Source organism: Panthera leo, chromosome F3, assembly GCF_018350215.1.
Source record: "Panthera leo isolate Ple1 chromosome F3, P.leo_Ple1_pat1.1, whole genome shotgun sequence".
NCBI lineage: Eukaryota > Metazoa > Chordata > Mammalia > Carnivora > Felidae > Panthera > Panthera leo.
In genome coordinates this window covers 62,442,210-62,694,484 of record NC_056696.1, presented here as the reverse complement: position 1 = coordinate 62,694,484, position 252,275 = coordinate 62,442,210, and the positions used below count along the sequence as shown (strand labels likewise).

Genomic DNA, 252,275 nt, shown 5'->3' with positions numbered 1-252,275 from the left:
CGACTGAGCCACCCAGGCGCCCCACCATTGACTGTTTTTGACAACTGACAACATGGTTTTGAGGCTGGGTGTTTTAAAGGCTACTGCAGAGCTGGGCAGAAGGGGTTGAGAATAGAGTAAGTTAAAACTCCCCAAACCTCACCTAGTTTCTTACCTAGATTCAGCTATTTTTTCTTCAAATGAATGCTCCTCAGATGGGTATAAGCCTTTGGTTAATTTCCCGAGTTTTGAGAAAGTTCATTTTGACCCTTTGCCCAGTGCTCTTTTGCTTTTCTGGAGGAGCAGATTTTGGGAGGCATGCTTACTCCACCATTCTGAAAGAGCTTCTCCTTTTTCTAACATTCGGATGCAAAGTCAGGTGGAAAGGCATGGAAATGCATGTAAATATATCATCTTGAAATGTCTAAATTGGTTTTTGAAATGTTGGATTGCCACATTAGTATTCCTCCCGGTCATAACACATCACAACACATCCCACACAAGCAAGTGCTTTTATAATCCTGTCTCAAGGCTTATGAACCTAACCTCAAAACCTGGAGTTTTAGCATAAAAAAGCACACGTCTCATGAGTGATCCCAGTGACTTTGATTTTTGGAGAGACTAGAAACCGGTGGATGGTGACACATCCATATATCTTATGTTTAAAGGTTACCATTTAGCAGATACAAATAAATTTCTGCCTTGACAGTTTCCTTAAACATATCCAGGCATTGTTCTTATAGGGTACTATTTTTATTGGTAAAGCTGAAGTATCAAATTTTGTGGTTCAGACCAGAATAATTTATAACCAGTGGTTAGCTAAGTACCATGATTCTTTGAGCCTCTGTTCATCTTCCTTGACTTAGGTGGACGAACCAAAAAGGATTTAATGAGTGGTGAAGTTGGAAGTAGAACTTTGCTTCATCCTATAGAAATGCAAGAGATGAGATCCAGGGCCCTCTATCTCTGCCATCATTTAAAAATTTCCCAAGAGATTCTTTTTCTTCCTATACTCTCCAGAAGATTCTCCATAGGAAAAAGCTGTTTAACTCATGGAGCAAAACTCTACCTAGTATTTACAAATCAACCTTTGACGGAAAGCATAATGAAAATATCATTTTTCAGTTGGGAGGCCAAATAAAAGTTCTTTTTTAGACATTTTTCCTTATTTTTTTCAAATGTTCAACTGGAGTTATGATGATAGTTTCACATTTCTGTATTCCCTTTCTTTTTTTATATTGAGCTGTTTAGGTCCCCAAACCCAGAGCACCAATTTTATTTTGATTTGATTCTTCTTTTCTGTGAAAACTACAAATTAACTCCCTTTATATTATTCTAAAAACAGTCTTCCTTTCTTTTTTCCATCCCTGGTTTCTCAAATAATTGCTTCTTTGTGAAGAACCAAACAATAGCAAACCACGGGTAATCTGCTGCTGGTTTAAGTCCTATATTTAACCAGCAAGCTGTTTAATCAGAAACATAATCTGACCTATTGGGTTACCAAATTTTGTCTAATATATCTGAGAAAGATATATCTCAATCTCTGACTGAAACATACTCATCTAGCTTTCCATAGGTAACAGAAATGTTAGTACAACAAAGGACACACTGAAATTGTATCATATCATTTGGTGAAATTTGAAAGTGGAAAATTAAAAGCTTAACTAATATTTTATTTTTATAACCCCACAGTGAGGTGTGTGTGTGTGTGTGTGTGTGTGGTTGCTTTTTAAAACTTTTCCTTTTCTTTGTGACATGATTTCCAAATGTACATTTTAGGATATGATTATAATTATATAATATTGTGTTGCAGATTGGGATATTTTGTCAGTTGTTTCTAGAGACAATGTCTTTTAAACCAATTTCAAAATAGAAATAAAACTGCTGGAGAATTAAGATTGAGAGATAGTCTAGTTCAGTGTAGTTGGTCCTCAGTAAGCTCCACCTCTTAACTTCTCTGTGTGCCCCACTTATTCTTTTGATAAATCACTTCAGATTTTGATCAAATGGTTGGGTCATCTTTACAGCATTTTTTTTTAATGAGATGGTTTCTTTCCACTGGATTGGGAATCAAGATACCTGGGTCCTAATTCTGTCTTGTTATTGACCAGAACGACCTGAGGCCAGATTACTCATTCTTTCCGAGCCTCAGATTTCCTCTTCTATAGAACAGAACAGAGTATGTGTGGGGAGAAGCTGGGCTCAATGAGGTTCAAGTATGACTCAAAAGAGAAATATTTATGGTTATGCAATATAAGCCTTAATTGTGCAGTGCTTTTGACTTTTCCTGATTTTCTTAATAGCCTACCTTTTTCTATGTACATGTAACCTCCACTATCTGAGAGAGCATTCCTATGAAACCTTTTTTTGTAAATTGGCGTACGCAGGACATTGTATACAACAGCAGCAGAATATAGATTCTTCTCAATCTCACACAGATCATTCTCTGTGAGCTGAAGTTGCTGGGGATATAAAGATGGATAGGACATAACACCAACTTTTGAGAGGTTTTGAGGCTGGTGGATGAGATACTTGCTTGACTATTCAAAGCAGAGGTGGGAGGAGCGGGGCAGGAACTATGTTAGTCAGGGGCACTGGAACAAGGTTCACTGCCAGTGTACCTCTGTGGGAGGGTTTCCTGGAGAAGCTAGTAGATTCCAGTTAGTCATCATCCTCTGTAACTGTGTAGAACAACTTTCTTTTCTTTCTTGGGAAATTTTCTGGAGGAGGCTCTTGAGGCTTATTGGAATTATTTAGGAAGGTAATTGTTTAATAGTTTCCAGGTAGAAGCAGTTAACAGTTGAGGGAGAATTAAGACACTCTGATGAACTTAGATTTGTGTAGGACTGAAATAAATGGAAGATGGGAGCCTGAAGTGAACAGATGGACCATTAAGGGAGCTGGTCAAGCTTGCACTTAGGAATAATAATTATAAAGATAACGTATAATGGTATAATTATAATGATCATAATGGCTAATGCTGAGGAATGCTGGCACCATTATAAACTCTTGACGTGTACTAACTCATAACGTTCCTATTAACGTTTCCACAGGATAGATACTATTAATATTTCCATTTTACAGATGATAAAACTGAGGCATCAAAAGTCTAGGTCATGGGTAGAATGGCTTCTTCTTAAGTTATGTTGCATGGGACCCTAGAATGGAAACTCGCTTTGCTCATTGTGAGAATTTTGGTAAAAGTCTTGCCCAAATGTCATAGTTCATATGTGGCAGAATAGGCAGGAGGCAATAGGTCAAGGGGAACAAAGTTTCAATTGCGTAAGATATGTGAGTTCTGGAAATCTAATGTATGGTAATGTGAATGTAGTTAACGATACTGTATTGTATACTTCAGATTTGCTAAGGGGTGTATCTTAAGTGTCCTCACCCCCCCCCCCCCCCACACACAAGTAACTGTGTGAGGTGATGGATATGTTAATTAGCTTGATTGTGGCATTTTCTGATGCATGTATGTCAAAACATACGACATGTACCTTAAATATATACATTTTTCGAAATTTGTCAATTTTACCTCAATAAAGATTGGGGCAACATGGCAGACATTGGACTTAAACCCTGTAATCCTCAGAGACCAGTCCAGCCATCTGATGGGTGCATGCATAGGCGGGAGCCATGCCCAACTTCGCCCCCCGTAAAAGACCTGCCAGCTGCAGACTTGACTACACACCCCACAACAGCCACAAGACCTGGCTCCAGCTCTGCTTGCCCATAATTCTGGAGGTAATCTCATCAGCCCAGGGACCCAGCAGGAAAAGATCTGCCAAAACTAGTCTGTGAAGACTGGAAGAGGTGTCTGCCTTTCAAATGCACAGGCATCAATGTGAGACTACATGGGTCATTAAGAATTAGGTAAATGTGGGGCACCTGGGTGGGTCAGTCAGTTAAGCATCTGGCTCTTGATTTCAGCTCAGGTCATAATCTCATGGTTCGTGAGTTTGAGCCTCACGTCTGGCTCTGCACTGACAGTGTGGATCCTACTTGGGATTCTCTCTCTCTCCCTCTCTCTCTGCCCCTCCCCTGCCTGCTCTCTCTCTCTCAGAAAAGAAAAAGAAAAAGAAAAGAAAAGAATTAGTCACACATGATACCACCCAAGGAGACTAATAAAGCTCCAGTAAGCAACCTTAAAGAAATAGCCATAAATGGCTACCAAAGAATTCATAATAAAGAAGCTCGGTGAGCAACAAGAGAATACAGACAACTACATGAAATCAGTAGATCAATACATGGGCAAAATGAAAAGTTTAACAAAGAAATGGAAATCATAAAAGAGAACCAAACACATTCTGGAGCTGAAGAATGCAAGGACTTCAATAGAGAGTTTCAACAGCAGACTTAATCATGCAGAAGAAAGAATCAGCAAACTGGAAGGCAAGTTATTTGAAATTATCCAATTAGAGGAACAAAAAGAATAGGAAAGAGAAGAAAGTCTACATGACTTGTGGGACAGCAGCAAAAGAACTAATCTATACATTATGGGAATCCCAGAAGGAGCAGAGAATGAGAAAGGGACAGAAAGCTTATTTAAAGAAATAATGGCAAAGAAATAACAAGTGTTGACAAGGATGTAGAGGTCAAAGGAACTCTGATGCACTGTCGGTGGAAATATAAATTGGTGCAGCCACTGTGGAAAACAGAATGGAGGTTCCTCGAAAAATTAAAAATAGCAATACCACATGATGTAGTAATTCCACTGCTAGCTATTTACCCAGAGAAAACAAAAACACTAATTGGAAAAGATATATGCACCCCTATGTTTATTACATAATTATTTAGAATAGTCAAGATATGGAAGGAATCCAAGTGTCCACTGATAGATGAATGGATAAAGAAAATGTGGTATATATATGACGGAATATTATTCAGCCTTAAAAAAAAAAGAATGAGATCGACAACATGGATGGACCTAGAGGTTATTATGCTCAGTGAAATAAGTTAGAGAAAGACAAATGCTATATGATTTCGCTTATATGTGGAATTAAAAAAACAAAACAAACAAAAAAAGTGGAAGCAGACCCATAAAAACAGAGAGCAAACTATGGTTGCCAGAGGGGAGAGATTGAGGGAATGGTCAAAATGGGTGAAAGGTGTAGGAGGTACAGGCTCCCAGTTATGAAATGAATAAGTCACAGGTATGAAAGGTACAGCACAGGGAACATAGCCAATGTTATTGTCATAGCATTATATGGTGACAGATGGTAGCTACATTTGTGGTGAGCATAACATAATGTAAAGACATGTTGAATCACTATGTTGTACACCTGAAACTAATGCAACATTGTATGTCAACCATTCTTCAATAGAAAGAAAGAAAGAAAGAAAGAAAGAAAGAAAGAAAGAAAGAAAGACTTCCCAGATTTGCAGAGGGAAATGAACATTCAGGTTCCTGATGCCCAAAGAACCCCAGATAGAGTGCACATGAAGAAGTCTTCATTGAGATATTTTAAAACTAAATTGGCAAAAGTCAAAGACAAAGAGAATTTTGAAAGCAGCCAGAGAAAAACAACTTATCACATAGAAATGACATAAAAGGTATTTTATGCAAATAGTAACGAAAAAAGAGCCTGGGTGACTATAGTTGTATTATACAAAATAGACTTTAAGTAAAAAAAAAACTGTCACTTTCAATAATGGATAGATCATCCAGACAGAAAATCAATATGGAAACAGCAGACTTGAACAACACCATAGACCAAGCGGACCTACCAGGCATATATAGGACATTTTGTGTAACAACAGCAGAATATACATTTTTCTTAAACTCATACAGATCAGTTGTCCAGAATAGATCATATGTTAGGCTACAAAAAAAGTCTTAACAAATTTAAGAAGATTAAAGTTGTATTAAGTATCTTCTCTGACTGAAGTATATAAAATGAGAAATCAATAACAGGAGGAAAATTGGAAAATTCACAAACGTGTGGAAATTAAACAACATATTCTTGAACAATGAGTGGTTCAAAAAAGAAATCAAGAAGAAAATAAAAAATACCCCAAGAAGAACAAAAATGGAAATATACCAACATTTATGGGATGCAGCAAAAGCAGTTCTAAGAGGGGGATTTATAGCAATAAATGCCTCCATTAAGAAAAAAGAAAGGTCTCAAACAGCTAAACGTTACACCTCAAAGTCCTAGGGGAAAAAAAAAAAGAACAAACTAAGCCCAAAGTTAGTAGGAGGGGTGAGATCATAAAAATCAGAGCAGAGATAAGTGAAATCATGAATAGGAGAACAATTAAAAATTTGAATGAAACTAAGAGTTGGTTTTTTTGAGAAGATAAACAAAATTGATAAACCTTTAGCTAGACTAAGAAAAGACTCAAATAAAATTTGAAACATTCCAACTGATACTAAAGAAATGCAAAGACAGAAATAAGAGACTACTGTGAACAATTATATTGCCAACAAATTGGACAACCTAGAAGAAATGGATATATTCTCAGAAATATACAACCTACCAAGACTGAATCATGAAGATATAGAAAGTTTGAGGGGCGCCTGGGTGGCTCAGTCGGTTGGGCGACCGACTTCGGCTCAGGTCATGATCTCACAGTTCGTGGGTTCGAGCCCCGCGTCGGGCTCTGTGCTGGCAGCTCAGAGCCTGGAGCCTGCTTCAGATTCTGTGTCTCCCCCCTCTCTCTAACCCTCCCCTGCTCACGCTCTGTGTCTGTCTCTTAATAATAAATAAACATAAAAAATTAAAAAAAAAGTTTGAACAGATCAATGACAAGTATGGAGATGGAATCAGTAATCAAAACCTCCCAACAAAGAAAAAAGCCTGGGGCCAGATAGCTTCACTGGTGAATTCTACTAAATATTTAAAGAATTAATGCCAACCCTTCTCAAACTCTTCCAAAAAATAGAATAGGAGAGAACACTTCCAAATTCATTTTATGAGGTCAGCAATACTCTGATACACCACAAGGAAAGACAATTACAGGACTAGAAACACCTTGTGGAGAGTAATGGTGAACCACTGAACCATTGAACTGGGACCTGGTCCACTGCACCAGGTACGGCGATTGAAAGAAAGTTTCGATGGCACAGCCAAGGCTGGCATTTAAGGAAGAAGGACACACATGGGTGGCAATGTAAAGAGGCTGGTCGTGAGTGGAGAGAGTGTCTCCGACAAGTGCGTAGAAATAGGCATGGCAATTTGCCTGTTGTCTCTTAGCCCTAATCCATTCTTCTACACTCTTCTCTGGGATGTTGCAGTTGGCTCTCTGCAAATTACAGTCACAGGATCCTTTTGTTTTATCCCCTAGCCTTCAGGTGGTAGCTCTTTCTGCAGTTATTTCTTTTGATTAGTCAGCCCTCCATCACCTATGTGATCAATTCCTTTTATTAAATCTTTTTTGTTGAAATCCCTCGTGTGGGGTCTGTTTTCCTGACTTGATCCTAGATGGATATAAGGGTAGACCTCAGAGGAACTTGAGAGAAAGGTAATGCTCAGGAACCCAGGCAAGTTAGTTGGTCAACAGAGAGCCACAGGTACTTGGCATGCCTGTGTGAGTCTCTGAGCTGGTTTCCTTGTCTGTTGTAACTGGAATAAGGACACTACCTTCTAGTTAATTTGCCAGAAGAGGTGCCTCTACAGAAATCTGAAAGGGGTGTGATGTCAAGTTACAGAAGCCCACCTGACATAATTTAAAGAACACACGAGAATGCATCTGATAGCTATGGAGTGTCTTATGGGATCCAAGAATAGGAAGAGCACACTGACCTTGGGAAGACCTCGGGCCTGGAAACTAGAAACCTGTTAGGATTCTGACTTGTTTTTGCATTTTCTGCACGTTGGCTTCATTCTTTTCTTCCTGCACACCAGCTGTCTTTGCTTTGACAGTCCATGCTATGCAGAGAAATGACCGCTTACGGTTGTAAAGTCAATATCTCCTCCTTCCGTGAAACTAGTCCAGATTGGATTTGCAATTATGGCCATGGAAGTGGAGGTTACGTAATATGAGCACGGAGTCTGGTAGCACGCCCCTATAAGGGAGGGCCAGCACTGAGGTCACTGTGGATTGAGCAGACCTATAAGTATTTACTATCCTGGGCCTCAGGGACGTTGATAAAACTTGGAATCGGGGCCATGGCCAGATGTTAAGTCTTTAATCCCAGACAGATGAGCCGGATCTTCTCACTTCAGGCTGGGAGTGGTTCTAACAAGGTGGGGGAAGGGAGGAAGACTGACTCTGCAGGGGAGGATCCAGGGATCTTCCACAGTAGGGGGTGGGAAGGATGCAGACTCAGAACCCATGTCTCCATTCTCTTCTGCCAGATGTCTCTGAAGCATATTCCAGCATTCTTGTGAAAAAAAAAAAAAAAAAATTCTACCTCTAACCTTCATTCTGTTGAAGAAATGGGCTCCCCGCAGGCTAAGCAAAGAACGAGAGCCCTCAGGACTTGATCTGTGTTCTCAGAGACTGCTGACATCCATCCCACGGGGTGATCTCCTGTAGACTCCACTCCTGGCATTGGCCTAGGGATGCTTTACCTATTTTTTTCCTGTTTATTTTGTTGGCTCAGATCTCTTAAATGTTTGAAATAAAAAGTATTTTGTGCAATTGCATGATGTTTTGGGAAGACTAATGGATGGGGACTTAAGAGAGGTGATTTTGTTTTGTTTTGTTTTGTTTTGTTTTGTTTTGTTTTGTTTTGTTTTGCTGTGCTTTTCTTTCCTGTATCGTGTGACCTTGGACAAGTCACTTTACTGTGCTGAGACTCAGCTACGAAACCAGGGGACTAGGCTGGTTGACCTCCAAGGCTCCTTCCAGCATACTGTGCACCCGAGGTCAGGGTAGAAGGACTTGCCCTTGCTCTGTGTTGCACGGGTCCCAGGACTGAAATTTGCCTCTCTGGTTGTGAGAATTTTGGCAAAAGGCCACTGCAGAATTCTGTCGGAGTCTGGCTTGGTGTAAATGGTTCCTCTCGGGGGCATGATGGGCCCTGGAGAATGCATATTCCATCCATAAGACGAACATCTGAGCCTTCCCAGAAGCACGCAAGGATTACATAGAATCAGGATCTGGTCTTTATCTTGAAAGGCAATTCGAGCCCTGCTGGACATTCCAAACTGGAATTGTACATGGAAAAATAACATTGGCGCTATAAATTCCTTTCTGCTTTGAAATATGTTGTGTATTAGAAACAGAGAGGTGGTGTTTATGGTGTAACTCAGGGCGATGGGATGGAGTTATGCTTCGAGAGCTGAATGATAGGACACGAAGCAAACAGAGTCTCTAAAGGGAGATGTTTTAGAGGATAAAATGTATTTAATAATGATAGAGAGGCTCCTTCCCAACAGGAGCTCACAGATATGAACCTCTCAGACTTCCCGATGCCGTCGAGGCACATGAGGAAGGAAGGATGAATGCCTCAAAAGCAAGACTCCAATGAACTAAACGTCCCTTGATGTCCCAAGCTTCTTGGATCCCTAACAGCGCAGTCGGTGGGGATCATGTTGTTTCTCTCCCAGACGCCGGAAAAGGCCCCAGCCCGGAAGCGAGACAGCTGAGGGCCATCAGATTTCATGAAGAGGGTTATCATCATGTAGAAGGTGATTGCCCCAAACCGGGCCCCCAGCGTGGAACAAAACACGGCTTCTCTGAGTCCACTCTGCTCCAAAATGCATGTAGGTGTGCCTGAGGAGCTGGTGGGGGCAGTTTAAGTCGCTGCGAGTGCCTGCCAGGGGGGGATCCCTCACCAGTGGGGGCAGGGGAGGTTCAGGACAGATGGAAAGCAGGACTTTCGACACCGATGTTGATCAACACTCAGGCTGTCGAGAGATCCTGTTCCCTGGGGACACTGGAAAGTAGGCTGCTTTCTTATCTGACCTGGACGGTTTAGGTTTCCAGCCTTGAGCCTGGAGAAGGGTTGTGTTCCCGGGAGGAGGATGTGAAAGTCGTTGTTTTAAAAGCTCTTTTCGTAGCCCGCCCTCTCGTCGGGGGACGGGGAGCCGAGCTGCGCTTCTGAGTTGCTGTGCCTGGTTTTGCACTCCCCCCCCCCACCACACACACACCCTGATCTCAGAATTTCTGCCAAGGTGAGGATGTGTTGTTCTCTCTCCACGGTTTAGAAGGACATGGAAGAACAGGAAAGCAGGCAGGGAAACCAGATAACCTGGTTCACTAGAAGCGGGTGTAGATGGAGTCTTAGAGGCTCTGAGAGGGTTTGGTGCTAGTGTTAAATGGGCAGAAAGAGCAGTGACAACCCACACACGTCCACCAGCAAACACCCTGCAGTCCATTGCTCCTTCCCTGGGCTTCGGTTTCCTTATTTGTAAAACGAGGATATTAATATCCGCACCGAGCGCGTACTGGTGTTGTGTGAAGATCCGATGAAGTCATGTCTGTGAAAGCGCTCCACGAACCGCCAACCAGCACACGCGGCATTGCTAAAAACACAGGCGAGTAAGAGCTTCATTTTGGCCATTAACCTCGACTTCCTCTTCGCCTGACTTTTCGCCCCATCCACGCAAGAGTCACAGGCAGAGGGATTCTAATGTTCTTTAAAGTTTATTTACTTTGAGAGACAGAGAGAGAGGTAGAGTGAGCGGGCGAGGGGGAGAGAGAGAGAGAGAGGGAGAGAGAGAGAGAGAGAGAGAGAGAGAGAGAGAGAGAATGAATCCTAAGCAGGCTCCACGCTGTCAGCACGGAGCCCAGTGCAGGGCTTGATCCCTCGAATCGTGAGGTCATGACCTGAGCGGAAATCAAGAGTCGGACACTTAACCGACCGGGCCACCCAGGTGCCTCCAGAATGATTTTCATTTTTAAAAAATTTCTCATTTCTTGGGCGCCTGGGTGGTTCAGTCGGTTAAGCGTCTGACTTTGGCTCAGGTTATGATCCCACAGTTTGTGGGTTCAAGCCCACATGAGTTCATGAGTTCGAGCCCCACGCCGGGCTCTGTGCGGACAGCTCAGAGCCTGGAGCCTGCTTCGGATTCTCTCTCTTTTTCTCCACCCCTCCCCGTTCATGCTCTGTTTCTCTCTGTCTCTCAAAAATAAATAAATGTTAAAAAAATTTTTTAAAAAATTTCTCTTTCCTCTTCACATGAACACACACGCTTGATTGTCAGCAAAGCACATACCATATGCACATGTATTCTAGCACCATCAGCTACGACCTTGGGCACACTAACTGTTTTGTACATCAGTTTCTTAGTATGGACACTGGGGAAGTCATAGCCCCACCCCATAAAGTTCTCGTGACAAATAAGTATAATGTTCTTAGAAGTGTGCTTGGCATGTAGTAAAAATGCAATGAATTATTCTCTCCTCTTTCCATCTTCTCCCAAGGCTATGAGTTGTGAGTTGGTATCATCCCCCATGTTATAGATAGGAAAGTTAGTGACTTATCCAGGGTGGCTCTCCCACTAGGAGTTTGAACTTGGATCACCTTTTAGGAATGTCTGTCACAGAAGAACAGCATCTAGTAGCCTTTGGGGTTAGGACCCAGCCTATAAAGGGAAACATTTCTTAGGGTCAAGATGATCTTTAAAAGACCTTTAAATCACTCACAAAGATAGTACTCATGCTTCTGTGGACACAGCTTCATACGATAATTCTTTTTTTTCTTTTTAATGTTTTTATTTATTTTTGAGACAGAGACAGAGCATGAGCAGGGGAGGGGCAGAGAGAGAGGAAGACACAGAATCTGAAGCAGGCTCCGGGCTCTGAGCTGTCAGCACAGAGCCTGACGTGGGGCTCGAACTCATGGACTGTGAGATCATGACCTGAGCCAAAGTTGGACGCTTAACTGACTGAGACACTCAAGCGCCCCCCCCCTTTTTTTTTTTTTTTTACCTTTTTTAATGTTCATTTTTGAGAGCAAGAGAGTCAGAGTGTGAGCAGGGGAGGGGCAGAGAGAGAGGGAGACACAGAATCTGAAGCAGGCTCCGGGCTCTGAGCTGTCAGCACAGAGCCTGAGGCGGGGCTCAAACTCACGGACCAGACCGTGAGATCGTGACCTGAGCTGAAGTGGCACGTTTAACTTACTGAGCCACCCAGGTGCCCCTTCATATGATAATTCTTAAGCGCACTAAGATTCCTGAATGATGAGCTAAAATCAAGCAAAAACCAAAGGAAAGTCTCTATACAGCTGTCTGGACATTCAGACCATTCTGCTGTGAAGAAAACCTAAGTATTTCTATTGCCTACAAGATTTCCTCCATATTGATTAAAAAAATTTAGCTTTTGGGGCGCCTGGGTGGCTCAGTCGGTTGGGCGGCCGACTTCGGCTCAGGTCATGATCTCGCTGTCTGTGAGTTCGAGCCCCGCATCGGGCTCTGTGCTGACCGCGCAGAGCCTGGAGCCTGCTTCGGATTCTGTGTCTCCCTTTCTCTCTGCCCCGACCCTGTTCATGCTCTGCCTCTCTCTGTCTCAAAAATAAATAAACGTTAAAAAAAAATTTAGCTTTTATGCCTTAATATATGTCAATGGATTTGTCTGTTGTGGACAGATTAACCAATAACTAGGCACCTTATTTTAAGGATTAGGTTCTAAAATTGGTATTTAAATACGTGCACGATATGACTCCACCGTGTACTGTGTTCTCTGGTTTTGGCCTGTGAGGTATAATTTCTATAAAATCCAGGGATCATCAGAAGTTGTTAATTATTGATGCAGCGGATAATGTGACCTGTCTTCTAGTGTATGGCACACTTTTTCTAAGAAGTGACCCACTTGTGAGTGGGATGGAACTGTATTCATATTACATGGCCCATTGGTCTCCAGTTTAGAGATAGAGGATGAGAACATGAAACACACCCGACCAATCAAATTCCTCCTCTCAGGGTTCTAGAACTGGGGCATCAACAAAACTAGTCATTCTCTCCTGTTCATTTAAAGTGAGAGAGAGCTAAGGCGTCTTTTTAGGCTAACCATCTTCAATAGCATGTGAAACGAAGCAGAAAAGTCTGATCTGCTGAAAAATAGGTTAAAAGATGTGTTAGGGATACACAGGAGGGAGAGAGAGAGAGAGAGAGAGAGAGAGAGGAGAGAGAAAGAAGGAGCAGAAGTGAGGAGAGAAGACAGTTGACTAGGAACTAGGTTACTAGTGGCTTATTTGTATTTTTAATTCCTTGTGAAGCTTAAATGTACCAACTGGGTTTGTTTCTGTGAATACTCATAGAGTCTTTTAAGATGTATATGTGTGTGTGTGTGTGTGTGTGTGTGTGTGTGTGTGTGTGTTCAAGTTACACTCCTTACTTCCATCTTGTATTTTATTTCCTGAAGCATCACAAAGGTGTCTAATCCCTGGCCATTTGGAGACAGAAATACCATAGTTATTTCAATTTTTAACACTTGTATTTACTTGAACCTTGGCTTGCAGACTAGAAAAGATTTTGAAAAGTCATCTTGAACATCTCCTTACTTCTAATGAATACCGCATCTTGTCCATTCCAGATCTTTCCTATTTTTAGTAAAGTCCAGGTAGGGGAATTCTATACTCTTGTCAGTAACTCATTTTTAGTGTAAAACAGTCCTCATAATTGGGATGTATTACCTCCCATGCAACATAAATCATTCTGATTGCAATGACTCATGTTTCCCAAGCCAAACCAGGGGGCAAAATCTATTCACACAAGAGTAACAAAATGGTATTTTTCCACATCTGTTCCCACAATTGTAGGAATTCCAGCCTTACTCAAAACTCTATCAAATAGCTCTGAGAGTCTCCAAGAAGTTTTTTCTGTGTATTCCATGAATGACTCCTCTCAGCTTTGAAGTGGCACTTGCTTTTTCTTTCCTTCCAGCCGTGGCTTCCTGTAGCAATGGCTGTTGTCAAGCCTGAGAAAACATAGCCCACTCCCCCAACCTGGATGGTCTTCTAAAACGGGGGCTCCAATCTGATCATTCCTCTTGATTCTTTAAATGCCCACTCACATATTTTGGTAAAACATCACCTTGGCTTTTTCTTGCCCTTTTTTTTTTTTTTTTTTTTTTGGTAGCATCTTCTTAAGAGTTCAAGGTCAGACTCCAAATCTGGCTGAGACTAACTTGAGTGAGAGACAAGGTATTTTTCTTAGAGCTCTTCCTTACTTTTGACCCAGCCTATGGAGTAGAACCACCTTAAATACTGGTGATTGAAGACACATACCTGTAGGTGTCTCTTCTTTATTAGGTTCTAGATTTACGGAATTATTACACTGCTGTCCACATGTGACCTTGTCTCACCAAATCTGTGAAATTATTATCCTCTGGGTGCATTCTTTATGGTGGTGCCAAATAGGTAAACTACTCTAGACCGCAATATTTGGGGACGATTCTAGGACCCTTCCCAGGACCAGATGTCTGGAGTTGTCTCAGGCAAGCACCCAGCCAAGGGCCTCCAAGGGCTCAATATACATTTACCGCCTTAAGCCAAGTGTCCTGGCCTCAGTCAGCCTCAGACCTGACTTCAGATTTTCTCACTGAAGAGCTTTCTTACGAGGTTTACCTCTTCTCTTTGTAAAATAACCCTGGTTCTAGTTTTTTCTTAGTCTCGTTTTCTACCTTTGGTCCTCTCTGTGGCTGCCCTCTGAGCTGCGTCCAACTTCTCTGTGTCCTCTTCTATGTGAGGCATAGACACCAAAGGCCACTTTCTGACTGAGCTTAAGGGCCTTGTGGGGATATAACACCGACAGCATGGCTCTTCATGGCCATTCCAGCTGGACGTCTCCTTGGCCCCTGGTCCTCTTATGAAGTATCTCCTGCTCCAGGCTTACTACGGGAATGTCCTTCCATGGTCCCCTTCTCCTGTCCTTCTCCTGTGTGCCCTGTGTCTCTTCTTGCTCGTCTTGGGGGCTGTGCGATCCTCTGTTGGCTGCCAAAATGCAAGCAGAGAAGAGACAGTGATAGCACAGGCCCAGAGGAAGGGGGTCTCTTTAGGAGGAGGCCATCTCTCAAGGCTGGGTTAGGTGTTCATAACCTCTCTGTTGCCATCTACTGTCCTCCCCGGATCTCCTGACCTAGAGTCTCAGCTTGCCTTGCCTTCCCTGTACTCATGGAGAATCAGGACCCCTGGGACAGCCCAAGCCTGTGCTTGGTCAGGAATGATCCACGCTCTGAAGGGTTAAGGACAGGGGCCTTGGTGGATGGGAGAAAAGTATCAGGGAAATGAGGAAGGTCTTTTTCCGTGTCCCCTACACTCCCCTTTCACATGGTCTCTGGCCACAGCCATGGATAGGAGGGAAAGAAAAGAGGAAAAAGGAAAAAAAAAACAAACAAACGCTTGTGTTTTCATTTAGCAGCATGAATCCAGGACAGCAATAGACCCACAGAAGCAACAACCAACTGGGAATTGAGTGGAAAAAAATAGGAATCCTAGAACTATGAACTGTCCAGTTTTTTTGGTGGGAGAGGGAATTGGGGGAGGGCTTAAATAAAATCTTTTTGGGGGAGGGCTCAGCTCTGGGCTTTCATGGATAAAACACCAAAGATCAACTCCATGTGTGTGACCCAACTGTCCTGGAAACTTCAACTGGAAGAGAATCCAAAACTTAAGTTGTGCTTATAACTTCAGCCCAAGTAAGAAAAATGAGGTGGGGGGCGGGGGACACAGGGTGGGGACCAAGTCTTAGGTGGTGGGGGAGGGCTTGGGGACGCATGCGGTGGGGACATGGCGGAAGGGAGCTGTGTCTTTAATTCTGTCCTATGGTTATACATATTTTTTCTTCTATGAATGGGTTTTGCTGTAAATTATAGCTTTGCCCGCGGTCCCTTGGGTCAAAAGACATAGTCTCTAAACAGAAAACAGCTCTGATTGGTGACTTTCCTTTTTCCCTCCCCAACCCCCTTCCTAATTGAAACCAAATGTGCAATATATTGGATGCTGGGATCCCTGGCGCTCTCCCAGGAATCCTCAGAATGTGAGGTTTCTCTCAAAGCATCTTGCATCAGCCTGTGGACGTATGCCTGCCACCGGGCTCCTTCGCCGGCAAAGTGGAAAAAGAAGAGTTTCACAACAGATTCGTTTTTGGGGGGGGCTGGGGGAACGTGGTGGATTATAACTCTGTTTTCTTCTTTCCAAATCTGTGTGCTCCTCCTGGACGAACGTAAGTTATGTCTTTTTGTTTTTCTTTCCTTTTTTCCCTTTTCTAAAAACGAAAGCTCAGAGTGTACTTCTGATGTCTCAGGAAAAGTTGTAAAAAGGAGGCAGGAGGGGGTTTCAAGCCAGGCGGGGAAGGGAGAGGAATAGAGCACCGTAGACTGGAGAAATCCACGATCCCACATTTTGGTGGTGGTGGGGTTCCTGGATTTATATTTACGGAGGGAAGGATAAGGAACACTAAACCAAAGACGACAGGAGCAAAACGAAGGAATCCATAGAGCTGCAGGATACAATAAACAGCATTAGCAGAGTTGAAATTGTTGGCAGGCAAGACAGGCCGATCGCAGAGCTGGTTCGGGCAGGGAGAAAGCGGAGCAGGGGAGCCAGGTTTTAGGCATTTCGTGGTGGACTCGAGAGTCCCGAGCCTTGGAGAGGGCAGCTTTTTGTACTTTCGTTTTCTCAGCAGCACTGTTGACTTCATCGTGAGAAGGGCCACTTGGGCAGAGGGGCGTCTTCAGGGCGAAGTTTGGGGTGGCCGGGAGGGGGGCCTGCACGCATAGGACACTTTTCACCCCACCTGGCTGGCCTGGGGTGCCTTTCCCTTTGTTATCAAATGACTCAGGACTGTTTGCAGCTGGGACCTCTGTGTCCTGGCCGAGGTTCCAGAGTCCCATCGGGGGAGAAAGAGAATTTTTCCAAGTGGCTGCAACTCTCCTGCCAGCAGTTTGAGGTGGGAGCTCGCACCGTTCAAGCCAGTGGGGCGGGGGGGGGGGGGGGGGCAGCACCATCTTGCCTACCGTTTTCTGCACCCTTTCCCTTGAGGAGCACGGAGTTGGAGCTCTGGAAAGAGCCTTGGAGATCCACCCGGCCCCTCATCTCACAGATGTCGGAAATGGTAGCAAGGAACTGACATGTTCAGGGACGCACGGCTTGTGGTGGTGGGGCTCCAGCGGTGGGGCTGAAAATTAAGTCGGGGCTTTCTTTGCTGCCGATCTCTGGCTCCTTCCGCCACCTACCTCTGCTTTCTTCTTCATTTCATGGCTGGGATGATGGAGGCACTTTAATGAACAAGTCCCCACAAGGACCCTAGTTACCAGATGGGAGGATGCCAACGATGTTCATCTGCTCGGGGTGTCTGTGCTTGTACGGTTGCCCCTTGAACAACAAGGGCCGGGGCATTGACCCCCCCTGCGCATTGAAAACTCATGTATAACTTTGGGCTCCCCCCAAAACTTAACTACGAATAGCCTACTGTTGGCCAGAAGCCTTACCCGTAACAGTCGATCAGCACATACTGTGTATGTTATACGTACGTATATGTGTATATATTATGTACTGTCTTCATGCAATAAAGCAAGCGAGAGGAAAGAAACTCTTATTGAGAAAACCATAAGGAAGAGAAAATACATGAGCAGTACTGTACTGTATTTATTGAAAAAAGTCTGCGTAAGCAGATCTGTGAGGTTCAAATCCGTGTTTTTCGAGGGTCAACTCTATTTGGTGTATGTGTGCGTGGAAAATAAAGAAGCTAACGCTGAGGGTTGACTGTGCACCACACTCCGTGTTCAGAGCTTTCTATGCAATATTTGATGGATTTTCACAGCTCTGTATGACATGGTTCCTGTTTTATAGGTAAGGCTATGAGGGCTTAGCAAAGTGGAAGGAGTTGCTCAAAGAAATGCAGCAAATAAGTTTGAAAGTCATGTAGGTCTGACTCTAAAATCTGTGCTTTTTTAAAAAAATCATTTGCATTTTGTTTTTTCATGTTTTTAAGTTCATTTTATGAAAAAGAGCGCACAGGTAAGGGCGGGGCAGAGAGAGACAGAGAGAAAGAGAGAGAGAATCCCAAGCAGGTTCCGCACCACCAGGATAGAGCCCGACATGGGGCTCGAGCCCACGAACTGCAAGATCATGACCTGAGCCTGAAATCAAGAGTCGGAGGCTTAACCGACTGAGCCACTCAAGTGCCCCAACATTTTATTTTCTTTTAACTGAGGTTGTAATGACTGGATGTTTGTATGCATTAGGAAGTGAACCACAGTCAGTCCAGCTGCCGTCTGTCTCCTCACTTGGTGACCCCAAACTGTTTTCTTGGGATAGGAACTAAAATCCAAGTCCCTGGGCTGTAGTGCACCCCTTATCCCTCCACACACAGAGTTAGTTACTTTTGGAGGTGAGGTCTCCATTTCCTTCTGTGACTGCGAGTGAAAGTGCCAGGCTGCGGGGACAGTACGGATCCTCTCCTGAGGCCATTTCTGTGCGCGTGGATGAATATTTATCTGGACACGGGAAGGGGGCTGCAAGTGGGCATCTTTGTGGGCTAATTTCCGTGCGCTTGGTAAATACTTACCCTTGTTATGCAAAGAGCCTGGGATTTAGAGTCAGAAGAACCAAGTTCAGGTTCTGGCTCTCCTTTTTCCTTGGCGTCTGTACTTACTCCATGGGAATAACAGCCATACTTTTCGGCATCGTTGTTTGCAGAGCTATTGGACACACGTGTGTTCGGAAGGCTACGAAGGGCTTAACCATACCCGTTCTTCTAATGATAATCGTTGTCAACACTGGAACCCAGTGTGAGGCAGTCCCAGTGCTGCTGTGGCAGCCAGTGCTGGGGCCAGCAGGAGGGTGGCTGTATGTGGCCGTGTAACTCTGCAAGGAAGGCCTCAGTCCTTAGTGTCCATCTCTTCTGGGTGGAAGCAATCCCTCCAGGTTTTCTAGCTGGAACTCCCCTCTGGCGGCCTGGCCTGGCCATGACTCCTCCCCCAAAGAAGGCAGTGGGGGCGGAAGGACACCATGTTGTTCAAGCATCCCCTGCTTCTGTCCGCACTGCCTCTGAACACGAGGGGTGTCGTCAGGATCAGTTCATTGGTTTCTCCTCAGAGGAGATCAGCTTTGGAGGAACTTCGTATCTAGCTGAGGATAGATCCTTGGCCCGAGATTTTTTCTCATTGGCACAGACGCATCTCACCCTGTCTCTTACCTCATGTTCCCCCTTCTGTGCCTGGAGTCAGCAGGACTACAGCTGCTCCCGGGGGTGGGGCTGGAGGGCCAGCGGGGCCGTGGGGAGGCCCCTGCCTCTGCTTCTGGTTAAGGTCTGTTTGCTTTATAAACACCAAAGGTAAAGGAAGTGGGGAAGGCATATTCAGAATCTTTTACCAAGAATCCTCAGATTGAAACTTCCAACGGTATCTGTGTCTGTGGCATAACAGAAAATAAAAGTATTGGTCTCTGCCCCTGGTTCTTGGCACAGAGCCCCTGAAGTCCTCATAGTTTCCTAAGTGATAAGAGCACTGGGGCATTTTTGTTCCAGTCCTTGGTCTCTGACTCTGGTTCCTGATGCAGAGCTCCTAAAATCCTCAGAATTTCCTGGGTGATGGGAATGTCCTTTTGTTCTAATGAGGTGACTCTTAGTGGGCTCCTGGATGGGGACTGGTCACCAGAAAGACTGAGCCATGATTAGAAGCCTGGAATTTTCAGCCCCACCTGCTCTCCTCCAGGAAGGGGAGAGAGGCTGGAGAGTGACTTAATGAGCCATCATGCCTATCTGATGAAGCTTCCATGAGAACCCCCAAAGTATGTGGTTTGGGGAGCTTCCAGGCAGGTGAAAGCTGCCATGAACCGGGAGGGAGGCACACCCCAATCCCACAGGGACAGAGGCTCCTGTCCTCGGGACCCTCCCAGACCACCCCTATGTATCTCTCCTTCTGGCTGTTTTTCTGTATCTCTTGACATATCCTTCTTTATGTAATAAACTGGTGAATGTGTTTCCCTGAGTCCTGTGAGCTGTTCGATGAGCAGCTCAAATCTGAGGAGGGGGTCGTGGGGACCTCCGATTTGTAGCCACATCAGCTGGAAGCTGCAGACCTACTATTTGCAATTGATGTCTGCACTGGAGGAGGATAGTCTTGTGGGACTGAGCCCTCAACCTGTCGGGCCTGCTCTAACTTCAGGCACTTAGTGTCAGAATTTCTGGTTGTGGAAAATCCACAGAGCTGGTGTCAGAGATATTGGCAGTGCGTGAGGAGAGGAAACAGTGTTTTTCCTAGACAGTGTCTGAGCACAGAGTGGAAGCATCACCCAAAGGAGCCTCATCACCCGCCACTCTCTTCTAGCCTGTTAAGTCACTGTCTTCTCTTCTTTTTTTAAAAATTTTTTTAACATTTGTTTATTTTTTGAGAGACAGAGAGAGTGTGAGTGGGGGAGAGGCAGGGAGACACCGAATCTGAAGCAGGCTCCAGGCTCTGAGCTGCCAGCACAGAGCCCGATGCGGGGCTCAAACTCATGAACCATGAGATCATGACCTGAGCCAAAGTCAGATGCTTAAGCGTCATTGAGCCACCCAGGCACCCCTGTCTTCTACTCTTCTGATCGAGTCACTCCCCAGACTTTAAGTTGGATGAATGACCTATCACACATGAGGGATGTAGTTCAGACGTTCCCTCTGATTGCGTTTTTAATAGACATGCTAAAAAATTAGAGTGACCACCCCCTTTTGTTAATATCACGTCATTCTAAATTAGTGTTAATAACTCTCAGACATGCTTCCCAATCTCCCCTTTATATGATCCACCTTCAGGCACTTTACATCGCCCACATCTCAAACATGCAACCCAAACACACGTCTCACTGGCATCCAGATAGCTCACCTCCGTCTAAAGACAGACCTCCACAGACATGCTGAAGTCCTGTGCCACCTCACATAAATGGTGACCATCTGCAGTGCAGACACACTGGGTTCTTTATGCCCCCTCCCCTGTTGGAAGCCGTGCACCATATGAATCGACTCTCTCCCAGCAATGACGACTCAGTCCAGAAATGTGCCCAACATCCCCAGGCATCCGAGCGTCTCTGAATTCAGCAACCATCCACCGTGAGGGCTGTTCCCCAGTAAATTAGAAACCTCGGTGGAACTTAAGGACCTCCAGACCAATTACATCAGAGTATCTGCAGTGGGGGTTGGGAACCAGTACTTTGAAGTGTTCCCCAAGTGATTTTATTGTGAACCTTTGCCGGTAAATGTCCATGTCTGTTGCCTCAGCCTCTCCTTAGCATGGATGAAGGGCGGGCAGGGGAGAGAAACCAGCCCAGGCTACCTCCCCCTCTCCTGTTGTCCTCTAAAGAATTTCACTTTTAGTGCCTCTCTTCTCTGGTTGGCATACCTCCCTCCTCTAGTTGGCTTCTCTGAGCTTCGTGCAGACCTCCTTGTGATGGGCACGACCTCCCTTTTCCCCTTAAGTGGGAGCTTGTGCAGGCCGCAGACTCTTCCAGAGTGAAGTCGGCCAGACATGGGTTCCAATCCCAGCCTGCGCTCAACAGCTCTGGGACCCGGGGCGACCTGCTCAACCCCCCCTAAGTTCTGGTTTCCCACCCTGTGAAATCAGGACTATAATCCCCATCTAACACGCATCACAAATGCCACCCCTGAGCACTCAGCGTGATATTGCTTGTGTAGTTCATAGATGATGTCGATGCGGATGATTTTTATTATTAGTTCAGCGTTGCTGCTTGGTCCCCTTGTTGAAGCACAAAACATCAGCCCAGCTGTTTCCCCGCGGCCCGGTTCTTAGCGCAACAACATTCACCTGCCCAAGGCCACCTCTGCCGAGAATACCACCCAAAGTGCTTTCGCAGCGGAAAGGACATGGGCTTAAATTCTGGCTTAGCCCCCACTTATTAACCATGTGACCTTGGATAAGATACCTAACCTCTTCGAATCTTCTTTTTCTCATCTCATAGGTTTGTTATGAGAAATGGGTGCCATTAGATATGCAGGGGGGCCAGCAAAAACCCTCACACATGGCAGATGTTTTGAATAAATAAATGCCCAGTAAATGGTGCCCCTCTCAGTTTTCTGAGGGAACCATTGATTCCTTATGGTCTAAAAGCCTACCATGTATGCACCCTGGGGATTAATATCTTGGGTTGATTCCTTTCATTTGAACGCTTTGACTAGGTCATGGATGTGATTTGTTGGAAAATGGCCCTTTGGGATTTGAAAAGACAGTTATCATGTCATGTCCTCCCCTCACCTCCTCCTTCCCCCACCGCATGCACCTTTACCCAACCTTTCCCTTATTACCTGAGACACACTTGTGCCTACTACCGTCTTTTCATGGGGAACTGATCACAAGAGTGGATTACTTGGCTTGGGGTCTGCACAACACCAGGAGAAAAAGGATTGGCAATTTGGGGCAGGTAGGGAAGAAGGGATCGTAGAGGTTGTACATTGGGCAGGCTAATCCCCCACAATGGAAAGACTTAGGGTCCATTACAACGAAAAGACAGCCCCATTATGATGAGAAGTATGAGTGACCATTACTACTGCTGTTGTAACTGAACGTAAAATGCATTCAGGAAAGGGAGACCTGAGTTAATAAAAGAGAAATTCAAGTTTTGTGCTTTTGTATAAGTCCTCCAATACCAGATTGGTCCCAGCAAAGCCTCCAAACTGGAGGACGGGGGGCAAACTGGACTTGCCTGGTTCGCATTCACCTGTTTTTCTGTCCTCCTCTTCACTCCCAAGTCCCTACCTCCCTTCCCCATCGTGCTACACTTCTCTGGAGTTTCCATCTGTTTATCTCTGGTTGTTCTGGGTTCCATTTTATTTGGTTTTATCCCATTCAGCAAGCATTTATTCACTGCCTGTTAGTGTAAGACACTCTGTTTAAAATGTTTAAATAACCATAGCTTAATAAAGGAATTAAGATGTCCAGTTGTCTCTCCAGGAACATTCACCAGAACACCCATCACCTAATGGCTAAAGTGATGGTCTCCCTAAACTTTCTCTGTCTCTTTTCATCTCACTTGCATACATTTGAATTTGTTATGATAGAGCCAGTGCTATTCAGACAAGACTTGGTTGAAAATAATTCTCTTCTTATTTTGATTTCCTTTCTCATTTTTGCTTTCCTTTCTGTTTAACGTGGAACTCTTTGATGTTTCCAAGTTGCTGTGACTCTTCAAGCAATGGCAAATCCCAGAATTTGGTAGGGTATATACGTTTTAGCTGGAATCTCACCTTGGCCTCCCGGCACTGAGAAAGGTCAGGTCTGGCCCAGCACAAGTATCACTGAGGCCTGGAGATGCGCTGAAAAGGCAAAGGGCTTAGACTCAATCCGAAGCCCCTGGGTTCAGCTGGGATTCTCCGGGACCCTGGGCATGGTCTGCAGTGGCTCCCTCGGGGGAGGGATTGTGTTTTGTGCCTAGAGAGATACCAAAGAAGTGTTGGAGGAAATGACCTACTGCTCAGAGGTTAATGCCACCTGCTCCATGGTGTGGGGGCCAGAGGGGAGGGTGTGTGAAGCATAGAGCCTCGTGTGCAAAAGGCAGTGAGGGAAAAGAACGCGTGGTAAGGTGTTGGTCCCAGCGCATCATTTTCAAGATTTTTAACCTCAGACAAGTCTCTTATCCTCGTTGGGCCTCAGTGTCCTCATGCCGTGCCTATGAAGTTGGTAGGTAGGTTGTGTGCCCTTTCGGACACGTTTCACAGGGAGCCAATCCAGCACAATTCACCATACACAAGATTGTCTTTAGGGTCTTATGGGCTTAGGCAGCCACAAATGCATTGAGCTGGGAGATGGATTAAAAAGAAGGATGAATAATCTAGTTTTTTTTCCTTTCTTTTAAAATTTTGAACACCGTATGAGTTCAGAAAAATCAAACAATTAAAAGCTTGGTGAACTCTCATGTCCAAGAGAAGTAGTCTTCCCCGATTTCATGTCTTTACACCAATAGTGCTGGTTTAAAAAAAAAATCAAATTTTTTAATCCATTATGAATTTTATAGCATTCTGGAAAGCTCTGTCATAACTTTGTTTTTGCTGAATTCATTTATTTATTTCTTAGCCAATAATTATCGTGTGCTCGCTCTCTGTCAGGTGCTTCTCTAGGTGTTAGTGATCAAGAAGACTAGGGACGCCTGGGTGGCTCCGTCGGTTGAGCGTCCGGCTTCAGCTCAGGTGTGATCTCGTGGTTCGTGGGTTTGAGCCCCAGGTCAGGCTCTGTGCTGACAGTTCGGAGCCTGGAGCCTGCTTCAGATTCTGTGTCTCCCTCTCTCTCTGCTCCTCCCCTACTTGTGCTCTCTCTCTCTCTCAAAAATAAGTAAACATTAAAAAAATTAAAAAAAGAAGACCAACCAGATGATGGATGTTTATGATCACTCATTACTTTGTTATTTTTTAATGTTTATTTATTTTTAAGAGAGAGAGAGAGAGAGAGAAAGAGAGACAGAATGTGAACAGGGGAGGGGCAGAGAGAGAGGGAGACACAGAATCCGAAGCAGGCTCCAGGCTCGGAACTGGCAGCACAGAGCCCGACGTGGGACTTTTACCCACAAACCACAAGATCATGACCTGAGCCAACTTCGGACGCTTAACTGCCTGGACCATTAATTCATTACTTTAGACAATCACTACTTTACATTCTGGGGACAAAGTTCAGTTTGGAAAATTGGTATCCAGGATTGGGTTAATAAGATTTTACTTTTTAATTTTTTAATGTATATTTATTTTTGAGAGAGAGGGAGAGAGAGAGATAGAGAGAGAGCGCATAAGTGGGTGAGGGGTAGAGGGAGGAGGGACAGGATCTGAAGCAGGTTCTGTGTGACAGCAGCGAGCCTGATGTGGGGCTCAAACTCAGGAACCGTGAGATCATGAGTTGAAGTCGGACACTCAGCTGACTGAGCCAGCCAGGTGCCCCAGACTTTGCTTTTTAAATTTGAACCGTAATTCAAAAATAGTGTCCTTGCACAGTGATTGTCAGCAGAGCCGGATGTTATACAAAAAAATAAGATCCAAAGTTTAATATTTTATTCTTCATAATTTATTTTTTTAAAAATTAATAGACCTTATGTTCTAGAGCAGCTTTAGCTTCACAGAAAACTGAGAAGAAAGCCCAGAGTTCCCACACACTCGCTTTCCTTTTGTACACAGTTTCCCTATTAACATCCTGTATTGTTATTATGTTTTTTTTTTTTTTTTTTTTTTTTTTTTTGAGAGAGAGGGTTCAAGTGAGTGAGGGGCAGAGAGAGAGGGGGAGAGAGAGAGAGAGAGGCAGGGCTCACACCTGATGCAGGACTCAAACTCACAAACTGTGAGATCATGACCTGAGCCAAAGTCAGATACTTAACTGACTGAGTCATCCAGGTGCCTTATTACATTTCCTTTTTCTTTTAAAAAATTTTTTAAGTTTATTTATTTTTCACAGAGAGAGAGAGAGAGAGAGACAGAGACAGAGCACAAGCGGGGGAGGGGCAGAGAGAGAGGGAGACACAGAATCTGAAGCAGGCTCCAGGCTCTGAGCCATCAGCACAGAGCCCGATGCAAGGCTTGAACTCATGGACTGCAAGATCATGACCTGAGCTGAAGTCAGACGCTCAACCGACTGAGCCACGCAGGTGCCCCTACATTTCTTTTTTTAATCAGTTACTCACTACGTATTTATAAACATCCGTTGTATGTTCCACACCAGTTATTATGGGGGTAGAAATGAATAAATCATATTGACGCCCCTCAAATTGTTTATAATGTTGCATATCTACAATTTGGAGGCTCTTGTTCATTAAAAATTTTTTCTTGTGCACTTGGTGCCTGCCTGATTCAGGGCTAAGGTTTAGTACAGTGCCTGGACATAGTAGACATTCAGTGAATATCTGTCGAATATATGAAAAACGAGAACGGAAGATCCAGAAGTAGAAGACATCATCACTGTCCTTAAGAACTTGGGAAACAGCTGACACATATGACAGGGACTAGATAACATTTCAAAAGTAGAGAAAATAGTATTGGATCTTAGTAAAGGACACATTGGTATAGGCAAATAAGGCATAAAGCAATCAGTGACCGTCCCAGCTTCTTTACTGGGATTGTATTCCTCACCTTCTGGTCACTATTGTCTTTGGTGCCGTGGTCTTCACATTATTGTCATAATTCTGGCCACCATTATGTGTCTGAATACCAAACATTAAAAAGCAAACTTCCACATCCCCACAGTAAGGCCGGAGAAGTGTGTGTATGTGTGTGATTGTAGCAGGTTTAAAGTGCCCCTACCCCAATACATGCCCATTCCTTTGCTCACCAGGAGCAAAAGGACTTAGGCTGGGTAAAAGGGCACCACCTTAACCCTCACGGGGGCTGTGCAGCCAGGGCATCTCGCAGGACTGTAACTTCCCAGGGGCACGCAAAGCTTAAGAGGAGCGGTGAAGGGTCCAAGGCTGCTGGCACTTGGCCTTGAGGACGTAGCCTCTTGAGACCCGGGGAACAAGCTGATCCGAAGAAGAGAGCAGCGAGGGACAAATTCACTCAAGAGTCGTTAATTGTTCCTGGGACAGAGGTAGTTCTAATTTTTAGAATGTTTACATTATGTAGAGTTTTAAAATGGAGATAATAATGATAAGATGATATCACAGGAAATCAAAACGAAATCCTAATCCTAATAAAAATCCCAGTAAGTTATTTTTCAGATACTGACAAAATGAGTCCAAAGTTTATATGGAGAGGGAGGAGACACTGAACAGCCAATCCAATATTGAAGAAGAAGAACAAAGGCTTACTCCAAAGTCACAGTGTGGTGTTGGTGCAGGTGTAGACAGATAGGCCAATGGGACCGGACAGAGAGCCCAGACTAGTACAGTCAACAGATCTTTGACAAAGCAGCAAAGGTGATACCATGGAGAAAAGACAGTCTTTTCAATAAATGGTGCTGGGACAACTGGACATCCTTGTGCAAAAAGAAAACAAATAAATCAAGACACAGAGCCTTCAGAACAATAATCTAGAAGAAAGTCTAGGTGTCCTCAGGTGACCTCAGCTATAGCAATGACTTGTTAGACACAACACTAGGGATATGATACTTTCTTTTTTTTTTTATTTAATTTTTTAATTTAATTCAAGGTAGTTTACATGCAGTGTTATATTAGTTGCAGGTGTGCAATATAGTGATTCAACAATTGTATACATCACCTGGTGCTCCTTACAACAAATTTACTCCTTAATCCCCATCACCTATTAAAGACCTGATTCTTGAAAGAATCGATAAGCTAGGCTTCATCAAAATGAGAACCCCCTGCTCTTTGAAAGGCAATGTCAAGACAATGATACAAGCCACAGACAGGCAGAAACTATGGGCAAAAACTCATCTGGTAGAGGATGGTTATCCAAAATGTGCCAAGACCTCTTCAAATTCAATGATAAGAAAAGGAACGGTCTGATTAAAAAGGGGGCCAAAGACCTGAACAGACTTCCCCCCAAGGAAGAACACACATAGCAAGTAAGCAGATGAAAAGATGTTCAACATGATACGTCATTAGAAGACCTCACACGAAAATGGCAGTGCTTTACCACTGCATACCGGTTAGAATGGCCAAAATCCAGAACACCTACATCACCAAATGCTGGTGTGGGTGGAGCCACAAGAACTCTCACTCGCTGCCGGTGGGAATGCAAAATGGTGCCGCCAGTTTGGAAGATAGTTTGGTAGGTGTTTTTTGTTTGTTTGTTTGTTTGTTTGTTTTTTAATAAAACTAAACATGCGCTTACCCTATGATTAAACACTCATGCTCCTTAATGCCCAAATGAATTGAAAACATATGTCCATCCAGAAGCTTGCCTCAGGTATTGGCGATGTTTATAGCAGCTTTGTTTGTAATTGCCAAATGCATAACCTGAACAGATAAACTGTGGCACACCCGATGGAATATTATGCTGCGGTAAAAAGACGTTAGCTATCAGGCCCTGAGACGACTGAATGCCTATTACTAAGTGAAAGACGGCTGATCTGAAAACGTTGCAGTCTGCAACTCTGACATTCTGGAAAGGAGCAGAAGTCTGGAGACAGCAGCAAGATTGGTGTTTGCTGGGCGTTAGTGGGAAGGGAGAGATGAATACGCCGAGCACAGGATTTTTAAGGCACTGAAACTATTCTGCACGATACCAAATGGTAAACACGTGTCATTATAACTTCATCCGAATGTACCACCCCAAGAGCGAACCCTAATGTGAACGCTGGACTTTGGGTGAGAGTGATACATCAGTGTAAGCACGCTGATTGTAAGAGATGTACCACTGTGCTCTAGGATGTTGACGTGGCGGAGGTTTGGTGTGTGTTGGGGGCCCAGGGTGGTTGATACAGGAGAACACTCTAGTTTCTTCTGCTCAGTTTTTCCGTGAACTGAAAACTGTTCTAAAGTCCCAAATCCCAAATTCCCAGCACTCTGATTTCCTCCTGGCTACTTTCTTATTTGAAGACAGACCTTTTTTTATAGTTATAATGATGAACATTTCTATTTAAAAGCTATTAATTGTGTTTTTCAGATAACTATTGCTATTGCATCATAACTTCAATAATATCTTATTTAGTAAAGATATTGGAGGCAAAACCCTTGCTATCAATGGTTGAAACTATTGATAAAGACTAATGGGTTAATAGCAGGTATTTGGGAAATCTGTTTGCCACATCATTCAAATTGTAATAGCTATCACCTTAAATAACAGTCATATGGTTTTTGTTTGTTTTTCTGGTCATTTGTTTAAAAATAATTTTTTTTAATGTTTATTTATTTTTGAGACAGAGAGAGACATAGCATGAACGGGGGAGTGAAGTCAGAGAGAGGGAGGCACAGAATCTGAAGCAGGATCCAGGCTCCGAGCTGTCAGCACAGAGCCCGACGCGGGGCTCGAACTCACGGACTGTGAAATCATGACCTGAGCTGAAGTGGGATGCTCAACCGACTGAGCCACCTAGGCGCCCAGTCATTTGTTTTAATTAACGCAACATATAAATTTTCTCACTTAAAATCATACTATGGTAGAAAGAGTGGAATAGGACAGGTTAAAAGAGTAAGCTTCTTATTTTTACGTTTTTATTTAGAGTCCAGTTACTTAACATATAGTGTAATACCTGTTTCGGGTGACAGTATAGTGATTGAACACTTCTATACATCACCCAGTGCTCATCACGACAAGCGCCCTCCTTCATCCCCATCACCTATTTCACCTACCCCCCACCTACCTCCCTTCTGGTAACCATCAGTTTGTTTTCTATAGTTGAGTCTGTTTCTGGGTTTGTTTCTCTCTCTCTTTCTCTATATTTTTTTCCTTTGGCTCATTTGTGTTGTTTCTGAAATTCTACATATGAGTGAAATCATGTGGTATTTGTCTTTCTCTGACTGGCTTATTTCACTTAGCATAATACATTCTAGTTCCATCCATGTTGTTGCAAAGGGCAAGATTTCATTCTTTTTTATAGCTGAGTAATATTCCACTGAATATACATACCACATCTTCTTTATCCATTAATCAATTGATGGAGACTTGGGCTGTTTCCATAGTCTGGCTATTGCTGCTATCAACATTGGGGTGCATGTATCCGTTTGAATCAGCATTTTTGTATTCTTTGGGTAAATACTTAGAAGTGCAATTGCTGGATCATAGGGCAGTTCTATTTTTTAACTTTAAAAAAAAATGTTTATTTTTGAGACAGAGAGAGAGAGAGACAGAGTGTGAGCAGGGGAGGGGCAGAGAGAGAGGGAGACGCAGAATCTGAAGCAGGCTCCAGGCTCTACACTGTCAGTACGGAGCCTGATGCGGGGCTCGAACTCACGAACCATGAAATCATGGCCTGAGCTGAAGTCAGATGCTTAACTGACTGAGCCACCCAAGCACCCCTTTTCAACTTTTTGAGGAACCTCCATATTGTTCTTCAAAGCGGCTGTACCAGATTGCACTCCCACCAATGGTGCCAGAGGGTTCCCCTTTCTCCACATCTTTGTCAAAACCTGTTGTTTCTTGTGTTGGTGATCTTAGCCCTTCTGACAGGTGTGAGGTGGTATCTCATTGTGGTTTTGATTTGTATTTTCCTGATGATGAGTGATGTTGAGCATCTTTTCATGTGTCTGTTGGCCATCTGGATGTCTTCTTTGGAGAAATGTCTATTTATGTCTTCTGTCCATTTTTTAATTGGATTATTCATTTTTGCGGTGTTGAGTTTTTAATTTTAATTTTGCCACCTGTTAGCGGTTCAATTTTGTGCAAGTCTTTTTTAAAACTGTCTGCATTTCAGTTTTCTCATCTATACAGGGCAATATAAATTTTCTATGTCTTCTAGTCCAATTAATGTTAGTCACGGTCCATATCAGCACTCACACCATTTTCACTTTTATGGCTAAGTCTTCAATCGCTACAGTGTCCACTGCAGTTTTCACCCCATCCCATGTACTCTGAATATCTTCGTCTGTCCTCTTATGTTAGCTAAATGCCACCGTCTCTAAAGGCCAGCCTGAGTTTCAGATCCTCTGGCCACCTCAGATCTTACTTCTTGGAATCCCTGGTGTTTTGGGTCATAATCACCTCGTCTAGCAAGGAACATGTCTTAGGTGATCTCTATAACTCACTGTGTAGCCTAACCCATTAGTATTTGCTGACCTGTCAATATATATTCTATTAGGGTCTTATTATATGCCTAGCACAGTGTTGTTTGTTGCTGAGAACATTCTCAGAGGGCTGTCATTGAAGCCTCATATACTATCGTCTTTGAGGACGTAAGGGAGTTCAATAAATTTCTCTTACTTGGTTATTCTGTGAGATCAGGATGTCCAGAGAGGCAGGTGACCGAGAAATGGTGTAAGCAGTGGGCTTGCTCTGAGGAGTACTGGCCTCAGTTCCCGCTTCTCATGAGCTGTGAACATTGAAGAAAGGAACTAATGTCTTCATGAATACAAACGAAGAGGAGTAAACTCACACGTGAACACTTGGTGGGCTTTGGGTATGTAAACACACGCAGGGCTAATTTTTAAAAAGCAGAAAGTAGAGAATAGTTATTCCCAGAGACCGATGACTAGTCAATCTGGATATCAGGATATAACCCCAAATTTGGTTTGACGATGGGCAGAGCTGGTGTCTTTCTCCTGATCACGCTTCTTCTCTCATGGGTTTGCTCAAACCTCTGAGACAAGAAGTCCTTACCTTTCACCCTCCTCTCCGACACTGAGTGTTCACTCTTCTCTGAGACCCCTCTCATGTAAGAAGAATCATAAAAAAAAAAAAACCCTCTCATTTGAACATTAAGTGTCATGTAAAAAGCGAATTAACTGTTGTTTAATATCATGTTTGGAGGTGAAAAAACTTTTAAACCTTTTGTTCAGTCATTCCTTGCCAAAGGGCTGTCAAGTTAGGATGTAAATTCTAGACTTACGTGGGGTCCCCAAAGGACTGTGAAAAGTGACTTTCTAATCCTTTTGCTGTGTTTTTGATGGCAAACTTTGTTTTTGCAGGATAGGAGGTGACTGATGGTCTTACTATTATCTCTTCATGACTTTGCAATATTTACTTGCCTTCCTCATTTTTATGAGCAATGGTGCTAACTTTGGCCCCTCTCCTGGTTCCACAGGTACCCCACATCCTCCAGAAAAAGGTGGGGGGCGCTCTGCTGCGCTGTATGCTTAGTTGGAGTAAATTCCAGTTCTAGGATCCTGGGTCTCCCTACTTTAATTTTCCAATTGATCACATAGTTGCCAGCATTTATGAAACATATTCAATCAAAGACACTCCGAAAGTCTAATGTTATCCTATGAATGAGATGCAAAGACTTTGCACTCGCTGGTGATCCTATCACCTGGAGCTTCAGGCCTTGGGCAGAATAGTCTGGGAGACAGAAGGCACGCTGAAATAGGCTGAAGGTCTCATTTCCAGGCCTAACCTCCCAAGTAGTACGAACCCTGAAAGGGATTTCAGTGTTTAAGATATAAATCCTCATTTGAGTTGGGCAGGGCAAGGAAAAGTCTGGTGAAGTTCTTGGGCAGGTAAATAGAAAAAAAAAAGAGTTCGACACATTACAAATGGTCCCATATTTGTTATCTGCAGACTGTATGGAACACACGAGTCCTGGTCTCAAGTGAGATGGTGCCTGTGAAAAGTCTAGATACACTTATGATGTTGCTTTGCACAAAAGTGATTAAGGCGCGAGCAGGGGCATTTCCAGTTTCTTTTGGAAATAGGCTGATACTTGGTTTTCTAAGGAAGTACTGAAAAAATCACAAGTGAAAAAAAAAAAGAAACTTTACTGAATGTTCTTATACTTACTGCTATATTATAGTGGTGTTTTTTCTTTTTTATAACTAAGTACTTGGTGGGGTGAGAGGGGGAGGGTGCTACAATACTTCCGGTGCTCAGAGCCTCTAAAGGTCTCGCTCCAGTGCTTGGTAGGAGCATAAATCATAATTGTCATTGCCGACTCATTCCCAAATTTATTCAGCCACAGTTCCTCGGGGCTGTTGGAGAAGTACTGTGATGCTATTCAGAAATACATTCAAATCCATCCCTATGATGAGGTTATTATAGTTTCTACTGTGTGATCCAGCGATACGCATTAGGGAAGTGGTACGCATCCACCCCACGGGTCACGAGGTGTTAAAACACATTCTCCTTATTAAATGAGAGGTTAGGTGAGCGTGGTGACAAGGCACAATGCCGTCTAGACCCATGTCATTTCTTCTGATCACATCTCAGCAATTCCCGGCCACACCACTAGCCACAGTTCTTAGGGCCAGCAATATGGCTTCAAGTATAAGGTAAATGGTGTTCCACATTCAAAGAAGATATTCTCTAGAGCCCCCCACCTCAGCTCCTCCTGCCACCCCCCCAGAATAGTACTTTTGCCGATGCTGATGCAGGGTGCTCTGAAAAGTTAACGAAATGGCACAGGAGGCTGTGCGGAACAGACATGCTGCGGGGGTGGCTTTGGTCATGGATTTCGGAAGGAACGGATTCTCCGCGGCTTACCCTTGGTGAAAAAGGGGGAGTGGAAAAGCTTTTCATGGGAGACAGGTACCGATGGATAGACTCAGCTCGCTAAACGTCTTCCCTTGGGATTATCCAATTCAATGCTCCTCAAACCTGAACAATGTATAGACATAGTTTATAGGAAAAAATTTTTTGCAGCCTCTCAGGGTAATTGATTATATGGACATCATTAAAATATGTACAAACGTAAAACTAGGTTTATGCTTCTTACGCTTATAGTTCTTTTGCAACGAAAAAGCCGAACCAGATTTAGAAATGAAATCACACATAACTATAAACTCAACAAAATAAATTAAAAACATTATTTTACTGTGTCAAATGATGTAGTTGGTTGAAACTAACCACTAGTGTGGGTGGGTGGGTAAAGATAGAGTGGAACCAGGTGGCCTCAGGACCTGCTCTATGTTTAATCTCGGTTATTTATTTATTTATTTATTTGATAAAAAAAATTTTTTTTAAATGTTTATATATTTTTGAGAGAGAGAGAGAAGCACAGTGTGAGTAGGGGAGGGGCAGAGAGAGAGAGGGAGGCACAGAATCCGAAGCAGGTCCTAGGCTCTGAGCTGTCAGCACAGAGCCCGACGTGGGGCTCAGATTCACCAACCCTGAGATCATGACCTGAGCCGAAGGTGGACGCTTAACTGACTGAGCCACCCAGGCACTCCTATTTAACTTTTTAAAGTTTATTTATTTTTGAGAGAGACAGAGACCCCACGAGTTGGGGACGGGCAGAGAAAGAGGGAAAGAGAGAATCTCAAGCAGGCCCCACACTGTCAGGACAGAGCCCCCCCCGATTGGAGGCTCGAACTCACAAAACTGTGAGATCATGACCTGAGCCAAAACCAAAAGTCACCAACTGAGCCACCCCGGCGCCCCTAATCTGGGTCTGTTATTTAAATGTAATTAATATGCACGCAGAAAATGCCCATTGGTATGAGTATGTTAAACAAAGTGTTAATAATAGCCTCAAAGGTTTATAAGTCCAGGAAAATCGAATCTCATACTTCACCAAACTTGGCGAGTAGGAAATGGTCAAATGTCAGTTTTAATGAGGTATCATTTGATAATTTGCTAACTTGTCTATTCACTTGAAGATCAAGTTTAGCGTTGCGGTGGCATTGAAATAGCTCCAGATGAGTATCTCGTGCAGTTACTACCAGAGTTAGAGACAGAACCATCCCGCTTTGTGTATTTCTGCCTCAGGTTTCTGCTTGGGAACCGGTAGGTGTCGGGATGTGGGGAGTCAGAGTCCGCTCCACACATCTGCTCGCAGCACGAACGTGGCACTGACGTCTGTGGTGAGCGGACTGAACAGGCCAAGCCATTCCATGACTCGGCTCTCCCACCGTGTCCCATTTGTGATTGGCTCTTGACTTGATCTGGCTCCCATCTGGCATCCGTGCAGTCAGGGACACAAATGAAAAGGCAGCCAATGAAAGTGCATGGCAGTATCGGGTCCCCATGAGTATTGTATGAAGAGTTTCAAATGATAGAATCGTAGATACAAAATTTTAAAAATTCTCCAAATCTGTGGGCTGCAAGAATACACTTACACTTGGGAGACACTGCTTTAAAACTAAGTTCAGACACCAGTTTTCTCAGGAAAGACTTTCTGGTCCGCCCTCTCTCTTTTAAATGTCTATTTATTTTTATTTATTTGTTCTTGGGAGGAAGAGAGAGGGAGAGTGCTCTCTCTCTCTTAAATATTTTAATAATTAAATGACCAGGGGGCGCCTGGGTAGCTCAGTTGGTTGAGCTCCTCTGATTCTTGACTTCAGCTCAGGTCATGATCTCACAGTTGATGAGTTTGAGCCCCACATTGGGCTCTGCGCTGACAGCACGGGGCCTGCTTGGGATTCTCTCTCTCTCTTTCTCTCTCTCTCTCTCTCCTCCCCTCCCCTGCTTTTTCTCTCTCTTCCTCAAATTCAATAAACTTTAGAGAAAAATAGAGAAAATATAATTAAACGGTCGTGATGAATTCAGTGATGTTTATTGTGTCCTAAGATTTATGTGAAGCCCTTTTTATAAATATGATCTCACTGAAACCTAATGATAGCTGTGTGAGGTGGGTATTTTTCCTATTTTATATAGAAGGACACACGGCGTGAATCACACAGCAGGTCGGTGGCAGAGTCAGAATTTGCATGTAGGTCTTTCTCATCAGCACACCTGACTTTGTACCACTACTCTGTTCCTGTCTGTGCGTCTCAGTTACATACCATGAACTCCCCTCGCATCGTAAGCAGGCACCACTGTTTATAATGAGCTCCTTCTAAGCCTGTCTTTTCCACTGGCCAGTGGGTCTCAAACTTGAGTCTGTCAGAATCACCTGGAGAGATTTTTTAAAAATGCAGATTCCAGGCTCCACCACAGACTTAGTGAATAAGACGTGTTCGGGGCGCCTGGGTGGCTCAGTCGGTTAAACGTCTGACTTCGGCTCAGGTCACGATCTCGCGGTCCATGAGTTCGAGCCCCGCGTCGGGCTCTGTGCCGACAGCTCGGAGCCTGGAGCCCGCTTCGGATTCTGTGTCTCCCTCTCCCTCTGCCCCTCCCCCGCTCATGCTCTCTCTCTGTCTCTCAAAAATGAATAAACTTAAAAAAAATTTTTTTAAAGAAATTTTCTGTAGTGTCCAGGGAAACCTGTATTTTTTTTTTTTAAATCACTTCCCTCAGGTGATTTTGTTGCAGGTGTATACCTTTGATGCATTTTGAGCAAAAGTGTTTTCGACTGTGGGTGCCTCATGGCTTCTAACCACCTCTGCATCTCAAGGACTTGCTTGCTAAACGCGTGTTGAATAATTCAAAGAATGAATGAAGAAACAATTGTCGACAGAAAATACGTTCTTGAGAAGAACACTCTTTTGGCCAGACCTTTGGAAAATTTAGAGATACGTGCTTAAATATCATGTAATATACTCAGTCTAGACTCTCCTCTGGGGGCTGCCCGTGGCAAGAAGCCTGCGAGAAGGTAGCAGAAAGCACAACTAAGTCTTGAAAAAAAAGAACAAAAACCCGCCGGGTCCTCCGGGATGGGACACAATCTGTCTTCTTCCGGTTGAAGAAAACAAAGATCAATCGAATTAGAAAAGCTTAAATGCCTTTGAGGGCCAGAATAAGGTTAGTTTCCCTAGCGTGTTATAGGCGTGAAGTTTTCTGCTTAACTTACAGTTCTGAGGTCAAATGTGGATTAATTCCTTTATTCAGCAAGAGGGTTTTTTTTGAATGCTTCCTAAGTGCCTTGAATGTCATAAGGCATAGTCTTTTTTTTTTTTTCTTCCTGAGTTTATTACCCAGCAGAAAATTCAGGAAACAGTAAAGCTGTGCAAATGCACGTGGGGCTAGGTGGCCAGTGTCTACAAGCGCGAGAAGTCGCGGAAGGGTTTGTACAGCCAGGGTCTGGAGCTGGGAGCTGCATGAGCCCGGACAGGATTGGATGGGCAAGAGGCAAACAGCAGCAAAGGTGGAGCCTTGGCAGTCAGACTGCTTATGGCCGGCCGGCTCAGTTGACACAGAGGACGTGAGCCCGGCGTGGTGGAAGTTGCACGGGGAAGCACCGAGAAAGGACATTGCGTAGCTGTGCTTTCTTACGTTAAGGGGAGCTTTGGATGCTGTGGAGTTCAGAATGTTCTTTTGCGTCTTGAAGCAGGTGAAGGATTGTTTTAAGAAAATGAGTGTCCCTGTAGGGGGTAAGGTAAATGGCAGGGGAGAGGGGGTTGGGCCAGGAGACTTATTAGAAGGCTGTGGTCAGTGTTCCAGATGTGGTTGGGTTTGGGCCAAAGTGGTGAAGTGAGCCAGGAGAAGCCTGAGCAGCTGTGGAAGTACCTAGAAGGACACGAGGAGAGAGCATGGCTGGTAATGGTGCCCAAAGCTCAGTGACGCCCGGTGCTAGCGACGTGTGGCCGTGAGCACCCAAAGAGCCCATTTTCCCACAAGAAGTCTTTGTTGGAGATCAGTGTCCGACGCTTGTGGCCAGGACCCCAAATTTCCCAAATAGCTGTTTCAGCCTTTGTGGCTGGCAGAGCAGATGGCTCTCAGACTGGGATGTTTGTCGTTTCTCTCTCCTTCTCTGGCTCTCGTCGCTTCCCCACCTGGTTCCCACACTGAGGACCTGTCAGTCTTGACACGTCTGCTTGGGACCGACAAAGGAAATCTTGCTAATTAGACAAATGTGGTGTCTCCCAAAGTGCGATCCCTGGAAACCTTCGGGGTTTTGAATGGATAACAGCAGGAGCAGGGCAAGAGCCTGCGTTCCATGGTCAAATAAGTTTGAGAAATATTCTTAGAGAGTGACCCAGGTTTCTTTGTTGCAGGAGTCGCCGAGGTCTTTAATATGGTCATAAGCATCTCAGCTGTTCAAGAGAGGGGTAGCTTATAGCACTCCACAAACTTTCGGGACCGTGGAGCTCATTTTTAAAGAAGTGTCTTAGGGGCGCCTGGGTGGCTCAGTCGGTCAAGCGTCCGACTTCGGCTCAGGTCATGATCTCGCGGTCTGTGAGTTCGAGCCCCGCGTCGGGCTCTGTGCTGACGGCTCAGAGCCTCAAGCCTGCTTCCGATTCTGTGTCCCCCCCCCCACCGCCCCTCCCCTGCTCATGCTCTGTGTCTCTGTCTCTCAATAATAAATAAACATTAAAAAATTAAAAAAAAAATAAAGAAGTGTCTTAAGGGCAGAGGGCTTCATTTGGAGAAATTGGAGACTAAGGAGTTTGTCTTTAGAATAAGACTCCTGCACTAAAGGTTGGCAGTGAAATGGAAAGAAACAGGAGACTGGAATTTTGGTCTGATTCTCCTGGCTTATCTGGTCACTGAACTACTCTGGGTCTGTTGCCACAGAGGTCACACTAATAGTAGATGTACTCGTAAGTTCTTTCAACCGTAGGAATCTATAATCGTGTGCACATTCAGAAAAAGAACATCAGCTGTGAATTTTCTACTCTGTAATAAGCCGGGTGGCAGAGACAGTGGTGGGGGACCTCGGGGCCGAGGGGCGGTGACGACGAGATGAGTAAGATATGGTTTGAACCCTGAGCTGATTGTGTGGTCGGGCACAGTTACAGTGCTGGGCTGATGTAGCAGACAGAGATCAATGAAGTTTCTGGTTTGTTCTCAGGCTCCTGTGAATCCAGCCGTATCGTACGGTGCACCTGCAAGGTTAAGTGGCTAAGTCAATGCTCATCCCCAGCGATCACTTAACCATCTCGTTTCAGTTTTGCTACTAAGCAGTTGTGAGGCCTTCGATAAATCAGCCCTCTGGGCTTGGGTTTTCTTCCTCTGCGAGATAAAGGAGTTGGGTTAGATTAAGGGCTGCGGGTGTTGTGTGACGAGTTGCTATTTTTGAGTGAAGTTTTTAAGTCCCGGGACTTACCTGGAGATGTTCTTCCTCCAGCCACTCAAGGCAGACAGGCCCCAAGGCTTTGTCTTCATTGTCTTTCTTTTCCTTATTCCCAGATCATTTTTTAAATTTCCAGATCATTTCATCCGCCTCAGACTTCTCTTACTGCTTTTATGTATTTGATGTTTCAATAGGCATCTGTTGCCCCAAACTCCCTTGAATGGCAGACCCAAGTTTCCGTCTGCTCAGCGTGTTTACCTGTTTCCAGCTTTAAAAATATATATATTTTTATTTATCTTATTTTGAGAGAGAGAGCGAGCGAAAGTGAGGGGCACAGACAGAGAGAGAGAGAGAATCCCCTGGGTAGCTCAGTACAAGTCTTTTTGCCCCAGTGAATAAACCCCAAGTATAATACTTGGTAAGTCCCAGCAATACAGTGAAAATTTGGATCTTTTCTCAAATGTTGAATACTTCAGTTGCCTGCCTTCTTAGGGAACTAGAAGGCAGAAGAGAGCTGGACTAATATAGGCGACGTCTGTTCTTGCCACGTGGCCACTTTATTCCCATTAAGTTCCGTGTCCTTCGCTGGAGACAGTGGCAACTTAGAGTAGCGGTTCAGCAACCCACCCGGACGCTGTGGCACCACACAGAGTTACACATTGTTTTACCATCTAATGGAGGAAAGAGACCGGCAGAAAAGACGGAAATGACGTAATGACACATGCTAGAATGCAAGCACCCCAACATGTGGAGCAGAAAACCCTAGGTGAGGGGTAGAGTGCGCTCATACTTAATTTAAAAAAACATTAGCCAAAACTGTACATCCATATATTTACATTTATGTGTCCATAGTTCTAGAAGACTGCTCAGGTAACTGATAACTAGCGGCGTTGAAGAATGGGGGCGATAGTCTGAGGGGGAAGTGAGACCTACTTTGATCGTAAGCTATCTGGACAGCCCTGGTAGCTCTGGAGACACTCCCAGGGGATCTGTGAGAGCAAAACTATTTCCACAATAATCCTAGGATGTTTGGCTTTGTTTCGCTCTCCTCCCACGATTATACGGTAGAATTTTCGAGAGGATGCATGATATCTGATATTGCAACAAATTGAATTCAGAAGTGGATATGAGAATCTGTGTTCAATTAAGCCAGATATTGAAGAGATTTTATTTATTTTGAGAGTGGGGAGAGGGCAGAGAGAGGGGGAGACAGAGACAGAGACAAAGACAGAGAGGGAGAGAGAGAGAATCCCAAGCAGGTTCCACGCCCAGCATGGAGCCCGACACAGGACTCAATCCCATAACCCTGTGATCATGACCTGAGCCGAAATCAAGAGTTGGACGCTCAACTGACTGAGCCCTCCAGGTGCCCCTCAATGAGTTTTTTTTTAATGTAAACTAATGCCACTGTTCTCACTAAGAATTTTTTTTGAAAATAGCTATTGTTATTTAAAAAAATTATGTTAACACATAATCATAACAATTTAACAATAATTTTTAAGAACTTAAACATTAATAAAATTGAGTAATTATTATCTTAAATAAATAGTAAATGTAACATTCTGTTTAAATTTCTAGATTGATAGATATCAATAGGTGTAGCCCTCCTAAACAGACTCTCTTTGAGATCCCTTCAGTGCCTGGGGTACTTGGGAGGTATCAAGTTGGAAAGAAATGCGAGTGATGCAAAAGTTTGTAATGCTGGGGCGCTGGGTGGTTCAGTCGGTTGAATGTCCACCTTCGGCTCGGGTCATGATCTCACGGTTCGTGAGTTTGAGTCCCGCGTCCGGCTCTGTGCTGACAGCTCAGAGCCTGGAGCCTGCTTCGGATTCTGTGTCTCCCTCTCTCCCTGCTCTTCCCCTGCTCACACGCTGTCTCTCTCTCTCAAAAATAAAGATTAAAAATAAATAAATAAATAAAAAGTTTGTAATGCAACATTGCTCTCCCTCCCCCCCCCCCATAAAGGGATATCTACAAGTGGTCTGGGGTTCAGTGCTCTAGAAAGTTCCAAGTCCTGTGGCTTGAAGCAAAGACGTTGTGACAACTGAAGACACACAGAAGCCAGCTGTCGTCGAGGACTTCGTTCCTCAGAGAATGTTCTGCACCCATGGATGTAAGTAAGGCCAGTCACTGAAGCTGTCACTCCATGAGGCCGGGGGTGAGGGTAGGAGGGGAAACCACCTGCTGCCAGTGTGGCCTCCCTGGAGCCCCTCACTTACCTGGCTGGTGTCACAGGGAATGTGGAGCACGCGGTTTCTGTGCCGAGAGCTGGTGTCAGCGGAGACCATGTGTTGGATTGTATAGGAAAGCTGATGTTGGATGTCAGCTCACTCCTCAGACTTCACTGATCCAGATGTGGCTTGTGCCAGGTTCGCAGCTGATCCTGGGGTGTCTTCCCCAACTCTGAGTGGCCCAGGGTATCTTGGTCTTCCCTGTCCCGACAGGACGCACTGGAATCTTGGGGTTCCTATGTCGATCCGGGTCTCTCCCAACACTCCGATTACATTCATTTATTTATTTTTTTTGTAAGTTGCCTTCTTCCAGCAATGATTTGAGGTGGCTTAGAGAAAAATAATAATTCAGAGAGCTACTAAAATCAGGGTCATTGAATCAGAGTCGCATAATAAGCTTTGGAGGAGCTAAATGTATGAGAAAAGCCGGCCTGGGGTACTTACTGTAGATAAATGCAACCCTTAGCCCTGGGACGCAAGGCAGAAAGAGATGTGTGGGACATCTCAGAGCATCCACGAGCAAACTAGGAAGCATTCACCCACCTCAAGGTGTCTGCTCTGGGTGAATCTTGGTCTCCATGGGACTTCTCAGTTCATCCTTTAGCGGACTCAGATCCCATTAATGAATCTAAAATTCTAGTAATTCCATGAGTCTGAGACCTTTTCAGCCTGGAGCTCACCAAAGGCACAAGCCATGTCTCCTTCACGCCGGCATCTCTGGCCTCCAGCACGGGGTCTGGCTCACAGAAGATGCTCGGGGAGAACCTGCTGACTTCCATCCATATGGCTTCTGTAGAACTCGCTGAATGAATGGATGGCTGAGTAAATAATATGGACCCGTGAGTCCTTGGGAGTGAAGGATGAGGGCAGGAGGGACAAGTGGTATTTTCTCACATTTTCCAGGAGATTTCTTCTCATTGTCAGGATGCTCAATGGATTATACACTCCTTGCCATTTATTATGTAAGGACTAAACCTCCTCCCCATTTCTCCTTTACCTCCTTGTGGTGAGAAAATATCTTGGGTCCGTTTCTTCCCACAGATCGCCTTGAAACTAATGTATTTCCTTCCTTCCTCCCTTCCTTCCTTCCTTCCTTCCTTCCTTCCTTCCTTCCTTCCTCCCTCCCTCCCTCCCTCCCTCCCTCCCTCCCTTCCAATAGACTTCAAGTAGACTCTTGATACTGGAAAAGCTAAAAGGTCTTCACTGGAGCCTTCATGATGTGCAGTTGAGAATGAATAATTCATAGCTACATTTAACCACTAACCAGAAGTTATTGCAGATTTTCTCTATTACACGAGATTCCTCAAACATGATTCATCTGTGGATCATTCCGCTTTACCTTTCAGAAGCTATCACTGTGGACTTTTCTTCCCCTGCCACCCGATCTTAAGTGACTGTTTCCAGAAATTACTATTTCAGTATCCACGGCGTATGCAACCTACAGCCTTGTCTTGTGAAGCCCCATCCGGCTGCCTCCCCCCATCTCCACTATCATGTTACACCGAGAACTATTTCAAGTCCTGCTCCCCCAAGACAGAATCCTTCTGGTCTTTTCCGGTGACCAACGTCGGCTTCCTCCTTTTCTGAGAATGACGACATTAAGTATTTCATTCTGTCCAGAGACTTCAGTCTCAGTTTCCTGTGTCTCCTATTAATAGGAGGACCAAGTAATGTAACATCTAAATGGAACACTTGCGAGGGAAAGGCAGTGTTATTAATAGATGCTCTGGAACATGGGGCTGATCCCAACGTATGGTCAAGATCTGGCATCAGTCACAAATACTGAGAGCAGAGGTTAACAATAGCCTTTGGAGATCAATTCCTCCAGTTCTGTTTGGTTGTTTGTTTTGGGCCCCAGGGGGCTCTGGGGTCCACCCAGCCCAGCCCAGTGTTATACAAGCCCATGGAGACCCTGTCCCCTCATGGATGTTAGAGCTCCCAGGGGACACCATCAAACTCACCACAGAACTGGTGGCCCGTGTTTGTGAGCCAGCATAGCACAGCCTGTCTTCCCTGCCTTTTCCTCCCTCTTCGTCCCCTCCTCTGCCCTCCCCCTCTGCTCCTTCCCCTTTGGGTCTTCATTCCTTCACTCTGCCCACCCCCCCCACCTCCTCCCTCCTCCGCGCCTCCCTCCTCTCACTTTTCTCTTTTTGTCTCCTTCTCTCCATTTGTCACTCACACTGTCTTCCTTTCCCTCTCTCTCCCAAAATGGCTCTTCCAGCTTTGTTGGAGAGCAGCTCAAAAGAGTAGTACTGCCAACGTTAGCTTCTCCTTTAAAGGAAAAGTTTGTATTTCCAACCGGAGCTTGATTCTCCCTCGTGACTTAGAAGCTGTCTTTCTCCCATTGCAAGTGGCCAAGGGCTGGTCTGTTTCTCATGAGTGTCTTGGGTGGGAGGTTCTGGTTTCAGGTGTCCCGGAGGACATGTTTTCCAGGGCATGGCGACCGCACAGCCTGGGGGGTTGCACGTGGGGGTGGGGTGGGGACAGGTGGCATTCGGAGCGGTGACCGGGACAAACCTGGGAGGCATCTGCTTGTTACAGAGCACGTTACGGTTGAGATAAATGAGGCGCTGTGACCACATTGCTACATAAACCTAGGTGTCTGAGATTTTGGAGTTTGGCTGTGCCAGGATCATTACAGGAAGGACAAGGTCAGGATCGGTGTCTAACTAATCAGAGAGCCACAGCTATTGTGGGTGTGCCACGAGGCGAGGAGAGAAGAGACTGGTTAGAAACTGGGGGACATGCCTGCCCAGGGGAAGGGAGGCCAGGTGTGCAGCTGGCTTAGACGTTTCTAGATGAAATGGGCTCAACAATGTTCTGAAAAGCATGAACTGCGAATGGACGGTGGTGATGTACAAGGAACCGTGGGGCTGGAGAGCAGCATGGGACCCAAGGACTTTGGGTAACGGCTTTACTTACAAAAATAGTAACTGTTACGGGACACCTGTGATGTGTGAGGGACTCCACAGGTGATTTGAAAGCATACGGATAGGAGTGGGGGATCATTCCAGCCCAAGTGCTCATGGCCAACAAGAAAGGGAAGGAACAAAAAAGAGAGCCATGCTCAAGGAGGTGCCCAGAGGGTGGTGAGTGGTGATTGTAGGGGATGGCACTTGTGGCTGGGGGGGTCCCCGATGGTGGAAGGGGTGGGGCTGGGGCCAAGCATGGGGGTGCCAGGCAGCGGTGCAGTATGCAGAGGGCGAGGTATGGGTTGGTTACTAGCGGTGGGGTTGACCTCAGCAGTGAGGGTGAGGAGTGAGCAGTGGACGAAGATGACGCTGGATGTGGGAATGGACGGGAGGGGGCAGATAGCAATCTGTGGGGAGCAGAGGGTTAGGACCAAGGGGTGGTGGAAGGGAGAGCTGGAAAGGAGGGTGGCTGCCAGACTGGGGAGAGCTCTGACTGCTGGCTGGTCTGTGACATCTGGACGCCATCTTAGGGATTCAGCATCTGCGTGGGACGTGCCCTAGGAGTGACTTTGCTTTTGAGGATGCCAATTTCAGATGCCCCTCTTGCTGAGTGGGGGTGCAGTTCTGAGCCAGATTTAGGGGGGAAATATTCAGACACCTAAGAATATATATGCGTGAAACACTTGGAGGCAGCACGTTCTAAGGTGTCAGTCTCTTGGTTTTGCTTTGATCTTCACGGCTTATAAGAGATTTGAGGGTCAGCCACAGACTGCATCGCCCTCAGGGTACATCTAGGGCTGCTAGCAAGAATCTTATTTCCGTTGTTTCCATTTTCATTGCCTTATAATTTCTCATATTATATTAATTATTTTAGCCTGAGATTGTGGGCTGCAGGAATGATGTTAAGTGTTCCTGGCTGGCAACATTTCCTGAATTTCTTTCTGAGCTTGAACCTATTCAAAATTCTTGCTTCCTGGGGCATGGAGCTTTGGGTTCCTCCCCTTGTGATGGATGAGAGGGGTTGGGGTATCCCTTCTAGACGTTCATAGCCTTTGTCAGGATTTTTCACTGATGTCTTATTGTCTTAGACATTCATGTGACCTCTTATACTGATTAATTTCTTTATGTGTATGAGCTCCTCCTCCCCCACCCCCACCCCCACCCCCCCAAAAAAAAGATTGCGAGAACCTCTTAGCCAAGGTCTGAGTCTTTTTGTCAGGTGGTTTTGCTTTTGTGTAACATCTAGCGTAGTATTCCACATGCATTATCTGTTGGGGGTTAAGAAACGGGGTTGTTGGTGGTGGGCAGCTGGAACCCATCTGCTCCCATGTTTCACCCTGGAACTGGGATTTATAGAGGATGGTCCAGAGCAGATCTTTGCTAATCGAAGCCTCATTCACTGATAGCATCGGTGTCAGCTAGGAGCTTGTTGAAGACAGAGTTGCATGCCTTAGACCTCAGAGTCTGTAATTTTTTTTGTTTTTAGTTTTTTTGGGGGGGATATACATACAGAGCATGTAAGTGGGGGAGAGGGGCAGAGGGAGGGAGAGAGAGAGAGAGAGAGAGAGAGAGAGAGAGAGAGAGAATCTTAAGCAGGCTCCATGCTCAGTGCAGAGCCCAATGAGGAGCTCAGTCCCATGATCCTGGGATCGTGACCTGAGCCGAAATCAAGAGTTGGACGCTCAGCTGACTGAGCCCCCTGGGCACCCCTGTAATTTGATAGGTGTTTGAGACACACTGGTCCCCAGATGTAATGTGTACAAAGCATCTGAGGATTGTGTTAATATGCAGCTTCTGATATTATTTTAGGTTCCTTAGGTAATAGTAGACAAGTAGACCTCAAAGTTTTCTCATACCAAAGCAGCAACTTCCTTCCTAAGGGTGTCAGTGAACATCATTCGCTCCTCAAACTGATACTTCTGCACAGAACACAGGGTTTTTGTCAGGGTTTGGCACACTACAGCCTGTGGTCGAAATCCAGCCTGCTGCCTGTTTTTGTAAATAAAGTTTTATTAGCACACAGCTCTGCTCATTTATTTGCCTAGTGCCGATGGCTTCTTTTGTGCTACATAGGACAAGGTGAATAGTTATGACAGAGACCTTATGGCCCACAAAGCCTAAAATACTTACTCTCTGGGCCTTTACAGAAAATTTAAAAAAAGTTTGCTGGTAGTGGCTGATGAGATGAACCCAAAATATTTCCTTGAAGTAAAGGAAGTAGTTGTAGTCTTTTGCCCCAGTGGCAAAATTTGCAAGCCCGTCTTAATCTATCATGGAGAAGCTAAATCATAAAACAATTCCCTAGTGGGCAATGAAGTGTCTTGAGCCCCAAATCGATCCAGATATCAGTACCAAGGAGTCTGTGACTTTCCAAGGCCCATTTTATAACAACCTCCTCTAAAGAAATGATTGTAATTTTATTGAGCTGACTCCTTCTTCCACAAATCGATTCCATGAACTGTTCAAAGTGAGTTTTGACTTTCCCGAAGAACTGGGAGGATCCAAGAGGAAATCCTGAGGAGAAATGTCCGGGACCAAGGGATCAAACAGCCTGGAAAGGGTTGGGTAGAATCTCCTGAAACAGTAGCCTCAGCCCAGCCCACCTCTGGGCTGTTCCCTGGGCAGCCAGATTCAGACAGTGTGGGCTTGGAGACCTTCTTTCCATTCCCTGGGAGAATCCCACCACCTGTCTCTTATTTGGGGTTTGTGAATTGTGAAATGATGGCACACTCCAGCTCCAGGCTTGCTGCGTGTATGCCAAGCATACAGAGACGGAAGGCAGAGGCTGGGGCCAAGGAGCAGGAAGTACAGAAAGGGGGGCTGCTGGCCCGAGGCATCTGCTCTGCAAACACAGTGGAGCAGGGGGGTTGTGGGCGGAGAGAAGGCAGCCCCATGTAATCGCTCGAGGATGTGGGCGAGCAGCTCTGATCCCCTGGCTCTCCTTCCAGAACCGAATTTCAGAAGAGATGGGTGTAGGAGAATTAGGATCCCTTTTCCTTGTCCAGGGGTTTTCCGGGGCCAGCGTGATTTAACGTGGGAGTCTATGGGATTCTTTGCTGTAGCCCTTGGAGCTCTAGGCTTCCTTTGTTTCTTTTCCCATTGTCTGCATAGCCCGGGACACTAGCAGGGTTTTTTTTGAGGAGGTGTAGACAAGAGTGAGGAGTCCCCTCTCAATTCCAGACTTTATTTTACCTCCAAACTATTCTGAGAGGTTGTAGGAGTGAATTGGCGCCTCCTGTATTGTTATTTCTTCTTTCATCCAGTGGGTGGATATCCATTGAAAGCCTACCATGTAACAGGATGGTGGGAAAAGCATGAACTGGAGAGTCAGACAAACCTGGGTGCAAATTCTGGTTTCTCCACTGTGAGCCACCCACTCCCCACTCCCGTTCCAGTTGGCAGGTTTCCTCCTTCCTCACCCCAATTTCCCCACATCTCCCTGAATCTTCGGTCGGGCCAGAAGATCCCTTCTCTTTGTGTTTGTTGTAGCCCCATAGTCTGGCCGCGTACAGTATGATTGGGAAATCATCTGTTCAGGTGTCAGCCTCTCTCCCCACATTGTAAAGTCATCCATGGCAGGGATCTCTGTTAATAGTTTTTACCCTTAGCTCCCGATACACCTGGATATTATGGTGATTCTACTATCTGGATCAGTTGGGATTTGGTAGATGACAAGTACTGAAGAATCATGAAAATACCTGGAGACGTCCTAGTCCACTTTTCCTGAAGTGAATGGTTGAGGGGGTTGGGGGGAGGTTGGATCTGGAGACCCAGGCTTGTGAGGCACATCTTGGGTGGATGAGTTGACAATGGACAAGCAGCTCTGTGTCTCCCGCAGAACATTATACACTCACAGCAGTGGGGGCATGTCTTATTTGTTTCTGTGTCCCTTTATGTTCTTAAGTACAACCAAGAAAGTGAGTAATTAGACAGTTGGATTTTGATGGACAGTACAAGACCAAAATCTTCCACCCGTCAAATCTCCCCATGTTCGTGACATGCATCTATCTTGTCTTGAGAGCCTGGAGAGTGGAACCATTATGTAAAAAACATAGATTTGGGGAGAAGAGAGTAAATTCAGTTTGAAACATGTCAAGTGTGAGATCTGCCTGTCACACACGCAGGACTGGATTGCTGGAAGGAGGTGGGGGCTGGAGCCTTGTGACTTTTCACATGTCTGGGTTAGTTCCCCAAACTAGACCCAGAGCTCATGGTGTAGCCTCTGTGGCACTTAATGTGTACCCACTAAAAAGGACCTGGTACATATTTGCTGGTCCACTCTAAGATATGGGGCTTCCCACGTAATAGAGATCTGCTGCAGATGCTTGAGCAGAGCTATAAGACGATATAAATTTTGCCCCAGGAAGACTCGATTTTGCTGCAGTGTACAAGAAAGATTGTAAGGGAAGGAGGCAGAGGTGGGGAAGCTTGTTAGGAGGCCAGCAAAAGGTCAGGTGGGCAGTGAAGGAGACTGAGCAGAGCTGTACCAGGAGGAAAAGAGAAGAGGGGGGTTCTGACTATGCAAGAGACTGGTGACTTGGCTGGCTCCATAGCATCAGCCCTAGCAAGTCTCCTTGCTCTGGGAGGAGCAAGGACCAGCCATGTGTGGCTTTGGAATGAGAGCCAGCGACTGCATCCAGAGGGAGATGATGAGAAACACACAGGCCATGAAGATCAGGAAAGCACCATTAATCTTTTCGTTGCAAACTACTCTCCAGAGCCCTGGGAGAGGGTGCAGAAGCCTGTGTGTGTGGACTCGGGCCCTTTACTAGGAACTACAAGATGGAATCCCCCTTAACAAGCACAGAAGAGACAACATCCTGGAATCGGAGAGGCTGGGAGAGGATGGGGTGGGGTGGGTAGTGAGGAAAGGGAGGGGTGGAGCACTGGTCAGAAGACAAGAGAAAGCAAAAGTGGTCCAGGGTGAGTAGACCTTGAATTTCCTAGAAGCTGTATTTCTCTCCCCACCCCCACCCCCAGTCTAATTTTATGGAGAATTTTTCCTTCAAATATGAAATTAAAAACAGTTTTTTCCAATTTGTTTATTTTGAGAGAGAGAGAGACAGCACAAGCGGGGAAGGGGCAGAGAGAGGGAGAGAGAATTCCAAGCAGCACAGAGCCCAGCATGGGGCTTCAAGTCACAAACTGTGAGATCATGACCTGAGCCGAGATCAAGAGTTGGATGCTTAAAGGGCACCTGGGTGGCTCAGTCAGTTAAGCATCCGAGTCTTGGTTTTACCTCAGGTCATGATCTCATGGTTCATGGGTTCGAGCCCTGCATTGGGCTCTGTGCTGACAGCTCGGAGCCTGCTTGGGATTCCGTTTCCCTCTCTCTCTGCCCTTCCCTCAAAAATAAATAAATAAACATTAAAAAAATAGTACAAAAAAGAGTTGGATGCTTGACTGGCTGAGCCACCCAGGCACCCTAAGATATGAAATATTTTCGAAATTAAAGAAAAGTCATTAAAACAAAGAAACGACTTTCATTCAATAAAAACTCTGGTTTTTAGAGTTACATGTTATTTATACGTATCGTAATGCCCCCAGCATTGTAAATCAATTCGATGAGGTGTGTGAATGACCTTAGAAACTGTCTATACTATTTGATGTAGGAATTTCCTATTTATGAATCTATTCTAAGGAAATACTCTGAAGGGGACAAAAGTTACACACAACAAGGTAGGTAGCATTAGGTAGGAAAAAGAAATGATCTAAAGGCCCAGCACTGAGGGTATGGTTAAATATACAGGTTATAAGCCTTTAAAATGATGGTTTTGAGAATTAAAAAAAATTTTTAATGTTTATTTTTGAGAGAGAGAGAGAGCACATGAGCAGAAGAGGGGCAGAGAGAGAGAGGGAGACACAGACTCTGAAGCAGGCTCCAGGCTTGGAGCTGTTACACAGAGCCTGATGTGGGGCTTGAACTCACGAGCGGTGAGATCATGACCTGAGCCGAAGTCGGACGTTTGACTGAGTCACCCAGATGCCCCTCGTTTTGAGAACTTTAGATAATTTCAGAATTTATGGTTTTATATTAAGTGAAATTAGAAGTTTCAAAGTTACACAAAGGTATTAAATAATGATGTAAAATCCACAGAACAAAAACTCTGAGGAAAATATGTCAAAATATTAACTGAGCTTGATTTTTTATTAGCTGAGGAGGAGCTCATAGGAGCCATTTTGGTTCTTCATAAGATTGAAAGTTCATAAATAAGCATGCATGGCTTCTCTATTAGAAAAGAAAGAAAAGAAGCTATGTAAGTTTTTTTAAAGAGGAATGATATTATGAAGGAGTAATTGTAGTTTTCAGAGAGAAAATATGAAAAATCAAGGTGGGCTCTTTCCTTCCCTGGGACTCTGAAGGTCTTTCCTCGCTCCCAATCGGAAGTCCTCATGTGTGCCTGGGGACAGAAAACAGCAAGTTTGCTACCTGAACTCTGCTCTCACACACGTAGTAGGTCTCTGTCATCTACATGGAAAAAAGACCCAAACCCCTTGGTCTCCTATTCGACATCTTCCAGAAGCAAATCCCAACTCGCCTTTTCCAGTTTGTGTGTATTTTCTATGTGTATTTTCTCCTCAGATCAAATCCCCTCTCAGACTTGCTATTTCTTGTATGTGTCCCCACCTTCCCATTTCTGAACCTCTGCTTGTTCAGGGAACAGCATGTTCACAGAGCGAGTACAAAACGCGGCCAAGCAGGCCAGGGGATTGGTCGTGCTGTGTGGTCCTGGCCAGCCCATCTCACCACTCTGATTCTCACATGGCGCACCTGTGACATGAGGGAGGGAGTGGATGGTTGCCAAGCTTCCTTGCAGCTTCAAAGCCGGGCAAGCCATGTTACCTCAGTGTCCCAGGAGGGGACAGCTGTCTGTTCCTTGCCCCACGTTGTAACTGCTGCCCTTAAGTGTCCCTCCCCCTCTCCACCTGTCAAATCCTGCACTTCCTAGCTCTTGTCCCTTTTCCTTCATGACGTGTCCCTTGGGGTTCCGATGAACAACATGTGTATTGGCCCTTTGGCCCCTCATACGTACTATGTCTTCTCAAAACCATGGCTCGGGTCAAGGATATAACAGATACTCCCATCTGCATAAAAATTCAACTCCACGGGGTAAAAAACAAATTAAGTGAGCTTCTGGGATGAAGTGCATGCTTCTCTAGATCCTTTGTTTATGGTCCAAATAGAGCCCAGCTTGTGATCCCCACATACTTTGGGGGAGAGGGGCATATAGATCATTTACAATATTCCCCAAAATCCTAAGAAAAATCACACATGGGCCTCACAGCAAGTCTGTTTATTTTGAGTCAGAGGAATTTTTTTTCTTTTTTGGCCAGCACATAAATGTGAACTTCACAGCCCGCCCTTCTGCCAACCACTGGTTTGACCTTCAGCTCATGGGTAGCTCCCACCATGACCAGAGCCCTTCTCTCCCTTCAGATTTCTACAAACACCTGCCTCCCCTCCTCTCTCTCTACTACCCGTACGTCCACATGGGACAAAACGAAGAGGTTGGTTGAGCTAAGTGAGGTGTACCAGAACGTTGAGGGCATCGTTGCCATGTTCCAGCCCAAAGGCCACTCAAGAAGAAGGGGATCAGAGTCGTCTTCTGACTCAGCCTCACAGGAACAGCCAGGGCAGCTGGGCAGTCCCCGGCTGCTTACTCTGTCTCTGCCCATGGAGCATTCTGTTTCCTTCTGTTTCATATTAACAACACAGGAGACTGTGAGCTGCTTAAGGGCAGAAAACTTGCCTTGTTCATCTTTGTAGCTCTTTCTAGAACCAAGCATGGTGCTGAACCAAGGGGACGCCTTCGTATTAGTGGACTGGATGAGTGAACACACAAAGGACAGACATACTCCGATGGCCCTGGGGGCAGTGTGAACTGTGGAGAGCTCAGGGTGACAGCCAGGGTGGACCACGGGCCCTTGCTCTGACTTACTTGTTATGTAACCTTGAGCACGCCTCTTCATCCCTGTGGGATGAGTTCCCACAGCTGAGTTTCCCAGCTGTTGAAAAAGTGTGCATGCGTGTGTGTTTGTGTGTGTGTGTGTGTGTGTGTGTGTGTGAAGTGGCTGGTGATTGAAATGTGTACCTTCGGGAACGTGTATGTAAAATCGTCTGGCATAGGGTTGCAGTTGAAGAATAGGCATTTATGTAACACTTTTTTCCCCTTAAACATTTGTAAAATTAAAAGAACCTGAAAGTCATCAAACAAACATAACTCAATAATCTCAGCATTTAAGAATGATATAAAATGAGAAGTAAAGTTTCCCTTTCCAGCCGTTTCTTTTAATTCCCCAGAGATAACTGCTTTCCTTAACATTCAAGGTTTTATGCTTATTCTTTCTGATATTTTTCCAAAGTTGCACAGGCTTACCTATATGCACACATACCCACATTTCCAAATGGAACTAGTCACATCTATTTGTCTATCAATTATCTATCTATCTCCCCACCTACCTATCATCTATCATCTCTAAGTCAGTTACTTAAAACAATTTTTAATATCTATTAAAATTTTTTTAATGTTTATTTTTGAGAGGGAGAGAAACAGAGCACAAGTAATGTTTATTTATTTTTGAGAGAGGGAGAGAGAGAGAGAAACAGAGCACAAGTGGGGGAGGAACAGAGAGAGAAGGAGACACAGAATCCGAAGCAGCCTCCAGGCTCTGAGCTGTCAGCACAGAGCCCAACGCGGGGCTCGAATCCATGAACCGTGAGATCATGACCGGGGCCGAAGTCAGACACTCAACCGACTGAGCCACCCAGACGACCCTCTAGCTACCACCTCTTTTCCAATGTTCTCAAGATGATATCCCAGTGCTGAGGCTGGCTTAGGTGCTACAAATGTGGCCCGAGAATTATAAAGGACACCCCAACAATGACACTGACCCCCCACCCTACCCCAGGGCAGTGTCTAAAAGGGGCCTGTGGGCACCTCGTTAAGATTGGCATTAATGGACATCTTCCTCAATTATCTGCAGGAAATACCAGCTTTTATTAAAATATTTTTAAAAAGATATAAAAACAGCTGCATTGATAGGCAGTTACTGGAGACCAAGAATTATTTCATAGAATTGGATAGAGGCTGGCCGGAAGGAGAACAATTCAGCCTGGAAAAATGCAAACTGATGCAAAGAACTTGAAAAGTCTGTAGGGAACAGGGCAGGGCCTGGGCTGAGACAGTGAGGCCCTTCCCTCTGGTGACAAATGTAAAGGACAACTGTAGAGAAGACCCCGTGACCGGGGCACCTGGGTGGCTTAGTTGGTTGAGCATCCGACTTCGGCTCGGGTCATGATCTCACGGGTTGTGAGTCTGAGCCCCGCATCGGGCTCTGTGCTGACAGCTCCAAGTGGATTCTGTGTCCCCCTCTCTCTCTGTCCCTCTCCTGCTGGCACTCTGTGTGTATCTCTCTCAAAAATAAATAAACATTAAAAAAAGAAGTTTTAAAAATTAAAAAAAAAAAAGAAGATCCGATGACCAAGATGAATCCAATTTTAATACAGTATTAAAATAGTCAATTTGGCAAACTAACCCATGGGCTGGTGGCCTGTTTGTGAACAAAGTTGAGTTGGAAAGCCCCTGGGAGTGGGAGCTGAGCAGCAGGGGGCCTCCACACTAATTCTCTGACACACGGAAACCCTGGCTAAGCATGTGGATGTTAGACACATCAGACCTTAGTCTCCGATTTATGGGACGAATACTGCTGAGGAAAAAGAACGAATGAATTTGACTATTTTTGTTAGTTGCCTAGAGCTGCCTTAACAAACTGCCATAGACTGGGTGGCTTAAGACAATAGAAATCTATTGTCTCACAGTCCTGGAGGCTAGGAGTCCAAAATCAAGGTGTCCGCAGGGTCGGGGTCCCTCTGGAGGCTCTACGGAAGCGTCCTTCCTTGCCTCTTCTACTTCCAGTGGCTCCTGCAGTCACTCCCACCCCTGCCTCTGTGGTCACATAGCCTTCTTCCCTGTGTGTGTCTCCATATCTCTGTGTACCTAAAACTGAGGGTTCATAGTGCTACAGGGGGAGCACCCGGCGCAGCAGGCATTCTGGCACTCGTACGTCACAAGACGCCCACAGCAGCCCCTCTACCTGTCTTTGCTCTACTCTCTCGCATCTCTGCCATCTAGAACAGGGCATGGCACCCGGCTGACACTCAACGAATATTTACTGACTGGATGCATCTTTTCAAGGGCTACCCCGGATGCCATCGTTCAGTGTTCAACCAGAGAAGCAGAACCGGTAGGAGATATACGTCGGGAGGTTATTGCAAGGACTTGGCGTAGGGGACCGCGGGGGCTGCCTCGGCCCGTGCCCAACCCGCAGGGCAGGCCACCGGGGAGGGCAGGCTGGGGATCTTGGTGCTGGGCTGAAGCTGCTGTCCCCAGTGGAACTTCTTCTGCAGGGAAGGCTCAGCTCTGCTTTTGCGGCCTTTCAACGGATCAAATCGGTTCCATCCGAATTGTCTAGGATGATCTCTTATATAACGTCAACGGATGATGCACTTTAGCCACATCTACAAGAACAAGTTGACGCTAACCTCTAGATTAGTGTTTGAATAGCTGGGGACTAGAGCCTAGTAGTTGACAGACCCAAGACTATGGTCCCCATGATTAAAGAAACCGTTGCCCTCTAGTTTTCTCTTGGGCATCGACCACGTAGCTAATATCAGCCTGAATACTTCTGACGATATTGACTGAATTCGGCTCTGCTGCTGCCTCTGACCCTGAGCTGCCTGTGTCGGGTCGGATACCCAAAGGCGCACACGGTCTGAAAGGATAAGTGGCTCCTCTCTGATTTGCCAGAAGCGAGCGGTTATGTTAGCTGAGGAGCCGGAACATTAATTTCAGAGATTTGACTCTGGTGCAAGTTCTGTGGAGCCAGAGGGTAGAAGGATGCTTTTTGCGTTGGCCCCAGTAAACATTCTCTGCTTGTTATGGTGGTTGAAATTCTGGACTGGATCTTTTATTCGTGGGCCAGGAGGTTCACAGTAAATTAGGGGTGTGGTCTGGCCTCTGCACGCTGTCAGCACACACACATGCTCTGTGACATGGGGGCCGCCCCGAGAGACCACAGGCGGCGGTCTGGGGGTAGGGGGGGCGGCGGGGAGTGGTAGAAACAGCACTGGACTGGGAATGAGCCCCTGCTGCTAACTTCTCACCGGTGAGGTCCATGGTCAACGTGTCCTGATACGGACAGTGTCAGGCTAAGCAGTAGGCTTTTAGGATTGAGTGGTGAGCAAGACGGTCCCTACCCCTCGTCCCCTCCCGAGCTTCCTGTTGAGCAATTCCAATGAGTAGTAACGATCACGTCTTTATTTGTGGCTTTCATTGAAGAGTAGTCAGCACACAACATTCCATCAGGTTCTGGTGCACAGCACAGTGATTGGACACCTCTACAAGCTCGGCCGTGCCCACCGCGAGTGTGGCCGCCCGCTGTCACCAGGCAGCGCTATGGCAGGGCCCTTGTGGTCCCGGTGCTGCACCTCTCCTCTCCGCAGCTTACGCATTCTGTAGCTGGAAGAATGGTCATAGCTTTAGTATTTCCTGAAGGTTATCGTTTTCCAAGGGTGTGGGTTATGCATGCGGACGTCGGGGGTTAGTGTGGGTTAGGGGCGGGGAGCCTCTGGAAGGAGATGATTGATTATTAATGCCTTTCCTGCCTGGAGTCACGCCCTTCGTCTGACCCTCTTTTCCTGTCCTGTGAGTCCCCTCCCTCGGCTGTGTTGGGCGGCCTGGGTCTCTGCCGGCCTGGGCCTCCCCTCCTCAGAGACCTCTGTTCAGCGAGTCTCTCCAGCCTGACCTTTGCCCAAGCTCTTGTCTTGAATCTCCAGCTGCCTGGTGGAAAACCCCTGGTGGAAACCTCTAGTAGGCATTTCAAAGGCGCAGCATCTGTGCAAGAACTTAACGTTTCCATTATATTCTTCCTTTCCTTTTTCCTGTCTCTGATAAGTTTGTTACGATTCTTTTTTCTTTATTATTATTATTTTTTCCATTTGGGTCAAAAACTTCGTCATCTTTGACCTACCCTCCCTATCATGCCTGCCAGTCATTAGCCCCACCCTTTCTGTTCCCTCAAGTCTCTTCTCTCTTTGTTTGTCACCCTGTCTGGGCCACTTTTCCCGACAACCTCCATATGGCAGGTTTCCCTCCGTGTTAGTCCGTCCTTTCCAGAGCTACCAGACCTCATGTTCCTGACAGACCTGGCGGGGTCACTCTTAACTGGGAAGCCTTCTGTGGATCACTGCTGGGCTCCGTGGCCAGACGCTGGGCTTCTAAGCCCGATCCTGCCACTTAAACCAGCCGGGTGAGCTTGGGCAAGCGATTGCCCACCCTGTGCTGCGCTGCGTCCCCTGCAAAAGAGTCATGCCCATCTCATACAGTTGTGATCTGCTTAATGGGTCAGTCTGCACGGGCAGTGCTGGTAAAAGTGCCTGATGTCCTGGGAGCATTCCATCCAGGTAGATCCTCTGGCCCCACGTTCCTCCACGTTTTCTCTCTTATGCCTGGACTTCAGCGTTTTTCTAACTCTCATTGTGTGTCATATGCCAGAATCGTTGTTTGCAAACTAGTCCCCGCACTAGTGGCTGGACCTACATGGATATATGACGTATTTGTCTTTCTTCACATCCTGCTGAAGACTATATATATACACCCCTGTGCACATACAGTAGACTATATACACACACACATATACATATAGATTCACATATACTCTCTTCTTTGTTTTTTAATTAATGGACTCACTGTTCTGATGATGCTTCTAAATTAAAAAGACTTGCTTGGGCAAATCCCTACCCATTGTGTGACAGTAAAAGAGTCATTTTTCAAAACTATCCAGAGGCTGGCTTTTCATCACACTAATGATGAGATTCGCCTATTTGCCAGTGTTCCCATCTTTCTGATAAGGGTGGACGGTGCTGACTGGTCTCAGGAAAAGTTTCTCAGGAGCAAGTTCTCAGGGACTCTCTGTCCCTATGAAACAGACCCGCTCAGAGACACGGAAAACTTCTGAGATGAGCTCAATGGAGGTACTTTCCTGTGATGAAAATAGCAATGCGAGCTCGTGCCGGGGACTTCAGGTTCCCAGAGTATAATTAGGAGTTTTCCCGACTCATTGCACACTGTAATTCATCATTATGTGCGTCCTTTAATTATGGGCTCTAATTGTCCATTTTAGTTCTGTAATTAGATATAAAGACGTTAATTTTGTAGATATTATAATCAACTCAAATGTCCTTCCAGATTCTTTCCCCTACCCTGCCTTTTAAAGAACATTAATACATCATTAAAAGGCTCGTGCGTGGAAGGAGCCTCGCAGAGGGCACCTTTTGGGAGCCAGTGGTCCCTGGTTCAGGAGGGATATGGAGGCATTATCCTGCCTGTGTCCCCCATAGACCCCCACGGGGCCTGATTCCACATAGCAGCTTCGTGTGGGAGGCATCATGCCGGGTCCAGAACAGTGAAGAACCCTTTTGACTCATATGGAGACAATTTTTCTTGACTAGAAAATTTAAACGTGACACCAATGCTTACTGAATCATGGGAGAGGAAAGAACTCATGTTAGGGCAGCTCTGGCTTTCTGTTTCTCTCGTGACTTATTCAAGATGAGAATATGAGGCATTTTAGTTTCATGAAATTTGTATTTTTATTTATGTATGGGCAGCAGATTATCTATGTATCATATTTGTCTGTGTATTTATGTATCTATCATCTATCACCTATTATCTATCAATCTATCTATCTATCATCTATCATCTATCTGCCTATTTCTATCTATCTATCTATCTATCTATCTATCTCTATCTATCATTATCAGAGAGAGAGAGAGAGAGAGAGAGGGAGAGAAGTTGCTTTACTTTTAAAAAGATACCACCGCAAAACTTAATTAAACTAGAATTCATTTTGTAAGTATTGTCAACAAGTCAGGTCTCCATTTTTCCTCCATCTATAGCACTCTAAAAAAAAAAAAAAAAGACTAACACCCGAGTTTTAACCAGTGGCTTATGCTATGCCCATTTTATTCTATTTATTCTACGTACTTACCTACTTGCCCCCATTGATAAATCTAGGCAAAAAGAGGCAATGTGGTAGAGTAGAAAGAGCCTCACTCGGGGTTATGGCCCCTTTCTCGTCTCCATTACTCAAATACACTGCGTGATTGTGCCAGTCTCCGACTTCATGTGCTGTCTATATGCTTCTGTCCCTCAACTTCCTGTCTCCAGCCCCGGCCTTTCCTCTTAGTTCCGGACACAGATAACAATCAGAGCTCTTGATATTTCCTCTCGGATGACTCATAGGCACTTGAAGCTTCGTGTGTCCCAAACCGAATTGGCTTTTCCTCTAAACTCTTTGCTCTTTTCTTCCCAAACTCAATCAGTGGTGACACATGCACTTAGCCAGTCAGGCCAGAACGCTCAGTCATCCTTGCTCGTTCCTTTTTCCACCCATGAGCCGCTAGCAAGCCGTGTTTTGCGCTCCAGAGCAAAGCAGGTCTGCCGGGCTCCCGCCGTTGCCCTGGTTCTGGCTGCCACCACGGCCTGCCTTGTGACCATGACCGAGGTAGCTCTTTGTTTCCACCTCCAGTGCTTGTCTGTCCCCACCTTTCCTCCCAATGCCAGCAAACACAGTGGCCTAAAAAATATACATATTAGTTGATGTCACTCCCTTGTTTAAGCTTTCTCATTGATTTCCTTTGTATAAAACTCAAACCTCTTCACCAGCTTGGGCTGCCGTAACACAATGCCATAGACTGCATGGCTTACCCAACTGAAACTTACTTCCTCATAGCTCTGGAGGCTAGCAGGTCCAAGATTAAGATTGGGAAAGGTTCAGCTTCTGGCGAGAGCCACCTTCCTGGCTGTAGACCGCCGGCCACCTTCTTGCCGGGTCCCCACAGGGCACAGAGGGAGAGCCTGTGAGCTCTCTGGTTTCTCTTCTTACAAGAATGTTAATCCTATGGGATCCTGTAGGATCCACCCCCACCCTTATGACCTTATTTAACCTTAATTACCCCCCTATAGGCCCTGCCTCCCTATACCGTCACAGCAGAGGTTAGGGCTCCATGGTATGCATTTGGCAGGGAGGGGGGACAATTCAGATCACAGCACGTCACTGTGAGGTGTGGCTGTGAAGCTCTCTGTGGCACGAGGCTCTCCACCCACTCTGGTCGTCTCCACCCCAGGCACTTGGGGTTCTTTCTGTTTTGAACGGGCCAAAACCCTTTTCTGCTGAGGCCTTTCTTGCAGGCTGTTTTATTTGCATGGAGTACCCAGCTTCACCAGACCTTTCTCCTGGTGGCTCCTTCTCATTCTTCCGGTCTGGGAGTCATCTCAGGGAGGGTGTCCCCACCTGCAGAGACCCTTCGCATTCTCAGTCACTGTGGGCTGTCATTTCTGTCACAGGATTCAGCGTACCCCAATAACGTAGACCCTTAACTCGCTGATAGGGTATCCAGCACGTAACGCAGAACCAGGAACACGTTAGATACTCAGTGACAGACGCCGAAGAATGAACGAACCAGCAACAGGGACTGTGCCCTGCTAGGAGTTAATAACTCAGAGCAGGATTAACCCTCTTTCACAGGTGATCAGTGAACAGGGCAAAGTGTGACATTTATCTTTTGATGCGAGTGGACCACCCCTTCGCTGTATGTACTGTCTCACCAACAAATCTCCCGTTTTTCCTCCAATTTTTTTTCATCACGGTAAAATACATGTAACATAAGAATACCGTGTTAACCATTTTTAAGAACACAGTTTCGTTACATTAACTATACAGCGGACCCTTGAACAGCACAGGGTTGTGAGACATTGACCCCTGAACAGTCAAAGATCTGTGCCTAACTTTTGACTCCCCCCCATCTTAACTACTAATAGCCCACTGTCGACTGGAAGCCTTAGTGAGGACATGAAGAGTTGATTCACAGATTTTGTTTGTTACATGTATTGCATACTGTATGGCTATAACCAAATGAGCGAGAGAAAGGGAAATGTCATTAAGAAAACCATAAGGAAGAGAAAATGCATTGGCAGTATTTTACTGTGTTCATGGGGGAAAAATCCATACAGAAGTGGACGCATGCAGTTCAAACTCATGCTCAAGGGGCAACTGTATTCGTAACATGCAACCATTACTTCCCTCTCTCCTCACGGTGCTTTCATCTTGTAAGACCGAAAGTCTCCACCCGTTAGGCAGGAGCCCCCCTTTTCCTCTCCTGCCCAGCCCCTGGCTACTGTCGTTCTACTTTCTGTCTCTGTCAAAAATGCTTTCTACTAAGACTCATCTACTTGGTCTACAGGCTTATGACGTTACGCTTCTTCCCTTTTGCTGTGAACACACAGTTCAGTCAGGAGTCTGAATGTGAGTGGTGTAGAACACCGTACAAAACTTATCTGTCATCTGTTCATGACATTGTAATTATTGTTCTTTTGGGTTTTTTTTAAAGTTTTTTTATTTATTTTTGAGAGAGAGAGAGAGAGAGAGAGAGCGAGCGCGTGAGCTGGGGAGGAGCAGAGAGAGACTGAGAGAGAGAATCCCAAACAGTGCAGAGCCTGACACGGGGCCTGATTCCACGAACCGTGAGATCATGGCCTGGGCCAAAACCAAGAGTCGGATGCTTAACCGACTGAGCCACCCAGGCATCCTTGTAATTATTGTTAATAAAGTGAGTATCAACGTCAGAGACCCATGTAGAGTTGTCCTTTCTAGAAGCACTTTAATGGGGAGGGATAAATGGTACAAACCATTTTCACAATTGGGAACTGAGCAGAAACACTGCTTCACTCTGCAAACCCTTCCCAAGAGCTCCTCGTGGTCCAGGGACCGTGCTGGATGCCGCACATGAAGAAGTGTGTAGTACAGAGATCACAGGCTAGCGGACGGGGGCAGGTAGACGACGACTGGAAGAAAGGGACGCCTTTGCTGTGCCGCTCCTGCCACAGGTTGGATGGGATCGCAGAGGCGTGCGGTCAGTTCTGTGGGGCGATGATGGTGGGAAGGGAAGGCTGGTGGTCATGTCACGTTGGCGGGGTGTTTACCTGGCAGAACGAACCCGTGAGCAAAGGCCTGGAGGCTAGAGAAAGGCTGGGGCTCTCAGGGAGCCACGCTTTGGCCCGCCGAAGCAGGAGGTACAAGGAGAATGTGCCTGGCCCAAAGACTTTCACATAGTAGGCACTCAGTTAATGTTTAGTAAATAAATGAGTGGGTCACAATGGCCTGGGGGGGTGGGCTTGAGACTTCGAGAGAGGGGCAAGATCATGGAGGGCCTTGTGTGCCTTGCTGGGGACCGCGATGGCATGGAGAGGTGGCCCCGGGGGATTTCTCTAAGCACAGAGGGAGAGACAGGCAGGTGAAACGCCACCACCTGGGCGCTGATTGGAACGTGTAAGCACGATTAAGTTGAATGCGTGTGTTGGAGAAAGGTGGGAAGTGTGTGTGTGTGTGTGTGTGTGTGTGTGTGTGTGCAAATGATTTGGGGTGTGTGCGCGTGCGCTGGAATGCCCTGTATGTTAGCGCAGTGGAGCGTGTGTGTGCGCATGTGCACACACGTGCGTAAACGCGAGTGAGCGGTGAGGAATGCTTTCTGCTAAGACTCATTTATTTGGCCCGGAGGCTCGTGAAGTTATCCTTGTGCCTTTTACTTCCGAGCACATGCTCCAAGTCACATGCGGAAATGGGCAGAACGGCTCGGACCAGTGATTCCGTCCTCACTCGCGCTAAGCCGCCTGCAGCCAAGTTAATTAACCGCTGCCTCCTCGCGCTCACACAGCCCTTTGCTCCATAACACTTGTCACACCACTGTTCTTAAGGGTTTATGTAATACTTTCCCCTTGCTAGCCTGTGAAATCCCTAAGGACGGAAAAGTGTGTCATTTCTCTTTCTGTCCCCAAAGCCTTTTCGGGCACGTAGTAGGTCCTCAGCTAATGCTTGTTAACAAACTAAAGGAAAAGCAGCTGTTTTGTAACTTATTTAGCCAAAATTGGCTGGTTACTTAGAAAATCTCATTATTGCCTCCTGGACTTAGGAAACAACAGTAATAATGGTTACCATTTTTTAAGAACCTACTACGTGCTGATTACAATGCCAGGTACATTATGTGCAGTGTTTTTTTTAAAAAAATGTTTATTTATTTGTTTTGAGAGCCGGTGGGGTGGGGTGGGGGAGGGGAAGGAGCAGAATTGGGGGGGGTGCGGGGGAGAGAGAATCAAGCAGGTTCCACTCAGTGCAGAGCCTGATGCGGGGCTCGATCCCACCACCGTGAGATCATGACCTGAGCCGAAATCAAGAGTCGGATGCTTAACCGACTGAGCCCTCCAGGCATCTCTCATGTACGGTGTTTTTTAAAGTCCCCCGAGGTTCAAAAATCCTAGGAGGTAAATATTATCAAGTGCCTTCTACAGATGACACAGGTAGGCTCTCTAAGGTGAAGTAACTTGCCAGATCACAGTTGGAAAATAGATACAGCCGGAACCAGAGCCTGTGGCCTTAATTCGTGTGCTCTCCATCCTGCTGTTCCCCACGGTGCCCTATCCCCAGCTCTCTCTTCCCCGCACAATGGGAAAAGTCGCTCCTTTTCCTGTAAGGAATAAAAGGGTTTAATTTGGTCAAAGGGCAACAGTGTTTCCTCTGTGCTCAAAAGGAGGTTTGGCCAATCACAGAAAGGGAACCAAAAACAATATTATCCCAGAGACATGGCCAGTCTGGGTTAGCGCCAGCTCTGGATGCTGTGGGCTGGTTCCCAGGAGTGCAGGAAGAATGATAATCGTTCAGTTGAGATCCAAGTTCATGGCGGCGGGATGAGGCTAGAGATTCTCTTTCCCTCAAATGTTTGCCTTTTTCTTTTCTTCCCCAAGGATCTGGACAGGATGTTTTCTACCCCCTGGGGAGCCACTTCCCAATTCTACTGTTACTGGGTTGAAGACTTCAAATTTATTGTGGGTTTCCTGTTTCCAACTCTGTGTTGGTTACTTTGGTGGATTTAGACAAAAGGGTGACGCGTTTCTATCTCCAGATTGCCTCGCATATATAGTTGGTATTCTACTAATATTCTATTTGTCGATGGGCTCTCATTGGCTAGTTACTCTTTGCAAGTCTCCATGCATGGATAAATCGCGGTTCATCTTTTCAGTCTCCTCAGCTCTTTTCTAGGTGGGTTTCTCATTGTCGGGGGTAACCCAGGGAGGCGGAGGAAGCACAGAGGGCTTACAGCAGAGACAGGTGGGGGCATCCGAGGGAAGTCTTCTAGCCAGCTCCTTCCTTCCTGACTTTTCTACACTCTCCAGCTTGGATGACTCATCCACACAGACTTTCCATTTAGCGTCTTGGGTCTGAAGGGCACCTCCCAGGCAGCCTTCTGCTGTGGGAACCAGGCAGAAGCCAACATGGGGGTATGAATTTGGGGGAAGTCAGTGATTTCAGGGCTCCTGGAAGGTATCCTACTTCTGAAGTCACTTCCTGGATATTATTTTTATTCTCTCAGCTTTGGGCTCAGATCTCTAGATACGCTGTTTGTCACCTCTCTCATTTCATATTATTGATGTGCCGGGGCTTTGGCAAAGGTTTTGTGGTTGTTGTTGTTTGTTTTAAAAAAAATTTTTATCGATGGGAAATCCTCAGACACCTCTTTCGTAGGCCCCAGGTCACAGAGTTTTGGGCAACTTGTAGGGAAAGCAGGGCATGAATTTGGTGAAACCTGAAGTCAGTAAAGGTCACTCTTCTGGGGAGACACTGAGTTCTGCACAGATCTGTCCACAGAGGATAGAACTAAAGAACATAGGTCTGAATCCAAACTGTGAGTGAGTTCAAGAGTCAACTCTCCTACCTACTAGTTGTGTGACCTTGGGTAGGTTAAGTAACTTGTTTGAGCCTTAATTTACTCATACGTAAATTAGCGATGATCGTAATTCCTAACCTCACAGGGTCGCTGTCAGCGTTCAATGAAGCAATAGATATAGAACACTAAAAATGGTACATGACACATAGTAAACACTCATTAAAAAGCTATTGTTAATACTTGGTTGCTAAAGGTCTGTCCTACCTGGTGTGTCAACCTTGGTCAAATAAATCCTCTGGGATTTAGCATTAGGAACCTACGCCTGCAGAAAGTCAGGGTGGGAGGAACCTTAGAGATTGTCTAATCCAAACATCTCTTTTGTAGAAGAGGAAATGTAGGCCCCGGGTCACAGAGTGAGTGACTGAGGCATGAGAAAAGAGCGTCCAGTCTGCTGCCCAGGACGCATTTCTCACAAAGCTGGCCACCCTCCAGGTGTGACCTCACATCTCCCTGTAAATCCATCTCCCGACAACCACTTGTACACTTCCAATTTCTATTAGAGTCTCTCAGATAACGAGGTAGGTTGTGTTCAAAAACCCCAGTGAAGTGAAGAAACTGCCCAGCCGCTGGCCTCCAGCTTGGTTTCGGTGAGGGGAGCTCAGTGGAGTCTGAGAGACTGGGAGACCCATGGGTAAAGGAGAGGCCTTGGGGCAATTTGACATGGAATGAGAAACGCAAAAATTCTCAAAGACGTCGATGGACATCTTATTTTTAAATCAAAGACTTGGGTAAAATGTTGTCATGATGCTTCCTGCAATGCTGAGGCACGTTCTTAACAAGAGCAACACTTCCTAGCTTCTTTCTTTCTTTCTTTCTTCCTTTCTTTCTGAAGGCCTCAGTTCATTGGCCTCAGACATAATCAGAGCGACATCAGGAAAACCGGACTCCTTTGAAAAAAAAAGTGTAAAAATAAGACAACCAAATCTTGGAGAAAGTTTCCTTTCTGGGGGAGAGAACTTTACTCAACATCCTATCGGCTTGAACGCATTCCAGTCTTTTTTCTATAAACGCCAAGTCTTATAAAATTGAAACTACAGAGCTAAACATTTCTAAGAAAACCCAAGTCCTGTTCTTGGTTCAGTCAGGGACTTGCTGACTTTTCTCAGGGAAGTCAGTCTGGAGAGCATTGCATCCTTACATTGAGGGTTGGCATCCGCTTCTGCGATGGAGTGTGGTAGAATGGAGAAAGTATGTTCTGGAGCCAAAAGGTCTGGATTGAAACCAGAATTTAAGCCTGAGCTCTGCTTCCCCATTTGTTGGATGACCTTGAGAAAGTGTCTTAACCTTTCTGGATCTGTTTTCTAGCCTTTATAAAATACATTACTGCCACACAGAGGTCGCATATGCTGTTGAATGTGTACTGTGCCCAGCCTCGACGAGGGCGAAAGGTTTCCAGGGCCTCATGCGAGAAAATATCTCATCTATATGGTCTTCAGCTGCAGTTTGGTTGATTGACTTATGCCAATTTACAGTTGTGGGTTGATTGAGAATCTTTGTTGTTTTTCTTTATGCTGGCTCCCCAGGTCCTCTTCTCTCCATGGTGACAGGGGTACTTAGCAGACCATTATATCCTTCTGTTTTTATTAATCAAACCATCCAAACCCGCCTAGATCCCAGGAGACCCTGCATGGATGGTGGGGGTGGTAGGAGAGTGAACGTTCCCAGCCCAAGGATGTTCACAGCTGAAGGGAGCCATGACTTGTGTGTGGAACTCTGCTTCTCTGCCCTGAGTCATCTGATTAGTTGCTTCATTTTTAAGGGAGGAAATTTAATTTTGGGTCCTCTTTGGAACATTCAGGGGACTCTTGCCATGTTCAGAACAGCCTTGAGCTATAACCTCATGAGGCCCCTGATGTGTCTGTGTGTCTGCTTTGGACCAGACCCAAGGTTGTGCCCTGTGTCTTATCCACAGTGAGGGTGGAGGGTGGGGAGGGTCAATGTTTATCTTGGTGGACCTCACTTGAGCTGGACACTGCTGCTTTGTTGGCTCAGGCTGAAGTATGGTTCTCCTTTTTTAATTGGCTAGGGACTCTCCCCCAGGCACTTGGTCTGCCAATGATTTTGGCCCCTGCTGCTCAGACCCTTGGGGATCATAAAGAGAGCATATTTCCCTTTGTCTGCCCCAACCCAGCAGCAGTCAGTTATGAGTGGCATGCATGGTTGCAAGAACTATCCGACCAAAGGTCTAGCCAGCGACCTGGAACTTTCCTTCTTTCCCTAGCGGGGAAGGCTCCCTGAGCAGGTGGGCTTGTTAGAATATGTACAGCCTGTGACAAACAACTCCAGGGACCAGAACTAGGTGGCCCGTTTGCTGACTAGCCCAGGCTGGTGAAGCGTAGGGCTATTATCATGTTAAGGATTAAACAAACTAATATATTAGATTGAAATACATGTAATTGCTGACGTTTTAACTGTTTTGAATCTATAACGTAACAAAGATAGCAGAGTGCTCTAAAAACATGGCTCAACTATGTGCTATTTCATATGTAACGCACTTCATATGTAATGATAAAGCCATGTTGAAAGAAAAAGGATGAAAAAAAGTTATATTATGCAAATATTAACCCAAAGAGAACAGGAATGGCTGTATTAATAGATGTGAAAATCCTTAACAAAAAATTAGCGAATAGAATACAATAATGTAAAAAAGAATTGTATACTATGACCAAGTGGGATTTATTCCAGGTATGTAAAGATGGTTCAATATGGAAAATCATAGGATCATATTAATTGATATGGAAATAGCACTTACAAAATCCAAAACCCACTCATGATAAGCACTCTAAGCAAGTTAGCAATAGAAGTGAGTTACCTCAACTTGATAAAGAGCATTTAGAAAAAGTCTACAGTTAATAGCACACTCAATTGTGAAAGACCAAATGCTTTTTCCCCAAGACGATGCCATTTATAATCACTCAAAAACACTGAAGTGTAAATCTAATAAAACTTGCACAGAACTTGTATGCTGAGGACACCTAGGTGTCTCAGTTGGTTAAGTGTCTGACTTTGGCTCAGGTCATGATCTCCCACTTCATGGGTTAGAGCCCCGCATCGGGGCTTATTCTCTGATAGCTCAGAGCTTGGAGCCTGCTTCTGATTCTGTGTCTCTGTCTCTCTCTGCCCCCGTCCCTGCTCATGCTCTGTTTCTCTGTCTCTCTCTCTCTCTCTCTCAAAATAAACACTATATATAAAAGAACTTGTATGCTGAAATTTGTAAAGCACAAGGAAAGAATCAAAAGAACTAAATAAATGGAGAGACATACTATGTTCATGGATTAGAAAATTCGATGTAGCAAAGATGCCAATTCTCCCCAAACTGATATACAGGTTTAACACAACTTCTATCAGAATTTTAGCAATTTTTAAAAAATTTTTAATGTTTATTTATTATTGAAAGAGAGAGAGAGAGCACGAGCAGGGGAGGGTCAGAGAGAGAGACAAGGACACAGAATCTGAAGCAGGCTCCAGGCTCTGAGCTAGCTGTCAGCACAGAGCCAGATATGGGGCTCAAACTCACCAACCACGAGATCAACACCTGAGCCAAAGTTGGATGCTCAACTGATGGAGCCACCCAGATGCCCAGAATTTTAGCAATTTTTAAAATGAATATAAACTAGATTATCTTAAAATTTAGATGAAAAGGGCAAGGAACTATAATAACTAGAATAATTTTGAAAAAAAAAAAGAATAAAGTGGGAGGAATCAGTCTATCCTATTTGAAGACTTATATAGCTATAGTAATCAAGACTGTCCTGACAGATCACCACAGTAATCCGTGGTACTGGCAGAAGAGTAGGCACATAGATCAAAAGAACACAATAGAGAAGATGCCTCTGTGTGGCTTTATTTTGCGAAAAAGCTCTAGACTCAGATTCAGGAGACCCAAGTTTAGGTTGCAGGACTAGTATTCACTTGCTGCATGCCCTTGAATGAATGACTTCTTCCAGTTATAAGTCTTTGATTCTCTGGGTCTACATCACTTAACTTTTTCTGTCTCAGTTTCCTGTTCTATTTAATGGGGACAACCTGCCGTCTCTTCCTTATAGCCTTCTGTTTGACCAGGGATGACAAAATACCTTTCTATTTTTTGTATAAAGAATTCTACAAGCTGAAAGATTTGCTACCTTGATTGTTGTCAATAATACACCTCCACACCATGAGAACTCTACTCTGTGCACCTGAAGCCAAATGCCAAGAACATTAGTGTAATGTGTTGTTAATGTGGTTTCTTTCTTCCCATCTAACACCATCAATTCTTCATTTGGACTTCTTAAGAAGCACAAGGAATAGGACTCATTTTTGAGGAGCTATGTTTAGGGTTCTCTAAGTCCCAAAGTTCCAGACTTGGTTATGTGAGCTCTTGAGAATGTCTGTGAATAAGAGATTTTATAGTTGTTTAAGAGAGGTTCAGAGAGAGATGATATGTTTCCCAGTAGACCGATTCTGCTTGTGTGGGCAGAACAATCTTGAAATGATTCAACCAACCAACAACCAACCACTTGAAGAGGATTTTATGTAAATTCATGGGGTGTGGGTACCGGGAGCTTTGCAAGCCATATACATGGAATACAGACACACAGATACACACATGCATGCACACACACATGCACACACACACACAGACTAATGCCACCTTATGTGATTATTACCATAAATATTCATGGTTAAAACCAAGCAAAACATTTTTAAGCATATATGATGTTGATAACACCTAACCTTGAACTGGGTCACAGAACTTTTCCTTCTCAAACTATATATTAGAACAGGGTGAAGCAGAAATAGTTGTGGTCTTTCATATAATGTACAAATGCAATGGGATAATTGGGGACCCACTGCCTTAAAGTCATTTCTCCATGTATCTTATCATGGTGTGGTTACCACAATAGTCCTACCATTTTCCATTTCTTTATTTGAGTCACTAAAATACAAATATGTTATGTGGAGGGTCAGCAGAATTATTTATAAAGTAGCTTATTAGACTGGGAGTCAGTTTGCAGATCTGGGTGAGGGGCCTGGGTCTAATGCCAAGGCTCCTTTAACAAGATGTGTGTTTTCAGACAAGTCCACTGGTGTCCCACAGCCTCATAGTTACCTGCACACTGAGGAGGTGGAACTGTATGCTCGCTGAAGTCCCTTCCAGGTCTTATATCTGAAGAGACAGCGTGCTTCACAGGTGAAGAGACTGTCTTACCAAAATAAATACTGTGGAATTCTTAGCCACTCTTTTTAACCCTTTGACCCATTTAACCCTTGAAGCATCCTATGAAGAAGGCTTTGTTATTATTCCCATTTTGCAGATAAGGAAACTGAGGCAGAGAGAGGCTGCAATTTGCCTCAGGTCACGTGGCTATTAGTGGCAAAGCTGGGCTTCCTATCCATATGGTATAGGATCTATATCCTGGACCTTCAATTCATCACCAGACAGTGCTAGACAACTACTAAAGAGGAGAGACTGTGTCCTCTTTGTCTTGTTTGCCACACAGCTTTGTATAGGTCCTCAGTAAACATGCATCGTTCTTATTGAAGATGATGATGCTGATGGTGATGAAGTCAACATTTGTTGACTTCTATTGGTTGCAGCCTCCTGTGTTGCGAAGAGTGTAGCAAAGCTGACGGTGTTAAGCTTTGTTTTCTCTTGTTAATGTTATCCACATAAGGGGAAGGTTCTGCTTAAGGGCCCAGGAAGGATCCTGACAGGGTGGAAAGTGGGAAAATCCAGAGCAGGAGGAAGGCAGTGAGGCTGCCACGCTCTGGGCTCTTCTGGCCTCTCCTCTGCCTGCCATTGTCTTCATTTCATGACTGGTAAGGTGGTCTTGTGGGTTCCTATGAGACAGAGTTGCACCTCTCTGATGTCCCTCCAACTGCCCTGAATATGGTAGAAGGAAGCAGAGGCCGGTCATTACCTAGACCAGGAATACTGACAAGGGTTTGCTCTTTCCCGTGCACCTAGTGCACTTGTCGAAGCCTAAGAACAAATGTGGCCACCATGGCCATAAAATGGCACCACTGCTTGCTATCCTTTCCCCTGCCTCTGCAAGTTTGGTGCTGATGGTGTAGACTTTCCCTCACAATGTGAGAGCCCACTTACGATTTCTGAGAGTGATCATGGTCGAAGAGCAATGTTGCTTTGTTCTGCATTTTTCCTTAAATTTTGTTTTATTCATTTTATTTCATGTTGTTGGTTCTGTGTACCGTTGAAAGGACATAATCAGAGATGTTTTCGCAGCTACCCCAGGAAAAGAGCTCTGATCCTAGCAGCCAGTTGCCCTGGGTGTTCTTGTCCCAGTTCTGGTTTTAACTGAGTGTGATACTATGATGACACTCTGACCCGTGTTCTCTCGTGACCCAGATTTCTGGTGGTGATGGAGCAAGTGCCTCATGCACTGAAACAGAGGTGACGCTGCCTGGGCCATGGTGGGGATGGGGAGAGGTTGACTTCTAAGACCTCGACCTCATCCATTCTGGCCAAATTGCAGTTACACACCTCATCCCATCGCGGACGATGCGTATTTGGGGGTACACATGCCAAGCACTAATGAGGTAGTAGGGCGGGTCGTTTTTGCGGGTACCCTTTCATATTTTGGTGCGATCAGAGAAGCAAAGCATGATGTAGGTGAGCCTCTGGTGTTTTCCTCACAGTTTTTGAACCGGCAACCATATCTACTAAAACTTTCCAGGCTGACTCAGTGCAAAGGTGATTGTTTTGGAAAATTTGAATGAGATTGGTTGGGGCAAGTTCAATGTTATGCAAGTAGAGTGATGGGGGCACTTGCAAGAGCCTTTGCTTTGGACTCATTCTAAGTGACTTTTACCAAGGGGATTACTTGAGCAGGGGTCAAGAGGGAAACCAGGAGACCAGCAGATTTCTCCAGTCCAAACACCAGCACACACGAGTGGGCACAGTCTTTTGTCCCGTTCAGCCCGAGACTTCTTTGTGTCTTCTTTTGTCTCCTTTACACCGATACCTTTCCGCCCTAGTGTGAGGGGTATGCTATACTAGCCAGCTGTGCATGGCGCCTACAATTTATCAGATACTTCCTAACTGTTTCACACATGTTCCCTCCAAAGCCGTGTGCAGTGGGTACAGTTGTTATATTTTTACTCATAGGGCAACCGAGACACAGACAGGTTAAGTATCTCACCCACGGTAAATGAGTGCTTCGGTCAAGATTTGAACTCAGGCAGCTCCTGGCTCTAGAATCTAGACTCATAACTACAACCCTGCGGTGTCTCTATAAAATCTACCAGTGTGTTCTGAGTTGTGCGTGTGTTATGAATCTATCTGTAAGAAAGACTCTGCCCTGACTCACGGAGGAGGGGTGTCCGGGGGCGGGGCGGGGGGGTGCGGTGCGTCAGTAGAGACGATCATCCAAGAGCTGTCCTGGTTTGACCTGAGATGCTGGGGCTTCCAGAACCCCGGCTGGAGAAGGTCCAGGGAAGGACAAAGGGGTAGAAGGTAAGCTGAGAGTATCCCTGGCACCCAGCACTCGAAATTCGGCTGGTGCTGGCCGAGAACCAGCTTGGTGATGCTGGCTCTCCTCAGACTCTTGTCCGTGGACTGATACTCTGGTGGCTTTGTGTCTGTCCACTGATGATGGAGACCCAAACCCTGGGGTCCGCTCACAATGTGCTGCCAGAAAATTGCACCCCCCCTCCCCCACGTTTATTGCATGACCCGGGTTTTTAAATTCAGTCTGACGGACTGGACTTTGTTCTAGTCATCGGTGCTGGCTTCGTGTGCTGTTCCGTGCATCTTTTCAGGCTGGCGTCAGGGCTGCCCCGTGGGCTGGGACCGTGGCTCTGGGGCCAGTTGCAGTGTGGTTAACCGCTGCAAGGACAGTGAATGGAAAGATAATCATGCACTGTCATGTAGCTGAATTCATGACTTTGCACATGAATCCACATGCGTGCCCAGTGCGCGTGGCAATGGCCGGTCCAAGTGCCTGAAGAGCCCTCACCACAAACAACCCTGTCGGGAGGTGCGGTTGTTAAACTCATTGTAAATTGAAGAAACGTAGGCACAGAGAGTAAATCACTTGCCCCAGGTCATCCGGTAAACAAGTGGAGGAGGTAGAATAGAAACTTCTGCAACTAAGGACCCTCATCCGTGCTCTTGACTGCCAAGGCCATCCCACCTCTCCTAGGCTAGGCTTTCTAGGGGTTAAAGTGATGAATAACGTAGGACCTTCCCTCCAAGACTGTCTCATCGACTTAGGTTTTTGCTAGTTTGGGGGTTTACTTTAGGTTGATGGACTTCTGGAAAAAATGTGAAGTGTCATTTACAAGTAATACTTCAAGTTTTGTCTCAAGCTAATTCTTCAAAGGGCTCACTTACCAAGAGCACAGAAGACAACGCTGAACCATTAGGAACGAAGATCATTTAGTCCCATCTTAACTGTGGTATAAGGATAATGGCCTTGTATACCGAACACATCCTGTGAGTTGGGCATTTTCTAAATAATTTACCTATATTTCCTCACCGGATGCTCATAATTGCCCTTGGGAAGTGGACCATGATTATCCCCATTTTATGGAAGGGGAAATTGAGTTTCGAGGATGTTATATAACCTGCTTATAGTCACACCGTTAGTAAGCTGTAGGCCTGCCTCGGGAATCCGGGCAGCCTGGCTCCAGAGCCCCATGTTCTTAATTAACCAACACTCCAGGGTAGACCGATCACTGGGTTTGGGGTTAGGTCACTCACACCGGCTCTGCCAAAATGTCAACGGGCATAATGCCGGCCAAGTCACGTCTTTTCTCTGGTTCTCGTTCATTCATTCAACAACGACTCGTTGCGTACCTACCATGTGCCGGGCATTGTTGGCACCGGGCACGTCCCGGTGAGTAAGACAGACCTGGTCCGTGCTGGGGTAGGCCTTACAGTTGAATTTTCGTTTTCTTGTTTGTAAAAGATGAGAATTAAAACATGTTAAAAACATTGCTCATCCCTTTGAAAACACATGCCTTTTTTTTTATAACTGTAAAACGGTTCCTCCTTCCCTAGTGTTCTTTGAAATTTCCGAGTGAATTACCATGACTAAAAATAAGTTAAATCAATTATAAAATTGAGTAATTTTTGTTTGAATTACACTGGCCCTCCTCCATACCCCGAGGGTGAGTCTGATGCATTGGCCCCCCCAGCCCTGGGCTGTCCTTCCGTTGACAATCCAACAGATGGTGTTTCCAATCCAACAACAAAGGGACCTACAGTTCGGCTTTTAATTGCTTTGAAATGCCTGGGTTTTGTCTTTTTAATTTGTATTCATTCTTTTGCTAATTTGTGGCTCCTGGGTGTGTGTGGCAAATAAAACTTTGCTCATTCCTTTTACTGAAAACCCCTTACCCCCACCAGGCATTGTTGTGAGTCATGAATTCGTTCACCAACTGACGTTCCCTCATCCTGTTTATGGAGGGAACAACAAGGGACATGTCCGTGTGGCTGACATAGGGGCCCAGGGTTCCCTCCTCATTCAGGGACCCTGTGAGTTGCATGAGCTTTGGGCTCTGGGAAGCATCTGGGCTGTTTTTATTGAGATTTGCCTGGGAAACCAGGCTTCCCAGAGCTCTTAGGAGCACCAACTGGCTCATCGATGCCCCCTGAGGCTTGGGCTTCTCAAACAGACCTCCTTGCCCTTGACCCTGCTCTCGCCCCCCGGGTTGTTTTGTTGCTTCCTGGATGCAGAAGGTCTCGGGGATGGTGGCACCACGCTGAGTAAATGAGCACCACGTGCTGGCTGGTCGGAGGAGTAGAGGACAGGATTCTTTAAACATTTTTTAATTTTATTAAAAAAATTTTTTAAAATGTTTTATTTATTTTTGAGCGAGAGAGAGGAACAGGGAATCCAAGGCGGGCTCTGTGCTGACAGCCGCAAGCCCCATGCTGGGCTTGAGCTCGCAAACTGAGACTGATCTGAGCCGAAGTCGGACACTCAACTGACTGAGCCACCCAGGTGCAACTCCCCCCTTCAATTTTTCTATTTTGATAAGAACACGTAACATGAGAACTATCCTCTTGAACACATTTTGAGTGTAGGCTACGTTGTTGTTGACTGTAGGTGCAATGTTGGAAGCAGATCTCTGGAGTGTGTTCATCTTAGCTGAAACTTTATGGGTATTGACAGTAACTCCCCATTTTCCCTCTTCCCCCACCAGCCCCCTGGAAATCATCCCAGCCTTTGACTTTATGAATTTGACTATTTTAGATTTCTCATATAAGCGGAATCATGCAGTACTTGCCTTCCTGTGTTTGGCTTGTTTCAGTTAGCATGGTGTCAGTTACAACGGGAAGAATCTGCTTCCTTGTGTTCCAGAAGGAATGGTAGGTGGGGGAAAATGCAGTTTAATGTTTTTTTTTTTTAAATGTTGACTTATTTTTGAGAGGGAGAAAAACAGAGCATGAACTGGGGAGGGGCAGAGAGAAAAGGAGGCCCAGAATCCAAAGCAGGCTCCCGGCTCCGAGCTGTCAGCACAGAGCCTGATGCAGGGCTCAAACTCACAAAACTGGAGATCATGACCTGAGCCGAAGTCGGACGCTCAACTAACTGAGCCGCCTGGGGGGGGGGGGGGGGGCAGGAAAAATGCAACTTAATTCAACGGACATCAGTGCAGGCACTAGGCTCAGTGCTGTCATTAGACATGAAGGAGCCCGGTGTCTCATGCTGTGCTGGCCAACCGTTTGACAACAGGCTCTGTGGGAGAGGGTGACAGGTTTGCTGATTTCCATATTCTCCCCGCGGTCGATTTCCAACTACCGACATGGTGTCAAATGGGCTTGCGGAATTCTCGAACTTTTAACAGCTCTCATCAGGCTAGGCAAGCTCGTCCTGTGGTCTACTGCCACTGTTTTCAAAAAGTTGTCAGTTTCGACTCCAACGTGGATAAAATACAGTGCGACTGGAGGAGAGCACAGGTGGAGTGTAGACAAGGCAGGAAGGCATCATGGGGCGGGGGGGGGGGGGAATGATTCAGTTTTGTGGTGGGCACATCCACACGGTGAGCTGGGGACCTTGGGGGCACCTCCCATGTCTTCAGGTCAAGGGGGAAGTGCCTTGGTCTACCGGGAGGTCCCTCACGTCCTCGGGTCACCTCTAGCAGGCTAACCTTTTCTCCTGCGTTGACCCGCACAAACTTTACCTCCAGCCGGTCCAGCCCCGTCTTGGGAACGCAACCTTGCCTCGGTTCACACCAGTCTCCGCGTTTGGAAAGCCCTCGGTCCCCGTCTTCCTACCTCCTCGTGCTCCTTCACCAGCTCTTCCGGATCACAGAAAGCACGAGCCAGAAGGGATAAAAGGTGGACCAAGTGGGGCCGTCAAAGTGAGGAATGTATGTTCATCCAAGGTCACTGTTAGAAGGTGAAAGGCAGACAGCAGAGTCAGAAAACATAGTTGCAGCTTTCATGAGCACCGAAGGGCTTGCGCTGAGAACACAGAGAGAGAGAGAGAGAGAGAGCGCTCCTGGGGCAGAAAGAGAAAGACGGAAGCGGGGAGGGGAGACTTGTGCAGGAACCAGAGCAGGTGTCCAGGTGGCATGGATGAAAAGATGCTTATCTGTGCTAGTCAGTCCCCGGGAGGTGAGACACCCCTGCCTACCCACCCCAAAGGCCAAAACTAAACAGACTTGCACCACCACCCTACTGCTGATTTGGAACAATGGAAAGTAACACACGTTGCAGGCGAGGGTCGAAATTGCTACAATCGTTGCGAAAACGTTTTTGGCGGTATTTACTAAAATTGAGCATATTACTGAGACTCAGTAATCACTCTCCTAGAAACATAGCCCAAAAGCACATACGTGGTTCACCTGCAGGCGTGTCCTGGAATGATCATAGCAGCATCAGTAATAATGGCTCCAAATTAGAAATACCCAGGGGTGCCTGGGTGGCTCTGTCCATTGAGCGTGCAGCTTCGTCCCAGGTCATGGTCTCGTGGTGTGTGGGTTTGAGCCCCATGTCGGGCTCTGTGCCGACAGCTTGGAACCTGGAGCCTGCTTCAGATTCTGTCTCCCTCTCTCCCTGCCCCGCACCCCCCACCCCCCTGCTCGTGCTCTGTCTTTCTGTCTCTCTCTCAAAAATAAATTTTAAAAAAGTTAAAAAAATAAAAAGAAATAAAAAAGAAATACCCAGATGTTCATCAATAGTAGAAAATAAGTTGTGATTCCACTCGTGGGGTGGAATCCTATACAGCCCCCAAAAAACAATGAAGTGTTGCTCCCCATAATAATACAGACGACGCTCATAAATGTAATATTGAATGAAAAGGGCCAGACACTAAAGAATACAGATGGAATTATTCCATTTATATACGGTTCAAAACCAGGCAAAACTATTTATGGGATTAGAAGTCAGCTTCCAGGGTACCTCTGGGGAGGAGCAAAGTGAGCGGTGGGTGGGAGGGTCACATTGGAAGCCTCTGATGGTATTTTCTTTCTTGCGCTGAGTGGTGAGGAGTGTGTTTGTTTTGTTATAATTCCCTGAGCTATCCATGTATGATTTGTTGTCTACCTCCCCGTTCATCTTACATTTTCATTAACCGAAAAACAGAGGAGCTTCTGAATGAAAATGTTAGAAATAGAGGTCAGCGTGTGTTTTTCTGGACCACTCTTGTGTTTTCTCTTTTAGCGTTTTCTATTTTTATGAATTTAATCTTCAGACAAAATATATTGAGAGTGACTGCATGCCAGGAACTATGTTAGATACTGAGGATAAAACAGGAAACAAAATGGAAAAACTTGTGGCTTTCATGGAACCCCCATTCCCGTGGGGGGAGGAAGGCAAATCTATAAAATGTGAGATGGTGATGAGTGCTATGAACGAATATAGAGGGTAGGAGGATAGGGAGTCATGAGCTGGGGTGAAGATTTGGGCACTGATTAGGTGTCATTTTATATCGGGTGGTTGAAGAAGTCTCTCTGATAAGGCAGCATTTGAGCAGGGACCTGAATGAGGTGACAGAGTGAACCCAACAGGTATGCGGGGAAAGAGCATTGCATGCAGAGAGAATGGTACGTGCAAAGGTCCTGTGGTGGGATTCCCCAGCTTCCCACGCCAGAAGCTTAGGCCTCATTCTTGGCTTGTCTCTCTCTCCTTCCCCCTCATATCCAAACCAGATCTCCAATCCATTGGATCCATACCTAGATACCTCCATGCTGTTTCTACTTTTCCTCCATCTGTCGTTGTCTCTTTGGGAAACAGTTTCCCTTTTTTAAAAATTTTTTGTCCTCTGACAGGGGCCCCCTTTATGCTCAGATTAAATGCCCCACAAGACTTCTGCTGTCCTCTCTGGTCTCATATCTTCCTGCTTGTGCCTTACGTCCCATGCTCAGGTCACGCCAAAGTGACAACATTCCTCAGCTTCCCTCTGAGCCCTCTGGTCTCTGGGCCTGTCTCCACGAGGGTGCCCCTACTTGTAGCAAACCTTCTTCTCCCCACCTGCTCATTCTAGGCTTTGCACATCCCAGAAGTCTCAACTTAGATGTAGTTGATTCTGGGAAGGTTTTCCTGCCCTTTAACCCCGGTCAGGTGTCACTCCCAGGGGTGCCTCCCCATCGTCACTGTCTTAGGCCATTCTGTGACGGCCACTGATTTTTCTGAGCTCCCCACCAAACTCAAAGACTCAGGTGGGAAGGAACTGTGGTTTGTGCCTCTGTGCTTACCAGTTCCTGACGTTTAGAAATTGCACAAAAAATATTAAACGAATGAATGCATGTTGACTTAGATCCCTCTGATATGACAAGAGTTTAGTAATGTTTTTATGGGTAACCAATGGAACTGTTTTACGCTCAAAACAATATTCATCGGTTCACAAAAAGCCAGGCCTGCTGGGTTTAAATTCTTATGCCTGGTCGTTTTGTGTTCCATAATTTCTCCAACACATAAATATTATCCCACAAATTTTAATGTTACCTTATTTCACTCAGTCCTACGTAAAACATCCATTCAGAGAAACTGGGATCTGTGAAAACGTTCAAATGTAGAGATCCAAATGTTTTGCTCAGGCAGCAGAGCGATATCATTATTGTGACTTATTTCTAGAGTTGAAACTTAAATTTGTAGAAAAAGAAATCAGAGTTAAACTTTATTCGTTTTGTCAGGTTTGGGGCATGCTAGGTGGATGTTCTTTCCAATTTATCATGACTCCTTCATATGGAAATGAAAGCTTTTAACATGATGACAGAGTGGGAGACACGGGAAGAAAGACCTAGTAGCCCTTCTTATGCCCATGGTTTGTACCCTGGTGAGATGGGAGGTTACTGATCCCTGCCTGGCACGAGGATCAGAAGAGATTGGACCAGGGACTCGAAACGGGCATGGGGCACTGTGCCAAAGTCTCTCAAGTTGACTTTTAAAAACGGTTTCAACAGGATGATTTGAAAAATTATAAATGTTTGAGCATCAGGTATACCTAGAGCTCCTGTCTGTTGAGCCCTTGCTGGGTGGCAGGCGCTGTAACTGCTTTAAATAAACAATCCTATTTAATTTTAATAGTCATATGGGATCAAAACCATTATATCCCCATTTTGCAGATGAGGAAGTAAAGCCCAGACGGGTTCAGTGATTTGCCCTAGGTCACACAGCAGATCTGTGGTAGTATTGAGCTCTGAGCCCATTCCCTTTTTCATTTCATTTCATTTCATTTCATTTCATCTCATTTCATTTCATTTCACTTCATTTCATTTTACTTATCTTATTAATTCCAGCATAGTTCTATGTTATATTATATTATATTAATTTGTTATATTATATTAGCATATTAGTTATTAGTTATATCAGTTTCAGGTGTACAATATAGTGATTCAACACTTCCATGCATCTTCACCCTGTGCTCATCACAATAAGTGTACTCCTTCATCCCCATCACCTGTTTCACCTACTACCCCCCACCCCCACCCCTTCCTCTCTGTTAACCATCAGTTTGTTCTCCATAGTTAAGAGTCTGTCTCTTGGCTTATCACTCCCTCTCCCTCTCTCTCTCTCTCTTCTTTTCCTTCACTCATTTTGTTTGTTTGTTTCTTAAATTCCACATGAGTGAAATCATATGGTATTTGTCTTTCTCTGACTTTTAGTTAGCATTATACTCTCTAGATCCATCCATGTTGCTGCAAATGGCAATTTTAATTCTTTTTATAGCTGAATAATATTCCATTGTATGTATATACCGTATCTTCTTTATTCATCCATCTACCGATGAATGGACTGCTCCCATATTTTGGCTACTGTAAATAATGCTGCTATAGACATAGGGGTGCATATATCCCTCTGAATTAGTGTTTGTGTATTTTTTGTGTAAATGCCCTATAACATGACCACTAGATCATAGGGTAGTTCTATTTTTAACTTTTTGAGGAAACTCCACACTGTTTTCCAGAGTGGCTGCACCGGTTTGCATTGCCACAAAGAATGCACGAGATTTTCCCTTTCTCTACATGGTATGAGGTATATTTCATTGTAGTTTTGATTTGCATTTCCCAGACGATGAGTGATGTTGAGTATTTTTTTTTCAGGTGTCTGTTGGGCATCTGGATGTCTTCTTTGGAGAAAGGTCTGTTCATGTCTTCTGCCCATTTTTTAATTGGGCTGTTTTTTGGTGTTGAGTTGTAGAAGTTCTTTCTATATTTTAGATAGTAATCCTTTATTGGATACGTCATTTGCAAATATTGTCTCCCATTCTGTAGGCTGCCTTTTAGTTTTGTTAATTGTTTCCTTTGCTGTGCAGAAGCTTTTTATTTTGATGTTGTCCCAATAGTTTATTTTTGCCTTTTTCCCCTTGCCTTGGGGGACCTATCTAGAAAAATGTTACTATGGCCCATGTCAGAGACCTTATTGCCTGTGCTCTCTTCAAGCATTTTAATGGTTTCCTGTCTCATATTTAGGTCTTTAATCCATTTTGAATTTATGTGTGTGTATGATGTAAGAAAGTGGTCCAGTTTCATTCTTTTGAGTGTAGCTGACCAGTTTTCTCAAAGCCATTTGTTGAAGAAAACTGTCTTTTTCCCCCCACTGGATAGTCCTTCCTGCTTTGTCAAAGATTAATTGTGGTTTTATTTCTGGATTGTCTATTCTGTTCTATTGATTGATGTGTCTATTTTTGTGCCGGTACCAGACTATTTTGATTACTGGAGCTTTGTAATATAATTTAAAGTCAGGATCATGGTACCTCCAGCTTTGCTTTGCTTTTTCAAGATTGCTTTGGCTACTTAGGGTCTTTTGTGGTTCCATACAAATTCTAGAATTTTTTGTTCTGGTTCTGTGAAAAATGCTGTTGGTATCTTGATAGGGATTACATTGAATGTGTAGATCGCTTTGGGTAGAATAGACATTTTAGCAATATTTGTTCTTCCAGTCCATCAACATGGGATGTCTTTCCATTTCTTTGTGTCTTCTTCAATTTCCTTTATCATTCCCTCTTTCTAACCAAGGCTGCACTGCCTCCCATATTGGACAATAAACCAACTGACTAATTTTGAAGCTAAATGCATCTTACCTTAGGGTATCTATTACTGTGGATTATCCATGGCATCATCTACCCATTATGTTCCAGTACTGGTTAAAGGATAGGAGAGCCGGGATAGCAAATTCCATGCAAATGTGGGCATCTGACCTACAGAAGACTCTTAACATCCTTTTTCATCCAGTAACCACAAAATAAGCTTCACTAAGCAAGGGTTCATAAAAGAGCTTTATTTTATTTATTTATTTTTAATTTTTTAATGTTTTATTTATTTTTGAGACAGAGACAGAACATGAGCAGGGAAGGGGCAGAGAGAGAGAGAGGGAGACACAGAATCAGAAGCAGGCTCCAGGCTCCGAGCTGTCCCTACAGAGCCTGACGCGGGGCTCAAACCCACGAACTGTGAGATCATGACCTGAACCGAAGTCGGGTGCTTTAACCGACTGAGCCACCCAGGCACCCCAAGAAGATCTTTAAATTGTAGGCGGGGTGGATAAATGTAGTCCTTGACCAAAAAGGGTCCCTCCTCTGGGGAAATTGTGATCCTGGAGGGGGTGAGGGAGAGAATAGGCTGGCCCTCCTTCCCTCTCTGGCCCCCCGGGCTCAGCTCTGGCCAAGGGCGGGTTTGTTTGGCTGTGACTCTTTTCCTTCAGTTTCCCTCTCTCGGTGTCGGTGTCGTGTTTCAAGAGCTCCAGGCCCCTGCCTGTTTCAGCCTGAGCCTCCGGCTTTAATCACTGATCCTCGGCCAAAGCTGAGGCAGGGTTTGCCAAACGACACCGATTGGATGCACGTTTGGTGGGGGCGACTGCTGGACGAGGACCTCACCAATCCCTAGCCCCAAATAAAACGGACAGTGACACCCTCCTGGTTGGGACCCAAACCACTGCCTTATTAAGAGAGGCCCCTTTCCTCTCTGCTCCCCACCCACACCCTTGCTGCTTGCCCTGCTCTTACTGCTGAAATCAGGGCTGGGCCATGTGCCCCACAGCCTTCTTCCCGGCCATGCCCTCTACCCGTCGCTAGTCTCCTCTGACGGAAAGTCCCCACTTGTCTGAGGTTCCAGAATTCCCTTCCCAAACTCTGGATCTAGAGTCCCTGTACTTAGCGGGCCAGAATCTCGACTTCCCGGCTGAGGTTTCCAAGTGAACCAGCGCCTGCTCCGTGGACATCTGCTCCTGCTTTTGCAGAGCCTCCTGGCACCCCTGGGGGGAGGGGAGACACATGCGTCCGGAGTCTGGTTGTCATCTTAGGGGGAGAGCGCACTGGAGAAGTAAGGACCCCTCTAGGAGCGACTTTCTCCGTTCATTTGTTCGTTGACTTCATGGAATTCACGGAACAGGATTATTGGTTAGAGTGTGTGCCTCTTGCAAGAGATGGAATTCAAGATCGTTTGGCTTTTAATGTTTATTTATTTTTGAAGGAGAGAGAGACAGAGCTTGAGCAGGGGAGGGGCAGAGAGAGAGGGAGACAGAATCCGAAGGAGGCTCCAGCCTCCGAGCTGTCAGCGCAGAGCCCGACTTGGGGCTCGAACTCACGACCCGTGAGATCATGACCTGAGTCAGAGCTGGACGCTTAACCGACTGAGCCACCCAGGAGCCCCTCAACATAGTTTTTAAGAAGAACCAAGGACTGCCCTCCCAGGAGCCCACAGAGCAGCTCAAACAACCAGAGCCAAAGTAGCCTCCTGGGTAGGTCGTAAAATCCAGGTCCTAAGAACCCCCTGGCAAGGAGAACTGGAAACTGCAGAATCTCAAGCAGTCATTTGCCGGGAGCTGAAGTATTCCCCTTCCCCCCGAAGTCTATAACTTAGAGCATTAGGACATACTTGGAGAGACACATTCCAGGGAGAGGTGGAATCTGACAATTTTGCACGTGAACCTGGACCGCTTCTTTTTAGAACAAAAGAGGTGGGGCTGTTCCTGGTATGTTTGTTTTCACTGCCAACTTGTTGTCATGTCATGATTATTTAATATGCAGGAGCCCAAGCCGGGTACCAAGGGGAGTCAAATATATTTACTATGAAATGAGACAAACTCCAGTTCTTTCCACACCCCCGGTTGTGATAATCATAGCTAAGACTTGAGGCTAAGGCCTGTTCTAAGTGTTACCTCATTTATTCCTCGTGATGATCCTTTTGGGCAGGACTGCTGTTGGCACCCATCTTTTAGATGGGGACACTGAGGCGTGAGTGCTATGTAACGCGCTTAAAATCACACAGCTAGCGTGACGGTCAGTGTTGAGATTTAAAGACACCCATTCTGGGGGCGCCTGGGTGGCTCAGTCGGCTGAACGTCCGACTTCGGCTCTGGTCGTGATCTCGCGGTCTGTGGGTTCGAGCCCCGTGTCGGGCTCTGTGCTGATGGCTCGGAGCCTGGAGCCTGCTTCGGATTCTGTGTCTCCCTCTCTCTCTGCCCCTCCCCAGCTCATGCTCTGTCTCTCTCTCTCCGTCAAAAATAAATAAGACATTAAAACAAAAATTAAAAAAATAATAAATAAAGACACCCATTCTGGAGCTCCCTGCTGAGCTGTGCGGCCCGCTCGGGTTTCGGCGATTGTAGCATTGATCGGACCAGGGTCATCCATTACTAACCCCAGGAATCTATACTCACTGATAACAGAGAGAGCTGCCAATTAAGTAAACCCTCTCTGACGGTGATAGAGAATATAGAACCTGCTAATTTCTTGGTGCCTCATATTTGCGATGTATCTTCTGGAATAGAACCTACTAATTTCTTGGTGCCTCATATTTGCGATGTTATCTTCTTGTCCTTGCACACGCGAACTGTCTTAGAACGCTGTGCTGAGCGACACTGAACACTGGGGCAGCTGACCGTGGGGGGGAAACTGGGAAGGTGGGTGGGATAGTTGAGAGACAGGGAGAGCAGATAAATTTGCAAGCTCTGTGGGGCGCCGTGTTCACGCACAGCAGGCCAGGGATCCGTGTCTCAGAAGCTGTCCAGGTAGACGCTCTGCTTACCAGAGGGCATCAGCCCCTTGCTGTGGGCATGCTTGTGGGCGTGCTTGTTCAAAGCATCAGGAGAGCCACAGTCTGAGACTCATGCAAGATGCCTAATCCTGCTGCCCCTTTAGGCCTGCCTGGTACAGAGAATATGGTTTTGTTTTGTTTTTTTTTAAGTTTATTTATGCATTTTGAGAGAGTGAGATCAGGGGAGGATCAGAGAGAGGGGGAGAGAGAGAATCCCAAGCAGGCTCCACCCTCTTAGCACAGAGCCTGACATGGGGCTCGAACTCATCTGAGCCAAGATTAAGAGTCAAACACTTAACTGGCTGAGTCACCCAGGCGCCCCAGAGAATATGTTTCATTCACCCTTTCTTGTCCTATATTTACACTCTGGATGTGCCATGGAGATTATTTTTCAGGAAATAGGGAGGGATGGTACCTCTTGAGCAGGGTTGAGATCCAGCCCCATGATTAGGGCTGCCACTCTCCTGCCTCCTGCTGTGTGGGCACGGCTCCTTCAGGGCTGGGAGAAGGTCGAGGTCAGGAACATTCCCACCTGCTGAAGCTGATGCCTGGGAAGGTCACAGGCGCCCTGACCCACTCAGCTCCCTTTTGAGCCGTAAGGAAACTCTGAGGAGTCGTTTAGAGTTTCCTCCCTAATTGTCCCTTTGCTAGCTTTAGAGGGTTTCTCGTACAATTCAAGGTCTCTTAAGAATGTGCTTCATTTCTTTTCTCTTTCTTTTTCTTTCTTTTCTTTTCTTTTTTTCTTTTTCTTTTTTTTTTTTTTGAGAGAGGGAGAGAGAGAGAGAGAGAAAGAAACGGGGCTCGAGCTCACCATATGCGGGGCTCAAACTCACAAACTGTGAGATCATGACCGGAGCTGAAGCCAGAAGCTTAACGACTCAGCCACCCAGGCCCCCTGAATGTGCTTTATTTTTAAAGGCTGTCCTGGGGGTTTTCAGAGGAAAAGGAGGAGAGATTAGTAGGCTTACCCAGGCCTGAAATTGCTCTGTTTGGTGAACAGGGTGAGGAGTTTTCAATCTGTAATCCTTTTGGGGTTTTCTGTGCTGTAAGGATGGCCTCTGGGGGCTCTTCAGGTCCTTATTTACCCCGGACCTGCCATAGAGGGCAGGCCTGGACTGTTAACTTATGTCACTGCACCGTGATGCCCGTGGACAGGGCGAGGGAGCAAGGAGATTTGGGAAACTGCCTTTAGGCATGAGGATTTCTCAAGCCTGCCTCAGAGAGTGTGTGCTGAATTGAAGAATTGAATTGAAACTTGTCTTGCTGGCATTAGAATTCTAAGTGCTGGCCTAGCTGGGCCATTAATGATTTAACGGTTACCTTCGTAAGATCTGTGCTGGTTCCTCTCGCATTCTTTTATATTCTGTTGTTCCCATTCTGCATTTGTTCTGGACACTTCTACTTCCCCAATATCACTCATTTGCTCTGTCCTGCACCGCACATCCAGATTTTTGTGAAAACCTGACTGTGGTAGTTGCCCTATTTGGGGACTGCTCCCTTTTAGAAGCTTTGGTTTCGAAGGGCATGCAACAGTGTCAGCGATGGTTTGCGGCTTGATGTGGTCATGTGATCTGGTCCCCACGAGCCGCCCTGCAGGTGGCTGGACACTCTTGTGCCATCCTGTTTCTTGTTTGGTTCGTTCAAAGCATGCGAAAATAAAAGCAAAATGTGGGCTCTCTCAATGTATTCAGTTTAAGTTTGTTTTCATTTCCTTTCTGTAAGACGCACTCCTTCTTTCTTTTTTTTTTTCTGTTTTTTTTTTCTCACTCCTGATTTCTACAAATGCCATCAATTTTATCCAAGTGAAAACCCGGTTTTAGCTTATGACACCCCGGAAATAAGAATAAAAGCCGAGGCTCCCTGGGAACATTCTGAGGCATAAATGCCAGGATCTTTGGATTTGCAAACAAACCGTTCACATAATGCTCAGAAAGATCTCTTCTTCCTAATTAACTTCTATTCTCATCTACCCTCTTGTCTCGAGAGACACGTGGCTAAATTAGTTGGGGAGGTGAGAGCCCACGCGCGCCCTGACTGTAAGCATACGAGTTTTTGAATCAATGTTGTTACTCATGAGAGAGCTTCTTTAAACTGCCACGGGCCACACAGAGGTGGGCGTCCAGCACATTCGCAGTGACCCTGACTTTGCCCTGAGACTCCCTCAGCACATTTTTTGTTTCCAGAATTGTAGGACTCTAACCTGATGATTCGTGTTCCCGTTTTCCGCCTTAGCTCACCCGATGTTCAGCAGCATTGCCCTGGCTTCCCCCTGGCAAGACCATATTCTGCCACTTTGAGTGAATGTGCTCCTTCTTATCAGCCCTGGGTCAGGCTGGGGACCCTCAGGCTTGGGGCCTCGTGAATGCTATGCCTCTTGGGCTCTCATGGAGCCCGCGGCCATGACCTAGATACTTTTGTCTGTCGTGTTCCTTTTCAGGGAGCTAAGCCCAAGATCTCCTGCAACTCATTTGAGCGCCATATTGGAGATTCGTACCCAGGGGAGTGTTTTGTCCCTGGGCAGCCTGAGACCCTGGGACTCCAAATTACCTGGCTGGTGTTGAACTTTCAGAATTTTTATCCCGTGTTTCAGCCTTGGGACCCTGGTGTACATGCAGACTTCTACCCAGAGGAAGTGTTTGCGTAAGAGGATTGGTATGCTGGGGTTGCGTCATTCTTTTATTAAATGGACATTAAATACGTATGTTTGTTAAAATGTGCATTCAAAGCAAAAATTTGGAAGCCCTGGGACTCTAATTTTGGGATTTGAGGCCATGACAAGCCGTTAGAGGAGATGGTTCTGGGGAACTGCAGGTATGAGGTGTGGCTCAGTCATTAATCACCTGCAGGGCACTATGGGGACACGGCAGAGTCCAGGCCCCCGAACTGCTTAGAGCTGCTGAGACAGAAAAGGAAACCCTATGGTGTGTGGTCCAAACCAGTGCTGTCTTTCCCATATTCTGTCTTCCACGCGTGTTGTGGTAGTGAAACGAAATAAGAGAAATACTGAAGAGTGCTGGCTTATATTTCAGTGGTATTTAAGACGCTGATAAATAATTTAGGGTCTGGGGAGATCAGGACACGAGAGGAGGAACTGAAAAACAGAGGTAATTTACCAGTGTATGTTTATGGATTCAAACCCTTGACTAACTGGGATTTTATGACTGACCGCAGTAGATCTAATCATTCTTTACAACTATTAGGTGGCATTAAATACGTTGACCACATTTTCTTGGAAAAGTGATCAATACTACTCTCCAGATCTCACTTCTAACTGAAGCTCAAAGTTACTTTAAGTAATTTAGCTGTAGTAGAGCAAAGTCCCGATCAGTCACCTTTGCCACGGAATCTGGGCCAGATGGCATGTGCCTAATGAGCAGTTGGGTCTGGTCGTGTACATGGTGTGAGCAGGTGAGCGTCCCTATGTCTACAAATCATATGGCTTTTGGGCCATAAGTCATCATTGTGTGAAGCTTCAAATCTGCATCGGCACAAAAAAGAATCTTTCAGCTCATATATGCCTCCCTGTCCTCTGTATTGGACTGGTGTCAGCTTACCCTGTGTTTGGCTGTGACGAACAGATACATGGATTATTAATACTGGAAGGGATTTTAGAAGTTAGCTAGCCAAGTCTCTTGCACAGAGAAGGACTCTTCCCTGGTCTTCTAAATAAGATGATTAGTCAGCCTCCCCTTGAACGCTTCCAGGAATGGGGACCTCATATATCCACAAAGAAACACACCCACATTTTGGATGACTCTAATTTTTAGGACATTCCCCCCTTATTTTGGGTTGAGATCTGCCTCTCTGCAATTTCCTTAGTTATGACTCTGAAGCTCCGTTGTATGTTCAGACAGTGCATCACATTTTTGAAGACCAACAACTCCTAGTGGAATCTTTCTTATTGATTTATTGATTGATTTATTGATTGATTTTTTGGCCTGGTAAAACATTCCAAGGTCCTCCAACGAATCTTCTTGTTTTCTTTATAGAGAAACAGCTTCCCTCTTCCCACTTGAACCTGTGGACTCTAGAGATTCTATGCCCTTATCACAGGGCAATACACCCTCCCTGAGGAAAGTCTCATTCTTCTTATGGTTCCAGCTGTACAATCTGGAGTTCTTCTCTTTCTCCTCTTTTCTTATTTTCTTCCCAGCATCCTCACCACAGACGTTATTGTGCACAAAGTACCGAATCACATTCCTTACTTTTGCTTCTTTGTAAATACTGGCACTCTTCCCTGCTTCCTTGTTGCATTATTTCTTCCATTTTCCTTTGAAAAATGTTCACCTCCCCCATCAGCAGGAACAAAGAGAGATACTCTGTTAGGTCCTTTTCTCTCTCCACCAGCTATAAGACCAGATTGTATTAACAGCCCATGGAACCGATGATTTAAAAAACACCAAAAACAATATAAAGTCTTATATTCACTCTTGTTTTGCATAGAAGTTGGCTACCCAACTGGATTCACAAGTGTGACTTTGAGTATAGAATATTCACTGAATGTCTGTCGGTACTGAAGTCTCTGGGTATGGAGTTTGTTGATGTGGGCTTAAAAGTAGCTGCTTCTAGCCATAGAAGCATTTTTTTTAGATATGTCTCCTCAGGCAAGGGAAACAGAAGCAAAAATAAACTATTGGGACTACACCAAAATAAAAAGCTTTTGCATAGCAAAGGAAACCATCAATAAAACAAAAAGGCAAGCTGCTGAATGGGAGAATATATTTGCAAATGGTATATCCAATGAGGGGTTAGTATCCAAAATACCTAAAGAACTTATACAACTCCACACCAAAAAAAAAAAAAACCCAAAAAACAACAACAACAAAAACAAATAATACGATTAAAAAAATGGGCAGAGTGCCTGAATAGGCATTTTTCCAAAGAAGACATCCAGATGGCCAACAGACACATGAAAAGATCAATATTGTTAATCATCAGGGAAATGCAAATCAAAACCACAGTAAGCTATCACCTTATACCCTTCAGAATGGCTAGAATCAAAAAGACAAGAAATAACAAGTGTTGGTGAGGATGTAGGAAAAAAGGAACCCTTGTGCACTGTTGGTGGGAATGCAGATTGGCGCACAGCCACTGTGGAAAACGGTAAGGAGGTTCCTCAACAAATGAAAAATAGTAATACCATATAACCCAGTAATTCTACCCCTGGATATTTACTCGGAGAAGACAAAAACATGAATTCAAAAAGATATATGCTCCCCTGTGTTTATTGCAGCTTTATTGTAAATAAATTGGCTATTGTAAACATAGCCAAGATATGGAAGCATCCCGTGACCATTGATAGATGAATGGATAGAGAAAACGTGGCATATATATGTAATGGGATATTCTCAGCCATAAAAGAATGAAATCTTGCCATTTGCAACAATAAGGGTGGCGCTGGAGAGAATTATGCTAAGTGAAGTAAGTCAGAGAAATATAAACAACTGTATGAATTCACTCATGGGTGGAATTTAAGAAACGAAACAAATGAACAAGGAGAGAGAGAGACGAACAAAAAAGCCAGACTCTTTTTTTTTAATATGAAATTTATTGTCAGATTGGTTTCCATACAACACCCAGTGAAGAGCCAGACTCTCAAACACGGAACAGACTGGTGGTTGCCGGAGGGGAGGTGGGTGGGGGGACAGGCGTAATAGGTGAAGAAGATGAGGAGCCGCAAACTTCTAGTTATAAAATAAATAAGTCACAGGGATGATAAGTACAGCACAGGGAATAGAGTCAACAGGGTAATGATGTTGTCTGCTGGCAGGTGGAGATGACACTTGTCGTGGTGAGCACTGAGTAGGGTGCAGAAGGGTTGAGTCATTAGGTTGCACACCCGAAACTGACAGCCACCGTATGTTGACTCTAACTCAGTTTCAGAAGTAGCCGCTTCTGCACACAGTTTAGATTTTGTCTTCTAACTATTTCAACCTCATGACTCTCATCCTCCTCTCAGAGCTGCAGCTCTTTTCTTCTCTACTACAGATTGTAATCGCATGAACTTTGGTCCTGCTCCTTGTCCACAAGGCACGGAACATGAGAGAGGACGTGTCCTTGGCATGTCCTTTGTTTTTCAGATTAAGAGACAGAATCTCAGGGAGAGTATGGGGCTCGTCCAAGGTTACACCATTAGTTGAGCAGCGGGCCAGGCGCCATTTCCACTGAACCACTCAGCTGGCTAACTCTATTGGCTTTTGTAGAGAACAGACTTAAACTGTGGCATCTCTGATTTACATTGTGTGTGCGTGCGTGCGTGTGTGTCCACACAGGCATACCTTGTTTTGTTGTGCTTTGCTTTATTATACTTCGCAGGTGCGTTTTTTACAGATTGAAGGTCTGTGGCACCCCCGCGTGGGACAAGTGTTGGCACCATTCTTCCAATAGGTTTTGCTCACTTTGTGTCTCTGTGCCACATTTTGGTAGTTCTCGCATTATTCCAGACTTTTCCATCGTTATTATATTTGTCATGTTGGTCTGTGATCAGTGGTTATGACTCACTGAGAGCTCAGGTGATGATTAGCATTTTTTAGGAATAAATTAGTTTTAATTGAGGTATGTACTTTTTAAAAATGTTTTTAAGTTTATTCATTTAAAACCTTTTTTTAATGTTTATTTATTTTTGAGACAGAGACAGAGAGTGAGCGAGGTGGGGGGGGGGGTGGTGGCATTCAGAGAGAGAGGGAGATACAGAATCGAAAGTAGGCTCCAGGCTCTGAGCTGTCAGCACAGAGCCCAACGTGGGGCTCAAACTCGTAAACCAAGACATCATGACCTGAGCTGAAGTTGGACACTTAACCAACTGAGCCACCCAGGTGCCCTGAGTTTATTTTGAGAGAGACAGAGACAGCTCGAGTGGGGGAGGGCCAGAGAGAGAGGGAGAGAGAGAATCCCAAGTAGGCGCTGCACTGTCAGCACAGAGCCCAACGTGGAGCTTGAATTCACAAAACCGTGAGATCCTGACCCGAGCTGAAACCAAGAGTTGGACGCTTAACTGACTGAGCCACGCAGGTGCCCCAAGGTATGTGCTTTTTAAAGACACAATGCTATTGTACACTTACTAGACTTACAGTATAGCGTAAATATAGCTTTTATATGCACTGGGAAACCAACAAATTCATTTGATTCATTAATTACGATATTAGCTTTTTTGTGGTGGTCTGGAACGGAACCCTCAGTATCTGTAAGGTATGCCTGTATACAGCTTTTCCTCTTTCCCACCTAGCGCATTGTCCGGTATTTGATAAAGTTGTCAAATGTAGGTTAGGGAATGTTTAGAGCCTTTTTTCCTTTTAAAAGTTGGGAATGCAGGACACCTGGGTGGCTCCGTCGGTTAAGTGTCCAACTCTTGGTTTTGGCTTAGGTCATGATCTCATGGTTCATGAGTTTGAGCCCCCCATCGGGCTCTGTGCCGTCACTGAGGAGCCTGCTTGGGATTCTCTCTCTCTCTCTCTCTTTCTCTCTCTATCCCCCCCTCTCTCTGGCCCTCCCCTGCTTGTTCTCTCTGGCCCTCCCCCTGCTTATTCTCTCTCTCTCTCTCTCTCTCTCTCAAAATACATAAATAAAATAAATAAATAAAAATTGGGGAATGCATCTAAAGGGAAAAGGAGTGCAATAAGTAATGGGGAATACAGTATAACCAGGGAAGTCAAGGCTTGGGAGACTGTGGAGTTTGTTTGGAAACATCTAAAGCTTTGTGCTGGGTGCCGGGATGCCTACAACGGCCATATATGTCAGTCCCTGATCTCTGTGAGTTTATAATGAAATAAATATAGTTGACCCGATATAAATGGGATAAAAATAGAGACAAGACTGAATCATATGAAAAAAATTAACTTGCAGATCAAGGCAGAAAATAATCAACATCAGTGAGGAGTTCAGAGAAGGGAAGACGATGGAGAGCTTGCTATTGTGTCGTTGTTTTTGGTGGAAGGTGGTGAGTGAGGCGGGAGGGAGGCCAGATGGAAAATGAGAAACAGGCGCTCTAGAACAGTCTTGTCCATTCAGTACCAGCCACAGGTGGCAAAAGGGCCGCCAACCCACAGTCCACTTAAGCTCCTGGAAGACACTGGGAATGATGGAAAGGGAACGAAGGTTTAGTGAACACCTACTGTACATCAGTCAACAAATATGTCCTGAGCACCTGCTCCATGGCGGGTGCTGTGTTTGGTGTTGGGGATTCAGCAGTGGTCAACAGGGAAAGGTCTCTGCCTTCATGGAGCCTAAATTCAAGTGCAGGCCAGTCCATGTGGTAGGAACCAAACATCCCAGGTCCTGGTTTTCGTCTTCAATGGATTTCGCAGTAGCTTCCTCCCCACCCCACCCCCCATCCAACCCCAGCCTTTTCTGAAGACTCTCTAACTTCCTGTGGCCTAGTCCTATCCTCTGCAAGCGCGCAGGGATCCCCACGAGATAGGTGATGCACATTCCTGGCAGTAACTTCTGGCCGGGATCCTGGCCACAGAAGCTCAGTCCTTCATTTGGCTTCGGAGACCCTTTTAAAATATCTGACTGCCATGATTGTTGAAGAGACTTATCCTGCAAAGAACCTAAAGCTCGGGAAAGAGCAGCCCATGGGTGTTTACCGTCAAACACACATTTTTGGCAAATCGCCTCTCAACTTCCTTTTCTGGGGGGGGGGCACCGTGTGCGAGGGGGGCAGGGCCTGGACTGGCATGGTGCAGAAAGAGCAGCTGTCTGCCCCCAACCCCTGTCTGTCCCGACATAAACGCTGGCCACTTTCCCTCGTCACTAGGGACTGCCTTGGAGTGGCGGGGGGCCAGACAGCCAGAGAGAGGCAGGGGGCGGAGGGGCCAGGTTTGCGGGATGAGGGCGCACGTGGCCCTGTCCACCGGCTGGTGGAGGACCGCTCGGCGTACCCGCCCTTCGTCCTGATCGGGTCTCGACCAACACCACATACTGCGTGATAAGGCCTCTGCACAGGCGCAGGTCGTTTTACAGAATATGAGTTTCCTGGGGACCCTTCTGTGGTGAGCTGAACAGCATAGCTCTTGCCTCTCGACCTGGATCCCCTGTAGATTGGCCCTGTGGCTTTGGGGGGGTCCCGAGGGATGGAGCCTCGGGCTCCAGGCCTCCCCACGCTGTGCACCCGCTCCTTCCCGGCTGGTGAATGCTTGCGTCCTGCTCTGCGGGCGCCTCCCAGGACCCAGGGGGAGGCTCGCCTCATTTCTGTGGAGACCTTTGGCTGGACTTCTCTGCCTCTCCCAGAGGTGAGAGGCAGCGGTTCCTGTGGCCTCAGGCTTGGCACCAACTCGTCTCTGGGGGATCCAGGACCCAGGTCTCCAATCTCGCTATGGCTAGGGCCTCTCTGTCCCAGAGTGACCTCGCGGGCTCGCTCTCTGACTGGCTCTTCACGGCCCCTGCCGTCGGTGATTTTCATTCCAGATACGAGCCAGTGGATTCCTGAAAGGGACGACGTGGGCTTCTGTCGCCATCTCTGCTCTGGCCTTGGTCTGGCGGCGCTCTCCTCTGTGGTCTGGACCCGGAATGATGATGGACGCAGGCTGCCCGTTGTTTTTGTTTCGTGATATTTAAAGCCACCAAAGCTCTCATTACTGTAATACAGTATGTGCCTGGGTTGGAGGGAGGAGCAGAATCCCCCCTGGATCAGCGGGCGGTTCTGTTCGGTTGTGGTGAGCCTGGGGACGTGTTTGGCCCCGGGCCTGATGGAAGTCAGCGCGTCAGGGCTGAGGGGGGCCTCGGAGCCACACTCCATTCTTACCCTTCCCAGCCCCTCACTTGAACAAGGGGGAGGCTGAGCCCGCTCAGGGAAAGGGATTGCCACTGAGGTGACGGTGGTGAGAAGCGGAGCAGGGACTAGAACTCAGATCCCGAGGCGGACTTGCGGTCAGGTGGTGAAGCTTCTGCCTCTGCCCTCCTTACTTGTTCAAGATCCTTTGAGCCTAACTTCGTATCTGTAAGTTTATGTTCCATTTCTTAACGAAGTAGGCCTTTCAAACTGTCTGAGCTTCAAGAGCCATAGAAACGGCTACCGCTGACGAGAACTTTCTACTGCCCCGAATCGACCGTGTGTGTGAGTTTGGGTGTGAGCAGAACGGGCAAGTGTGAACACTGAGCTGTCCTGATGCCGTGACACCAAACCCAGCTCTGGGGTCAGGCGCCTGAGAGGCTCAGGTCAGTCAGTGGGAGACAGCAGGTGCCATGTTGGAGTCAGGTGGGAATTCCCTCCCAAAGTCGGAGTCACATGCTGGCGGTATGACCGAAATCTTGCAAGAATGGAGTCGACCATACCTTTTGTGCCAGATGAGAATGTCCCATTAGCCTGGTAGTAGGGGTGGCTGTGGAAGATGTGGGCACAGCTTTGGAACCATCGTAACCGTCCTATAAGTGACCATCGATGGATTGCCGTCACACTTGCTACCTGTGTGATCTTGGGCAGATTGTCTCTTCTCAGTCTTTTTGTTTGTACAACGAGGATATAATAGTGATAGCCTCAGAGAGGTGTTCTGAGGACCACGTGAGAAGATTCAGGTAAAACTTAGCATACTCTCCGGCATCTCATATGTGTTCCATAAATGTTTGTCATACTGTCATAAGCCCTGAGGTGCAAAACATTCCTGCCCTTCAGGAGCTCATAGTCTTATGAGGAGATAAGATTTTCACACCATATGCAAGCACAGGTAGGGAGTGTAGAAGCTCCTTCCTGTCATCTGCTAAGTTAAGGAGTATCAAAGCAATGGAGTCGAAGGAGGAGACTCCTTTAGGCTCAGAAGAAGTGCCAAAGAGAAGAAGCCTGGTGCTCTGTCTTCTCAGCTGGTAGCAGGTGAACTGGGACTCCTGGACATTCCTGGACACTGCAGACCCCTCAGGTCACCCACTCAACCACCCCGGCACCTTCACTACGTATCTCCAGACTCTGCTCTGCACTGGGAATTTGGAGAAGACCTTGACAAGGTCCATCCCTCCAGGAGCTCACAGACTAGCCAGAGAGAAATATAGATAGACATATATTCACAGATAGAAATATAGAAATATTACAGCTAACAAATGTTATATCCATATCTACTTATGTCCCGAAACCAGTCATCTGAGCCCAAAGTGGGATGGGGTGGGTCAGAAGCTCAGAACCAGTTTGAAAGAAAGTAGGGATCTACTTGGTGAAGGGGGGGCAACTCAAGGCCATGAGATCCTGTTGGAAGAAGCTGGTGGGTGTGAGCCTTCTGCCGGAGGGGTGGGGTCAGTTGCTCTAAATCAGAGTGTTCTGAGACTGAGATTGAAGCATCTCCAAGGCCAGGATGGGGCAGGTCCTTGGTTCCACACTTGGCTCTGATGATGTGGTATCTTTGAGCTGGGCTGGGAAGTTAGGGGTGGTGAGTGGGCCTGGCAGACTGGGGAGGGTACTCTTCAGACATCAGGGGTGAGCGCCAGGCTCTGGTGACTCAATGGGGGAACTTCCTGAAGGCAGATGGACTCTGCAGATGTCTCATACCCTTAAATAAACTTGTGTTTTCTGCACCACTTGCTTCAGAGGCTGCCAGTGAAAGTAACAGAGAAGGGAAGGTCCAGTCAGCAATGTGAAGGAAGTGTGAAATGGAAAGTGTGAGAAGCTGATTTCTCTTGATGGAGGCCATTACTGTTTTGGCCGGGATGGCGGAAGCTGCAGGTACTGAGGAAGTGACTTGCTTGAAGGAAGGGGTAGGGACCCGGAAAGGAATCTCAGACACTTGGTTCAAACCCAGCTGCCGAATGAGGCTTTCGAGCTCTGCGATTTGGGCAGAAACTCTTGGGCTGTGTTTGTCCAAGGCGCCGGGGCCCGTGAGCCTTGGTGTCTGTATGTCCCTGGACCCGCAGTTGTGTGACACCCAACGTTCCACTTTGCCCTGCCAGCCCCGGAGTCAGAGCAAGATGGGAACTTGCTCAACCGCTGTCTTGTTTGTTTTTCCAAATGTCTGTATGTGCCAGTCCTGTGCATCTCCCGCCAAGAACCAAGACCGATGCTTTCTGTTGTATCATCTCCAGGTGACCCAGCCTGTGCCGGGCTCACAGCAGATGCCCAATGGACACTTGTCACCTTGACTGTTGACCTTGTGTTCTTCTTATGCACCATCCCATTCATAAAACCACCACTAAATAATACCAAAATGCTAATAAGTGCCGACTGTCTCCCAGGCACCCTGCTGTAAGCCCTTCATAGGCACCATCTTGTTGAGTTATAACAATGACATCATTTTCCACCTCTACCCACATCTCACACTTCCCTAATCTAGAAAAGTGCCCTTCAGCCCAGAGATGAATTAGTATCTGTCTGTTAAAAGGGTCTGACCTGGGGTGCCTGGCTGGCTCCATCAGTAGAGCACATGATTCTTGATCTTGGGCTTGTGAGTTCAAGCCCCTTGCTGGGTGTAGAGCGTACTTTAAAATAGAATAGAATAGGGGTGCCTGGGTGGCTCAGTCGGTTGAGCGTCGACTTTGGCTCAGGTCACCATCTCAGTTTGTGAGTTCAAGCCCCACGTCGGTCTCTGTGCTGGCAGCTCAGAGCCTGGAGTCTGCTTCTGATTCTGTGTCTCCCTCTCTCTCTCTCTGCCCCTCCCCAACTCATGCTCTGTCTCTCTGTCTCTCAATAATAAATAAACATTTAGAAAAATTTGATAAAAAAAAAACAAAAGCAAGGACTTCATGTTGTTCTTTCCTGTTTTATTTTATTACCATTGAGATGGCCCGTCAGTCAACCTACAGCGTCCTCTGAGCACCTGCTGCACAGGTCCTGGTTGATCCCCAAATAAAGGTGTGGATGAGGGAGGTATGCTTTTTGCCTCTAACTTGCAGATCTATTGAGGAGATGATGCATATGCACAGCAAGAGTAAGACAGAAATACAGATAACCATGAACATTTCGGAGCCGGGCCCTGTTCTACGCACTTCTTGGCGATAACTCATTCCATCCACACGTCCCTCTGTGGGTGCCATTCTTACCCTCATCTTGCAGCTGAGGAAACGGGCGCCAGGGCTCAGGTGTGGGGCCAGGTCCACACAGCCGGTGGAGGAGGAGACAGGATGCAGACTCAGCAAGTGTGGCCTTGACAAGGTGACTCAGAAGGAGCCACCAGGGGGGTTGGAGGCAGAGCTGGGGATTCTCAGGGGCCCAGGGGCCACAGGAAGGGGTGACCCACTGACTCAGGTGCTGCTCCCAGATTCACCGTTGAGCCCTCCAGGCTTTTATCCTCTTGAACATGACTTCTGGGATTAAGGAGAGGGATGTATCTCTTGTTTACCGTTATTCCCCATGTGACCCCTTTACTATGTGGCCCAACTCTTCACTGTAGGCATGGGAGGCAATGGAAAGATGGGTAACAAGTAAAAACCAGGCCACATTCCCAAACCAGTACTTAACGTTTGTGGGAGGTGAGTCCTTACTCAGGGAGGTTGTTCTAGTCTCTTCTTACTGCGTAGTCACCTCACAGCTCAGACGGACCGCCACGGTATCATTATCGCTCGTGCCCCCGAGGGGACGAGGCTCAGCCGGGCTGTTCTGGCTCCGGGTCTCTCCTGTGTTTGCAGCAGACAGTAGCTGGGGCTTGAGTCACCTGCCAGCCCTCCTCGCTCACTCCACTAGCTGACCCTGCTGTCTGCTGGGACCTCAGCTAGGACGAGCAGCCTGGATACCAGCAGGTTGTGGCTTCTCCGTGTGGCCTGGACTTCCCAGGGCAAGGGCTCTAAGAGAGAGGGAGCCAAGTGGCGGTGTATCCCCTTTGTGGACCAAGCTCTGAAGCTCCATAACTATCACTTTTCCTGCATTCACTTTGTTGGAGGCAAGACACTTGCCCGAGCCCGTTCAAGAGATGGGAGATAAGCTACCAGGCCTCACTGGGAGACGGTGGCAAAGCCACCGCAGAGATTTTCCCAGTAACTTCACTCTGGTTTAAGGAGACCAGTTATCTGGGACAGACAGGGCCTGAGGAAGGTGTGTGTGCTCAGAGTTTTAGGAAGGAAAAACAGGACGTAGGGCCAGGAGAGGCTGTGTGACAGAACAGAGCCAGTGTGGAGGGCCAGGGCCCCGGGTATAGCCTCTGACCAGCGTTTGCCTGTGACGAGGCTGCTTGGCTGTTCAGGCTACCTTACTTTACTCACCTTTAACCAGAGAGTTTGAGACGGGTGAGCTCTCCGGTCCCCTAAGCTTCCATTGTTGTGCATGTGTAATTTTGAGGACTAGTGCCTTTCTTTCATAACTTCCAACCCCCTGTGACCCGAGTCCCTCCTGCCGACTTTCCTGTGCCCAGGAACGCGTACAGGCCGCCCTCTGCTCCCTGGCACATGAGCTGGGGCCATGAGGAGCCTGGGACAGAGGGTGGGCGGGGGAAGGAATTGGAGGCTGGGTGGGAAAGATGTTCAAGTGCAGGACCATGGAAGCCGGGGGTACCCGTGATCTATCTAAATGAAGAGCCAGGGATTACTGGAGCTCAGAGAGGCTGGGCCAACTGCCCAAGGACTCAGCAGGCCCAGGGGTACAGGGTTTTAGAGCCTCTCATGGGTCTTTCTGTGTTTGGAAAATGCCCTGCCTTCACTCTGTATTTACTCTCCTTCCTCCTGCTGATGGCGTGAAGGCATTCGATCTGACATCCCTCATGCTAATGATATAGAAAGTGACATCAAAGTGATGGCACACGTCAGTGTCCTGTGCCCCACTCCGTCCCTGGCAGCTCTCCTCTCCCCAGGTGTGAGGGGGAGGGGGGTAGGGGGAGGTGGGGAGAAAGGATGAGATGGCCACCTGGCCTTTCCCCCTCTGCCTCTACTCTACGACAGACTCGAGTTGTCTCTGTTTTACGACCCAAGGAGTGAGCTGGAGGGGAGCACAGTGCTCTTCTAACAAAGGCAGGAGCGTGGCCTGCGAGCCGTGAGGGTTACCTCGGGTCGTCGGGAGCATGTCCCGTGTGTAAACACGGGATCGGGCCACTGGGGGGCCTTTGGCTTAGCACTGCAGGGATGTATTTGGAGAAGCACGAGGTGGGGACTCCCAGAGGAAAGGGTGGGAGTGAGAAAGACTCTAGCAAGTCTTGGGGAGCCAGATAACACCAGGTTGGCCAGGGTGTGTGTGTGTGTGTGTGTGTGTGTGTGTGTGTGTGCACGCGTGCATGTGTGCTCACACGCGTGTGTTTGGGGGCCTGTCTCTTGCCAAAACCAAGCTCATTTCTGCATCTTTGTTTGCTGAGTATTAAACAGTGCGAAGATTGCTCTTTCCATTTGTTGAATCTGAAATGAAAATGAGTCAGCAGGGAGGACCCAGGGCCCTGAGGGTCCCCCGAGTGAAAATGGACGGCCCTAAAGCAAGTGGGTTTTTGTCTCCCCGCCAGGCCCTGATCTTCAACACATGCAGGTGCACAGCTGGGCCCACACCACGCCTCGTGTGTCTGCTCCCACTCGACCGAGTGCTTTTATCTCACTTCCCATTCCTGTCTCTGCCTTGTCAGACCCCCACCCTTTCCGGAAGGGAAGGCCTGTCTTTAGGTAGAGGGGCCAAGGCTGGAGGCATAGATAACTTTCCAGGAAGGCAGGCACTTCCTTGTTGGACCCTGTCACGGACTCAGTGTGAAGATGTCTGCCGGAAATCTGTGACTTTTTATTTTTCGCCAGAGGGGCGGTCACCTCAGATTGTCTCCAGCTTTGGGATCTGGGAGGACGGACTGTCTGGGGAGAATGACCCTTCTTGCTCTGTGCTCAGGCCGTATCCCTGAACACTTGATTATGACCTGGATTCAAGTATATCGAATCATAGTTTGAATGTCCCGGAGGGATTTGCTACTCGAAGGACCCGGGCACTAGATCATTGTATAAAGTGAAGAACTAGTTTGTGATGTGGACCCCTGCTCAGTGATTTATGAGTCCAGTTAAGTAGGTGGAACATTCCTGTGTGCTGAATGTTATTTTAATCGTGCCACATGGAAACTTGTTATTCAAAGGTACCTGGCTCTTTGGGGTGGTGCAAAGAATTCTTCTGTAATGCGGATGAACATTTCACAACGTATGAGTTTGGCAACTACAGGCATTTCTTAAAGTGGGGTGTACCTCTAGTTCTGCGTCAGAGAGAAAGATGGTTTGTGCTCATATTCAGACTTGGGGGACAAAGGCAGGCTTGCTCTGCCTACTTTCCATATCATCACAGGAAATGATGGTACTTTTCCCCCAAATAAATTCAGTGAACTATTATAGCTACATTTCTAAAAGTGTTTCAGTTTATATCTAAATATGTGTCATCTAAATTTTGATGTCTATCATCTATCTATCATCTATTATCTATCTATCATCTATTATCTATTATCTATCTATCATCCATCTATATATCTATCTACCTATCAATCATCTATCTGTCTATCTATCTATCTACCTACCTACCTATCATGTGTTTTCATTTCTGTAGTAAAAAAAGAGACACGGTGTAGGGCTCGTGCTCTGGAGCCCTGAAAGGCTGTTGTGCCACCAGTGTGGAGGGAGAGAGTTGAACTTGCTCCCACCCTTTCTCACTCAGCAGCCCCCAAATCATTTCCACACTCCACCCTCACCTACCATCTTATTTGGGCACTAGAATAGAGCCTGTTACTAGGGAAACAGTCTGATGTTCAAGGCAGTTGGAGAAGGGGAGTGTGGTTGTCCTCAGGTGTGTATGACCTAGAGCCACAGGAGACTTGGGGCTGACCAGGAGTGAGCCCTCGGCGTGTGAACCGTCCGCAGGATGGGATGGTGTCAGGCAGCGAGTACGACTTGCTTTGCCACCATGGTGTGGCCCGGACTACGTTTCAGAAAGAGGCTTTAGGAAGCCTCAATTTGCTCAATTACCCAGATAATTTGTAAGACATTTGACCTTCTAGATTCTTGTGTTATTTTTTTAATTCTTGCTTATTTCTAGTTGTGGCTGCCGCACTCCCCTCTGCCCTCCATTTACTTGCTGGTTTTCCTGATGGCTTTGACCCGCAGCCTGTCCAGATCCTGATGTGGGTGGTCCTGAGATGGACAGCTACCTGTCTCCTAGCAGGCCCGGGAAGTCCTGAGCCACGGCTCTCGTTGCAGTCAGTTTGGAGTGTTCATCCAGCTTGGCCTGGGGAGGGGAGGGGATTTTCACTGAGAAGAAGGAAGTGTGGGTTTTTTATTACAAGGGACACATTCTCTCTGGGCTACCTGTCCATTGATATTCCTTGGAAAAGTATTGGGTTGTGAGTGAAGAAACACTGGCCTTAGAGTCAGAGCAACTGAAATTGATTCTTAACTCTTTCTAGTTTTGTGACCCAGGCAAGTCAGAGTGAACCTGATTTTGATATAGAGATAAACAAGGTCTTTGACGTTAAATGACATATATTTTGACCTTAAATGACTCAGGGTCCGGCATGACAGATGGGTCAACGTGCCAACTCTGAGCATGTAGGTCTACGTAGGTTGTGGGTAAAGTGACTTAGGTCCTTACTTTCCTTCTTCGTAAAGGACAGTGGTAATCTTTCTCCTTAGAATTGTTGTAAGGCCCACTAGTAATGCATCCATAAGCATCCACGGAAGTACAAGTGTTCCAAAACAACAAAATAATGTCTAAGCGGCAATTCTCAACTGCTACTGTTGTTGTTGTTGTTGTTTGCCTACTTTATTCATGTATAAGATGTACCAACCAATAGTATGTCTCAATCCCACAAGTGATTCTTCAGATACAAGACAAGTTCTCCATGTACCTCTAACCTCTGGGATATGCACGGTTGGTTGGAAAGCATCCTCCAGCTTCTGATAGACTGCCCCCAGGAAATTGGTTTTTGTCGGAAAAACCAATGTAAAAGGCAGTAACAAGGAACATATTTTCCTTCTTAAGAATCAACACAACAAACAAGTCTAGAGTTTCCTTTTGATCACCATTCCTGGTCTCCTCTGCCAAGCACTCCAATCTCTGAGGGAACTACTGTTACCAGCCTTGTCTCCTGAAGCTCCTTGCTCTGTCCCCACTCACCCTCTTATCTGAGCACCAGAGCGAGCACTAGAGTGAAGCTTGTTATTAGCACGGTGTTTACCCTTCTCAATCTTTTGTGTATACATACATGTATGCGTGTGTGTGTGTGTGTGTGTGTGTGTGTGTGTGTGTGTGTGTGTGCACTTATCCACAAAGGTACATAGCATGCTTTACATAAATCTTACAACCTGTTTGTTCATCCAAAAGTAGTCATGGACGCCTATCCAGCTCAGACTTTTAAAGTCTTGCATAGTATTTCACAGTAGGAATATACCATCATCTATAGCATTCTCCTATTCATAGAAATTTCCCCAAGTTTTTGTTAATAAAAAAAATATATAGCGCCAACAGTGTCTTCACATCCTTGCCTACATTGTCCTTGTTTTTGTTTTTGTTTTTTTGATAATAGCCACCTGACAGGTGTGAAGTGATACCTCATTGTGGTTTTGATTTGCATTCCCCTGATGATTAGTGATGTTAAGCATTCCCCCCCCCCACCCCATATATCTGTTGACCATTTGTATGTCTTCTTTGGAGAAATGTCTATTCAAGTCCTTAACCCATTTTAAAATCAGGTTATTGGTTTTTTGTTATTGAGTTGTAGTAGTTTCTTATATATTTTGAATGTGAATCCTTTATCAGATGTATGGCTGACAAATATTTTCTCCCATTGTATAGGCTGCCTTTTCACTCTGTTGATGGCTTCCTTTACCGTGCAGAAGCTTTTTAGTTTGGTGTAATCCTGCTTGTTTGTTTCTGTTGTTGTTCCCTGTGCATTTGTCATATCTGTGAAATCATTGCCAAGACCAATGTCCTGAAGCTTTTCCTGTATGTTTTCTTCGAGGAGTCTTAAAGTTTCAGGTCTTACATTCAAGTCTTTAATCCATTTTGAGTTGATCTTTGTGTGTGGTGTAAGATAATGGTCCAATTCCATTCTTTGACATATGGGTGTCCGGTTTTCCCAATGCCATTTGTTGAAGAGACTATCCTTTCCCCTCTGTGTATTCTTGGCATCCTTCTCGAAGATAGGTTAGCCACAACCTCTATGGAAAATAGCATGGGGGTTCAGTAAAAAATTAAAAATAGGACTACCATATAATCCACTTCTAGGTATTTTCTCCAAAGAATTGAAATCAGGGTCTTGAAGAGGAATTAGCTTTCCCATGTTCATTGCAGCACTAGATGTGGAAACAATCTAGATATCTATCCATATATATGTGAATGAATAGAAAAATGTGGTATATGTACACAGTGGAATATTATTCATCCTTTGAAAAGAAGGACATTCTGTAATAGTCAGCATCGAGGAACCTTGAGGACATTATGTTAAGCGAAATAAACCAGTCACAGAAGGACAAATACTGCCTAATTCCACTATATTAGGTACCTAAAATAGTCACATTTATCTAATGAAAGAGTGCAATGGTGGTTGCCAGGGGATGAGGGGAGGGGGAAATAAAGTTAAGGTTGAGCAAGATGAATAAGTTCTAGAAATTCGATGCCCAACATTGTACCCACAGTCAACAATAATGTATTGAATACTTAAAAATTTGTTAAGAGAGTAGATCTTTCGTGAAGTGTTCTTACCCCAATAAAATAAAATTTGAGGAAATATTGCAAAGCACTTCTTTGTGCGTACCTCGTTAGGCAGATACCTAGGTCTTTCTCTAAGGTAACTAATAATAAGGGAAATATAAGGATCATAAGGCATATGCATTTTTTAGAACAATGTTTTATTTTATTTATTTTTTAATGTTTATTGACTTCTGCGGTGGGTGGGGCAGAGAGCGAGAGGGACAGAGGATCAGAAGCGGACTCTGTGTTCATAGTAGCAAGCCCGATGTGGGGTTCAAACTCACCAACTGGGAGATCATGACCTGAGCCGAAGTCTGATGCTTAACTGACCGAGCCACCTAGGTGGCCCTGCTTGGCCCACTTTTATAGTGGTTTTCGAAAAATGATCTATAGATCTATATTTATACCAGAAACTATATTGTTATAAAACTCCAAAATTTATCTTAGCCTATTGTTTATCTGTTGATGCTTTTGGTCTCAAAGGCATTTAAAATTTTGATGGAAAATTTTATCATTTTTGGATTTTGTTTTCTACATCTCACTTGTGCAGTCCTTCCTTACCTTTAGCTCCTAGCAAATGCCCTTATATTTTCTTGAAATACTTTGATAGTTCTCTTTTTGCATTTTGGGAATTCTCTTTTTTCATGTGTAGGCTGTGGATATACTTTTATTTGTTTTTGAAAACAAATGAACTGTTTCACTGATTTTATTTTATTTAAAAAAAATTTTTTTAACATTTATTTTTGAGAGACAGAGAGAGAGCATGAGCAGGGAAGGGGCAGAGAGAGAGGGAGACACAGAATCTGAAGCAGGCTCCAGGCTCTAAGCTGTTGGCATAGAGCTGGACACAGCACTCGTACTCACAGACTGTGGGTTCATGACCTGAGTCAAAGTTGGACACTTAACTGACTGAGCCACCCAGGCACCCCTGTTTCACTGATTTTAAGTGCCCCTTTTATAAAATAGTAAGTTCCCATTCATATGAGTCTTTTCTGGGTTGCCTCTTCTCTTCATTGTTCTCCTTATATGTTTCTGTGCCAATCCCATACTCAGAGAGGCCTTTCCTGACCACCTTGCCTGAAATAGCCCGCATTCACTCTCTGTCGCATCACCCCATTTTATTTTCTTCATGACACATACATCTCTTTGGATTTCTTATTTATTTACTTGTCTGCTTGTGCATTACAAGCTCCATGATGACAGCTCCAAGCTGCCTTTTACAGCACGTGGAACAGCACCTAGTAGACACATAGAGAATAGTTACTGAAAAAAACGAATGAAAGAATACTGCTTGGCCAGGGATATTTGCATTTTGAGCTTTATTTTCAAAGATTGAATAAATTGTCAGGGGAATTTGTACTATCAACCAAAGAAATGGATAGGAAAGGGCCTTTCTACCTCCTTGAAGTTCTTCTCTGTATGTTTGTGGGTTCTGTTCACATGTCACATTGCTTAAATCCGGAACCCTCGGAGAAACTCATTCAAAGGTGCAGAATAGGGTGATGTAGGCTTATAATAAGTCTTGGGTACACTTCTGTTTAGGGTGTGGAATTGAGTGTGGCCAGATGTAATCACTGAATATATGGCTCAAGGCAATCATTAATTCCCTCTGCAAATATTTACCCAGCACTCTGGTGGGTGTGCAGAACGCAATGGCGAGTAAAATAAACATCGAGTTTATGGAGGGGATGGGGAAGACCCTACAGCAATGAATATATGATCAGAAACTGGGATCACTTCTATGTAGACAAATAATGAAAAGCTTTCAGAGCATGTAACAAGGAAGAGGGCCAGAGAGGTTTCCACAGAGGAAGTGACCGTTGAACAGAGGGTTGATCTGGACAAAGAGAGCCTGAAGTATCCCGGCAGAGGCCATGAGGCAGAAGCAGGAGAATAGCTTGGGTCTTGTAGGCGAGGCCAGATCAAAGGGGAGTGCAGTATAATGACAGACAAAGACAAAACAAACAGTAACAACAAAACCCATGTGGATGTTGGAGTGATACAAACTCTGGGTTCACGTGAGCACCTGTCAACTGTGTAATCAGATCAGTTTTACTCTCTTCCCGCTCAGTTACCTTGTTGATGAAAAACAACCTCATTGGGTTACTGCGAATATTACATGAGAGCGTCTTTGGCCCACGTTAGATATACACACTGTAGTTACCATACCTCTGAGTTTGTTAATGGTTCTTCTGTGTTCGTTAGCTGCTGACACCCTAATTTGAAGCCAGCAAAGTAGAAATAATCACTTGTTCTGGAGATTCACAGCCTGAAACCCTCAAGTAACAGTTTCCAAAAGGGAAGTCAGTCAGATAGTTTTGAGCGTCTAGTAAGTGCTGTGTAGTTCAGTTGAAAACCATTTTTGAGTGCATGCTTTATACAAAATGGAAAGTATTCTTTTGGAGATACAAGAATGAGCCATTTTGAAGGTAATGACTAAATGGATTTTTTTTATAACTATGCCATGGAGGATCTAATAGAGGCAAAATCAGCGTATGTTTTGGTTAAGGGAATGAGGTATAAGACATTCCTTGTAGAGGGAACTGCTGGGGAGGGTTATAGAGGGGAGAGGTTATGGCCAACAACTCATGAGAAAGGTGCCCCAGGAGAGAATTGTGGGACTCTTCTACCAAAGGAGAGAGTGGTTAGTCAAGGCAGTGCTGACAAGGCTGAGTGGTTGTGCACAAGAAACTTGGGTCTTTGTGGAAGGACATCCTGGACCATGGTCATGGCTAGTGCTAGATTATAGCTATGACCAATGTCTCCAAGATCTGCCCATGTCTTCCTTTCTCTGGGCATATTAGTTTGGGGACTCCTTTATGAAAACACAGTGTTTCTGCTGCTGGCAGTGACTACGCACACTGAGACACATATTTTACCCCATCCAAATCAATTCCATGAAACCACGCTTATCACCATTTTGTGGTCTGTGGATCACCCACCCCTGACCCCCACCAGAAGGCCACTTTAGTCTTTTGTCCTTGATTCGTTTTGGCTTCATCCTCTTCAACTCTTCAAGCATTTGAATATCTGCCTTTCCTTCCCTCTTTCTTTCTTTCTTTCTTTCTTTCTTTCTTTCTTTCTTTCTTCCTTCCTTCCTTCCTTTCTTTCTTTCTTTCTTTCTTTCTTTCTTTCTTTCTCTCTCTTCCTTCCTTCCTTCCTTCCTTCCTTCCTTCCTTCCTTCCTTTCTTTTCCTACTTGTTTATTGAGGAGGGCAGGTGAGAGTTCTATCACCTAGAAAACATCATAGAAAGTTTCTGCTTCCTCAACAGGTGTCTTGGCTATGTTCCCCCTTTATTTACTCCATTCCCATTATAGCCCATTAAAATCCTACTCATCATTCAAGAGCCTGATCAGGTCAGATTTCTCCATGAAGCCTTCTGTAATCACCCCAGCTTAATGGGATTTTGTCTTCCTTTGTAATTATGTATTGCATATTATTTATAACAATGGGTCCATTGTTGGTTTGGTTGATGATTAGTGTTACCTGGCAGAACCTTTTTAGTACAATTTTTATTCTAGAACAATTTCATACTTGCAGAGTCAATGCAAAGATAGTACATAGAATTCCTATTTACCCAATACCCAGTTTCCCCTATTATTAACATCCTACATTAGTACAGTAGCTTTGTCATAGTTAATGAACCAATGTTGATACATTATAATGAACTAAAGTCTATCCTTCATTCAGATTTCCTCAGTTTTCCCCTATGTCCTTTATCTATTCCAGGATCATCATCCAGGATGCCACTTTACAGTTAGTTGTCGTGCCTCCTTAGGCTCCCTTAGCTGTGACAGTTTCTTAGACTTTCTTGTCTTTTGTGATCTTGATAGCTTAGAGGATTATTCAATAGGAATTTTGTAGAATGTCCCTAAAATGGGACTGAACTGATGTTTTTCTCATGATTAGTCTGAGGTAATGAGTTTTTAGGAGGAAGACCACAGAGGCTATCCTGTGCCATTCTCATCATATCATATCCAGGGTATATATTAACAGTATGACTTATCAAAGGTGATGTTAATGTCCGTCACCTGGCTTGAGGTAGCATTTGTCAAGTTCCTCTACTGAAAAACTACTTCCTCCATTTCCATACTGGACTATTTGGGAGAAGGTCACTGTGTGCAGTTCACCCTAAGGGGAGGGATTATGTGCCACCCCCTTAAAAGCAGAGTATCTACATAAATTATTTAGAATTCTTTTGAATGGGAAGATTTTCTGTTCTCCCCCTTTTGCTTATTCAGTCATTTATTTATATCAACATGGACTTGTAGATATTTATTTTATTCCTTGGGTTGTAGTCCAATATTACTTTATTTATTCTGTTGCTCAAATTCTTCCAGCTTTGACCACTGAGAACTCTTTCAGTTGGTTCCTGTGTCCTGTTGATATATCCCCATCACTTGGGGGGATGTATACTTTCTTGATTTCTGCCACTAAAAGATTCTCCAGGCTCATATTGTATATATCCTGACCCAGGCCTGGGATCAGCCACTTCTCCAAGGAACTCTGACTCCTTTTATTGGAGAATGGTATTAAAAACCAAGATCTGGGCACTAGGCATACTTGTTGCTATTGTGGTGTTTGGCTTTTAGGCCCTCTCAGCTTATACAGCAAAGAGATGCATGTGTATATACTAACCTGTATATATGTATGTATCTGTAAATATTCCCCATATATATATTTTTTTCTTGGTTTAATATTGGAATCAACATCAAAATTGTGAGGACTTCATAAATGTAAGTTTTAGATTATCACCGTTCACAATGTGGGTAAGTATTAATCTTAGTAAAACTTTGTTACTTGCCTATAGTTTTGGTAATTGTAATTTCATGATCTGAGTTTGGAAATTCTTACATTATGTGATTATTGAATGTCCCACAAGACTCTCCAAGTCTGTGACTTGAAGTCCTAAATATAGAAATAAAGGCTGTAAGAACCCAAACATAATAGTACAAATTGTATCCATTCATTTTGATAGTATCTGTCTCACTCCTCTCCTCTCCTCTTTCTCGTTTGCTTGCATTTTGGTGGGCTGCAGGCTCCAGTTCCGACACCATCTTCTGAGATGACTTCGATTCCCAGAATACCCTTGATGCTACTCCTGCTGCTGTCCATCTTGAGTTCTGCAAAAGCTCAGGTTAATCCAGGTAACACGGCCATTGCTCAGCCACATGCTAGAAGACCAGCCGAACACTCAAGTCCATCAATGTTCATCTTGGCAAAGGCCCTGCCAAGGGTATCCAAAGGGTCATCTTTTCCCCTTATTCCTTCCTTCCTTCCTCCCTCCCTCCCTCCCCTCCTTTCTTCCTTCCTTCCTTCCTTCCTTCCTCCCTCCCTCCCTTCCTTCCTTCCTTCCTTCCTCCCTCCCTCCCTCCCTCCCTTTCCTTCCTCCCTCCCTCTCTTCTTCCCTCCTTCTCCTTCTTCCTTCCTTCCTTCCTTCCTTCCTTCCTTCCTTCCTTCCTTCCCTTTCATGATGAAACTTGTCTAAAGCAGAAACAGAAACTAATATCCTCTGTCTATATAACATCTTGGCTGTTGTGAAAGGGCTCTTGATATAAACTAGAGTGAAGTAAATGGGAATTTTAAAAAATGGGAGGTGGAAGAAGCATTTGTTTACTTCTGCATCTTCTTGGAAACAGGAAAGAATTTTTAGATGACTTGGAGAACTTCCACAGGTTGGGTTTCCAGTTATTTTTGGCTGGTTTAGGCCTATGTTTTACTTGGATGTCATGTTGTGCTTCTGGGACCCTGGTCTTATGGGATCTCAGGCAGTCTTTCTTTCCTATCAGGTGTGGCCATACTCAAATATAGATGTGTCCAGAGAAATCTTTTAGTTTTCCCCAACTTTTTAAAACAATTGTATGTGTGTCTCTCTATATATATATTTTATTTTATTTTTATTTTTTTAATTAATTAATTACTTAATTTTTAAATTTACATCCAAGTTAGTTAGCACATAGTACAACAGTGATTTCAGGAGTAGATTCCTTAATGCCCCTTACCCATTTAGCCCATCCCCCCTCCCACACCCCCTCCAGCAACCCTCTGTTTATTCTCCATATTTAAGAGTCTCTTCTGTTTTGTCCCCCTCCCTGTTTTTATATTATCTTTGCTTCCCTTCCCTTCTGTTCATCTATTTTGTATCTTAAATTCCTCCATATGAGTGTATCTTAAATTCCATCATATGAGTGAAGTCATATGATATTTGTCTTTCTCTGACTAATTCACTTAGCATAATGCCCTCCGGTTCCATCCATGTGGTTGCAAATGGCAAGATTTCATTCTTTTTGATTGCCGAGTAATACTCCATTGTATCTATAAGCCACACCTTCTTTATCCATTCATCCATCAATGGATGTTTGGGATGTTTCCATACTTTGGCTATTGTTGATAGCGCTGCTATAAACATTGGGGAAAATTGCATGTATATTTTAACTTTAAATTGAAGTACACAATTTTATCACTTGTCTATTACCGGAGTAATGCCTCTTAACAACTTACGTAAAGTTGGTGATCCAGTCTGGGCTTGGTTGAAGTATTCTTCTGATCTCTGGTTTCATGCACCTATCTGGGAGTCAGCTGGTTATTGGTTCATCTAGGATGGCCTTGGCTCTGACGACTGGGCAGCTTGGCTGTTCTCTCCTCTAGCAGACTAGCATGGATATGTTTTAATGGAAATTGCACAGGAGCAAGAGCAGAAGCAGAAATGTGCAGCATTTTCCAAGCCAATGCTTTAGTCACATTCGCTGAGATCTTATTGGCCAAAGCAAGTCACATGGCCAAGCCCTGAGTCAGAGTGGGATGGCATAAAAAAATCACATGGGGATGGCCTGAATACAGGGAAGGGTAAAGGATTGGAGTCATTTTTTTTTCCATGTTGGCACAAATATAAATATAAGAAAGTATACATATATCCTTATACTTAGTATAAGTGCTCAATGTGATGAATTTTACAAACTGAATACATCCATCTAAGCAGCATCCAGATTAAGAAACAGAGGTTTAGCAGATTTCAGTAGCTCTCCTCATGCTCCTTTTCAGTCACTTCTTCTCACCCTCACTCCAAGGGTAATCATTATCCTGCTTTATAACAATATAGATTAATTTTGCCTGTTTTTATACTTTATATAAATGGAAGCAGATGATGCATAAATACTATTTCGTATCTGGCTTCTTTCATTCAATATTTTGTTCATGATACTCATCCACCCTTCTGCATGCAGTTGGCAACTGTTTGTTTTCATTGTTGTGTGATATTACTTCGTTTGAATATTTTATTTATCCAGTCTACTGTGGATGGGAATTTGGATTGTTTCCAGTTTGGGCCCATCACGAATAAATCTGCTATAATCATTCTTGTAAAGGTCTTTTGGTAGAAGTGTGTATTCAGCTTTTTGGGGGCATATACCTGGAAGTGGAGTTACTGAGTTATATGTTACATACAGTATGTTTTTCTACACATTACCAGAGTTTTCCAAAGAGATTTTACCAATTTGCCCATCCCACGGTAATGTATGAAAGTTCTGCTGCTCCGTGTTGTATATGGATTTTTGAGGACATTTTTCTTTTGTCCTCTTCATATAGCATGAGGGTACATTGTGAAAATCCTCACCCTCTTCTCCTAACTAGAATTCTGTCTCTGTGGGATATTCTTTATACCTGAAAAGGAAATATAATCAAAACACCTTAAAATCAAGGATTTCTTGTTTTAATAAACCCAGCGCCTTATTACTTTCTTGTAATAAGCTTAGTTGGTTCACCTCAGATCTGAACTTGAACACCGTTCCTTCATTTCTCTCCTCTGTATTCCTCCCACCCCGTTGAAGTGTGGTTGCTTCCTGCTACATTGAACAAGCAAATGGTCATCTCCCTGATTTGGTCTCCAAGGAAGGGTCACTATGTGTGCACAGAATGGTAGCGTGTTTTCGTTCCAGGCACATTCACAGAGACTAGGATGATATGAGGACATTTTGATGAATGAACCAAAAGAGCTAGTGTTCTGTGTTCGAGAGCATTGTTATAGCCCTGTGGCAGGGAATGAGCTGTGTGAAGACAGAAAGCAGTTATCATTAAAACATTTTCCCCATATTCCTGGTGCCAACCATTTCTATTGGCTCTTTTTTTTTTAAGTTTTTTTATTTATTTTGGGAGAGAGAGAGAGAACCAGAGAGAAAGGGAGAGAGAGAGAGAGAGAGAGAGAGAGAATCCCAAGCATGCTCCACACCATCAGCGCAGAGCCCTACGCAGGGTTTGGACTCGTGAACTGTGAGATCATGACCTAAGCCGAAATCAAAAGTCAGAGACTTAACCAACTGAGCCACCCAAGTGACCCTTCTGTTGCCTCTTTCTCCCAGGGAGAAAGGAAGAAATGTCTTGACTTGCAAAGATCTTTATAGAACATAGAATATTTGAGGTATGTTGAAGAACTAATCCTTCTCTCTACCATTTCTTCTGTTTTACCAAGTTAAGCTAGAGACCAGCAACGAGAAACGGTAATCAGTGTTAAAGGATCGAGGCACAAATCTTGGGGTCTGTGGAGTCCTAGGGCCTGCACACTGATGAATGTAGAGTAGATACATAATAAACGCATGTTGATTTATGGATGACTTTTCAGAAGTCCTTATTGGTTTCTACTGAAAGACGAAAATTCTTGGCCAGGTAGGTTTTCCCCACAGGTTGGTCCCATGGTATAAATAGATGCCATCTTGGATGTAAGTCGGGAGAACTGGGTTGTAAACAGATCTTAAAATATCGACACATATTTTAATAGAGTATTTGATATAAAATGTTGGCTGGCAAATAGCAACTGGGCTAAACATTAAATTTAATTAATATAAAGTCTACAACCAACTCATTAGTTTAAGCCCGTTGTGGAGATTTCATCATGGCTGCTGGTGTCACGCCATGGAGGCTCCCGGGTAGTACTTTACGTAAGACCTATAGGTAGTAGGTCATGACATGATGGCAGGGAGGCCGTTGGCCCACTGCCCTAAAGCACCAGAGCTTTGACAGTGGCAGCCAAGCAGGTAGGGAGAAAGGTAGTAATAGTGGCATTTCCAGTAATGGCAGGCTTCAAGGTGGCGTTGTCACTGGGGGCTGCAGTGTAGGCTCTACGGGTCCACCCAGGAAATACTGACACGCAGGAGTATGTACACAGTTCTGAAGTGTGGACAGCATGCCTCGCCAGCTTCCCATTGTAACCGTGCACCAGGGACAGGGACCGGATGACTGTCGATTCAATGGAAGTTCATTGGAAGAGGTTGAGGCAGTTTCCTCTGTCACAATCATGGCTCAGGAGATCAGTTAGCTAGTCTCCATCAAACAATCATACCAACAATTTGTGAAAAACATTTCTACAAATCAACAAATGATGTGGACATTGTTAGAATATTCTGCCGAATGATTTGCAGTTTACTTAGAAAATAGTATTTAACTCATTGGGCTGCCCAGGTGGCTTAATCGGTTGAATATCTGACGCTTGATTTTGGCTCAGGTCATGAGCCCAGGGTCGTGGGATCGAGCCTGCATTGGGCTCCATGCTGGGTGTGGAGCCTGCTTAACATTCTCTCTCTCCCTTTCCCTCTGCCCCTCCCCTGCTCATGCTCTCTCTCAAATAAAAGAAAAAAGAAAGACAAGAAAATAGTATTTAACTCACTTAGAAAGTGATTCTGAGGAAAAACCTGGTTATGATCCTGGCTTGGTCTTTAATTAGTTATGTGACATTACACCTGCCATTGTATTTCTCTTCGTATTTCCTTAATCCTTTCACCTGTAGTAAGGTGATGTTGGATTAGGTGATCTGTGAGAGCCTTTCTGTCACAAACTTACTGTGATTTTATGGTGTGGGAGCTTTACCACCTATACTGGAAGATATGGATGGGCTTTGGACTTGGAAGCAGGGTCTCTGATCTTGCATGGCTGTTCTTTGTAAGAAAATCCACTTGTCCCCAGGTCCCTGGCACTTCTCAGGCTTGGGGTTCTAAAATCTGAACTTTGGAAGAACCTCGCCTTTGAGGTTAAGCACAAAGAAGATAGCTGATATATACATATATATATCAGTGTGTATACACACACACACATGCACACACACACACGTACCCTAAAATGCCCCCTAGTGACAGGTTGGGTACACAAAGCCTGCCCCAGCCTAATCTGTAGGAGTTTCATAGTACAAGAAGCTTTTTGTTGGGCAATTTTTTTCCTCTGGAGGTGGGTCTAAGAAGAAGCCTTTCAGGAAGAAGAAATAGCATGTATGCAATGGCCAGAAGGGACGGGGAGGAACATGGGGGGCTGCCTGGTGGAGGGTGCTGAGTGAGAGACCCAAAGGGGCAGCCTTTTCATCCTCTTGTAGATCCTTGGGTGGGGCGACTGGACTTAACAGGAGAGCCTGAGAGTACCTCCAGGACAAAGGGACATCTCTAGACGCCACAATGAAGTATAAGAATAGTCTGGGTTATAACAGCGGTTTGATCACCTGGCCAGGTTAGACGCCTCCAGGCTTCTCCTTCAGTGGTCAGTCAGGGCCCAGAATCTTCGGGATTTCGAGGGAGGAGGACGAGTAGAAGTGACCTGATTATCCTGGACACCAAGCCCAGGGGTCTGAGGTCCGGAAGACTCAGCCAACCAACCAGACAGTTGCTGTCTGTGAGGAGCACAAAGGCAGTTGGCCCCACCCTCTGACTTGGCCTGTGAGAAGTGCTTTTACCTGGAAGAGGGAGAAACAGCTCTTTTCCCTAACAGGCAACCCAGGCATTCAGGATGCACAGGACAGAGCCAGGGCAGGGCAGTGTTGGGGCTTCCTGTTTCCGTTCCGCATTCTCCCTTCATAGGAGGCAGGAAGCTTACTAGCAATTCAGAACCCTGGGGTGGGGGAGTCCTCCTTTGGTGTCTAGAATGTTCCTACTTTCGGGGGAGGGACAAAGACATTAAAGGGTTGGGATTCTGAGAGGAGGAATTTCTTCTCCTATAGACTCCTGTAGTTTTAGGTTCATCACTGTGGTTTTGTTGTTTCCAGCATCAATCCTACACCCCAGTGAGTTCTTTGGACCTAGGCAACTAGCGTCCTGGGCTATTTGAGTTGCAATGAACCTTAACGATATCCAAGTCCCTCTTCCCCATTTTACAGGTAAAGGAAGTGATGTCAAAGGGAGTGAGAGGTTTGTCCACGAGCACACATCTAGCGAATGGTAAAACAGGAGCCCACGACTCCCGTCTCCCAGCTCCAAGGTCATTCCACCAAAACCACTCAGCCCCTCAGGGAGCCAGTGAGGAAATGACCTTTCTCCAATAATCATGTAATAGCTGGGCAGCCTGATGGCTACTTTTCTGTGACCATCAGTGTGCATTTAAGGGGGTGACAGGTAATTGGGGTTTGAGGGATGGCCTGAGGCGAAGGAATAGAAAAGACTCAGAGGATCATGCAGAGCTCGCTCTGGGAAACTTGGTCTCATTAGCATGCCCAGTAAGCAAGGGTCTAGAAGCCCTTTGGTACTGACTCAGCCTCGCAAAGATACCAAAGCTCCAGAGATACCCTGGTTCCCTTCTGCACAGCGTTCTCCCCTTCTCCTCACCCCCTTGTCTACCGCCAAAGCTGATACATGTAACTTTACTCACACACATTTCCAAATTGGAAAATCCTGGGCTCTCATCCTTCATGTCCCCAGAGATGTGTGAGAAGGTTTGTGGGGCTTCATCTAATGAGAATGTGGCACTGGTTTCAGATTTCTGAAACCAGACCCGAGATGCTAGGGCTCTGTGTGTGTGTGTGTGTGTGTGTGTGTGTGTGTGTGTGTGTGTGTGAGAGAGAGAGAGAGAGAGAGAGAGAGACAGAGACAGAGACAGAGACAGAGAGAGATTGCTTCTTTGCTTTATTCAGACTGAGCAGGGCCCTCAGAGGGAGATAAAAAGGCTGCGAAGGGACCTCCCTGCTTGAATTTCTCTTAAGCAAGCAATGCCTGATGCTGCCCAGATTGGCTCTTTCTTGCTTATATGTTTGTCGAGTCTAGCCTGAGGGTGGCCTTTGGTATCCTTCCTGCCAGTAAAAGGATCTTTCTCTGGGGACAACCGAAGCTCATCTGCCCCTTAAACACCCTCTGTTGTGCCAAATAGGGAAAAAGAGAATGCAGAGTTCAAAGGGGAATACCAACTAACACTCAACCAGCACTTAATATATTCCTGGTGCCATTCGAAGTGGGCGTCAGCAAATTTAATCTTTGCAGTAATCTTATGAAGTAGGTAGTATTGTCTTTCCAGCTTCACAGGAGAAACTGAGGCCCAGAAACCTTAGGTAACTCACTCAAGGTTGCAGAGCTAGCTAAGTGGCAGAGCTAAGAGGCGCTCTTGACCAGCAAGCGTGCTCTTGACCTCTGTGCTCCTGGATTGTCAGACACACTGGATGCTCACGTACTACCCAACCAGGTCAGCTCCCCAGGGTCTGAGTGGTTGAAATACTGAAGGTATGAATGTGGGCCAGACATGGAGGAATTTGCCAGGCTAGGTGGAAAGAGGAAAGGAGAGCATTTGAGCTAAGAAAAGGCTCAGAGGCACAAATAGGAAAGTAAGAGTGTGGAGATGGTTGTCACTGAGGGGTCATGAGGGCAACAGTGAGGTTAGGGTCGTACCAGAAACAGGAGCCACCTAACTTTGGGATCCCCAGTATGTGACAGGTACTTTCCGATCAAAGGCTTTGTCCTCACCCAGTGATAACAAAATGGGATGCCATGTCCTTCCTCCCAGGTTGTGAGTTCTTTCCACTGCCTCCCCCCCCCCCCCACAGTTAGATTCCTTATTTTACTTTTTTAATAAATTTAAATCGCCTTCACCCATTTTTTCCACCCTCTACCCCCTGCCTCAGGTAACCACCGGTCTGTTCTCTGTATCTGTGAGCTTTAAAAAAAAAAAAAAATTTAATGTTTTTCTTCATTTTTGAGAGAGAGAGACAGAGCGTGAGTGGGGGAGGGACAGAGAGAGAGGGAGACACAGAATCCGAAGCAGGTTCCAGGCTCCGAGGTGTCAACACAGAGCCCGTTTGAGCCATGAGGTCATGACCTGAGCCAAAGTCAGACACTTAACGGACTGAATCACCCAAGCGTCCCTTATATATATATTTTTAGATCTCACATATAAGAGAGATCTCCGTCTGACTTATTTCAGTTAGTGTAATGCCCTCAGGTTTTATTCGTTGTCACAAATGGCAGGATTTCCTTTTTTCTCATGACCGATATTCCACTGTATACATATACCGCAATTTCCTTATCCATCCATCCACTGGTGGACACTTTGGTTGTTTCTGTATCTTGCCTATTGTAAATAATGCTGCAGTAAACGGGTGTGTGTGTGTGTGTGTGTGTGTGTGTGTGTGTGCACATATCTTTTTGAGTTAGTATTTCATTTTCTTCAGATGAACACCCAAAAGTGGGACTGCTGGGTCACATGGCAGTTCTATTTTTAATGTCTTGTAGAGACTCCACACTGTCTTCCCTAAGTGCAGAAGGATCTCTTTTTCTCCACAGCCTTGCCGACACTTATTATCTCTTGCCTTTTTGACAGTAGCCATTTTAAGAGGTTTGAGGCGATATCTCATCGTTGTGATGTGCCTTGCCCTGATGATGAGTGATGCTGAACCTTTTTTTTCATGTACCTGCCGATCACCTGTATGTCTGCTTTGGAAAATGCCTGTTCGCATCTTCTGCCTATTTTTTAATTGGACCATTTGGTTTTGTGCTATTGAGTTGTAGGAGTTCTGTATATCTTTTGGATATTAGTCCCTTATCAGATACATGATTTGCAAATATTTTCTCCCATTCAGTGGGTTGCCTTTTTATTTGTTGGTGGTTTCCTTTGCTGTGCACAAGCTTTTTAGTATGATGCATTCCCGCTTTTTTATGTTTTTCTTTTGTTGCTTTTGGTTATGGTGTCAGATTCAAAAAATCATTGCCAAAAGCCATGTCAGGAGGCTTACTGCCTATGTTTTCTTCTAGGAGTTCTATGGTTTCAGGTCTCCCATTCATGTCTTTAATTGATTTTGAATTAATTTTTGTGCATGGTATAAGATAGTGGTCAGGTTTCATTCTTTTGCATGTGGCTGTCCCATTTTCCCAGCACCATTTATTGAAGAGATAGTCCTTTTCCCATTGTGTGTTCTCGGCTCCTTTGTCATAAATTAACTGACCATGTACGTGTAGATTTATTTCTAGGGTCTCTATTTTGTATGCCAATACCATACTGTTTTAATTACTATAGCTTTGTCATATATCTAGTAATTGGGGGACCTGATGCCTCCAGCTTTGTTCTTCTTTCTCAAGATTGGTTTGGCTATTCAGAATTTTTTGTGGTTCCATACCAATTTTAGGATTATTCGTTCTATCTCTATCATTTGTTTAGGATTATTAGAAAAACGCCATTGGAATTTGGATCGAGCTTGCTTTGGCTCTGTAGATTCTTTGGATAATATGGACATTTTAACAATATTGATTCTTTCATCCATCAGCATGGAATAGGTTTCTATTTATTTGTATCTTCTTTGGTTTCTTGTATTAATGTTTTGTGCTTTTCGATATGCAGGTCTTTCACCTCCTCGGTGAAAGGAGGAGGAAAATTCCTGGGTATTTTATTATTTTTATGCAATTATAAAAACGGGATTTTTTTTAAATTTCTCTTTCTGATACTTCATTATCAGCGTATAGAAATGCAACCGTTTTTTTTTGCGTATTGATTTTACATCCCATAACCAGGATGCAGGGTGTCCTTTTGCTATCATATTTCAGCAAATCTGAGACGAAGATGTTCCAAGAAATTAGACAGGCAGTAAGCCTTCCCGGGTCCTCTGTCCGAATCGGTGGTTCTTCTTGACCCTGAGGTCTCATTATAGCGTGGAGAGTGAGTGCAGACATACCGTGTGATGCCAATGTGGTTTGGTGAAGAGACCTGGTGATGGAAATAAAGAGACCTCAAGCCTCTTTCCACTTCTGTCACTATCTAGCTTTGTGACTTTAGGTAAAGCTCCATATCTCACTTTGCTCACTGACACAACGGGGGGAAATGAACTCTGCCCTCTGCACCTCACGTGGCTACAATAGGGGGACCAAATGAGATAACAGAAGTCAGTGGGCTTTCGAAAGTGATATGCAAATATTGAGGGTTGTGATTTGTTCCTTTTGGAAGAAGAGAAAAATAAAATAAACCAAATACCATAAAACAATGGTTTCTATGTAGCAGACGGTGGGGGAGGAAAGAGAAAAAGAGTTCATTAGTGACCATTATGGTCCCTTGTGGTCTCCAAGAGAGACTCAAGTTACCTTTGGGAAGTGGGGGCTTCTAACAACCCTGAACTCTGGCCATCCTGACTCCAAGGGGACGCAGGGCCCTGTGCCCAGGCGAGCTTATCCATGGCAGTATATTTTTCTGAGGAGAACAGTGTGATTGTTGGCTTAGCTTTTGGTCCTAGCCAGCAGGCCTCTGAAGAGCATGGATGTGGCAAGATAGGCCTCCCAGAATTTTTCGTGGTTTGGACACATACACAGTGAAGTAAAGTAAAAGTTAAGACATTCAAAACAGTGAGGTTTTTGGGGGGGCTTAAGTAGGAGGTGATGAGTTGTTAAAAAATATGCAACTTTTCCCCCCTGCTGCACAGACATTTATGACTTTGGTCTTTGTCTTATTTTGTGTGGCAGTGATCTCTTGTGTATTCATGGCCAATACCTATGACAGTACCTGGCTTATATAGACAATTGATAAGTGCCTGAAGAATAAGGAGAAGACAAGAAGGAAGGGAGTCAAGGGCCTCCCAGGCTTCTCTGTATTTTTCTTCAAAAAAAGCATCTAAATTATGCCATTTGAGGTTTGGTCTCACAAAGATGTTAGGAAGCCGAGAAAGAGTTCATAAGAATATCAACCCTTTGGGGGCGCCTGGGTGGCTCAGTGGGTTGCATGTCCAACTTCGGCTCAGGTCACGATCTCGCAGTCCATGGGTTCGAGTCCCGCGTCGGACTCTGTGCTGACAGCTCAGAGCCTGGAGCCTGCTTCCGATTCTGTGTCTCCCTCTCTCTCTCTCTGCCCCTCCCCTGCTTGTGCTCTGTCTCTCTCAAAAAAAAGCCCAACCATGAAGTGTATTTTCTCTATATATACAAGCATAGCTAACAAGAAATGATTCATCCTGGCACAGGAGGAACCCCGGCTATGGGGAGAAGAGGGGAGGGGGTGGGTAAGTCCACCTTTGGAAAGCTATAATTTTAATTTATTTGCTTTTAGTAGGTTAGACCAATATTCAGGACTCTGTAGTAGCTTTCTTACTGAGAAACTCGCTCAGCTGTGATTGATAACTATGCATTTGGCAAATGTGCAGAGTGAGAAAGATGCTGCTGGCTACAGCGATCACCTGTCTCTTCCAGAAGCTCTGGGGTTTTGCCCCATAGCGAAGCTTCTCTACCTGTGCAAAGCCCAGAGCCAGCCCCGTGCCCCTGCTCCAAACTGAGGAACGGCTGAAAGGGGCTGCAGGAGGTATATCCCCTCTCAGATTCTCCCTTCTTTGAAGTTCTAGTCCCCTGTTCTAACGATCTGTTCGGAGAAAAAAACTTCTATTTGGGTGTTTTGCCCGTTTTTAACTTTTTTTTAAACCTCAGAGCAGTCAGATGCTTTCAAATAGATGATTTATAAGTTTTATCTGCATCTTTCAAATGCAGGGGGGAGCACTGGTTACTGTAAGCTACTCCATCCCACCTGGAAACAGAAATAGAAAGTTAACTTTTACCTTATTGCCAGATTATGTTAACTGATGGTGTCTTGCTTTTTGAATTGGCTAGTGGGAAGCTCAGAGCCAAATGTGAGGCCTATCACCAGCAAAGGTATATAGACCCACATGCAGTATCTTTTGGATATCAACCTTAGCTCTTTAGCTTATCCTTTTTTTCCCTATTCTCTTTCCCCTGAACATACATACGTTTATTCATTTATTAATTATTTTATACCATTTGGGAAGCCAATTCCAATCTCTGTTTTAGAATGAGTCAGGGTAAAAATAGTTAAAATATAAATAACATCTATAAATAACATCTATCCGGTTTTAAGCATTATTCTGCCTTAAATTTTTTTTTTTTACATTTATTTATTTTTGAGAGACAGAGCACAAGTTGGGGGAGGGGCAGAGAGAGAAGGGGACACAGAATCCGAAGCAGGCTCCAGGCTCTGAGCCATCAGCACAGAGCCCGATGTGGGGCTCGAACTCACAAACCATAAAATCAGGACCTGAGCCGAAGTCGGACACTTAACCGACTGAGCCACCCAGGCGCCCCAAGCATTATTCTGCTTTAAACATCACTAAGTACTTGATATATATTAACTCATGCTTCCTGATAGCATTCTTATAAACAAATACTATTATTACCATTAAGCTGAGAGGCTGAAAGTTAAGTAACCTTCCCAAGACCATAAAACCTCCACATTGCTTTAGAAAGAGTGAATGTAACATTTAAAACAAATAATCCTCTCTCTTCCTCCTTCTGAGTGTCCTATCTGGAGCCCTATTATATTTCATGAAGCATGCTAAATTCTTTGTATTCATTATGTTAAATCTCCACAACAGCCCTCTTGGCAATACTGTTAAAGATGAGGAAATTCAGGTTCAGAGAGCTTTACTAACTTGTCTTGAAGTCCCATGATTTGGAAGTGGCAGAATCCAGTTTTAAGCTTCCAGACCATGGCCCCAGTTTTCTTCTCAGTTCCTGACCTGCTGTCTCTTCAACTCACCTTCATTTTTTTTTAATTAAAAAAAAATGTTTATTATTTATTTTTGAAAGGGAGAGAGAGAGACAGCATGCAAGTGGGGGAGGGTAGAGAGAGAGGGAGACACAGAATCCAAAGCAGGCTCCAGGTTCCATCCAAGCTGTCAGCACAGAGCCCGACGTGGGGCTCAAACTCACAAGCCGTGAGATCATGACCTGAGCTGAAGTCGGATGTTTAACCGACTGAGTCACCCAGGCATCCCTTCAACTCACCTTCTTATTGGAAGGAAGGACATACTATTCTACTATGAAACCTTCACTGACTTTGGCAGCCAGGAAGAAGAATGTATCTTGACTGACCCTCACTTTGATACCCTGGAATCCAGTACAGCCTGGGGACTCCTCTTCCAGAGCTCTGCAATAATTGTTTCTGGAAAGTATTTTGGGCTTCCAGGAAGGCTGCAATTCTAAAGGGCTAATCCCAAGGGGAATCTCAACTTGGGCAAAAGGGGTGTTGGCAGAATCACCCTATGTGCCTAGAGGAACCCAAATAATCTTCGTTGGCCTCTAGTAGCATCCTGCTGTATAGATATTTACCTGAATAATGAACCAGTCTGGAGTAGCAGCCAATGTGGAGCTTGGGGGAACAGGGACCCAAGTGACAGCTTCTCTAATGGGACCACCTTGTCCTTTCTGGAATTGGAAGAACTTGATCATGGTAGCCTGTGGTTGAAGAAAGAGGAACCAGGGATCAGGAGACACGAGTCTCAGTCCTGTGCAGGAATTTCAGTCCTCGTCAGCTGTGCATCCTTGACTAAGTCATTTCACCTTTTGGGGGCTCAGAGGTTCTAACTAATATTTGATATGGAGCCATTGGAGGGGTTGGTTTTCTGAAGCCCCTTCTTGGCTCTAAAGTTTATGATTGCAGATGTTCTTTTAGACCAGAGACTGTCTTGGGTCCCCTGGTTGACCCCAGTGTCCCCCCTCCTGGTCAGTCTGGTCTTCCTTGTACCCAGAGAGGCCCAGGTATCAGCTCTCCATGCTTCAGGACTCACGTGTGCCATGCGTGTGTTTTCCTGGAAGCTGCATATAGGACACTCATTGATGGGTAAGCTTGTGGTCTGGAACTAGCAGGGAGATGGTAAACATCACGGAACAAGCTGCCCTTTCAGGCTCTCAACCTTGGCAGCATAGTATGAAAATAATTCTTGGGAAGCTGGAGCCTGGTGGCAGCTGCCTGCTTCTCCTCTGCCTGCCTGCCAGGCCCTACCAGAGCTCAGGACAGATCGAGCTCTGCCTGGGCATGCGGTGGCCGACACTGGTAGTTTTCCACTCTGGGAAACTGGAAAGTGAATTGGCTTCTCTGTCCAGGAGATTGGTGGGTAGTGGAAGTGTCAAGAACCACCGAGAACAACTCAGCAAGCAAAATCAGGACACCCTTCTTTGCTGCTGGGTCTCTGGGTCCCTCGCTGTCCCTTGCTGTCCTCCGCCTTTCCATGCTTCCTGATCTTTCATAATGTGGAGTTCAGAGATGGATGGATGGGATCTGATAAAAAAAAAAAAATGAAGTGGGCTTGGGGAAAAGCACAGGGGCCTGACATTTAGGATTTGGCACTCTGAGTCTTTGCTATTGGCTGGGGTCCCTTCCACAGGAGTTTACCAAAAATAGGCATATTCACTAGGAAAACCGCACTGGTACCGCTGAAAAGTGCCACGTTGGTTGCCCTGGGCCAAGGCTTATCCTGGTTCCAAAGACCCACTAGGATGAGGAAGGCCATCCAAGATCAGCTTGTCTTTTTTCCTCTGCCCTTTCTCTGAGGCCCCTGGGAATATTGATTCACCAAGAAACTTCGCCTACTGGCTGCTTTTCTGGCTCTCATCTCTGAATTCCCTATCCTCATCCTTATTATCTTTGGTTCCAACATCAAGACCTCAAGACCCACTCCAATTGTCTCAAGAAGCTTTGTAATATCTCTGGCTCAGAGCCTTGCTCTGGCATTGAGCTGGAGATCTTCATCAAGGCATAGAGTGAGACTCCCAGCTCTTTCCCTCACCAAAGCTTGGGGACCCCTCCTTAGTGCAGCTTCTTGGACCTTTATCCAGTGTCCATTGACTACAATTCATGCTAAAGCTTCTCTTCCTCTCATGCAAATGCCCACAAAGCCCTTCAAAGAACATCCCTGAAACTTGGTGTCCTTTGGTGATTGCTGAGAAATGAAACAATCCTAGAGAAATGAATCAATTACAGAACCTGCCCTCAAGAGTTCAACACATGGTGAACTCTCCATTCATCCAGCCTTGGGTTCATCCATCCATCCACCTGCCTTCTACCCTTTTGCTTACTTATTTATTTGCCAAATGTGTATTGAGCATCTAATGGGTACCATGTGTTGGCAGCTGCCCAGCAGGAAAAGGAAGAATCTGACATGATTACTATTCTCAAAATTGCTTACAGTTTCACTAAGGAGGTAAACAAGCATGAGTGAACTAGAAAATCTCTGGTGAAGGTTGTTACCTAAAAGAACCCCCCACGCATCTCTTTTATCCCCCTATCATATTTTAGAGTTTTCCGTAGTTTTGTCATACTATCTGAAATAGTAACAATTCATAATAGCTATTGTCAGACAATTTGATTGCCTATTTGAGAATCGAAAATCTATTGCCTCTTGTCTTTCTCCTCTACCAGAATGTAGGATCCGTGGGCTAAGTCATTTTATCTGTCCTGTTCACCACTGTATCTTCACAGCAGGAACTGATTTGTTAGATAAATTCATAAGCATTAAATAAATTAACATTAATGTTAAGTAAATATATTTGTTAAATAAATACATGAACAAAAAGATGGGTTGCAACAGATATGTAATGCCCCAGAATTACAAAGAAGTCTTATATGTCTGCTGCCTGGTTAAGTGTCATTAGTCAGGGCTACCCTTTCCTGACTTCCCAGGTCTTTGTTTTTAAGCCTCCTAATTAGGAACAACAGAAAACTCTTCTTTTATCACCTTTTCAACAGATATTTATTGAACACTCAGTTAATACCCAGACACCCTACTAGAAATGAGGCAAACAACAGAGAGAAAGATAGACAAGATCTGTGGCCATATGACACTGAATAGTTAGTGGAGAGACCAAAATGAAACAATTATTTGTATTGAAACAAACAATTATTTGTTTTACAAGTGTGAAAAGTGCTAAGAAGGAAAGCAGCGCACTGTAAGAGGATGTAACAGAAATTCCTAATTTCCCCAAAGGCTCGGAGGAATTCTCTAAGAGCTGGAGGATGAGCAGGAGTCAGCAGGTAAGGGAGGGGAGGGGAAGAACATTCCAGGTACACGGAACATGACATGCAGGGAGACCCTGAGGCTGGAAGGTACTTTGTGCACTTACGAAGTCAGGATGAGAGCCAGCAGAGATGTGCAGAAAGCCCAAGGTGAGGCCGGAGAGGTAGGCTGGGCCCGATCCCGCAGACGTCATGGGCCACACTATCCCAGGAAGACTGGACAGCTGTTAGAAGATTCATGTCAGAATAAGATTCTAGGAAGCTCGCTTGGGCTGCTGTGTGGAGAAGGACTGGTAGAGGAACCGGAGGAAGAGCTAGAAGGCATTATAGTCATTCAGATGTGAGGTGGCAGAGGCTGGGCCCTGCATGGGAGGAGTGGAGAAGGAGAGAGACAGCTGGACTCAAGAAATTTGCGGGACGTAGTGATGAGGGACGATAAGGCAAGCTGAGGGCAAAGCACAAGCCAACACACGCCCCTCCCCCGCCCAAGTGGGATCTGTGTGACGTTCCTCAGGCTTTCCTGGCCACCCAAGAACAAAGGAAAGGAAGGAAAACAAATGGTTAACTGTGATAGAGATCACAATCATGCGGGACATGAGTCTCCTTCAGGTTACAAATGTCTTAGTAAATTATAAGAAAAAGGCAATTTTATCAATACACTGATCTCCAGAAACCTGTAGACTCAGTTTCCTGGAGCCCCAACATCACCCTCCATAGTGTTGTGGGGACAAAGGCAAGAAGAAAATGGCAGGTAAAATTAAATTTCCGTGTGACCTGCAGCCCATTGACAAATACCTGAGGCAAATACAAAGTATAACATTTCTCCAGGAACGCCCTACGGTCTTAATGTCAATGGCTTCCTAGAGGGAAAACAACCTTAGCTTGACCCTAGCAAGGCTGTGGCATCCTATGAGTCCTGTTTAGCAGATGAAAGTCCTTCTGGAGGCTTCCCTTTGGCCTTTCCCTCCCCCAACTCCATAGTACATAAGCAGTCACTCTTTACAAGCCCAGTGCAGCACTTCCTGCCCACGGGTCCTGTCCCTGTGCTTTAATAAAGTCACCTTTTTGCACCAAAGACATCTCAAGAATTCTTTCTTGGCCATCGGCTCTGGACCCCTACTACTCTGAAACCCCATCCCTACGAGCGGTAGGATTTGCTAATAGAGCAGCTGACTCCCGAAGGACAGGTTTACTTCCCACTCCTCCACTGCTCCTAAAGCAGAAATAAACGTGTCACGTGTCATTCCAGAACTCTTTCTGTCCCAGAGTCCTGTACTGGTCCAGGTTCAGGGCCACGTGTGCCGCGGCTCAGGGAGGCCTTCCAGTTCTCGACATGGTGTTGCCACAGCTGTCCACACGTGGTTGGCTTACACCCTTCCGTGCGAGGGAAGCACTGGAGGGGATGAGGAGGAGGGGCGCACTGACACATTTAGAATTTTCTTTTTTTATGTGGACAAATTGCAGCCTCGTTTTCATCCCCCGGTTCTTCAGGTATCAAACCTGAGCAGCAGCAGAGTCACCTGGAGGGCTGGTGAAAACCTGGTTGGCTGGGCTCCGCCTTCAGAGGGATTCAGTAGGTCTAGGGTGGGGACTGAGAATTTGCATTTCTTTTCTTTCTTTAAAAATTTATTTTATTATTTATTTATTTATCAAAGCAATTTTTTCAATGTTTATGTATTTTTGAGAGAGAGACAGAACCCGAGTGGGGGAGGGGCAGAGAGCGAGGGAGACACAGAACCTGAAGCAGGCTCCGGGCTCCGAGCTGTCAGCGCAGAGCCCCACGCGGGGCTCGAACCCACAAAATGTGACCTGAGCTGAAGTCGGACGCTTAACCGACTGAGCCACCCAGGCGCCCCCCAATTTTTTTAAAAATTCAAGTTAGTTAACAGGCAGTGTAGTCTTGGCTTCAGGAGTAGAACCCAGTGACTCATCTCTTACATATGACACCCAGTGCTCATCCCCAAAAGTGCCCTCCTTAATGCCCATCACCCATTTCACCCCTCCCCCCACAATGGAATTGGGGAAGGTATTGGCAAATGACATGTCAGAGAACTTCTGTTTCTAACAAGTTCTCAGATAGTGTTGGGGGCTGCCGGTCCTGGGAGACCACTTTGAGGATCAAAGCCTTAGCCCAGTAATTAAGGGGAGCAAAGAGCCTCAGCCAGGCAACTGGCCCTCCTTGGACACCAAATAGAGTATCCTAGCTGGGATCTCTCTCTCTCTCTGTCTCTCGGTTTTTCTCTCCCTTTCTTTGTTAAATATGGAAAGTACCTATATAGGCATAATTGGAACACAAAATAGATAGGGTTCCTAAGCCCGGGAAATACCAACATGCTTCATACAGGCAGCTGCAGCTAAGGCAGCTGTGTTAAAACTCTCTGGTTGCTGTTCCCAGGACAAGCAGTGCCTTGGTGGGGAAGTTATTTGCAACAATATCATGACTCACCCCATGCGACCCTCTTTCCCCATTTCTGGTTTACTTTAGATGTTCCGAGAAACAGAAGTTCTTGTTACACTCATGGCCCAGTGACTAGAGATTCATGATAGCCAGGAATGCAAGCCCAGTGGGACTGTGAATGTGGATGTCCCTGGACTTTGGAATGGCCCCAGAGAATGATCATGTGTCCAGGCTGGAAGGGACCTGGAAGCATGGTTTCCAAGCGTGGCTGCATAGCAGAATCACTTGGGAAATTAAAAAAAAAAAAAAAATGTAGGTTCCTGGGCACAGTTTCAGACCTACCGAAGAAAAATCTCTTAAGACAGAGCTCACAAACCTATATTCTACAACCTTCCCAAGCAATTCTAAAGCAGTCGGTCCATGGACTGGCTTTTGGGAATCACTGCCTTAGAAAACATCTAATCCAGCTCCCCTGATTTCCACAGGAGAAGACTGAGACCCAGAAAGGATGTGAACTTTGCTCAGATCCTGGAGTGGATTTGAAATCTCTTTTTTTTTTCCTTCAGAGGTTGTGTAGCTTAGAGAGAGCCGTCTATAGAGTCCGAATCTAAAGTGAGTTAGTATTTACTCCATGAATGGCCTTAGGCAGTTATTTAACGTCTTACCTGTAGATGGGGGATTCGTGAGAAACAGGAAGTAATGAGTGACAAAAATACCATATCGTCTGACATTTGATAAGTGCTGTTTATAAGTGGTTACCATTATTACAGTATATCATCAAATTGAAGAGCCTGCTGATTCTACTGTACTGATTCTACGGATTTTACTGTGTCACTCTAAGAAAAAACCCCAGCCAGTTAAGCTATGACTCACCATTTGCTTGTGAAATGCGTTCAGATTTCAGATGTTAGCGCGTGGAAAATAATGGGAGATACAGTCTTCCACTTCTCTTTCCCCAACCCAGCGCAGATTCCTACCATTATTGAATTAAGTAGTTAAATGTCTGAAGAAGAAGCATACTTAGTGTGCTTGAGGAGCAGCCAGGAGGCCAGCGTGACTGGAGGGGGGAGTGCGCTGGACGTGAGGTCCAGGATAGCCCGGGATCAGCTCTGCAGGACCCTGGAGACCACGCATCCGTTTTCAATGTTATCATGAGTGAGGTGGGAACTCCCTGGAGGGTGCTGGGCAAAAGAGTTACGTGGTCTGACTTACATTTTCATAGATAAATGGGACAAGGTGGACAAAAGGACGTCTGGTTAGGAGATTATTGTTTTATTCCAGGATCGACCTAGAATGGTAGTGGCATATGTGGAAAGGAGGTGGGTTATGGGAATTCTTTAAGGTGGCTAATGGGATTTCCTCATCGGCTGTTGGGCTGGATATGGAATACGAAAGGAGTCAAGGGTGGCCTCAAGATTTTTGGCTCAAGTAATTGGAAGAGTGGAGTTGGTTGAAATGGAACAGACTGGGGGTAAGGTTTGCAGGGTGACATATTTAACTCCACTTTATTCTAACTCCTAATCTATGTCTACCTCTGTTTTCAATCAATATTTTTGAGCACCTCCTGTCTCCCCAGATGTGCCCTGAGAAATAAAATTGAATAAGATCTAATCTCCCCGCCTACGCCCTTTTATCCCCCCAAAAGTTTGCCATCTGTAGGAGAGATGAGACTCACACACAGACAATTATAAGACAAAGCACTATGTACCGAAGGCTATAAAACAGATACTAAAAATGTCGGACATCGGAGTAAGGAGAAATTTACCGAAATTGGTACTATTCCTTCTTTAAAAAACACTTGCTTTAGTTGCAACCAAGTTGATTACATTGCAAAGGGACAGTGCTAGATACTAACTTAAGCTAGTCTTTCCACTTCAGGTGTACGAACCTCCTTGCTGTACCCGAAGCCACTAAGAAGGCTCTTTTCTCGACTTCTGTTCCCTTTCCATGAAACATTCCGCCCTCCAAGAGTCACCTGGCTGTCTTCCTTCACTCAGATCTCTGCTCAGAGACACCTTATCCGAGAGACCTTCCTTATCTCTTGACATGAAAGAGCAGCTATTTCCTTTCCCTGTGTTCTTTTCTTCACAACACTTGCCACTTTTTCTCATCTTATATATTTATTTGCCTCTTGTCTTTGTCCCCATTCTAGAATGTAAACTCTGGCAAAGGGTACTTTGTTCTGTTTATGCCTATATTCCCACGGGGCTCAAAAAAAAAAAAAATCATGGAATGAATGAATTAATAAAAATAGGAGCTTAAAACCCCTATGGATTTGGAGAGCAATAAGTTGATTACCACACTGGGAATGGAGATAGGACTGGGTCCATGAATAAAGCTTTGTTTTCTGAAGGGAAAGAAGGTGCCAGAGGCCAGCTCTCTTACGAATCTGCAGTGCTTCTGCCTACATCCTGGCGTGTTGGGAGAAACAGCTTACATCTTGCCATTCCTTTGGTTAGAGCAGAGAGCGGCAGTCTGGTACATTGGGCTAACTTTGGATTAGGACCCCTTCATAGCCATGGGACTCTAACTGGTTTTCTCATGTGTAATTTGAGAATAATAATACATGCCCCGCCTACCACACAGGGTTATCGTAAGGATAAACAAGATGAAAACAATGGGACAGCACTTTGAAAACTGTGAAGAATGAACTGTATTTTAGGAGTCAAGATAGCAACTGGGGGCACCACGACATGAATGATAGCCAAAGGTGCAAGGACCGTCTACCTTGGCCGGCCAGGTCCCCTCCCCAGAAGATCGTTGAGGGATATATACACGCAGAGAGCAGTAACAATGGGAAAGCAAAGTTACTTTATTAGTAGCTGGCTTGGGTCACAAATGCCAAGGCAAGTGTTCTGGTAACCTGGACTGGAACGTGTAGCCTGTGAGATAAAGGTGTCCAGAAGCTTCTCCTGGCCCATTAAGTCACTGGTACTGAGGGACACCAAGCAGCAGTGCGAAAACGTTTAGCACACCCAAAAACATGCAGGACAAGCATCTGGGAGGGGGCCGGAGGAGGCCTTGAGGCAGGGCATGGCCTCCACTGCCTAAAGGGGTGGAGCACAAGAGAGGGCGCACCCTGTGAGTGATTTCTGAAATGTTCATTGACCTCACTCACTGGTAATTTGGGCCCCATTGGCATTCTGTATCAGTATTTCCTCATCCTTACCCCTCCCTTCAATTTTCACATTCCAGAGGGTTTAGAATTTGAGAACTTGATGCTTCATTCCTGAACAGCCCAGAATTACACTCGAGATTCAAACATAATGATTATTTGTAGAACCTGTCACCCCAGATGCAGAAGTTATACATTTGACAAGAATAGGCAAAATGATACTAGATCCCATGTTCATCTCTTGATTTAAATTTGACTTGGAAAATGCAGGGGACAGGAACATGGAAGTGTTTCGGTGGTGTATATGGCCATGATTCTTGCCAAAGTGGCGGAGTCTGGTTTTGCTTCATCGTACTGTTCCTGGAAGTATCAGATGGCATCATGCATGTTGCGCGTTGTCAAATGCTTTTTCTGTATCTATTGAAATGATCATATGGTGTTTATCCTTTCTCTTGTTGATGTGACATAGCATGTTGATTGTTTTGCAAATATTAAACTACGCTTGCATCCTGGGAATAAATTCCATTTGATTGTGGTGCATGATTTTTTAAATATATTGTTGGATTCAGTTTGCTAATATTTTGTTGAGGATTTTTGCATCTATATTCATGAGAGATATTGGCCTGTACTTCTTTTGTTTTGTGGTGTCTTGATCTGGTTTTGGTATCAGGATGATTCCTTCCTCTTGTGTTTTTTGGAATAGTTTGAGAAGAATAGGTATTAACTCTTCTTTAAATGTTTGGTAGAATTTGCCAGTGAAGCTGTCTGGTCCTGGACTTGTGTTTTTTGGGAGGTTTTTGATTACTGAGTCAATTTCATTGCTGGTGATTGGTCTCTTCAAATTTTCTATTTCTTCCTGATTCAGTTTTGGTAGTTTACGTTTCTAGGAATTTATCCATTTCCCCTAAGTTGTCCAATTTGTTGGCATTTAGGTTTTCATAATATTCGGTTACAATTGTTTATATTGAGAAAATTCCTTTCTACTTCTAGTTTGCTGAGAATTGTTATCAGGAAATGATGTTTGATTTCAGCAAATGCTTTTTCTGTGTCTTTTGAAGTGATGATACAGTTTCACTTTCTAAATCTGTGGCGAATTACATTGAATGATTTCTGAATGTCAAACCAACCTTGCATTCCTAGAATAAATCCTACTTGATCATGGTGTATTATTCTTTTTATATATTCTTTGATTCGGTTTACTAAAATTGTGTTTAGAGTTTTCGTATCTATGTTCATGAGAGTTATTGGTCTATAGTTTTCTTATAAGCTTCCTGTTTGGTTTTTGTATTAGAGTAATAGGATTTCATAAAATGAATCAGGAAATATCCCCTTCTATCTTCTCCTCTTTAATTTTCTGGAAGAGTTTGTGAGTGCTTGGTAATTTTTCTTTCTGAAACATTTGGCAGAATTCAACAGTAAAGCCATCTTGTCCTGGGGTTTTCTTTGTAGGAAGGTTGTTGACTATATATTTAAATTTTTTAGAACATAAATGATACTCAGGTTTTTATCTATCTCTTTATAAATGAGCTTTAGTGGTTTGTATCTTTCAAAAATTTGATTATTTTATCTAAGTTGTTGAAATTATTGGCATAACATTGTTTATAAGATTCTCTTATTATGCATTTAATATCTTTAATTTCTGTAACAAGGAAACTTCCTTCATTCCTGATGTTTGTAGTGTTTTCTTTTTTCTCTCCCAATCTGGCTAGAGATTCTTTTTGCCTTTTTTTTTTTTTTTAAGTCTTGTCAAAGAACCAGCTTTTGGTTTTTTAGAGTTTCTCTATTGTTTTTCTGTTTTCTATTTCACTGATTTCCACTAATAATCTATTACTTCCTTTCTTGTAATTACTTTGTATTTTATTTGCTCTACTTTTTCTAGTTTCTTAAGGTGAAGACTGAAGTTATTATTTAGAGATTATTATTTAGAGTTATTATTTGCTCTTTTCTAATGGAGGATTTTACTGTGGTGATTTTCTCCATAAGTATTTGTCAAGTGGTATCCACAAATTTTGTTATAGTTTCATTATCTTGCAGTACAGAATACTTTCTAATACTAATACTTTTCTAATACTTTCTAATTTGTTTTCTAATTTCTTCTAATTTTCCTTTTTTCTTTGACCCATGGCATATTTAGGAAAGTGTTATGCTAGTTTGAAAATATTTGGGGATTTTCCAGATATCTTTCTATTATGTATTTTTTCTAACTAGTAATTGCATTATGACAGAGAACATGCTTTGTATGACTTGAATATTTAAAATTTATTTATTGGGACTTGTTTTATGATTCAGAATATGGTCTATCTTGGTACATATCACAGGTGCATTTCAAAAGAATGAATACTCTATGTTTTCCAGTAGAATTCTATAAATGTCAAGCTAGGCAAAAACCAGTGGATAATGTTCACATCTTCCGTATACTTACTGATTTTTTTGTCTAATTGTTTTACCAATTATTGAGACGTAAGTATTGAAATCTGCAACGACATGTGGTTTTGTTCATTTTTCCCTGCAGCCTTTTTTTGTTTTGTTTTGTTTTGTTTTGTTTTGTTTTGTTTTGTTTTGTAAAGCTCTGTTACGTGAATAAACATTTAGGACTGTCATGTGTTCTTGATGAGCTAACCCCTTTATCATTGTGAAATACCATCGCTATTTCTTGTCTTAAAATCTGTTGTGTCTGGTATTAATATAACCACTCCAGCTTTTTTTTTTTTAATTACGTTTTCGTGGTATATCTTTTCGCATCCTTTTATGTGTAAACTTACCTGTGGTTTTCTGCTTTCCTTTCAGTGAATTGAACTTTTTATGATTCAGTTTTATCTTTTGTTGATTTATTAGCCATGAACCTTTTTGAAAATATTATTTTAGTGCTTGCTTTAGGGTTTGTCATGTACATTTTAATTAAATAAAGTCTATCTTGTAAGTGATAGTATATCACTTCATATACAGCAAAAAAATCTAACAAGAGGGATGTCTGGGTGGCTCAGTCGGTTAAGTGTCCGACTTTGGCTCAGGTCACGATCTTGCGGTTCGTGAGTTCAGGCCCTGTGTTGGGTTCTGTGCTGACAGCTTTGAACCTGGAGCCTGCTTCAGATTCTGTGTCTCCCTCTCTCTCTGCCCCTCCCCTGCTTGTGCACTCTCTCTCTTTCTCAAAAATAAACATTTAAAAAATCTTCGAGCAGGATGCCTTCCGTTTTTCCCTTTTCAGCCCTCATGCTATTGTTTTCATGCATTTTAGTTTTGTACATATTATAAACCCCACCGTATATTGTTACTGTTTTTATATAAATAGTCAATTACCATTTAAAGAGATTTAAATAACATGAAAAATCATCTTAATCTAAATAGTCAATTACCATTTAAAGAGGTGTAAATAACATGAAGACTCATCTTATATATTTACTATGTAATTACCATTTCCAAAGGGACATTTGTAATCATTTTTATCTTTGTTCCTCTGTTCATAATGTATCCTTTTTCTCTGGCTGCTTAAAAACTTTTCTCCTTATCACCTGTTTTAAGCAGTTGAATTATGATGTACTGTAGTATAGTTTTCTTCACGTTTCTTATGGTTCAAGTCACTGAGCCTCTCGGGTTTATAATTTCATCAAATTCGAAAAGAATTTCCACCATGTTTTATTCAAATAATTTTTTGATTCCTCTCTGTTCTTCTTTAAGGAATCCATTTACATGTATAATAAGATATTTGCAATCGTTTCACAACTTAACTTATGTTCTATCTTTTTGTTTGATTGATTATTTGAGTGATTTGATTAATTTCTGTCATTGTTTCATTTTGGATAATTTCTATTGCTGTCTTTAAGTTCACCAATCTTTTCTTTAATGTATAATCTTCCTTTTAATCTTATTCAATGTATTTTCTCATATAGTCAAGTTTCATCTCTAGAAATTTTATTTATATCCTTCCCTATCTCACTTAGCTCTCCTTATATATATTTATTATTTTTTTAATTAAAGTATAATTATCACACAGTGTTATATTAGTTTCAGGTGTACAATATAATGATTCAACAATTCAACATTTCTCAGTGCTCATCAAGATAAGTGTACTTTTGTTCCCCTTTGTCTATTTCTCACATCCTCCTCACCTACCTCCCCTCTGGCAACCACTAGTTCTCTGTATTTAAGTGACTGGATTTTTGGTTTGTCGTCTCTTGTTTTGATTTATTTGTTCATTTGTTTTGTTTCTTAAATGCATTTTATGAGTGAAATCGTATGATATTTGCCTTTCTCTGACTGACTTATTCTACTTAGCATTATACCCTCTAGGTCCATCCACATTGTTGTAAATGGCAAGATTTCATTCTTTTTTATGACTACCATTCCATTATATTCCAATATATACCACATATCCTTGATCCTATGGATTAAGTCTTATGGATGGACACTTGGATTGCTTCCATATCTTGTCTATTATAATTAATGCTGCAATTAACATGGGGTACAGGGATGCCTGGGTGGCTCAGTCGGTTAAGCGTCTGACTTTGGCTCAGGTCATGATCTCACAGTTCGTGAGTTTGAGCCCTGCATTGGGCTCTGATGACAGCTCAGAGCCTGGAGCCCACTTCGGATTCTGGGTCTCCCTCTCTCTCTGCCCCTCCTCTGCTTTCTCTCTCTCTCTCTCTCTCAAAAATAAATAAACATTAAAAAAAATTTAAAAAACTTAGTAATCCCTTCAAATTACTGTTTTTGTATTCTTTGCGTAAATACCCAATAGTGGAATTACTGGATCATATGGTAATTCTTTTTAAAAATGTTTTTGAGGAAACTCCATAGTGTTTTCCACAGTGGCTGACCTTATAACAATATAATTATAATTGGTTTAATTTTCTTTTTAAATTCTTTTGTTTAATGTTTTTGTTTTTGAGAGAGAGAGAGAGAGAGAGAGAGAGACAGCACAAGAGGAGGAAGGGCAGAAAAAGAGGGGGACAGTGGATCCGAAGCGGGCTCTGCACTGACAGCAGAGAAGGCCATGTAGGGCTGGAACTCACGAACTGTGAGATCATGACCTGAGACGAAGTTGGACGCTCAGCCACCTGAGCCACCCAGGCGCCCCTCTTCTATATTCTGAATCAATTCCATTGATTGATTGTTTTTCTCATTATAGGTTCTATTTCTCTGCTTCTTTATATGCCTGCCATCATTGTACCTATTTATACTAAAAAATTCTTCATTGTTTATCTGAAATTTAAGTTTAGGAATCCTGTATTTCTCTGGCAACCTTAGATTCCCCCGACCTCTCCAGACTCTTATCCTTGTCTCCTTGATTGGTAGCCCTCCAAACTCTGCCTTGTTCTCACTCACTATGGACTCTGCCACAGCAGTAAGCTGGTGCCACTGTAGGACTCATCTTCTTTGTCCCCTCTCAGGGATTGTTGGCCTTTGTTATCCCGTATTCATTGTTTGAAACTCAATGTTTTGAATACTTTGTCCATTCTTTGGTTGTTTCACCCAGGAGAGTCAATCTGGTCCTTGTTCCTCTATCTTGGCTGGAGGTGGAAGTCCTTCCCCAGAGGCCATTGTTTATAGCCAGAGGTGAAAACATGGTGCTGATGGGGGCCAAAGCTGTGTGTCCAGTACTTTCATAGGACAGTTGGCTTTGCCCTGTAGTTTTGTGCAATCAGCTACCTAGAAAAATGAATGCTTTGGATCAGGTGGTACCTGGTGGCCGTGAGGATGACTCAGCACCTTTGGGAAACTGGTTAGTAGTACACATCTGCTGATAAGGTAATGGGGATGGGCCATGGGCTTATTACCAAATAAAAGAATAAATCAGCACATTGCATCACATTACATTACTTGGGTCTGGGACTGAAAGATAGATGTGGCTGAAGGTCCGTGCTTGGGGGATTGAACACTACTAAGTTTGGAGGCAGGCCCAGGGAGAAAGGCTGAGAGAGTCAAGGTGATCAAACTGCGGTCATAGAAAGCCTTAGGAAGATGTAAGCCTCTGTTTCCCTGTCCAATAGCCAATCACATTCTTCCTAGAAGGGGATGGGGCATCCATGGAAATAAAAAGAAAAGTATTTCCTCTCTTTTTCCCTTCGGTGTCTCTTGGTCCAGCCATATGCCGCTATCCTCTGGGTATGTCAGGAGGCCACATTCCAGATGAGGACATCACAGCTTCCAGTCAGTGGTCAGAATCCACAGCTGCCAAATACGGAAGGTGAGGACAGAGGCCCCAAGAAAGCCCAAGCCATGGGCTGGATGCACTTTCTGGCTCAAGGGGCTGGGGAAGAAGGGTGGGAGCTGGTAGGCATGGGGGAGGCCTGTCCTGTATGTTTTCGGGGAGAAAATTCAGGGTTTGGCAGCATGTGCTGGTCTGGCCACCCCTTCCCAATCACAGGGCCTTGAGCCACCCTGCCCACAGCAGATGGGTTCATGGATATGCAGTGGGTTTGCTTTACTTCACCTTCTCAGTGTGAGAAATTACAGGAAGCTGACTACCGTGGTGGACTGGGGAAGGTGCAGATGGGGTAGGACACTGGAAGCAAGGACACCCCATCCTCTTGTCAGTGGGTGTCTGTGAAACATTATTCGCGGTGCAAAGCATCAAGGTTTTGAGCAGACACTGAGGACTCCAGCAAAGTCTTCCCTTCTCTCATTGAAGGGCCATCCTCACCCACAAAGAGTATGGTGGGTTCCTAGTGGCCTAGTACCAGGAGTCCTCCAAAGCAACGAACTCCCTTGTCAAAAGCTACTCTGCTGGTGAGGGTCTAATCCTTCTCCTGGGATCTGATTTTTTGGTCTAAAGTGTTGATTTCTGTTCAAATGGAATCACCCACGAGAAAAGCAACCTTAGTAAACCTTCTCCATAATTTCTGAGTATGTGAAAGACGAGAGTGATGGTTGGTGGGGTTGGAAGAGAACGGCAATGAGTAGGTTGACATCTGTGAGAAAAGGAACATTCCAGGGAAGAGGGAAAGTGGTAAGACGTTCCCAAAAGAAACCTTCCACTGATTTCACAATTTTGCTCACTGGTAGCTTAGCTTGGAGGTAATAAAATGAAACCAGATTATTTACTACTCTCCTGACATGCTCCTACCCCTCACTCTCATCATGGGTTCCCATGGCGTTTTGCTGGGCTGCCATGCCCATCCTGTTGGTTAAAATTCCACTGCATTACATAACCCACACTGGAGATCTTATGATCCTTCCCTCCTCCTTCCTATAACTTGATATCCAAGCAAGGGGTGGCCACCCTTGTTATGCTGGGACTGAAAGTGGAACAGGGAGGTAAAATGACTCATGGGGGAGTAGAGGGCAGAAAGAGTTTCATTTCCCTTGTGGTCTTTAAATCAGGGTGGGAAATAAAGGCTACATCTGATCTGAAGGACTCTAGCCCTGGTGGTGACTGTCTATCTGGGTTTCATGGTGCCCCAGGGACAGAAGACTGTCAGGCTTGAGGGGAGACCCAAAGAGTCTTTTTAGACTGGGGTCCCAACTTTTTAGATTGAGTCTTGGGTTGGATACATTTTCTCCCCTCAGGACAGAGCAGCTGCTTGCTCTGGATTGGTAAACAACTCTAGTTCCATGGTTCCTCTCTGTCTCCCACCCCTTGTGTCAAAAGGCTGGACTCAGAAGAAGGGGACGGAGCCTGGTGCCCTGAGATTCCAGTGGAACCTGATGACCTGAAGGAGTTCCTACAGATTGACTTGCACACCCTGCACTTTATCACTCTGGTGGGGACCCAAGGGCGCCATGCTGGGGGCCATGGCATTGAGTTTGCCCCCATGTACAAGATCAATTACAGTCGGGATGGCACTCGCTGGATCTCTTGGCGGAACCGGCATGGAAAACAGGTAGGAAGAAGAGACATCCAGACCCTGAGATGTCCAGGACCATATTTTGACTTAGGCTAGAAGAGGAAGTACACAGGCTGTCTTGTAGGTATGTGCATCCACAGACCTGGCATGCCCTTGTAAATGTGTGACTGAGGAGGAGGGAGGGTGGGGAGGGGGCACCGGGAGGAATATCAAGGCTGCTGGGAAAGCTGAGTGGATACATTCTGCTCCTTCAATTAAAAAGAGAGGGTCCATGAAAGAGGCTATGAAGAAGACTCAGCATAACCTCACAGCATCTCCCCACTATTTCTCTTCTGTCTCCTCAGGTGCTGGATGGGAACAGTAACCCCTATGACATTTTCCTAAAGGACTTAGAGCCACCCATTGTGGCCAGATTTGTCCGCTTCATTCCAGTCACTGACCACTCCATGAATGTGTGCATGCGAGTGGAGCTTTATGGCTGTGTCTGGCTAGGTAGGTCTCTAGAGACAGAGCGTATGGACCTTATTAAAACCTCCAACTCCTGGAACATAAAGGCAATTAAGTCAGAAAGGTATGGGATTAGTAATCTCTGGGGTGAAGTGATTCCCTGTAGGTTAGAGTCAAGAAAGGACATTGTTCCTCCACCCAAGGCTTCATTCCATTCCTGGAATAATGCATTCTGAGTCACTTCACTGACTGCTAGTGAGGAGTGCTCCTCAGCAGCGCTCCCTGTGTACCCAGATTGAGTCCTATGTGGATACACTGAACAAGTGTACCTTTGAAGTCACATGGAGCTCCCTGGGGTAGTTGGTCTGAGCCATAGGTACACTTCCTTCCCAAAGGCACTGACACATCTGTGTTTCCTTTGACAGATGGCTTGGTGTCTTATAATGCTCCAGCTGGACAGCAATTTGTACTCCCTGGAGGCTCTATCATTTATCTGAATGATTCTGTCTATGATGGAGCCGTTGGGTACAGGTAAATCCTGGGAAACTTTGGTCATCAGAATGGGAAAGTGGCCACTAGAAGAGATAATATTTTATTATGGCTTGGGATCAATAATCAATCAACTGGTCAACCAACTAGTGTTTTTTTTTTAGGCCCTGTACTAGGCATTGTGAGATAATTTAGATGAAGTAAAACATGGAGTATTTATCTGCAAGGAACGTTTGCCTGTTTGGGGAAGACAAGGGAAACAATAAATTACACAAAACAAGAGCTAAAATTGTAGTATGGCTCTAGGTACGGTAGCCATATTTTTTTGACTCTTAAAACAGGACATGTGGTCTGACACAAATAATGGCCTACTTATGGAGACAAAGGGCCAGAAGAATTGAAGTTATAAGTATAATAAATTGGACAGGTCAAGAAGTTCGGGAAGAATGAACCCCATAAATAGAAATGCTTTAGAAATTATGAAAAGGACACCCGTAAGACTTACAGTAAACAAGGAGAGTTTCCGTGATGAGATGATAATTAGAGCAGGGGAGGCAGGTAGCAGGGAGCAGAGGAAAGAAAGCAGGGCTGAGGACAAGAGTGGCCTGACTGCAGCAGAAGCTTGATCCGGGAACAGCAGGAGGGCCCAATGGGTAGTCCTGAAGTGGACCTAGGAAGGGCCATGGTGGAAGAGTATGATCAGACACAGTGGGAACTTAGGGTTGGATGAGAGCTTTTCCTCCCTATCTCACTTCACTCTGAGCCTTGCCATTTTTCTTCTAGTCCACTTCCACACTTTTCTCTCTCTTAGCTTGGTCTTTGCCTGCAAAGATTGAGCCTGGGAGAGAGGTTAGGTCCAGACCAGATGATGGAGGTTTCTAGTGGTTGAGAGAGGGAGAGATTAATCTCAGGAAGGGGAGTGAGGGATTATAGCACTTCCATTGTCTTAGGTGTAAAGAATAAATTCCTGCCCCACCAGCTGCCATCCCCTGAGTGAAGACCTGACTCATCCAGTATTCGATTTCCAGCTACATCCTTTCCATGTGCTTAGTCACCGTTCTTCCCCATTTGCTTAAATTATCTGGGCATCATTTCACTCAGCCACACCCCAACTGGCATATGCTTGAGGCATAGAGGAAATCAGAGATCAGTTGAATTCAGTTTAGTTCAATAAATCTTTGCTGATCCTCCGTTAATACCTGCAAGGAATTTGGCCAGACTTGGTAGGTATTCAAACATAAGGAAGTCCTTGATCCTACCTTTAAGAAGCTCACCATTAGGAATGGGGACTAAGCCAGGATATAAATTGTTATGATATAAGCCCTGGAGTAAGAGATCGTAGGAGTGCTCTGGGGATCAAGGGAAAGAGCAAGCCAAGGTAGGAGAAAGCACAGCACTGGGAGTGAAAACACCTGAATTCACATAATAAAAGTTAGTTCTGTTTGCTTAAGTGATAAAAATGTAAAAGAAAAGCATTCTGTAAAGGTAAAGTGCTAAATACATATAAGTTTGTATCTGATTGGGAAACCAGCAAAGACATGATGGAATAAGATGAAATCTGAAGCAGGCTCCAAAGGATGGGTGGAGCTTTCACAGGTAAACAATCTTGAAATGGCATTTCAGGCAGAGTCAATAGCATGGGGACAAAAGGACGACCCTGTAAAGTTTAGGGGAATGCCTGGTAAAGATCAATAGTTTAGTGAACCACCAGCCGTATTTCTCTAGCAAAATAGGAGGTGAGAAGCACTATAGGGCAGATTACATCAGATTTTGGAGGAACTTGAATGTCAGGGCCAGGAAGAAGGGGAGGAGGAGTTGACTTTCTCTTCATCAGCATAATCATTGATAGAACACATCACTGAAGATTTTTCAACTTGGGGAAGGACACGATTGGCACGGTGCTTTAGACAGATTAATCAAGCAGGTCGCAAAGGTTAGATGTGACGGGAAAGAGGAGGTGATGAGGGACATTTTCTCATTGCAAACACTATCAGGTAAAAAGCATGTGGGCCCAGGGCGGTAATGGTGACTGTGGGAACAGAAGAGGAGCAGCCATCCATGTGGGGACCGTTTGCAATCTGATTGGGTGTAGGGGCGAGACAGTAGGGTGAGGAGAAGTAGATCAAACAGTGGGGATGGCATTTATTCACTCAACAGGTATATCTTGGTGCTTCCGGTACACCAGGCACCTTCACTGAGCGTGAAGGAAAAGTAGAATGGGCAGAAATGCAAATGGATTTAGTTTAGAAAAAGGGCAATGATGGGGTTAGTTCAGGACATAAGTTTAAGGGACTGGCAAGACATTCAAATAGATAAGGCAGGTAACTGGTAACAGAAGGAAAGATCAAGAATAAGATTTGGATACAGTCTGCCTCCACTTGATAACTGAGGTAGTGAGGTATCTCTTTGGAGTGTGCCTGAGTGGTGAGGTATTAAAGTCATCCAATTCAGAGTCTCAAGAATAGATAGTTTTAGGAGCAAAAGTTCCTTTTTTAAAAACTAAAAAAATTATGGAAGTAGTATATGCTTGTTATAGGAATTCTAACAATTCTAAAGGATATGGCAGGGAAAGTTTCTCTGCTTATCCCATCCCCATTTGATTTAATTCTGACTGCGAGAAATTAATTTTTAATTTGTGTTGCTTTTCATAAGAGTTTCATGGGGATTTATTATTCTGGGGACAATGGGAAATATATTTATTGCAAGTAAACTTATGTTCTCCCAGCCTTCTGATCTGTAGAGAGAAGAAAAAGATGGCAAATCCTTGGAAGGGACACCCAAGCTCTGGTCACTGTGGATAAGGCCAGTCAAATTTTATAATTTGCCAAACATTTTTCAATGAACAAACAAAGCGTATCTGTAAGGCTGGCATAATCACTCAATTATTTTTTTGTAAATTCACAACTTTTATATAACCTCAAGGGATGCATGCATTATCGCTTGAGGGTGAGTATCCCAGTTTCTTCACTTGGGAGACTCCTGATTCACCGTTTAAATCTTGAAAGGCAGAGCTTGAGGAGAGAGAAGTTCCAGAAGTTCCTTGCTCTGTCTTTCATAAAGAAGGAAGAAGGTCTCTGTGTTCCTGAAATAGTCAGTCTGACATAAATACACAATCATCCCATATACCAATCAAGCAAAGCCTTACAATCAGAAGTGGAAAGACTGCCAAGCTAGAAAACAAGACTAAATCCAATGCCTGAGACCCTCATGTAAATAATGCCTTTTATTCCATGAGTCTAGTATTCTACCAATTTAATTAAAATTACATATAAATTAGTATTTAAATTTGGGATTGATCACCTTCCCCCCCCCCCCCCTTTAGTTGGACTCAAATTGGGTTGTTGGATGTGGGGTAGAAGAGAGCATGACTGGCTTATCTGGAATTGATTCACTGAAAAATGACAACATACAGTCAAAGGAGAGTCAGAAAAATTTCCAACAAGCTCTGAGACTGTTTAGTGATGGTCAAATGCTACCATCTACTGTAGTGTTCATTCTATGCATTGATCCATCCATTCCCTCATTTACTTGTTCATGGATTAATCAAATGCATTTGATAATGTTGAGTTATTATAGAAAAACTTATATTCAGTATGCAAGAATAGGTAAGGATACAATAGATTATAGAAAGCTTTTCTTAGAAAATGATAAAATACTGTTTCAAAGCTTTCCTAATGAAGGAGTAAGCATTAAGTATTTTGTAAAATTCATTGATATGAAATTCTTTGTTCTCCATTGATGCAGGATAAATGAGTCAATACTATAAAATATACTGGGTTTTTCACAATCCTTGAACCTTCAAGATAATCAACTCTTACAAAACCCCGGGGTGAAGAAGCTGGGTAAAGGCTCTTCCACGAATGTGTAATTAATTCCAGGCTCATTTCTCCCTTCTCCCTTCTCTTCCTCTGGCCTAAGCAGCATGACCGAAGGGTTGGGCCAGCTGACAGATGGGGTGTCGGGCCTAGACGACTTCACTCAGACCCATGAATACCACGTGTGGCCAGGCTATGACTACGTGGGCTGGAGGAACGAGAGTGCCCCCAGTGGTTACATCGAGATCATGTTTGAATTTGACCGCATCAGGAATTTCACCACCATGAAGGTCAGTGGAGTTAGGTGTGGTGGAAGCCAAGATAATGGCAGTGAGAAAAGGCATGCTAGAAAGATCCCTGGGTGTCGCCAGCAGAACTGGATTCAAATAGGTGTTCTGCTACCAACTAGCTACATGCGCTTCACAAGTCACTTCATCTCTGTGGGCTTCCTGCTTCATTTGTGAAAAGGGGGCTTAGACTAGGTCGCTGTTTCTCAATGTTTTGTGTCGTTGTTCCAGCATCAGCGTCTAGGTACCATTAGGCACAGTGGGTCCAGTGTCTAGAGCCCACAATACTTTGAAGCCCTGTGGAAATGTTTTAACTTCTTTTAACATCAGGGATAAAAAAAGAGCTTGTAGGGTCAAAAATTATTTTCATCTACTTAACAACACGGTTTTAAAATACGATTTTGATTTTTTTTATGGAGGGAGGGCCCACAAAAGCAAAAGTAACCAGAGTCCATGAAAATCATTTTATGGCTCTGCCTAGGGCTCTCCAGGGACAAGACATACTTTTATCAGTAAAGCTGGCTCATTGCAGCTCTGATTCTCAATGAGAGAATTGAGTATTTTGTACTTTGTCTTTGGAATCATTTTCTACCCCTACTCTGTTTCCTCTACCCATGCAACCCTGAGAAATCATTCTAGAAGCCTCCTTTCTCTTCTGTCTCCAGAGTTCTTTGTTTCCTTGTCTGTGGCAACAACACATCTGTCTGGTTGTCTTACTAGATTTCAAGCTCCTTTGACCTGAACTCTAAGCTTGAGTAAAACTGGGGCTTAGCAGTAGAAAATCCTTTTGTTAAATGTAAGAGAGACCCCTGAAATTTTTGTGGTTCACATATAACTCTTACTGGTCTGTGAAGGAGCCTTAGAGGAATTCCAGTATGAGACCCAAGAAAGAGAGTGGGCAAGTGAATTTGACCTCATACATGGATTCTGTTTATCTGTTATTTCCCCTATTAATAGCTGGGTACAGAATATTAATGGCCAATAAATTGGTAACTCTGCCTCTATTTCAATATTTGTTTCCTAAATTCATTCATTCTTCTTTGTTCTTAATGTAGCAACAGTATTTGAAGTATACGTAGCTCTGTGCTAAGTTCTGGGGGTAAGCAGATGAATAAGAAGTGGTCCCAGCCTTGGGATGGTTTGCAGTTCAGTGGGAGAAGGCACTATTTATTTGCAAAAGGAGGTATGTAGGACGACATGGGGACCCAGAAGAAGGAAATCTGTGTCATCATTAAGGGCCCCTAGTAAATCAAAATGTGTTATTCTTGGCACAAACTCGGAGTCAAAAATATATAGAATTTATATAAAAAAGAAATAAAAATAAAATGGATTCCTTATATTACTATTATATTACTCTATTATGTACTGTCTATTCTAATACTATTCTATTACTATTCTATTATATAATTATAATATTATATTCCTCTCTATTATATTACTATTATATTACTCTATTACGTTTACTCTCACATGTTAATGTGATAATATCTCCTAACTGGATTACTAGCCATTAGTTAAATGAACAAACATTTAAGATAAGAACAGAAGGAGCAACATTCACCCATCTGCCTGGATATTGTCGAAGGATGGCTCCTTGGCGGTTATAAAACATAACTGTGTGCAACTGTGTGTAACGCATTATTCTTCACAGGTTCTTCTGGGAAAGGGGGGGTGTGCATATGCACAGTAACAAAGATATACCTCAAGGGAAAATTTATTTATATTGCTGAATAATGATATATCCACATGCACCTATGAACATGTGTATCAATTCACAAAAATGTACCATTGGGACAGTTTTTTTGTCTCACAATTAATAAAATGTATTTTAAACTCTCCATGAAGTTATAATATTCAGTCGATAGACTTTGATCTTCCTGAGCCCCCCATAGCTCCTGTGTAACTAACTTATCACACATCAAAATTACTCAGAAGCATATTCTGCAGTAAGCAGGTGCCAGGAACTTCTAAGGAGCTAACTCAGGGTCAGTCCTGTCTAGGCCAAACAGGTCTCTAGCATATTTTAATTTTTCTGAGACAAATCAAATGTAAGCGATGACTTTCAGGTCACTAACATCTAGAGAGTAGTTACTGCTTTCTCGGCAAATTACTGCTCATTTTCCCCACCCCTGAAGTGTAGTCAAGATATACCATTGACATATATTGATATATTTTTAAAATGTCTTGTGTTTATTAAACAAATATGTAAGTCCATAGGGGAATGAAATTCTATACTATTTATTGACATTCTAGGAGAATTCCCCAAACATCTGTAAGATATATCATTACCTCCCCTACAGGCTTCTTACCCAACACTTGGCAGATTTCAATGTTTATTCATTTTTGAGAGAGAGAGAAGCAGAGGGAGAGAGAGATGCAGAATCCCAAGCAGGCTCCAGGCTCCGAGCTGTCAGCACAGGGCCCGACATGGGGCTCGAACCCACCAACTGTGAGATCAGGACCTGAGCCAAAGCCGGATGCTTAACCAACTGAGCCACCCAGGTGCCCCTAACATGCTGCAGATTTAAAAAAAAAAAAAAAAAAAAAAAGATCTGAAAAATCTATTCAAGCTGTAGTTGGTATTTTTTTTTTCTTAGTTTTGCTCCATTGACTTGCGCTCCATAAACTGGAATGGTTAATGCATCCCAAGGAAGGTACTAACAGATGTTTTCATCGTTATAACATTTACGGGAAAGTCCAAATGGAAAAGTTGGGGCACCTTGTTCCATTGCTGTGCGACATGCTATTGGCAAGAGCCCTGGACGAGGCATTTAGGGTTCTAGACTCCGTTCTGTTGTTGACTGGCCACTGGCAGGTCAAACCTACCTGAGCCCTAGCTCACTGGGACATAAAAAGTCCAAGTAGGTGATTCTATTCTATTCTTTCAGAGCATCTCTGCTCATTTCTTTGATCATACAATTGCTATAACCATTGCTGCTGCTGCTTCAGCTGAAAATAAACTCTGAACGGCAGTCCTGTATTTGCCATCCAGAATGCAGAGGAGGGTGTCAAAGGCAGTTGAAGGGTTGCAATTCGGGGCCTGAGCAAGACATGAAAATGCAAGCAGCAAATATATTCCCAGAATGGCAATGATACTTTTCCAACCTATGAAGCCTTGTATTTTTTTATTATTTTTGTAATGTTTATTTAGTTTTGAGAGAGAGAGACAGAGACAGAGTGCGAGCAGGGGAGGGGGAGAGAGAGAGGGAGACAGAATCAGAAGCAGGCTCCAGGCTCTGAGCTGTCAGCACAGAGCCCGATGTGGGGCTCGAACTCCAGCCGTGAGATCATGACCTGAGCCGAAGTTGGACGCTTAACTGACTGAGTCGCCCAGGTGCCCCTGACCTATAAGGTCTTTTAATTAAGGGGACAGTGACCAGAAAGGCTCCATTTTCCACGTGTGACTGAGCCAGAGGAAATGTCACTGAAGTGTCACAACAGACCTGACCTAGTTACAAATATGCATATCCCATTTTTAAGGGACGTTAGACACAGCAAGGTGTTCCAGAGGAACTGTTGTGGGATCTTTGTTTATGACCTTTTGAAAGCCATACAAATATCCCGGTGAAAGAGTCACGACAGCAGGGCAAGAGGATACAAGCTGCTTCCCAAAAGACCTTCTTTTCTCGTCTCAGAAAATATCTGTGAGGCAGTTCCATGCCCTCATCGGAATGGCTTTACCTAAACTGAATTTAATTACAATAGATAATTAAGTCTTGTGTCCCTGGCTGAAAACTGCTAATAAATACGTGGCACTTGACGTGAGATTTCTAAAGAGAAAGCTGAAATTGTTTCACATTGCATCTTATTTCTGCTTTCACAACTACCTGTTGGAAGTTGTGGACTGGCTTTAGCATGTACCTGGGAGGAAGGAGGAGGGCGGGCTCCCCTTACCTCAGTTCAGAATAGCTTGATTCTGGGTGGACGACAAGTGGGCTGGAGAGGATTAGAGACTTGGGGGTGTTAAGGGCAAGGAAGGACCCAAGGGGAAGCTGGTCCAGCCCTCATTTAGCAGATGAGGCAACAGGAAATGAGGTGGTCAGGGGCACACAGGTGCAGAGAGGTGACTGGGGAGCCACCGTGGTTTTGGAGGAGCAGACCGATATGCCACACGCTCTGAAGTTCCTGGAGGGGCAGATCCAAAAGACAGCAGAGCACCAACTACCCACCAAGGGCAGTGCTCAGAGAAACCGGCGGGGCTAGGATTTTGTTGGGTTAGGTTGTCCCCATGCCACTTATTGGAGCCAGCCTGTCACTCACGGGCCTCTTTCCCTGTCAGGTGCACTGCAACAACATGTTTGCTAAAGGTGTGAAGATTTTCAAGGAGGTGCAGTGCTACTTCCGCTCTGAAGCCAATGAGTGGGAACCTAACGCCGTGTCCTTCCCCCTTGTCCTGGACGACGTCAACCCCAGCGCTCGCTTTGTCACGGTGCCCCTCCACCACCGCATGGCCAGCGCCATCAAGTGCCAGTACCATTTTGCTGACACCTGGATGATGTTCAGTGAGATCACCTTCCAATCAGGTTGGGAGCTGGCAGTGGGGGGGGGGGGTTCTTCTGTGGACATGGGGGTCGGGTGGTGAAGGAGGAGGGTGGCGGGTCTCTGAGAAAGAGGCTTGCACGGCGACTCCTTGTTGACGGACAGAAGAATCTTCTGTGTGACTAGAATATTTACTGGGCTCTCCCATGTTGTCTAAGAGGCATGTAAAATAAAGCATTAAAACGTGAGAGTCCAATGTGTTAAAGCTATATCAATCAAGCCAGTTAAGGGGAAGCACACTCTTAAAACATTTAAGTAAGAATTTCTAAATATACACAGAAGTAAAGAGAACAGTGAACCCCACTGGTCAGTCACTCAGCCATACTAACCACTGATGTTTCTCCATGCTTGTTTTATCTGTCTCTCCCTTTTGCTGTCATATTTTAAGCAAATCTGAGATGTTATTTGATTTCATTACTAAACATTTGAGAATACGTCAAAGAAAATAACATCGTCTTTTTAAACATGATGCCTTGTAAGCTTAGAGCATTATAACATCTAACAGCATTTCTTAGTATGTAATTCCTTAATATTATCTAATATAATCTAATTTGTTAGTATTATCTAATAGACAATCATAGATAATCATAGACAATCATAGACAATGTTGTCTACCACTACAGCTGGCTTGATTGAATTAGGATCCAAATAAGGTCCTCTTGGAAGATTTTCTTTATTATGTTCCTAAGTGTCTCTTTTAATATAAAACAGTCCTTTTAAAAACATCCATTCTGGTTTGACTGATTGCTTTCTTTGATGTCATTTTCCAGAGCTTCTATCTTTTGTCATTCTAATAGACTGGAGGTGATATCTACAGGCTAATTTGATTCAAGTTCAATATTTCTTTTTGTCAAGAATTTGTCATAGATAGGGTTGTGTCCTTCACGTTCAACCCCATCATGGGGATGTAATATTAGATTCTCTCACCTTTAGTGGTGCTAAGATTAATTTCTGGGCTCAGGTTGTCTCCATGAACTGATGACCACTGCTTGAATTATTTATTTCATTAGGGATTCTAATTCTTGCATTCCTTTGGCATTTATTAGCTGAATTTCTTCAGATTAGAACTGTTCCTCATGAACTTGCTTACCCTGAAATACAGTTTACATTGGAAGGACAGGATACACGATTAATTTTTTCTCTTTTCAGAATTGATGCCCTAGCAACTTCTAATAATGTCTAATGAGTTTTGTTTTGTTTTTCATAGTTGTTTTTTTTAGTATCATTATGCACTCATTGCATTTTTATAAATTCAATATGTTTAATCAATTGCAAACAGTTTCCTTGAAGGAAAGAGCCTCTTAGCACTGTCTACCCCATGCCCACTCACCCACCGTATTCTCTCCACATTTTGCTGAATTTGGGTCTGAATTCCTGTGCGCGCTTTATGATAATGTGTGGTCACAGCCCTCTGAACCACTATTCCTTAAACTTTTTTGTACCATGGCAGCCAGTGTCACTGCAACAAACATTTCACAAAACAAGAGTTGTCCTTACTATATAGATGAGTGGTGATTTTTAAATTTCGAATATTATATGATTTCATTTTTGAGAAAGCCCGGTGGCAACCCACTAAATGGATTTCACCATGTGCTAGGTCACAATCTACCTCCAGAAAAATCACTACTTCACTGTCTTCTCCCCTGCTCTGACTCACCCTTCTTTTTTAACAGATGCAGCCATGTACAACAACTCTGGAGCCCTGCCTACCTCACCTGTGGCGCCCACAACCTATGGTATGTGTGATCTCTAGTTACAGAAGGTCAACTGAGGGTGTCTTCAGAGGATGGAGATGGGCGGAGATTCGCAAGGGCCTGTCTGCGTAGGAGGCTTTATACCAGGTGCTTTGGATGAAGAGTAGCTCTGGGAAGGTAGGCCAGTCCACCTCCAAAGCAAAGGACCCCCAACTCACTCTTCTCACTGCCGTTCCATGTGACTCTTCAGCTAAAGGAGAGTCTGGAGTTGCTCCAGTTGCTTCATGAAAGTTCAGGTTGCTTGGAACAGAAACACAGGAAGGGACATTTCTGAGTAAGACCCATAGTGGGGATCTCAGTGAATGGATGGAAGTCATTAAACAAAATGCTAGTCTCTCTAATTGGAGATACATGCAAAAGCGTGTCCAGCATCTCGGATGGTCACCAGTCATATGAGTAGCAATCTGGGAAATACAGGTGATTGAGTGTCTCCAGAGAGAACTCTCAGCTACCTCGGCGTGCTTCACAGAATGAGAAGGGTGAAACTGGCTCTTCACCTGTTTTTCACGAGGTATGATTGGGGGCCAGTAGATCCAGGCAATGGTAATAAAGGAACAAAATTTGAGGATGAATGCAAAACCTCTCCATTATCCAGTCTGATAGGTGAGGAGGAGAAGGCTACTGTCCCAAGGAGGAGGTCTGTACAGTGTAGAAGCGAAGTACTACGTGAGTAGCAAGACCAAAACGAAGCAGAAGTGTTGAGGTGGCATCTTGCAGAATTATCCTGAAGGAAGAGTTTCTACCTCCCTGTCTCTGGTCCAGTCCTTCATGCCTTGCCTTGCCCCATAAGATGATGGTGTTCTCCATCTTTCTTTTCCTGATCCCAGATCCAATGCTTAAAGTCGATGACAGCAACACTCGGATCCTGATCGGCTGCTTGGTGGCCATTATCTTCATCCTCCTGGCCATCATTGTCATCATCCTCTGGAGGCAGTTCTGGCAGAAGATGCTGGAGAAGGTGAGGAAATGCAGAACAGTCATGGGATAGGAACCTACCCCACCCTTGCCTAAGCCACTGTTTCCCTAGGAGAAAATGGCAAACTATAAGAACTTATAAATGCTTAGAGCATTAACTGGGGCTACTAAGAAGACTGGGAGTGGTGAAGCTTGTTATTGAAAGGAGTCAGAAAAGAACAAGCTAAGTCCATTTTCTCTTATTTGGAATGGAGAGTTTGGAACCTCCCTAGACTAACTCAGAAAACTCTTCCTAATACATTGAATCTCAACTCAAGCATCTCCCTTGAAGGTTTTGATTCACTGGGTTTGGCAGGGGGGAGTGCAGGAATCTGTATATATATTTTTAATTTTTGAATTAAAAAAACCTAGCTGAAACTTCTGATAATGCTACTCCTTCTCTTCCGTTACAGTTTACATTTGTGTGTGTGTGTGTGCGTGTGTGTGTGCACGCATGCACACACATGCATGTGTGTGTGTGTATGTGCAGAAAAACATTCAGCCTCATTAATATCCAAGCCAAGTTTCTTGTAATCTTATTTCTACTTCTTTGTGTACTTGGAAGTTATGATGATGCATCTTTCTGAGTCCCTCCTCAGATTTGTTTTGTCCAGTCTAAATTATCTGAGTAATTTTTTATACATTTGTCTAATACTTGACAGTCTGCAAGGACTTTTTTCACATGTATTATTTTACTTGAACCTCAATGAATACTTCCAGTGAGCTGGGCAGAGTAGTTATATTGAACTGTTTTTCTGTTGAGAAAATGTGATGTGCTCAAGGTCATACAACTGGTATCCTATTTTCTATGCTCATTCCCATCTTGAAATTTGTTGACGTTTTTCTTCCAAAATATGTACATTCCACCAAAGATGGAATATCTATGACTTTCTTTCATTTCCTAAGGCCAGATAGCAGCTTTCTGGGCACTCCTGCTAAGCATCTGATGCTCTTGAGGTCTGCTGATGATTACATATGTCTACATTTGGCCGTGGACGTCTTCACTTGATCAATGAGTTCAAAGGGATGTGGACCGTGAGATGTTGTAGAAGTTCTGAGCTGTGAGGCATGATGAGGCAATGTTAAAACCTTCTTTCTTCTAGAATGCTAGAACCTACTGGGTGTCTAGATTCAGGATGAGGGGCAGCAAAGAGTACTGGTGGTAGTAGAAGCTGGTGGACTAGAGATTCATGGGACAGCTGGAAGCTACTGTATGTCCTTCAGTAATTTGTTATGACTGCATTTTCTTTGAGAAGAGGGAGTCTGTGTTCTATACTCTATGAGCTATTTCTTTCTTTATTGGAACCAGAATTTACCGGACTTCTCTGGGTCTTTCTTCTGAGTCTAATTGGAATATGTTCATGGGTTGGAAGATGACTGTCGGATTGGAGACTCTTTAAGTAAAAGTGAGAGGAAAAATTTTGCCCTGGAATATTTAACTTGGTCCTTCAAGAAATCCTTTCTAACCCTGTATATCCTAGTAAGATAACTCTGGATGCTCTTGAATGACCCAAGATTTCTTCCTGGGGACAGAATTTGTGTGTGTGTGTGTGTGTGTGTGTGTGTGTGTGTGTGTGTGTATAAAACCCTTAAGCATGCACATATATTCCAAGAAACATTACTCAAAATAGCTTTAGACTAAGCATTACTTGTAGGATACTTTCGGTGGTGTCATTTTTTCTTTGAGAGAGTTAACCCATATTTACTGAGTACCTACTATGTGCTAGATCCCATGCAGTATCGAGGACGTTACTGCAACAAAGGACTTTTCAGTCTAGGGGATGAAGCAGACATCTAAGTTTCTCCTGAGCAACCAAAGTGTGTTTGTTGGAGTGGAGTGGAACATTTTACATGTTCAAATCCAAATAGGCACATAATTCGGATTCTGGCATTTTCCTTTGGAAGGAGCAGGTAGGTCACATTGAATAGGATGCCAAAACAATTTGTTATTTTCATCTTCCTCTTTCTTTACCAGGTGTAATTCACCTCAGTATCCTCAGGGCTTTTCTTTCCCATTCTGTAGCCATTTTATTTTTGGCTAGTAAAATGAAGGATTGAGGACATATTATCCTAACCTACAGGGTCAGAGTGATCAGGTGGACTGCAAACCCATCATGGTGCAGCACGTTTGTTGACTGAATGAGCATTTTAGTGTATGTCTACGCAAAATCAAACCAGTTGAAGGATAAGTCTGCAAAAATCTATTATTTAATAGAACATCAAAAACTCTGCAAGATTGAGAAGATCTTTGATTGGCTACTGAGGGGTTCTTCTAGTGTCACGTAAATAACGCTTCTAAGTGCTTCAGTGAAGGCTAATGAATGTTGGCAGCATGGAAGTTCGGATGTCAGATTCTGCCTTGACACAATGAAGGATTATTCTAAATTTCTATGACACAGGTATTTGTGGAACCAGACTGTGCCTTATCCTGTCACCTGTGGTGCTTCCAGAGTTTAAGAGTAACAGAGAGGTATCTCAGCTGAGTGAAAGAGCTGGGTTTGAGGAGAGGAGGAAGTGATGATCCCCCTTGTACCAACTTGCCTTCACCATCCTTCTCCTTCAGGCTTCCAGGAGGATGCTGGATGATGAAATGACAGTCAGCCTGTCCCTGCCCAGTGAGTCCAGCATGTTCAACAACAACCGCTCCTCATCGCCAAGTGAGCAGGAGTCCAATTCCACTTATGATCGCATCTTTCCCCTTCGCCCTGACTACCAGGAGCCATCGAGGCTGATACGAAAACTCCCAGAATTTGCGCCGGGGGAGGAAGAGTCAGGTGAGGATGACCCAGTGGCAGAGAATGAGGGAGACGTCTTGACAGGGATTATGAAGGTGTGATGCTTTGCTCCTACTCAACCAAATCTTGGTTTGATCGAGAGAAGTCCACATTCTCCTGAGAAGTTCACACCCTTTTTCTAGATTGATCTGCTGCTTCTCCTACCCTAATCTGAGCGCCTCTCCTTCACTACTGCACATAGCCGGTGTTTGAAGGGACCCCCAGGTCAGAAGAGGAAAGGTGTTCCCTAAGTGTTAACACCGGAAGACTCAAAGCAGTCCAACTAGTCTGATCTCCTCATTTTCCATAGGAAGAAGATGAGGAAGCCCAGATAGGGTACTCACCCACTACTAAACATCATTCGTGGTAAATTCAGGGCTAGCACTTCCCCTGGAGAAAACAAATACATGAAGCTAAAGACATCCTAGAATTCCCAATTTTTTTGGCCATCTAGATAATAGAGTTTATCTAATTTTTGTTGATTTATCGTTGGTGAAAGTTTATTAGAATAATACAAAAAAATTTTTATGACAGCAAATATTTCTTGCCTTTCTTCAGTAAAAGCATTGCTTTGGTAAAACTGTGCCAATTGATTCACATCCAGGTTTTTGTTTTTTTTTAACGTGTTTCAGAGTGACATCAGAAGGGATTCTGGGGTCATCGCTGGGGCTCAAAGTAGCTTCTCCATAAGGTCAGCAACTGAAGAGTGATCCAAGTCAGTAGAAGAACTGGGGGGGGGGCGGGCAGGAAGAGCTGGATAGAGAAGTAGACAGGACTAACTGGGGTGCATAGGCTTTTCAAGGGCTCTTTTCAAAGGAAGGAAGGAAACTAGCATGTATTTATCATTCCGCAGACAGCAAACACTGAAGGAGCACATTGAACTCAGACAATTTTACAGAGATAGCAAGAATAAGGGATATAAACTAATTTATTTCCTAGGTTGAACTAAAGTAATTTATGTATTTTCCAAAGTCTTAAAACATCTCCCCCCTCATGTTTTAATGTTTATTTTTAATTTTTTAAAGTTTATTCATTTTGGGAGAGAGAGAGAGAATGAGCTAGTGAGTGAGAAGGAGAGGCGGAGAGAGAGGGAAAGAGAGAGCATTCCAAGCAGTGTGGAGCCTGACAGGCTCGATCTCATGAACCATGAGATCACTGTCTGAACCAAAATCAAGAGTTGGACGCTCAACCCACTGAGCCACCCAGGTGTCCTGTAATGCTTATTTTTTAAGGAAGGCTATATCTTAAACTAGATCATATAATCAGAAAGTTTTTTAAATCCCTAATATAGGTTATTAAATCAATGATGGTGTCTTAAAATTAAAGAAACGTGATTAAATCTTCAAACTTTAATACTCCTGCCCTTATAGTGCATGAAGTGGCCTATAGCTTCACCACAATCCCATAAGATTAGCCAAGGAGGTTGTTGGTGATCATGCAGTTTGAAAAGAATAAAAGAGAGAAAATGATGGTCTACATTCCAAAGGCTCTAAGAAAGAGTCTCTAGAGGAGCCTTTCTCCAAATGACAATGGCATGGGGTACGGTGGGTGATCTCGGGGGCGCCTCCCAGTCTTCCTGTCCAGATGCCCCTTGGAGTAAGACTCATCGCCCATGTCTTCCCAGGCTGCAGCGGTGTTGCAAAGCCGGCCCAGCCCAGCGGGCCCGAGGGGGCGCCCCACTACGCGGAGGCTGACATTGTGAACCTGCAGGGGGTGACCGGAGGCAACACCTATTCAGTGCCTGCTGTTACCATGGACTTGCTTTCAGGAAAAGACGTGGCTGTGGAAGAGTTCCCCAGGAAACTCCTAACGTTCAAGGAGAAGCTAGGAGAAGGCCAGTTCGGGGAGGTGAGTTGAGTCTTCCATTGGGGTCTCCAGTTCTTGGTATGTCAAAACTGTCCGGTAGAGCATAGGACCCCTTTCCAAAGTGGATTCATACTAGAATGTCTCCTTCACTTATCTCTCCTCGCCTTGTCTTCCAGAAGGCTGGTATTGGGTCAACCTCATCTCTGCGAAATAACAGAGACCCTGGGTCTTCTGATTTCTGTGTAGGAGGTTTTTTTTTAATGTTTTTTATTTTATTTTATTTTATCTTTTAAATTTATTTATTCTCAAATTGGTTTCCATACAACACCCAGTGCTCACCCCAATAGGTGCCCTCCTCAGTACCCATCACCCACCCTCCCACCCCCCATCAACCCTCAGTTTGTTCTTTAAGCCAGTAAGTCACTGGACTTCAGATATCCTGAAAAACATTCAATATTTTCAGCAACTTTTACGATAGGTTACAGAGGGTGGGGACCCATAAGATGTGATCATCTTTTATAAACTGTCCAAGAACATCTTGCTGCTTGATAGGCACTTTGTTTTCTTCCTTTCAATGGGAGTTATGTGTAAAGTGGTCAAAAACAACCTCGCCCCTGACTTTAGTCCCAGAATCAGCCACCAGGGAATGAACTGCCAACTGAGATAAGGAGGAGCACTCTTCCCAATTGCCCTCCGAGTGATGCACGTAATAGTGACTTTGCACTCTTCCATCGGTCACATGAACCTTCTGAGAATTCCAAGCCATGATTTAAGTGGCAATAGGCACTTCAACAGTGCCATCTGAACTCTAAATGAAATATAAGAATGTGTTATTGGTTTTCAGTATGGGTGGCGCTCTACCCTTGGGTAGGTTTGGTGTTGGTGGGGGTAGAAGGGTCCATGGCATCTGTTTGTGATGTTGTAGGTACTGATTCTGTCCCCTGGGTTGAAAACACAGGCTCGTTACACTGTTGAGAATACATCGGGGTTACTTACGTTGCTGACGCCATACCAAAGGATGACTTAGAGAGGAGATTGCCATGTGTTTTGTATGATCCAATAACTAAACTCCCTTGAGTCAAAGTTGGAGCATTTATGCCAAGTGACATTTTATAATGGACTGTGCTGTAATAAAATACCATGTTGTAGATTCGTTGACATATTTAATGTTCCAATCAATGTATGTTTCTTTCACAAAGCAGTAACGTATCATATCAGCTGGGTACTTTACCCTTGTGTGTGTCAACCATTTGAATTAAAGGTGTGTCACACGTATCTTAACAGTCTCTTGATGATTTTTGCTGGAGTTGTTAAGAGTTAGCTTGTCTCCAGGAAATGCCCAGCAAGAGCACTGAGGCATCTTCAGGAGAAACGATGATGCTGAAAGTAGGTGACTTTTGTCTAGGTTCATCTCTGTGAAGTGGAGGGGATGGAAAAGTTCAAAGACAAAGATTTTGCCCTAGATGTCAGTGCCAACCAGCCTGTCCTGGTGGCCGTGAAAATGCTCCGAGCAGATGCCAACAAGAACGCCAGGTCTGTGGTCTGCATTTTGAATTCTCCCTTATGTATTTCACCTTCGGGATCAGGAACACCCCTGGAAACCTTTGAGCAATTTTTTCTTTTGAGATGGGAAGGTCTGTGAGCTGCCTCACCTTTCACTGTTACGCTTTATTTTTCTGATGGGCTGTCGCCCTCGTCTCCTCTCCCCTCCATCCCTGGCAGATGCAAATGCCCACCATCCATCGAATTAGCTACCTATTTACCTCCTAACTCCTTCTGCACAGAGCTGTACGTCCCAACACACACAACAGCCTGAATATTTGCTCCTGCCATGGTTATGCACAGACATACTCCTGATTGTCATTACCACGTCTTGGCAGACTTCCACGTTCACACACATCTCTCTTGCTGAGTCTCTTCCGTTCTCCTTTTTTCGCATCTCTACTTACTTTCTCATCCCTTTTTTTTCTCTTTTATGCTTCTTCTCTTCTGTGTCCAGCAACCCCCCAAGTGAGAAGCTACCTCTACTTGGAAAAGTATCCATGGACCTCAAAGCAAAAGGATCCACAGTCCTTTTAGCTGTTTCCCAAACTGGCTAATAGTCTCTTGGATCCTTTGCCACATAAATTGCAGTTTCCAGCCATACTCCGTTGTCTGACAGCCTTTCCATTACAGTAATGGTGAGTTAATCCTCACCCAGGGAGGCGTGCTGGTTGAAAGCTGGTTGTCTGTGTCTCAGAGAAGTCTGCACATCTGGGTAACGTATGTATTTTCCCATTTGTGTTGACTTGATTAGTCTCACTGATACTCACAGTGAGAGAAAACTTACTATTCCTATTCCCCAAATTATTGTCAATTCCACGAGTGGTGGTAGAGTTTCACTAAAAGTGTTGCAATGGACAGGATGTGGAATGAAGAAAGGTGAGGGAACAGAACTGGAATTTCAACTGTGAGAATTTCAATCTTTTTTTTTTAATGTTTATTCTTGAGAGAGACAGAGAGAGAGAGCAAGCGGGGGAGGGACAGAGAGAGAGGGAGACACAGAATCCAAAGCAGGCTCCAGGCTCTGAGCTGTCAGCACAGAACCCCACACGCGGCTTGAATTCACAAGCTGTGAGATCATGACCTGAGCCGAAGTCAGATGCTCAACTGACTGAGCCACCCAGGCGCCCCTGAGAATTTCAATCTTAAGGACATCAGTATGCACTGATGACATCCTCTGCCTCCCTTAGAGAGATGGAATATTCTTTATATTGGCCTTAGCACACGATTGGAGAGAGTGGCAAGAGGAAGAAAGCGTAGGATGTGACAAAGCCTTTGCCCATTGTTTTGGTTGGCGAGGTTTGGTGTTTCTCCTCCTGTACCCACTGCACTTTAGCAGTGATGGGTGACCTAGACTCTGCCCTGCCCCCCAAAGCCGTGGAAACCCCTGGTTTGGAATGGAGGGGGAATCCAAGAGGGCAGGTTTCACATCACGACTACATTGATTTCAAGGGTGTTATATTAACACTATATGACTGCCAGTCCAGGTTCCTAGAAAACCCACTGGAGATGACTCCTCTGCTCCGATATTTCCAGAATGTGGGCCAGTGGTCTCACTAACGCAGCTATTGTTACTGGGAAGGTGATAGCCCACTTTGTGACTCAAGGGTGGTTGTCACTAAGCACTCAATCGGTTAATGGTCTTGGCCACTCGAGTGCTGTTTTTGAAATGACCCCACATTACCACCCTGAGCTTTCAACAGCTCTGTTTTGAATGGGCTACTCAGTGTGTGTTGTGACTGACTGCTGGTGTGCCCTGTATCAGGAAAAGCCAGTATGAGGGGGGAAAAATAAAAGAATGATCAGATAAGCCAGAGGATGATTATTCACTTTATAAAAGATTTCTTTGCTTTATTCATAGAGTGACTCCATGGCTTTTTAAAAAGGTAAATCCCCAGGGCACTTAAGATACGATTACCAGTGAAAAGTTTGATTTCGCAGACTCGTTAGCAGCGTGTATTCGATTCAGCAAATGGTAATCATTTTCTACGTGGTGGGCCTTCCGTCAGGTTCTAGGGATTCAAATGTGAGCAGATCATGGTTCGTGTTCTCCAAAAGATTTCAGTTGAAGAGGGTGCATCCGATTCCAGGGTGACTAGAACGAGACAGTTTCCGGGTGCCAACTTCTCTGTCCTCTCAAAGGTTATCCAAAGGGAGACAAGACTTGGAATAATGGGCGGGACCAGGCTTTGCCGTGTCTTCTTCCCCTTCCTGTTTCTAACCCTGGCAACCTCTGGGTTTACCCGTGTCTGTGTCCTCCAAAGGAACGATTTTCTTAAGGAGATAAAGATCATGTCCCGGCTCAAGGACCCAAACATCATCCGCCTCTTAGCTGTGTGCATCACCGAGGACCCTCTGTGCATGATCACTGAGTACATGGAGAATGGAGATCTCAATCAGTTTCTTTCCCGCCACGAGCCCCCCAGCTCTGCCTCCAGCAACGCACCCACTGTCAGGTAAGCAAGCCAGCTCGTCTGTCCCTTCTGTGTGTTCCTGAGACAAACTTGGGCTCTGAAGAAGCGGAGGGGTGAACTTGAAAGTACCTTGGTGTTCTGGGATGGCAGGGAGGTTAGTATGCAGGGAATAATGGAGCAACTGTCCTGCGGGGGAAAGCAAGGAGATTCACGGAGAGCAGAGAAGGGATGCTGAGGTCGAAACTCCAGTTCGTAGGAAGCACCCAGGGAACGCACGCCTTTCACGGCTCCCTCTTTCCACAGGCTACTTTCTCTCTTCCTTTTTATTCCCTCAGTTATGCCAACCTGAAGTTTATGGCTACCCAGATAGCCTCTGGTATGAAGTACCTTTCCTCTCTTAATTTTGTCCACCGAGACCTGGCCACACGAAACTGCTTGGTGGGTAAGAACTACACCATCAAGATAGCTGACTTTGGGATGAGCAGAAACCTGTACAGCGGTGACTACTACCGGATCCAGGGCCGGGCAGTCCTCCCTATCCGCTGGATGTCTTGGGAGAGCATCTTACTGGTGAGTCCCTCACGTCTGTAAGCCCTACCTTAGCGACTGACGTGGAGGCAGGTGCATATGGTGCATAGGGACCCACTTTTAAGTTTATTTATTTATTTTGAGAGGAAGAGAAAGAGAGAGAACATGAGCAGGAGAGGGGCAGAGAGAGAGAGAGAGAGAGAGAGAGAGAGACGGAGAGAGAGAGAGAATCCCATACAGGCTCCACACTGTGAGCACAGAGCCCGTGTCAGGGCTTGAACTCACGAACCGCAAGATCGTGACCTGAGTCAGACCAGGAGTCGGATGCCCAAATGACTGAGCCAGCCGGGTGCCTCCACTTTATAATTTTTATTCAATGCTTGGTATTCTGGACCATGAGTGAATAATTTTTCAAATGTCTCTTTTGGAGGTGTATTTTCCGACCGTGTATATTTGAGATATTTTATTGTTGGTTTTATACCACTTAGCTGATTTATGGAATTTTTAGACTTAAACATTTACTTCCTGCCATGCTGAACACAGTTAATTTTGTCTTAATTGGCTAAATTAACATCACTGAGAAAAGCCTGGGAGCAATCTAGCTTTCCTTGTTTATAGTTAATCTGTTTATTCCTCTTTCATGTTCTTAAAGGATTCATTAATTAAATTTGAAATGAAAAAATATATATAGCTATTTCCTTTCTCTCACCAAGATATCCATTATTAGTAGTTTGGCATATTTCCTTTGAGGGTTATTTTCTGTACACACATTTCTGTGTATATATAGATGTGTATGTGTATGTGTGTGTACATATATGTGTATATATATGTATATGTATATATATACACAGTAGCCTCCCTTTATTTGCAGGGGAGATGTTCCAAGACCCTCCAGTGGATGCCTGAAACCACACGTAGTACTAAACCCTATATATATTGTTTTCCCCCATACATACATACCTATAATAAAGCTTAATGTATAAATTTGGCACAGTAACAGGGTAAAAACAATAATAATATTGTTATTTTATATCGTATAACAAGATTCTGTTTATAACAAGATACTGTCATCAAAGTTACCCAAACAGGGTCTCTCTCTCTCTCTCTGTCTCCAAAATATCGTACTGTGCTCCCCCTTCCTCTTGTGATGATGTAGGATGATACAATGTCTACATGAAGAGATGAAGTAGGTGAACTGCGTAGGTGTCGTGAAGTGGTGTTAGGCTACCACGTAGCGTGGGCAGAGCGTTCTTGGCTTCTGGATCGCAGTTGACCGTGGGCAGCTGAAATCGTGGAAAGTGCAACTACAGATAAGGGGGACTCCTGTGTACAGATAATTACATTCCATAATTGGGACGATACGATGCACATACAACTCTACAACATTAGCATTTCCTATGTCATTAAACGTTCTTCAAAAAGGTGATTTTAGGGGCGCCTGGGTGGCTCAGCCGGTTAAGCATCCAACTTTGGCTCAGGTCATGAGCTCACGGTTCACGAGTTCGAGCCCTGGGTCAGGCTCTGTGCTGATAGCTCGGAGCCTCCTTCACATTCTGTCTCCTTCTCTCTCTGCCTCTCTCTCTCTCAAAAATAAATAAAACATTTACAAAAATGGGATTTTAATGGCTGCATCATGCCCTATGGTGTGTGTATAGCCGATAACTTAATGATATCTCTGTAATTTGAGATGTCAGTGTTTTTCTGATTCCCACTATTATGAATGCTGCCGTGTATACACCAGATTACATAAGTCCTTACAAGGATCTTTACCATCTACACGTGACTCACACATTTTTCCCATTTCTGATGTGATTATTGAGCAGTGCTCTCTTTGAAGGTATTATGGAGTGTTGTAAAAGATTATTAGTCTGGGATTCAGAGGGTCCTGTTCCAAATCTCAGTTTTTCCATGACTAATGGTCTTGCTATCTAGGAGATTTTTAGTAAACGTCTCTTGTCTCACTTTTCTGACCCAAATAAATAAGGATAAATAACCTCATCTACTTGAGGGTTGTACTTATTGAATAGAAAATGTGCACGTATTTAATGCATGCTGATTACATCTGAATCCCATTGCTGTCACGTGTTAGTCTACCCTTCAAGACTGGGACTCTCACTGACCTGGGAAGCAAGGGTCCTGCATTCTCCCAGGGACTTCGGGCACCTAAACTAAATTTCTCTGTCTCTAACGTAAAGGCGATTGACTTTCCATTCTAATTTTGCCATTCCCATGGGCATTTTCCCAAGGCTACCCTACAGCCTGAAGTTTGAGCTTCTGACACTTGGTGGGAGAGTCAGGTGGCTTACGGCTGCACCTCTTTCAGCCCTGGGATCTCATCCCCAAGAGAAGCAGGTCTAAGCTGAGGCCACGGGGGACAAGACAATGATCTGCAGCTTGAGGCCCAAGCAACTTCATTTTGTTGTTGTTGTTGTTGTTTTAAGTTTGTTTATTTTGAGAGAGAGAGAGTGTGCAAGTGCACGAGTGGGGGAGGGGCAGAGAGGGAGGGAGAGAGAGAATCCCAGGCAGGCTCCACGCTGTCAGTGCAGAGCCCATCACGGGGCTCCATGTCACGAACTGTGAGATCGTGACCTGACCTGAAACCAAGAGTCGGCCGCTCAACTGACTGAGCCACCCAGGCGCCCCATTTTGCCATTTTAGATTCTCCAAGCACATCTTGGCAGTCCCAGTCTTCCTTGCCCTGGGGAGTGGAAGGGGGCGACCAGGTCATGCAGACCTCACCTGCGCATATCACGCACCGGCTATCCTGGTTTCCTCTTCTCTTCCTTACGTGAACAGGGCAAATTCACGACAGCGAGTGACGTGTGGGCCTTTGGGGTGACTCTGTGGGAGACGTTCACCTTTTGCCAGGAGCAGCCCTATTCCCAGCTGTCTGATGAGCAGGTCATTGAGAATACTGGAGAGTTCTTCCGGGACCAAGGGAGGCAGGTGAGAACTGCTGGGGGTGGGAGGGTGTGCACCTGGGTGCTCCACAAGGTGAGAAGAAGAAAGTCCTGACTTAGCAGGATAGCCGGAGCCGGGAGATGGGCTACGTGGATGGCAGTCTTTGGTCACTAATTATCCAGAGAACGTGAAAGACTGAGGTCCGCCCCCCACCACCCCTGCCAGCCACACACTCTGCCTGATCCACATGGCAGGGATCCGTTCCGCCAGGTGCCTCCGCGACTCGAAGACAGCAGGAAATCAAATCCGCTCTCTATTTCTTGCTGTGGACCGTATGGTTCATCTTCCTGGTTGAAACACTAAGAACAAAAATATAAGTTTAAAAAATGAATAAGGGATTCATTGGCAGTACCTAAAAACTTGGTTTGGACTAAATATTTAGCAACGTTTCTGGACTGTTGTGCCGGGAGATGAGCAGATGTGTCCAGAACTCGGGGAACAGCGGGGTCCCACGCTGACGAGGGTCCCAATTCCCAGTCAGGATACTCTAACATTTCTTTAGTGACTCGGTTTGTAAAGACCCCGTGACCTGTCGGATTTGGAGCTTGCTGATGTGGCTGGAGCACTGAGCCTCCCCAAAGTGGCCTGGCCACAGCACCCTGGAGGGTGGCAGTTGAAGCCAGCTAGTGAGAGGGAGAAGGCCTGCAGAAAATGAAAACGTAGGGGCGCCTGGGTGACTCGGTTGGTTAAGGGTCCGACTTCAGCTCAGGTCATGGTCTCACGGTTTGTGAGTTCGAGCCCCACATTGGGGGGTGGGGGAAGAAAAGAAAAGAAAAGAAGAACTTAAATCCTTAAATACATCGAAGTAAGCAAAAGATAAGAAAGATAAGAAAAGATAAGAAGAGATAAGACAATATGCAAGTTGAAAGCAAGAGGAAGAGGGCCTGGGATTTCCCTTTATCTTGCTGCTCTGTAGATCTTTTGGGAGCAGGGGATCCAAATGACCTGTCTTGGTTGTAAAATAATTGCGTTCGTACCATGACAAAGGGCAAATTCACTCTTGTGTGCAGTGGACCAAGGCCAAGTGAGCAGACCAAGGAAAAGAGTGATTTTTCTACTGGACTAATACATCATGACACCAGGTTGACCTATTCTAGTTTTAATTTCTAACAATGCCCAGGATTTTATTTTTCTTATTTATTTTTAAATACTCAGCTTAAAAGGGTGCCCCAGTTCATCTTCACTACTAGTAGTGAGCCAAATGTATTTTCACCCACTACCAAGGGGTCAAATAGCAAAGTTAAGTTATTGAATGAAGCTGAGGTCAAAATCAGATATTACCATTATATGCTCAGTAAACTTCTCCCCTATAAGCAAAAGTTGCAATTTTCGATAAAAATTTATTACATTTAGCACCTTAATCACTAAACATAACTTGTCAAAGTTAAACTTTATTATAGTCTACAAAATTTCATTACTTTAAATCTTATTCCTAAAATGTCCGTATTCAAATTTTAAGTTTGACATTAGAGTGTAGGGACAGTAGTTTCTCAATACTGTCAGCTGCAAGGTGGGCTCTGAGGTCAGCAGACTCCTCTGCGTGGCCCAGTCTGGGACAGGGGGTCCCAGAGAACATTATGGTAGGAGCAACATGGATATTTCCAGCATTCCGGCGTCTGCATCCGGCTGGGTTTCCTATTCTGGTAGAGGAGCTGAGACCACCTAATTCACTTTCTGCCCCTGCCGTGATGGGCTCGGCCAAGATAAACCTCAACACTTGGGCCGTAACCGGAGGACTTGGTGTTCTAACAACTTGCTTTTCAGTCTGAGACCTCTTTTTGGCTAGAGTTTCGTCTTTTGTATGACAGTGGGGACCTCAGAATGGTTCATCAGGAAACGCTGCTGCAAACAACTGGGCAAGACAAGCAAAGGGACGGGGGCCGAGATGTGAGCGGGAAGAAGAGACACCACACCCATTTTAGTTTTCAAGTTCAAGCAGGAGGGAGGCAGACAAAACTATAATGCAACCACACTCCCCCCCCCCCCCCCCGCTTCTTAACATCCTTGTTTTCTGTTCACCTTTGTTTTCAAAGACCTACCTCCCCCAGCCTGCCATCTGCCCTGACTCTGTGTACAAGCTGATGCTCAGTTGCTGGAGAAGAGACACCAAGCATCGTCCTTCGTTCCAGGAGATCCACCTTCTGCTCCTTCAGCAAGGGGACGAGTGACGCTATCACTGCCTGGCGACATTCCGATGGCCCAGGTCCTTCTCATGAGACCTACCACTCACCCACGCCTAAGCCACTCCATCCGGACGTTGAATGGGCCCGGGGGACGGAGGCTTATTCACTTCTCTGTCTCTGTCCCTGGCCTGCCTTCACTCCACTCCCCCACTCTCTACCCCTGACCCATATATACTCTTTTTTTTTTTTTTTTTTACATTAAAGAACTCAAAAAGAAAAAAAAATCCTAGGAAAGATAAAATCTAGTAAAGAAATCTTACTTAATATACCAAAGTGTTGGATAGCAAGCTAGACAATTTAGATAATTTATAAAGGTTAAATATGCTATGTTTATAAATGTGCAAATGCTACAATATTTTTCCATGTCACCTTTCAAAATGTATCTTCAGAAAGAAAAAACTTGAAGAATGCTGATATCTTAGGAAACGTGGGATTAAGCTTAGGGAAGACGCTCGGTAAGCGTGGAGAATCCGATGAGATGGTTGGTATTCGGTAACTGATCAGAGATTTCTGAGTTTCCTAATGTGGCCTCTGGACACGTCCTACCCTCTGCCTTTCCTTCTCCTGTCAAAGTGGATGATGCATGCTTGAAAAACCCCAGGTTCTCAGAATGGGTGTTTTGTTCATTTTGTGGGCGGGGTCAAGGGGGAGGTCTAGATGCATAGGAAATACAGAGAGTGTGTGTAGGAGAGAGCATACCGCAAGGCCGTGTGAAGGGGAATCGTCATTTGCCAAAAAAGTACCTTGTGCGTGGAAGGGTTCCTGAACAGAGAATGGACATAGGAAAAGAAGTCTATGGAGGGCAGGTAACACGTGGGCTATTCCCTTGTGATTTCTGCTGAGGGTCCCCCACTTGCTCAGATATTTTCAGGCATGTGTTTCAGTGAGAGCCTGGTGTTGAATCAGTAGAGACTGGTGTTTTGATATCCGGACCGTGGGTCCTTTGGTTCGTCTTTTCCAAGTCTTTCAGCTCTTTTATTAGGTGCATCCCCTAGGGGACCCGTGGGCTGGGGTGTGCGTGTGAGTTTCTCTGGCACAAATACCTGAAGGCCCTGTGGAGTAGGGAGTAGGTCTGTTCTGAGTGTTTCCAAAATGTTGACCTAGGGCCAACGAGGGAAAGTCGCAAAGAGATAGCTTTCCACTCCTTATTAGAGCGAGCATAAGCAGCAGAACACACGAGGGTGAACGGGTCACCTCCAGAGGTCGGGGGGAGTCCTTTGTTGCCGAAGAGTTTCATATGCAGGCTGAGGAGCCAGGCAAGGAAGGGAGAGGCTTTGAAACCCAAGGTAAATTGTTGTATGAGATGGTTGACCCTCCGAGTCCTTGATTGCAGAGAGGCACAGGGTGAGTGTGAGAGAGAAGTCCCTCACTGCTCCTGCTTCGTGTGGAGGCTCTTACCCCAGCAGATGGTGCGGCCAGCAGGAAAGAAATCCTGGGGTTCTGGGTTCAGAAGCCACGGAAACTATACGCTATCTAGTAAGAGTCCCCTCGGAACAGATGATGAGCTCTCTCCTCCACGAGGCCTCAGACTTAATGGGAAGCAGGAAAGGGGGCCCCTCCATTCCCTCCGAGGGAGCAACAAGAAAAGGTTACAGAATACGCTTCCCAAGTGTAAGAAATAGTCTTGAGATCTTGGGTCTGCTTCCCTAGCCCTCACCCGGCCCCCTGTGCACAGTCGCTCAGGGACTTGACTGTCCTCCCTGGTTCAGCCTTTAACATCTCTCCAGGCTACCGCAGAAGCCAAGTGCCCAAGTCCCCCAGACGGTCTTGTGACCTGAGCAGACACCTTCTCCCATAGCTGCCCTTCGACTCTGGGCTGCAGTCTCTGCCAGGGCTAACTCTGCCGAGATCATTGGCGTGGGGGTCAGGAGAGCGTTGGCTTGGAGCTCTGATCCTACTTCTGCCTCAAGCCAAGTGTGTTATTCTTCACACTTTCTGGAATCACTTCACCTTTCCGGACTTTAATTTCCCTAGCCGTAAAATGAGGGGATGGGGTTAGACGGCCTTGAAACCTCGCCCAGTTCTGATAGGTTCCGTGCTGGCTGGATAATTGCATCTAGAGTTGACGCAGATTCTGTCATCTGGTCATGTGGTTGTCCTGCTCTGCCGATCGCGGTCAGCAAAAGCAACGATGCAGGGAACGCACTGTCATAGTCATAGTAACAGCGGCCGCTTGTACAGCGCTTTCAAGTTCATCAGGCATTTCCATAGACATTATCTCATCTGACATTGCAGGGCCAGACTCATTCTCCTATGTCCCAGGACCTGTCACACTGCTTTCAAGACCCGTGTTAACTTCATGTATTCGAGAGCTCTCTAGAGAAACAGAACCAATAGGATACATATGTATACACACACACACACACACACACACACACACACACACATATAAATTTATTATAAGGATTTGGCCCATGTGATTAGGAGGCTCAAAAGTCTCACAAGCTGTCCCCTGCAGCTGCAAACCCAGGGAAGTGGGTGGGGCCCAGTTCCAGGAAAATGGAGGGCAGGAGAAGACTGACGTCCAAGTTCAGCAGTCAGGCAGAGAGAGCAGACTCCCCTCCTGTCTTTTGCACCTTTTCCCGAGCGGCCCACACCAGAGAGGGCAGTCTGTTTCACTCAGTGCACCAATTCAGATGCTGAAGTCCTCTGGAAACACCCTCACAGAGCCACCCAGAAACCCTGTTTCGTCTGGGCACATTGACACGGAAGTTTAATCACCTCGCTGCAGGTGAAATCCAGGCCTACGGCCTGTCCTCCGTTATGCACCTGCCTCTGGTAGACCCACATGCAGCCCGCGCCCCCGGCTTCTTATGTGGCCAGAGAGAATAACATCATCTCCCCGTCTTTGCCTAATCTCTCCACTTCTTTCTTTTCACACTTCTGCCTCAAACCACCGCACGCATTCCATGATCCCCCATTTAAAAAGAAAATCATATTGGAGATAAACTGAACGTGTCTGGATTTTCCTGGCCTTGAGCCACAGAGTAATTGGTTTCACGTGGCTCCCAAGCCCGTTCAGGAGGAACGGAGGAAGAAGGAGGAGGAAGCTTTCTGGCACTGAGACTCCTACCTTAGAGACCCTGCTCTAGCTCCTAGCCCGGCCATGCCCGCAGAGCCTCGCTGCACGGACCAAAGAAACCCAAAAGCAGGACATGGTGAAGAAGGCTTAGTACGTAGAATTTCGAAGTAGCTCAAACTTCGATGAGAAAGACGTAGCTGGGAGCTTTGAGAAAAGGAGATAGGAAAGGGGACAGCGAACCACGGAGGCCTTATTGACCTTCGTAGTGAGTCATCCCCTTCGCGATAGATATGAACTGCTTCATATCCAGATTGTGTTTTGGGATCGTCAGATTTCACGTTGTACTTTTGCTGGTGAATGTGCTGCTAACTAGGTCCAAATCTGGATGTGCTGTCCAGACACCTGTGTGATCAGAAGGGATCTGGCACGGAAGGAGGCACAGAGGGGAAAGCGTGGTCTTGATGCCGTGGAAAGATCACGTACAAGTCCACAAGACAGTATGAGGAAGAGCATTATATGGAAATGGAGTAACCAACAAAGAAAAAGAATAAACGAATGTGCATGTGCCTGAGTGGGGAGGCGGGTGGGGACTAGAAAGAAGGCTACACAAAAAAAGGTAAGGGAGAGTGCAGGGGAAGGACCCTGGGCGAGTCAGGGCGGCAAGGCAGAAACAGGTGGGGCAGGTGAGAATCCATGCCGAAGCACGAAAGCAAGTCTCGGAAGAGAGATCCGAGAGAGGGCAGAAAATGTAAGTGTTATTGGAGATAAAAGGTAAATATGTGTAGGGAAAGAAATTCTGGATGGCACAGATGATAAAAGTATTTATTAAAAAATGAAAAGTCAGGTGCGGTGTATGAAAAGGAAGGGAGCTTTTCAGAGTTTTTGGAAAGGGAAGGTCCTTATGAAAACACATAAGCAACCATCAGGGAATGCCCTAATTTCAGACGGGGGCGGGTGAGGGGGCGCCCCGTCGAAGTGTATTCTGGACCCCGCAGGCGCTGGGGATAACGGTGGTGGGAAGAGATCATTCCTTTGCTTGAACTGGACTGTGTTTCCCAAGTGCCGCTTTGGAAATGATTTATGGCAGTTCACGGGGCGTTGTTTCCCTTCCCTTGCTTCTGTCGATCAAATCCATTTAAAATAATGCCCATCACTGCTGTGCCCAGAAAAGCCACAGGGAAACACTGAAATAATAGGCCGAAGTTAGACAAGACCAAATCTCACTTGATATCTATGCGGAGAGGTATACGCCACGTTGGAACCATGTGTTTCTCTAGTCCCATCCAGACTTCCCACGAGGAAGCCATGATGTGGGGCTGAGCCATATGTTTTGAGTAAAGGGGAACAGAAGAGGGGGAGTGTCTGCAAGAGGGAGAGATGAAGATATTCCAAGGAAATATTCCAAAGCAGAACAGCATCTTGTTTTGCCCAAAACTGAAAAGAAAATGAAGAAAATTACAGCCAGGGCCCAGATCACTTCCAGCATATGGTTAATAAGTCTTTGATCCTAACTGGAATTATGTTCCTGCCCTCTTGGCCTTTTCAGTAAGATCTCTGACCTCTGGCAGTGTATACGGTAGGTCCCTAAAAATTTCTGGAATACTGATTGCAGATTCTGATCTATGCTGGGAAGTCCTTCTTGAATTGAAAGTTAACATTTTTATAGAAACGGATGAACGCCTTTTCCACTTGGTAAATGCCTTGGAATGCTGAATCAATACGGAAAGAGACCAGAATGGTCAACGGTGATTGGATTTCTGGCAGTTTTAGTTCTCTGGCACGATTAGCTGCATTGCTTGATGGGGCAGACAAGTGGTGGGTAATTATTTACTTGGTGTATCTTTTATTTAAAAACTTGTTATTTTGAAATACTTTAAGACTCACAAGAAGTTATAAAAATAGTAGAGCGGTCTTTCCCTAACACCAGGCTTTCCCCATTGATAACATCACATGTGACCGTAGTCTATTCTCAAAACCAGAAAATTGACATTTGAAATATTATTCATTAAACTGCAGACCTCACTCAGATGTCACCAGTTTTTTTACATGTATTTATTTAGTTTCTGGATACTTTATCCCTTTCTGATTTGTAGCCTGGCCCTGCGTGGGATGCAGCAGGAAACACACTACAATCCTACAAAATTCTAGAGAGAATACAACAAATTAATGTGTTCCTTTGTCAATGAGAAAGATCCTGTCTAGACTGCTTCCACATTTTCTGACTAGTTTTGCTGTTTAGCCTCTGGAACAACCCAAAAACAACTCAGAAGGATTTGGAAACACAAAAGACAGTGAGACCCGCACGTAGTTTGCTGGCTAGAGAATCAGTTGTAGGACGTTCTAGATGGTTCCTGCAGTTCCTACAAGTGGTAAGATTTGTGATGGTGGCAAGCAGGGGACTTAGGGTAAACGGGTCTTTTGGTCAAGAGCTAGGTGGCACTTAGTTGATGGCACCAGGGCTGGCTTGTGGAAGGAACAGAGTACGGTGGTGGCATAGGGTCCCCTAACGTGTGATGAACACAATTTTCGGGGTAGTACAGACATTTAATTTGCCTAAATACCAATTCTTAAACGGAATGGCAGGTACATTGGACCAAATTAAATGTAAACACAGAAGCAACTTTGGGGGCAGTTGAAACTCTGGGTTTGTGGATCGCAACTGTGAGTTTTGAGATGGCATCTTTAACGTGCCCTATTTAAGGGTCACAAGGTGGTAACCGTGTTCACACTGCTTAGCCTGTGTCCTGTAAAGTTCCAAGCATGTAGTGAGCACTCAACAAATATTTGCTGAGTGTTGTTTTTTGAATGAGTAAAAGATAGATACCGAAACTTGTCATTCAGCGTAACTGGGGTGAATTTAGGGAGAATTGCTTTGCTATATTGTAGAGGGTTTATTTTCAAACGAAGAGAGAGAAAAAAGTGCCCAGACTTGTACCTGGTGAAGTTCATTCTCAGTTTGTATATTTTCTAACGATGACATTGATCTATGGAAATACCTCATTCCTTGAGGTGTTTAGACAGCAGTTCAAGGCAGTTCTCTGCAATGCACCCCAGCAAGAGCCCCAAACCCAGCCCATTTGAAGCTCTTTGGTTTCTCCTGGAGACACCTGGTCAAGAACTTGTAAAGGAGAAAGGTCAAAGTCCCAAGCAGGCCTGTGCTTACCCACATTCACAATTGCATATAAGGGGAGACTTTGCACAAAGACTTACTGGGAAAGCATAATGTGATAAGGCAATTACTTTGAGTGAAAACCTGTTTTCTTGCAAAGAGGCTTGGAAATAGTTGAAATTGGGGAGGATTCCTGCAAACACACCAAGAGTTTGTAATCTAGCCTATTCATTTTATGCCCTTTACTACTCATGATATCCTATTTTTTCTACCCTGTTGTCTGGTAACTTCCTAAGGGTTGAGTTTCTGAATCAACACGGCTCACTCTTCCTACGAGGAGGGAATATCTGAGCCTCATTTTGCAGGCTTTGGAGGATGATGTGTCTTGTCAAGGGGCAAAGAGCAAACTGATTGATTTCTGCTTAAAACTATCCTAGTCATTCCGAAACAGAATAGGTAAAATTCTCTGTATTAGAAAAGGAAACAAGATACCAATTGTATATTTTCTTTATTTATTCTCTGTAAGTCTGTCAGATGATAAATTGTAAATAACAATGATTAAAGAAATATGCTACTGACGGATCCTTCTTCTGTGCAAATAGCGCCGGCTCCTGGCTTTGCGATCTTCACTCCTTACAGTCTTTCTGGAGTAGTGACGGGGCAAGGGGGCAGAGCCAAGGGTGTGTGGGGGGTGCGCGGGGTAAGCGGGGTAAGCGGGGTCGGTAGAGGGTCTCTTGCGCAAGCCTGTCTCCTATTCCTTGACTGTGTATGGGAAGGAAAGCGTCTGGGTCTCTGGCACATCCAAACGTACATCTCTGGCACATCTCCTCCACATCCTGGAGTTTTGTGTCGTCCCATTAGTCCAGCTCCGGAGAGTCCAGTCCGGAATTAATAGAGGATGCTTTATTGTTATTACAAAGTTGTGTTGCCTGATACATAGAAATCCCTCCCAAATCCAAAGATCGTCTGGCTCGAGACAGACCACGCATACAAAAAGCAACAAAAACTATGAACAGAATACAGACCGAGTCTTCATACGACACATTAAGATGAACCTCCCCTTCCCCCCCCCAGCCACCCCCACAACATGTTTCTTGGTCTCTGAAGAATAAATTTATACTTTGAATTTTCTGAAGAATTATATGTTTTTTCAGCGATGGCCATGGTAGAGAATGGATAAAAATTCTCAGAGGACAATAATTCACGAACGCACACTCAGACCCCCAAAGTATCTAGTGTGATTTCAGTACCAAAGGCCTGGGGATGCAAATATCTGTGTGGTGGGAGTGGGTCGGAGGCAAAGGAGAAAAAAAAGTAACAGGCAGAACAGAGATGTTCAAAGAGGTCCAATTCCATGGTCAACACCTGTCGCCAAGCTTTAAAGGTGGGTGTGAGTGATACAGCATAGGTATATGCTGTGCATGTATCTGAGTATGTAATTTGTTCTGAGGACACATATTAGGTCTGCTCTTTTATGTTTTATTTATTTTAAAAAAATTTTTTTAATGTTTATTTCTGAGACAGAGAGAGACAGAGCATGAGTGGGGGAGGGGCAGAGAGAGAGGGAGACACAGAATCCGAAGCAGGCTCCAGACTCTGAGCTGTCAGCACAGAGCCCGACACGGGGCTCGAACTCACACACCTCGAGATCATGACCTGAGCCGAAGCTGGACGCTCAACCAGCTGAACCACCCAGGCGCCCCTGCTCTTTTATGTTTTAACTAACAACTTCGGGGACTCTATTTTGCTTAATATTGAGCACTACAAACTGATTTGTCGCCACTTACAATTTTCTATTCATTTCGTATTTGAAAAAGAAATATACACACTCATCTTCTGGTCCTTGAATCACACCGAACAATAACTCCTTACGGATTATATGTCTTATAATAAGACATATTACCTCTTGCTACCTGAGGAAATGGGTAAAATCCCACTCTTAAAGCAGGTTTGGTCCAGGCTGGATGTACAGTGATTGGAAGAGGAGACAGATAAAAAACACCCACAAGAAATGCTACATGGCCCCACGGTAGCTGTTTTGTTTGTTTGTTTTGTTTTGTTTTGTTTCTGACCCTGTTTGCAAACCAGAGACAAGTTAGTTCTGGAGAGGTTTCTTAAGACCCAGAATAGAGCTCTGTCATGGGTGCTAAAGGTAACTTTACTGATCTTTGTCTACCTGAGGACTGTTTCAGGTACCATAAAAGAAACCAAAGATCGGTTTCAGGGTTCAGGGTAGAGCAAAATTTATTTTATAAGGCAGTAAATAGTCAATTTACTATGGTGATCAAGGGACCAAGTTTTGCCAGGGGTAAACGGGATCAATCATTGTGTACCAGGTTCTTCTGGTTTCCAGGAAAACAGCTCACAAACAATACAAACTCAAGATGACTAGTTTGGGAAGATGAAAGTCATACTAATTCACCTATCAGTAAACTATATATTATAACTTTTACTGAGCTGTGTCCTACACGTGATAAAATATTTTTTAAAATACAAAATTCAATGACATGTGTTGTCAACAGATTTCCGTTCTCTTAGTCTCTCTGGCCCCTCTAGTGGTTCAGCCCATCCCGTGAATGTTAAAGAACTTTGAAAGCCCCAACTTCAAATGAAAGAAGGAAGCAGAGACCAAGGTTTCCCCCTTGGATGGGACGGACATCACGCTAGTAGGAGACTGCCCGTCTCACTCTGCTTTTCCTGCCTTCACTTAACTCATAGTCCTGTACTCTTGTCATCCCCAGATTGTGGTGGTGCTGACTCTCCAGAATCTGTGCCCCCCCCCCCCCCCCCGCCACACCTGCCCTCGTAGGAATGAGTTTGCCACGGGACAAACATGGAGTTGTATTCCCTTTACATGTCACTTCTGAGCCCTAGGACACTTTAAAAGGAGCCTTTGGGTCTAGACTGTAAAGATTGGGGTTAACTTTAGTCTTAGGACTCCCAGAAAATATTGTTAAAGTGTGGTTTCTTTAGAATGGTTGAAACATGGGGTAACGGTAGGAGCTGAGTTCCATCCAGAGAACAATAACGAAGTTTTGGGGCCCTGGGCAGCTCAGTCAGTTAAGCAACCAACTCTTGATTTTGGCTCAGGTCAGGATCATAGGGTCATGGGGTCAAGCACCGAGTTGGGCTCTGCACTGAGCATGGAGCCTGCTTGGGATTCTCTCTCTCACTTTCTCTCTCTCTCTCTCTCTGCCCCTCTACCCCCTCCCCCACTCTCTCTCTAAAAAATTGAAAAAAACTGTGATTATTTAGGAATCCAATATTTAAATAATAGGATTTATTTTTAATATAATTTTATTGGTATAGGATAAGGGATTTCTAAACTAGCTGATGTTATCAGTGGACAGAGAACCAGTTCTGAACTCGGGTTCAGCCGCTCCCCACTCGAAATCAACACTCGAGAAACAAGTGATGGTGGGAAACAAAGGATGCCTTTATTCAAGGAAGCCAGCGACCTGGGAAGATCGTAGACTAACTTCTCAAAGACCATCTCCCCATCCAGGTAAAGCTGGAGCGTTTTAAAGGAGAAGGCATGGGAGAAGGGAGGGGGGCCGTGTGCAGGAGAAGCAGGCGCCCAGGCAGTTAGTTATGTGTCAACATGACCCTGCACAGACTTGCTGGCCTCCGTGGCACCCGTTTTCGAATGTAGTCCGGTCTTACCTTCTGGGAAAGTTTGGTTCTTTACTCCTTAAGGCCAGAGGCACATACACTTGAAGCAACTTAACTCTTACAACCGGTTGGAGTGCTGTTACAATATCAAATTAATCAAGACCTCTATGATTTCAAAAGACAGTATAGATTATATCAGTCTCATATTGCTCGGGGATCATTGCTGTGTATAAATAATTGAAACTGTTACAGAGGCCATGAAGTAGATTAAAGCGTGTTCCCTAGAGTTAGATACATGATGTGCGGCGTTCCTTAGCGTGAACCGGACTAGTGATGGTCACCTTGTTACCAATGCACGATAAATATAGAAACCTGGATTAAGCATTAGAAACTTTAATAGCACTTGGGCAGAAGACTCTTTTATGTGTTAAATCTAATAATAAAAAAATCCGGTCTTGAATTTTGCATCCTTTGCCTTTTATTTCATTTTTCTCATAACTCATTGCTCTCGTATTTTTCAGGAGTACCCATCTGGGATGGCTGGGAAAAACAAAAGGGGTTGTTTATCACAGAGTTTGAGAAGCACTGAAGTAGTTTATAGTACACCACTGATAATGTCCTATGAAGTTCTTAGGTTCTCAGGTTCATAGACGTTCCAAATTTTGAAAACTGGCAACTCATCCATGATTGTATAAAAAATTTTTAAGGAAATCAATGTTCATTTTTCCAAAGAGGATTTTTTTTTTTTTTAGAGGAACAGCAGGTCTGGGACCAGAAGCTTGTCTGTAAAGTGGCACAGTGCCTGGATCTACACATCCCAAAAGGAGTAGAAAACGAAGTAGATGACAATACCCAAACTTTAACTCCTAGACCCAAATCTTTTCTCTAAAACAAGGAGTTCTGGTGCAAACATCCTGAGGCCTTCCTGCGATAGAGGCCAGGCGGGGGCACCAGGGTACAGATCCCGTGCGTGCCACGCATCCCGCGCCCCAGTGCTCTGCTGGGGGAAAGCCCGACCCAGCAAAGGGCAGGTGCAGCAGGAGCCGGGTGGGTCCCGCGGGACACCTGAGCTACGGAGGGACGACGAGCGTCCGGATTGGCTCGGGTGCGGCTCCGCCCCTCGGCCTACCTCACCCCACACGGGGCCCGGCGCCTAGAGCGCACCGCCGGCCGCGATTGGAGAAGAGCCGGTGACGCGAGGGGAGCACCGTCGGGTCCTGATTGGACAGCAGCGGCGTGGGCGTGGCCGAGGAGCGCTTCTGGTTTCCACTGCTCGCAGGCAGTGGCGGGTCCCGGCTCCGCGGCAGGGCGGCGGGGTGGGAGACCATGCGGAAAGCGGTGTTGGTCACCGGGGCGAGCAGGTGAGGCGTCCTCGGCGATCGCGGCGGCGGCAGCGGCGGGTCAGGGGTCTCAGGGAGCAGGAAGTACGGGGCGGGCCACCGCCGGCGACCGCCCCCGGGAGCGCGCGTCCCCGGCCTTGCGCGGTGGGACCTCGCACGAGCACCTGCCCCGCTGTTCCCGGGTCCCCCGCGCGCGACGTCCCGGCGTCCGGCCGCGCAGGGGGCTCGGGAGCCGGTGCCGGAATTGAACGTGACGGCGGAAAAGCAGCCTGGGGGCGTCGCGGGGGTCCTGTTGGTGTCCGGGACAGGGGCGCTCTCCACGCCGACCCCCGCCTCCTGCACCTGGTCCGTCTTGTAGTCCCGGTGTCCTGTCTGTGCAGGACGCTGCACCCCGGATATGTGTCGACACCCGTGAGCAGGAGGACGGGGTGGGGGTGGGGTGTGTCATTCCATCCAGCACAGAGCTGGACGCCTGCACACACTGTTACAAAACTAACCGTCTTCTGCAAAGTCCCGGGAGGCGCGCACAGCGCCATCACCGCCCGTTTCTAGTTATTCCAGGGTTGCCCGCGTGGACTCCGCCCCCTCTGTTTTCTCTTTGCACTAATGTGAAGAACGTGTGGAGGCGACACCCCCCCAGCCCCAGCCATTCTCCTGCCCGTTGCAGTGGGGAGGGATGAAGGCAGGGGATATGTCCAATGTCCTCTAAAATCCGTCCACTCGGGGTTACCTAGCCGCATCCCTATTAGCTAAGCCAGCGTGGCAGGTGTCTGTGAGTGGCCTGGTTTAGCGTGTCCTCTCCTCAGTGCCCTGAACAACGGATTCGGGGCTTCCCAAGCTGTCCTTGAAGTGACCCGAGTTGATTTTGTATGTTTGCTTCTTTCGCATACGTTGTGATGGATGCAATTGGATAATTATCGTAAAGACCTGCTATTCTCAAGTGAGGAGGAACAAGTGTAAATATACCTGATGCTCTGTTGGCAAAGGCCAGGCTCCGGCCGCCCCCACCCAGGCTGGTCTGAGTACTGTTCCCACCTACTGTGCAGTTTCAAATGCCTTTTCTAAGGAGTTTATCTCTCCTTGACTCGTCCTTTTCCTGGTGCCCATCTTGTATTTCCTCTTCCTACCTTCTACTTAATCGCGTTGGGTTTTTTCTCTCCTAGTGGTTACTCGATCTCGTAGTAGTTGAGAGGAACCTGCCTCCTGCCGCGGTAGTGAAAGATCCATCCAGTCCTTATCGGGAGCTGCTCTTGCCCCTGATAGTGGCCACCATACCAACGGGGCGTGGAGCCCTTGCCCTTGAGGAACCTAGACAGCAGAGTCAAACATGCACACGGGAAACAGCTCATATGATGCTCTTTTCAGCTCTTGCTGGCGATGCTCTGAATCACGTTCATGAGTGTCGTAACAAGTACAGAAGGAACCCTGCTCGCAGGTTAATCGCTGCATTGAAAGACAGCTCTCATTTGCAGTGCAGTTATTTGTGGGTGACAGCGTTTGCAGAATGAGAGAAACACACGGGACAGCGTCCTGAGAGAGGGACTGACTGTTCAGTTGGGGTAGGGGGTTCCTTTCTTTTCATAGTTTTTGAGTCTTTTCTCCCCGCCCGGGCCCCTCATCGGAGCTCACGTTGACAAGGTCGGCTCTCTGCACCGGAGGGAAAGGCCTCTGTGGCACCGCCTGAATTAACACATATTCGTGTCCGAACTGACCCCCAGCGGCGTTGGCCTCGCCCTCTGCAAGCGGCTGCTGGAGGAGGACCACGAGCTGCACCTGTGTCTGGCCTGCAGGAACAGGAGCAAAGCGGAAGCGGTCCGCGCGGCTCTGCTGGCCTCTCGCCCCCTCGCCGAGGTCAGCATCGTGCAGGTGGATGTCAGCGACCTGCAGTCGGTGTTCCGGGCTTCCCGGGAGCTCAAGCAAAGGTACGCCTCTTGCTGATGGGTTTTCTCTCACCTGATTGCGTCACACAGCGGCGAACAGAATAGGAAAAGGTAGGGAAACCTAGAAAGAAACAGGCGCGGCGCAAGCCGTAGTCGTGCCGGGGAGATCCGTATGGAGCGACTCATCGCACCGTCCTGCTCAATCGTAATCGTGATTATCTTACGGGGATGAATTTATGAGGACGCCTTGATGTGTGGTCAGTTGCGTGGACAGCAAGGTGATTCCTTTCTGAATGCGGTTTTTGTATCTTTCCTGTGTCACACCTGAATGAAGTAGGTTGGACAGGTGTTGACATTTACCAGGTGAAGAGCCTGAGACTCAGAGATAAGAGGAATGTGGCTGAGAAGGTGGTAGGACTTCCTGTCGGTTGGGTTGGTCTTAGAGCCCACGTCTCCATCCTATTTCTTCGGAGATTTTTTCCCCCACAGGTCCATAAAGATTTGTTCACATCGACACAGTAATTGGCGTATAACAGATATCTGAGAAATATTTGGTGTATGAAGGAATAGGGTCCTTGGACGTATAACTCTCTAGAAAGTGTGCACAAAATTGCATACAGGTGCACAGTGCATTTGTTTTCTGGGGAAAGAAGGCATGCTTTTTTTTTTTTTTTTTTTTTTTTTTTGTAAATTTTAAATTCTAGGAAGAATTTATGATCCAAAAAGGTCAGGAGCCCTGCAGTGGTCTGTACTGAGCCCCGGAGATATGTGGAATACTTAATTTTCAAACATTTTTGTCTTTGAGGTCCTTTTTTTTTTAACTTTTTTTTTAAACATTTTTTCATTTTTGAGGGACAAAGAGAGACAGAGCAGTAGCGGGGGAGGGGCACACAGAATCCAGGCTCTGAGCTGTCAGCACAGAGCCCAATGTGGGGCTCAAACCCACCAACTGTGAGATCATGACCTGAGCCAAAGCCAGACGCTCAGTGGGCTGAGGCACCTAGTCACCCCTGTCCTCGAGGTCCTTAAGCCACTTTGTTTCCGTGGACAGTAAAATGATGTCCAGTAAAAACGAGGAAGGTCTTCTTGGTAAAGGCATCTACTGAAGAATGCAATTCGTGTTTTGCGTGTGGGAATTGCTGGCCATTTGCCTGTCCCTGTTCCAAAGACACAAGGGACAGGGTGAAGGTGGAAGCCGGCCTTCTTCACCCGGCTCTTCTGGGTGCAGCCTCACCCTGTTGGGAAATCTCACTTCTCACTAGTCCTGAGCTCCTGGAATTTTCTGCCACATCATCCTTCTAAAAAACTGAGAATATCTACATTTCCTATCCTCTGCTCTTCCATAACTTTGACTTTCCAAGTCTGTGAAACCGCTCAATAAAGGTATTTAAAAAACCCTAGCGTCAGGACAGACGTTTCGAGCTCAAATCAGGTTTCAGGCATTGTTTTCCCCAAACCTTCTCAGCCAGCGTGTCTTTTCTGTTTTGTAGAGATTTCGTGGTGTTTCCTCACTTAGCAGAGAAGAGCCTTTGTCCTCAGTTAAGAGTAGCCCGTGCTAGTACAGTTGACTTTCGAGATTTTAAGTTGTAACGTTCATAGTATTGACTTTTCTCAGTTGCCTTCAAAGTTTCAAGATGTTTAGTTATCACAAGCTTCGTGACTTAGCATTTAGTTTGCGTTATAGTGATTTCGCAGGGATTTGAGGCCGCAGGGCAGTAAGGTGGAAGGGAGCACGAAGGTAATACGTGTCTGCCGTCAGCATTTTGTGCAGCTTTGATGTATTTATTTCATCAGCAGAACAGCTCTTGCTGAGCTGAGTGGTGTCTCCCAAAGTTAGGAAATGATAGTTGTAGCGAGAGTCACAAATTTGGGGATGTGTGCTCGTGTCCAGACATATCCATTACTATGTCAAGAATCTCCTGGGGCGCCTGGGTGGCTCAGTCGGTTGAGTGTCCAACTTCAGCTCAGGTCATGATCTCACGGTTCATGAGTTCGAGCCCCACACTGGGCTCTGCGCTGACAGTGTGGAGCCCACTTGGGATCCTGTCTCTGCCCCGACCCTGCTGCTCATATCTGTCTGTCTGTCTCTCAAAATAAATAAATAACCTTAAAAAAAAAGGATCCCCTGCACTTAATGGCCCCAAATGGTTGTCCATGATGGTAGACCCGAGGTAAATTCGAGCCAAAGAGAGCTTGGGAAGGTCCCTTCCGTTGGCTAATTCAGCACCATTCCTGATACCTGGGTTTTCTGGCCGCACGACTCTCTTCTGTAAGCTATGTGCAGAGGAAAACCAGTAAGAAATTGTAGTTCCATTTTATCCAGACTAGAGCACTTAATGTTCCGTCACTTAATCTTTGAGAGAGGTAAGTATGCCATTTTACTGAAGCCAGACCTGAATCTGGCATTCTGGTGCAATTTCCACCCTTTGCTAAACATTTCCTTTGCATTCCTAGCAAGATGTGTTCATGTTCTTAGATGGAAGTTTGCAAATTAGGTGACGGAACATCCAACAATAGATGGGCCCACATGACTGGTGCTTATGTGGATGGTCCAGTAGTATCCACATCAGCATGTTTAAAAATAATTTTTTATAACTTTTTTATTTTTGAGAGAGAGACAGACAGACAGAGGGTGAACAGGGGAGGGCCAGAGAGAGAGAGGGAGACACAGAACCCGAAGCAGGCTCCGGGCTGTCCGCACAGAGCCCGACGCGGGGCTGGAACTCCCGAACCGTGAGATCCTGACCTGAGCCCAAGTCGGATGCTCAACCGACTGAGCCACCCAGGCACCCCTTCCGCGTCAGGATTTTAAACAGTACATTTAGTAATTAGAGTCATTTGGCTGTTCATCACTTGTAGACTGATCAAGAAGTGTTTGTGTGGGATCTGAATTGGTGAGCGTGGATGTATTTTAAGGTCCCAGCTTTAGCAGCTACGGCCCGTGTTGTCTTGGGCTGCACACCAGAGGGCACGGAGACCGTGTAATGCGCAGAAGTCTAGGGGATATTCTGAATATTCTTGGTGTCTGTGAGTGTCACGAGGGCAGGCTTGCCCCTAGCTCAAGAGGAGTACGCTACATTAAGTCTCACGTGGGGTTTCAATATGAAAGTGCTCCCTCTAGTCCACATTTCACTGTTCTCTCCATGGCGGGTTCCATGACAGGTGCCTTCCCCCCATTCAGCTTCCGTAATCTCGTATTCTTGTGAGCCCCCCTCATCTTGTGATACAGAGGAGCCGGCCGCGAACAGTGACAGGTTTCCACGTGCATCTTTTGCTTCAGTAGATATCTTGGCATTCAGGTTCCAGCATTAATGGATCAGATTGGGCGATTATCAATATGATATAAATTTTACCGATCAACAGGGAAGATGTGACTCTTTTTTTTTTTAATTTTTTTTTTTAATGTTTATTTATTTTTGAGACAGAGAGAGACAGAGCATGAACGGGGGAGGGGCAGAGAGAGACACAGAATCCGAAGCAGGCTCCAGGCTCCGAGCTGTCAGCACAGAGCCCGACGCGGGGCCTCGAACTCACGGACCGTGAGATCATGACCTGAGCCGAAGTCGGACGCTTAACCGACTGAGCCACCCAGGCGCCCCTGTGACTCTTCAAAAAAAAAAAAAAAAGGCAAAATGTTTCTAAGACCAGAAGGAGAGTTGGTTTAGTAGACCGAGGGTGGCCGTGTGCAGATCCTAATTGGGAGGACGGAGGTGGGAGGAGTGTTGATCTGAGATGTAACTTCAAAACCCAGCCTAGCTCCCCAAATTCTGTTTGCAGCCACTGTCAAAAAAAAAAAAAAAAAAAGAATACTCAGATATTTCTTGTGGCTAAAGAGAAACCGTTGAGAAAGAAGTGGGTGTAATGTGTGATGTGTTGTACATTCCCTTCAACTGGCTGTGGCCGCTTTTTTTGGTTCAGAAGGTGTTTTCTGTCCCTCATAGGCTTTCTTTATTCCAGTTGCTCTCGGGATAATGAACCGTCTTATCGTGGTGTTTTCCTTGCAGGTTTCAGAGATTAGACTATGTCTATCTGAACGCTGGGATCATGCCCAACCCACAGCTGAATATCAAAGCGCTTTTCTCTGGCCTCTTTTCAAGGTAATGTTCAATTTCTAGATGAACCCAGTGGAAGGAACCCGTTCCTTTTTTTGCCTGGTTTTGCCCTCGGCAGGTTAAGTTAGGGGGCTGAGGGGCGGTGGAGAAGAGTCGAGACAGGAAGTGTTGCAGCCGCATCATGAAAGAAAAGCATCCGTCTTTTGTGGGAGAGGCTGGAAGTCCTGGATCTCGGGGTGTTCTAGGTCTCCAGGACATTCCAGACGGCTGGATGTTTCAGAAGGTGCATTTCTAGTCTGCCTGGGTGTGATTAGCAGCAAGAACATTTCAGAATCAGGCAGCATTGTCCGCGAGACTCCAGTATCCATGAGACCTGCTTTGGAAGTATCTCCCAGCTCTGTGGCAGGTGCTTTGCCCGGGGGCTGGGAAGCGCACCCAGCTAAAGGTGCCCCTGGGAGATTCTCCATACGGAGTAGCACAGTGGCTCCAGAAGTGTTTGACCGTGACCTGTAGTAAGAAATATACCTTATTTTGTGACCTCGTGTACTTATAAATAGATACTCATACTCTTTTTGCACGCTCCTTACTACGTTGCTACTTTTATTTTACTTCTCTTCCATCACACACACATACACACACACACACACACACACACACACACACACACACACACACACACACGCTGGTCTTGACCTAATAAGTTGATCTCGTGGCAAATCACCGTGTTAATGTGTTGGGTGCTTCAGGAATTCCCCGTAGAAAACTAACCTGTGTAACTTTCGCAGTTAAACATCAGTTTGTGCTGGGGTGAGACATTTTCCCCTTGGCATGGCTGTTATTTCCCCACAGAAGTTCACCTGCACCCCAGTGCGGGAAAAGGTGAAGAGACTTTTAGCAGCAGGTTTTTTGTGTCAGGTTCCTGTTGGTGGTAGGAGTTAGAGGTATGTAAATATGTCTCTGAATTGGAAGAAAGGAAGCATTTTTGTGTCTTATTATGCACTCACCGTGACACAGTCCGAGAAATCGATATTTTTATTCTTTTTAAAGAAACATTTAGAGCGCCTGGGTGGCTCAGTCGGTTAAACGTCCGACTTTGGCTCAGGTCACCGTCTCATGGTTCATGAGATCGAGCCCCGCATCGGGCTCTGTGCTGACAGCTCAGAGCCTGGAGCCTGTTTTGGATTCTGTGTCTCCCTCTCTCTCTGCCCCTCCCCAGCTCGTGCTCTGTCTCTCTGGCTCTCAAAAATAAATAAAACATTAAAAAAAAAAACCTTAAAAAAATGTTTACTTATTTTGTGAGAGACAGATTGGGGGAGGGGCAGAGAGAGAAGGAGAGAGAGCATCCCAAGCAGGCCCCGCACGCTGTCAGCACAGAGCCCGACACGGGGATGGAACTCACGAACCGTGAGATCATGACTGGGGCCGAGGTCGAGTCGGCTGCTTAACCAGCGGAGCCACCCAGGAACCCCACGTTTTTATTCCTGATGTTATAGGATCAAGGAAAATGTAGTTTTGGGGCAGGGGAGGGGCAGCAGGGAGCGTTTTTCAGGATCTTCAGTTACAGAAGCTTTTAAAAGTCATACACTTGTCTTCTCCTGTTTCAGAAAAGTGATTCATATGTTCTCCACAGCTGAAGGATTGCTGACCCAGGAAGATAAGATCACTGCCGACGGGCTCCAGGAGGTGTTTGAGACCAACGTCTTTGGCCACTTCATCCTGGTAAAAAGACTTGAGGCTCATTCGGCCCACGTTAGTGTTGTAACCTTGAAGGCTCACATGGCTGCAGCCCAGGGCTCTTTGTTCAGCTCACAAATTCCTGGCTAGCATTAAGTCGTCGAGTACTTAAATAGGATGATCGCTGTACTCTCTGAAAACATTGCTTCCCTAAAGCAGTGTATTGATACATTAATTTTTTCTTTTGACATTGGCTCTAGAGAGTGGAGGGAAAAGCGCGAAAGAGGCACACGGCGTGTGTGTGTGTGTGTGTGTGTGCGCGTGCACGCGTGCGCAGAACTGTGAGAAAGTATAGCAGTCCTGTTCTGAATGTTCTTTGACACTGGGCTTGGCATCAGACAGGATGGGCTGGTGGGCAAGCCGTTGTTAAATGGGAATTCATACCCGATCTTTTATTATCGTGACTGCGGATTCTTGGGTGTCTATACTGCGTTACAGTTCCAGGCACGTGCGTGGAGTTAAGCGGGAGGTGTGCAGTTTGCCTGGCTTGTTCAGGGCTCTTGCCTCAGGCTTGACCCCAAGGGACAGCTTTACTGTGCGTGAAGTAATGCCAGACCACGTTGCTGGTTGCCTGTAATTCCTTGGTGTTGCAGGGACTCCTTCTGATGCTGGGTTGGCCAGCGCAGAACCTGTATTTCTGACATCTTTTTATTCGCTGCCACCTGTCTCCACCTTAAGCCTACTTTCCCTTAAAATTGGACCTCTTTCAGCACCAGCCTGTATTTGCAATAAATGAAGGTGTAGCCAAACTCTGGAACAGTATGGACCCGTTCAAAGACATGTGATAAATATTTTGCACTTCTGTGGGACGGCTTCTAGCATTTTATCATAAAGAAGGACTAGCGAGGCATAATGTGTATAGTGTGGTCTCATGTATGTAAACACAGGAGAAGATGTATCCTCACAGAGTGTAGATAAATGTGTATAATATTTCTAGAATGATACAGAGGAAGCTGGGAGCACTGGTCACCTTGATGAACTCGGGTACCAGGGTATCAGCAAGGAGGGGGAGTTTCATGTTTCAGTCTATAACCTTTAGTGCTGTTTATTTAATGCGATGTGGTGTTACTTTTTCAATGGCAAAAGTTCGTTAACACGTAAAGTCAGAACGGGATTGAATTCTTGTCTGGTCTTTGTTTTTATACCTTTCCACAGATCAGTTATCTAGTATTTCCTGTATCTTTTTATAATACTCGTTCTTTGCCCTCTTCTTGAATTATTAAATTAATCGATAACAATAGAAGATAATTATTGCTATTACGACTCTGTGAGTTTTTTGATGAATCTAGTGTTTAAAAATTAGGTTGTTCAGAAGATCAAGCATTGGGGTCATCTGGGTGAGGGGAATGGCGGAGGAGAGTGGTGGCCGTGGGCAGAGTTAGCATAGGTGTCCTGGTGGCACGACCCAGCCTGTGGATCCTTTGACAGGTGGGCAAGGCAGCTGGAGTTTGGAAATTGATTTGGCTAATAAAATAATCAGGAGGCTTAGAATGCTTCCCACTCTCTTCAAATAGGTTTAAGAATCTTACCACTTTCGGGGCGCCTGGGTGGCTCAGTCGGTTGAGTGTCCGACTTGGCTCAGGTCATGATGTCACGGTCTGTGAGTTCGAGCCCCGCGTCGGGCTCTGTGCTGACAGCTCAGAGCCTGGAGCCTGCTTCGGATTCTGTGTCTCCCTCTCTCTCTCCCCCTCCCCTGCTCATGCTCCGTCTCTCTCTGTCTCAAAAATAAATAAAAACATTAAAAAATTAAAAAAAAAAAAAAAAAGAATCTTACCACTTTCTATGGAACACAAACTTGGAGTCTAGGTTCCAGGTGTCAGTGCATTTTATAAATGGATCCATCCCAAGTTTGATCCATATGCAACATGACCAAACTTTTAGGATCGTTACAAAGTATAGAGGTAATTTCCGTGAAGTTCCAAGCACAGAGTGTTACCAGTTAACTTGATTTAATCTCGGGTTTTTGAGTTTCCTTGCTTGCATTTGATTTATTTGTTCATCACAAATGTGGATGCAGCGCATCTGGAAACTTTCCTAGGTTTTTCTTTAGTAAGTTTTTTGTTTGTTTTCCAATAGTTTGATTTACAGAATTATTGCAAATATAGTACAGAGAGTTCCTGGACCCCCAGTTTCCTGTCTTATTTAACACCTTTCCTTGATGTAGTACATTTGTTGCAATCTGAGAACCAACATTATTATTAGCGGGAGTCCAAACTTCATTCAGATTTCTTCAATTTTCTAAGATCCCATCTTGGATACCACAGTACCTTTAGTAGCTGTCCCCTTAGGTTCCCCTTGGTTGTGACAGTTGTTCAGACTGCCCTTGGTTTTGATGACCTTGACAGTTTTGAGGATCACTGCTGAGGTATTTTGTAGGCAGCCCTCAGTTGGGATTTGTCCGAAGTTTTTCTCGTGGTTAGACTTGAGTCATGTGTGGGAGGAGGACCACAGAGGTTAAGTACCATTCTCGTCACATAATATCAAGGGTGTGAACTGTCAACGTGGCTTCTCAGCATTGATGTTCTCTTCCATCCCCTGGCTCAAGGTAGTGCCGGTCAGGTTTCTCATTGTCAAGTTCCTCTCTGGTTTTTCTCTCCTTTTCCATATTGTACTCTTTGGAAGAGAGTTAGTGTGTGTAGCTCACACTTAAGAGGTTGTGTTTGACCCCCTGAATGGTCGATTAGCTACCTAAATTATCTGGAAGCTTTCTGCAAGAAAGATTTGTCCGTTCCCCGTTTAATTCTTTTTTTTTTTTTTAATTTTTTTTTTTTCAACATTTATTTAGTTTTGAGAGAGAGTGAGTAGGGTCGGGGCAGAGAGAGAGAGGGAGACACAGAATTTGAAGCAGGCTCCAGGCTCTGAGCTGTCAGCACAGAGCCTGATGCGAGGCTTGAACTCATGAATCATGAGATCATGACCTGAGCTGAAGTTGGATGCTTAACCAACTGAGCCATCCAGGCGCCCCCCCCCCCCCCATTTAATTCTTTATTCAATCATTTCTTGGTTGATTTGGTCTCAAAAAAGCTAAAAAAAAATCATTTATTATATTCACGTGGGCTTGTGGATACTCATTTCCTACTTTGAGTTGTAAATACCGTATTTTGTGCAAAAAAAATGATTTGCTCAAGTTGTGTCCCTTTGGGCCATTGGGGGTGCTCTCTGTTGGACCCTGCATGTCTTTGATGTAGCCTCATTGTCATGGTTTCCCGTTTATGTTTTGAGCATGCCCGTTCTGGCACTACACGATGCTGTGGGCTCATCGGTACATTTCCTGCCCCAGTCCTAGAATCCGAGTTTTCTCTAAGGAGATCTGGTTCCTCTTGCTGGACAGTGGTATTAGAAACCAAGATTCGAGGGCTCGTTGCTATTGATGCGTCAGTAGCTTCTAGGCTGATGGAGCAGGGAGAGAATCCGTGCGTAGTAACCCGTGTATATGTTAGTATATGTTATAGTGATGTTATAGTAGATGTTATAAATATTTTTATATGTAACCATCTGTATCTTTATGAAGCTAAACATCAGTTCGTCTGATGTCTCGAACTCATCTCCACGTGGATCATTCTGGCCTCCTCTCTCGCGTGTCCGTAAGAGCCGCCCCGGCAACGACCTACCTGTTCAGTCGCAGCATACATTTATAGAAGTTTCCCGCTTGTTACCCTGTACGCCTCCGGTAGATTTTGATCCATTTTTTGTTCCTTTTTTGTTCTTTTTTAAATCTCCTTCAGATTCAGGAACTGGCACCTCTCCTCTGTCACAGTGACAGTCCTTCCCAGCTTATCTGGACATCGTCTCGCAATGCAAGGAAATCGAATTTCTGCCTCGAGGACATCCAACACAGCAGAGGCCAGGAGCCCTACAGTTCCTCCAAGTACGCGGTTGACCTGCTCAGCGTGGCTGTGAACAGGAACTTCAACTCGCGGGTGAGTCCTGTCTCCGTGACGCAGACATGGCAGGGTGGTGATTTCTGAACTACAGTTGATTTCCTGGTCACCTTGGCTTTCTGTTAACTGTTGTCACTTAGAAGATGCAGTACTGTTTCTTGAGCAGGATTGCCGTGAAGACAAGGGACGACATGAAAAGGAGTGACAGGTGGTGCGTGTAAAAGTTTTAGGGCAGAGATAATTAGCTCCTGGCCTTGGGTACACGGGCATTCGTTCGCCGTCCCGTAGCTCCTCGGCAGCTCTGGCTTCCGCAGCAGAACGGGACCCACGAATGATGCGAGTACCTACTGTGAAGCACCTGCTGCGTTTCAGGTGCTGTATCCTTACCTGTGTGTGTCATTCCATGCCTTTCCTGTCCCAGGGACAGTGCGGACAGTAGGTCTGAGTATCCCCATCTTCAGATGAGGGTTAGGTGATTGCCCCCAGCCGTCACGCACAACTCGTTGCTAATGGTAGAGCTCAGAGTTGAGCCCAGGGCCGTGTAACTGTAGGTTGGAACTTTCCCGCTAAACCATGCTGTGTCCCAGTGTCTGCCATATCAGGTACTACAGGACAGCCAGGGGTGACAAAGCCTTCTGCACAGTGGGCTTGGGTGACGCTCCAGAGCTCTGCCTTTATGAGGACGCTGGGTTTAGGGGGTGTGTCTTTGCAGAAGGCAACCCTTGTCAGTCTCACTGGCTCCTTGTGGCCTCTGTGGTCTGGAACTCACTGCTGCTCTGAATGTCTCTCTTGTTCGGGTCTAAAATCTTAACTGAAAATCTCCAGTCTTTCCCATGGCATTTTCCTTTGTTTGCTTTGACTCTGCTGTTTGAGTGTGGGACTGTGGGGAAATTTAATTCCACTAATATTTACAAAAGACCTACCGCGTGTAGGGCACTGGGCCAGGCTTAGGGTTGCAGAGAAAGGAGAGAGAAAAAGATAACCAAGGAGCTGTCTGCCCTTGCCGGACCTTCTCTGATGATACGTCAGAAATAGTCTAAGGCTTTTTTTTTTTTTTTTTTAATTTATTTTTTCCTGAGAGAGAGCACACGCAGATGAGAGGCAGAGAGAGGGAGACAGGATCTGAAGCAGGCTCCGCACCGTCAGCGCAGAGCGTGATGCAGGGCTCAAACTCGTGAACTCTGAGATCGTGACCTGAGCCGAAATCAAGAGTCAGCCAGTTAACCGACTGAGCCACCAAGGCGCCCCCATAGTCTGGGCCTTCTGTGATAGTCTAGACCTGGTTTATTCTGGAATGGACACCTTGTCAGGTGGAGCTCTCTCTTCTGTGGTCCGGGTCCTAGAACCGTGCCTCTCAGTGAAGAGTCGAAGCTGAGAACGTTCCCCTAGAACCGGATTGGAATCCTTGGACAAATTATCTCATCTCCCCGTGCCTCAGTTTCCTCATCTGAAAAACAGTGCCTGCTTCACAGATTCGTTAGGAGGGTTGAAGAGGGGCCGGGTGTGATGCAGTCGCAGCCGTGGTCTCGGAATGAGCTTGTGCGTGCACGCGTCTGCACGTGTGTGCACACGAGGGTGTGCCTGCCCACACGCACATGTCGGGTTTGCAGGTGTGTGCAGATGTGAATGTGATCGTGTAGGTGGTGTGTGCACGTGTGGAGGTGCCCCGGGTGTACAGAAGGCGTGTGGTCTATGTGTGTGCACCTGTGCTTGTACGTGTTTGTATGGCCATCATCATCAGGATTATTATTGTTATTATTATTTCTTGAGTCCGTGTGTTGGTCTAGTTGTTAGCCTCCTTCTGAGGTTTCTTGAGATGTTTAAAAAGTTGTCACAACTGCTTGTTTCTGGCAGCTCCCTTTTGAGGACAAGGTCAGAGTGGATTAGCTGCTCTTTTCATAAAATGCTCTGGGACTTTGCGTATGTTTTAATTGTCCAGTAAGCTTTGGGATTTCATCTTTTACAAGAAAGGGAGTTTTGGCTAATGCTGCTGCCTTCTAACATCTGTATGATTGGTTTTCCTTTTTTTTATATATACATTTATTTATTTTTGAGAGACAGAGACAGAGCATAAGTGGGGGAGGGGCAGAGAGAGGGGAGACACAGAATCTGAAGCAGGCTCCAGGCTCCGAGCTGTCAGCACAGAGCCCGACGCGGGGCTCGAACCCACGGACCGCGAGATCATGACCTGAGCCGAAGTCGGACGCTTAACCGACGGAGCCACCCAGGCGCCCCGGGAGAACTCCATCCTTTTAAAGGCTCGTAGCACTGGAAATGCTGGCGGGTCCGTGCCGGCTACTTGGTAGAGTTTAATCGTTCATTAATGACCCGTCACACGCGTCTCCGAACCACTCAGGTCCTCACAGCTGATTCCCTATGACGTGTGGGGGGACCGTGTTCTTGGACGAGGCTGCCTCCTTGTTTGTTTCTTTTTGTTGCTCAACGTTAGAACATCACGTGTCTCAGGGACCTTGGGTTTCAGTTCACAGGTTTCTTCGCTTAGGACTGAGTAGGCCCTGACTTCCTAGCTAGCTGCCAGAATAAGAAATCGTCCTCAGCTATCTGCGGGGGGGGGGGGGTGGCTATGTTACTTTCCTGGGGAGAATTTGGGGTCGCTGATGAGTCCAGGCTCCTAACTGTTTTCAGGGGACCTGTGGTGGACCACAGGATCCCCGGGCATTGGATTGTCTGTGGCAGGCGCCACCAGACCTCTGCAGCTCTGAATAAAGAAAGCAAAACTCTAGCTTCTGTTACCCAGGGCGCTTTCTGTCCACTGACCAGTTGGTGGTACACTGATGCGTCCTATTTTCTTTTAAAAGAAAACATAAAATTACAAGCGAGAAAAGTAGGAGTTAAAATGGTCAGCAGCTACGTGAGGTAAAATGTAGTAAAAATTGACCTGAATAAACTAGCAAGACGAATCCCAGTGCTCCAGGGATTAGTAAAGCCCGCACAGGGCCCTTCCTGGTAGCTGGGCTCTCTTCCCAGGGCAGATCTTTCTAAAATGACAGGGGCTGGCTGCGCGAGCGGTGTCTTTGTGGCGCCACACGCAACCCTCCATTCCCCTCTCACGGCACGAGCTCCCCCCTCGAGCCAGAGGTGTGCTTCTTATGTGCCTGCGGGGGGCAGACCCAGGCTTTTAGGTTTGGCTGTCTGTGACGTGTAGACCAGAAACTTCTTGAAGGCAGACACCGTACTGGAAATGTCTTCTTCATCTTCAGGACTTACTACGATCAATAAACTGGCCTTCGATTACGCCAACACGTCGCAGACTCCGGTAACCGGATCCTGCTTTTCTCTTCCAGCCTCCAGCGTGGCTGTTCTTTGCACTGGGAGTTTCTTGAGAGCAGAGACCCTGTCTTAACTAGCTTTTGCATCCTGAGTGCCTCTCCGTAGCGAGCTCTCCGCACGTGATTCTTACGCCGAAATGGCTTGCCCACCTTCGAGGGCAGCTCAGAGCACAAACCCTCCGCGCCCTGGCTTCCTGGCTCATTGGCGTCTCTCCTGTATTCAGGAGCATGTAGATGGGCTGCGTTGGTATGCACGGAATTTGAGTCTTACGACTGCTCCTGTCTCTGCTCCCAGGGTCTGTATTCCAGTGTGGTGTGCCCGGGTACCATGGTGACCAATATGACGTGTGGAATTCTCCCTCCCTTTGTGTGGACACTGCTGATGCCAATCATATGGCTGGTGAGTGACAGACACATCTGCTCCTACTTTCTCTTCGACTGGGGACCCAAAAGGTGTGTTTAAGGGTTGGGAAATGATCTAAGCAGTTGAACCAGAAGGTGGCAGGGTTTCACTTCGTCGGAGGTTCCTTAGTAAGGAACCTCTACGTCTCCCGCAGCACCACCCATCTGAATGGCCCCTTCTCTTTAAGGGAATGAGCCTTTGATCATGCATCGTAGCTCCCAAGAGTTCTAGGATGGCATAATTTGGGGAAATCTGTGTTAGGTGACGTTAAAGTGGATTTCTCTGAGCTGTCAATGCATTGAAAGTTCCCACAAGAAGGGAATGGCTGTGCATTGTGTGACCACGGAACCATGTTTTTGCTCATTTGTTTTTGTTTTGCGCTTTGGGCATGTGGCAGGACCAGAGTTTCCACAGTACACGTTAGAAAATGCTTGCTTACGGGAAAGGTTTCTCTCTCGCAGAGCTCTGGCAGAAAACGTCCTTCTGTTGTGGCAGGCAAGGGGAAAAGATGAGAAGGAAATACGCCTCCCGTGTTAAAAGTGGCTGGCTCAGAGTGATGGCGATTATGTGATATTTCTTTTCTAGACTTGTGATACTTAAGTGTTCAGTGATACGAAATGCAAGTTAACCTTTTTTCAGTATGTGAGTGAATAATGCTTCGGTGACTCCTCTAAATCACCACAAAATAACTGTCGTTTTCTTTTCCTCAGCTTCGCTTTTTTGCAAATGCTTTCACTTTGACACCGTACAATGGAACAGAAGCCCTGGTAGGTCACTAGAGTTGCAGTAGCTTGTACGGTCGCTAAGCAGATATAAATGTATTTACGTACGTATTTTAAATGTTTACTTATTTTTAAGAGAGAAGGAGTGCGAGCGGGGGAGGAGCAGAGAGAGGAGGGACAGAGGATCCGAAGCAGGTTCCATGCTGACAGCAGAGAGCCCGATGCGGGGCTGGAACTCACGCACCGTGAGATCGCGGCCTGAGCCAAAGTCGGATGTTCAACCGACTGAGCCACTCAGGTGCCCCAGAGCAGATATAAATTGCAGCTCACTGATAGTGGAAACAATCTCAATGGAAACGATAGGCTATGTAAATCATCAGCGTCCTGTTTTGGACTAAGGGGGACCATAAGGCCGAGCGCAGAGTATTAGGAGTGAAGTTTAAGTTTAGTATCCACCGTAGCCCCGGACACCATGGTTGTAGGGACAGCACGTCTGTGGAAGCAAAGTCCGCCAACAGCTAGAGAGCAGAGCAGCGGAATACTACAGGGGCAGGCAGAGCAGGATGGTCGCCGGGCCCTCGGTTCCATGGAGAAGGTCATCTTGCAGGCCAAGAGTACAGGTGACACAGTCCAACTCCCGTTTCCTTATACGAAGATTCTCTTTCCTCTGTTTAAATATTAGAGAATCGGTTTGTTGCTTTGTTAGAAAACCAGTGCGTTTCCTTAAATCACACGTGACAAGTGGATCCCATGTGGCAGACATGATTAACTATGGAAGTGCTGTCTCTGAGGGTTTGTCAACCCAGGGCCCAAGGGTGCCCTCTGCTAACGGATCCGAACTGTCACACGAGATGAAGCTTATCTGTCCTCTGTCACTGTAGTGCTTGTACTTAGCAGCCTCTTAAATCTTGGCCGAGTTGAAATTAACCAAGGAAAACATGAAAGAAATTGGTTGCCACTCTTGTTTTGGTAAACGTTGCAGAAATCAATGCATTTATTATAGGGACACAAATTGATTGTAGAAGCAAGTGCTTTTAAGCCACTTCTAATGAGTCCTTAATATATTTGCCAAAGCATTAGAGACAATGTGATTACTCATTCACATCCCAGATACTGAAAATCAGGTGTGGCGGTCAAGTATATACTGAGCGTCGGCGGTGCGAGGAACACTTAGAAGACAAAACCTCCAGGTACTAAGGCGCTTAGAGTCGTATTTGGAAAAAAAGAGAATGTCGAAAATAAAAATAGGCGAGAAAATAAGACATTCTGTCATCGGGTGGTAAGTCCTCAGACTAATCACCGGGGAATCAGTGGGAGCCGGGCTGGTTGAAGCAGACTTTGCTTCCTTGGTCTGGGCTCTGAGGGATAAGTTGGCTCTGGATAGGACAGCGTGACCCACGTCACAGTTTAAAGAAATCCGTTGTGACCCTGCTGTTTTTTCCTAAAATGTCGGTGGATGAGTCAGTATCCCCCTGACTGCCATTTAGTGATGGTTGTAGATGCTGGTGGATGTGGATGGATGGGGATTTGGGTACAGCGCACGTGCAGGAAGGATCTCAGGTGAGATTCACCTCCTTACGTGGGCTAAGCCGGAGTGGCCAGAAGCACAGTGGTTGAGGGCGTGGACTCTGGAATTCTACGGGTTCTCTTCAGATCCCACGTCTCCGGTTTCTGGCTGCGAACGCCGGGGCACATGTTTTCATTTGCTTTTATCATTATCTGCAAAACAGGAATTCCAGGCACGGACGAGAGGAAGCTTTACTATAAAGGGTTTTGTGTGTTTCAGCGTTAACGATTTCAAAGAAAACTGTCCTAATGAAAACAGTATAGTTCTGGCAGCTGCATGGACAGGTCAGTGGAGTAGAATAGGAAATTCAGGACAGGCCCCCAGCACACAGGCATCTAGTATATGACAACGATGGCCTTCCAAATTAGTGGGAGAGAGGGGTTATTCTGGAAATTGTGCCAAAAAATAGAATAGGATCTTCATACCTCACACCCAAATAAAACTCTAGATAAATTCAAAGATTTACAGACGACGGAGTTAAAATATATAATGACTAGAAGGAAATATGGGGGACGTTTCTAAATCGTCTAAGAGTGTGGGGGCATCCTTACTCCCAGGAACAGACTGAACATTTTGATTAAATAAAAGTAATCAAATTTTGTGTGACCCAAATCCTCACTGTAAATCTACTCCAAAGACTAACCACGATGCCCAAGAAAAGGTACCTGGCACTCATATCACAGTAACAGGTTAAGTTTCTTCCTGGTTAAGGAGCTTCAACAGTCCAGAGAAACAACAACCTATTGGAACAGTGGGCAAAGGGTGTGAACAGAGAGTTCTTAAACTGTCTTAATCACACGGAAAGGTGCTCGACCTTACTCATAGTAGGAGGCAGCCCCCTTAAGGCTGTAATGAGATGGTTTCTCAACTCTGATCAGCAAAGATTAGAAAGTTTGGTACTGCGCTGTCCTGCCAGGGGCGTAGAGAGAGAGCGTTCTCCCATCTAGCCAGGGGGAGGGTTGACTGACGTAGCCTGGATCAAGGACTATTGGGCAAGATCATTCAAAATAACACACGCACGTCCCCTTGACCCAGAAATTCCATCATTGGTGTTTATCTTACAGATGTTCTCAGACTTCGATCATTCACTGCAGCGTGGTTTGTACTAGCAGAGACTGGAGACAGCGTGTATGTCCATCCTTTGGAAATTGATTGTGTACATTACATCCTTGATTGATTGTGTCAATTTCCATCCATGAGATAGAACGCTGTTTCTTTAAAAAAGAATGAAAGAGCTCTCTATTTACCGAGTTGAAAATATCTCAAAGGGCTGTTGTTCAAATGAAAATGGCAAAGTATCGAATAGTATACATTTGGCTTCCATTTGAGTAAGAGAAAAGAATATACAAGCTTTTAAGCAAATACCTTTTCTTTGGAGGAATATGTAAGATACTAGCTTGCTTCCAGAGGGGAGAGCTAGGTGGCTGGAAAATTGTGAAGGTAGGGAGACTTAACTTTTTACCAGTACGTCTCCTGAATGGTGTTCAAGTTCAGGCCTGTTAAGAACGTGAAATAACGTAACAATATATCGTGTACTTACCGTGGCATGAGCTGAGGATCAACTCTGAAAAAGCCCGTCTCCATGCCGTGAACTTCAGTTTGGGATTAAGGGGAGAGATGGCTAAAACACAAGGGTTTCTTTGCTTTAAATAAATTTTCAAAGAGGACTATTAAGCAGATTGCCTACTTCCTTCTGGGTACAGTAGTGGCTCATGAAGACGTTACAGTTCGCTGATGATATTCAAGAGAAGGTTTAGAGTTTGTTTGGAGCTTGGTAAAGTGCTGATTATCAATCCCCACCAGCCTCACTCATGTCGGGCAGAAGAAGAAAAGAATCATGGACACCCTCTTCCTTCCTAGGTATGGCTTTTCCACCAAAAGCCCGAGTCTCTCAATCCCCTGACCAAATACCTGAGCGCCACCACTGGCTTTGGAAGCAATTACGTAATGACCCAGAAGGTAAATGTGTTTACACTGTGGCTCGGCTGCTGAACTGGCCCTCATGGCGTCCCGGCTTCCCTTCCCTCGTTTCCCGTTCTGGTCACTGGCATCTCACTGGCCTGTTTTCCTTTCCATCTGCTCCCTCCTGCCTCCTGCCTCCGGGCCTTTGCATGTCCTCTGCCTGAATGTTTACCTCTTCTTTCAACTGACGGACAATTTCTGCTTACGCTTGAGACCTCGGCTTGTGCCTCAGCCCTGTGTGACCCGGTAGACCAGGTCCAGTGCCTCCGTCGTAGGCTCTCTTGACATCTCATACCTCTTCTGTGTAGGATTCATTCAACGCCGGACTTCTCTGGCCAACTGTAAGCTCTGTGAGCAGGAGGATTATACCCCCTTTGCGAGCACGTTGCCTCGCGTGTGATAGGTGCTCAATAGATGTGCTGCAACGTGGGTGAAACGTGAAGCGTCTGAGTGAAGTTAACTTCCCTTTGGGTGTTCAGTTCTGCTCGCGACAGTTACTGGCTTCCGTGCATTGGTGTTTTCAGGAGGCAGGGGATGAACTGTGGGGAAAAAACCCAGAGTGCTGTTTTTTAGACTCCGTATAGTCTTTCCAGAAAGAAGTCACACATGGAGTGACATAGGAGAAAATAGGGAAATTTCTTCTGAACTTACAGAACTATTTTTGTTGTATTTTTGTCCCTGTTAGCAAGGTTTATTTCAGCCTCCCATTTCCCACTGCCTCATTTACGTGGGAGGCATTGGCATAAAATAAAATGAGATGGAGGCAGACCAGTTACCCCAGCGACGTCGCATAATCGGAGGTGGTCTTGTCTGTGTGAGGAACGTGAGGCCTGAGGGGACTGTGCTCTCGCTTCCCATGGTGTCTGTTTACTAACAATGAACCTCTGAACCTCCAGCGTTTTCCAAAATATGCTCTGTGGGATTCTGGTTCCTTGAGAAGGTTTGCAAAAAGCAGTTTGTCAGCCAAGTTTGAAAAATGCCTCGTATTTTATTCCCCCTTTTCCGAGGCCTCCACGATGCACACTGGCCCAGGACAGGCTCTGAGAAGTTGCTGCAGTTCGTGTGTGTGTGTGTGTGTGTGTGTGTGTGTGATGTCTCATCCTGCTGTTTCTGTTTCCTGACTCTATGACTTGTTTTTCCCTTCAAATTTTATGTAACACTTCATAGTATCCTGAAGAAATCCTTGGGAATTCTATTGTAAGTTAGTAAGCTTCCTTGTTTACAAATTTTTGTTTTCTTTACATTTGTTCAGTTTTGAGAGGCAGAACGTGAGCAGGGGAGGAGCAGAGAGAGAGAGGGAGACATAGAGTCCAAAGCAGGCTCCAGGCTCCGAGGTGTCAGCCTCAGTGCCCCACACGGGGCTCGAACCCACGAGCCACGAGATCATGACCTGAGCCGAAGTTGGATGCTTAACCGACTGAGCCACCCAGGCGCTCCAATAAGCTTCCTTTTAAAAAGGCCCTTAGAGGGAATGCCTTGTTTATGAACGGGGAGAAAATGTTTAATTCCATACACCAAAATATTTTACTGGCATTTCATTGAAATGCATTGGAGAAAGTGTTTTAAATGTTGATTAATTCAGAGAAGTCAGCTTTCTCCTCTGTTCAGAGGTGGGGTTGAAGGAGATCTCGAACACCTCTTCCAGTTCCATTATGGAAAAATGCTTGACAGGGTTTAAAATGAATGTAAATGTTATTTCCAAAATGTTAAGTTGTCTTTGATTTTCAGCCTCTCAGCTCTGGGAAGAAAGAGACTGTTTTTTTCCGGAGTTTAGAATCGGTGTTGACCTGAAAAGAGACACCACTTTATTTTACAGGGGGTGAAAGCTTGCTTTTACATACAGTGTGTCACTTAAAACAGAAGAGTGTGAAATAACAGCAGGTTAAACAAGATGAAAGCTTAGATTTCTTGCGCGTAAAAGCAGTTTTGGAGAGAGGTAGTGTTGGGCCGGTCTGGCACCCCCCAAATTGTCAGGTCCCCAGGGTCCTTCCGTCACCCCTCTACCGTCCATAACGTGTGACGCTCATTCTTATGGCTCAAGAGAGCAGTACAGAAGCAGGGAGAAAGGAAGGGATGCCCATGCCTGTAAAGGAGACTCCTGGGCAGTACGACATGCTTCCACTGAGACCTCGCTGGCCAAAGCGTGAATGCATGGCACCCAGCATCTTCAATGGAGCCTGGGCATGTGGGCTTTTATCTGGAGGGCAGTGCACCCAGCTGAAACTAGGGCTCCGTATGAAAGAAGGTGGACATTAGGTAGATGGCGGTTTGAGTTCAAAACAATCTTTTGATCTTTCTGTTTTGTCCTTATATGACAGTCGGTTGATGTCTTCTGTTACTGGATGCACAGGGGTTAGCGGGGAGAGAAAAACCAGACCTTTCAATCTTGCTGGGCAAGGGCAGCGTCGGGAGGTTTGGTGAGTGCTGGAGTTTGGTCTTAACACGTCCTCAGGATCTCAGAGTCGGAAACCCCGGCCCTGTTCTCTTGTTTCCGGTTCTCTAATGTATGTTGAAGGCCTTCCTTTTACACAGAGCCCATTTGTTTCATTTTTCCTCTCTGGTCATCGCTGTCTTCGCTTCTTTTCTAGATGGACCTAGATGAAGACACTGCTGAAAAATTTTACCAAAGCTTACTGGAACTGGAAAAGCACGTTAGGGCCACCATTCAAAAAAGAAATCATCAGAGCTGACCGTTATCCCCTCAGAAACACTGTGTGCCTTCTGCGCATTCTGGACTTCCGTTGAGTTGGATGATGTGCACTTTTGGGAGACCATGAACTAGAAGGGTCTCTTTTCCTTCCTTTCAGGATTCTAAGACTGTGTGTGTGTGTGTGTGTGTGTGTGTGTGTGTGTGTGTGTGTGTACACATGAGAAAAAGATGGGTAAGTAAAATATCAGTTACATAGTCTCCAGGATGGTGTCACAGCAAAATTGTGCGAGGGTCACCCAACCAAGTATGTGCTCATTGGTTCTGCCAACTGGAGCCCAAGGCCCACGGCGTGGGATGAGGTGTGGACCCGAGTAGCCGTGACATAGGCACTCGCTGGTCTTCCACTTGGCCTGCTCGAGCAGGAGAAAGTACCGATCGCCCTCTGAGCGGTAATCTGAGCTGTGTCCCTTTTCTTGTGAACGGTTTTCTTAGGTCTTGTACCCGATTTCTTCCTCCACATGCTGCTTCTAAAAATCCTGACTTCGTTAGAATCCTAACAGTCCTAATATAGATACCCATGTAGTTCATCGCAGGAACAGAAGTGTCTTTGTGTTTGCACCACTTGAATCCTGTCTTCTTTTGAAAGTGTCTTTTACTGATGTTGAGGTGGCCTGTGTTAATACCGCGACCGACCCTTAGCACCATTTGCAAATTGGTTCGTTACCGACCAACCTGTGTTCGTGATTATATTTTAACATTGGCACACTTGCAGCAAAACGTGATTTACTCACGTTGTTTCAAATTTTCCAATTGAATAATTGCCGGTGAGCTATCTGCTGGTGTCAGCAGCAGCTGGAAGTGGTTAGGACTCAAGTTTGCGTGATGTGAAGACAAAATGCTATGAGATGCCTAGATGGTTTTGCCCCGAATACAACCAGCACCCTACCGGGATTGTAATAAAGCGAGCAAAAGTTTGAATGACTTAATAAAAGCAAAACAGGTTCTAGAAATGTCATTTCTATACATTCTCAGTACGGATTTTGGTTATGGTTTCTCTAATTTTGTTGCTAGAGATGCCGTTGATGCCGTTAAACATTCTGTGCGTGAAGAGAAGGACCGAATGGTTCTGCCCGCCCCCCGGTGTCTTTGGGGCTGGACAGTGGAGGGCAGGCTGGGTTGAACTCTCGCAGCCACTCATACTGCAAGTTTGCAGGAAGCACTTCATTGTGGATCTCGGGCTCCACATCAGGGAAGTGGAGTAGTTAGCCTCCTGCTTCCTGTGGTCACGGGTGTGGAGGGACATTCAATGCAATAACACATGGGAATGAATAAAGAGCATTTCTTGAGAATGGTGACAGTATGTTTTTTTTTAATGTTTATTTTGAGAGAGAGAGAGACGGAGAAAGAATGTGAGCGGAGGAGAAGGGGAGAGGGGAGAGAGAATCCCGGGCAGCCTCCACGTGGGGCTCGAACTCACAAACTGTGAGGTCATGACCTGAGCCAGAATCAGGAGTCAGATGCTCAACCGACCGAGCCCCCCGGGCGCCCCAGCCATACAGTTTTTATCAGAGATCAACAGGCCGGAACATCCTGGTTCAAATGGTGCCACGTACGGTGATGACTGTCCGTGTCCCATCTGACTGAGAATTGGTTGGCAGCATCCAGACCAGCAGGATGGTACCAGGGGAAGAGTGTGGATTCTGGGGCTGGGCGGACACTGGATCAAATTTGGGTTCAGTCATTAACTAACTTAACGACTTAGGGCAAATCTCTTCCATTTATACCTGGATTTAACTACAAAATTTAATATTTAATTTAATATTAGCAATTTAATATTGCTACCAGTGCGACCTCCAAGGATTGTGAGACTATATCCTAGTAGATGCACAGTCAGCACAAACTATTATTCATTTCTGTTCTACAGGAAGTGCCCCAGAGGAGACTTGAAACATGAACTAAATCCCGGTATCCTGCCATTTATGAGGCATCAGTGGGTTGGGGCTCTGCATATTTTCTGAGCCATTTTATCAGGTTTCTTTGAAATAGAGAACAAATCACAGCTCTCCCGGCCCCCACCAAGTACATACCCCAAGTGGCATACCTCAACAATTGGTTCTTGTCATTAAATCGTCTCAGATTTCACTGCCTCTGTATCTGAACGTGGCTACTAGATTGAAGAAGATTCGACTCCTGGGAAGTTGAGCTCCAGGAGATGCCTGAGCTTCCTCTTCTAAATGGCTGATCAGATTTCTGTGGACTGGTGCATTTATTCCGATTTCCACGATGGGTTCAATATGAGTAGTTCATTCATGGTGCAGGTATGTTTGGGGCGCTGGCTCTGCCCCAGGCCCTGTTAGGTTTTGAGGATGTAAAGTGAGCATGTGGGCGATAGAATGGGGATTCCCAAACGCATTTAATAGGTGTTCCCAACGGAAGGAATTGAGAAACGGGAAAAAGGCAATATTTGAAGAGAGAAGAGCTGAGCATTCGTCAGAATTGATGGCAGCCGTGATCACAGGAGACTGGGGGGAAATGACAAGTCTCAAACCCAAACAAACTTAGACCCAGTAAACTGGAGAGACCCCGAGAAGCTGGCTTGCCAATCAGAGAAAAGAGATTACCAATGAGAGTTCATGAGATTGACAGCAGATTTCTTCCAGGGTTATGTTCGAGAAGACAGGAAAATAGTAAGCACTGAGTGACATTAGACCCATCTGAACTGTAACTCAGGAGTGAGGCTGAAATAAAATTTTAAGACAAAAGTTGCAAGTTGATCTCTAACCCTTCACGAAAGCCTTTACCTCTAACATCCCGTTTTTGGAAAAGATTCCTAAAAGGTGTATTTGAGGCAGAAAATTGAATCCCACAAGGCAAAAGTGAGATGCACCAAGGAATAGTGAGTGAAGATATTTGCAAGCATGTAGATAAAGCCTTAAACACCGACTTTATCAAACAATAATAAAAGTGGCTAGTTTCAGGAGGAAAGAAGGCTAGGTAGAAATAGGCGAGCTGCAAGAGTTGATTACAGATGTTCAAGATACCCTTCAGAAGAAAGAGATTGTGGTTCACTTTAACTCTTGTTTCCAAGACCATTTTATGAAGCCAGCAGAACACCTTTACTAAACCCAGACAAGTGTAATACTTTGAAGGAAAATCGTAGGCTGAGTTCATTTAACATGGTTACAAAGATGTTGTAACTGAATACAGCAATATATTAATAAACAAAACTAAATGTGACCAAGTTGTATTTACACTGAAAATACAGGATAGCTGAGCACCAGAAGAGTTAATAATTTATGATGTTAAAAGAATAAGGAGGAAAAGTAATATGCTCCTCTTGGTAGATGCAGAAATAGATTTAATATGTCAACACTCATGCATAATAAAAACATCTGAAGAGATCAGTAATAAGAAAGGAACTTTCATATCCGGACATGGCAAGTACCCATAATGCCACATTCAAGGAAATAATGGAGAGCATTTTTTTAAAAGACAGGCACAAAGTACATATGTCTACTCTGCCCATTTCTTTTCAACACGGTACTGAAAGTTTGAGCCAGAGTATAAAACAAGACAAAGAAATAACGTGTAAGGATCAGAAAGCAAGAAGCAAAGTAGCCACATCTTTGCAGATGACGTAGAAATCAAAAGGATCAACAAAAGAGGGGTACGAATTAATTTTTTTAAAAAGCCACTTGCATTCCTGCTCGTCAGAAAGTTACATGACTGTTAGCAAGAGAGTAGTTAGACGATAAAATTCTGCAGAGCACTTTAAAGCTAATGACCTGGAGATATCTGTGTCAATAAGGATACATCTACAAATATGTAATATTGAATAAAGACAAACTTCGGAAGGATGTATACAGTTTGGTTCCACTCATAGTTTAAGAACACGTTCATATGTAGAAAGCGAACGTTACATCAAGTTAAGGATACTGGTTACTTTTGAAAGCGGGCACAGCACGGGTTTTGCATCGGTGTCTATACATTTCCTAAGCTAGATTGTGTGCACATGTACATAGTTCAAGGTTGTGTATTGTGTGTGCTCCTCTCCTGCAGTTGTTTCCTTGGGGTTGTGCGGGGGAGGGAGGTAATTAGGGTGCTTAGTTCATGGGTTTTGCTTCTCATTTGTTTTCTGCCCTGATTCTCAGTGGACTCCTTTCTGATCTCCTCGTCTGAAATCTCATCACGCCTGTCAAGTTTTCTCACCTTCCCCTTTTTTCTTCTTTCCCACTCATTACTACCTATCATATGTATTTTACTTATTTGTCTTGTTTGTTGCCTTTTAACCCTATCAAAGTATAAGCTCCAGGAGGGTTGGGGGACTTTTTGTTCTTGTTCATTGTTGTATCCCCAACACTAAATCAGTGCCTGGCACATAGTGGGCTCTTGATAAGTACTTGTCACATAAGTAAATATATAAACAATTGATTAAACAAACATTTATTTGGATAAAAATATCCTGCTCCTTGCTATTTCTGTTTTATAGCCTTAATCGACTGTTTTATTGTAGCCATATTAAAAAAGAAACGAACTATATGACGATTTCACACTCTTTTTTTCTTTAAAGATTTTTTAAATGTTTTTTATTTATTTTGAGAGAGAGTGAAAGAGCGTGAGTGGGGGAGTGGCAGAGAGAGGGAGAGAGAATCCCAAGCGGGCTTCATGCTGTCAGCAAGGAGCCTGACACCGGGCGATCCCACCAGGCGCGAGATCATGACCTGAGCTGAAATCAAGAATCGGACGTTTAACTGCCTGAGCCGCCCAGGCGCTCCTTGGTTTCACTCTCTTACTGTGGAATGGTGTTGGGAATACCAAGCCAGAATTTACAGAGGTTCTTTCTGCTGTTACTGCCACCTTCAAAACACTTTGTGCGATACGATTCCTTCTTGTGGAAAAGAAAAAGTAGTAAGAACAACTTGAGTGCAGAGTGAGCTCTATTCCTAGTAATGAAACTCCACCCCACCTCCCCTACCCCCCAAAACGCATGTTTCTTACCTGGCACCTGAAAATCTGAGTTCTTTCCATTATCTGATAAATCATGTTTTTTATTGCTATGAAATACAGACAAGGGTCTGTTGATGATGGACGGTAGAATACTGGATTAGAGAGGGCCCATCTCAGTCTTCCTGGGGGTTATTCCTTGCTATCCAGTTTGACTCCTGCTTCAAGGACAGGAATTCTGGGAAGCTTTGTAGAGGGTTTGTAGTGGGAAAGAAAAGCCCCAGAGACTCTTGATGTTTAAGAACCACATTTGTTGTTGTTGTTGTTGTTGTTAGTGATTCATAAATGAGTTTACCTGTGGATAGGTGTCATAGGTACAACTTTAGATATAGGCTATATACAGATTTCTTTCTTCCTTAGGCTAGGAAGTAACTCTATCCCATTCTATTTAACAACTGGACTGATGCTATATTCTCTATGTCTTTGATTACAAAAGGATCTCCATTTGTAAACATTTACATTCTGTAATTGAAAAGAAAGCATATTTATTCACAAGCATGTATTTTCTCATTTCTGAGACTTTTAGAAAGGGAAAATGGTTTTTTATTTGTGGCCTATGAGTAAGATTATAAGATATTAAAAAAAACCCCAATAAATAAAAAACAATACAAAAAATCCCATCACATGCTTTAGTTCTGAGCTTGGCTGGATGCGTGGGGATTTGAAAAGAATAGCTACGAGGAATAGGAGGGAAGGAAAAGAAAGGAGGGAGTATTTGATTTCAAGACAGTACTTATTTTTTCCCTGCTTACAACTGGAGGCAAGCTCATTCCAGAGAGATTTACAGAGAAATCCGTTATAACGAGTTAAGGGTAAGTCATTTCATTCTCGGTCATCTACGACAATTCCGGCACAAGGAGGGGATCAGAGCTGGATTTTAAAGTTCAGAGTAGAAATGGATGAGGAAGATAGCAAATAGCCAGCCAGGGAGAGAGCTGGCAGATTGTTAGTAAGGGACTGGATCAAAGACTGTACAGGAATAGGGTTATCACGACCAGGCTGTCCTGCCAAGTGTCCAGAAACCAAACTATCCACAACAACAAAACAAAAGTCAAGACGAGAGCACTGGAGTTCTTGGAAGCACACATGGAGATGTGGACAGAAGGACGATGTGATGACAACTATCCTTTACAAAATACAACAATTTAACAGCTTGAGTAAATGACCTCGCGATCCTCCCAAATGCTGTCCTGGCTTCTCTGTCATTTTTAACTGCTCAGCTGTTCAAAGGCTGCAGCCGCTTGAGGGTCACTTTTTCAGTGGAGGCCAAGTTGAAGTTGAAGCCAAGTCTCTGGAAATACAAGCAACTAGGTCTTTCCCGCAGGGTGCGGGGTGGGTGGTAGATGGCGGGGGGCGGAGGGGGGGGGCTGCCAGCAGTGCTCCAATGCCTTGAAGCCCCCGGGGCTCAATTTTCTCTGGCTGTCACTCCCAGAGTCTAATGAGCACTGAACCTATAAGATCCAGACCCTTCCCTCATCTCTATAGGGGTGAGCTCTTCATGGAACAGCCACACACCTGAGTTTCCACTCTTTCTTCCCTCACGTGGCACCACTGAGCCCTGGACCTTTCATCTGGAGTCTGCGGGACTGGCCCCAGAATGGGACTATTCTGACTTCCGGGAGTTTTAGAATTGACAAATACTGATCTCTTGCTCCTAGAGGAGTTGAGGTGGCCGAAAGGTATGGGCTGAGTTCCACTCAGATCATCAAATTCCTGAATTGTCCAGACCTCCGAATTTCGAACAACCAAACAAATTGGTGTCAGTGGTTTCTTCAAGATAATCTGGGGACAACTGCCTAACAATCGAAAGAAGTTGGAGTTGTTTTGGAGTTCTGCATTGCTTGTGGTAGGCAGAATTCAAAACGTGCCCCATGATCTTTGCCCAGAGTGACTCTCATGGTTGCGTTGTCTTTGGGCACAGTTGACCTTCAGATAGGGAGATGATCCCAGAATTTTGAAGTGGGCCCAGTGTAAACACATGAGCCTTTATAAGCAGAAGAGAAATAGAGCTCAAGTCAGACCGAAGCTAGAGTAGATGGGAGTCTGTGGCTGCTCAAGAAACAAACCATCATATTGTGAGAAGGGCCATGTGACTGGAGAGGATAGGTGTCCTGTAGAAGCCGAGGTTGGTCCCCTACCTGACAAACACCAGGAAAAGAGGGACTTCAGACCTCCTGTGCAAGGAGCTAGAATCCTGCCTGGCCAATACCTTGATTTTAGCCCAGTGAGACTCTGAATCAGGCTGTGCTGGGTTTTTTTTTTTTTTAATTTTTTAAAAATATTCATTTATTTTTGAGAGAGAGAGAGGGAGACACAGAATCTGAAGCAGGCTCCAGGGTTTGAGCTGTCAGCACAGATCCCGACGCAGGGCTCAAACTCACGAACTGCAAGATCATAACCTGAGCTGAAGTCGGTTGCCTAACCGACTGAGCCACCCAGGTGCCCCCAGGCTGTGCTGATTCTAATATCAACCGTGCTGGATTTCTGGTTTACACAATCGAGAGACAATACATTTTTTAAACTGCTAACTTTGTGACAATTTGTTATGGCAGGCAAACAATTCCTTACATCAAATTAAATTCCAGTTGGAGCAGTGATGAATAAATATAATTAATTACAAAATAAATTATATCTGTACAATAAATTATCATAAAACCAAACGAAAACACAAACTGGGAAAAAAATATTTGGCACACATGTTGAGAGTCAATGGTGTAATTAACCTAATACTTAAAGAAAGTACATAAAATCAGGATGAATTCTAAAGATGCTTAATCTCACCCATAATAAAATGAACTCAAAACTATGCAAGTTACTATCTTTTCACTGATCACATTAGCAAATTTCGGAAAGGTTTTGTATGGGGGTGAAAGAACAGGCATTTTTATTTAATCCTGTCTGTGATGTAAATCGTTTGCCCCTTTGAAGAACAATTTGACAGTCTGTCAAAATTTCAAGTGCACATATCATTAGCAACTCTACTTTTGCAAATGTATCCTGAAGATACAAACTCATAAGTATGTACCAAGATATCTATACAGGGCTACCATCACCGCTCTAAAACCGTTAGTGCTGAATGTGCTTTAGAACTTAAAATTGCCTGCATTTTAGAAAGATAAGTCTGTGCATACAACACAGTATTTTTTTTTTTGCAACAACTCCAGTGGGAGTTGGGATAACAACCTGTAATGAAACCCAGTAACATGTCAGCAAAAAGATATATGAATTCACATTAAGTAGTATAAAGAGTATAAATAGCCTTACATTGGTTCAAGCTATAGTTTAGCTGCCAAATGAGCGTGCCAAAAATTTGAAGACACTTGCATTTTTTAAAGCTGTTCGGGCTTCGGAATTGCAGACAAGGATTTTAGACAAGAACATTCATTGCAGCATATTTTTTTTGGTCCTGTAACAGCAAAAGAGTAGAAACAACTTAAACATCTTTATCTAGCCACGAGGGTACTGGGTAAAGAACGATGTCATAGCCGTAAAAATGTAATGAAAATATTTAAAGTAATAAAATGATTAAAAATCCTTAAGTAGAAAGACTGTAAGGAGGTATATATGGGTTGATGTTATTAAGTGAATAAAGAGATGCTGTGAAGTGTGTATATTTTGCTTCCATTTGTGTTACACGCGCGCACACACACACATGCACACACACACACAGAATCTCGAAGGACAGAAAGAAACCAGGGTTTTGTGACAGTGACTGGTTTTTCTGGGAAGATAAACTAGACAGGGGCTTTTCTCTGAGTTTCTCTTGCACTGACTTTGTAGTTTATATATTTTATCTTTAATTGCCAACATGTATTACTCAAAAAGAAAAAAAAATCTCGAGGATATTAAATGGTTGGCTCAGATTTCTCTGTCCCCAGGTATCCAACACGGCCCTTGCCACCTCTCTGAGGGTGGATATTTGGGAAGACGGCCCTGAGTAGCAGAGAAAAAGTGACGGGAAGAAATTGAAATATTTTATAGATGTTCAGTTTTAACCACAGGCGGTAGAAGGGGATCACCTCTTCTACATCATGAAATTACATATCCTGTCATAGTACATATAATTCTTTACCAAAACCCAGATTACTTGCCCCTTCCGCCTGGAAACAAAGAAAGACAAATGGAGAGTTCTCTGGAAGGCGACTGAAATTAGGAGTGTCGTGGCAATGGAGGGAATTGGAACGTGAACTCGAAAATGATACACTGGCTCGATTTTTACATTCAAAAGGAAGCGAAAGAACAAATGAAACAAGGATTCAAAATGTTAGCTCGTGGGGAAAAAAGCTCTGGAACAGCTGGAGTCTGTGGCGGGGGACGCACAGGTGCAGCCTGGGAGCCAGGTGGCCCAAGGGGCCCCGCCGCGCGTCTCGGCCAGTAGGGGTCGCCCTCCCGCCGGGAGTGGCGCGGGACACGGAGGGCAAGCGTGCCGGGGACCCGGGGCTGCGCTGTGGGCCGGGCCGCAGGGGTCGTCGCGGGTGGAAATCAACTCTGGGAATCTGTGGCCCCCCCGCTGGGTGCTCGCTCTTCTGCCCGCCGCGCGGTGGAGGAGGGTGGTCTTGGTCAAGGGGCGAGCGGGTGAGCGCCCTCCCGCGGACCCCACCGGAGGCACCTGCCGGCTCCACCCGGGGCGGTGGCTACCCGATCCCCTAAGCTCGCCGCCCCCCCCCCCACCCTCGCCCCATGGCGCCCCGCGGGGGGTGGGGGGAGAGGGCTCAGCGAACGTGCAGTTGAATCAATCAGATTCAGCAGCAACCGGAGTCCCGCCGCCACGCAGATCCAAGCAGTGATCCAGGCGTGATGGGCACGACCAGCTCTGACTCCGCTCAGAACGGGAGCCGGTGGTCCTGACCCCGGGGATCCGGGATGGTTTCCAGTTGTGTGCCGTGTACCCTTCTCTCCGCGGAGAGGAGATCTGATTATCTTCTATTTAGATCTAATGATCAAGTGGGACAGGAACTGGGGGGAGGGAGCTTGTGGAGCGCACTGGCTGGCTTCTGTCAGTTCTTGCTGGGCGACTAACCGATTGGAGGGAAGAATCATTTACCTTTCGAATATGGATGGGATCAAAGACCACCAGAACTCCAGTGCCTCATCCTGTTGACTCTGTTTCTGGATGTTTGGCTCATTTGCCTTTCCAGCGCAGGCCCACGAAGAGGCAGGGCTTTAGACATTAACCGATACATTTTGTTACTTTTGGAAGCCGGCACTTACAGTCTATGCTGGTGCTAGATTTAACGGGTTTAATTAAAATTACACAGCACTGACTGTATTTCCCTATACCCTGTATTAACTAGAACAGCTCTTTAGTGCTTGAGAGCGCCTTGGCCACACCCAGCGAATCCTCAGCCTTCCAGGCACCCCAACCTCCGGGAAGAGACACTGCCTTCCACCCAGCGGCCCCTAAATGGTGCCCATGAGCTCAGAGACAGTCTTGGAGAAAGCTATGTTAAACAATTAAATAACATTAACCAGGTACTGGGTACAGCTCTAAGTATGCGATGTGTATTTTTCTGGTGATTTTAACGCTATGGGGTAGGCACCATCATTATTCACGTATTACATACGAGGCAGAGGGTAACTTGCCCAAGGTATAGAGCTAGTAAGCAATAGCGTCAGGGTTCAACCCCGGCCAGTCTAGTTTCCAGATTCTGTACTTCTAACTCCTACATTAAATCTCTCAGGGCAGCACACTATATGCAATTTCCCTTCAGGGGAGGTCCCTTCCGCAAGATAGAGCAAATGTATCTGCATAGAAGGTAGACAGTTGACCCTGGGGATACTGGACACCACGCCCTCTATCTTCTTTTCCTTGGAAAAGAATAGTGCGTTTCCCTTGTTTGGGAGGAGGGGCCTAATCTTGTCTTACTAGTTGCAGCTAACAATACCACGTTTGTGTTCCGTTTACAACTTGGAGATTACACTATGCACAACTAAATGCTGGAATCCTGCTTGATCCTACGCTGGACAGGAAAGCATTTTTCTCTGGCCTCTTTTCAAGGTAACTTCTATAGTCTAGATGTATCCTTGGAGTGAAAGTCTTCACTTTTCTGCCTCGTTTTGTCCTTGAGGTAGGAAATCGTGGTGGCAAAACACGAGGGGAGGTGGAATAGGGTGAATGGGGGAGGAATGGGTATTGCATATTATGAAAGGAACATTTCTATGATGAGAAATGCTGCTGGGCATGGATGTTTTATTTTATTTTTTTAAATTTTTTTTTTAACGTTTATTCATTTTTGAGACAGAGAGAGACAGAGCATGAACAGGGGAGGGTCAGAGAGAGAGGAAGACACAGAATCCGAAGCAGGCTCCAGGCTCTGAGCTGTTAGCATCGAGCCCGACGCGAGGCTCAAACTCCCGGACCGCGAGATCATGACCTGACCTGAAGTCAGACGCTTAACCGACTGAGCCACCCAGGCGCCCCTGGGCATGGATGTTTTAATAGGATTCAAAGTCTTGGGATACTACAAAAATTGGATTTTTTTCAGGCTGGAATAGGCAATTAGTAATACTTGGAATGAATGAATCAATGTGTCAGCGTTTTCCTTCTTTACAAAAATCAGTCAAACCAAAACCTCTTTACTCCATTCACCCAGGCAACTTACAACTCCAGTGTTTTGCTCTTCTTGTAGCAACATTCAGAAGACCTGTCTTGAATGTCTGTCTTCAATGCCTCTCCTCCCTTCCTCTCTTAAATCCACTTCAGACTTTCACTCTCACCCCTCTACCCAAACAGCTCTTAACCACCTCAACAATGACCTTCACTGCTTCTTGGCATGGAGTCTATCTTCTGGAGCCTTCAGCAGCGTTTGACTCCGTGGATCACTTCTACTTTAGCGAAACCTTTTCTCACTTAGCTTCCAGGACTCGGTGCTTTCCTTCCTGATGGTCCTTCTACCTTGCCAGTGATTCCTTCGCAAGTTCCTTTTCCCTTTGACATCTAAATGTTGGGGTTCTCTGGGGTGCAGTTCTTCATCCTTGTTCTTTGTATACACCTCCAGACCCACCCGGCCCCTTGGTCCACGCTGCTGTGTGGCTAGAGATGCTGTCATTATAAACGATCTACCAGAGCCCCCTGCCATCTGGCTTCCAGTTGGTTTTAGCCATTGGAAGGAGGAGGTGAGATGGCAAGATGGGAGAAAAGGAGGATTGGAGTATTTACTTCCTTGGGTCCCTCCCTGCTGGGCCAAAGTTGGGAAGAGGCTATGTTTTACTGAAGGCCACAGCCTCAGCAGGTGCCCTCTCATAGCTACAGCCACAGCCACAGGTCTCTTTGGATTCTGGTGTCTGTTGTTTCTTCTTGCCTTTCACTTAAGAAATTCCGAGGATTTTAGGAGCTCTGTGCCAGGAATGGGGGACGAAGACCAAATGTGTATTTCTTATTATTAATCACAGTATCACCATAACATGTCCAAAAGTGAGCTGGTTTTCAAGGTCCAGTTCTGGGGGCGCCTGGATGGCTTAGTAGGTTAAGCATCTGCCTTCAGGTCAGGTTCATGAGTTCGAGTCCTGCATTGGGCTCTGTGCTGACAGCTCAGAGCCTGGAGCCTGCTTCAGATCTGTGTCCCCATCCCCCCCTGCCCTTCCCCTGCTTGCACTCTGTCTCTCTCTCTCAAAAATAAACATTAAAAGAAAAGTTTTGTTTCTTGTGTGCCCTTTGTCACTCTGACCATCCATCTCAGCTCATCTGGACGTCATCCTGCGGTGCCTCGAAATCTCATCTCAGTCCTGAGGACAGGCAGCGCAGCATAGGCCAGGAACCTTCCAGCTCTTCCATATACTCCGCTGACTTTCTGAGTGTGGCTTCAGCCCACAGGGGAGGCCTGTTTCGGTGATGTGGAAATCACAGCAAAAGAGTCTCTTTATTACCATTTAATTCCTGATGATGAGACTGACCACCAGATAACCACCATCGTTTCACAAAGCACATTGCAGCCACTTGAGCAAGATTGCCGGGAGGACGAGGTAGAACCCGAGTGTTGCTAGGTGGCATGAGGGAACATTCTAGAGCAGTGAATGGGGGTTCGTGGCCTTCCACTGACAGGGAGCTCATTCTTGCACGCTCTGAAGCTCGCTGGGGCCTCTCATGTATCTAACGAATGGTAATAAAGCAACGGCTATCTGTTCTGGCACTGTACCAGACTATCTGTATTAGCTCACAAGCCTGCGAGGCACCTGGGATATCTCCATATTCCAGAGGGGGTGACTAAGGTACAGAGGAGACTCTACTTACCTAAGGTCAATAAATAACCCACTGCTACCCTTTCCCTTCCCACGTGTGCACTATTTGAGTCACGTGCACACAGGGATTACCGGATAGGCTTTATTTCCGGCAAACTGGGCCTGAGGCTCCCAGTAGATTTTGCTGGTCCTTTCTCTGTGAACTGAGATCACCCTGCACGGATGCATGTCGTCAGCCTTCGCTCTGGTGGCAGAGCCTGCCTTACGGGCGCAGGAAAGAGAATTTGCACGGCCTGGGGGCAGGCCAGCTCTGGGTGAGCTCAGCGTGTCTGCTCATTCCCTTTGTTTCATGTTGTGTGTGAGTCACCCGGCATCCCACAGGGCAGACCGGCAGAGGTGGCCGGAGGTCCAGCAGCTTCTGGGCGATGTCGTGGAGCCACACGTCATGGAGCTTTTGGAAACTTTGGGTCTATATATTCTTGTGAGAGAAAAGAGTAGAAAGGCAGTAATGTATTGCTGTGGAAATAGTTTTGACCTCGTGGGCCCTCTGCCCGAGTTTCCTGGATCACACTTCAGGAACCATTGTTCCAGCACCAACTACTGCTTCTTGGTGTTTCCCCTGGGTTCATCAGGTAAACTTTTGCTCCCAGAAAGTTCTGGAAGGGGTCAGAACAGCGGGTGCAATGAAATTATAACGAGGGAGGGGCCCACGAGGCTGTGACTTTCTGCTCTCGTTCTTTTTCTAATATTGATTTATGTGTTGGGGACTCTGAGTTTTTGTTCCGAGATTTCCTTGCCGAGGGACTTAGTGCAAGTTCTAAAAATAAGATGGCAACATAGCTCTCTCAGCTCTTCTGAGCGCTCCTTGAGGTGGGGCTCATTACTCTTTTGGGGGGAAGTTCTGGGTCAGTATTTATAAAATGCTTAGAACAGTATCTGGCATACAGCAGCTACTGCTATATTAGTGTTTATTAAAATAAATAAGTAAAAAATAAATAATGAGTTGCCAAGGGCCGTGATGGTGAGTCTAAGGCTATTTACCTGACCTTCCCCAGAGGATATTAGGGGCTTCTCATTTAACCACACAAGGAACTAGATTTCCTTTATGAATTCTGCCCCGATGGGGACATTGTGATAGCCTGAAAGCCAAAAAAAACCCCCAAAAAACAAAAAAACAAAACAACCCAAGGAACTCAGTAGGGGTTGTGCGTTAAGGGATCACAGACTTCTGTCCCGCTGACTAGGGAAGAAGAAAGGCCTCGGACTTCTTTTATTCGGGGCGGAAGCCAAACACGGGCTAGCTCACGAACGTCAGCATTTTCTATTCCTCACTTCAAGGAAAAGAATTAAGGTTAAGACGATGAAGACTAGCATACTTTGTTACTGAAAATAATTATGGTAAGGTTATATATGATAGTTATAATCATATCACGTAATTATGTATAATCATATGGTCTGTAATTATGTAACAGGATTATTATCGTGCTTATGAAAAATAGATCAAAATTTAGATTTAAAATGAATGGAAACCAAGGTGACAAATAGTACATAAGTTTCAAAGATACATGATCAATAATGAAGATAAATCACCCACGATTAAACTAGATAAAATAGAGCAATTTGGCTGTGGGTATCACTGAAGATCAAGCCTTTATATGAAATACAGTAAGTGGCTATGCACACAAAATGCTATGCTGTTCATTATAGGGGCAGAATTTTCTGGAGTGAGGGGACCTTGGCTAAGCGTCTCACTTTGAGGCTTCTCTGGGGCCAGAAGTTCCCCCTTCTGGGGACACGGCCCATCCCCCAGCCATTTCCTAGGTAAAGGCACCGGAGAGCTGCCAGTGTTTTTATACTAGAAGATTCCGGGGATCAGAGCCCTTCTTTCAAATTGCAGCCTCCTTTCACAGAGTGGACACGCAGTACGTGGTGGTCAAACCCGATGTTTCGTTTCACAGAAAATTAAGAGAACGTTTCCTACACTTGATCTTAGCCAAAAGGCCGAGGTAAGTTGCAGATACTGATGACTTAGTGGGTGTCCGATGACTCTAGATGCTCACAGCGCCTGCCCCCCTGCCCTCAGGGCCTTTATTCCCGTGGTGCAGGGGTCCACATTTGGAGTCCTGTTTCCTTTCATGCGGCTGCTGCTGGGGCCCATCATACTGTTGGCAAATAAGGAGTATGTTTTACGTATAAAAGTGCATTCACTGTGGATCATAGAAGACGCATTTCAGGTCTGGGAAATGAAGATAGCGGCTATTTATGTAAATTGAAAGTTTTAAGAGTTTTCAGAGTTTACTTTGCCTTTATCCTACCCATTCCGGTGGGTCCTGCCCAGTAGGGTTTTGTCTGACAGTCTAGTCCCGCCCACGCAGGATTTTCCAAGCTAGCGTTCCACGCGCGGCGCGAGCCTCTTAGCATTTACCATCGCGAGCACTTAGCACTTACGAGAACGGCCTGCTTCCCTCATGTTGGTTGCTTGGCTCGGGGGAACATATAAATGTGGGGATGAGGGAACATCAACGGAGAAACTATTTCCCCAGCGTGTCCTGTGGGAATGTTACTCTGCTGCAAAATGCTGGCTGGTAATAAAAGCAAGTAGGGCGGAAAGAAAGGAAGGAGAGGAGAGAGGAGAGGGAGAGGGTGGGAAGAAGGAAGGAGGGAAGGAAGAAAGGAAGGAAGGAAGGAAGGAAGGAGGGAGGAAGGAAGGAAAGAAGGAAGGGAGGAAGGGAGGAAGGAGGAGAGGATGGAGGGAGGGAGGAAAGAAGGAAGGAAGGAAGGAAGGAAGGAAGGAAGGGAGGGAAGGTAGACAGTAACAAAAAAAGGGAAATTTCCATGGGAATTCTTTACCGCGAAACCTCCAAGATCTTTGTTATGCTAATCCCATGTTAGGGTGTCCCTCCCCCCACCCCACGATGCGGTGCACCCCAAATGCATTTGATCGCAGATCTCCTTTTTGAGAGCATCTTGTGGCGAGAATGCCCTGTGAATACACTCTGGAGACTGCTGTCCTTCCTATATATTTATTGTTGTCGTAATGTTTCTCCTTTTTGAGGATGCTTACAAACAAACTGGCAAGAAACATGCTAGCATAGTAACCGTGTTGCCTCTCCGTGACCCTGGCCCAACGACCAAAATGTTGCAAGTTGTTAATGAGTGACTTGTCATTCTTTGCTCAGCTGTGCTGTTTGTGAATTCCTTCCCAGCCATGCCTTCTGGTGGCACAGATTGGTGGGTGAGTTCTAGGGCCTCAGAACCCTTTTCAGCACCGTCACCCCGAAGCAGCTACCATTATGGCCCAAACTTTTCTTGGGTCACGTGCATTGTGACATATGTGTCTTGTATCACAGGGCATTATGCTTGCACGTTGGGGTGTCTGCCCCCCACAGCCTCTCTGTGAGCAGCCTCCAGCCCTCATCTGGCCCGGGGAGGGGGTCCAAGAGCAGTGTCACTCTTCTCTTTGCATCTCTGCCACTACCTCGGTAGTGCCTACTCCTAACTAATACTTCATAGCTGGTGGCTGGAGGGGCGCCCGGGTGGCTCAGTCGGTTAAGCGTCCGACTTCGGCTCAGGTCATCATCTCACGGTCCGTGAGTTCGAGCCCCACGTGGGGCTCTGGGCTGACAGCTCGGAGCCCGGAGCCTGCTTCAGATTCTGTCTCCCTCTCTCTCTGCCCCTCCCCTGCTCATGCTCTGTCTCTTTCTGTCTCAAAAATAAATAAAAACATAATTGGTGGCTGGATTCAAACCAAGTAAAGGATTTACTGAAGGGGAGATTTGTCGTCCGAGTGACAAATCTTGCATCGATTTTCTTATGAGGCTTTCTCTTTTTGAAAAGAGCCAGTAACGCTAAAAAGCAACCTAGTGGGAATGTTCACACTTTACATTTTAGAGCGCTGGGGGGAGAACAAGTCAAGAGCATGGGTATTTACGGATGTACTTGCTAAAACTCCCTGGGATAGATAGAAAGTGTGGTCCCCAGTAATCCCTCCCCCTCGTACACACAACACACACACACTTGCAAGAACCTTTATTCCTGATGCCGGAACACCACTGAAAACAGAAATGGTGAGAGGTGAAAATCAGACTTTCTATATCGAGTTTGGGATTGCGTAGTACGAACGCAGGTCTTCCAGCAGTGATGGGAAGGGCGATCCGTTGGGAAAGGCTTCATGCATCCGGTGGGACTTCAGCGGGAATAAAGGAATGTCAGCACAGTCGAAATGTGCCGATGTGATCTTTTTCTGATCTCTTATGATTTGGGCAACAGGAGACAATCACCCAAGACTATGTTCTAACATGATGTTTGGTTGTGGACAGGTTAACAGACATGAAAAAAAGTAGGTGTGTGCCACGCACCCAATATACACCCTCAGATAGACCTCGTTTCTTCAATTCTAACACTTACATTTTCATGTTTTAACTTCTTGGAAATTGTGATGGGTCTCCCAGTCAACAAGATGTCAGTTTAATTGGCAGCATTTTTTTTCTTTCTTACTAGAAAATAATGGTTCATGTCACAAAATATGGTATCCTGGGTCAGATGAAATATGGCAATGAATATTTATGTGCCTATTTCCATATGTATAAACGTACATGCTCGTGCATATGTATATCTATACTCACATCGGCGTTTGAGCTTGTGTTAGGGATGTAGTTTGCTGTCCTCTGGTAATTTGGAAAGGATGAGGTGCTCCAGTAGGCATAAGGCTTAGGCCTTTATTATCTGTCTAACCTGCCTTTTGGATGTGACTGGTCTCCATTTTTACTCGGAAAACTAGCAGAATAATAATTCTATGCCAAGCGGTGTCTGTAACACATGTTGAATTAGTTATGGTTGAGGGGTCTGTTTAGATCCATGCCTTCCCAGCCCATTTTCAAGTCCCAGGAGATTAGGGATTTGTGTCTTGTGTTGACACAGGCTGTGCTAAGTTATATTCCGTAAGCCCGAGGGCAGGAGACAGCCGTGATGGGACTTTTTTTCCCTGAAGTAACTTGCGAGGACGCTGCTCATCAGTTGGTCCTACTTCCTTCCTCTGGCTTATTTTCCAGGTACATGCAATCACCAGAGAGATGACAAATATAAGAATAAGGGTCTTATAAGGTTGTTCACTGTCAGGTACTAGGTGAGCAGCACCAGAGACTCCCTCCCTTGGCTTCGGTAGGAATGAGTCATACACGTTCCTATTTCTTTTCTGGTTGTGCCTGTTCCAGCAAAAGTCTGAGTCTCCTGGTCCACTCACCATTATCGCAGGCCTTCGAAGCAGTGGTATGAATCCCCCCAAAGTACTGTTGACCCTTGAGCAACAACACGGGGGTTGGGGCATTGACCCCTCAAGCAGTTGAAATTCCACATATAACTTTAGACTCCCCCCAAAACTTAACCACTAATAGCCTACTGTTGGCCGGAAGCCCTACCTATAAAATAAACAGTAGATTAACATACATTTGGTATGTTATATGTATTACATGCTGTCTTCCTACGATAAAGCAAGCTAGAGAAAAGGAAACGTTAAGAAAATCATAAGGAAGAGAAAATCCATGTACAGTACTGTACTTTATTTATCGCAGAAAATCCCCTTATAGGTGGACCTACGCAGTTCAAACCTGTGTGGTTCGAGGGTCAACTGTAAGTTACGTGAACATTGTTTAACTGAAAACTGCCTCCTCTACAACTTTTCCAGACCTTTCTCTGCTTCTTCTCTCTAAGCGCCAGCCACACTGCTCTTCCTTCGGGACCCCCTAACCCCATGCTTCTTCTCATCTAAGGCCCTTATCTCAGGTTCATCTTCCTTCTAGAAACTCACCTCCCCTTTTACCTTGGCGACGTCTCCTTTCCCTCCGGGAAGCCTTCCTTATCTCTCCGGATGAGGTCAGGTCCCCTGTTCCAGGCTTTCTTAGCCCCTGTACTCCTTCCTAGCACTCATCATAATCGTGATTAAAACATTAATTGAATAATTACTGTCTTACTCTTTGGTGTCCCTGCCAGAGTAAAAGCTCCAAGAGGGAGGGTTATTTATGGGTGTTTTCTGTGTCCCCAACACCTGGGACGGGGACTTTATAGAGAATAGCCAATAGAAAACACATTGAATGAATGACCAAATAGGAGAGCTCTCATTAACTGAAAGGAGTTTTCCCTTAAGAGGTGAACTATTTTTGAGTCATCCTAAGGCCGCTCTCGCTTTGAGCACCACCAGCCATGAGAGTTGGCGATAGACGCTGTGGTTTTGAAGGCACTGACGACAGAATACAGAAAGAGGGAAGGTCTTCTTAGGCTCCGAAGGGTCTTTTTGCAAGATGAGCTGTAATAGGAAAAGAGAAAACTCATCGTTGGCCTACAGAAACTGTGTATTATTTGATCGTGGTCACACTCAAGGCCAACTTCAGTTAGCCTCTTCGTGTTTTTCTCTGTGGCTCTTGTAGAGTGCGTCATAAGGTCATCGATTTGGAAGGGAAATTGGGAGGAGAGAGAGCGGTGTGTTTTCTGGACAAACACCAGCCTATCAGATGTCCTTATTGGATTAGATTACAGGCATGAACAAACAGCATGGAAGTTGGCCGGACATGCACTGATCATGCCTTGTTTTCTGTTCTCTGTGATGAAAGAACAGACCTATCACATAATGGTGTTCAGTAGAGGTATTTGTTAAATGAATGAGTTAATGAATTCCCAAGCAATAGGGCAGTGGGCATTTTATCCCCTGGCCAGTAACACCACATTGCATATGTTGCCTCGGCCGGGCATTGGAATGCTTAATAAAAATTGGGCCCCCTAGTGGTATTAAAACTGATAAGACAACAAGGAGAGGAAATGAGGGAGAGACAGATTGATCTGGGGGAGAAAGGGAATGATTTGAACAGAGTCACAGCATGCATGTGATCTAAAATCCAGGCACGAAGTGAGAGTTTGTCTCCTTGATGTGTCCTGGGCCTCAGACACGTCACAATATGTTGCCCTCAGTCTTTTCTTGTTGACAGTCCGATAGATGAGCCACTAACTGATTCTTGTCCCTCAAATTTTTCTCTCGTTCTTAATCTTTGTCAGAACAAACAATTTCCCCCCACCCCTAATTTACTTTCTACGAATCCCTTCAAGATGCCATCTCACACACAAGCCTCTTCAGCGGGTCCAGGGGAGCTCAGCCTACCCCAGTCTTCAGAGTTTGGTCACCGGGGCCTTCCCCGGGGTGAGGTGAGGACTGTGGCCTTCATGTGGCCCCAGTCCTGGGAAGTGACACCGTCTTTCATGTAGACGTCCATGCCAGGAACTGGATTCCATCCTCAGAATCCCATCTTCTTCCTTCAGAGCTACTCAGCCTCCAGGTTCTCCTAGTTATTTTCCTTCTAAACACTTTTCATCCTTCTCATCTCTATGACATGCCCATGGTCAGTCCTTCCACCTCTCTACTACGGACCATGCCTCCAGCCTCATCCCAATTCTTGGCCTGTTCCATGAACCTCTTCTCCCCACTGTGGCCAGAAAGGTGTAACTGAGCTGCCTTCCTTTCCTTAAAAGCTGTGAAGTGCCCAGACCCAGGCACAGCCCACACTCCTTGGCATCGGATGCAAGAAGATGTGTCCCTTTTGTGCCTTAACAGGCACATATTTATGAGTAGCATCCCCGAGCTCACTCTCAGAAGTGCTCCGGGTTGGGTGGTAAATTATATGGTCACCCAACACATAAAGCCTTTTATGATCTGCCTCCCACCCACTTGTCCAGCTCTGCCTTCTGCTCCCCACTGCCTGGGCTTCCTCCTCAGTCTCAAGCAGGACGATGGCAGCCGTTCAGGGAATCACGCGCAGGTACGACAGCGTCTAAAAGACGAGCACAACTGTTTTCTCCGTGTTGCTTTCTTGGGACTGGGGAGACCTGTTCCAGAGCCCTTGGCTGACTTCTCCTCATGTCTGATTGGCAAGGATCGAGTCACATGCCCTTTGCTGAAAGAGTTCCTGGCAGGCAGAATAGAGTCACCACGATTGGTTTTGTTTGACCCTTCGGGGTAGAATAGATGTTAGAGAACAGAGCCCAATAGTGACTACAACGCCAGTCTTAACTGAATTTGTCTCTGGGTCTGTTCATTCTCCTCAATGGCAAACTCCGCGAGACCGGTGCCGGTTGCCCGGTGCTTGGAGTTAGCGATTATTGTTGTTGAGCTTTTGGGTGGAAGTAAGCAAGGTTATGGGATGTGAGCAGAAAGAGGCTTGATCCCAGTTCTGTATTTACTGCCTATGCAGGATCCAGAATTCAGATTTCTCACCTGTGAAATGAAGCAAAGATTACTGCTCAACACATGTAACCTATATAAAGTGGCTGAAACAGCCACAAACATTGCCTCGCCTTCTTACCATTTTTGTCATTTTGCCGGAAGACATTTTTTGAGTGAGGCCGTTGTCACGTTTGTGTGCGTGTGTGCGTGTGTGTGTGTGTGCGCGCACGCAAGCAGGGACACCTGAAAGGAAAATAATCTCTACAAAAAGTGTCATTCGTGCTACTATCATCTGGAATTTGCAAGCTCTTGGTTGACTCTTAGACTGACCTGAGGAAAAAAAAAAAACCTCTCCTAATCTAGTTTTTGTTCCAAGACAATGTTTCTAAAGTGCGGCTAGCAAATTACCACAGCACCCGAAGATGATTTATGCACAAAAAATTTCATGATTGTATCATTTAGGGGAACATAATTTCCCCTCAGACATTCATCATAACGTTAGCACGTTAGAGACTTAGGTCCCTTTGGAGAGAGACGCTTGTCTTTATTGTTTAACCCGTGGCCCCCCAAACTTATTTTAGCCCAGAGTTCTTTTTTTTTTTCCTCTGGCACTCAGCAACATCTCTGGGAATGCCTTCTAGGGAATCGTATCAGTCTAATAACTAAACCCCTGGTTCGCAAGGTTAGGTGCTCAGACCTCCCATCTTCCTCACGAGGGAAGGTCATTGGTGTACATGGAGTCTAGACTCTTTAGACTCTAGACCGGACTCCAGGCCAAAACTCTAGAACAACTCTAGACCCAGGTTATTGGTGGCAGAGTCACTGCAGGCGAGTATTTTCATTTTCTGTTTGTTTTGAAGAAGTCATCTTACGCCTTGGGACTGAGCTTGAACTGCTTCATGCCCAAAGCCTTTCCCAACCCCAATATCCTATGAAAAGCTCCAGGATGAGTATAAATAAGATGGTCATTTCTAGTTTATCAAACATAGGCTTCTTTTCTTTCTTTCTTTGTTTTTTTTAGTGATATGTAGGTTTAAACAGTAACGTGGGGGTGAGCTGTAGAACCCTTCACCCTAGGGGTTCTGATCACTCTAAGTCGGATTTCAGAGAGTGTGAATTATTTCCTGAGTGTGGATCATTTACAGCCTCTGCAGGGCTGCCTCTGGGGCAAAAGCATAGTAGATATGGCTGAACAATTATTGCTTGTTCTCTGTTTTTTAATGTTTATTTATTTGTTTTGAGGAGGGGGGTGCAGAGAGAGGGGGAGAGAGAGAATCCCAAGCAAGTCCCTCCCTGTCAGCCCAGAGCCCGACATGGGGCTCAAACTCACAAACCATGAGATCCAAGAGTGAGATGATGACCTGAGCCAAAATCAAGAGTCAGACACGGAACCAACTGAGCCACCCAGGTACCCCAACGATTATTGCTTATTTTCTGTACTGAAGGAATGTCTGTTGAGAATCAGTTGTAATAGGAAAGAAGTTTATACTTATAGTTGCTCAGATAATTATGAATGAGTCTTGAGTTCAGAACTGAGGTCCCTGTTGTGTTTTTAATATAGGGGCTTGTCTCTTCTTGGGTCATGGCACCAGTAGTTAGCTTCTGCCCCAAAACCAGGGCGTTACGGGCAGCAAAGCTCAGATCTGTCAGCGTTTCTGCTCATGAGGGTCCCAGCTGACCTGGTAAGGGACAGGGTTGGGACCATGAGATCACATGTCTTCAGTTTGCCAGTAATTCCTAGAGGAGCCCAACTAGCTGGTCTCTTTCCAATTTATAGCTTTCCACCCTTCCTATACATGTTAAATACCACCCATTTTAATCCAAATTTTATTAATCTCATTTTCCTTTAATTTTAAGACCAAATTATATCTATTTTTGCTTTCACTTCCAGATGGACCTGGATGAAGACACTGCTGAAAATTTTTACCAAATTTGCTAGAATGTGAAACGCGTATTAGGTCGACTGTTCACATCTCATATCTGAAACTGAGGATGAAGCTCCCTGAAACACCGCCACCTCCCACCCACATGCCGAGAGCTGCCATGTTAGTGGGAGCATTTGTAGTGAACCAGCCCAGGTGCCCTGAGACCATGGGGCACCTGGCTTTCACGGCCAGGTTAGAAGAGTGTTGTGTGTGAGTGTTTGCGTGAGTGCGTACCCCCTAAGAAAATGAAGGAAAAATCTTTAGGGAAATTATCTTTCAAATATGAATGCTTGCACATATTCTACAACATTCTACCTAACGTTTTATGTAATAATGTTAAGATAACTGTTGGAATCGCTCATTGTTCTGCTCATACCATCCTATTTGCTAGGGCTTAGCCCGAAGGGGGGAATAGGCTGAGGCCCCAGTGATGGCCATGTAGGAGCCTACTTCCCACTTCCGGTGGCTTCTCCAGCACTGTCAGACCTCCTCCTGCAGTCTTAGCTTTTATCCTTTGCTTTTGAACATATTGTCTGTTGTCTCATTTCTTTTGCCTCAACATGCACAAATAGTCCTCAGCAAGAGTGTTCAAAATTTCCGAGTAGTGGGGCACCTGGGCGGCCCATCCGGTTGAGTCTCCAACTTTGGCTCAGGTCATGATCTCACAGTTCGTGAGTTCGAGCCCTACATCGGGCTCGCTGCTGTCAGCACAGAGCTCTCTTCGGATCCTCTGTCCTCCTTGCTCTCTGCCCCTCCTCCTCATCCTCCTCTCTCTCTCAAAACTAAATAAACATGAAAAAAAATTCCCAGCAGTGAATTGCAGAATTAGACATCTTTATCGATAGCTTGCCTACATTTTCTCTTGTCACACACTTTTGCAATAATATTTTATTACAAATAGTTTTGAGTTGAGAAGCCCCATGCTAACATTGGGTTTGATTCCAAGCAACGTGTGTTAAGTGTGTTTGGAGTCTTTGTATGTATAGTTGCACGTGTTTTCCTTTTCCTGGGAAGGTTTCTTCCTGGCCCAGCTTCGTGGTGCAACTCGAAGGGAATTAAACTTGAGCAATTCAAAGTAATTGAACTGATTACATTAAATCTCATCCACAGTTTCTAAGTGATGCAGCTGTTGGGACCCAGAGCATGTTCGCAGCGGTGGCAGGACGATGGGAGGACTGGTGCCTAGTTCATACAACATCTAATTAAGGAAATTTTCTCCTATAAGTCTCAGGTGAGCCACATCCCCAGCCCCATCTGAGATGAGGTTGTGTAATAAGCACGTGTGTTCCTTGTTGAATGTTTCTCAGCACGATGCTCTTCCCTGTAAAGTAGACTGAGAAATCCCAGCTCGATGACGTGTAACCATGGGATGGGGTGGGGTGGGGGGCTCTTCTCCCGGTAACTGCTACCAGCTTGGCTTAATCCGACCTCAGTCTGATCCGACAACTTCCGGTCACTTCTGGTTTACAAGTTTCATCTCTGGTAGACATTCTTCAACCACATTAGATATTATCATTTGGGTCCTCGTCCGATTTAAAGTCTTTCTTCCCCACCCCAGTGCAGCTTGGGCTCAGCACAAGTGTGAGGTTGGACCTCCCCTGTCTCCCTCCTTCTGCCCTCAGTGTCTCAACGCCTGCACAGGGCTGGGGTCGGGTCGGGCGAGGGAAGGACTTGGCTCACACATCCCTGGCTTCCCTTTGTTTTTTAATTTTTTTAAAAAATGTATTTTAGAGAGAGAGAGAGCTCATGAGTGGGGGAGAGGGAGAATCTCAAGCAAGCTCCATGCTCAGCGTGGAGCCTGAGGCAGGGCTCGATCCAACGACCCCGGGATCATGACCTGAACCGAAATCAAGAGTCAGACGCTCAACCGACTGAGCCACCCAGGCGCCCTGGCTTTCCTTTGTTTTTCAGCAGTTCTTGCTATGCTGGTGGCTGTTGCTGGTGATGTGGGACCGTTGACTTCTGTTTGGTTGGACTGAGCCTCTGCTGTCCTGGGGTTCTTGGTGTGGGGGCGACGCCCTCCAAGTTCTCCTCCCTTCGCCTTGCCTTTGGGGCTTTCACCCTCAGGGGGGCTGCTGCTCCAGAGTTACTGGTAGCAACTTACCTAATCACTGCGGGTTGTGGGGACCTTTGGGGTCCCTCTCAACAGCCTCCAGAACTTCGGGACCCTGGGTAAGAGGCTGAGCAACCACCTCAGAGTTTCCAGGTGCCTCTGCCTACAGGTGAAGCATGGACCCCCTGCCCATTGGATGGGTTCAGGTATCAAGGTGAAATCCCCCTTTTCCTCATGGGGCAGGGGGGCTAAATGGAGAAGACATTCTCCTCAATATATCTCTAAATACATGAATGGATGTAGTAAAAAGTGTCATATTCCCTCAAAATTGAAGTACTCAGTTTTCCTTTTCACCATTTCTTTCTAATTTGATTGTTTAAGATTTTTATTTATAGGGAGAAAGTATTTCAAAGTGAAAATGAGGACACAAGCCATTGGACAACTGTGCCACGAGCCCCCCCCCCCCACCCTCTTTTTGAGAGAGAAGTTAGGACAGGAAAGCAGCATCCTGGCCTTTGTGCCTCAGTCACACTGTGGAACGGAGAGAGTCGCTTGGCTTATCATGAGGCTCGATTTTCTTTTCTGTAAAACAGAAGCAGTCGTCTCACGGATTTCCTACCCTTCAGAGGGTTTTGCAAAGATTTAATGCAACGGTATATAGGTTGGGGTTTCTTAAACCCCTTGCCTGGGTTGCGACTACTAGAATTGTCTTTGGACACTGCCGAATGTCTTTTAGGGAGCACGTGTATCCCCAGCTGAGACCAGGGTATGAATGAGTGACTTCAGATGACTGGGTACAAGCCATCCTGGAGCTTGATATGCCTTGTGAAGCCCAGGGATTTCAATTGCTCTTCTCCTTCTCTTCCTCATCCTCCTTCTTTTTTTTAAAAATGTTTTTTATTTACTTTTGAGAGAGAGAGAGACAGAGTACAAGCAGGGGAGGGTCAGAGAGAGAGAGGGAGACACAGAATCCGAAGCGGGCTCCAGGCTCTGAGCTGTCAGCACAGAGCCCGATGTGGGGCTGGAACTCACAAATCATGAGATCATGACCTGAGCCGAAGTGGGACGCTTAACCGACTAAGCCACCCAGGCGCCCCTGGAAATGCACAATTTTGTGGCAGTGCATCACATGTCATTCAAAGTAGCATGTCCAAAATACTGGCGTTAGAAGCACAGACAGATCCGGGCCCGTCAGGTCTATGAAGACACAAGCACAGTTATGAGGAGGCATGTGCAGAATGTTTATTTCTCGAGCTCACAAGACTGAGGTGTCCTTGGAGTGGAGGATTTGATGGCGTGTGGAGCAGAGGCTCAGGCTGGGGCCACCCTCCCGGCTGCCTTGGTGATGGCCCGTCCTCCAGTGGCTGAGCCAGAGAAAAGGCTCACGTAGAAGTAGGATAAATCATTTTTGGAAATTCACCCTTGGAGGGTGATTGTAATGGAGACAGATGGGGTTTAAGCAGAAGACGAGGAGGAAGAACGAAGGAAGGACGTAAAAGAAAGGGCTGGGGGCACTTTGCAGAGGGGTTCTGTAAACTATGTGACCCTGTTCCTGCTAGCTTGGTCACGGGCCAGTGTGAATACATTCAGTATCCATGAATCGGTTTTGTCGCCCCGGCCCGCCTTCCTCTGTTGCTTTGCTTCTGAGAGAAACGTCAGATGTTAGAGGAAATGTTGTAAACTGTGTATTATTCTGTTATTAGGATCCAGAAAGTGTGATATGAGCACGTGGAAACGAGAATGAGAAAGCTAAAATGGAGCCACGTGGAAAGGAAAGAGGTGAGGCAAGGACTTCCCGATGAGCCCAGGGCTGTGGCAGGAGAGAGCAGGTTTTAATTATAGACCGCATGATGGTAACTGTTTCCAACTGAGTCCCTCTCCCCGCATGGATGTTAGATGTGAACTCGAAGAGAAGAGCTATGTCATTGTGCCAGAAGGTGGCACCATAAGAACTTCCTATAAGAAAAGGGTGGCCAACGTAAGCAGGACCCTTCATATTTTTCCTTTCGAAAAAAGTCTAGTCGTCAATGTAGATTCATATTTTTGACGACATCCGCAACATATGCGCACCCCTTAAAGTGTTGTCAGAAGATTCATCTCTCCCCTCCTTTTTTGTATACTTGTATTGCTCATTCAGTGAGAGATTATATCCCTGTAAAAGGAAAAAAAAGAAAAACCCGAGGGTTTAAAATAAAATTGACATATATGTATATGTGTGTGTGTGTGTGTGTACCTATATATGTGTATGTATATATACAATTACTTGAGGAATACATCTTTTTAGCAAGTTATTGTGAGGTTACACTAGGTGGTTAGAGAGGAAGGAAATTAGATGCTCACCCTGTTCTTACACTCCTGTCCTGTTCTGGGTTGTAAGGATTCCTTGTGCCCGAATATCTCCCCAATGCTAAGCAATCTCTCAGACTCCGGGGGGACCCTGTGCCGGAGGTAGTGGGCATTTCTGACCTTAGCAAACAGCTCTAAGAAGGTAGGTGTGACGGACTCGCCTTTCAAGTTTCTTGCACATTCCATGGGATTCAAGGGACTTTGTTTCCCCGCATTGGGGTCTGGGTTTAGGCTGGCATCCTTTGGTCTGGTCTCATCCATGTGTGCTGTTCTACTTTCACAAACTGGGCTCGAACCAGGGCCTTGGTCTAGGGTGTTGATGGAGACATCTTGATGTTGACACAGAATAGAGATGCCCTTGTTGGAGTCTTTGCCTTTTGGTGGGCTCATGAAATCTTCTTCTTGGGCTTGTGGCTTCTCGGCTGTGAAGTGAGAAGCTCTGTAATTTTGAGATAGCGACTGCTCTTTGCTTTTCGTGGCGTCTTTGAAGCCAGCGTGATGGAAAAGAGGCATCTGGGACTTAGTTCTGTACATTTCTTGGGTCATGTTGGTGGCCAGCACTCTGGGGAAGGAGGTAAAAAGAAGAAAGATCTGTGAAAAACAACAAGAAGGCCCATATTTTGAGTTTTCCAGGTGTCAGACCACGGTCCCCTTCAGTTGGTATCGGCTGAGGTAATGAAGTGGCTGAGAAGGGGGTGGTCACAGAATGGGGAAGTGTCTTGTTGCTTAAGGAGAAAAGGCAACATTTTCTCAGGGAGAGGATGACTTTGGGAGGTCAGTTGGGAAGAGGGATTCAATGGCATCTCCATGAGTTTAGCAAGCATTCTCTTACCTAACGTTATTAGTGTGTGGACCTCCATGCTTCTTCCCTCTTGGTGGTGAGGACACAAGGACATCTTCTGGTCTCTTCTGAATTCCATTCCGCAAATCAGAGGAGAGCTTTTTCTTGACAATATCTGCTTTGAGTTAATGAATAAGGGTTATGGGTTGATCGTGTCTTCCCCAAATGTCACATGTTGAAGTCCTAATCCCCACAGCACCTCAGAATGTGATCTTATTTGGAAATAGGGCCTTTGCAGAGATAGTCAAGTTAAGATGAGGTCATTAGGGGGAGCCCTAATCCATAGGGCTGGTAGCCTTATAAAAAGGGGAAATTTGGACACAGACACAGAGGGAAGACAGTGTGAAGAGATGTAGGGGAAAGACAGCCATCGACACTGTAAGGAGAGAGGCCTAGAAGAAGTCCTTCCCACACAGCCTCAGAAGGAATCAACCTTCCGGACACCTTGATCTTGGACTTGTAGCCTCCAGAACCATGTGACAATAAGTAAGTCACCCAGTTAGTGGTTCTCTCTTATGGAAGCCCTAAAAACTAATCTAGTAAGAGAAGAAGGGAAAGGATGCTGGACTCTGGGCAAAGAAGGAGCATGTGAATACCCTCTGACCACATACACATAAGGCTGATCTGCCGTGATGGATGAAGACAGAAAACCTTACAGCTATCCCCCAGTGTGGCATGACCTACGACATGTTAATAAGGATTTAGAAACACTGAGATCAGAGGTTTAAACCGGCTGTGGGGCCCGTGGAGGTTTTGCTTTTGAATGTTGTACTTGACAAGCCTGGTGTCTTCAAGGCAAAATAACTAGGTGTGAGCGATACCCAGAGATGGCGCCCTATTGTTTCATTCACCTCAATTATGTGACCTCCTTCTCGCCCAAACCACGAGCGGCAACTGCTGGCTGTGAGTAAGTGGGTTTTTCACTCTTGGAGTAAATGTTTCGGCATCTTGTAGTCATGGTCGCTGTGGAGGACCCAGTTAGTTTTCAAGACACCTCATGAGTTGCTCACTTGGGGTTGAAAGTCTTGCACTGGTTTGCTTTAATGGGAGTGGGTTCCCTGAACCTGCACTGGGGTTAGCAGGCACCGGGCAGAGGGAACATGTCCAGATGAGGGGACTAGAATTCACATTCATCTCCTAATACTGTTTCATCCGATCATTGCCTTGGAAGGTAGTCGAGACAAGAGACAGTCTTTTGTGAGCCCTTCTTCCTCCGTCACCTGCTTGCGTGTGTGCGTGCCTGCCTGTATGTGTGTAGGTCTGAACCATGTAAGGACTTCATCTATTTCCTATAAGCCAGGAGATTTTTAAGCTACTTCTCCCGCCCAGGCCATTCTTCTGCAGTTTAGCCCTGTTGGGCCAACAGGCTCAGAAACGAATGTATCTTTTCTCCAAAACTTGATCTTTCTCCAGGGTTCTCCTGTGGAGGCATGCCACCTGTATGCCTCCAGCTATCCAACTCACAAGGCTGTTTGGATGCCTGCCCTGTGCCAGGCAATAGACTCTTGACTCTGGTTTTAGTTCCTCCGGGACGCATAATTAATCACAAAGCTCTGACAATTCCACTTTCCGAATATCGCAAAATACTTCTTTTCCTCACTTGGCCGATTCCCTAGTTTAGGCCTGGGCTTTGGAATTCTCCTAAACATTGCAGCCAGAGGGAATGTGTCATCTCCCCACTCCCAGACGCGATAGGGTGAAATCTAAACTCTTTTGGAAGACCCATCACCCTCTTCGTGATCAGAGACACTGTCTACACCGCTTTGCCTCTACACAGCGCCTCCCTCATCTTCTCCTCGCCCCTTAGCCTCCTCAGTACCGGGCTGTTTGTAGCAAGCCTTGTGCACACATGCACACGCGTTTGTACGTGCTCTTCCTTCTCGCAGGAGTGGCCTCACTCCACATGTGCTCATGACAAACCACACCCCCCCCACCCCTTCATTCTCCCCCTCCTCTAAGATTCTGCTTACACTCTGCCTCTTTGGGGAGATCTCACCTCAGTTCCTTTGATAGACATAGGAATCTTCTTACACTCGTGTCCTACTATGCAAATAACTCTAATTTAGTAATTAGTATCTTGTATCATCATTTTTTCACAAGCACCGCTACCTTCCAAATCAAATGTGAACATCGAAGGGGGCACAGACCATGGTTTTTTGTTTTGTTTTGTTTTTTTCACATTTACATTCCTTCATCTATGGGAGTAGCTGTCACAGTGCTTTGTAAAGTCCGGTCCACGAAATACCTGTCCCAGAATAATCTGCCTTAGTACCACCTCAGTTGCGAATGTAGATTTTTGAGCCCGATTCCCAACCTGCCGATCCAAATCTCTACAGATGAGGGCTGGGAATATGCACTTTAGACAGTCCATCACCTGGCATATAGTTGAATCTCAATAACAATTTTGGTGAGTGAATCATGGGAAAACACTGCCCAGTACAGTGCCTGATAAATACTGAGACTTAATATATATTATTTCTTCCCCTTTCCCTTAACTTTACCATCTAAAAGTCTGAGGGTTAGAGAGGATATAACTTTCTGAAGGACGTAGAGTTGGAGGCCCCTGAATCAGTTTTCTGCCTCCTGGTCCAGATTTTCCCCACACCCCCTGCCGCTGGGGCAAACTCTCTACTCGGCCAGCACAGCCACCTACCTCGGGGCCTGGCCTTTTGCATGACCAGCGCCCCCTCCCTGAAAATAGGTGTATGGCCTTCAGTGTCCTTTCTGAGAATGGAAGTGGGATTGAGCCAGATGGCTTCGAAGATTCTTTGCCAGTGTGTGAGCTCTTAGTCTAGTTTGTTGTAACCATTTAAGACAGGGAAATGGAAAGCGGAGAAGTTCAGCTACTTGCTCTGAGTCATCTTTCAGACCCAACCTGGGTTAGAAATAATCCCCAGACCAGCTGTTTGGACATTACTCTTCACTCCTGTGTCCACATATTAGCTGTGTAGACCTAAACACGTTTACATTGATTCACGATGCCTGGTTTTCCTCTGGAACATGCTGCAGCATTTTCAGAGCTTCTGAGTTCCGGCACCTGCCTTCAGTGAGAAGGGCCGTAGTTTTGCCGAGCTGGGGTGGATCCTTTCCATGCTGATTTTTTTTTTTTAAATGAAATTTATTGTCAAATTGGTTTCCATACAACCCCCAGTGCTCATCCCCACAGGTGCCCTCCTCAATGCCCATCACCCCCTTTCCCCTCCCTCTCACCCCCCACCAACCTTCAGTTTATTCTCGGTTTTTTTTTAAGAGTCTCTTATGGTTTGGCTCCCTCCCTCTCTAACTTTTTTTTTCCTTCCCCTCCCCCATGCATGCTGAATTTTGAAGTAATATCACAACCTAATTCTTTCAAGGATGGATGCGGCTTCTATAAACTACACAACGGTGGCAATTTTCAACAAAGCAGTAGCAAGGTTTAATCCTGTAATCATCTTTTATTGACTGATTGATTAAGGCCTAGGAGAAAACACTTACATGACACTGATTGTGTGTTTAGGTCCTGTTCCACGTGCTTGCTGAATCCTCAGATAACTTCACAAGGTAGGGAACGTCTTTCCCATTTTCCATGTGAGGAAACTGAGGCACAGACAGGTCCAGCAAGCCACCCAAGGCCTCACTGCTAGGAAGTGACAGAGTCAGTGTTTCAACCCTGACAGTCTGGGTCCAGAGTCTATGTTCTTAGCCACCATGTTTTTTTTTTTAAGTTTATTTTTATTTATTTTGAGAGAGAGAGAAAGAACAAGAAGGGGAGGGGCAGAAAGACAGAATCCCAAGCAGGCTCTGTGCTGTCAGCACAGAGCCCAAGGGGGGCCCACACTCACAAACTGTGAGATCATGACCTGAGCCGAAATCAAGAGTCAGACGCTTAACTGACTGAGCCACCCAGATGCCCCAAGCCACCATATTTTAATGGGATCATTGAGAAGGGAGTTCTTCTTCTCAATTTTTACTGAATGGTGTAGACAGCTTTGGAAAGTCCGAGATTCTGGACACCGCCGTGTAGTCCTTCGTTCTGCGACGACCAGTAGCTACGAACTAGGAACTAGTTTTTGAAGTTAGTTACATTATTTTTGTTATCACTACTTAACGCTATAGTCTCTGTGAACCAGATAGCCTTCTAAGTGATGTATACATTTGGAAAGGGTTATTCTGTGGAGACTGGGGGTGTTTTGGAAGAGCAATGGTATCAAGAATGGGAGCACACAGCTTATAGGTAAAGAGGCCTCTTTGGGAAAATGACAGAAATATTTGCCCTTTGGCTTATGGAGTCAAAGAAAACACAGTACCAATACACCACGATGGCTTATTTGAAAATTTCTAATCGAAGCCAGATCTGCAGGCTCTAGTGGGAACACACGTTAAAGCCCAAGAAGGGTGGTTGAGAAGTTCCTTTTGCCCAGAAGGCAAGGAGGCCCTCCGTGTCTCCAACATTGGAGAGTGTTGAAAATGGCGGAATGCTCTGTCCTCAGCCCTCTCGGAGGGCGGCCATCAGTTCGAGGATAGCTGCTCTGTGGTCGCTAAGCCCGGGGGGTTTTTTTTTGGCTGTTTTCACTTCCCTTTCCTAAGGCGGCTTGCACATTGACAGTTGCTCAATCCATGGTTGTTGACCAGGTGTAAAAAAAAAAAAAGAGGTGAAACCAAATCCACCCAGATGTAGTGAAAGGACAGCGGAAGGAGACATAAGAAAGAAGGCAATGAAGAACTTAAGCGAGGCAGAGCTCATCTGAAACACAGAAGTGACTGGAAGCCTGAGAGGTATTAGCTCAAAAAGGCTTGTTGTGTGAGCCTCTCCAGCGAGCTGTGTACATGAGGAAGGAGGGCTGTGGAAGGGAGGGCAGCCTGAAATCCAGGTCGGGTCAGGGTCTTGCTTCCTTGGGATTCAGGCCCCTGAGAGAGCCCTCTTAGGAGGTGACGGTGTCACTCTGGCCTCAGCCCGATGGCTCGCCGCCCTGCCTTTCCCCAGAGCCGGAGGCCTCACCTTCCTGCAGCCTCTGCAGTTCTTTCTGGAGCTGTCTCTGCTCGCGGGTCAGCAACTTCATGTGGTAGAGGCAGACCCGCTCCAGTCTCTGCAGTCTTTGGCTGAGCCTGGCGTCGGCCTGCCTGGCGTTCTTCCTCTCCAAATCGAAGTGCTTAGACAGAGGCCCCCCGACCATGTGCCTCTCCATCCTCTTCCCGATCTAGGGGCAGTAAAACAAGATTCTCCCAGGCCCCACGATTCACCCGATAGAGCAAGATGGGGACCCAGACCCCTAGCTTTCAATCAGGTTTCAGCGTTCGATGAAGTCACACCATTGGGAACTTTGGCCCTATCCTAATGGATTCCCAGATTGAGGGCAAAATCATTGCTCTGAGGCTCAGTGTCCTTGTCAATAAGATAGTGATAGATGATAGGGTCCCCCAGGGCCCCAGTCACACTGCCGTGAAGATCAAGCATACGAATAACTCTTTGGGAAAAAAATAGAAACACTTTACATCTGTAAGGCATGATGCCCCCAATAAAAGAGATCCTTCTGTTCCTTGAAGCCTCCCCAAAAAGCCTGCTCGGGGGTCTAGAGAGGATCTGGGACTTAGGCGGAGATATTCTGGGGCCCCTTCTGTTCATTCATTCACACATGCATGGGTCCACGCAGCCTGTTAGCCTACCAGGTGCTAGGTGCTATGCTAAGTGCTGAGGGTGGTGGTGACTGAGTCACAGTGTCTACTCCCAAGGGGGCTTTCAGACTTGTGGCTGTGGAATCCAAGGATCCACACCAAATCTGAACAATCAACATTTCGAATATGGGAAGGGTCGGGACCTACTGGTCACAAAACGGTGCAGGCATCCCAGACCAGCAGTCTGGGCGGCACTGGTGAAACAGCTTGGGTTGGACGCCCTCACCCGTCTTTTCAGAGCCCCATGGTCTCTGCCCTTCTTGTCCCCCGATCCCCAAGCCCAAGCTGGCTTCCTCCTCTGGGGAACTCTATCGCACACACAGGCTGGACACACCTTCCTGGCCTTGGAGTCCTTTGCAATACATGTTCAGCGCTGAGAGCACAATATGTGCCCAGGATATAAATGCATCGCTATCGATGGAGCTTTGGTGATAATAATGCAGGAGAAAGCTTGGCGTTGAAAGGGAGGATAAGGCCAGGGCCCAGGAAAGACGCGTTAAGACAGCTTGCTTTATAGTCTAAGTGTAGACTGAACTTTAAACAAAGGACGGGTGGGTGGCACTTACCTACAAAGCCAGGTTGCTCACCGGGAGAATGCTGCTTGTATCTTTTGCGGCGTGAGGCTGAGACTGGATTAATGCACTTGTTTTCCTTCAGAAAATTTAGGAGTTTGGTGTTGAGGAGCGAGGAGGGAGAGGCCGGGCGGGGGTGGGGGGTAGAATGTTTGAATACGATTTAAGCTCTCTCCCATGCCACCTCCCCTACACGGGCATGCTAACTCCCTGGACACGGGCACCAATCCCAGTGCTCTAAATAGCTCTGTGAGTTAAGGAAGACTGCCAGCTTCCAGCCCTCCCAGAGCGGGGCCCACAGCGCTCCTTCTGGGTTGTGTCCATGGGAACCAAGAATGAAAGCAGAGAGTGTCTTGCTGTACTCACAGTCTCTCTCCTTCCCCGCCCCCCCTCTCTTTTTCCTCCTGGTTTGCCATACCCTCCCCTCCCCCCGCCCACTACACTCCTTCCTGCCTCTTGGGAATCACGCTCCCAGAGAAGGCACCCGGTTTTGGTTTTGGCTTTTGCCTTGGTCAGAATGTGCACATTTTGTGGCGAGAGTCGTGAATTGTTTCTTTCTGCATTGTTGCACACCCTGCTGACTTTTCTCGGGCTTCTACGCGTCTTGTGTACTTCATAGCTTCTTGAGATTTTCAGCTGTGACCACAGAATTAGGCAAACTGAACTTGAAGTTGACTTTTGTCATCAGAGTTTGGAGAGCTGCGGCAGAAGGCCAGTTGAACTACGGGTTGTAGAACAGGATATTAAGTGGGATTTTTACTGTTGCCGGGGGTCGGGGGGTGGGGTGGGGCTTTGCTGGAAAACAAGAGGCACTCCTGTGTCAGTCTAAAGAGGATTGCCAGTCCTAGGACCTGTCCATCCCCCCCCCCCCCAGAGCTTGCTGAGAGGACTGAAAACAGCCCTATTACCCACAGTCATCACCTAGCAAACAAGCTATTATGAAGAGATTACTGGGGACAGGGGGAGGGAAAGGGGAAAGCCATTATTCTCTCAGCAGGAGGTAATTCCCTTCCCATCCCTTCCCATGAGGTAATTCTCTCACCTCCAGAATTTAAATGAAGGCGCTGGGGATTCCAAGAATACCAACCTAGAGCTTAGAGTGCCAGCAGGGGAAGAGACTGGCAGCTCGCTCCCCAGAGGGACTCGATGACCCACAGAACCTCAGAAATATTCCCCTTCGCTGCCGCCAGGGCTGATGATGGTGAGGGATTTCTTAGAAAAGCTGCTTACTCCGTGTCATCTTGAGAGAGAGCTGAGAAGGGAGGCTTGGAGAGATAATCCAAGGCTGGAGGACAGGAATGAGCCTTAGTGTGGTGAGTGTGCAAGGGAATGGTGGCCAAACCCATCCTAGCTCCCCTTGGTCCTTTGAGAGTGCCAAAGAGGACCTCGGCAGCTTCCTGGCTCCACGTGAAGGGGCAGAGGGGTTATAGAAGGAGGCAGAAACCATGGAAGACTCTAGGTCAAGTAAGGTAATACTTCACCAGAGCGGGTATAGAACCACACGCCGGGCCAAAGGAGCAGGGACAGAGAGAGCTGACTGAAGGTGAGCTTCCTCGTGAAAATACATCTTAAGAGCAGAGCACAGCAGGAAAATAGGAACCTCACAGGTCAGGGAAAGACTAGTAGTGCCTCAGCACCACCCAAGCAGCCGTTATACAGGAAGAGCTCTGCCTCTTCTGTTCCCCTTTGACCCCTCAACCTCAGAGGGGTCAGATATTGAGAAGACAGGGAGGGGAAGTATACAAAACAAGACCATGTTCCTCGTGCCACCCCAGGGGTTGGAGAAGGAAGACTGGTAAATTCTCTCCCAAGTCCCTTGGAGTCTAGTGAGGGAAGGGTTTAGACTGCATATGGGATTGGAACTTCAAAGTGGACTGGACTTTTTATAGCCAAAGTGGCCGGAGATGTGGAGAACCTGCCCATGATACCATTAAAGGGCAAGAAAGGAAAATCAACAAAGATAGTCATTGGAAATGTAAAATTGTCATTCCCAGATCACATCTTGCTGTCACCACTAGAAAAAGGGGCAGTTTCAACTGATCATTTAAATAGTTATGATTAAAATAAATTTTACAGAGTGTATTTTATTTATTTGCATTCATGCACTTTTCTGTCTCTCTGCTTTATGTGGAGGTAGCGTCCTTTTGTAGTAAAACACATCTGTGATCAAATAATTCTGTTATTTATTTATTCATTTATTTACATTTATTTATTTATTTTGAGAGGGAGAGAAAGCACAAGCAGGGGAGGTGCCAAGAGAGAAGGAGAGAGAGAATTCCAAGCAGGCTCTGTGCTGTCAGCTCAGAGTCTGACACACGAATCATGAGATCATGACCTGAACTGAAATTAAGAGTCAGATGCTTAACTTACCAAGGCATCCAGTTGCCCCTAGTTCTGTCATTTAATACGATGTATGACTTTGTTCATTAATTTGTCGTATTCCCTGGTTTCCTCATCTGTGAAAAGGACTAATAGTGTATGTTCATCATAGGACTTCTAATAGAATTGAATGAAAGAAGAAATGAAAAGTGTTTGTGCATAGTAGATATTCAGTAGAAGTTAGTTCCTTGTTTCCAGCAAAGATGGAGTAGCAGGAACTAGATTTACTCTTCTATATGAAACAATGTAAAAATCAGACAAAATTCATGAAATGATTTTTTTGTTCCATTGGACATCAGACAGATAGGATAGCAGTCCCTGAGAGAGCAGAAACAAGCCAGGGATCTTTATGATTGCCAAGCTTACTGCTGGAAAGAGTTTGCAGGCCACATCATAGGAATGGGCAGACAGGCAGTGGATTCCCTGAGTTGAGGAGACAGAGCTAGAAGTCCAGTAAAACAAGGCAGCTAGGATCAGCAGGGAGGAGTACCAAATTCAAGAAGCTCAATGAATCCCAAGCAAAAGAAACACGAATAGAACGACTCCAAAGTATACAAAATCTAACTGCTAAAAAAAAAAAAAAAAAAAAAAAGTAATAAAGAGAGAAGACAACATTTACCAATATCAGAAATAACAGAGGGGACATCACTACAGACTCGATAGATAGTAAAAAGCTAATAGAGTATTATAAATATGTTTACACCAACAATTTGACAAACTAGATGAAAAAGACAAATTCCTTGAAAGACATAAAATGCCAAAGATCATTCAAAGACATTGATCAACTAAATACCCTCATACAGATGAAACAAACAGAATTTGTAGTTTAAACCTTCCCGCACAGTAAACTGGGCAATTCTACCAAACATTTGAGGAGCAACTAATACCAATTTTACAGAAACTCTCCCAGAAAATTGAAAAGGAGGCATTATTTTTATGAGGTTAGCCTAACCTGGATACCACAACCAGAAAAAGACATTACAAGAAAAATGAATACTATAGAACAACATTCTTTAAAATTTTTTTTTAAAATTGTTTATTCCTTTTTTGAGAGAGGGAGAGAGGCACAGAGCCTGAGCAGGGGAGGGGCAGAGAGAGAGGGAGACACAGAATCTGAAGCAGGCTCCAGGCTCCGAGCTGTCAGCACAGAGCCTGACGTGGGGCTCAAACTCACGGAGTGTGAGATCCTGGCCTGAGCTGAAGTTGGACACTTAACTGACTGAGCCACCCAGGTGCCCCAACATCCTTTGTGATCATAAATGTAAAGGTCTATGTTATCAAATATATCAAATATATAAAAAGGATAATTCATTATGACCAAATGTGGTTATCCCAAGAATGGAAGTGTGATTAACATTGGAAAATAAATCAATGTGAATCATCATATTAACAGACGAATAAAGAAAAGTATATAATTAGCTCCCTTGATAAATAAAAAGGATGACAAAATCCAAAATTCCTTCTTGGTAAAATCTGTTAGCAAACCAAGACTGAGAGGGAACTTATTCAGTCTCATAAAGGATAGCTATGAAAAACTGATAGCTAACAATTGTGCTTAATTGTGAAAGATTGAATTCTTTCTCATAAGATCACAGACCAAGCAAAGATGTCTACCTTCACCACTTATATTCAGTATTGAGATTAAATTGAAGTTTTAAAAAGTGGCAAAACCATTCTTGGTGATAATACAGAGCAATTGAAAACTTTTAGGCCTTGCTGCTGGAAATGTAAAATTGTGTAACCATTTTGGAAAAGAGTTTGGCAATTTCTCATAAAATTTAGCATATACTTACATAAGACCCAGCAATTCTACTCCTAGGTATTTAACCAAAAGGAATGAAAGCATGTACTCAGAAATAAAAAAGCCAAAACATTGTTACATACAATGATGTGAATAAATCTTCAGACATGATACTGGTGAAGGAAGCCAGTTACAAAAGACAAAATGATTCTATATATTTAAAATATCAGGACAGATGCAATTACTCTGTAGTGACAGTAGATAAGTGGTTGCCCAGGTTGAGAAGTGTGGATGAAGACTGATGGCAAAAAGGAATGAGGGAACTTTCTGGGGGAGATAGAGGTGATTATATGTTGCATGCATTTGTCAAAATCAACAACCTGGAGACATCAACTGTGAATTTTAAAGTATATAGATTATACCTCAGTAAAGTTGATTGAAAAAATAACGAATTTCAACTTGTCAAAAAGATTCAGGAGGCTTCTGCTTCCACCATGAAGGATTGAATTCTACAGGAATTGCCCTTCTCCCTTAAAAACCTGGGAGACTGAACAAAATATATAAAGCGACTGTTTTCAGACATTGGACAGACAATGCATGTTTGTGATCCCCCTGAGATAAGATACAAACAAGGTGAGCTCTGTACCTGCCCTAAATTAGTGCCTAGAAGAAGTTTTCAGGCTGTGGTTCAGGAAGGGGCAACCAAGACAGAGCCCAACTGTCCCTTTGAGTTGAGCATCCAGACAATGGGGTTTGGGCAGGCTGCAGAGGGTGAAGGTACAGAACAGAGTACCAAACAGGACGTAAATACACGGGAGGGGGTAGGAGGTCCAGAGATCTGCAGAGGGGTCCCTTCGAGTCTTTGGCAGAGTATTGATCTACTTATGCAAGGATAAAATGTCCAACAAAACTGTGGATTAACAAATAAAATGGGGTATATTCATATAAAAAGAACTACCAACACATGAAACAGCATAGATTAATCGCAAAAACATTATGCTAAGAGAAAGATGCCCATAGAAAAGACTAAATCTGGGTGATTTCACTTATAGAGCATTCTAGGAAACATAGACAATGTGATAGAAAGCAGACAGAGGCTGCTTGGAGCCAGGGTGGGGAGCACAGATTGACTTGAAAGGACAAGAGAAAAGTTTTTGGGGGGTCCTGGAGATGTTCTAATCTTATAAAAAATATTGATTGATTGATTGATTGATTGATTTAAAAAGAGAGCGGGGGAGGGGCAGAGAGAGAGGGAGAAAGAGAATCCCAAGCAGCCTCTGTGCTGTCCCTGTGGATCCTGACACGGGGCTCGATCCCATGAACCGTGAGACCATGACCTGAGTCAAAATCAAGAGTCAGATGCTTAACCGCCAGCGTCCGGAGATGTTCTAATCCTGACTGTGATGCGTTTGCATAAATATTTCGTTCATCAGAACTCCTCAAACTGTATACTCAACATTGAATTTTATTGGATGAACATTCAAGTAAAGCTGATTTTTCGAAGAAGAAGAAGAAGAAGAAGAAGAAAGAAGAAGAAGAAGAAGAAGAAGAAAGCCACAAGAATCCTGAAAAGGCTCTACGGACCAACTGTGTTTGGAGGTGGCTCACGCACCTTAATTTTCTGTCCTGAACATTAAGAGGGAAAGGATCCAGCATCTATGCTGTCTTTCCTGTACAAACTGTATTTTTAGGACACTGAAAGAGTAGATGGAGGAGAGGTTTTCTAGAAGGTTTGCAGCTACTTGCTCAGAAGGAACAAGAGCAGTAAGAAAACAATTGCTTTTAAGTCTCTGTTGAAGTCACAAATCTAGGCAACAGTCCTCAGTGGTTCTAAAACCTTGGCTGGAAGGTCGAGGGGGGACTTCATAATGGAGGCATCAGCTGACACACTTTGAAACCATGGTTTAATCTTAGAGCCGCTAAACAGGGAAAAGCAAACCTTTTATTCATCATGAATACGCTGAAAAAATTCACTTGCCTCAAATATTCTGAACTCAAACCCAATCAAACCTCTAGGTCTGACTGACAATTCATAGCAATGTGAAGAAATTAACCAACAGCTAGAGAACACCAAATCTAGAATGTGGGTCTTTCTAAAGAATTATCTGTTTCGTTTTGTTTTTCTGACAAGCGTACAGCAAGGGGAGAAAAAATCAAGAAAGGGCCGCTTCTAACAAAATCCTCTTAAGGGAAATAACAACCGAGGCGATGTGTGGACTTCTTTAGATCCTGATTCCCACCAACCAGCTGTGAGAAGCCCCTGTGGGACAAGCAGGAAATGTGAACAGAAAATGGGTATTAGAAGAGTTAAGGGGTTTTGCTGATTTGACTGGTTGTGATAATGGCTTGGCTCTTATGTTAATAAAGTCCTTATCAGTTCGAGGTGCATATTGAAGGCTTTACAGATGAAAAGACCTGAGATAATATTTTGTATCTGTTCTAAAATACACCAGTAAAAATAAAATCCTAAAACTAGTGCCTAAGTGTGTGCATATGTGGGAAGAGCGGACACGAAAGTGGCAAAAATGCTAATTATTGAAGCTGGGATGTGGGCATGAAAGGGTTTATTAGATGAGTCCTTCTAATTATGAACATGTTTTAAAATTTCCATAACAAGTAGTTACAATTTTTTTTTTTTGAGGCAGCCAGATTGAGGGGAAGACTGACCATATTCAAAGGAGTGATAGGTACACTTTTAGCTGAGTTTTATTTATTTATTTTTTATTTTTTTTATTTTTTTTTTAACGTTTATTTATTTTTGAGACAGAGAGAGACAGAGCATGAACGGGGGAGGGTCAGAGAGAGAAGGAGACACAGAATCTGAAACAGGCTCCAGGCTCCGAGCAGTCAGCACAGAGCCCGACGCGGGGCTCGAACTCACGGACCGCGAGATCATGACCTGAGCCGAAGTCGGCTGCTTAACCGACAGAGCCACCCAGGCGCCCCTTAGCTGAGTTTTAAACAGCAATAACGGAAATCAGAAAACCGTGGGATATCTTCAATATCCTGAAAGAGAACATTATCAATCTGAAATTCTTTTTTTTTTTTTTAAGAGAGAGGGCACAAGTGAGCTGGGGAGAGAGAGAGAGAGAGAGGGCTCACCTGGGTCTCGTGTTTTTACTCAAAGCGGGGATCGTGCTCACCCGATGTGGGACTCGAACTCACCAACTGTGAGATCATGACCTGAGCCAAAGTCAGATGCTTAACGACTGAGCCACCCAGGCACCCTCAGCCTAAAATTCTATACACAGTAAAAGATATTTTCAGACGAACAAAACAGAGAATTTGTTCTGCACTAAATAAGATTCTAAAGGATGTACTTGAGGCAGAAGGAAATGTTCCTAGATGTAGGGCCAACATTCAGGAAGGAATGAAGGGCAGAGTATGAATATGTGGGTACATCTAAATGAATACAGGCTCTATAAACCTGAGATTTGGAAAATAAGATATGTAATGCACAGTAGTAAAGTATGGGGCTTTCAAAGGAGGAGGGTGGTGACATGTCCTGAGTTTCTTCCATCGTCCAAGAGAAGAATAAAAACACTTATTAACATTACATTCCTTGTAAACTAAGATTCATGTTACCATGTCTGGGATAACTACTAAAAGGATTAAATAAGAGAGTATGATTTACAAACTGGTACAGGATAAGAATGCCAGTGGAAAAAACAGTCTAAAAAGGGAGAGAGAAAGATGGGGAAAGAAGAATGTATAAAATAAGGTGGAAATTTAAGTCCAAACATATATCAGGAATTGTGGATACAAATGACTAAATGCTCTAATTAAAAGACTGAGTTTTGTTTTTGTTTTTTTTTTTAAAGAACGCTACTGGCACCGAAATGGTTATAAATCTAAATACAAATAGAAATGAGGAAATCATGTGAAATTTCTCTATTAAATGATGGTTACTGAGATGATCCAAATATTTTCATATTGTTCCCCCGAACATGAACTTGATATTTATAAGGTGAAAATTGAAATAGGTATAAGAAAAAAACAGACACCCAGAATCACAGTGGAAAAGGTTAATTCGCCTGTATCAGTAATTAACAGAATCAGTTAAGAATCAATAAGGACATGGGCCATTGGAACAACACAGTGGTAAACTTCACCTTATGAACATATAGAGAAAATCACCTTGCTGTTAAGAAAGGTTCCCTGGGGTGCCTGGGTGGCCCAGTGAGTAAAGCATCTGACTCTTGATTTTGGCTCAGGTCATGATCTCTTCGTCCGTGGGATTGAGCCCCACGTCAGGCTCTGTGCTGTCACTGCAAAGCCTGCCTGGGATTCTCTCTCTCCTTCTCTCTTTGCCCCTCCCCCAGTGGCTCGCGCTCTCTGTCTCAAAATAAATAAACACATATAGACATCTTTTTTTTTTTTTTTTTTTAAAGAAATTTTCCTGGAAGCTGTCACAAGGTACTTCTGCTCATACCTGACTTGTTGGCTTGAACTTGAGCTAGCTTCAAAAAAGACTGGGCAATGTGGCTTTTGTTTGTCTGTTGTTTTTGTTTTTTGTTTTTTGTTTTTTGTTTTTGAATGTTCACCACACTTAGTATGTGACAGGCTACAATCAAATAAGCACTGCTTGGGGCAAACGTTGTTCTAAATGCAAATGCAAAGCCTGAAATCACTGGCAGTGCTCTCTTATAAGGTGGTTTATCCAGATGGTCAGAATATGTTAATATGATGTTTTTTAGATGATATTTGAAACAAGGCACCATCACATGCATGCATGCGTTCTTACAGAGAAGTTCAAAATCCCCCCATGTGTTTATGGACACCAGTCTGGAAACACCTGGGTCAGGGAATGAGGCTCACACACAGATTTTCAAGATACGGCCCCGGCCTCGTGTCCCGCTCTCCCACATCATCTCCTGTGCTGTTGGCATTTCTGCAAAGACTACATGAATTCCTGAGGCTCCAGGTCTCTTGCTGGCCCTTTTCTCCCTCCCTTGGCTCTTTGGAGGAATAGGAGCTTGCCAATGGGACAGACGGGCACCTTTATCACCCCAGAGGGAGCTGGGCACACTTTTCTCTCTGCTCCCTTAACGTATGTAAAACATATAGTACATTCGACATTATTATTACCACTATGTTATTATTATCACAACCCCCAACAGGGACCGTTATTGCACTGCAATTTTTTAAAACGTCAGTATCCTCTAGCTATTTATTTCTTTGTCTGTCTCTCCCACCGGTGTGCATACTCCTTGAGAGCAGAGACTTGAAAAAAGTTCTTGGTCTCTTCAGCAGGTAAGTGTTCAGTGCGTGTTTGCTGAATTAAAACTTCCTTAGGAAAAAAATACTCAGCAAGTTAAATAATCTTCCCTGGAAACTTACACAACTCAACCTTCAAATTTTCCTGTTAATTAATAACCAAGAGGATGTTGGGGCTTCTCTTACCACACTGAAAAGGGGAGAGTGGTTTTTTGTAAGAGAACGCCAAATGTCTTACTAACATTTCGAGTGGGGAAGACTGTAGCCTACGGGACACATCCGTGCTTGTCATGGTTATCTCATATTATTGAAACTTGACTCCTTTTCCCCTTTTGTCTCCACAGCTGGCTCATTCTCGATTTATAGATGAGCTTCTTGTCTTTTGTCTTCCCGTGTTATGTTGGAACATTCTGTGAGCTTGTTGGCCTTCCAAGCACCAGCAGCCTTCATCAGGGAGGAAGGGGTACACTGAGGTGCCTAGGACATGTTTCTTTGGTGGGGATGGGGTGTGCTAGGAGCGTGGGCTGGCCAAACACCTCTTTGTTTCTGGTGACGAGGCTTCAGCCTTCATCACACAGTGATAAGGGCAGCAGCCACCCTTATCAAGGAAAAAGTACACAGAGTTATTGGACCAACACGCTCCTAATCTCCCCATCTGTTTCACGGGTAACTTTACATGGCATGTGGCTCTCCATAGTGACATAATCCTGTAATATCCACCCCGCCTTCAAAACTAAACATCTACCTCTCCTCGTGTGCTCTGAGCGTTCAAGAGGGACTGTATTAGTTTCCAGTCCTGCCATAGCAAAGTGGGCAGTTTAAAACAACAGAAATGTAGTCCCTCCTAGCTCTGGAGGCTACAAGTCTGAAATGAAGGTGTAGACAGGACGTGTTGTCTCCTATGCTTCTGGAGGAGGAGTCTCCCAGCTTCCGGTAGCTCTGGACTTGACTTGTGGCAGCATGCTGCTGCTCTCTGCCTCCATCCTCTCCTGGCTGTCTCCTTTCTGTGTCTGTTTTTATGTCTGTTCTTGTCTTTTTGTATTCTTTTTTAAAGGACTACTTATTTTTGAGACAGAGAGAGACAGAGCGTGAGCAGGGCAGGGGTAGAGAGAGAGGGAGACACAGAACCCGAAGCAGGCTCCAGGCTTCGAGCTGTCAGCACAGAGCCCTATACCCGGGGCTCGAACTCACAGAGTGTGAGATCATGACCTGAGCCAAAGCCGGACACTTGACTGACTGAGCCACCCCGGTGCCCCAATGTTTGTTCTTGTCTTAAAAGGACTCTGGTCACAATGGATTAGGGCCCACCTGATTCTGTATGAACTCATCATTTTAAATTGATTACGTCTGCAGAGGCCCTATTTTGAAGTAAGGTCACATTCACAGGGACCAGGGAAATCCTATGGAACCCTTTCTTTTGAGTTCCCTTAATTTTTTAGTTCTAATTTTTGCAAATAGATAATTTGTATATGTATAGTTTTAAAATGTTTATTTATTTATTTTTGAGAGAGAGATAGAGAGGCAGAGAGATAGAGACAGAGAATCCCAAGCAGGACCTGTGTTGTCACTGCAAAGCCTGATGTGGGGCTCGAACTCATGAATGGTGAGATCATGAGCTGAGCTGAAATCAAGAGTCAGACGCTTAACCAACTGAGCCATCCAGGTGCCCTGTATGTTTTTTAAAATAAAGGCATTGCTGTCATTAAAAAATTTTTGTTTAATGTTTATTTTTGAAGGAGAGAGAGACAAAGTGTGAGCGAGGGAGGGGCAGAGAGAGAGGGAGACAGAATCCAAAGCAGGCTGTAGCCTCCCAGCTGTCAGCACAGAGCCTGATGCAGGGCTTGAACTCATGAGCCGTGAGATCATGACCTGAGCCAAAGTCAGATGCTTAACCGACTGAGCCACCAAGGCGCCCCCCCCCCCAAAATTGCTATAATATTAACATTTACTATATTCACTAATAGGAGTTACGCTATTTTAATGACCCAACATATCCTGTTAATCTTTTAAAAATTTTTTTTTACATTTATTTATTTTTGAGAGACAGAGTGAGACAGAGCACAAGCAGGGGAGGGGCAGGGAGAGGAGACACAGCATCCGAAGCAGGCTCCAGGCTCTGAGCTGCCAGCACAGAGCCCGACGCGGGGCTCGAACTCCTGAGCCAGGAGATCGTAACCTGAGCTGAAGTCAGACGCTTAACCGCTTAACTGACCGAGCCACCCAGGCGCCCCAGTCTACCTTGTCCCCATTACTGATTCCTCTTTTCCCCTTGAACTGCTTATCCATTACTAAACCCTCTGTACCCATCTGTTAGAATACCTCTTGCTTCCATTTCTTCCTTAATACTCACTGCCATCATGCTTTTGACTCCTAAACCATGATAACGGACTCCTAACTGATTTCCCAACCCTGGTCTCTCCTCATACCGTTGGATTAGTATTCATGTAACCCCATTGTTTAAAACTTTTCTAGAATATGTCTTTGATGAATGAGAGAAATGCTTTAACTTGGGAGAACTGGAAGCTTGACATGGACACAACTCTATAGCGTGGGTGATAGAAGGGTTCATGTTCTGTATGTCTTACCAATATGGCATCAGGACACATAATATCCACAGCAACGAGCACAATGATCTCCAACATGCCCAATCATCCAAGAGAAGTCAGATTTTGTCACTCACTACTTACAAACAGAGATAACAGAACCAGTATAACTTAGATATTGAATATTGATATAAAACAGATTTTTGTAATAATATTTAATATTTGGTAGGTATGAAATGAAGATCTACTTTGTGCAGAAAATTTGGAAAATTTTGTCGGTAAAATAGTGGAAAAACGTTCTGTGGGCTCATCAACCTATTAACATTTTGAAATGCTTCTGTCTAGTCTTTAAGGAGGAAAAGTGTCTAATGAGGGCGGTTTAATGAATGTCTAATGAATGTGTAGTCTCTCTCCAGGCCACCACAGACCTCCTTACCCCTCTTATTATCCCTACCTCTTCAGTCTCGAACTATTTTAACTTAGCCAATACATGCTTATTCCATGTTCAATGTTTTCCACACGTTCTTTTCTCATATCTAGGAGCTGAGTTGAGGCTTCTTCTCCCCAAACCAAGCTTCAGAGGAATTGGGGTCTTGAGGATTTTCCAAAGCATCTTGAATCTTATGGCGCCACCTGCTGGAGAGAAAGGAAGTAAGGCGATTGCAAACCAGCAGCACCCGGGAACCTTCCCAGAGGAGATCTTCAAGAGTGGGGGGCAAGAGCACGAGAGAGGACGGTTCTAGCCACTCTCCATGGAGACCCACAGGCATCTCTGAACATTCTGACCTGCCTTCTTGCTTCTAGGAAGACGAGTTCAACTTTGAACTCAACTACCCTGTGCAGAGAGGCTGATGTCCCTCTTTGTATGATCCCATCTGACCTCGTCCCTGAAATGGACAAATTAAAGACATCCTTGGCTTCCAAGATCCATTCAACTTCCCCTTCATTGAGAAGAGAAACCTGGGAATGGCTTCGCGGATGCAAACAATTGAACTGGAAGCTCCCGGAGGAGAGTGGAAACGACCACGGAAGAGTATCAGTGTCTCCTCACATGCAGAAGACCGACATTCCTTTCAGGCTCTTCCCTGTACGTCTCTCCCTCTACTCCCATCCCCTCCTCATTTCCTCCATCTTTGCACTGGATGGCGGTTCACAGGCTGGGTTATTTATCCAAAGAGGTTACTGTTTGAGAAGCTAGAGTCCTTTCTTGAGATTTGGCGCTTCTTGCCCTCACATCCACTCCCTTCTTAAGGAGCCCCAGAGCCAGGGATTCTGTTCCTGCCCATGGCCGCCCATTCTGAAATTCTGTCACTGCCACTATCAAGAAGTTTCCTCCACATCAACTGTCATTCTTTGCGGGTTAGTTCAACACACACATGCACTGAGAGTTACGCTGTGCTCAGTAGTTGGAGAGCTGTGGAGAAGGTAAAAATAATTCTTGCTTCGAGGAAGTGAAAAGCAGGTTGAGGGGAACTAGTGGGTAGAAAGATGAAGAGATTCCAAAATTGAGTTTGTTCCCCTTTTTAAGGTATTCTCTGTACAAAAACAGGTCACATGTTTGGGAAAATTATGACCAGAGAGAAATGACTTCAATAAAAGGCCATCTGTTCTGGAATCAGCAGAAGCATCTGAGTTAATGTGGGGACCATTTATAATTAAAACCAAGAAAAGAAGAAGTCAGATTTACTTTTAACACAATGAGGTCAGGGTTACTATTTTGCAAGTAGAGCTAAGGACTTTTTGTTTTTACAAGGAATGTATAGGTTGATCTATATGATCATTGGGAGAAAATTAAGTTCTGAGGCACCAAGTGTGTTAACATTTTAGGTGAATTAGGGGGGAAATACGATGGAGGGGTGCCTTGAAGCTGAAGCACCTGTTTTTCTCTCCAGGCTCTGTCCCACCTGCCCCGTGCCCCGGCCCACCTGCCCACCCACATGCCCTAATCCATTTTCTACTTCCTTTTTCCATCCCTAAGACCAAGGCACATCCTTTCCTGATTCCAAATTCAGCAAAATTTGGACCAAAAAGAACGTCTTGGAGATTGAACTGATGTCTGAGGTGGCAGAATTTTCAAGACACAAGAAGGGTTTGGGGTGAGGCTTGGTTATTCCCTCAGGTGTAGGGTGTAAAGGTGGGGAGGTTTGAAGAAGAGACTCAAGGGCATTAACACACTCAGCAAAGGAGAGGGCTTCCACTTGGAAACACCTGAATCTTTAGGGCACGTGCCCTCATGGTCAAGGGAGTACTTAGTGATCAGTGACGATGATGGTGATGGTATATATCCGGTCCCTATTTGGCCTTCAGACAGTTCGTGAATCATCCTATATAGAACTTTTTTTTTTTAAACTTGTTTTAAATTTACATCCAAATTGGTTAGCATATAGTGCAACAATGATTTCAGGAGTAGATTCCTTAGAGCCCCTTCCCCATTGAGCCCATCCCCCCTTCCACAACCCCTCCCTTAACCCTCAGTTTGTTCTCCAGATTTATGAGTCTCTTCTGTTTTGTCCCCCTTCCTGTTTTTATATTATTTTTGTTTCCCTTCCCTTATGTTCATCTGTTTTGTCTCTTAAAGTCTTCATATGAGTGAAGTCATATGATTTTTGTCTTTCTCTGACTAATTTCACTTAGCATAATACCCTTCAGTTCCATCCATGTAGTTGCAAATGGCAAGATTTCATTCTTTTTGATTGCACAGTAATACTCCATTGTGTGTGTGTGTGTGTGTATATATATATATATATATATATATATATATATATATATATATACCACATTTTCTTTATCCATTCATCCATCGATGGACATCATTTGGGCTCTTTCCATACTTTGGCTATTGTTGATAGTGCTGCTATAAACATTGGGGTGCATGTGCTCCTTCGAAACAGCACACCTGTATCCCTTGGATAAAAGCCTAGTAGTGCAATTGCTGAGTCATAGGGCGGTTCTATTTTTAGTTTTCTGAAGAACCTCCGTACTGTGTTCCAGAGTGGCTGCACCAGCTTGCATTCCACCAACAATACAAAAGAGATCCTCTTTCTCCGAATCCTCGCCAACATCTGTTGTTGCCTGAGTTGTTAATGTTAGCCATTCTGACAGGTGTGAGGTGGTATCTCATTGTGGTTTTGATTTGTATTTCCCTGATGATGAGTGATGTGGAGAATTTTTTCATGTGTTGGTTGGCCATCTGGATGTCTTCTTTGGAGAAGTGTCTATTCATGTCTTTTTCCCATTTCTTCACTGTATTGTTTTTGGGTGTTGTGTTTGATAAGTTCTTTATAGATATTGGATACTAACCCTTTATCTGATATGTCATTTGCAAATATCTTCTCCCATTCTGTCAGTTGCCTTTTAGTTTTGCTGATTGTTTCCTTCTCTGTGCAGAAGGTTTTTATTTTGAAGAGGTCCCAGTAATTCATTTTTGCTTTTGTTTCCCTTGCCTCCAGAGACGTGTTGAGTAAGAAGTTGCTGTGGCCAAGATCAAAGAGGTTTTTGCCTGCTTTCTCCTCCAGGATTTTGATGGCTTCCTGTCTTACATTGAGGTCTTTCATCCATTTTGAGTTCATTTTTGTGTCTGGTGTAAGAAAGTGGTCCGGGTTCATTCTTCTGCATGTCGCTGTCCAGTTTTCCCAGCACCACTTGCTGAAGAGACTGTCTTTATTCCACTGGATATTCTTTCCTGCTTTGTCGAAGATTAGTTGGCCATACATTTGTGGGTCCATTTCTGGGTTCTCTATTCTGTTCCATTGATCTGAGTGTCTGTTCTTGTGCCAGTACCATACTGTCTTGATGGTTACAGCTTTGTAGTATAGCTTGAAGTCTGGGATTGTGATGCCTCCTGCTTTGGTTTTCTTTTTCAAGATCGCTTTGGCTATTCAGGGTCTTTTCTGGTTCCATACAAATTTTAGGATTATTTGTTATAGCTCTGTGAAGAATGATGGTGTTATTTTGATAGGGATTGCATTGAATATGTAGATTGCTTTGGGTAGTATCGACGTTTTAACAATATTTGTTCTTCCTATCCAGAAGCATGGAATCTTTTTCCATTTTTTTTTTGTGTCTTCTTCAATTTCTTTCATAAGTTTTCTATAGTTTTCAGTGTATAGATTTTTCACCTCTTTGGTTAGATTTATTCCTGGGTATTTTACAGTTGTTTTTTTTTTGTGTGTGTGTGCAACTGTAAATGGGATCGATTCCTTGATTTCTCTTTCTGTCACTTCATTGTTGGTGTATAGGAATGCAACTGATTTCTGTGCATTGATTTTATATCCTGCAACTTTGCTGAATTCATGAATCAATTCTAGCAGGTTTTTGGTGGAATCTTTTGGGTTTTCCATATAGAGTATCATGTCATCTGCGAAGAGTGAAAGTGTGACCTCCTTCTGGCCGGTTTGGATGCCTTTTATTTCTTTGTGTTGTCTGAGTGCAGAGGCTAAGACTTCCAATACTGTGTTGAATAACAGTGGTGAGAGTGGACATCCCTGTCTTGTTCCTGACCTTAGGGGGAAAGCTCTCAATTTTTCCCCATTGAGGATGATATTAGCTTTGGGTTGTTCATATATGGCTTTTATGATCTCGAGGTATGCTCCTTCTATCCCTACTTTCTGGAGGGTTTTTTATCAAGAAAGGATGCTGTATTTTGTCCAATGCTTTCTCTGCATCTATTGAGAGGATCATATGGTTCTTGTCCTTTCTTTTATTGATGTGATGAATCACGTTAATTGTTTTGCAGATATTGAACCAACCCTGCATCCCAGGTATAAATCCCACTTGGTCGTGGTGAATAATTTTTTTAATGTATTGTTGGATCTGGTTGGCTAATATCTTGTTGAGGATTTTTGCATCCATGTTCATCAGGGAAATTGGTCTATAGTTCTCCTTTTTAGTGGGGTCTGTGTCTGGTTTTGAAATCAGGGTAATGTTGGCTCTATAGAAAGAGTTTGGAAGTTTTCCTTCCATTTCTATTTTTTGGAACAGCTTCAAGAGAATAGGTGTTAACTCTTCCCTTAAATGTTTGGTAGAATTCCCCTGGAAAGCCATCTGGCCCTGGGCTCTTGTTTTTTGGCAGATTTTTGATTACTAATTCAATTTCCTTACCTGTTATGGGTCTGTTCAAATTTTCTATTTATTCCTGTTTCAGTTTTGGTAGGGTATATGTTTCTAGGAATTTGTCCATTTCTTCCAGATTGCCCATTTTATTGGCATATAATTACTCATAATATTCTCCTATTATTGTTTTTATTTCTGCTGTGTTGGTTGTGATCTCTTCTCTTCCATTTTTGATTTTATTTATTTGGGTCCTTTCCTTTTTCTTTTTGATCAGACTGGCTAGTGGTTTATCAATTTTGTTAATACTTTCAAAGAACCAGCTTCTGGTTTCACTGATCTGTTCTACTGTTTTGTTTTGTTTGTTTTGTTTTGATAGCATTACTTTCTGCTCTAATCTTTATTATTTCCTGTCTTCTGCTGGTTTTGGGTTTTATTTGCTGTTCTTTTTCCAGTTCCTTAAGGCGCAAGGTTAGATCTTTCTTCCTTCTTTAGGAAGGCCTGGATTGCTATATTCTTTCCTCTTATGACCACCTTTGCTGTGTCCCAGAAGTTTTGGGTTGTGGTGTTATCATTTTCATTGACTTCCATATACTTTTTAGTTTCCTCTTTAACTGCTTGGTTAGCCCATTTATTCTTTAATCGGATGTTCTTCAGTCTCCAAGTATTTGTTACTTTTCCAATTTTTTTCTTGTGGTTGATTTCGAGTTTCATAGTGTTGTGATCTGAAAATATGCACGGTATGATCTCGATCTTTTTGTATTTACTTAGGGCTGATTTGTGTCCCAGTATATGGTCTATTCTGGAGAACGTTCCAAGTGCACTGGAGAAGAATGTATATTCTGCTGCTTTAGGATGAAATGTTCTGAATATATCTGTTAAGTCCATCTGGTCCAGTGTGTCATTCAAAGCCATTGTTTCCTCGTTGATTTTTTGATTAGATGATCTGTCCATTGCTGTGAGCGGGGTGTTGAAGTCTCCTACTATTATGGTATTACTATTGATGAGTTTCTTTATGTTTGTGATTGATTTATATACTTGGCTGTTCCACATTTGGCACATAAATGTTTACAATTGTTAGGTCTTCTTGGTGGATAGACCCTTTGATTATGATATAATGCCCTTCTGCATCTCTTGATACAGTCTTTGTTTTAAAGTCTAGATTGTCTGGTATAAGTATGGCTACTCCGGCTTTCTTTTGTTGACCATTAGCATGATAGATGTTTCTCCATCCCCTTATTTTCAATCTGAAGGTGTCTTTAGGTCTAAAGTGGGTCTCTTGTAAACAGTATATAGATGGATCTTGTTTTCTCATCCATTCTGTTACCCTATGTCTTTTGATTGGAGCATTGAGTCCATTGACATTTAGAGTGAGTACTGAAAGACATGAATTTATTGCCATTATCATGCTTGTAGAGTTGGAGTTTCTGGTGGTGTTTTCTGGTCCTTTCTAATCATTGTTGCTTTTGGTATATATATATTTCATCTTTTCTCCCCTCAGAGAGTCCCCTTAAAATTTCTTGCAGGGCTGGTTTAGTGGTCACAAACTCCTTTAGTTTTTGTTGGTCTGGGAAACTTTTTATCTCTTCTTCTATTTTGAATGACAGCCTTGCTAGCTAAAGAATTCTTGGCTGCATATTTTTCTGATTCAGCACACTGAATATATCCTGCCACTCCTTTCTGGCCTGCCAAGTTTCTGTGGATAGGTCTGCTGCAGACCTGATCTGTCTTCCCTTTTAGGTTAGGGACTTTTTTTCCCCCTTGCTGCTTTCATGATTCTCTCCTTGCCTGAGTATTTTGTGAATTTGACTATGACATGCCTTGTTGATGGTCGGTTTTTGTTGAATCTAATGGGGGTCCTCTGTGCTTCCTGGATTTTGATGTCTGTGTCTTTCCCCAGGTTAGGAAAGTTTTCTGCTATGCTTTGCTCACATAACCCTTCTACCCCTATTTCTCTCTCTTCCTCTTCTGGAACCCCTATGATTCTGATGTTCCTTTTTAATGAGTCACTGATTTCTCTAATTCTTAAATTGTGCTCTTTTGCCTTAATCTCCCTCTTTTTTCTGCTTCATTATTCTCTGTAAGTTTGTCCTCTATATCGCTGATTCTCTGTTCTGCCTCATCCATCCTTGCCGCTGCTGCATCCATCCGTGATTGCAGCTCAGTAATAGCATTTTTAATTTCATTCTATTTTTTACTTATTGTATCTCTGCAGAAAGGGATTCTAATCTATTTTCGACTCCAGCTAGTATTCTTTTTTTTTAATGTTTATTTATTTTTGACAGAGAGAGAGAGAGAGAGAGAGAGAGTGAGCATGAGTGGGGGAGGGGCAGAGAGAGAAGGAGACACAGAATTCGAAGCAGGCTCCAGGCTCTGAGCCATCAGCACAGAGCCCGATGTGGGGCTCGAACTCACAAACCGTAAAATCAGGACCTGAGCCGAAGTCGGACGCTCAACCGACTGAGTCACCCAGACACCCCATCCAGCTAGTATTCTTATTATCGTGATTCTAAATTCTGGTTCAGACATCTTGCTTGTATCTGTGTTGGTTAAATTCCTGGCTGTCGTTTCTTTGTGGTCTTTCTTTTGGGCTGAATTCCTTCGTTTTGTCATTTTGAAGGTAGAAAAGGAATTAATGAGGTAGAAATATTAAAATTAAAAAAAATTAAAATTAAAAAATTAAACACGCACACACACACACACACACACAAAATCTAATAAATGATGCTAGATCCTAGGTGTGTTTTGGTCTGGGTGTTGAAAGTGGTTTGACAGATTAGACAAAAAAAAGGGGGGGGAAGGAAATCGTTTGAGAATTTGAAAAAATGAATACACTGAAGTAGACTAGAGTGAGATGATGGGAGTAAAATAGAATTTGAAAAAATTTACACAAAAGTAAATAATATAGTAGAAAAAATTAAAGAAAAATATTTTTAATAAAAATTAAAAATAAAAATGAATTTTTCTCTTTCTATATTCAGGAAAAAGAAAAGAAACAAAAAAGAGGAAAAAGAGAAAAAAGGAATTGAAAATTTGAAAAAGTGAATACACTCTAATAGACTAACATAAAATGATGGAAGTAAAATAGAATTTGAAAAAATTTATACAAAAGCAAAAAATATAGTAGAAAAATTAAAGAAAATATTTTTAATAGGAATTGAAAGTAAAAATGAAGTTTTTCTCTTTCTGCATTCAAGAAAAAGAAAAGAAATGAAAAAGAGAAAAAAGAAAAAAAAGGAAATCGTTTGAAAATTTGAAAAGGTGAGTACAGTGAGGTAGACTAAAATAAAATGATGGAAGTAGGATGGAGTTTGAAAAAGTTTACACAAAAGTAAAAAATATAGTAAAAAAATTAACGAAAAATATTTTAATAAAAATTGAAAATAAAAATGAATTTTTTCTTTCTGTATTCAAGAAAAAGAAAAGTAGTGTAAAAGAGAGAAAAAAGAAAGAAAATTGAATAGATGGACCTGCTAACAGACTGAAATACGACTGAAATTACTTCGTTTTCCCCTAGAAGTCAGATCATGAAGCTCTTTATAGTCCATAAACTAAGCCAGCGGTGAGATTTGTGTCCTTGAAGAGCAAGGTTGCCCACTGGGCGGGGCTCTGTGTAACGGCTCCCGTCTCCACTAGATGGCGCTGCTAGCCTACTGGGGTGGAGTGTTGCGGCGCTCGTAGGTGCGTATGCGCCTGCGCGGGAGCCGTAAAAATGGCGTCACCCGGCTACCCGGTCTGTTCTCCCAGATCGGCAGTCGCGCACCCATCCTCCGTCTTCAGCTCTCGTCCACTCCCTGCTTCTTCACTCTCCGTGACCCGGCCCCAGGCAGCAGCTCTCTCCCGAGTTTTGTCTCAGACGCGGCTGTTTTCCCCGGCCCCTTACTTCCGAAGGACTGCGGCCTTGACCCGCTCCGCCCCTTTGCGGGAGGGTCTCCCCGACCAATGGCCAAATGAGCAATGGCCGAATGTCGGCTGCACCCAGGGACGCCCGCTGGACCCTGCTGCTGCTGGTGCCCCGAGACTGCGCCGAGGTGCCAGCCCGGCCCAGAAAAACTTCGCGAGCTAGGGCAGCAGCAGCGTTTCAGGGATGATGGGAAATCACAACACATCTGGCACCAGGGTCCACCCCCAACGACCCTGTTCCAGCACCAGCGAATGTGGCCGTTTTCTGGGGTCTGCTGGGACCAGGTGGCTTCAACAGTCTCCACCGAATGTCCTTCCGGCAGTGGAACCGCCTTTCCCCGTGTGGCCCGAGGACCTCCCGGCCTCCACTCTGCTCCTGGGGATTCGCCCTTCCCACCAGAGCACCGCCAGGTAGGGAGCTGCGGAGTTGCAGCCTTTGCGCTCCCCTTGTTCACGGTCTTAATGGAATTGAAACCCTCTCCTTTCTCCTTTCTCCCTTTTTAGTTTAGTCCCTGCGGCCGTTTCCAATTTTCCACTTTCTCTCCAGCTGCTTTTGGGGAA

At 45.0% G+C, this 252,275-nt stretch overlaps 3 protein-coding genes and 2 long non-coding RNA genes across 17 annotated transcripts; 3 read left to right on the top strand and 2 right to left on the bottom strand.

Annotated features, from left to right (window-relative positions):
* The first annotated feature begins 15,439 nt into the window (after window positions 1–15,439).
* Window positions 15,440–169,590, top strand: DDR2 (discoidin domain receptor tyrosine kinase 2). 4 transcript variants are annotated; one of them, XM_042925070.1, is made up of 19 exons: window positions 15,440–15,507; window positions 15,836–16,034; window positions 40,117–40,264; window positions 107,133–107,241; window positions 134,686–134,788; window positions 136,193–136,424; window positions 136,733–136,880; window positions 137,261–137,366; window positions 141,246–141,429; window positions 145,706–145,949; window positions 147,639–147,701; window positions 148,547–148,677; window positions 151,237–151,447; window positions 153,072–153,295; window positions 154,659–154,786; window positions 157,060–157,251; window positions 157,545–157,779; window positions 160,534–160,683; window positions 162,732–169,590. In XM_042925070.1, exons 3-19 carry the CDS (start codon window positions 40,259–40,261, stop codon window positions 162,864–162,866), a joined length of 2,601 nt encoding a protein of 866 aa, XP_042781004.1. In that variant the 5' UTR covers window positions 15,440–15,507; window positions 15,836–16,034; window positions 40,117–40,258; the 3' UTR covers window positions 162,867–169,590. The 4 variants fall into 4 exon arrangements, with proteins under 4 accessions (XP_042781004.1, XP_042781003.1, XP_042781005.1 ...); XM_042925069.1 differs by having other exon boundaries at window positions 141,243–141,429; XM_042925071.1 differs by lacking the exon at window positions 40,117–40,264 and having other exon boundaries at window positions 141,243–141,429.
* Window positions 169,591–173,913: 4,323 nt separating this feature from the next.
* On the top strand, window positions 173,914–197,454 carry HSD17B7 (hydroxysteroid 17-beta dehydrogenase 7). Of its 8 annotated transcripts, none has more exons than XM_042925289.1 (9): window positions 173,914–173,985; window positions 175,755–175,886; window positions 179,849–179,941; window positions 181,501–181,615; window positions 185,356–185,550; window positions 189,097–189,201; window positions 189,915–189,971; window positions 193,354–193,452; window positions 196,044–197,454. In XM_042925289.1, exons 1-9 carry the CDS (start codon window positions 173,951–173,953, stop codon window positions 196,143–196,145), a joined length of 933 nt encoding a protein of 310 aa, XP_042781223.1. In that variant the 5' UTR covers window positions 173,914–173,950; the 3' UTR covers window positions 196,146–197,454. The 8 variants fall into 8 exon arrangements, with proteins under 8 accessions (XP_042781223.1, XP_042781222.1, XP_042781224.1 ...); XM_042925288.1 differs by having other exon boundaries at window positions 173,915–173,985; window positions 175,683–175,886; XM_042925290.1 differs by lacking the exon at window positions 193,354–193,452 and having other exon boundaries at window positions 173,915–173,985; window positions 175,683–175,886.
* A 3,377-nt stretch (window positions 197,455–200,831) lies between these two features.
* LOC122212121 lies at window positions 200,832–206,235 on the bottom strand. Its single transcript, XR_006199006.1, has 4 exons — window positions 206,154–206,235; window positions 204,374–204,515; window positions 201,104–201,404; window positions 200,832–200,990 (listed from the first exon to the last, which is right to left on the bottom strand). It is a non-coding gene; the product is annotated as an uncharacterized LOC122212121 (long non-coding RNA).
* A 6,475-nt stretch (window positions 206,236–212,710) lies between these two features.
* Window positions 212,711–243,850, top strand: LOC122212194. 3 transcript variants are annotated; one of them, XR_006199052.1, is made up of 5 exons: window positions 217,014–217,089; window positions 219,385–219,610; window positions 220,529–220,649; window positions 228,155–228,198; window positions 243,303–243,850. It is a non-coding gene; the product is annotated as an uncharacterized LOC122212194 (long non-coding RNA). The 3 variants fall into 3 exon arrangements; XR_006199053.1 differs by lacking the exons at window positions 217,014–217,089; window positions 228,155–228,198 and adding an exon at window positions 212,711–212,769; XR_006199051.1 differs by lacking the exon at window positions 228,155–228,198.
* CCDC190 (coiled-coil domain containing 190) lies at window positions 223,174–231,244 on the bottom strand. The gene is made up of 5 exons (XM_042925928.1): window positions 230,877–231,244; window positions 229,637–229,835; window positions 224,650–224,773; window positions 223,812–224,379; window positions 223,174–223,623 (listed from the first exon to the last, which is right to left on the bottom strand). The coding sequence occupies exons 2-5, from the start codon at window positions 229,821–229,823 to the stop codon at window positions 223,507–223,509; spliced, it is 996 nt and encodes a 331-aa protein (XP_042781862.1). The 5' UTR covers window positions 229,824–229,835; window positions 230,877–231,244; the 3' UTR covers window positions 223,174–223,506.
* Window positions 243,851–252,275: the final 8,425 nt, after the last annotated feature.

Bases quoted from the DNA above. Each gene is read 5' to 3' on its own strand.
- DDR2 (XM_042925069.1), top strand. The intron at 134,789-136,192 runs GTGAGGACAGAG...TTGTGTCAAAAG, and splicing joins ACAGCTGCCAAATACGGAAG to GCTGGACTCAGAAGAAGGGG. The intron at 145,950-147,638 runs GTTGGGAGCTGG...CTTTTTTAACAG, and splicing joins TGAGATCACCTTCCAATCAG to ATGCAGCCATGTACAACAAC.
- HSD17B7 (XM_042925288.1), top strand. From the start codon at position 173,951: ATGCGGAAAGCGGTGTTGGTCACCGGGGCGAGCAG. The intron at 179,942-181,500 runs GTAATGTTCAAT...CTCCTGTTTCAG, and splicing joins TTCTCTGGCCTCTTTTCAAG to AAAAGTGATTCATATGTTCT. The intron at 181,616-185,355 runs GTAAAAAGACTT...AATCTCCTTCAG, and splicing joins TCTTTGGCCACTTCATCCTG to ATTCAGGAACTGGCACCTCT.
- CCDC190 (XM_042925928.1), bottom strand. From the start codon at position 229,823: ATGGAGAGGCACATGGTCGGGGGGCCTCTGTCTAAGCACTTCGATTTG. The intron at 224,774-229,636 runs GTGAGGCCTCCG...AACTCAAAGCAG, and splicing joins ACTGCAGAGGCTGCAGGAAG to ATATTGTCAAGAAAAAGCTC. The intron at 223,624-223,811 runs GTGAGCATCTAA...TTCCTTTTACAG, and splicing joins GACAGGAGTGTAAGAACAGG to GGATATAATCTCTCACTGAA.